Source organism: Bombyx mandarina, chromosome 01, assembly GCF_030267445.1.
Source record: "Bombyx mandarina strain Sakado chromosome 01, ASM3026744v2".
NCBI classification, from domain to species: domain Eukaryota; kingdom Metazoa; phylum Arthropoda; class Insecta; order Lepidoptera; family Bombycidae; genus Bombyx; species Bombyx mandarina.
In genome coordinates this window covers 12,283,882-12,534,747 of record NC_143208.1, presented here as the reverse complement: position 1 = coordinate 12,534,747, position 250,866 = coordinate 12,283,882, and the positions used below count along the sequence as shown (strand labels likewise).

Genomic DNA, 250,866 nt, shown 5'->3' with positions numbered 1-250,866 from the left:
TTGAGACAGACACAACTAAGATCCTAAGTACTGAATGTTGGAAAGATTATTCTAATTTAAACACCAATTTTTAAAATACATAGAAAAGAAATCATTTCTTTTTCACATCTAACTAGAATCCAAATAGAAGGCCAAAGTAAGAATGTAATTCGATCTCATTTATCAGAAGTACACTACTTAGGGGATAATTTTAATGATACTTAATGATATTCTAGAACGTTAGGCGTCACGCCGATAGACGGAAACTAAAAAGTGTGCAAGCGCCTCTCAGCTACCTGGCATCGAAGTCACAGGAGCTATTCTGGACCTTAGGAGAATTGGAGGTGTTGTGGGCTTAGAAACGTGCCGGGTCGCGGCGCAGGAGGGCGTAAGGACCTGTTGTACGATGACCTGATGTTGTTTCTGTTTCTACAAAGCGAAATTGGAAAGATGGTCGCCATATCCGTTGTAGTCAGTCATTCACCCCGACAGAGTAGATTAGGCGAAAAGACAATAAAACTTTTGTCCCGGTCAGCTCTTCAGAAAATTACGATAGAATTCACTCGCGCCTATTACCAATGGAATTACGGGAAGGCGAGGCTTTCATAGTGGTTTTGTACTGGTGGTAGGACCTCTTGTGAGGCCGCATGGGTACGTACCACCACCCCGCCTATTTGTGCCGTGAAGCAGTAATGCGTTTCGGTTCGAAGGGCGGGGCAGCCGTTGTAACTACACTTGAGACCTTAGAGCTTATATCTCAAGGTGGGTCGCGCATTTACGTTGTAGATGTCTATGGGCTCCAGTAACCACTTAACAGGTGGGCTGTGAGTGAGCTCGTCCACCCATAGAAGCAATAAAAAAAAAGTCCTTATTTCCGCCAGTGATTGCAGTGGGTATCTCACATTACCCACCGAGTTGTGCCCGTGGATCAAGAATATCGGTACGAGTTTTTTCACCCGCCACACAAAAAAGGGACACATACGCGAACAATCATTATCATGAATAACAATAGTTAAAAAGCATCCAGCAATTGCTCCAAAATCGAGTTGCTCTAAAATTAAACTAATTGCCTATTAAGCAAATAATAAATTTATTTGATTGGCGCGTGAGATGTGGTGACGAGCTCTCGGCCTATAGGTTACCGGGGCCTATAGACGTCAGTCACAACATAGATATATCTGTCCGACGAGAGACTTAAGATCAAAGGTTCAATTACACTAGAATATCTGATATGCTACGGCTGCTACGTTCATATTATTATGTATTTTTGTTTGTTATAAGGGCTTACCGAAATCTATATACAAAATAGATACTATCGCCATCTCTACGACAGATCAGGTCGAAGTCTTAATATTATTGTAATTCAACTACTGACTTTGCTACCGGACGTATGAATGCTTTACGTCAGAAATAGCTATTTACATTTACTTAAGTAGATATAATTGAATTTAACCCATTATAATGTAACTATTAACCTAGTCACAAGTAGTCCTAGTTGCAGTTAAGTTCCAATCCACTATGTCTACGTTGAGTTATTTTGAATAGTGAAATAAAGTTGTAAAAATTTCTCTTAATTTCGATCTAAAAGAGACCGAAGTCATTTTTTTCGGGCACTTCATTCGAGGTTTCCGCGCCTAGGGGCCGCGCAGAGTATATGAAACTTGACGGTCTACAGATGTTGGGAGAAAACCGCGGGTCCAAGGATGTTTTCATGTCCTACCCCACCTGAGGACTCTCCTTGCACGCTCACCCGACGTCCGATTTTCTACCGGAATTAGAACCTGGGCAAAGTAGGGGTGTTTCCGCGGTCAACACTACAACCAGACTCGCGGCGCTACCCTGAGAACGCTCGATCGACGGATTGTCGTTTGTCAACGACCGACGGCGCCGGTCTCCGAAATAAGGCGACCTGTCAGACCTCCGAGGGCTAAGACAACCTCTAGTAAAAGCAGGGCTTCGCAGAATCGACCACTGAATCGAAATCGTCACTCTCTGTGAGGATCCGACGAGAAACGCAGTGGGTTGTGTATGTGGACAGCGGTTTTACTATACAACTGAGACTTAGAATTCTTGTCTTAAGGTGGACTTATTATGTTATTGATGTCCGGGCTTTGATCTCCACTTAATACCGGGAGGGCCGTTAGCTAATTCACCAGTCTAAGGAATAAAAAGAGCACATCGTAACAAATAAATCTTTACAAAACAAAAGATATATCAGTCCTCAGTGTAGAATGATTCGTTATCTACAAAGAGCAATAATGGTTGCATACATTTTCAATTGACTAGATACAGATACTATAAGCTCATTTTCTATTTACGTATGTACGAGATCAAAAGTTCATGTCACCGTTACAAAGTAAACATTGATACAGAGAACTACAAAAATAATTATTTTACTCGTAGTGCACATAAAACCTCCGATAAGCTGAACTCAGGCGTGGCACCTTGAATAGCAATATTCCCATTATTTTTGTACTGATAAATATTGCTCACCGAGCGAATAATCATAGCTGTTACTTTGTTGAATGTTGTTTTCTACGATACATTTTATCTACGCGATGAATTAGTGTCAAGGACCAAATCATCAGGTGACTGACGAACATCAAAGGAGGCTTTGTAACAGTGGTCGCTGTGCACGGTTCATCGCACACTTCTGCAGATATTTCTAGCTGTGTCCGTCGATCATAACTGCAGAGACGACCCACCGTCATAATATACATATTATGTGGGTCACGTCATCATTTAGCGAGTTTGAACTTTGAACAGCAAACGAGATATGTATTCTACCAGGTTTTATTAGCTCGCTTTCGGCAGTGTCTCTTCGAATGGAAATTTGTAGCAGATTTTAAACTATGTCACAAGCATTTTTTATTTATGTAGTTCTGCGATAGTTTGAAACAGACTTTAGATCAACATCTTCATTAGAAAATGTACCCAGCTCCGAAATGACTGAAAAAGAATAAGAAACTTTTATTGTATTGAAAACAATTAATTGTACGTAATATACATCTATATATTAATACGTGAAGCAAAAACTTTGTATCCCTTTTTACGAAATTTGCGCGGACGGAGGAGTATGAAATTTTCCACACTTATAGAGAATATAGAGAAGAAGTGCACAATACAATTATTATTTTTAAATAATGCATAAAAGATACAATAAATCAATAAAGAAAACATTACACACACTTCATACCATGTATTTGACGCACACACGCATGCATACTATTTATTGTCTGACTTTTGTACTTGACGTCTGTTGTCAAATCGAGATTAAATATTGTTTGTCTTTGCGAAGTAGTCTTGGCGAAATTTGTGATTATAGCAGTATAAAATACAATCATAATAGTGTACAGCAAACTTACAATTCCAATTAATTATAGTCGAATTTCGACTACCGCGGGATCCCTAGTAAACTTAAATACGTCAATTTCATATTCGCAAACTTTTGGGAATATTACGCGACAAAGCTCGTAGCATCAAACTCTGCACTTGAAAGCGCACTGCTACCGAACTAAGACGTCTAAAAACTTTGCTCCTGGTCAATTAAGCTGCTAATGCACACCGTAACTTTGTAGTTGGAGAGCTTCTTTACTGCCATTTATAGTGGCTCTATCGCTTAATTGATATGAATCGCAGTGCCCTGCCGCCGTTAGAATATAAAAGTAGCTAGACAAAACTATGTTGCCGCTAGTTATGTTAAAAACTTTAAGTCTGTGTAAATCAGGACTCCTTATATTTGAGCATTAGTGTAGCTGATTTATTGAGTAGCGGAATTTCACAAATCATCATAATTTAAACTAATACTAGCTGACCCGGCAGACTTCGTAGTGCCTCAATCGATAAATAAAAGACCTAAACTTTATTTAATTCCGAGAATTTTCATATTTATCTACCTTTTAAACCTTCTCTGGACTTCCACAAATAGTTCAAGACCAAAATTAGCCAAATCGATCAAGCCGTTCTCGAGTTTTAGCGAGACTAACGAACAGGAATCCATTTTTATAAACATAGATTATAAAGATGAAAGATTTGATTGTTCGTTTCTATTGAATTGGCTCCGAAACTATTGAAACGATTTACAAAATTCTTTCATTGTTGGCAAGCTACGCTATCCACGGGTGACATAGGCTATATTTATTATATTTTCAAAAAAATTAGGGATCCTTACTAAAACTCCAATAATGTATAACCCAATGTCTAAAAAGAATACCTAAATTTTTTAATCACCGAATAAAGTTATATTACCTACATATCGAAATGATAAAGAGGCAGTTGAACTGTTTATTCTCGTCCTTATTTTATTCAAGTCTCAATCTAAAGTTTTAAAGACTCAGGTTCGTGGTTACATAAATAAAATGAATATGTTATTATTATTTAAAAAAATAATAGAAAGGAATTTCAATATGGCGGCATTCTAGTAACATAATTATTTGTTTAAGTTCAACCTTTCAATTCTGAAGGCATACACGATAACTAGTTTTATCCTATCGTTATAACATCGGTATTTTATAATATATTATCGTTATAACATCGGTATCCGATTTCGTTTAGTTCAATTACGACAAAATCGTGTACAAGTGTGTTACATTTGAAGTCGTAGCATGAAGGAAATTACGTTGGGCCTATTCGTATCGAGCGGTTCTGGTGTTCAAGTCCTGAGCGCTGCTATTAATTTTTCTAATGTAACATGTCTTTAGCACATGTTCACAAATGACTAAAAAAAATTGCGTAATTATTGGTAGTAGGCCTTAGTAAGTAATCAATCAATCATTCGTCCCGTTTTGAAGGGTGGAAAAGCTTTGTACTTATATATTTAAAACTACGACTTCGAGTCTCAAGGTGAGCTAGTGCCATTCATATTCTAGTAATTATCATCAAGAGGCCCTTTCTTACAAAACTTACTAGGCGTGAAATATATTTTTCTTTATTAATTACCTTGAAATCACGTCGACGTGAATGTAACGTCGCATTCATTTATGAAATACTGAATTCAAATTTTCTTTCAAAAAAAGTCGATCACGTTTTGTTTAGTAAATAGTCTTCAATCAGTTTATTACATAACGTCATCCCTGCCATTCATGCAAAAAATAGTTAAATCTCCCGTACCTATAGTACGCCATAATATTCTCTTTAAAATATTGAAAATATTAAGTAGACGTTCAAGTGTGGCATGAACCGATCAATAGACATAAAAATAGTAAGTACCTACATCGAAAGACGTCCATTACAGCCGTCGTGTGCCAAAACTATAAAACGAGCCAATAAATGCGTATTTTGAAACGAAACATTGTCGAATAGAGCTGTTCTTGATTTTGTTTTACCGTCCACTAATCTGAATAACTTCAAAACACAATGTTAAGATTCAAATTTAAAAGGAATCTATCTTCTCTGATATTCAAATGTCGCCATCAATGAGGCCCAGTTAAAATGTCAAGTAATTTTCGTAGGTAAATTATTTATTTAGATAAAATGGTAGTAATACGATTTAAAAAAAAACTACCTACAACAGAAAACACTTTCATATACATTTTAATTATTTCTAACTTTGGAAGCCTGTAGACGAAATTTTGTCAAAATTGCGAGTTTTTGGTTATTACTCATATAGGTAGGAAATTGAGACTGGATAGAAATGAGAACGCCATTTGATTTTTATTTATTCCATATACTTTATTTACGACTAAAATACAATAATCCAGTGTAAATAGCTTCCATTATATAATAGGATTTGCAACAGGTCCGAGAAAAATAACAATTTTTTTAATACTAAACTATAACTTATCCATTTTACGGGAAAGCAAAGGGTTACCTTCGTTCATAATAGTGGGTCTTGATCGTTGTACTAATAAACATTGTCATATAAAGTAAACTTGAACATTATTACAATGTAAGAAACTTGTTTACAAATAAACAGTCAGGAACATTAATGTTAACAAAAGTTTTTAGACCGTAAATAGACTTACTGAATCTGAGAAAAAATACGTTTTCTATTACTCTTTCCTAAAAAAACTGCTGAATACAACAAATGAAGGGAAAAGCCTACATTATTACGGTCTTCTAAACGAATTATGATTAATAAATCTTTCTGAAAAATTCCTATCTCTACAAGCCGTTGAGTTTGCAATTGTCAGTCGTCGGTTGGTACACATTGACATCATTGTCAGATGCTTAGTCGAAAACGACTCAAAATATTTAAAACCTTTTTGTCTTTTATCTTGATCGAATTTCGAAATCTAGAGTTCGAGTAGGCGTTCTTCTAACCGACTAGACTATAGTAAAACTTTATTTAAAAAAAAAAAAAGAATAATCTGTCCTGTACAGAGTATCTAGGCCAAGAGAACTGTAAGCAGACATTATAGAATTAACACATTAACTTCACATACAGTAATAATGTACGTTAAAGAGTAAACCTACTACTGCGCTGCGGTACGACGATCCATACAAACATCCCGTTGATTTCTTTCAATTTAAAACGCGACATCAATCGCATCAATACTTTATCATCTAAACAAGGGTCCCACGCTTCTTCTTAGTTCTTTCCAGCCAGTACCTCGCAACAAACTATCTACCTAATTATATAACATGGATATTTTCACGAATTTAAATTCTATTCCTAAAACTATTACACATATTATTATCTAATATGTCTTGAAATTGATTAATATAGTATTTATTATATTTTGAGAAGATTAATTGTATTCGCTTTTTAGATAATCACGAAGATGTTGAAACCTTTTGGAATCTGCGTTTAATTCGTTTTTGGAATGCAGTGCGATCGAGTCGGGACGTGAATATTAATCGAATTTATATTACGTACATACACATTTAGTACATTCGTAAAGGAAAAGAAGCTTAATCCTAAAGACGTAAAAATTAATGATTTTCGGGTTTACGGAGATCATTATATCACTACGTATTGAGATTGTATTATTGTTTATTTAGTGTAAGCAGTTTGAGTTATTGGGTGCGGCCATGCGGGTTCGAAATTTTAATCCTCAAGTTTCTGTCAACTCTTTCGCATAATTCTTGGGCTACAAATGAATAAAAGCAGATTTGGGTGGTTTAGTGCATTTTCTCATCGTAGTTACCTTTGACTGCCTCCGAAATTTGCGAGGTGAGTTCGTTTCTATTGTAACTTATTTATCGCGCACAAAAGAATGTAGACATTCGGATCCTAAATTACTATAAAACTACGATAATATTCTAAGTCCGTACGTTGTAAACACATACACAAAATCCAATACTGTACTGACATTAATAATATATTAGTAATATTAGCGATAATGATAAAACATTTAATACGTTTCACAAACATTTAAATTCAAGTTCAAAGCTCTGGAGCTATATCAATACACCGTAGAAGTATATATAAACATATATATTAATTAACATCTAGATTAACATAGGCATAGAATGACAGATAACTATAATATTTTTATGACACGAAACACGAGTGAAAGAATTTTTTTTTTTTTTTTTTTATTGCTTAGATGGGTGGACGAGTTCACAGCCCACCTGATGTTAAGTGGTTACTGGAGCCCATAGACATCCACAACGTAAATGCGCCATCCACCTTGAGATACAAGTTCTAAGGTCTCAAGTATAGTAACGACGGCTGCCCAACCCTTCAAACCGAAACGCATTACTGCTTCACGGCAGAAATAGGCAGGGTGGTGGTACCCACCCGCGCGGACTCACAAGAGGTCCTACCACCAGTAAATTTTTATGAGTAAATTTATCTCACCAATTTAATGAGAATGCAACAAAATAAATACATAATTATCGACTTTAGAAGCACAAAGTGAAATTTGTTGTAGTTCCCTTTTCTCCTATATATCGTCGAAATAATTATAGGCATATATCTATGATGTACGCATTAGAACAGATTATAGTTTGAATAGTTGGAATCGCGGTTTTAGTGACCTATGGTGGTGTATGGCCTCTAGAGTCGAAATTTATGTTTCAATTACCATAATTAATATAATGGAGGTTTGGTTCAAGAATATCCTGGATACTATGGAAAGTTTATAGTCTCGAATCTGAAATATTCCCAACAATATCTACGTTGCAATAGGAAGTCGGGTTTCGCGATAGCACTCACTATTATTTATAATTAATATGAGACTGTGATAGAAATGATGATCATAAAATAAAACAAAATATGCATTTCTGATACAATATCTTATTTGCGATAATAAAGCATCCGATGCCAATAGTATCATTATTGTTTTGATAATAAACGTAATTTCTTAGTCAACTTGTGCTGTTTCCGAACCAATGAGGATCGTAAATTTTGACTTTTAGAAATTTAACGTCTCATTCGATAAACTAAAATTGTGCGAGTTTTTTTTATAAAAGATTTATTAAATTGACTAGATCCTGCTAGTGAATTGAATACTCATGTTTAATACGCCAAAGATTACGTGAACAACGGTAGTGTTAGAGAAGTTTATTCGATTTCGTTTTTAACACTATCAATTGAAAGTTACGATTTTAAATGAAATTTTACGATTTAGCAAAGATATTATGGCATTCATTATATATATTATAACTATTTGGCAGTAAAATTAAATGCAATTCATTCTCGAACTTGGTGACATCATAACTTTAGCGCACGTTGAAGTTAGAATGCTTTTACTGAAAATCGTGGGTACACGGTAAGCTTGTTGAAAACTCTATTTCATGTTCAAACACTATCGTTAACTATCGTCATTAAAAAAATTAACGCACTACCGCTTTGCATTTGGTTAGCGCCACATGCAATTTGGCATGTGACAAAGACTTATTGACACATTGTTAAAAATAAATAAATAATAGTTTAAAAAAACTAACAAAATACGCTTTTATAGAAAATCCAACATGGGGTGCATGGTATAAGTAGTTATAAATATTTTACGAACAGATATGAGTAGAAGGGTTATTTTGATAATATCCTGAAAAGCATCCCACGCATTTTTACAATCAAATCATTTTTTCTTACACTATTTTTTAATTCAAATATGTAAAAATTTATTTCCTATTGTTTAGTTGGATTTTCTATAAAAGCGTATTTTGTTAGTTTTTTTAAACTATTTTTTTTTTTTTTTTTTTTTTTAATTTCAATTTTTTCAATTATTTTTTAAATATTGAATTGTCATCGGTCCTTAATAAGTATACCAAATTTCGAGTTAATCCGACGTTTTGAAGGGGGTCAAAATCATTTTCAAAGATTCCGTTACAAACATACATACGTCTGAAGCTAATAAAAGCGTATTAATTAATGTGATTGTTTGAAAATTACATCAATTCAGTCATTAAAAATCATTTAATATTCTACTGTGTAAAGCGAAATAAGTTGTAGCTTCAAACGTTAAAAAGATACAAACCGCCAAAATTTCGACTACAGTTTCAACACAAAATCAGAAATTCTCGCTTTTAAGATAAGAAAAATCGATTTATTCTGGCTACATCATTAATATTACGGTATCTGCGAGCTGATATGGCCTCAAAATTATTATAATGAATAGACAGGATTCAGTGGGTAGGTACGTAACGTACAGTCAAACGACAGATAAAATCTCGAAAGTTCACGGGTTACACGATATAATAACAACGTTGTATCAATTAATCGATAACACCGAATATCGTAACTGTTTTAATCGATATTTTAATTGTGAGTACCAAGTTATACGCGAAACAAAACCAGACTTATTCGTGGACCAAACGACAGTTTAGCGTAGCGGGATTATTCAGTCAATTTTAATTTGGCCAAAACAGTTGACGACCTAACCTCATTTTTGAACGTATTTCACCTTTATTGTTCTACAATATCATCATCGATTTTAAGACGAACGTCACTAAACACCGATACCCCGCAGCTATTGTGGGAAAGAAACGGCAACACCTAACGTTTATTGTTTTTTTATTTCATTGCTAAATGGGTAGACAGGCTCACAACCCACGTGGTGTTAAGTGATTACTGGAGCCCATAGACATCTACAACGTAAATGCGCCACCCACCTTGAGATCTAAGGTCTCAATATAGTTACAACGGCTGCCCCGCCCTTCAAACCGAAACGCATTACTGCTTCACGGCAGAAATAGGCGGGGTGGTGGTACCTACCCGTGCGGACTCACAAGAGGTCCTACCACCAGTAGAAGGTTTCAGGCGGATGGCAACACGCGTTTTAATAAGCCCGCGTCTCTTGTTGACAGCACGTCAGCATTACGTAGGTACGTGGAACACGAAACCCGGCGTGTTCGGTTTATAACGGCGCATCAGCGAAACACAAGAGCACCAACGAACGTGTGAACGGTATGCGCTTGCTATTCGCATGCTGACTCGGTGAGTATCAGTAAAAAAACGTTAGCTGTATCAATAGCGTAATCAGTTCATAGAATTGCATTATCGTTTTCAGATTTATTTAATTTATGAAATTTATATTCCGTGACCGTATTAGAGACATTTTAGATCTGTTTGACGCGAGGGTAGTGTATTGCTTTGTGACGTCATCATAAGCGATGATACGAAAAGCTAGATACTGACACTATGCGACTATATTGAAGAAAATGCATTGGATTTGCTGCCTAAAAAAGTAATCTCTTTCAAGTAAATTTACAGAATGTAAAATATATATTTAAGTGTGTATTTTCCGAATTTTGTTGTTTCGCCATTTAAATGGTGGATTTCTTGTAGGTTGTTTATGGTTTATTTTTGGCGTTTGTAATTTTTTGCAATCTAATACTGTGTGTGATCATTACTACTCTATCATCTATGTATTTGCTGCTAAGGCGTAATGCGTTCATTCTGAGCAAAAAAAAAAACGTGCAAGATGGTTAATCAACTAGCCAATTCGAGCGAGGACACGCTTTTGGGAAAGCCCGTGCGCTCGGCGCAGGCGAGCTTTATATTTCTGGTGTTTAACAGTTATCAAAGTCCATTAACAACTAGACTCTCCCTGCACCTTGATATATCACGTTTTAGAGGTTTATCAATGTAAGTTTCAAAGCTAAAAATCGAAATTTCAATAAAATGTACGTTTGATTTCAATATTCACCCACAACAGCCTTTCCAACAAATTCACAACCTTTCATTATATTGAAAATGAATATAAAATTGTCAGAAACACAAAAATGAACTTCAATAAAGGAAGAGCCATTTTGGAGATTATTTAAAAAAAAAAAAATGTCTCTTGTTTAAAAACGTATCTGGTTTTTATATATGCCTAATTTAGATACTGTTTTAATTTACAAGAATAAAAATATAAAATCAACCAGATGCCGATGGTTGCATATTTGTTTGCCAAATTTAATTATACAAATAAAATTTCAATAAACTTACATAAACCTACATTATTTTTGTATACTTTAGCTTATTTTTTTCCTTTTAGGACCGAATTTATAAGACAGTCTTTGAAGTTTCTATGCATTCAATCGCACTTGTTATTTTATTTTCAACGGAAAAAATTACATAATACCTCGAAATTAATAGTTGATTAAAAAATAGGAGTAACGACAAAGCCGCCATTTTGAATTCACAAATCAACTAATGCCATCTGTTGAAGTTTTAACGAAAACAAAATTGTTAATCGCTTTCAATGATTTTATTAGCTTACGCAGACGAAGGGAGTTTAGTATTAAATTCAATCGTTTTTCATACGTATAATGCGAACAGGCTGCCATGTCAAGAGTGCAGGTAAAAAAAAATAACACTTCACATTACCAATGGAAAATATAGCTTTTTTAGTTAACTGAGAATTTTAAAAAGAAATACGTCTCATAATTAGAACACGATTTCATTTAGGCAAACGGAAAACAACACCGATTTAGGCTATGGGCTAGTTTATATATGCATTTATTTTAAAAACATTTTTTAATTGATCACGATTTTCCTTCTTTGAAAATTACAAATTTAACGCGGACGAAACCGCGGGATGCACCTCATTGTTCTCATAAAGCGTAACCAGCAAAGAAGGTTCAAGCGCTGTTCGATTGCCCCGCTGTCCCCAAAGGGGGGGGGGGGGGAGGGGCGAATAGTTATTTACTCTCGCCCAAAAAAAAGGCTAGAGCTTTTGTGTTTTTGGCACGCGATAGCACCAATTATTATTTTAAACTTCTTCATAATCATCATAACCACATACATATATACGTACGTTTCAATATGAGAGATATGTTAAAGAGAAATCGAATAAGTCGTTTTTGATGCTTCAAACATATTCTCGAGCTTCGAAATGAATGTAATATTTGAATATAAGTTTAGTATTTTGTAGAGCTACCAGACATATAGAAATGCATATCCAGAGAGTTAAAATATTAGTCTTAAATCTAACACAACATCGATCTAAGTTCTAAAACATTAAACATTTGAAATAACATTCATAAACATTTTATTTAATAAGGGATAATATTAGTAATGCAAGTTGCCATTAAAAAAAAAAAAATTACAAAAGTAGTTGCAGTTTAATTATAATTTTTTAAAGAAATTTATTTTCGAAAAATAATCGTTATTCTGTTATGTAATATTGACCCATGAATTACTAATATTCTCTTAGAAGTCAACCATCTATGGTCGCTTTTAGCTTTTTGAGCGTCACATCCGGGTATAATCGAAAAAGAAAAACGGACTTGTATGCAAAATACAATAAAAATAATAAAAAGAATAATCTGTGTGTAAATTCTTACACGTGTCCAAAATCAAAGTAAGTGTGTGGTTACATTTATTTGCGTCGACGTCGTGAGATCGAAACGATTTAAGGAATGTATAAATGAATGATTTATTTTATTTCAGACAACAAGTCCATATGTGTACATAGTATCATTGAAACATAATTAAAATTAACAAAACCAATCAAATAAAAAAGATACATTTATTAAAAATAATTATCAGTTGAAGAATACATACATTTCAATTCCATTCCATACATTCCATTCAACTATTCGAACCAACCATTATTATTATTATTATTATTTAGTCCGCAAGTGAACCATGGTACCATGGACTTGTTGTTGTCTGAAATAAAATAATACATTCGTCATTCATTCATTCATTATTATTATTAATGATAGTTGGGTCTGGTGCTAGCGTCGGCCGGTGGGTGGACGCGGAATCCTTGCATGTCGTCATCGTCCTCGTCGTAGAAGTACTGGTCGTAGTCGAGGGTCAGTCGTCGGGGGCTTCCGTTGCCTGATGACGTGTCGCTGCCGTCCAGCGACGTCTCATGTCATATGTCGCGCTTCACGTTCAGTATCGGAGCGCGGCATAACGGGCACTCGCGGAGCTGAGCGGCGCATTTCGAGCAGAATCCCCTGGTAATAGAAAACAATAATTAAATATGACATCTTAAGGATAAAATCGTATAAATAAAACTCGATAGTAAGTTAATTGAAAATTTCAGTTTTTAATCACACACACCCACACACACACAAAAACCCCCCCCACACACTCAACCATCCATGCACACACACACACACACACACACAACTACCCATACACACATATACACCCACACACACGCATACATCCACACACCCACACACACATAAATCCACACACCCACACACACATACACGAAAATTAAACCTTATAAAACTTCTGAACTATTGCCAAAAAGTAAAAAAAAAAAAAACGTCTGAATACAGATTTATAAATACATAAATTTTTATATTATCTGATGAATTACTTGTGGAAGCATGGCTCCAAGGTGCAGTCCGCGACGGCATCGTAGCAAAGAGTGCAGGCGTTTTCGGGGATGCTAGCATTCCTCACCTTCTCCAGGTAGTAGCGGCGAGGTAGCACCTGTGATTATACATTTTTTTTAATTCACAACGACATTTTTTTTTTTGCTTGAACGATTCTAAACTAACCAGCCAATGGTGATTTGCCTGTTTTGAGAATTTCTTATGGTAACTATTTATTTTCATTCCTTATTATAAATCAGATAAAATCACACAATCTTTGTTTGTATATTGGCGATTGTGGTATAAATTCTTCAATTGTTTCATCGTTATCTCAGTTATGATATTTATCGTTAAAATACTTTTAAGCAATATTTCGTCTTCTCGCATCAAAACTGTATAATTTCAAAACTTACTAATTTAACATGAGAGTGTTTTAAAGGTTTTAGCATGTTATATTTTTAATATTAATCATATTTGCAACATTATTTTTTTATTTTTTACCAGTTACATTATCTATTTTTTAAAGTAATATAAAATTTTGTATTAATTTTGTTAATAGTAGTCAAAACATAGATAAACTAAAAAAAAAAAAAAACTAAACTAAACTACGTTCTTTTGACAGTATTTATGAGAAAAATACTGGTGATACCACATGTTTACGCATATTAACTCGAATTTCGAATATTTTTGGAAATTGTACACTTTTAATGCGAAAAAGCGATTTGTCATAAACTACTACTAATTACTAGAAAATAAATTACCTTTTTCTCTTCGTCGGTGAGACGCGCGTAATCGTTGAAGGCCATGAAGGGCCTGTCAGTTGGAGGAAACGAAAACGGCAAATGACCGAAATTGAATCGGCACTGCTGGAACGCCATGAAGCTAGCCGCAGCGAAGAAACCTTGTTTGCAGCACCTGTACATAAAGACAATAATCACATAAGGTAAACTAGACGATGACGATGCTAGGTTTTTTTTTTTTATAACGCCATCTTTTGTCTTTAAAGCAGTTAGTTGCTCTCAATTAAGAAAAATAGTATTATTATTCGCCAATAGATGTCGGGAAGTCATAAAGTTCATTATCGATAAAGTTGATTATTGAAAACACGAACAAAACTACATTTTCTGAAAATAAATCGTAGCTAGATCGATTTATCGCCCCCGAAGTCTCCTGTATACTAAATTTTATGAAAATCGTTTTATCCGTTTCCGAGATTCAGATTATATATATACAAGAATTGCTCATTTAAAGGTATAAGATATATTAGACACAAACATTTCTATTCCTCTCGTAAGCATATCTACTATTTCAATACGACTTCAAGTTAATAGGGTATTCCAATGAGTTAACTGAAGACTATAAAAATTGACAAATCAATCAATCAACACATATAATTGAAGACATGAGTGGATGAAGGGGTTATGTAGGTACCATTTTTAAGTTTTTGAGTTTTTACATTGAATGAAAGTGTTATGTGCCTATAAACCGTATTAGACCTTAAAACTCCGGGTTTAAAGGCTATTTTTAGAATTTGCATGTGATGAAGGAGTTATGCACGAAGGAAAAGTACAAGTAACAAAAGTTTGTTGTCCGTTTTCTCAAAATTAACAAATTGTATCACATCCCCTTCATCTCTTGTCTTCCAGTTATATATTTATAGTATCAAATTATATATATATATATATATGTGTATTGGAGGTAGTCTGAAAGTGGCACCTGTGACAATGGAATGGTATGGACATGTGATAAGACGAAATGAAAATGAGGTTGGTAAGTGAGTGTTAACTATGAATGTGGAAGGATATAGATGAAGAGGTAGACCTAAGAAGAAATGGATGGATTGCGTGAAAGACGATATGTGTGAGCGAAGAAATTGTATATGATAGAGGAGTATGGAAGGAGAAAACATGTTGCGCCGAGCCCAGGTGACTAGGAGAAGGGCAGTAAAACAATGGTCAGGGAACCAGAGTAAATTACCCCAAATGGGGTAAAATGAAATTTTGGGGGGTAAAAATGAAACTTTTCGGAGTAAAAAGTATATATATTTTCCTCAACTGTATATTACTATTATTACCATTATGTATTACTAAGTATTATTATGTTGGTAAATTGAATAAATGATGTTTAAATTAAATTTTTAGTTATTGTTTTCTTTTCAAAATTATCATGGGGCTATAATATTGAAGATGCTAAAAAGAAGCGATTTCGTTTTTTTTTTCTTCGCCATGCGGTAATATCAACTTGCACAAAAACATTTTGGGGTAATAATTAAAAACAGTTCCCTGACCGCTGCAGTAGAATCATGAGGATGATCACCTGGTTGTCTCGAAGATTTCGGTGCACGGTGTAAGACAGCGCCCGTTGAGGGAGAATATTGCCTCGCGCGTGTTCAGATCGATGAGACAGCCGAGTATGTCTCCGGGCTGCCACTCCGGTAGATCTTGGACCGAAGCGGGCTTGGCCTTGTACCAAATCAACTTCCTGCACCCGTCGTACGAGAGCGAATACAAATCGTCGCCGATACCGTAGCCCTCCTGTTTTTAAATCGAAAACACGCTTAATGAGAATATACTATATATTATACTTGACTACTTACTACATATATTATAATTAATTTTGTTAGTTAAACATAATATTGGATACGCATGATTTGAATTACCCAAATAAAATCCTTCGTTGCATTTTAAATATTTCTATATTAATACGTGAAGCAAAAACTTTGTATCCTTTTTTACGAAAATTGCGCGGACGGAGGGGTATGAAATTTTCCACACTTATAGAGAATATAGAGAAGTGCACAATGCTAATATTTTTTTAAAATAATGCATAAAAAATACATTAAATAAATAAAAAAACATTACACACACACTGCCATGTATTTGACACACAGATGCATGCATAATATTTGTTTATTGTCAAACTTTTCTCATTGCATATAATCTGTAGTCAAATTGAGAATAGATTAATATTGTTTGTCTTTAATATTATTTGTCTATATTGTAATCTTGGCGAAATCTGTGATTAAAGAAGTATAATAATAGTCTTTGACAATAGAACCATGGTAATTAATGTTCAAACCTATAATTTCAATTAATTATAGTGGAATTTCGACTACTGGAGGACCACTAGTCTCTATAAATATCTCATATAGTAAATATATGCCAACAAAATGATTTATTTCAAATTAATCAAATCAAATACATCACTACATAGTATAAAACAAAGTCGGTTTCTCTGTCCTTATATCTGTCTGTCCCTATGTATGCTTAAATCTTTAAAACTACGCAACGGATTTTGATGCGGTTTTTTTTAATAGATAAGAGTGATTGAAGAGGAAGGTTTGTATGTATAATAACATCCATTAAATAGTGGAGAATTCAATAATAAATTACAGTTTCCGAAGCGAAGCGAGGGCGGGTCCCTAGTAAAATTATATAGTTTAAAAATCAAGAAACTAAGGATAAGAACAAAAGGCGTTTCATTCAAAATAACAGTTTCGGTTTTGAATCGAAAAAAATAATTATAAAGATTAGTGTTGAATGAATTAGTTCAATATGTTATAGAATTGGGAGCTAATTAATTGCATGCTATAAATAAATTTACAGACGTCAGCAACGTAATGATCAAAATTTGTTTAATGTTCTTCGTGTGAGTCAGAATTTCCAAACGACCTGCAACGCATTTGACAATAACATTATTGACATTGTCAACGTACACTATCCGTTCTACGTCGGTGTTCGTTCGGACATCAAAGCAACGGCTAGTTTGTGGCTACAATCGTTTGCCATCTCTTAACGCTCGACGTTTAATATGGGGACGTTCAATTATTTGTTCTCAATTTCGAATTGATTCATAAATGTTTTATCAAAATAGAGTGCTAAATAAAAATACTGATGAGTTTCCGCAGTTATTATAATTATTATGTTTTAGAGATGACTGGTGGCCCGGCCTTTTTTACTAGGCCAGGTGGACGAGCAAGGGCTCAGCCAGGCGTCTTCTTCTTTTTCTACACTTATCCCACTAGGTGGGGTCGGCACAGTTAATTTTTCTCTTCCATTCTCTTTTATTAGCCGGCACCTTAACACTCACTATTCTCTCTCAAATTATCATTCACACATTCCATCCATACCCTTCTTCGGTCGACCTCTTCCCCCTCTACCTTGCACTACCATTTCCATACATCATGGGCTTAGCCAGGAGTGGGATTTGCTAGCAGCTACCCGAGTGCCTCCAAAGGAGAGCTAACAACTCTAGTGTAACTGTTTCGCGAATGAATCTACTACCAGATCGAAATCGCGACTCGCTGAGAAGATCCGGCGAGAAACTCAGCGGTTTGATGTTTAGGTTAGGTTGCACGTCGGACTCTTTGCCGAGTTCGACGAGTACCGTTACCGATTTTTTTTTATTGCCCTTGTAGGCAGACGAGTACACGGCCCACCTGATTACCGTAGTACGTATTTACCGTCGCCCATGGACTGCAGCAATGCCAGGGACAGAGCCAAGCTGCTGCCTACCGAATTCTGTAATCTGGATACTACTACACTTACATGGTTCAGAAAATGGCTGTTCTTGGTGGCCCACCCGATCTGCATAACGCCAGGCGTGACGATCGTCACCTCGTAGTACCAACAGCCATTGTCCACCTTAATGGGAGATTATAAAATAAAATTAATATCACTAATAATAATATATTATACAATATAGAGGGTAGACAGGTCTAAAATTAATAAATGCTGTGGCTATGCGACATACATACTAATATGTACTTAATGATAATTGGATGGGAGATTGATAAACATACTTATTTACGTTTAAATACACACACACATACTAGTTGTTAAGTGCGGCTTCATTCGGTCAGGAAGAAGTGTCTGTGTAGTTTTCCGTGCTAATGAGATGTTTTTCAAGATAAAAGGTAATCTATGTCACTTCCCTGATTTACTACTATTACGTTAAAAACGTCATACCAGTCCGTCGTTTCGTCGTGAAAGATGGATATACGAACACACAGACATTTATAATATTAGTACGGATATATGTAACCTATGAAACGAATAATAATCCTCCTTTTAATTTACTCAGGAAAATGTCCAATGACGTTTTCGTACTATGAGGTATCGATCTAAAGAAATAAATTTTCTTTACAAAAATGTATATTGTATTTGGATATTATGAACAACCACTAACAAATAACAAACGAAGGGGGAAGATGAAAAAAATACAGTACTAGATGTTATTAACGAATCTAAAAATTCTTTCAGTAATATTTAAAAAAATATATATTTATTTATTGTCCTTGTAGGCAGATGAATGTACGGCCCAACGAATGGGGCGTGGTTCCCTTAGCTCATAGACGTTAGCAATGCCAGGGTATACTCCGTAGGCCTCGTTTGAAGAAGGACAATTTAAATGGTGAATCTCAGTATTGATATCGTGAAAATGAGGGTAGGCCAACAACACGCACCTGGAAAGTGCAGCGTACGCTTTCAAACGAGTACGAATCGCAACGCGCCTCTAGGCCGTTGCAAGATATCTTCAGGTATTCGCTGACGTCATGCGAATTCAGGATCACGTTTATAGGAGTCATGTCGACGGTCTCGTACGACAGAGGCCTGTTCTCGATTACAACTGGAAAATGAGAATATAATTATATTTAACGCTTTTTATCGGTGCGCTTAGTGCGAGTTTTCTTAACTTCTCGATCGCGTTAAAGTTAACTCGCTAACTAAACTAACAGCTTCCATACGTTTGCCGCTAGGGACGCTGCTCCAACATCATACAAATTTTAGTTAAACTTTAGGGTGTATTTAGACTGAAGAGTTAACTTTTACGCAATCGAGAAGTTAATAAAACTCGTACTAAGCACACGGATTAGGTTTTTTTTTAAATATTATTTTTCATTTACAGATACGACAAAGACATATCAGAGCTGCAACGGACTGTGTTCAATCCGACTTTAGAATTAATAAAGGGACTGTTAATTTTATAAATTTTACATTTGACGACGCTTCGAATAATTTACACTTACGGTCAGTCGTTTTATTTATAATATAATAGATGGACAACATTTTTGACTAGTGGGAAAATATAATGTGAATGCTACTGCTCAACTTGAGGTATGAGGTTCATAGCTTACCATACGACCTACTACTAAACATTAAATTGTATAAGTATATTTAAAAATCAATCATCATGATTGATGTCACGTCACATATGGCCAGCGGTTTAATTCCCATTTTAATTGATCTAATACCTTAATAACGAAGCCTTGAATGTTTTCTTTGATTTATTGTCCATTTAACGACATGCGCAATCTTAGATAATGCTTTTTCTTGTATTAGAGATTATCTTATCGAAATTCTGTATATTTAAAATGTAACAATCATTTGTTTCCCTGGCTAGACCGAAATTAATACTTTTTTTATTTCTCTTGTAGACAGACCAGAATAAGGCCCACCCGATGGTGAGTGGCTACCGTCGCCCATGGACTTCAGCAATGCCAGGGGTAGAGCAAAGCTGGAACCTATCGCAATTACCATTTTAAACATTCCCGAAATATTATTGTACAAATATCTCCGGGAAGAGTTGATTAAAGAAAAATAAACTTACACAAGTTGTCGAGGGCCCACTGAGCACAAAAGCCGACCTGCCTCCAGACATAATCTTCATTATTGGCAAGTTTCTCGAGTTTCAGCAGTGGATTCACGTCTTCTTTATCGAAGCGGCTTCTTATCACCAGCTTGTTTTCGGTGGTGTGAGCGAACTTCTCAAGGGCGATTAGTGCGAAGAGCACTATGCACGGCTCGCAGTTGGTGTCCTTTGAAATTCATTAATCTTTTTGGTACCATTCTTAATAAGTTGTAGGGTACTTTGGACACGCGCGACGATGAGTAAGAGCTCTTATTACCAAAAGCTTCTCATGCTGGGGAAGATCCAGGGTAAGAGGGGGCCGATGACGTCACATATCCTAATTGAAAAATGTACGCCAGTGGCACGCACTGGTGGTAGGACCTCTTGTGAGTCCGCACGGGTAAATACCACCACCCCGCCTATTTCTGCCGTGAAGCAGTAATGCGTTTCGGTTTGAAGGGTGGGGTAGCCGTTGCAACTATACTGAGACCTTAGAACTTATATCTCAAGGTGGGTGGCGCATTTACGTTGTAGATATACATATATGGACTCCAGTAACCACTTAACACCAGGTGGGCTGTGAGCTCGTCCACCCATCTAAGTAATAAAAAAAATGAAAAAATCCACAATTAAAGTAACAGCTGTAGCTCTAATGTTGTCATTGTCTGATAGTAGGCAGCAGTTAGTAGTTTTTTTGGGAAAGAAGAATTACTGATCGAAGAAGTACTCAAGGCTTTTCCAGTTTCATCAGGACGTGGCTCAGGTGGGGTGTGATTTGCTAACAGTAGCCCGAATGCCTCCGAAGGGGTCCTAACAGTTCAAGGGTAGTTGTGAATGCGTCTACTACAGGATCAAAATTACGGCCCTTGAAAAACTCAGGGCCTAATCTTATAGATTAGGTTTCATGTTGAACTCTTCGAAGAGTTCGTTTACCAGGGTCTCTATGTTTGCTCTTAGTGTTAGAACTTCAAGCAATTAATAAGTGTGCGTGGATCAGATGAAAGATGGCAGTAGAAGAAGTTCCGTTGCAGTAATGTTGTTGTCCATAGGTATACTTTAGCGTAAATTTTCCGAGGGCCATAGATATAGGAGTAGAAAATTTAGAAACTGCTGCTGCTGATCCTGCCTAAAATCCGTAATTTGCTTTTTGCGACACCAGAAGAAAGAGATGGTATGATAGGCGATTTGGCTATGATCATTCGACTGATCGAATGGAATTATGTTGGCAATCGACTAACAGCCATCGTTGGTAAGCCAAACAGGTGGGTCGTTAGAAAGCCAACCCAAATCAATATAAAAAAATAAAGAAGTATTGAAATGTAGACTAAAATATGGCCAGGTCATAAACGACTTCAATACACTCAACGTTGCTTTATGGATTCGTTCAAAATTTCTGTTCCTATTCCATTCGGCACGTACGATTGAATTGAAAGGAGATAAAACATCGCGCATGTCTCAACGGCGCAACTGTATTGATCGCCCGAGCCATTCAACAAGGGGATGGGATGTCACCTTGTACGATATTTTTAGCATCTGAACGACTTGGCTTACTACTATTTATTTGTATTATATATTATATCAGATATCGTACGGTTACAATCATTATATACACTTTTTTTAATAAACAAACTAACTTTCAGCAATCGTTATCAGTTATTAATAAATTCAAACTTGCTCAGATACATTCCGGTTCTCATGAAGTAAATTAGTTTTTGTGTGAATTTTTCGTGCTACCAAATATACATATATTGTTCTAATAACAGTTCATGAATAAGCCTTTTTATATACATACATTTATATACATTATAAAAATGCTTTTTAGGAAATAATTTTGACGAGACAACTTGAAAAACTTAATATGTAATTTCATTTCAATTTACATGTCACTACGTACAGAAAATTACAGTCACGAGTAGAAATCAATAGGCCGACCTCCGTACAGAAGGGGAACGTTACCTTGACGATTAATCTCTTACACGAGGCATTTAATGCGTAAACAACTTATCTTAATTTATTTTCGCTTAACCTATCGACTTCATTATGTACTTACAGAGAAACCTCTCCACCACACACACGATTCTAGTCAAAGTATTGGAAATGAGCGGAGATTAGTGACTTTAGACGATTTATGACAATACTTTGAATTCTTTTCCCTACTTATTCGCTGGTAGCCTGTGGGACTATTTCAGCTACGTCCGGTAGGTGAGCTCACGGACTCAACCCGAGAGAATTTGCTAGTACTAGCCTTAGCAAGAGCAGTGCGTCCCAAAATCTACCACCAGATCGGAATCGCGACTCGCTGAGAAGATCCGACGAGAAATTCAGTAGGCACACGAGCTCGAAGTCACTAACGTGTTGAACGAGTGTCATTTCCTTCGAACCGGAACGCACAACTGCTTCGAGGTGGAAATGGGCAGGATGTTAACCACCGGTGCACTCTCGCAACACTCGCATTTAAATTATTCCATCATGCAAAAATCGATTTAAAATTTTCGTTTAGAATAACAGTCGTACGAGCACACTAATAAAGAAATCAGATTATGTAGCTTTCAAATGTATTTAGATCTCGCACCAATGAACATATTCTTAATCAATTTCGTTGCTAAGTATTAATGTTTTGATTATTATTATTGCACGTTGGTTTGCAAGAACGAAATCATTGAAAATTAAAGATTATTATCGATATATGTCCTACTTTTACGGAATTATTTCGCATTTATTATTTTAATTTTTACTCTAATTTCAATTGTGTACGTAAGTATTTAGATGTTCCAATGATATTGGAATACCTAACAAACTCTCACGTAGTCTTTGTACCGGATTAATAGTATTACCCACCCGATAGAGCTTACAATACGCGCAAACACCATTGAAATTGGGCGACAGAAAAATTACAATTTCTCCATCAACACAATGTATCAATCATCAAACTAATAAATACAATTACGTGGCAAAACAATCAGACAACGTTCAATAACAGATTTCGACAAAATGTATCTCTAAAACCTTCAATATACAAATTAGATTTGGATAGATATTGGAGTTCTTACCCATCCCGACAGGAGCCCTCTTCTTCGATATAGCGAAGGCGTTCGACAAAGTCTGGCACAACGGTTTGATATACAAACTGTATAACCAGCGAGTGCCAGACAGACTCGTGCTCATCATATGAGACTACTTGTCGAACCGTTCGTTCCGATATCGAGTCGAGGGAACGCGTTCCCGGCCCCGTCACGTCACAGCCGGAGTTCCGCAAGGCTCCGCCCTCTCCCCGTTACTATTTAGTTGTATATCAATGATATACCCCGGTCTCCGGAGACCCATCTGGCGCTCTTCGCCGATGACACCGCCATCTACTACTCGTGTAGGAAGAAGGCGTTGCTTCATCGACGACTTCAGACCGCAGCTACCACCATGGGAGTGGTTCCGGAAGTGGCGCATCGAGATCAACCCCACGAAAAGCACAGCGGTGCTCTTCAAAAGGGGTCGCCCTCCGAACACCACGCTGAGCATCCCCCTCCCGACTAGGCGCGTCAACACCTCCGCCCCCGCCATTCGCCCAATCACGATGTTCGACCAGCCCATACCGTGGGCCCCGAAGGTCAAATATTTAGGCGTCACCCTCGACAGTAGGATGACATTCCGCCCCCACATCAAGACGGTACGCGACCGTGCCGCCTTCATTCTAGGACGTCTCTACCCGATGATATGTAGGCGAAGTAAAATGTCCCTTAGAAATAAGGTGACACTCTACAAAACTTGCATACGCCCCGTCATGACCTATGCAAGTGTAGTGTTCGCTCACGCGGCCCGCACTCACTTAAAATCCTTCCAAATTATTCAATCCCGTTTTTGCAGGATAGCCGTCGGAGCCCCATGGTTCGTCAGGAACGTCGACCTCCATGACGACCTGGACTTAGAGTCCATCAGTAAGTATCTCCAGTCGGCGTCGATGCGCCACTTCGATAAAGCGGCACGATACGAGAACCCTCTCATCGTGGCCGCCGGTAACTACATTGCCGATCCTGCGGACAGAATGGAAAGCAGTCGACGTCGCCCAAAACACGTCATCTCGGATCCTCCCGATCCACTAACGGTGCTTCTAGGTACTTCAAGCACCGGTCACCGTTCTCGTCGAACCCGTCGCTTGCGACGAAGGGCTCGACGAGTAAATTAACTCCCAGACACAGCCCACTGAGTTTCTCGCCGGATCTTCTCAGTGGGTCGCGTTTCCGATCCGGTGGTAGATTCTGCGAAGCACGGCTCTTGCTAGGGTTCGTGTTAGCATCGTCGTCAGGTTTGAGCCCCGTGAGCTCACCTACAAACGTTAGGGTTACGCTGAAATAGCCTCTCAAGGCTCTCAGCTTAGGTAGGAAAAAAAAAAGGAGTTCTTAACGTGCGATACAGATGATAGAAATGTGGTGTCTTAATAACTATGAATTTTAGATAGACTGGGCACCTCATGCTTAGCTTCAGTGTAAATACAATCAGTGCTAACCGAAATCCGCGATACCGGTATCCGACTGTTGCATCTATTCATGTTCAATATAATAAATCACAACACGTGCATTGAATGATTATTATTATTATTATTAATATTTAAAACGGCTCTCTAAATTCTTCTCGAATTTCAAGTTTTCGGTGGGTGTCATCTGTCATTTCATCCCGCAAAGCAAGTTTTGATGTTGCACGAATATAATTTTTGCTAGGTCCATGTTGAGACGTTTATTTCTAATTTATTTTCGAACAGATTTTAGCTTCGTTTGCGCTGATCGACTCTTTACAAAGCTCTTAAAAGCTCGCTCGCTTAAAAGCAGTTTTTGTTTTATTGTTAATTTGCCGAGCGTTTAACGCAGGGGTCTTGTATTCGATGTTATTCCGAAAGCGTCGCCTCCCGCCTTCTCTTGAACGTGCCATTAGTCAGGACCTGGCATAAACACCATTGTCCCGAGAAATTCGAGTTATTTATAACTTTTACGAAAGAACCGACGCACTTACCGCCCACTAAAGCCCCAAAGAATATGCTTCTTTGTATAGATTTAAGAAAGAACCGACGCACTTACCGCCCACTAGAACGCCAAAGAATCAACTTCTATTTACGTACTCGTATTACGTAGGTTTTTTTTGCCCTTGTAGGCAGACGAGCATACGGCCCACCTGATGGTGTGTGGTTACCGTCGCCCATGGACTTCAGCAATAGCTCAGCAATGGCAGAGCCAAGCCGCTGCCTACCGCTATAGGTCCTTTGAGCCTAACTAAATACATCATAGTAATTATCTTTTAACGCGTAATAAACGCGATAACAAACTATCATTAGACGACATCTTGAAAACTACAAAACTCATAAAATTAGTAGGTACTAAAGTGGCTATGTTTAAACATTATAATCTTCAAGAAACGTCACGAAAATATTCAATTCCAATAACGGTGCAATGTTATGAAATTGAAGCTCATTTATTTAAGCAAACAATCCGTGCCTTGTGAGGTTCTTAATAACGGATCACATTGCTGCCGATAATACTTTACGTTCCTTCGATTTTGTTTCAGAATGTTATTAAAATCTTCGAAATGAAACGTGGCAAACGTGCCCTCTAATCTACCTATACAAAAGTCGATGGGTATGTATGTTGTTCCCTATAGACTCCGAAATGTCTGGACCGATTTCAATAATTTTTTTAGGAAGTCTTCAGATTGGCCCAACGTACAGTTATGTACAGGGTCTGAACGAAGATCGGCTAGCAAAACGGGCCGGGTTGGACTACTTTATTCATAAGGTTTTATTAAAATGATTGGAGCTAATATAAAAGTACTTTCTTTGACTTATGTACTTATGGTAGGTGGTTTAAGGCTTAGCTAGACGACATTGCGTACGAACCGAAATATATGTACTTATTGGCATAAACTCTATCCCGACACTAACATAAAATAAAATTTCCGTTGTTCTGATGTATACGATATACAGAGCAAATTGAGAAAAAAAAAATATAGCGCCTATCAGACCATTATCATTTCAAATACTTAAACCAACATCTGCTGGTAATTTCTTAAATATTAAACTCAAAGCATAACTTACGGAAGAAAGGGTAACTATTATGTTTTTTTTTAATTCATTATTTTGATGGGTGGACGAGCTCCTGGCCCACTTGGTGGTTACCGGAGCCCATAGACATCTACGTAAATGCGCCACTCACCTTGAGATATCAGTTCTAAGATCTCAAGTATAGTTCCAACGGCTGCCTCATCCTTCAAACCGAAACGCATTGCTGCTTCCCGGCAGAAATAGGCAGGGCGCTGGTACCTACCCGCGTGGACTCACAAGACGTCCTACCACCAGTAAAAATTATCGTGGAAATTCATACTAACCAGAAATGCAAGGAGAAAGTCGAGCGTCTCTTCGGTGAGTACAGCGACGCTGTTCGGGCCCGCCAGTTTCTCGGCAATACACCCGAGGACAACGCACATATTGCGTTTCATCTTCACGTCGAGGGCGTTCGAGAGTGCACGTTGCCTCGACAGCCGGAACAGTTTCGTTAGCTGCAATGAAATCGGTATCAACCGCAATGACCGCAGATTGCAGATGTAGATAATGTCATTCTCAGACTTTAGAAGAATTTATGTCGGGAATGTAATGTATAGATTACTTTTATATTTAAAAATGGAATGATAGATTATTAGTGGGAGTATGTGCTTTAACATTGTCTAAGGTAATTTCGAGATGTTTTGTCAAACAAGGATAGGCAATTTCCAAAAACTTTTCTTAGAGAATCAAATCTTTTGATACCAATTACCTAATAAAAATAAAATCTTTACGTTACATTGAAATATAAGGGCTCGTGTCGATGCATGATATCTGGATACCTTATACACCTATCAATTAATTAGCATTAGTTATTAGGAGCACTGTGGATGAGTCAGAGCGTCATAGTTGAAAAAATCGCGCTCCCGTTCTTAGATTGAATTATTTTATCAATAGGAAGGTAGGTACCCCGACTAACGACGATAATTGAATGTTAGTAAATGCTCTCCTCTACTTAAATAAACAAAAAAATATTCAAGCTTGCGAGGCTATCTACATTACAAACTCCCACTATCTACCGGGAAGTTAAATGAAAAAATCGTTATAAGAACCCGTTAAATTATAGTGTATGGAAATTCAATAACATTTGTTCATTATCCGTGGACAATCTTGATGTATATACTTAATGTGTAAGGTAAAAAATTCACCAGACTTGGAACGCCCAAAGCGAAGGTAAATAATTTTTTTTTTTGGAAGGATTACTGTTGGCTGGAGGCCTTTCCAGTTTCACCAGGACAGGAAATAATAGTCTACCAGAGTTGTCCTCATAAATTTGTACTTCGCACATTTGTACGTGTGCAATGGATACAGCGTACCGCAAGAATAACTTCGACCTATTTATTTAAGAACGTTAACGACTCGACTCTTGACACTAGGAGTCAATACTCGCAATATGCTCATCTTGATTTACAGCTCAATTGTTCTTCGCATTCATATACTTTTTGAGCTAAATTAAATTTCATTAACATGATATTATTCTACATTACCTTCCAAAAGTTTGGAAGCATCCAGTTAAAATATAATAAAAGATATATAAAAATGAATTGCTGTTCCTAAGACTCGCTAAAACTCGAGAACGGCTGGACCGATTTGGCTAATTTTGGTTTTAAATTATTTGTAAAAGTCTAGAGAAGCTTTAAAAGGTAGATAACTATGAAAATGATCTGAATTAAATAAAAATTACAATTTTGTTTGTCCTTTGATGTGTCCCCCGTCGGTAGAATTCCTTTTGTTTGTTTTAAGTTTATTTTATACAAAAGCTTAGGTCTTTTATTTATCGATTGAGGCACTACAAAGTCTGCCGGGTCAGCTAGTAAAAGATAAAAATGTCGTAAATTTATTATTATTTTGACTTTTAATCAAAAATTAAACAAAAATGAATATGAACACAATAAGAATTTAACATACAATATGAATATTGACTTAAGCTTTACTCCGATGAGGCATCGCAATTTGCACCTTTTTCTTTTATTATCTTCTCGCATATTCTAGTTTTCATCCAACTTTTTTGGCTCTCCAATAATTGCCACAAATATTCCAAGTTTGTTGGTGTTTAACATTCTGTGGAGTTCATCCCAAACAAGTTTAATGGGAGACAGGTCAGGTGATTAGGATAGCCATTGCATGATTTTAAAAATCGTTTTTCTTGTTCAGAATGTTCGGACACAAAATTTCCACGCTTAGGATCATTGTCTTGTTGAAAAGTGAATTCAGGACTGATGTAATTCTAGTTCACATCTGTTTCAGTGTAATTCGTTCTCCGGTTGTCCTTACAAGACTTCCGGCTTATTATTGTCAAAACACCCCAAGCCATAACACTACCACCACCGTATTTGATAGTAGTCACTGTACATACTTCTGAAGTTCTCACTACTTTGGATTGGTGTGTAAGCATATTGTCTTTTGGACATGGAAATTTGAATTTTTGATTAGTAGCTCCTAAGGACATTTTCGATTTTATCTATTGTCCAGTTTCTATGCACTTTTGCTCATTCTAACCCACTTTTATTGTGTCGAATATTTATCATGGTTTTTAGCAGCAACTTTTCTTCTTAGTCCCCAAAGTTGGTAGACTTCTTTTAACAGATGTTAATGAAAAAGCTTTAATGAAGTTCTCTTGTTTTGCATTTGGGTCTATCTTCATTTTTCTTAGTTTCTTGTTTTCTAGCAAATGTGTAGAAATTCTGAGTCTCTGTGCTATTTGACGTTCACTTTACTTTTCCTTGCGTGGTGTACAAATAGCGCTTGTCTCTCCTAGTGTAATTTGCATGTGTTACCATTTTCAGAAAAAAGGTCGCGTCAAATCTGTAGCAAGTAATCGCAAGATTTCGATCTTGTGATTACAGACAATACTAATATCACAACCTTAACGTGCCATTGCTCAAGTGCGACTAAATAAAGTCCAAAAAAATACAAACTAGTAAAAATATTAAAAAAAAAATTACACAATTCCATAAAAGAAAGCGGCCGACAGATTAAGTCATATAATATGTGTTTCGTCAAAATTAAGGAATTTGTTAAAGCTTGAACATGCGTTATGATAAGCCTACTGTTTTTGTATGAAGTGTCGTAAGAAATATTTTTAATACAATATTTTACAACATAGTGTCGGCGATGTTCATTTTTGTTTAAAAACAGGTGTGTTTCCAAACTTTTCGACGATCGTGTATTATGCCGTTTGGGTAAAAAGTTCAAAAATTACCATAATTTTCGTTTAACTCTATCGTTTTGGTTGTAATCCGTAGTTTTGACGATAGCGTTATGAAGTCGCGCGCAGAATTTTAACGCGAATCGTTGCTAGCGTTGTATAAAAATTTATGTTCAAAAAATTGAAGACATGAGTGGATGAAGGGGTTAAGTAGGTACCATTTTTAAGTTTTTACATTGAATGAAGGTGTTATGTGCCTAGAAACCATATTAGACCTTAAAACTCTGGGTTTAAAGGCTATTTTTAGAAATTGTATATGATGAAGGAGTTATGTACGAAGAAAAAGTACAAGTAACAAAAGTTTGTTGGCCGTTTTCTCAGAATTAACAATATCCCCTTCATCCACCCATGTCTTCAATTATATACTTAACGTGAGCTCAGTATATGCGATCTATGTAATGTTATCCGTTACTACTTCAGAGAAAGATATAAGTTCTGTTCATTCTAATTTTTTCTAAACTATGACGGCCTTCCTCTTGTATTTTCAGTGGTTTCTGCAGTGGAAGCACCTTAAAAAATCGATCCTAAAACGTTCACGTATCACGTTCTCTGCCCGACATTAGATTTCTTTGTATCAGTTACAGCATCCGACTATTTTAGCCTTTAAATCGAAACGCACTTTACTTCGCGACCGAAAAAGTTTTATCCAAAAGAATTAAGATGATGAAAATGTTTTGAAAATAGGATATCTACTGCTGTCGCAAATAGACGATATGGAAATAGTACCGGCTTCTGATTAATTGCAGTGCACGCTGTTATCAATAATATTCTACGACCTAAATTCATTCAACAGTTCAATAGCTAAATGAAATCGGCGGCTCTAGCAAGGGCGCGGGCCACGGTCTGTGGAAGCGGGAGGGGGTGTTCGTGGGCAAGCCAACGCGCGTCCCCAGACATTATTATATTGAAGATTGAATAAACGCCCTCGCGATTTATGAATTCGTAGGCTAAGTATTTTCTAACCGCTCTGTAATTAGAACATACCTTTATGACAGAGTCTCTGGAAGGTAGCGGGCAATCATCAAAGACTATGGTGATCGCCGACGGTCCCAGCGGATTGTCGAGTGGTATCACGTTGACCATTGACGAGACGACTTGCAGCCATCCCTCTTCTTTGTCAGCGATCACGTGCAGTTTGACGAGCAGAACCGGTGACTCTTCATCGCTGAAGCAAAATCGATAATGAAATACAGGGTCCGTGTCCTGGATTCGATAACGAGTCATCCATACGGGTCACCGATTTATCTCATATATGTAACTTCGCTGAGCGCTCACCTCGGAGCGAAGCAGATCCTCTTATTTTAACTTTCATTCGCACTGCAGTAATCGAACGATGCAATCTCACTGTAGATTTTTTTTTTAAATGCTCACATAGTCTTGAAATTAAGAGTGGGTTTTAGTAAATTGTAATTTTTTTTTGGTGTTAGTTATATGATTCAGCGCATTGACTTAATGTAGAATTTATTTTCATTAGCATAGTTTAGAAACATACTCAAAGGAAAACCGCCAGCTGATATTTAGTGAAAACATATTTCATGTAAATTCGTTCGCATTTCTTTTTTAGTAACAAAAACATGTAAGGTAAATAAATATAGATGAATAATTAGTTTATTCTGTTATAGCATTTTAAAATAATGAGTTAGGTAAGCAAAATGAAAAAAAAAACAAAAAAACAAAATGGCTATGAGTAGGTAGAGATATTGTAGGTGTGTCCTGGTTATGTTATATTTTATGTATTTATTTAATGACATAATAATATTTTCCCGCACGTGTAATACGAAGGCAAACTGTTACTGCTTACTAAGTGCTTCTCGATGAGTTGGTAACAATGAACACGTTCTTACTTGTCAACGAAGGAAGCTATAAGGGTGAGCATCTCCATCACTAGTTGGTCGACGATCGATGGATCAAGGGCCTTCATGGCACGGAGTCGTGCATCTCCGGGCGAGAGCGACATAGAGGCCGAGGCCGGGCCTGCCGTCGGAGAGTACATCTCCCTCTCGTCTGTCTTATCTTTGCACCAGCAACTCCCCATTACCTACATGAATTTACATTAAATTATGTAATTTTATGTACTGATACATATTTAAAACATACTTGGATCCCTTGAAATAATCTTTTCATATCTCATTTGAATTTTACCACGCAAGAAAAATATCCCTGGAAATTAATTATATTCCCATTGGAAGAATATACTTCGCTACGTGTACTGTAGCGAGAGTTAACATCTAACAGAGGCGAGATCAAGATATTATCTCGGAATCAAGGCAGGGTAAGAGATATGGAGTGTAAGAGACGGCTCTTTGTTATTCAAGCTGCTCTTTTCTCTACGAAATCGAATGGAAGTTGCTGGTTTTGGAAAGACTAGCCTAGAAGCATCACTTCATGTTAGGCCGAGTTTGTATGACGAATAAGTGTAATAAGTATTTGACCAGGCACCAAGCACTTCGCTTTGTTGAAGAAACTTCTAGATTTGAAACCAATTCCACTGTGCACGTAAGAACCTACACCTACTGAAAGCCTATCGAAACCTTAAATCTGAAGAACCGAATGTTCGAGAAATAATTGCAATGCCATAAGAGAGTTTTCTGTAAAAACTCAGTTTTTTTTTCAACAAGATGACTAGAGTTTTCGACTTCAGATTAACTTTATCGATTGTTGTTGCTGATGTGAGAGAGTTGTGTTCCGAGATATATTCTGGTGGTCGATACTATGATCACCCATGCTATTATTCGCATAACAATGCGACACTTGCATCAATTGAATAACTCGCAATGTCCTCTTAAAGCGATTACAAAGATCGTTGCTTTCAGAATCAATTGAATATTTGAAGCCTTTTCTTAGGCCAGACGAACTTGGTATTATAATAGCCAGTTTTGTTCAAAGTCAAAAGAAAGTACAGGTTTGCAACATCAGCTTTTTAGTCCGAACGCCATTTTCCCATTATTCGTTCGTCAAAAATATTCTCAACTTGTTTCCCTAGATAACCTAAAGCATATGTTAACTGAAAACAAATAGAAGTGCACATTTTGTATTATCTGTTATTTTGTTTTAAACCGATTATCAATGACCGACGACGACGACCCAAATAGCTACTATCTTAAACGAAGCCCAAACAGAGACCGTTTGTGAGGGAAGGGGTGAATGAATTGACATGTTGCAAAAATACTTCACAATGTTGCCATTAAAATTTTAATATCATAAAAACTTGTTAATATTATTGGTATTTTCATAATTTTCAATCATTTTAAACATATTTTTTAAATCAATAAAATATAGAACATATCATATCATTCATGCCTTATATTGCCATTGACCACAAACAAATAGTGAAATGATAAGACTTTTATATTTTAAGATTTAAGAAGGTAAATTAGAAAAAAATGAAAAATTGTGGAAAAGCAAGTTTAAGAAGTTAAAAATAAATTTAATGAAATAAAATTACATTACCTATGGAGGCTTTCAGGATCTGTAGAAATATTTTTCAAATAAATAATTGTAGGATGAAGTCTTAAAAACATAATTTTAATTTTGGAACTTTATATTTCATTAATATAAAACATTGTTTCAGAATTTGTAAATTAAAAAAAAAGAATGAAATAATACTTATAACCTATCATGTAAATATTGTTTTCATTGCAACATTCAATAAGCCATCATGATTTGATAAACATTGCATCACATATAACTAAGTTATATAAACACATTGTTAATAAGCATATGTATGTTTCAAATTGTGGGCATACAAGTATATGACTGTGATGTTATGTAGATAATGTTGTTCAAGGACATGAATCCCATACCTGGGGCATAGCCAACCTATGCATGAACTTATTGATTTTTGAGTGCTAACAAGAGCTTATGTAAATTAAATTATCTAAAGACAAAATGAATATTAAGGACGCTCTTACTAAACAAAATCAAGAGCTAGTAGTTAATTATCAATAGTACAAAGAGTAAAGTCATTTATAATATGATTTGTGCGGATGTTTTTGTAACATGAGATGACAGTTTGTCAATAATTTGTGTTTATTAATTATCTGTTGTTCTATATAACACTAACTAACTCTTCTGTAATTACAGCTGTTTACCCATCTCAATACTTTTTGTATGTGTGGCTTGTATTTGCATATCCTCCATCAGTATGGGTACCACCTAGATCCACAGAAACAAGCAAACAGAAGGAAAAAAATGGACACATTTTTTGAGAAATCATGAAAACTAAATACTAAATTGCGCAAAGAGATAATGGCGATATATGTAAATCAGTAATGAAACATGTCAAGGTATATGTGCATATGTCCAGTATAATGACTGTTCCTTCAATGCCCACATGTAACATGTTCTTGTGACTTTCAATAGGTGGTTGATCCACCCATACTGCGTCAGCATATGTATACATAATGCTTCTAGTGCACATATGGTTTACCACAGAAAAAATTAAAATAAAAGACTACAATACTTACACTTACATACTTACTATACAAAACTAAAAAATTCTATCATAACCTAAAAACTCTCCTAATTGAATTCTGCAGGAATTCTGCTCCAAAAATGAGTCCAAAATCTTAGTATAGTTTTAATCATAAGTTTAAATTTATTTGATTTTTAAATAATCACAGCCAAGTTGGATATATTTGCATAATATACATATTATATATGTGAGTACTCAAGTGTTGATTTGACTGTATTTTAATGAAGCTTTTACACTATTACCATCATGCATTTACTTGATAAAAATATTTTAAGTAAACTAATTCGGTCAATAATGGTGGTAAACTATTTTAGTTCAAGTAGGTTTCAACCTAACATCAATACCTACCAGTAGCCATTTCAATACATGCATGTTTGAAAGAAAGTCTTACTCTTATAGATCATGTATGGACAAAATGGACCAACAGTGAATCAAGAGAATAATTTTTGTTACTTAGTTTTCCAATAAGAATAGAATCAATTTTAGATTCATGTATAATCTCCTAAGTAAGCAAGTATGCAAAATAATTATGAGGTAACTTAAAAAGCTTGTATGTGTAACAATTTTAATAATTTTTTGAAGAGAGTTTTTGACATTCGGCTTTCTAGTGTATAAATATGAAGATTTCTTATAACAAACTTTTTTAAAGACATGTCATTTTTTATTTATCTTTACATTGTAACCTTCAGTAGATTTTGTTCTATTTCTTGTAAGGCAAACAAACTAAACCAGTAGAGTATTAAGCTTTGTTTAGACAAGAAATGCCTCTACACTTTTTTGTAGAGCACTTATAAAAAAGGAAATGGGTTTAACAATTTTTTTCCAATTACTCAAATAATGAACATCAACATAATATGGATCTAAAGAATATCAATTCTCTCAGAAGTCTATAGGTACCTTAGAGTTGCAATACCAAAACGAAGGGTACTTTATTATACAAGAGCAGGCAATATTTACCAATTAAATACCAATTTCCTTTTGCAATGAAACTAGTGAACAATTAATTCTATTTAATTGGGACCTGCTTTGTTTTTATCAAAAATGAAAGACAAACAACATGGATAGCTTCAGTTCCCAGCAACAGTGCGAATGAGCATGCATGTCTGATTCTTTGCATTCAATCTATCATCTATATTCTTTTCCGAGCACCTTGTCCAACTTGTCGATTACGATGAAGAGTTTGACAAATTAACTAACCCATTGACACAACCCACTGAGTTTCTTGCTGGATTTTCTCAGCTGGTCGCAATTTTGGATATGGTGGTAGATTTTTTTTTGCTTAGATGTGTGGATGAGCTCACAGCCCACCTGGTGTTAAGTGGTTATAGGAGCTCATAGACATCTACAACGTAAATGCGCCACACACCTTGAGATATAGTTCTAAGGTCTCCGTATAGTCACAACGGCTGCCTCACCCTTCAAACCGAAACGCATTACTTCTTCACCGCAGAAATAGGCAGGGCGGTGGTACCTACCCGTGCGGACTCACAAAAGATCCTACCACCAGTGAAACAGATTCTACACAGCACTGCTCTTGCAACTGCTCTCAGCTCAAGCCTGTGAGCTCACCTACCCATCCAGGCATAGCTGGTATAGCCCCCTAGGCTAGCAGTGAATAGGTAGAGAAAAAAATATATTCTAATTTCAGTAATATAATCATAAAAATAGGGATAGCTATAATATTGCTTGTAAATATTTAAAGAACCTAAAGACTTGTCCCCCACAAGTAAGTAAGAGTGTGAACGTAATTACCATCGATACGGCCCCAAATGTCAACTTCACCTGCGCGCTCGACTGCGACAACTAGTAGTCGTGGTGCTCCCTGCTAGACAACGGACGAGGCAATGGCGACCGAACAGTGGCGGGATAACCATATTCCCAGCTGGACAACCAGCTGGATGAGGCTGCAGCGGCCTAGGGGGCTAAATCCCCTCTAAAACGATCTGGGACGGAAAGGAATGGGAAGCTACCATTACTATTTTTCTCAAGAAAACCACCATGAGAAAAGCTGGTGCAAAAACTGGACCAAGGTGGTCGCGACCCTCAGTAATGAGGAAACGACAAAGAAGAAGAAGAAAGACTTGTGAAATCATATGCAATGAAATTATTCACAATGTCTCTGGCATCTAATTGATAGCGGGATTCTAAAATAATTCGTTTTAATTTCGTAATCAATTTATGGGAGATATTAGAGTTCACTGTTGGTCACACATAGTTTAATGAGAGAAAAAAAAAAAGAAATGAATCGCCCTACATCGCCGTGTCACAGTAACCAACCCTGTTTCAAATTTACGAAATGATTTACTTCACATAGTAGATACGAATATAATACCCAACGATGTTTTTAATGAAATGGCTACTTAAAGGAAAATAAAATTTACATAATGAGCATACCATATGCGACATAAATAAATGTAAAGTACTCACCCCAGCATCGCTATCATCTTTTTCAGGAAAAGGATGCGCAGAAATCGAAGTCCTATCCCACTAAATTACAGTACTACAAAACTGATTTTAAAAGTCTTGAAAGCATTTATGCAATGTAATTTTTAAGATTCTCACATATTAAATAAATGTCCACTAACAAGCTATTAGACGTCTCATCGTCGTTTGACCTGCTCCGGGCTCCGATACAAACAAAAATTAACAAAACATTTCTACGATCAATAAAGACCTCAACCAAAGACATTTTTATATTTGTTTGATTATTAGGCAAGTAAAGGAAAAGTAGCCATACAGCCGAGACAAACATAAAAGGTGAATTGGAACAGAGTTAAATGAAATGCAATTGATTTGCAAATGTTTAATTTTCTTGCTCTTGTACACATCTCTTTTATGTTAAACAGGTGATCATTGTGTACGCTTCACTTTAAAAACCAAAAATAATAAGTTATAAGGGTTCATAAAATTGGACACCTCGCAATGCCGCCAAACAACGTTAACGCAAATATTGCTTTATATGTTTTGTTCTTATAAGGATAAAGGGATAAAAGTCTATAGGTACCTACGCTAAATCTTTTAATTGTTTTGTTTAATTCGACCAATGAACCACCAGGCAACCGATCGTCAAAAAAGGAACATTGGATGGGTAAAGGAACATAATACTGGCAGCAAATTTTTTGCAACATGCCAGATAAACTGAAGCCTGTTAATAATTTAAAAGTAAATGAATCAGAATGAAAATAATAAATTAAATATAGAATTAAATCAGATGAGTACAGACCACACCTCCGATGCTAGATGAGACAAAATGAAATAACATTGCAGTAAACTAATACAGTGAGATTATTAAAATTTACACGAACTTTTCCGAAAATTTTCGCTTCTCTTCTTTATACTGTACTTCAGATGTAACACATCGTTTCATTTTATATAATTAATTGGATCCCATTACTAACTTCAAAATAATCAATTTTTATTTTATTTCGCTATATGTTAATTCTCTTGGAAGACATGGTATCACAAAAAAACAGGCTGTATGAGTTATATTTCTTTTGCTTGCTTGATTGAACAAATTAAAGTAAAAAAGTCTATGGTAGAGTCACCATTTTACATACCGATAAAATGGGGTGATTCGGGACAAATTCCAACTTCATGAACAATTTTAAGGTAGTTAATGATGTTTAAAATGCTATATCAGGATCAAAATGATTGAGTCTTGGGGCCATCTTTGTTATCCAATTTAAAGCTATGCAATTAGCATTCCAGTTTAAGCAAAAAAAGCAAAAATGGGTGCTATCCCTACCTTACCCAGAAATTGCGGTTATTAGGGACAAAATTGATATTAGTAGAGAAATTTGGTAGGGCTGGCACTCCTTGGTTTTAATTAATTAATTTATTTAGTTGCACCAACAAAGTGATCATCAATAAAAAACATTGAAAAACTGACAAAAGTACATCTCAAATGGCATAAAAAAGGTGCAATCGACAGTGCATTGACAACAAAAATAAATAAATATATAACTAAAACTTGATCACATTTAATTACTTGTGATTGATTTATATTTACGTAAGTTGTGAGATAATTAGAAAAAACATCTATTTCATCACTTAAAATTAGTTCAGTGCAATCGGACAACTCCGAATGAACATTGACGGAGACCGCGCTACCGTGGAGATTATTGTAGTCCCAAAGGATTCTGTTTAAGGGAGAGTTAGCACCTAAATTCGAACGAGCGGACTTTTTTAAAAGCGGTTTATATTTCTTTGTTCTTAGTCAGTACTTAGGGGCTGATTTTTTTTTCTGGGTTAAGAGATTAGGCGTGTCCGTTATGCCATGAATTAATCTGGTGGATACCCCCACTCTGAACAAATATTAATGTATTTTATTAAGTATTACTTATACATTTTTGTCCACCTTGAGGTTTCATTGTTCTTGTTACATGCCTGTGCAAAACCGACTTACTTATGGTCAATTGCTTAGGTATTTCAACTGAAGACTTATTCCTAATTTCATAGGCTTCTATTACCCCCTCGACCGGGTATCCGTAAATTGATTACCGAGCGTTAAAAAAAAAAAAGGCTTCTATTACTGTTTTTAATATTAAGGGATCATATCTCTTATAAGGATTTGCACTCTTTGATACGTACACGTGAGGCATATCTAAAAATAGAAAACAACATGTAACTGATAATATAAATATTTGCCAAACAATAAAATAACACTGCATTGATAATTTTGAATAAAAGTTCTAGACAAAAACATCATGAATAAACCAGATTACAGATATATAGATAGATGCACACAGTGTACGACTTAACTTTGTAATAACGTACAAAAAATAACATAATATATTTTTTTATCATTCATTGACTACGATCTCAGAGCGTAACTCTTAAGCAAACAACCGTGAATGAAGTGTACCACAGTAAGTTCGCACGTTACCGAATGACCGTGGGTTGTTGCGAAGCCTCCAGTTTTATTTTCTTTATACCTCGAATAGAACTTAAAATTAATATTTTTATAATAAGGAACTTCGTTCCTATCCGGTGTCCCACGACATCACACCTTTTTTATTTTATTTTATTGCTGGGGCGCTGAAAGAGCGCTTGGGGTTAAGTGGTTACCGGAGCCCAGAGATGTCAACAGCAAAAATGCCGCCACCCACTTAGAGACATTAAAACTCAGTTCTTTAGTACCTACTGGAACGCATTACTGATTCGCGGCAGAAATAAGCGGGATGGTGTTACCTGTCCATGCGGGCTCACGAGACGCCCTAAAAGTAACTAAGGCTCTTCTCCTATTTCGACCAGAACTTGATCGAAATAATTAATTAAAAATAATAACACATGTATATAAATGTGTTATTAAAAGTCAAGTATTGAAAGATCTGTAAATGTTGCCATATGAAACAAATGTTTAAAAGAGATTTAAATTCGAAACGTGTTAAAATTAGGAAGGTAATACCTAACAATCGCAAGCTATATTTCATTTAATAACTAATCTGATTTATGTATTTTTTCTTGGTTTTGAGTTCTACGTGTAGAAAATTGAAGTACTGGTTTATACTAGGTTAGTTATATTACTAACTGCTACCCACGGCTTCGCCTGCGTGGTCAAGTATATGCGTTAATAATTTATAATTTTTTCTAAAGGTTTTTGCGTTATTTTTTTTAAGATAAGGCAATAACAAGGCAGTCTCCAGTGCGAATGAGGAAAAATATTGCCTCGGTAACTCTCGTGGTCTAACACTATTAATGTGAAACAAAAAATTATATTAATCGGTTGCTTCATTTTGATTTGAAAAACGGACAAACAAGAACACAAACACACAAACACATTTCCACATGAATTTTTAATTTTTTTTATTGCTTCGAAGCGTGGACGAGCTCGCGCCCCATCTGGTGTTAATCTGGTGGATATCGGAGCCCATAGACATCTACAGCGTAAATGCGGCCGCCTCAAGACATAAGTTCTAAGTTCTAAGACATGTCATAAGTCTCAGTTTTTACAGTACCATAGCTGCCTCACCCTTCAAACAGACAGAAATAAATATTTAGTATGGATAGGTTATTTATTACAATTGCCCAATCTCGTATTCGATTCCACGAAGTATTTAGTGGAGTCGCGAAAATGTAACAACTCACTCAAGTGGTAGGGGAAAAATCTTTTCTTAGAAATTTACGGATAATTTAAGTACAATAATACGAGGAAAATTTCGGGAATTAACGAAGTGACACAACATTACTATTTAAAAATGTATTTATTGCTTTTCGAAGTATTCTCCGCGAAATTTGACACATTTTTCCATACGATGGAACCAATCATTGAAGCAACCATTCCATTCGGAAGTTGGGGTCTCCAAAATGGCCGTTTTGTAGGCGTCCACAGCTTCTTCAGGCGATGAAAATCTCTGTCCACGCAATTTATTCTTTATTTTAGGGAAAGTATAGAAATCATTAGGGCTTAGGTCGGGGCTGTACGGCGGATGGTCTAATAATTCTATGTTTTCTTGCTCTAAAAACTCTTTTGTTCTGTGCGCGGTGTGAGAACTCGCATTGTCGTGATGGAGGATAATGCGGCGGTTGCAGTTCTCTTTACGGAGTTCAGAAACGACCTGTGGCAAACAAATGCTAGCATACCATTCTGCATTAACCGTTCTTTGTCCCTCAAGAGGAATAGTCGTAACATGACCGGTTTTGGAGACAAAGTGGCCACCATTTTTTTTGCAACACTCCGTGAACGAACAATTTTTGTTGGCTTTAACTCATTTTCGAACACCCAAACTCGTGACTGGTTTTTTGTTTCGGGTTCGTAGGCGTATATCCAGGATTCGTCACCTGATACAATGTTGTATACAGCATTTGAGGATCCTGCGTGGAATCTTTCGAGAGTTCTGACACACCAAGTAACTCGAGCCGCTTTTTGCTCTACACAGAGCGAATGCGGTATCCATCGGGAAAACAAATTTTTTACACCTAATTGTTTATGCAAGATTATTTGTATTTGACTCATGCCAATGTCTAAAGTTGCCTGAATTTCGCGGTATGTCACATGTTGATCTTCCTCAATCAGCTTACGCACAGCATCAACGTTTTCTTGGGTGACTGCAGTTTTAGGACGACCTTGACGGGGATCATCATTGAGCTTGACACGTCCACGTCGAAACTCAGCAAACCAGCGATAAATTGTGGTTTTGGATGGGGCTTCATCACTAAATGCAGAAATCATCCGGTCAACACACTGTTTTTGTGTTAAACCACTTCGAAAGTCATAATAAATCATCGCTCTTGAATTTTCTCGAGTCAATTCCATTTTCTCAACGACTAAACAAGTTTGACGAAACGTCGCGACAAGACCGAGAATCTTTTTTTAAATAAATAAATGGTATTCGATTTTTAAAACCAAGGAGTTTTCAATTAAAAAGATTTTAATATGACAGGAACAGTGGAAATATTCCATTCCCGATACTTTTAGTGCAGCCTAGTATATGAGGGAAGAGAAACGCTGACGGAATGTTTTTAAAAAGTGTGACGTCAGCATTTGTCACGTCACAGTTATTAATTTCTTGACGATGACTCATGTTTGGGCTTCCGAAACAAAACTTCACGAGAACTGCGTATATTTCACGTTTCACGAGAAGCATAACAACATCAGAGAGATCCGTACTGCACTACGGCTCGGGCACGAATGCCCAATCGCTTTTTTTTTTTAATTCCTACCTAAGCTTATAGCCTTGAGAGGCTATATCAGCGGAACCTTAACTAGTAGGTGAGCTCACGGGGCTCAAACCTGACGACGTTGCTAGCACGAACCCTAGCAAGAGCCGTGCTTCGCAGAGTTTACCACCGGATCGGAAACGCGATCCACTGAGAAGATCCGGCGAGAAACTCAGTCTGAGAGTTAATTTACTCGTCGAGCCCTTCGTGGTAAGCGACGGATTCGACGAGAACGATGACCGGTGCTTGAGGTACCTAAAAGCATCGTTAGTGGATCGGGAGGATCCGAAATGACGTGTTTGGGGCGACGTCGACTGCTTTCCATTCTTTCCGCAGGATCGGGAATGTAGTTACCAGCGGTCACGATGAGAGGGTTCTCGTGTCGTGCCGCTTTATCGAAGTGGGGACCAAGCGCTAGACAGCACGGCGTATTTATTTATAGGGCTTGGTACACGTGCGCGTGTTTACACGTTTAACGTATTGAAATTACAATAAAAGGGACTGTTTAACATCAATTTCTCATCCTAATAAACACAGAGTAATTAGTTGATGATCAGATGATCCGATTATCACATTCAATTATTATTATTTTTACAATAATAGGTAAATAGTCATATTTGCGCCGACATATACATAATTACGGAAAAAAAGTTTCTTATCATTATTCATAGAAACTATTGAAGAGTGAAAGTTCTTCAGATGATTTTTGAAGTTCCTGGGAGTCCGCAACATTTTTGTCGTGGCCAACCACCACGGTCGTGGCGCGCATGCCCGGTTCAGTACGCAACCAGCTTTAGAGGGGAGAAGTCGTTGTTTTCGTTGAAAAATTTGAATAAGTGTTCGACGTGTAGTTTACAAACTTTAAACACCTGGTACTAGTTTTTAAAGTTTGTTCGATTTTGTTAGTCAATCTGTGTAATATAAGATTTTTGCACTTTTCAGAGCTGGCGGCAACTAAGTAATGAGGATCGTAGACTGGTTCAATCTGTCTTCTTTTTAGCTTTTATCTATAAATATATGTTTTTGCCTCATACGTTTCTATGCTATTCATTCGATTCTGATGGAACTTCGTACAGTTTCTATTAGAATAGTAATAATAATAATAATAACAATAACAACAACAAGCGGAAATATATACTAAAGGATGGAACGGTCGACATTTTTCGGGCATGCCACCGTCCGGGAGAGTCTATTAGACATATTGTTTCTGGCTGTTCTCGGTTTGCTAACGGCGAGTACTTGCATAGACATAACCAAGTGGCTAGGATTATCCATCAACAACTTGCTCTGAAATATGGTTTTCTTGATTCTGCTGTACCTTATTACCAACACCAACCTCAACCAGTTCTTGATAATGGTCATGTTACGCTCTACTGGGACCGATCTATTATCACGGATCGGTATATTGTTGCCAATAAGCCTGATATTGTGATAATAGATCGATCTGCGCGTCGAGCAGTGTTGGTTGATGTCACCATTCCTCATGACGAGAACCTCGTGAAGGCAGAAAAGGACAAATTAATAAAATATTTAGATCTGGCCCACACTCCCGCCATGTGGCATGTTGATTCAACCATCATTGTTCCAATAGTTGTGTCGGTACACGGTTTGATAGCGAAAAGTTTCGATCAACATCTTAAAAAATCTTTCGTTATCCAGCTGGGTTAAGGGCCTAATATAGAAAGCAGTTATCCTCGATACTGTACGCATTGTGAGGAGGTTTCTCACTCTGGAGTCCTAACCACTGGTGGCTTGTGTCATAGACGCCGTCATCAGCGGCAATCTATTTTTTTTATAGGTATAGTGTTTTTTAAAAATTGTATTTTTAATATCTTTTTATAAAAAATGTTGTGTAATTAATAATATTTTAAATAAATATAAACAAATAACAATAATAATAATAAGAAGCAGAAGAAGAAGAAGAAGAAGTAGAGGAATAATAAATATATCAAAGAATTTATTGTCACGAACGACGATTCGCGTTTAACTCGTCGAAGTCTTTCGTTTTTGAAATTCAGATTTTTGCATCGAAAGTTGTTAAATCGTATTATTTATGATGGAATTGATAATTTTTAATAAAGCGATGACCTCTGGAACTCATCTCTTTCAAATTTGTTGTAAACTGTATTTTTTTCCTTTTCAGTACGAACGTTTCAGTCGATAGAGATACTAGCCAGGCTTCTTTTTTAAAGTTGTTATTAAGTAGTTTGTAGGAAGTAACTTAAAATATCTCAAAAAATTCGGATTTATACACATACTCACGTATATTACAATAAACAGAGATTCGCGCTCTCCGCTGGAACGTGTCGCAAGTTAGGAACGATTTGGTTGTACTCGTACTCGATGGCCGAGTTCAGAAGCAAAAAGTTACATAAAACGTAATCCAGTCCTTCGGTAGTAAGGTTTTATGAGTCCAATTAAAGAGCGTGCGCGGGGCAGGATATTTATGGCATGGCAAGAGGGAAATCGTCGTCAGAGTGGCATGTCGATGGTCGGCATGAGGCTGGCGGGCACCAGCGAGTCGGCTGGTAGCGATCGATAGGGCGGGCGCGGCGCTGCAGTCGACGGAACGCCTGCCGCCTGACGCCCGTCGTCTCGTCGTGGCCTTCCGACATTACGGCGATCGCGCGCGCCGCGATAACACGCGACGATGCGCGGCGACCGCGCCGCTCGTGATACGCGCCACAATAAAGATCACGAAAACTTAAAGTCCTCACTTAAAAAAGGGAACAAACCCAAAAAGCACAGGGTAGTTTTTGACGAGAGCGCAAATGAATTTTTCGAAGCCGATTATATTATTGTTGTGCGAGATGAGTGTGGCTATTCCGATGAGGGCGAGGGCGAAGAGTGCTCTGGATGCGGAGCGTGCGAGCGCTACCAGGAGCCGGAGCCGGGCGCTCTCAGTCCACCTGAAGGGTATAAAGACATGAGCCTGTTCAACCGTGACGGTACGTTGAGAGAGCAAGCATGGTGGGAGGCGGGAGACGTGGTGCTGGTGGGCGAGCGTTCGGGGACAGTGTTCACTCCTCAGCACTTACAGCTCCTTAGACGGCTCCAGCGCGAGAGGATGCTCCGTTCAACCATTTGTGCAGACTGTGACGCGCACGCCGCCCTCCACCAGCCGCTCGGTGAGTCACCTCTGCCTCGTCCTTGCCAAGGACGAACGCAGTCCTGCCGTCCTTGTTCTCATATCTTAAGTTTCATGTTTACCAAGCTGTGCGTTTTCAGTACATTTCTTCGAGGGTCGACGTGCTTCGCTACGGATAAACACGGGAAGCCTTACCGCGGTCTTCCCGCTACACGCTCGATGCGTGCCAATAAACTGTATCTGTTTCAGCTTTATTACAAACACGACTGTGTAAACATGTAATTTTATACAGTTCTTGGCAAGAATGGAGGTTAAATTATATGCTTAAGTGCGACTGTGTCCCTATCAACGTTGTTTGCCTTGCGAAGCTATTTACATTTTCGTTTGTAATTAGTCGCCTTCGTGATAGTATGACGGTTACTGTATGTTAATGTGCGGTTGCGAACAAACTTTTAAAAAACAAAGGAGCGTTCAAATGCGTCTCTTTAAGATTTTATATTTTTTATCGAAGAGCAAGTGACGTAAGCGGCATCATGTTTCAAAACAGCGCGGAATCTATTGTTCTCATCTGAAGTGAGAGCACTTGATAGCTTTGACTTTTTAACGTTCATGGTTGGGCGATCTCATCCAAAGAAAGAATAGGTACATGCCTTTTTGTAGCTATCGAAGGCAGACGACCTTAGCGTTCCTAACAATCGTGGGGGCTTAAGTGGTTGCAAAATTTATCTCGTACGTAAATACAATACATACATATCTCATTTCGGTTAAAGAGCATTTATTCTTTTATTTGGCAATCCAGTTTATGAATACCCCGCCGATGGGGAAAGGACATGTATCCTATTGCCGTAATTAGAAACAAATAATCCATGCAATAATCTATCTACCTATGTAAACGTATTATAGGACGTATAGTTTGTAAAAAATCCTTACTTCGAAAAGTACAATTTATCACTACGTATTTTACAAAATTTCTAAACAGAACTTCCGTCTATAGATGTTGGTTTTCGAATTAAATCGATTTGTTTAATTCCCGACCTAGTTCGTATTGGTGGCAGGCCGTGTTTTAAAGTCGCTTGTAGGTACCACCATCGTTCTGTACACTGTTTGCTAAAACCGCGGAAGGAAAGGTTCGTTCTAAGGGTTGGAAACCCGTTTTATGACCTACCTATAGGTTTTTAAGAAGGACGTTGCTAAAAATTTAGTTGTAGGATAGATTTTGAAGTTTCTCAAAATCACGAAACAGAATCACTTTTTTTCGTTTCTACTTTCCAAAGATCTGAAATGAATTCGGTCAAAAACAATGATATTATTATAAGCGTGATCTTTATTATTTCAAAACGCGTATTCTTTTATACTGTAGGAAGAAGCTACATAAGGAATACCTTTCGAATAATAGATATGTTGTAGAAAAAAGAGGAAAATTTTCACTTCGATTCCTCAATTATTTTTCCAGTAATAAGATTTCAAATGACATTGTTTTTTATTAAACCAGCAAATTAGAGGCTATTCAGTTTTTAAAAAGTAATGTAATTTAAAATACGTTAATGCACGTTTTACTACAATAATAATTACAAGCAATAACATGTTTATAATTTTAAGAATTGTCCATCATCTGTAGCGGACAAAATAATAACAAATTTAATTAATAGCTATACCCAGAAATAAATTTTTCTATTTATTTTCGTTGAGGAATTGTATTTTTTTATAAATAGTTAAAAAAAACTTATTCAATGACTTTTTGAAAAGTCAAGTTTTACTTCTATAACTTTTCAGTACTACGACTTGGATTGTGATTTTTTTTAAAGATTTAAATTTGCTTAATAAATTGCTGTCTAACTAACTAAGGGGTCAGAAATACTTCAAGGATGTTCGTCAACATTAGTGTAGTTCCTTATTTTCGGTAAATTTATTGCAACAGCAACTTTTGTTCTTTGTTTTGTTCTCGATAAACTCTGTGAGGCTTTCTTTGGAATAAATGTATAAATATTAAATAAGTATCGGGATTATTATGATATTTTTACAAGTTCGTTTGAGTCCATAGTTTTATTCTGAAAGTGTTACCAGTTCAGTGACATCGAACGAACACTGCAATAGTCGATTTAGTCAAATTGTCAAAGGCCTTGAATTATCTTCGATATCTCTGTATCTTTTTATAAATGCATACGAAATTTGTTTGTTTTCAGAGATAATTTTTTGTACATGACTTTGATTAATTTTACATTACGGATACCCATGAGCAACGGTGAACCCTTATGGTCAGGTGGCTCGTGTGTCCATTTGCCTTTTAATCTATTCTTGCACATCTATTTATAGGCAAAAGTTTATTTGCGAAATCTAGGAGTAAATAAAGATTAAAGGCATTCGCGTCATCGTTTTTACCATTGCCTAACACAACTGAAGATTCTAGAAAGAGAAAAGAAAAACAAATAGTTTACAGAAAATATTTTGAATTTTGAACGTTGCATGTGAAAATTAAATTTAACAACAGTTTTGGACAATGATCGTGCGGTTCCTTTTCAATGCGGTTAATTCCGAAGTATCATACTAAATCGAAAGGTTTCTTGGTTTGATTCTTATTGCATTACTAACTTATTATAAACTTATTTATCTATACATATAAAAATGAATTGCTGTTCGTTAGTCTCGCTAAAACTCGAGAACGGCTGGACCGATTTGACTAATTTTGGTCTTGAATTATTTGTGGAAGTCCAGAGAAGGTTTAAAAGGTAGATAAATATGAAAATGCTCGGAATTAAATAAAAATAACAATCTTGTTTTTCCTTTGATGTCCCCTCCGTCGGACGGATTCCTTTTGTTTGTTTTAAGTTTATTTTATATAAAATCTTAGGTCTTTTATTTATCGGTTGAGGCACTACGAAGTCGGCCGGGTCGGCTAGTTATTAATAAATACACCACACGCCACACGTTAATTTCTTGTATAATTCTAATTTCTATTTTGAATATGAATCGATTCTCTAGATCAAAGCGAAGCAATTAGTTTTGGGCCGAACACGAATGATCGATACAGGTTCTCAAAACGGAAATCAAATCTGCGAGCATGTCCAATAGTCTTATTACAAAATCCGAAGTCGTCGATTGGGATATTTTCTATCGCTACCACTTCTACAGACGTACAAACAGATTTGTAAATAGAGAATAATTTTAACCGTATTTACTATTGTAAACTTATATAGTTTTTTTTTATTATTGCTAATTGGGTGGACGATCTCACACAGCCCACCTGGTGTTAAGTGGTTACTGGAGCCCATAGACATCTACAACGTAAATGCGCTACCCACCTTGAGATATAAGTTCTAAGGTCTCAAGTATAGTTACAACGGCTGCCACAACCTTCAAACCGAAATGCATTACTGCTTCACGGCAGAAATAGGCAGGATGGTGGTACCTACCCGCGCGGACTTACAATAGATCCTACCACCAGTAAAAAATCAATCCATGCACAATAATTTTGATTTGGTATGATAATTAATGGTATTACAGATTAATATCAGTTATTGATTGCAGCCTTAACCTACTGCTAACATTTTGATGATAATAGTACAGTTTCGTTCATATACACTGCGTTTTAGAGATATTTCTTGCCACGTACCATTCGTCTGTAGAATGTATTCCATTCTACGGCGTTTCACGATCGCTTTGATATGCCCTTCTTCGTTTGCGGAGAGACTTCAGCAATGGTAGCGGCCTGGCTGTGCTCCTGGCACTGCTGATGTCCATGAGCGACATTGATTACCTATAATCAGCTGAGTCATATGCTAATCTGCCTACAGAGGCAATAAGAAAAACTAGTTTTTGTACCGAGCTGTTGAATTCCTAATAGTCTAATTTTTATTTTTATTACTGATAGGCATGCAAGTAGACCACGATTTCGCCTTTCTAGATGGTGGTCTTTAATATTGTAGGTAAGGGCTTCGGCAGCTGCGTAAGTTAGAACTTGAGCTCGTTTACATCTGAGCGATTAAAAATGATTACATTACAATTATTACACTACCAACAGTTCAGTTAGCGATAACTTTGTGTATTCATCTATACTAATATTATAAAGAGGAAAAATTTGTTGATTTGATTGTATTGAATAGGCTCCGAAACTACAGAACCAATTTGAAAAATTCTTTCACTGTTTGGAATCTACACTATTCCCGAGTGACACAGGCCATAATCTTTTTTGAAAATAATGACTTTACTAAAACTCCAATAATGTAAACCAAGGTGTAAAAAAATTATCTAAAATATTCTTTACATCGCTTGCCTGCGAAAACTATTCATGTGTAGAATAAATTAATGTACTACGACTTTGTAGAACACATTATTATTTACAAAAAGTGTCGCAACAGCATATGTCTCACTATTATAGTTACGCCGCAATAAGTGTCATTTTATTTAAAAAAATTAAAAAACGTCAAATATCGTTGAAATTTTTGTTAAAGACCCGAGCGGAGCCGGAGCGGGCCGCTAGTTTAAAATAATCTGAAATAAAGTTGTCCAACCAAGTGTATTGTTTTGGTAAATTTATTTTTTATGACCTCTTGTACCATACAATTGAACTTGAGAAGTGTATTTACTGAAAATGCAGATTTACAGAAGACATGGCTCACACACACTGAAATGTGAGCGAACGGTCCCAAAAGCCGAACCATTGATAGTGCAACTTAGGCAAAACGGTATTTCAGGAAAAACAAATCGAAATCGTATCTGCACCATACGTACCATACGTCGAAATTATAGTTAAATCTTAAACACTTTATATGTTTTTGTATGTTTCCACATCAGTTGGATCAATTTAGAAGCGGGCCCTATTTAGTGGTCTACGTTAGTTGATATAAGCTTCGGCTAATATTTAAGCGTTTTGGAACACGCTTTCTGTTCTGCAATGGCGGACGTACGCCATTTTTCTATCGCTATTTAGTCCCTTATTATTTGAGAAAGTGTCACAAGATGCTTATAACAGAATGCAAAACTAATAAACGTATCCAGGTACTTGTGCAAACGGATAAATTTATAATTACTGCTTTGTAGAGCCCATAAGTTTAGTCAAAGCGTTTTATGATCCTATCTAAACAGGCTCACAATCGTTAGACGTTTAGACAGGCGAGTGGGCGGTATCAGACCCTTTGTTATGTACGGAGTCTGCTTCAGATGTTTTTGTATTTAAGGTCTTCTCATTCAGAGTTAATTTACGTAACGGATGTTAAAAGATACCTATTTAAGAATGTTTATACCATCCCCCTTAGAGCAGGTATGATTCGAAAAAAGAACTATTAAAAAAATAATTTAAAGTAAAGTATCAAATATATTAAATGCTTCCCTGAAATTATCGAGGTCGTTTCGCGAGTTTCATTTCAATAAAATATGTTTAGGATATTAAAGCTAAAGAGCTTACGCCGCCCTGTTGAGATCGATTATAAATTTCCACGAACTGAAGACCAACCAAAGCGCTGACATCTCGATCGGAAGCATTATTACTTATCGAAAAGCTCTAATCGAACTTAGACATCAGGAATATTACGCTAACTTTATTTCTATAAAAATACAATGGGTCGATTATGAAATAATAACTACAATAGAATTTCTAAGAAATCAATTAAAGTTATATTTTATGTCATGTACAGGGCTTAATTGGATTTAGAACTAAGTCTATTGTAGAAGCCAAGTCGAACTTGGAAATATTGTAGGCACTGTAGGTCAATTAAACCTCTAAACGTTCTGATTTTCTGAATAGCGAACTCAAAGTTTACAGATTATGGAAAATTATTTTTTATGCTTGAATTTGTTTTAAGCTCTTTTTTTATAATTCCGAAACTTGTGAAGAATGAAATAGCGGCGTCGTCTTCTTTATCGATAAAATTGTTTTTGATAATATTATATATAGCAAATCAGAGCATTGATACCGACTACCGTATATTTGGCGAACACAAAATGCGTGTTTTTCTATTCCGAGTTACCGAGTTATGTTGTTTGCAATATACACCATTGCAAACAACATAACTCGGTGACAAGTGAAATTAGATATAATATCACAGTACTAAGACAAAAAAATAATTTTACGCCCGTAAGAGTATGTAACACGATTTGTCATCAAATAGCACAAACGAATATCAAAAGAACTAGTAATGTCGAGAACGCTCGAAAAGTGTAACGCCATCTATTATCAAATAGCGGAAACACATATCGAAACGATTAGTCCTACCGCGAATATTCTCGACAATGATGTAGATTTGTCGTGGCGACTATAAAAGCGTTGTAGAGATGACACGAAGGCAGCTAGTAATCGGTTTTACTCGAAGCGAAACAGCGACCGGATCACCTGAAGCAAAGCGGAAGAAGTGAAGGGCGAATTGTAAAGTGTTTTAAGTGTCAGAGTTTTAATTTGCGCTTTAGTGAAAGTCTAATTTATCCCGAGCCCCAGCGCTTAGCAATAATTTAAAAACCTATTTTACGTCAGAACCGGTTCGAGGTTTCATTTTCGAAAAAAAAGAAGTTCGGAAGCCTTTTTCAGCGTTTAGGTACATATTACAGTACTATCATATACACCGCAACACGTGAAAGCATTCTCACATTATTTTTACACCTCAGAGCGTTACCTTTCTCAGACTATCCCGTAATTGTCTCGTAAATAAGCATTTTAAAAAAAAAACGAAGAAAAAAAATTCGTTGACTCCGCACATTTCGTTGTTTTACTCTAGGTGCAAAGATGCAAAAGCCTCTAAAAGTGCTAAAAGGATTGTTTGATAAAGACAAACGTATTTTTTTTTGGTTCGACGCCTCTATGAATGCCGAGACCTATCTCGAGATATGAGGCCTGTGTGCTTAGTGCGAGTTTTTTAACGTTCTCGATAGCGTAAAAGTTAGCTCATATTTGTATGGAATGGGTTCGTTTGTGTACGTTTGCCGTTAGGGGTGCTGTTCCAACTGCATACTAAATTGGCTTAACTTTTACGCTATCGAGAACGTTAAGAAACTCGCACTAAGCACACAGAATCTGCGCGAGCTCACAAGACGCCCTGTCATCCACCAGATTGTGTCGAGTTGTAAAATCGAAGTCTCAGTTAAATAGGACTACTCAAACCTAACCATAGATATTACTTCATGATTTAAAAATAGGTACTCTTGAGAGTTAAGGGAGAAAAAGTAAATCCGTGCTCCAAATTTCTATTTCCAACAATGTGCACATTTTTAATTCACGACGAGAGGATAATGTGATGAAATACCTTATCTCGTAATGTGGGGATGATTGATCGCCTAATCGCTTTGTTAAAGATGACGCATCTTTTCTGGAAACTTATAATGATCGGGGAAGATTCATATAAATCGGAATTATTCAAAATAATTTCAGTTTTAATTCATTCAAAATAAATCGACGTGTTTTGTATTATTATTCTCAGTATGTATATATAAATATACACATATATACAGCAATTCCCAAAAGCTGTTCTACAAATTAGTTATAAAACACAAGTTCCGATGAGTTTATCGTAATCTGGCGACAACAAAACGCAAGCGGTTAGATTTAAACCCATTTAGTGAAAGTTGGAAATGAGACGAGTGCATAGTAAAAATACGATGGAAAATGACAGGAGAATTGATAAAAATAGATATATGAATTGAAATGTATAATACGTAAAGACCGTATCTTTGTGCTGAAAATAAATGTTATGCTTTCTAAACATATTTATTGAAGAACAGTTTAAAGATACTATTTTAGTGTTAGGTACTAGCATTATTTCGGGACTAGCATCTTATAGTTTTTGATTCGAGCTACAAAGATGATTTCAGATTGTAATTGGTACTGAACTGTAGAATGTCTATGCGTTCATTCATAGTCCGTACATGCTTCAATTGATCTAAAATTAGAGACTAGAGGTCCCCCCACACAAAAAGTGTGAATTTGTTTTGATGTGAAAATCTGTCAGCTTTACATTCATTTGAGTCGTGGATAATAACTTTTTGTTTGTACAGCCGCCATTTTGCTGATGTAACACCGCTTGCCACTTTACAAGCTAAACATATTATTTTTCTGTCGCAAAACTGTTGTGATTTTTTTCTTTTTCATTAAAATTTATTTTCGCTACTTTGGCGGATAATATACGAAGCCACTTTATTTACGTTCCTGATTTAGTTAACTCGTTAACTGCGTTATGCGACTTTAAAAGCAACACGACACTGTTCCCTGATGCTGCAGTCAAAACTTTTCAACTCCACATTTCTAAAGGTATGGGTATATTCGAAAACCGTATTTTTTGAGGCCTATCAGGTCTCATACCGTAAACAAGTCCGATCCTGCCTCGGAAAGACCTCACTCGCATTGGCTAAAAATCCCTCAAATAGTCCCGCAGTCAACGTTTTAAGAAAGCACCCGAGAACTGCATGATGTATATGTGTGCACAGCGTGGGCATTGACCTTTAAAATCACTAACGTATATTATAGGCAGATGAGCTCATCCACCAGAGCACGACGGGCGCTGTCCATCTCGAGATACGAGGTTGAAGTATCAATCATATGTATATTATTATGTATGTGATATAATAGCTACTGTTCGTGTCTTTAAGACGACAGTACTCCCCGCGGATTGACAAAACCGACTATCGGAAGCCAATACAAAAAAATACAATACTTGCAGATTTTTTATAGTTGTTTATCGTATGAAATTCCCCTTAACACGTTGACTGCCATGTAGGTCACCAGTGACCTATGTGTCGCACTGAAGTAATTATGTCGATTTCTCTCTTCTATCTTCTTACTAAGGTGCCAGAATTTCTAGTAGATTCTGGGAAAGGTGAATCTGAACATACTAAAAATAATTATATTTCTAAGTGCCCTAAAAGACTATTCTAACACACATTAACATACAAAATAAGTTAGGTAATCCAGGCGCTTAGTAACAGAAATCGACACAATTACTTCAATGCGCCGCGTAGGGCACCAGTGACCTATGTGGCAGTCATTGTGTAAAGATTTGAGCCTCTGGCACAAACACAACAATGGAATATTGTAGGCATGTTTTAGCTATTGCATGTACGTGATCGCCCGCTTAATCCAAACCCAATCGGTCGCTGATGTTTTCAGGTTCATGATGATACAGGGAAACGAAATTAAATAGGTCATACGAGCCATATCTGTCCAAACTTTGCTCGTTAATCTCGGAAGCAGTTTCAGTCAGCTGTACAGCTTAGATATTCTGCTTGCTTCCATTTGCAGATAAACATGAATCGCATCCCTGTAACAACATTATAAGTGTTATTCATTCTTGTTCCAGAAAATCTTCTAATCCTAAAGTCATTTTCGTATATTGCCGCCGTTTATATTGAAAAGTATTGAAGCCAATTGTGTTATCGCACGATACCTATATTCGAGTAAATCTCTTTGTTGAGAAAAACTTGTTTGAAGGATTGAAAAGCCGCTATTCAATTCGATTGTGATCGGCCTTGGATTTGCCTTAAATTAGTTGATGGCGTTCGCGCTGTGATATCTTTGGATTCCGGTAACCATATAACAGGAGGTGGACCCTGGATTCGTTTACCCATCTAAGCTAATAAATAAAGCTCTACCCAATAAAAAAAGAAAAGATCAGACGTAATATTAATGTGAAGTGATGAAGTTAATTTAAACCACTGGGCGAACGCTAATTTAGAGAGAAAACAAAGCGCTAAGTTCATCCTCTGAAAAAAAATACTATATAAATATTTGACGACCTAAAAAAATAGGAGACGCAATTTGAAATAGGATCGAAATAATCGAAGAAAATTTAATTTAAGGAGTTGGTAGTCGCTTATACGGAAATAATGAAGTAAAACCGATGCTATTATTAAAATTTCAATACAGATTGTAGTAAATATTTATATCATTGTGTTTTAGAGCTAAGATGTGTAAGTTGCACAAATTTCGGCACTTGCGGTGTGGTCACGACCTGAAGGTCCCGTGGTTTGCGACCTGTGGTTCTTTGTCCCGCTTCAGCTGGTTCGCTGAACCGCAACTAAGGTGACCGAAGCGGGTATCTTGCGTGGAGGGTAACGTCCCCGAAACTCAGTCTAAATTTATTTTTTACGCAGAGCAATCTGAAGCGGTGTGTGCTGACCTACTTCATTGGATTATAATGTTCTCACTGATCGATAGAATGATTGATACAATGAGTGATTTCTTATCGTTCTGAACTACCAAGGAGAAGTCAGTTGTAGCTGGCCAGTTACATAAGTACCCATAATATGTTGACCTTTATATTTAAGCTGATTTTAGCTAGGACTTATCTAGGATTTTTACTGCACGACTTTAGTGCTTCATCTTCGAAATGTCCTTGAGTATACCTAATACATCTAACCTAACAAGGTACGTGTTTACTAAAAGTCCTACTGTTTGAAATTCAACATAATATTGGATTTTCGACATCGGTGCGACGGAGCAATCCTAGATTGTCATAAAGACATTCAGCCATCCTTGAATGCAAATATTTGAGTTAGTCTGGTACGAAATTGCACAACGCGTTTCTTGATTCATTGCACATCGAAGACGACAAGCTCTGAATAAACAGTACTTAAGCACTTTTAATCTCCGCAGAATTAGCTCATGGTATGGGAAGAAATGGCAGAAGCGCTCACGTCAGAATAAAGTTCTGGGAGCCCAATGTGTCCTATGATGCGATTTAAACTACGAACAACTACTCTAGGATATGAAGTTATTTTAAAAATAATTGTAGTCGAATTGTAATAATAATTGTTTCAAGGTTCTTTAAAAGAATATTTAAACTGAATTTTAAAGCGACTCAAAATAATAAAGTATTGTAACCAATATTCCTACTATATATACTTATCAACACTTCATTGTTATTAATAAAATCAAAAGATTTATAATAGTTAATACAATAATAAACAATAAATATAGTAGTAATAATAAAGAAAGTACCGTAGATACGTGCTTTGAAATACAAAAACAGTTTATTTGAATTTAACAGCAATTTTCAAAACTGCAAAGAAAAAATATTTCTGTTGGATTTGTTTTTAACTGCAAAACGGCTGCTTGTGTCCGCGCCGCGACACATTGTTCACAAAAGACAAAAGGTTTTTGCGTAAACTTTCGACTGAAATAATTGAACGTGTGATATTCGTTTTTTTTTTTTGTAAATAATTTTCTTTTTTATGTTACGTGGATACTGGAAACGCGTTAAAGATTCTGGAAATAATATACATTTTTCAAGTATTGACAATGAGATTTTTTTTTTGTTGAATATTGGATAATTTTCATTATATTTATAATAGTCTTTTACAAGGTTATTTTACGTAGATGTACATTGGAACCTGCGTACCGACATTCTAAGTTACGGATTTAAAAGATCAATTTTCTTTAGCAACATTGATAGTACTACTAGTATATAAATCTAGAGTGGTTTTAACGGATGTTCCGTTGTAACTACTGAACCATGCATCCGATTGACTTGAAACTTGGTATCCACTAGTACTATCTATAATAGGAAGCATGACGAATTTCCCTGTGTTTTCACTGTGACAACTAGCGTAAAGTAAGACCTTGAGTTTCGTTCGAGCTCTCAAAGTCTGTTAGGAACCATTTGAATCGTAGAAGTTTCGTTCTGATTTAGTTTAGTTTGACTCCGGAACTCAATTCAAATATTTATAATTAGGTGGAGGAACTATTGACGGAAAGTCCTTTCTATGTAACATCGCAAACTCAGAGGTCGTCGTTCAACAATCCTTTGATGCGCTTGTTAATTGAGAAATTACCGCGAACGAACCTGCGATCTAGACTCGAATATGGAATTCAGTATAATTTTCTCTCGGTGCTTTGATCGAGTTCGGAATCAAAGACAAGGAATTGAATTTGACGCTCCGCTAGCTAGTTATAGCGTAGTGTGCAAAATCAAACAGTTTGCGGAAATGTATCATCACTGCATAGTATAAAACAAAGTCGCTTTCTCTGTCCCTATATCTGTCTGTCCCTATGTATGCTTAAATCTTTAAAACTACGCAACGGATTTTGATGCGGTTTTTTTTAGTAGATAGAGTGATTGAGGAGGAAGGTTTATATGTATAATAACATCCATTAAATAGTGGAGAAATCAATAATAAATTACAGTTTCCGACGCGAAGCGAGGGCGGGTCGCTAGTTGAGAATAAATTACGAACTAGCGTCAACTGAAAGTAATATTTATTTGTCGAATAGTCAAATAGTCATTAATCACACGATACTCTGAAACTACACGTTCGATAGACTTTAATTTTTTGCTGTGATACTTCTTTTTGTATGTGGGCACTCACTAAGAAAGCGATTCAGCCAAATCCTATCCAGAATGAATTTTTCATCATGCGCAACAGCAATGCGTACGCCTGTCAAATGATGACATTTTAACCGTTGCTATAAGATATATTTCCCTTCATGCGGCCAATGATCATGACATATAATTCGACATGATGTAAAATCATGTCGAATTATATGTAAAATCATGTCGAATTATAATGGTCACGACCCTCAGCAGTGAGGAAACGACGCGAGGAGGAGATAAGATATATAATTGTTACAACAAAAAACAACTGTTTATTCCGGGAAAATGGAACGTGTTTCATTCTTTCGGAATAATAAATGTAATTAGCGTGAAACCGCGCGAAACGGCCAGTCTACGTATACATAAATACTTATACATAGTTTTAGTAAGATATATTATATATTTCTTTCGTCCGCAATGTACATCAAAGCAGTTGGTAGGCATTCCCTCGAGACTATTGATTTAACACGGCAACTGATTTCAAGTTGCATTACATTACGTGTAATTAAAAAAACATTGGCAAAACATTTTTTTGTATTGTGATTTTCTTATCACTAGGCTTCATTTCAGTAACCAGTACATAACGATTTACGTAGATTACATGATCGCTATGGTCTACAATAATAAAGATATCGATATAAATTATAATATCGAGGTTGAAAGGCGATAATTTGATTTAAGATACATACTTGCAACTTAACAGGACATCCATTTAAAGTTTAAAATTTGGAAAAAAAATAACATAACAATAAACGCTTCCTCAGGTGTTTGAATGGAGTAATAAACTTAATTGAAGTTTAATTTAAAAACATCGAACTGTTGATTGAACTAAAATCAAATAAAACGCATCTTTAACCCTCCCGAAATGTCAAAATGATTTTCAACACAAACCGTGAACAGTGTTATTGTATTATACATATTTTATTTTGTTTATTTCAGTATTCCCTTTTGAATTTACCTCACTCGATCTTACGAGGTGTCCGAGATTTGCACACTGATCGATTTCGATTCACTGTGCACAGATAACCGAGTAACAAAGCTCTTTGAACTTCGTCTTCGGGAATATAGAGTTGATGGATAGCTCCAGTTTAATATTGTTTGTAACAAGGAAGTGGCATAGCAATTCCAATTCAACTTCCAATACTTATATAATGTAATAAACTCTGTCTGTAGCATTATAAGTAAAGGTAAGTATTATAACAAATGCAATGCTTGTTAGATTAGATCTAGCCCCGTTTGAATGAATGATATGATCCGTGGTAAAAATCAGAGATCTGACAGAAAATTTCTTTAAGAATCGAAGTATTCCATGTAAGGTTTTTTTTTAAACCGCGTTGTCTACGTTGACGATACTATCTTTTTATAGTATAGACTTTTTTATTATAATCAGCAGAAATTATAATTTGCGTAATTACTGGTGGTAGGACCTCTTGTGAGTCCGCACTGGTATGTACCAGCACCCTGCCTATTTCTGCCGTGAAACAGTAATGCGTTTGGGTTTGAAGGGTGGGGCAGCCGTTGTAACTATACTTGAGACATTAGAACTTATATCTCAAGGTGGGAGGCAAATTTACGTTGTAGATGTCAATGGGCTCCAGTAACCTCTTAACACCAGGTGTGCTGTGAGCTCGTCCACCCATCTAAGCAGTACTTTATTGTTAACGAAGTCGAAATTTACAAACTCATAAAATTCTCAAAAAAAATATTGAAAATTACAAATACTTGAGTGGTGCCCGTGAAATTTATTGACTGACGTTTACGCCAGTCTAGACAGGCATTTGTGTGTTCGGCGCCACTCGTCCCAGGGTAAAATATTAAAAGGCACGGTGTATTCATACAAATATTAGGCGATGGGACTATGCATATGTTCAAATCCCTTAGGCAGGTACATTTTTTTGGAGAACTAAGTACTTAACAAACTTCTTCTACGATTAAGGAATGATATCGTGTAATAAAAATCAAGTCGATGATATTATTGTCATCTTCCTTTTAATTTCGCATTGCCCGCATCTGCAGCAGTTTATGTTCATACTACTATCTGCGTTCAGCCACAGTGCGTTTTCAGAGATTTATTGGTCATGTAATGCCCGGCTTTTCCTTTTTCAAAAAATGTTTAAAAAGAATATTCGGCGGTATGCACCAGCTTGGCTATGTCGCTGACATTATTGTCGTCTATGAGCGACCGTAATCAGCTACCATTTGACAGGCGCCTATGCGTGTTTATTTTTGAAGTCGTCGTGGCCTAAAGGATAAGACGTCTGGTGCATTCGCATCGAGCGATGTAACGGTGTTCGAATTCCGCAGGCGGGTACCAATTTTTTTAATGAAATACGTACTTAACAAATTTTCACGGTTGACTTCCACGGTGAAGGAACAACATCGTGTAATATAAATCAAAAAATCAAAGATTGTTTAACGAGCTCACAGTCCACCTGGTGTTAAGTGGTTACTGAAGCCCATAGACATCTGCAACGTAAATGCGCCGCCCACCTTGAGATATAAGTTCTAAGGTCTCACTATAGTTACAACGGCTACCCTACCCTTCAAACCGTGGTGGTACCTACCTGTGCGGACTCACAAGAGGTCCTACCATCAGGCTCTGCCCCTGGCATTGCAGATGTCCATTAGCGACGCTAACCACTCACCATCAAGTGGGCCGTATGCTCGTCTGCCTACACGGGCAATAAAAAAAGAGCTGGTTCTGAATATATATTTTTTTCAAACAAAAATTTCTCGTCATTTTCTCGGTATAAAAGTTCATTGACATAAAAAGCTACAACATTAGTAGTTCCGACTTTATTGCCGAAATTTACGTTGATTATTACAACATTAGACGTTTAACACCAGAGGATGAGACGAACGATCGTTTAAGGAAACACAATGCTGCATAGTGTCAGCTACATACAATATTATGTACGTGTTCCATCTGAGCTAGGAATCCCCGCTGACACAGCCAAGTCGTGCATTTAATTAACTCTATCGCATTTATAGCGGTATGAGTTTCGAAGTGCATGATCCACTTCTATCAAGGGATTTCTTCAAATAGTCTATACTAATATTATAAAGAGGAAAGATTTGTTTGTTTGTTTGTTTCGAATAGGCTCCGAAACTACTGGACCGATTTGAAAAATTCTTTTTCCATTACAAGCCGACATTGTCCCTGATGAACATAGGCTACTTTTAAAAAAAAAAAAATTATTTTATTTTTTTGGTTTCATGTGTGTTTTAATGTTTCCGAAGCGAAGCGAGGGCGGGTCGCTAGTGTTAAAATAAAAGTATTGGAAAGTTAAAAGTGCTTGAGTGGTTTTCTTGATACAACATTGATTGATTTTAATGATGACGCGAGGTCGCCTCTAGTTCAGATTTGAATTCAGTTGTTATCTATACTAATGTATAAATCTACAGTGGTTGTTACGGATGTTCCGTTATAACTACTGAACCATGCATCCGATTGACTTCAAACTTGGTATCCATGTAGAAAATATATGTACTTAATGGATAGGCTAATATTTATATAAGTGTTAGACTCCTTATACCAGTTTCGGAGCGTTAATGATGGGAATCTCTGTGTGGGTGAGAAATAATACTTAATGTTAATTTTAAATGCACAGCGAAGCGGACGGGTACAGCTAGTTTAATCATAAAAATAGCGAATGTCGTTTGAGTGTGATATTTTTGAGCGTAAGATTCATGTCTAATTATTTGACACTTTCTTTAACCTAAGCCTACTTGAAGGATTTCGACATATAAGGTGTCAGTAGATTTGTCTCATTTGTAGAAGTGATTATAATATATTACTTCAATATGGTGTCCGCAAAAAAAAGAGAAATTATGATTATTAAATCTATCCTATAGTCGAAGATAAAATTTGTGGAAAATATTGTTAGCTAAGACCTGCATAGAACTAATTTATTTTATTTAAAAATAAATAATTAAAATATGTCAAATAAAATATGTAATTAAATAAATAATAAATCGACTAAATTAGAATTACTAACTAAACAACGAAAAATAGCTCTATAAAATGCCTCTAATATACTTCAATATAAATAGGAATTGGATTTTGTCAAAGGTATTCTAGTAAGGAACTAAACTCTCCTCACTACGCAGAAACCCGCCGCCGCCGAGCAGGCGGTCGGTACCGGGGTCGTATCCGTGACCTGGCCCCCTAAGAGCTAGGGGTGCCACCCGTTGTGTGCGGGGAGAGACCCAGACGTGGGGTGGCGTGCTTTGCACGCTCACCCGCAATAGGAAGCCGGGTGATGGTAGACCGCGTTCCCCCGACCGCTCTGGGGGAAGGTGTAACGCGGCGCCATCAAAGCGGGCTCTCGGCCCGCTGAACGAGGGAACCGGTGGTCGTGTCGCTGGCGGCCACCGGTCTGGCGTCCGTGGGACGGTGGGATGGATGTAATGTGCTCTGCGTCAACCCTGTCCCGCCGTTTCAATAGCCCCGACTGGGCTCCGGCCCGGTCCGAGGTAGGGCGCAGGTTGTGAGCGGCAGGAGTTTTTAGTGAGGTTCAACTCCCACATACCCCACCTGCCGCGCGGGTGGGGATCCGGCGATTTTCTCCTGTGGAAAAAAAAAAAAAAAGTAAGGAACTAAAATATATTTGTGTGAAATCCAAAATTTGCAATGCAAACTTCTTAAAAACAACTCCACCGCATTCTTAATAACTGCATTTGAAATAAACTAGAATAGCTTAGTAAAGCTTACGTCAATAGTCATTAAGCTGTAAATTGTCGAAGCCAATAAAGTAATTAACTAGGAAAAACTCGCCGCCGTTGCCTGCGGTAAATAATTACATTTTCAATCTTTTTTATTTCAATCTATAATAATTGAATTCGAGATGCTTGAACAGAATCTGTCTAACTATCATTATGCACTGTGTTTGTATTTCTCGTTTTTGATTATTAAATTGGAGTGAGAAGAATTAATAACTCTTTAAAATATAAGTCTTTGTAGCCATGTCGCTACCGATCATAACTGTTGTAAACTAAATCGTAAGCATTGTGTATTTTTTTTTTTACTTCGTCCATAGCGCACCTTTGTTTATAGCCAGATTGCATTTAGAACATTCAACATATCTATACATATAAATAAAATTGGAGTGTCTGTTTGTAATATTGAAATAACCGCTTTTTACGACATGCATATGAATATATATACGGTACATACACCAAAATATTTTTTTTTACAATTTTTGTCTGTCTGTCTGTTTGTTTGTTCCAGCTAATCTCTGGAACGGCTGGACCGATTTTAATGGGACATTCACTGATAAGTAGCTGATGATATAAGGAGTAACTTAGGCTACTACAACTACAACTTTTTTTAACTAGTCCCGCGGTGTCACCCGCGGTACGCCAATAACCGCGGGTAACATTGCGGGACTCAATTATCAATAATAAAATTTAATGTTTCCGAAGCAAAGCGAGAGCGGGTCGCTAGTATTATATAGAAACTCGAACAAAATTTATATTTAGTACAAAGTGTGCTTAATTTTCTTTGCTCTGAATATAGCAATCACTATTATAGCACAGATCGTTTGGAACCTCTGGGTCTGCGGAGGGACTTCGGTTCCCTCTGTATTTTGTACCGTATGTTCCATGGGGAGTGCTCTGAGGAATTGTTCGAGATGATACCGGCATCTCGTTTTTACCATCGCACCGCCCGCCACTGGAGTAGAGTTCATCCGTACTACCTGGAGCCACTGCGGTCATCCACAGTGCGTTTCCAGAGATGTTTTTTGCCACGTACCATCCGGCTATGGAATGAGCTCCCCTCCACGGTGTTTCCCGAGCGCTATGACATGTCCTTCTTCAAACGAGGCTTGTGGAGAGTATTAAGCGGTAGGCAGCGGCTTGGCTCTGCCCCTGGCATTGCTGAAGTCCATGGGCAACGGTAACCACTCACCATCAGGTGGGCCGTATGCTCGTCTGCCTACAAGGGCAATAAAAAAAAAATAAAAAAAAAAACAGAGTTCATATTCTGTTTTCGTTCAACTCCGAATTCATCGTGCACTAGTACTTACACAAATTTGCTACGTTTCCAACCAAGATAACGAGGTTAATTATACCTTTGACATTGGATACGTACTGAGGTGACTTTGTATGTTTTTGTACACGCCTCAGGTAAAATTAAGAGCCTTGAATTAGCTTTCAGATTAATAAATGCTCTGAAACACAATCATCACTTAATTGTCCAAACTAATTGCACACATATAGCAAATCGTGAATACTCGAGAAATTCTCAAGTAAAGTATATATTGTATTAAACAACACACCCGCATCGTATTCATTAATTACAACAACGCGTATAGTCCGCGAATTAGAATATCGATATACACAAGACAGAGATCGGGATATGTCAAGAACTGTTCCTGAAACTGTAATTATATTAATAAAAAGAAAGGTCTAAATTCAGGGAATTATAAGTGCCTTTGTAATTATTTGTATAATTTTTTACCTGGTGTGACTAACCGCGGCCATGTTTCTCTGTTACTAGCCTCTCCTGTCTATGCGCCGCTATCGGCTTTATCATAAACCGATCGAATGGATACCATGCTACATTTCCTGTCCTTGTATGTTGTGTCCCAATGCATTATTGTACTACGTACTAAAAGTAATATTCATTCTCTAAGCTAATCGCAAATACTTATTCGAGTTACTTTATACATTGTTATTACCGTCCGATTAGCCTCTTCAGGTCTCTAGACAAACTGTATGAGCGCCTGCTTTACAAACGCCTTAGAGACTTCGTCTCATCCAAGGACATTCTCATCGATGAACAATTAGGATTCCACGCAAATCACTCATGCGTACGTACAACAGGTGCACCGCCTCACGGAGCACATTCTCGTAGGGCTTAACAGACCAAAATCGACGTCGCAAAAGCGTTCGACAAAGTCGGGCACAACGGTTTGATTTTGAAACTATTCAGCATGGGCGTACCGGATAGTTTCGTGCTTATCATATGGGACTTCTTGTCGAGCCGCTCTTTTCGATATCGAGTCGAAGGAACCCGCTCCTCCCTGCGATCTCTCACGGCTGGAGTCCCACAAGGCTCTGTCCTCTCGCCCCTCCTATATAATTTATTCGTCAACGATATTCCCCGGTCGCCGCCGACCCAGTTAGCTTTATTCACCGACGACACAACTGTTTACTTTTCGAATAGAAACAAGTCCCTAATCGCAAGGAAACTTTAGAGCGCAGCCGTAGGGCAGTGGTTCCGAAAATGGCGCATGCACATCAACCCAGTGAAAAGTACTGCGATGGCATTTCAAAGGGGATACTCCACACGGATTTCTTCCCGGATTAGGAGGAGGACTCTCACACCCCCGATCACCATCTTTGGGCCACTCGTACCCTGGGCCAGGAAGTTCAAATATCTGGGTGTCACTCTGGATGCATCCATGACATTCCGCCTATATATAAAATCAGTCCGCAACCGCATCGCGTTTATTCTCGGCTGACTTTATCCTATGATCTGGAAGCGGAGTAAAATGTCCATTCGGAACAAGGTAACACTTTACAAAACTTGCATAAGGCCCGTCATGACTTACGCGGGTGTTGTGTGGCTCACGCGGCCCGAACACACATAGACACCCTAGAAACCCTACAATCCCGCTTTTGCAGGTTAGCCGTCGGAACTCCATGGTTCGTGAGGAACGTTGACCTACATGATTTTCTGGGCCTTAAATCGATCCGGAAATACATGAAGTCAGCGTCGGAACGGTACTTCGATAAGGCTATCCGCCATGATAACAGCCTTATTGTTGCCGCTGCTGACAGCTGATCGAATCATGATCACGCAGGAGCCAGTCACTGTCGACGCCCTAGACACGTCCTTACGGATCCATCAAATCCAATAACCTTTGCATTAGAGCCTTCAAATCTAACACTAGTGGCAGGCTTAGGGACCTCGATAATCGTACTCGTTGAGCTCGACAAAGAACTCGACGTGCAACCTAACCCATACATCAGTCCGCTGAGTTTCTCGCCGATCTGCTCAGCGGGTCGCGATCCCGATCCAGTAGTAGATTCATTCGCGAAGCAACTGCTCTTGAGTTGTTAGGTCTCTTTCGGAGGCGCTCGGGCAGCTGTTGGCAAATCCCACCACTCCTAGGTGAGCCTTTGTTCGCCCACCTGTCCTGGTGAAACTGGAAAGGCCTCAGGGCCACCAGTAATCCTTCAATAATAAAAAAAAAATCGTTGTTCAGCAAACTCCTACCAGGACGCTAATCCCGTGTGCCAATGTTTTTATTGTGTTACCTACATTGCATGTTGTTAAAAAAATTCTTTAAACATTATTTGTCGTAAATGAGTATTTTTATTTTATATTCTTAGGGATAGGGATTCTTAAAACGCGATATGGGGAATGTGATTTTATCAAGGCTATTTCGTAGCACAGGCGGTAATTAAGCAGTCGAAGCGTTCTAAAATGAATAAAATACAAAGAATATAGTTTGAGTTAGAACAAGTAGAACTAAACCAGGTCATTGCACGATGGTCCTCCAGACGATTTAACCTTATACTTAATATTTGTTACTTAAGAAGAACAGTTACGATAAATCTCCTATTAAAAACTGAAGCGTGCCTAAAGAAGAAATATTCGAAGCACTTGTTTTGAATATAAACTAAGATCATCACAATATAGTACTTGTAAGAAATTCTGAAAAGTTTGTTCGTTGAAAAATCTATTTGAGTGCGAGTTTTGAATTACATATCTTGCTCGGTATATTGACATTATATTGGATAGGTATATTTGCGGAAATATTAGAGTTAGTTGCTACAGAATTGCTGGCGAAAGATATGCGTACTCCTTTTTTTTGGAAAACTAAAAAAAGGGATAACTGAAAAAAATGCTGTTGGTTCTGAGTTTAAAATACAAAAAGAAAGTGATGATATGTTCAAATGACTAATTAGCATTAACTGAATGTACTAAAGAGAACTTTATGTACACAGAATAAGACCCAAAATATTTTCAACTAAACAGATACTTATTCCATAAGGTATTAATTTATGTTTACGTAAATTTAGGTCCTCTATAAACTTTGTATGAATTTATTGTTTATTTCCCTAAGTTTAGTTCATTCTAACAACACACGTGTCTGTTATGGTCCGATAAGGTGGCTACTCTCAAAAACTGTCAGTTTCGGTCCCGCTATCTCCGGAATGTTTGCACAACTCATGTTTCGTAAATGGGGGGCATATATGTATATCGGAAACTTCAACTATTAGTATGGGTACCTACTTACTAGCTACTTTATTTTTTTGCACAGACGTATGTACGTATGAGCTGTCTACCTGGTCTTAAATGGCTGCCGTAGACCATGGTTACCTCAAGGCTAATAACTAATACCACCCCCCTTGAGACATGAGACAGAAATATATTTAAAACTGGATGCAACGTTGTTTCACGGTTAATAATGCGTGAGATAGTAGTACTCACCTGTGCGGACTTAAAAAATGTCTTGCCACCAGTAAATCCCGGCTGATGACCGCAGAATGCTGGTATTATAACTCAGAGAACACTGTTGTAAATTCTCTGGTTTTCCAAAGGAATCAGTCACATGTTTCATATTTATTACCTCATATTACATACATATCGATGGGAAGTGAGGTAGTGGTGGTGATATTTTAGTCCGACTCCACATGACTATTGGTCAGTGTAGACCTGTTCTAGGTCTAAGAGTGCTTAATTAATAAATAAAATAAAATAATATTAGGCTGTGGCGTACGTATTGGAAACTTATATTGAAAAAGAGCCAACCTAAAGCTTATTGTCGATTCTACTCAATGGTGAAACTGAATTCTTGGTGTTTACTGGTGGTAGGACCTCTTGTGAGTCCGCACGGGTAGGTACCACCACCCTGCCTATTTTTGCCGTGAAGCAGTAACGCGTTTCGGTTTGAAGGGTGGGGCAGCCGTTGTAACTATACTGAGATCTTAAAACTCATATCACAAAGTGGGTGGCTGCATTTACGTTTTAGATGTCTATTGGCTCCGGTAACCACTTAACACCAGGTAGGCTGTGAGATCGTTCACCCAACTAAGCAATAAAAAAAAAGATGGCAAAGCAAAGATGATTTGAATGTGATTTAAAAGAACTACTTGAATTAAAAACTTTTTGATTTTGGTGCTTCAGTTTAACGTTTAAATAAAATATAACTTCACTACAAACCGTACACTACGCTAAAGTTACATTGAGGAGTTTTCACCTTCACTTCATTAAAAAAAAAACAAACAGCATTTTTCCGTGGAGTTTTCAAACTTTACATTAGTCACAAAGCAGTATGCAAAAACAAGAATGCATAATATGGTTTTAATAAAACAACTTTAAAAAGAATATTCATTATTAACTTGTTTATCGTGAATAAAAATGTAGATTTAATGGAACGAAGTAACACACGGCCTTGACAGGTTCATTTGTAAGCGGGTATTGTGCGTTGTCATTTCGAAAAACATATCTTTAGTTTTTCACTTTTCAAGAGCGCCATTTGTGCATTTTGTTTTATTTATTGTCTTTTTTGTAGCGTTTTTTATCGGTTAAATGTAGCAAAGATGCACAAGACACATTTCAAATAATTAATACATTTGTTTGACTGGTACGAATTGTGATTAATGAGAGTCACTTTATCGTTTGGATACTACTCGTAGTAGTAATTAGTAGTATTTTTACCTCGTTGAGTTTCTCGCGGGATCTTCTCAGTGAATCGCGATTCCGGTCCGGTGGTAGATTCTGCGAAGCACTGCTCTTGCTAGGGCCAGTGTTAGCAAATTATCTCAGGTTGAGCCATGAGCTCACCTACGCGCCGAGAGGAGCTCCGTCTGGCCTTGGTGGCGGAATGGCGGCAAAGGCTTCTGCGCCCTACCGCCGGCCTCGCAACCGTCGAGGCGATCCGGCCAGTACTCGACGACTGGCTCGGGAGAAGGCACGGATCCCTGTCGTTTAGGGTGACACAGGTGCTGTCGGGGCACGGTTGCTTCGGCAAGTACCTGTGCCGCATAGACAGGGAGCCGGACGCTCGGTGCCACCACTGCGTCCACTGCGGGGAGGACACGGCGCAACACACGCTCGCCGAGTGTGTAGCTTGGGAGGAGCAGCGCCGTGTCCTCACAAATGAAGTAGGAAGCGATCTGTCGCTGCCGGCCGTAGTGCGGAGGATGGTCGGCAGCGCAGAGTCGTGGAACGCGGTGGTGTCCTTCTGCGAGGACGTGATGTCGCAGAAGGAAACTGCAGAACGGGAGAGGGAGATCTCGACTCCCTTTCCCGGCCGCAGAAGGCGCACCGGGCGCAGGACAAGGGCGGACAACGCCCTTTTCCGCCCCCTATGAATGGGTCCAGGGGCGAGGGACTTGGGAAAGCCCTCGCCCCCTATTCGATGGACCTGAGACGGAGGCGCATGCGGGTGTCGGCGCGTGCCTCTGAGGCGATGCACGGAGTAGCTGAACGCCTCACTACTCCGTGCAGGAGACGAGGCCTGGATAGACCGGGCCAGCACTGGTGTGGGGCTGCGGAAGAATTTGGATTCCCGCGGCCCTGCGCGCACGTGTGGGTGGACACCGGGGTGGTTTTAGCCGGTAGGAGTCCGGCACGCCCCTTCGCTTTTCCCCAGGCGGAGGTAGTCCATGAAGATTTCCCCCCGAAAAAAAAAAAAAAAAAAAAAAAATGAGCTCACCTACACGCTTGGGGACAACTCGAATAGCCCCTTACGCTTCCAGCGAATTGGTAGAGAAAAATAATAATAATAAAATATTTTCGCGTATTTTTAAATTAGTACCTGTTTTTTAGTAAAATAGTAAAGCGGCGATTTTGATGGCGTTAATCAAGACTAGACTATTTCCAATCTTAAAATACAAGAGTTTCTCTTCGATATTCCCAGAAAATATGGGCGTAATCTGTGGTCGTTTTAAGCACTACAAAATAAATATTACGTAAAAGTTCGACGTGTTCTCAAATAAAGGAAATTTCGTGAAATAGCTTCGCGGAATGCTCTAAATTGATTTCGCTTGCATTCATACATTTGAGCGCAAGTCAATTTTGAAGTAATGGAGGCCTCTCCCTGAAATCGGATTGAATTGTTATTAGCAAGAACTAGAAACCATCTTATTATGCCGAAGTAACCTTGAGTGTTATTGTGAAAATTTTATTTTTCAGTATTATTTTATCATATCATATCATATTAAATTACATATCACATTATTGAATAAGGGTGCAGAAAAAGGACAATGATGTCTAGGGTGTTTCTTTTCTTATTGTTTAGACGAGTGAACGACTTGACATGGTGTGGAAAGCCATTACACCCACGTTGGGATTTCAGGTTTATGTTTCAATTGTATACTTATAATTTCTATAGGTTTTATTAATGACTAGCTGACCCGGCAGACTTCGTAGTGCCTCAATTGATAAATAAGAATTTTCATATTTGTCTACCTTTTAAACCTTCTCTGGACTTCCACAAATAATTCAAGACCAAAATTAGCAAAATCGGTCCAGCGTTCTCGAGTTTTAGCGAGACTAACGAACAGCAATTCATTTTTATATATATAGAAGATTTATTTATTTTTTGGTCAGGAGGAAATCGCCGGACTTCCGCCCTCCCTGGGGATGGAGGGCGGGGCATGTCGGAGTCGAACTGAGTAAAACCTCCTGTCGCTCAACAACCCACGTCCGAACCTCGCATGAGACAGAACTCATGAAAAGGCAAAGGGGGGAAAGTGAAGCGTTTAGTGAGGAACACATCTCTCCCATCACCCTCCCCCTCGGGACGCCGGATTGGCGGTCGTCGGCGCCACGACCACTAGCCCTCTCGGTCGGCAGGCTGTCCGAAGCCCGCCTAGATGGCGCCGGTTAGAGTGGGTCACCCTACGGAATACCCCCCTGGGCCAGAACCAACGTGGGTCGAGGATAGCCGGCCTTCCATCGCCCGGATGCTCTTGCGTAAAACGCGTGCAGAGCAGCTTGCACGTCGTCTTCTTATGCCCCCCTCGCCGGTCCCCAGACCGACATGTCAGGGGGACCAGAAATACTTAGAGGGCTAGGGCTTGGGCGAGATCCGCCACCCTGGCCCCGCTCGACGACGGCGGGATTGTGCGTCTCTCACGCGCCCTGCCGCCTCCTTCTGCGAGATGGTGCACTCGCAGAAGTCGAGCATTGCCTTCCACGACTCGTCGTCGTCGAGCATCGATGCCACAACACTCGGCAACGACAAGTCGTTTCCTATTTTTGCGACGAGGATACCGCGCCACCCCACCCATGCGGGGCAGGCGAGCGTATGCTCTGCCGTGTCTAAGTCGCAACCACAATGGTGGCACTCTGCCGTCGGCTCGGCTGTGATCCGGTGCAGGAACTCACTGAAACAACCATGCCCATTGAGCACCTGCGTGAGCCGGAAAGTGAGGCGTCCTCTGTCACGATTCACCCAATCCACAAGGACAAGTGGATGACGAGTATGAGTGCATAAGGGAAGACGAGAGGCTAGAACTCATAAGGAAAAGAAGATAACTTCAATAGTACTCAGGACATCGCACTCGCTTCCCATTAGAGTCAATTTCTCGATTACGTCTGGTAAACAAAAATATTTCGAAAAAGATGTAGAAGTCCTATTGTTTTTGCAATTTCGATGTACTATTAAGTTAAGGACTTATTCAATACGGCCTTTAAAATTACATAATTATATTCATTGTCACGACTCTACGAGATAATAAACAAACATTCTAGATTCAGAATGGTTGTGATATACGAACGATACTTTAAAAAGAAAAGAAAAAATACTACGAAAGCCCTAAAATTGGTATCGAAATGGTAGTAGCATTTTAACACAATACACGATGAATCTTGTCTTTTATTATTCGTTAACAAAATTAACGTCACAATTCACACCAAAGTTAATAATCGAGACTCGACGAACATTACATTTAAAATTGATAAATTTCTCAAACTCAGTATTACAATATCTTTTATGAACAAAAATAACGTAGTTTTTGTTAAAGAATTCATTAAATTCTGAATTATAGTTTAATACAATTTTTGATCTTGGAAATTCCTCAATTCATGTTAATCTTAAAGAGTTAATCTTCTAAGTTGTAGACTGATTTAGACGTTGAAATTTTAACACTTTAAATAATCGTTAGAACACTAATTAAACTTCTTGTTGAAAATAAAAGCAAATTACTATTACTGTATTTCTTAAAACTTCGTTAAGACATTTGCTTTATTCGTGGATTTATTTTCTATCCGTGGATTTTCTGCGTTCAAATTTGAAATAAATAAATGATAATTTTATTTTTTATTTGTTTTGAAGTAAATCTTTAGCACTGGACGTAAAAAAACACCCTAGTGCACTTCTAGGGTTTTTGCAAAATGTGGAGCTAAAATACATCTAAATTTCAAATATCTACTTATATATTATAACAGTATGAGTTGTCTCAGGCGATTAGGGTGTCGGTCAGGCGTCCTCGGAGTGGCGCCGCGTGTCTGGTTGTAGTGTTGACCGCGGGAACCCCCCTACTCTGACCGGGTTTTGACACCGGACGGAGATCGGACGTCGGGTGTAAGAGTGCAGGGGAGTCGTTTAGTGCTCTCAACACCTGCAGATCATTCATGCCCGTATCTTTAGACGTTTCGTAAAATAGTCCTCCACTCTTAACTCATCCGATGATGCTCGAGCATTCCCTCCAAACTTACTCGAGTTTGGTATTTTTAGTCGACCATTACAATATTCCTCAACTGTCCTCGAGTGAGGTAATAATGATGAAAATTTGATCAAGCTAGCATCAAACCCATAGAGTTCTGTAGTCTATGGTCATTGTTTAATGTCAAAGTCAAGCTGCCGCTGTCTGTTTGACACTAGATGAACTTGTTTAATGTTTTGGTTGCTGAGTTATTCGTCAATATGTGCGCGTGCGGTAAATCTGAAAGTGTATTATTTATTTTCTAACCTATTATTATTTTAGATTTCGGATCCGGCTTTGTATTTTTATTCGCCGCTTTTGTGTGATTTTGGTTGCATCGTGTTGTTGAAGTGCTTTTCCACAACCACCAGTTTATTATTATATAAATAAATCTTATAATCGCATTTACTTTATTTATCAGGTAGTAAGCAAACTATGACTCTTATGTAGGTAAATAAAATAAAGTGTTTCAAATGTCTAACTTCGAACTATTTACTTTATTAATAAATATTATCAAAATTAAATTATCAAAATATGCGGGAATCATACACAGATCCAGGCCATTGCACAACAATATCATATATTTCCATTTGCGGTCCACATACTATTTGGACATTGATAGAAAACCAGCCTTGAGGAACATTCAAGGTACGTCGCGACGTACCTTGACTTGACAGTTCGCTCACTTCACTCCGGTTAGGAAATTTTTCCAAGGACGTTTGAGCGGAGTTTATTTTTACGACTAAGCATACCAAAACGCGCGTTGGAGGTTGAGTCGAGTCGAGTTAAGCTCATGTGAACGACTAAAGATACGGGTGTCAGTCTCACATACCTCGCGCACCCCCTAGGCGCGGGGATCTCGTAGGAGGTTCGGCCCCAGGCCCGGAAAAAAAAAGGCGATTAGGGTGACGTTTAGACACAAGAAGAATATATTTACTTAAAAACGACAAAAACAATTGTCTTCTATTTTCTGCGTATATTAAGATGCTTTCGTATTATTATCAGTAAAACATTTTTGAAATAGTTATTTTTCTTCAAGCTGTCAATCACACAACAAAATAGAAAATGTAACACACAAAATAAAACTAAATCTCATGTAGATTACGGTTGAATTTTGATCACTGGAAGAATATTAGTTTCATCTTGACATAGAAATCGCAAATTTTCGCCGAATTTTTCGAGACTTTTCGGGCAAGCTTTTCTAAAATCTTCTGTAAATATATTACGGTACTACGAAACTTATAAATTAAGCGAACGTGTAACGTCATACCTCTTATTAATTTAATAGTTCAGTTTTTAAGGAAACCTGTTCACCGACAGACTTGTAGGATACACAGTAAATTTATTACTCTCAAAGAGAGCAAGCTTGTAAACTTAATCCCGAACCATTTAGCTATTAGCAATTCGTCTCTCTCGTTACTCTCTTAACAACTCAACAGTAACCCCGATGCAATAAAGCGATAAGTGAACAAATAACATCTTTTGCAGGAGATTAATTTAAGAAGAGCTCTTGTAACAAACTCGATAACGAGATTGCTGTTTAATAATAATAAAATTGAAATATAAAATAAACAGTAGCGGCTATTAAATCTCGTATTTTTGGTCTTATTGTCTGTTGTTAAGTTATTGAGTGTCGAAAAGTTTGTTGAGTTGATTGTTGTGGGCCAAATCGATCGAATGGTCGGATCAAATAAGTACCTTTACTAGACGTAGTTCCAAACATCCTCAGATAACCGATTGTAATGTAAAACATAATAAATAAATATTTAATAATAATCACGCCACGTCAACTGGCCCCTGCTAAGTTCGTAAAGAACTTGTGTTACAGGTACCAGATAACGGAAATAAATGTAAGATTTTTATTGTACACGTACATATATTTAATATACATCCATAACCCTGGAAAAGACATTTATATTTATCATACAAATATTTTCCATTGGCGGGATTCGAACCCGCGACCCCCTTGTGTAGTGACCATGTCTCTTACCACTACACCAGAAGACCGTTAATTTTTAGCAATTAAGCGACTAAGAATGTGAGAAGTAAATAGCAACTCGAAATCGTACATAGACTTTCGTAACATTAGTGTTGAACTCGATGTAAACATAACAACGGTACACGACATTCGTGTTTTGTCGGATATCAACTTTTCAACATACAATTTGAACATTTAATGTTGTGAGATAAGGTAAGTTGTTAAGGTAAATATTTTAATATTTTTTTTTGTAATACATCACTACATAGTATAAAGCAAAGTCGATTTCTCTGTCCCTATATCTGTTTGTCCCTCTATGTATGCTTAAATCTTTAAAACTACGCAGCGGACTTTGATGCGTTTTTTTTTAATAGATAGAGTGATTGAAGAGGAAGGTTTATATGTATAATAATATCCATTAAATAGTGAAGGAATCAATAATAAATTATAGTTTCTGAAGCGAAGCGAGGGCGGGTCGCTAGTTAACAATAAAACTAAATAAATTTCTTTCAATAGTACATCAACACAAAAGTTATACAACAAAAGAAAAGGAACAAAAATCTTTACACCAAAACTTCATAGTTCTGAATTCGAAATAAAGTTTTAATTTTTTTATATTAGGCACTGCATCCATTATTATTAGATGTTCGCGGAACTTAAGAGAATGCATCACTCACGGGTCCGCCGGCAGAGGCGTAATACACCGGCATGTCGCATGCGAAGCGAGACATTACATCACTGAATTTTGCTGTGAACATTTTCAACGGGCGTCAAGGCAGCCGCGCCTCGGAAATTGCTTTCCCACCTTTTCCCTTTGCAAGCCTTTACCAATCAACACGACCTGGATGTTTCGAATATACACAAAGCATTCAGCAAAGAAATTCAAATTTCTCAATCGTAAAATAAATAAAAAAAAAAAAAAACACGTAGCTATCAAATAATATATTTGGCAATAAAATTTCGTAACGGATAACGAACAGTGGAATGAGCACGTAAAATTTAGTTGCAACAATTTCCATTATAGTACTTGATATTAATATTTTTTATTTAACATTCTATTATGTAATTTAATTATTATTCTGATAGGTATTTATTTATAATTTAGTTTAATTAATAATTCACTATATTAATAAATAACTTAATATCAATCAATTTATCTTGAATATTTACATGCGCCTACTATTGCTACTACTACGCTCTGGTTTAAGGTAAGCCACGTGGAATCGAAATTTGAATTCAAACAGTTGCCTTCTTATTCATACAACTGGATCGCTTGATTATCAAAGACAATAGACTCGGCGTTGGTAGCGAATTTGTTTGAATTAATTACAGACTCAACTACTGTAGAAAATAAGAATTGAGAATATATTTTTCTTCGCCGACTTCAACGTGGGAGAAATCGTTATTCATACAATTTCAAGCTCTTTATCTCTTACTCGACTCATATTTACGAATTGGTTGCATAGGCCTTTTTTATTTTATTTTTATTGCTTAGATGGTTGGACGAGCTCACAGCCCACCTGGTGTTAAGTGGTTACTGGAGCCCATAGACATCTACACCGTAAATGCACCACCCACCTTGAGATATAAGTTCTAAGGTCTCAAGTATAGTTACAACGGCTGCCCCACCGTTCAAACCGAAACGCAAGAGGTCTTATCACCAGTAATAGGTATTGGCCTGTGTTATTTGTCGGAATTTTCCATTTTACCAATTCCGCTCTTTAACAGTCATTCAGCCCTCACGATACAGATAACAGTAGTAGTCCAGACAATCCTTCAAGACGTTAATGCTGTCTAAGCTGTCTTAGCTGTTCCTATGTCCGGAGTCTGTGACGCTTAAAAATGCATATTATATAACTGCTTCTGTTAAGCCCCGCATTTAATGAATAATGTAATGACTTGGAGGTCACAAAACAAGTGATAATGCATGAAACATCTGCAAATTGAAAAATAATTTTGCTATTCTGCACCACATGCTGTAGCGGATAATCTTCTATACACAATTAATTTCTGACGTGCGCTGACAGAGGATAATGCGAACTTCATTATTGATATTAAATTTATAGTATTAGAAGTAATATTAATTTTATCATTATTGTTAGAGAGTATGTACTTTCAAGGTTTAGTGAGTTTAGATCTTGTTGTGATTTTTTTATGATATTAGTTTGTTTTTGAACAAATTACGAATGCCGTCACCCGTAAACTAAGCGATATTCGAATAGCTATATCTTCTAAAGTATTATAATACCCTTTAAATAAGCCGCTAGGCAGTTAGAATGCTAATATAATTTATAATTACAATTGTAATATAAATTAATATATTCGAAATCGACTATATAACTAAGGAAAGGGGCTTTAGAAACATGCTAAAGAATCGAGCACATGCCTAGAATATATATAGGTATATTTACGGCAAATGTCTTAACTATTCGCGCAATAAAAAAGCAATTACGCTACCACGGTAATAAAGTCGCGAAGAGAATAACGTTACTGCAAAGGCACACTCAGGTTTTATGCTTCTGAAGTAAAACTAAAATAAAAGCGCCATCGTACTTGTACTGTTTTTAAAGCATCGACTTATAATTCAATATTCGAATAGAAAAAAAAACTGTCACTCGTTACTCGTTAAGACAAATCAATTGAACCCAAACTTGAATTTTACTAATAGACATTAAATAACTCTTATAACTACCAACTACCTATACTCCGGGCTCATCAACCACATCGGTACCATATTATCATATCACACACGTTTTCCGGTTTCAACAACAATTGGAAGCTGGTGAAAAGTTGAACTGAAAAAAACCCATATACTCATGCGTAGTTATAAAGTAACTGTTCTTGTCGAACTCGTCCACTTTAATTGTGAACAACTATACTAGTTAATGGCCAACATAACTAAAATTGTTATTCGTCTAAGTAATACAACAAGATTACTAGTCTGCCAAGAAAATTTCGGGAAAAGATCAACAACACACAAAATGTTATTCTTTTAAATTTATTTTATCACCTTCAAAGTATGCTCCTTCAGAAAAGACTTACACCAACGAATGATCCATTCAGAATATTTTTTAAACATTTTTTCCGGAATTGAGTTCAGTTCTCACCGCGAATTCTCTTTTATGTCTTCTACCAAATGAAATCAGGAGCCACAACGTGGTAATTTGAGCTTAGGAAAAAGAATTAATTCGGTTGGAGCCATATCTGGTGAATAAGATGGTATTTGTCGAGTTATTGGTCAAAAATTTGTTCACTATTATGGCTTTGTGCGAAGGTGTATAATCTTGGTGCAAAATCCAACAATTTTCTTTCCACAAATCGGGCTTTTTCGTTGAATTTGCTCCTTTAAGTACCGCTTAACGCTCAAATAATATTTTTGTATTTACCTTTTGACTTTCCGTCAAGAATTCCGAGAGCGCAACACTGCGATAGTAAAAAACAAACAGTCAACATGACTTTGACTTTGGGTCGCCTTTAGCGTGGTTTTTTCGGTTTCAGTTCAACTGGAAGGCGCCACTCCGAAGCTGTTAATTAGCTTGTAAATCCAACTCCTAAGCTCACGCCTTGTCACCAGTAACAATGCGTTTCATGAATGTTAGGTCGGAATTGACTCGTTCTAGCATGTGCTCAGCGACTGAACCGATTCAATTTTTGGAGAAAATTCAGGTCTTTTGGGATTAGCCGAGCGGCAATACGTTTTATCGAATCGCGAGACACAGAAAATTCAGCGACTATCTGTTTCAAGCCTGTAAAATATTTAGTGATGCGAACACGAAAATCCATTGGCCATGCAAAATTTAAGACAAATTAATCGTTCGATGTTTTTGTTCATGATAAAATTCGCACCATATTCGATATGACTAAAAACAGCACTGTATTGAATCTAAATAACAAACGCAACCCAATAGTGCTAAATGTGAAACAGATCTGCCGAACAACAACAAAAAATAAAAAAGTCTGGAACCATAAACAAATTTTGCTGTTTCTGATACGTTTTTGATTGAATGTGTATTGAACTTAAATCTACTTATTGAACGTGTAAACACTGCTTAAGGGACGCTAAATGAGAGAGGTAAAACCAGGATGGAAGTTCTTGACGGTCAAATAAAGGCTATGCTATCTTTTATTTTTTACCTGCTGCTAGAAAGAAACCTTTTAAGGTTAATCTGACTTTACTGAATACACATTCGGTGAAGGAGAGGTGACTGTTTGTTGTCTGGTAGTTTGGATCCACCACATAATTACACTACAATATTTACCGAATTAGGCAGCTACGATAAGAGCGTTATCGTGTCGCGCCGCTTTTTCGAAGAAGCGTTCCGACGCTGTCTTCAGCTTACGTACCTGATCCTGTAGACCGAATGGTAAACAGTCGACGTCGCCCTAAATACGTCATTACAGATCCTCCCGATCCATTAAAGGTGCTTTTAAGTACCTCAAGCACCGGTCATCATCCTCGCCGAACCCGTCGCTTGCGGCGAAGGGCTCGACGAGTAAATTAACCCATAGACACAGCCCACTGAGTTTTTCGCCGGATCTTCTCAGTGGGTCGCGTTTCCGATCCGGTGGTTGATTCTGCGAAGCACTGCTCTTGCTAGGGCCAGTGTTAGCAACACACCCGGTTTGAGCCCCGTGAGCTCACCTACTCGCTCCGTTATGCTGACATAGTCTCTCAAGGCTAGCAGCTTAGGTAGGAAAAAAGTCTTCAGATACTTCACATCGATTTTGTCTAATTTTCGTCGTGAAATAATTTAACTCGATTTTCTATAGGCGATATATTGAAATCATTTTGCAGCAGCGAAGCAGTCGCGCGTTCCGATTTCGGCCGGGGGTAGTGGCATACGTGTAGCAATCTGTATGGACTACGACAACTTAATAAATCGTGTACTGTTAATTAACGCATTAATGTAGAAAATACTTATTCTTGTCTGACTTGACGACGGTAACAAGAATATTTAATTCAATCCGAAGGCTGCGATTGAAGAGCTTTGTTTTAATTTTTCATACACTTTAGTTAATTGTTACCGTGACTGTGATCTTTCCTATTAATTGCGCAGTAAAGGTGAACAAACGGTTATCGTAGTCCACGTCGTGAATGTCGTTAGCCCTCTTGACCTAAGAGGTCGAAGGTTGAAAGTCTAACACCTATATTTTTTCGTAATTTGAAATGTTAAATCGTATCTTTAATCGTAGGGTAAATGATGCTGAAAATTATCAAATTTTTATTGAACAACATATTGACAACGGTGCAACGATGCTACGTCTGCTATAACAACAAATTGCGTAACATTGTGTTCTTGCACTCTCGCGTAAGTCCAACACAAATTTTATTACGTTCCATTTTCAATTTTCCACTTTCAGCAACATTTTACGTGTTTTGTTGTGAAAAATACCTGAGTGTAAAACCTGGTGTTGCGACCGATTTCTTCGGAAGCGCACCGCTAACTAGATTTAAGGGGTGCTCTCTTTGTGAAACTAAGTTGACGTTTTGCACTTATTCTGTTTGCTGCCATTTCTTGGAGTTCTAATAATGCTTTCGTAAAGAGGAACTTTGTTGGATTCAATTGACTTGAAAAAAAAGTTCTTAGGAGTTCTCAGAATTATTCAATGAGATTCGAAGGATTTAGGAAGCTACAAGGAAATAAACTTTAAATATGTAGATTTATTAGATAAAGAAAATAGAAGTGAGATTTATGTCGTAAATATTAGTTTATGTTTTAGAGGTGGTAGGGCAGATTGTAGCACGCCCGTGTGGATACTACCGTATTGCTTATTTAGGCTCCGCAGCAATTATGTATACATTCCTTGTTACATATTTTGATTTCATGTCTCAAGGTGGATGTCATCATTTATGGTAACAGCAAAACGAGACCGGGAACCCTTACTAACAAATTTGTTGTTAATTAACAATAACCATCATTATATGTTGGCATGTTTAAATAACTGACTAGAAAATATAGATAATTAGAAAATACATTTTCATAAACCATAACATGAAAGTAGAAGCCGAACAATAGCGATGAAATAATGTTTGCAACTGACTAAATACAATATCTATGTAACATTGCCTTAACACGAAACTGTTGACACCGCAATAATCGGCTTAAGCTGCCGACATCGGCTTGCTCTATTCGTTTAACGCGAGAAGCTAAGCCTGACGAGGCATCCTTGAACTGGGTAATATCATCCTGTGTGTTTCCTGGAAATCTCATACGTTTGACATTCGATATTCACGAGATTAAATATATTTTTATTTTTGCTGAACAGCGGCGTTGGAAATACAATTAACGTCGTTTATTTGGCGACGTTTCGTGGGTACTTGTGTATTTTATGTCTGTGTTTTTTTTTTTTTTTTTTTAAACCTATTCTGATAGCCTTGAGAGGCTATTTCAGCTTCGCCCTAACGTTAGTAGGTGAGCTCGCGGGGCTCAACCGGAGAGTTGCTAACACTGACCCTAGCAAGAGCAGTGCTTTGCAGAATCTACCACCGGATCGGAAACGCGACCCACTGAGAAGATCCGGCGAGAAACTCAGTGGGCTGTATCTATGGGTTAGTTCGCTCGTCGAGCCCTTCGTCGCAAGCGACGGGTTCGACGAGGACGGTGACCGGTGCTTGTGGTGCCTAAAAGCACCGTTAATGGATCAGGAGGATCCGTAATGACGTGCTTTGGGCGACGTCGACGGTTTACCATTCGGTCTACTGGGTCGGGTATGTAATTTCCAGCGGCTACGATGAGAGGGTTCTCATGTCGTGCCGCCTTCTCAAAATGGCGCATATGTCTGTGTGGTTGTGGTTACGAGACACCAAAGCGTAAATGTTGGCGCTCGCTTTGAGATGTGAAGACGAAATTCCTCCTGTGTGCTTCATGCAGTTTATCGCTGTAGGTAAAATGACTTTCTAATTCCGGTGCTAGCAATTCTCTCAGGTTGAGCCCGTGAGCTCACCTACCGGTCCGCGCGAAGTTGGAGTAGTCCCTTAATCTACTAACAATTAGGTAGGAAAAAAAGACCTTCTAGTGGAATATTTCTAAGACCGACAATGTTTCAGAATAGTTGACATAATCTAGGATATACATAGTTTGCCAGCACATCTACAAGGAACTCGACCTGAACTTTTAGCGTTAATCTTATGTTTTATCTATTTTTTTAATTTTGAAGTTACTGATTTTTTTAAATAAGCTGAGAGAGCTAATGTCACTGATATGTCTTGGGAGTTAATTCAAAGTTTATTCTAGAAGCCACAAATATATCATTACGTACGAGTAAGTTGAAAAGACAGCGAGTTTTTTCACTTGAATTGTTCGAATTCGATCTAGGGGAATTTATTTGTCTGCGAACCTAACATAGTCGTATATATACCTACATAACTTGACTTTGTAGAGCAGTTCATCCATTGTCTCATTGTCGATAAGCCCTAAAAAAGTTGAGGGAAAACGAAGGCCGCCAAATGACTTGTTACTTTATAAGCTGAACGATAGGCTCACATCGACGCCACAGATCAATTCTGTTACAAGCCATCATCCCTTATACAATGACATCTGCTTTGTCGTAACAGCTCCTCCGTGTAACAAGTTCAATAACTTTCTAGTTTGGAGTTCAGCTGTAGCCGTTTGATTATCATATATGCTATTTTTAGTAATTATTGTGATAAAAAAGCAGGTGGCAAAAAAACAGTGGAAAAGTATTGTTGCGGCTCAAGAAACCGAAAGCAACAAAAATTAAGAGAGAGAGAGAGAGAGAGAATACACTTATTGCACACCAAAACACAATTTACATTAAAAAAATAGTCAAAAAGCAGATACATTTGTACAATAGGCGGTCTTATCGCTAAAAGCGATCTCTTCCAGACAATCGTTTAATTTACAGAAATTCTGGAAAATATAGCAGGTATGTTGCGGTCTACCATACATTATTATAGAAAATATATACATACAATAAATAGATATATACCGTTTACATATAATATATACCAATATACATATTTATATACAATACATACTAATATACTTTTAAAATTTATGTGATTATTAAACGAATAATTAAAACTACATTTTACGATTTAACCTAGAGTTTATTGTTTTCATTTTTTCCCCCTTTGTTGCGAATACTTCACTGTCATTGGGGTTATAGATAACAAAAGTGTTGCTGCATTATGATATATTAAAAACTACCGTATAATTTTTATAATTAGAATTTATTCTTGAAATTTATGTTTTATCGCACACAAAAATATCTAATAGAATATTAAGGTGTTCAATAGTACCTTAAATTAGTCTACGACTCACTAAAACATATTTGGGTTAAAAGGTGGACTTCGGTAATGGTTTCAAATACCTAGTCAGGTCATAAATTCTGTCACATGTTTAATGTAAAATAATTGAAACAAGTTTATTCATTATGTAACCATTCATATACCAAAATGAACTTAACAAAACATAGATTCTTATGACACTAAAGTTTATTCAAAATGACCTCCGTGATTTTGAATACAGGCCTTCAATCTGCGCGGCCAGTCGTCTATCGCAGCACGAACGAGGTCCATGTCAATATCGGCGGCTGCCTTAATCAAGGATGTCTTGAGTGACTCCAAATTGGGATGAGGCTTTGAGCACGCCTTTTCCTCCAAGTGTTGCCATATCTTGTAATCTAACGGATTCAAATCTGGACTGGAGGAGGGCTAGTCTTCGTGCCGGATGAAGTCGATTTCACGCGCCGCCAGCCAGTCTTGTGTGCTCTTCGCTCTATGAGCTGGCGCCGAATCTTGTTGGAATACCCAGTGCCTGTTATTGAACATGGTATGAGAAACAGGTTCCAGAAGGTTCGTCAGGACTGTATTTTGATACACAACTGCATTCGTTTTTACACCTTTCTCACAAAAATGTACCTCTGCTTAGCCCCAATAAAAAACTCCCAACCATACCATGAGCGAGGATGGAAAATGACCTCGTTGGACACGCGGAATACGGTTGCTCGCTTCTTCACTACTGTGTGCGTACACCTTATCATTTTGTTTGTAGTAGCTCTCTTCTACGGTAAAATTTTTTTTATCCGAAAAAAGAATTTCCCGATATTTTTTTCCCGCGTACCGCTTCAACAAAGCGCGGCATCTCTTCAGTCTCAGGTCCATTAGACGAGCATTCAAACGATGTCCTGTTTTTCTTCGATATGCCCGAAGCCTTAAGTCTTGATTTAACACCCTTTTCACCGTGGTTCTGCTTAACCCCATCTGAAGTGCCAACAGTTTCTGCTTACGTTTGGGATTTCTTTGAATTCGCGCCTTTACAGCTTTTATCACTGCTGGAGTCCTAACAGACCGAGGGCGACCACTTCTTGACCTGTCATCTACACTAGAGTCTTCATTGTATCGTTTGATGGTACGATAAACGAATCTTTTGGTTATATTCAAATTTTTCAGTATGTTAAAAATTTGAATTGGCGCGTAACCGCAACGATGCAACGCAATAACTGCAACACGGTCTTCTTTAAGCGTCCACTCCATATTTAAAAATGAATCAAATTCTAAAAGTATACATTTTTATTTTCATGAACAATTCGAGATTCGAATTCAATAAACCTTGTTTGTGGCCAGCATTCTAAAAGAAAAGTTTTTACTGTGTGACAATACTTATGACCTGACTAGTTATATTATTGTAGGATTGGTAAGAATGGAACGTATGAAATGAGTGTGGAACGGAGCGTTAAGATGTGAGAATGAGAGAAAACGGAACGAAAGGGAGAAGAGAATGACAGATAGAAGGACAGAGAATTGGAAAATGGTGAAGACGGTTGAAAAATGAGCAAGACGTAATAAAGGTGTTAATTATTAATTATTAGTAGAAGAGAAGATTTTGGAACATTGTAACTTTTATTTTATGCGCTGCGATCTCTATTCTACATTTTTAGTTAATTTGATTTAATTTCAAAGCATATATTCGCTCAAAATCGCTATAGTGAAACTGATGTAGTTGCCTGATTGGCTTGTCAACGACAACACGAAAAAAATGTACGTATACTCAATTAAAGCGTCGCTATGTGCACAACCAATCTGTCTCCATCAAACAAAGCCTTTGTGTGCCGTGCCGACAACGAGTCGGATTATTCGTTTAAACTACTTTAAACTTTTTGGAATAATTTTAAATGTTATATCTATATATGTATTTCTTTACACTAGAACAAGTCACTAGTTTATTCAGTAAATTGAGTTTCATTTGAATAAAAGAAAAGTAAAAGCGTTGCATTGTCTGAAATATATATACGTGAAGCAAAAACTTTGTATCCTTTTTTAGGGAAATTGCGCCGACGGAGGAGTATACAATTTCTCACACTTATAGAAAACACAGAGAAGGAGTGCAGAATCTTAATTTTTTTTTTAATAATGCATAAAAAATACAAATCAATAAATAAAACATTAATTACGCACATTACCATGTATTTGACACACACACACACACACACGCATATACTCTGTGTTTATTGTCGAACTTTTGGTATTGTTTATAGTCTGTCATCCAATTGAGAATAGATTAATTTTTTTTTATTTTTATTGCCCTTGTAGGCAGACGAGCGTACGGCCCACCTGATGGTGAGTGGTTACCGTTGCCCATGGACTTCAGCAATGCCAGGGGCAGAGCCAAGCCGCTGCCTATCGTAATTAATTAATATTGTTTGTCTTTAATATTATTTGTCTATAGTGTAGTCTTGGCGAAATCTGAGATTATATTAGAAGTATAATAAATAGTCTTTGACATTAAAACCATAATAATGTTCAAACTTATAATTTAAAATAATTTTAGTCGAATTTCGACTCCTGGGGGACTACTAGCTATCGTAAATGTAAGAATTGCATTAATGTCATTCGCGTTTATTATTGAAAACCATCCCACGTGCGACACTAAAGCAAGCGAATTTATTATTATGCACTATAAATTGAATCGAGCCGGGAGCAGAAATATGAACAGAAATGAAATATTAAAATGTTTGGAATCGCACCTAGCTAGCCTCTCTTGAATATCTGATGTGTAAATTTAATTCTAAAATCTGTCCGAAATCAACGTTCGAACAATAAATACTAATTAGAGATTTACATTTGAAATGATAATTAACAACGGCAGCGATTATTCAATTCGACAAACTTTATGTTAAATAAACTGTTTCGTGTAGTTCAAAGCCGTGTATGTGTTTGACGTTCTGAAAAGACGATTGGTAGATACGTCTAATGAAATTTAAATAAATCTTTTTTTTTTTATTACTGATGGTAGGACCTCTTGTGAGTCCGCACGGGTAGGTACCACCACCCTGCCTATTTCTGCCGTGAAGCAGTAATGCGTTTCAGTTTGAAGGGTGAGGCAGCTGTTGTAGCTATACTTGAGACCTTAGAACTTATATCTCAAGGTGGGTGGCGCATTTACGTTGTAGGTGTCTATGGGCTTCAGTAACCACTTAACACCAGGTGGGCTGTGAGCTCGTCCACCCATTTAAGCAATAAAAAAAATAACCTTAAAAGTGGAAGAAAAGCAAATTATAGAAATTTACTTTCTTAATACTGTTTTTTTTTATTTTCACGATGTAAAATAAAATGGTATAATACAAAAAACAAAGGCGAACTTAAGTTATTCGATATAAATTTTTTCAACGAACTTAAAAAAAGTTAAAGAATTAATCCGGAGCAATTGTTGTTCCACCGAGACTGAATTTGCATTATTCTCAAATAAGCATAATTAGATGCGATCTAAAATTTGATAACCAACACGCCGAAATGCTAATTCCGTTGTGGAGAATCAACTTTTTAATTTATTAAGTACCCTCGACTAGCGCCATAAGTGAGAAATAGCGTTTACGTGTAATCGAGAGCCGGTACGCTGTACATTGCGGGCTTTGGGAAAGACGACGTCCAAATAAAGTGACCGATACATACTATATCGTGTTGGGTTCGTGAATTTAAGCATTTTTGTGGTTTCCACTTCACTATGTGCGCTGATAGGATTAGTCGCCATGCTGGAAGGTTTATTTGCTGCGTGATTATCTAATTAAAATGTGTCCGAATCAGGTTGCAATTATCCGATTGAAAAGTCCGAGTGTTGTCCGAAGTAATGGTTCCGAAATTCACAACTGATTGGAGTAAATTGTAAGATCGCACCACTATTTCTCCTACCTAGATGGGTAATCGAGGTCCATCTCGTGTTAAGTGTTACAGGAGCCCATATACATCCACGAAGCAAATGCCACCACTCACTTTGAGACATGAGTTCTAAGTTTATTGAAAGTATTACTGCTCTGCGGCGAAAATTGGCAGAGTGGTGGCCTTATCTGTATGGGTTCACAAGACGTCCTATCACCAGTAAATAGGCAAAGTAAATAATGAAGTTTATAAAATTGTATGTCTTGTATGTGTTCCATTTCGATGCTCCGTTTTTTAATTGAGACTGCGAACACATATTGTCTGAAGATTACATTTAAGTAAGTTCTGTCTATGGGTTGTGGTAACCGATTAACCCTAGATGGACGTGAGATCCTGTGTTCATCCAAACTTATTAAAAAAAATCAGTCTCGGCCAATGACATTAATACGCTTCATAGAAAGTTAAATCTGTTAGGGGAATAACATTTTAAAAGTTATTTCCTTTGGACTCGGGATTGCGGGTAAAAAATGTTCACGATAAAATAAATTGTTGGAAGGCAAGCTTGCAAAGATGGCATCTAGGAGTCTACAAGTGGTCGGTCGCAGATAGCAAGTTTCTCAGGAACCTTGAAGTCGCGAGTTAAGTTTTGTGACGAACATAGACAAAAACGTCTGCGAAAACAGATCGGCGTATGAATGCAGTTCACACAAATTTTATTTACAGGATACTAAATAGTAAATTGTTATACACCGGTTTAAAAAAAAAGTTTAATCGCCTTCCGTATTGTAGAGTCTGTAGTCAAAATAACGAGTATTCACTTAAAAATTAGGCTCTTATCATTTGGAAATTTAATTAAACTGGTTTTTTTTTTTTATTGTATATACAGGTGTAAATACGGGTCCGATCGTCGTGAAGGGCTGCCCGCTTGAAGCTGTTGATGAATATTTATACCTCGGGCAGACGCTGCAGATGGGTAAACACACAGCTCAAAGTCGCTCAGCGAGCCATGGAAAGAGCCATGCTCGGAGTTTCTCTGAAGGATAAAATGATATTATTCGACAGAGAACTAAAGTCATCGACATAGCTCAAAGAGTCAGCAAGCTGAAGTGGCAGTGGGCTGAACATATATGCCGTAGGACTGACGATCGCTGGAGCAGACGGGTTCTCGAGTGGAGACCGCGCAGCGGAAGACGTGACGTGGGACGCCCCCTGGCTAGATGGTGCGATGACCTGTGCACGGTGGCCGGCAAGAGAGCCGCAGACCGGGCTCAGTGGTGTAGATTGGGAGAGGCCTATGTCCAGTAGTGGACGACTGTGGGCTGATGATGATGATGATGATGATGATGATGATGATGACAGGTGTATAATTATTTACAGCAATGTGAACATGGCCACCCACCTAGGAGTATACTGTTTTATAATACATAATATATTTAATGTACTAGTATAGCAACGAGTATCTTTAAATATTTAGTTTCATTTAATGATACAGCTGTATTAATACTAAATTAATTGTATATTACAAACACACGGTATGCCAGCTTCTACACAAAAATGAGATTAGATATTGCTCATTACGTTGTGTTCGATGAGGTGGAAATATGATGGACATTTAATTTTGTAGTCGTGGGAATAGCTTAAACACATGTGCCAACGTATATTGGTAGGGAGCATTCATGAACTTACTGCATTGGTAAGAAAACGTTTTTATGTTTTATCTGAGGAATTGTTCGTGATGATACCGGCATCTCGTTTTTACCATCGCACCGCCCGCCACCGGAGTAGAGTTCATCCATACTACCTGGAGCCACTGCGGTCATCCACAGTGCGTTTCCAGAGGTCTTTTTTGCCACGTACCATCTGGCTATGGAATGAGCTCCTCTCCACGGTGTTTCCCGAGCGCTATGATATGTCCTTCTTCAAACGAGGCTTGTGGAGAGTATTATACGGTAGGCAGCGGTTTGGCTCTGCCCCTGGCATTGCTGAAGTCCATGGGCGACGGTAACCACTCACCATCAGGTGGGCCGTATGCTCGTCTGCCTACAAGGGCAATAAAAAAAAATTTAAATTATTCGAGGAGAAATTTGATCGGTACAGCTATTGTGTAAATATATAAAAAAAAACGTTTTAATTTTTTGTTTAGACGCGTGAAAGATCCCAGAACCACCTGTTCTTATGTGATTATCGTAATCTGTAGACAACTACAACGTGTGTACCGTCACCTACCTTGACACGTGAGCCCCAAGTATCAGTTCTCTAGTGCAACGGTCGGTTTATCCTTCAAACAGACGAATGATGAGATGTTTCTGTGGTTTCTCGCGATTTGTCCTCTTTTACGTTTGCGCTCACTGACACATGTGTGGAAGCGAAAATCGATTGTTTTGAAAACGAAAGAAATACGAATGCATTCCGTTATTGAAAATCCCGCGTTCGAACCACCAGCCGCAGCTATTACACGCGACTGGTAGATGAAAATGTGTGAATTTTCACGGCACGAAACACACTCGACATTCACGTTTAGCTTCACCGGTCACTCGGCTAAAATGTTTTTTTTTTTTTTTTGGATGTTGTTGTAGTGTGCAGCTCACCTAACCTTATATTTGTAACTGCACACACTAAATTACAACAGTATTACATGAATTGTCGACTTGAACAGTTCTCTTTTATTTCACCTACAACACTCCAATACATGGCGACCCTGCCAGTGTTTAATAAGGATTATACATTGTATTTATTTAATAAAAATATGTTGGATGGTAATTAGGGCCCAAGGGTATCCCAAAGTGAGAGTCGTCGTCCATCCTATACCATTACGTTTTTATTATAAGTATTTTATTATTCGTTATTATTAGTGAGTCTATACTCCTCCACATCCCCGCGTCGTTTTCCTCATTACTGAGGGTCGTGACTCCTCCGCTGCATCAGTTTCTTCCGTACGATTTCCCTCCATCTGCTGCGATCCTTAGCTTCATGAAGGGCATTGTGGAAGTTGATGTTCAGAGAAGATCGTATTTGGTCCGACCATCTCGTGGGACTGCGTCCTCTGTGATGTTTGTCATCTACCTTGCCTGTCTATACTAGTGAAGTATTTAATACAGATGTCCTCCAGACCGGATATTGGTTTCGAAGCTTACATCGTTGAGTTTGTATATTTTTTGTATTTGTAAAAAAAAATTTTTCTCATTGGACACAAATATATGTAGGTATATTATGTTTTATTATTTTCTCTGTAAAAGGTTGCCATTATTTTTGTCTCGCTTTAGGCGATTGTTAACAATCATATACCATTACTTTTTTGTTGCGGTGTTAAATAAAAAGTTTTGTATTCAATTAAATTGTATGATGGATTAGCTGTGATTCAAGTATTCGATAGTATTTTCTTAAGTTTTCACGAGCCTTAGACATAATACTACTATGTACTTTTACAGTCTATCGTCGTCTTTCGTGGGCAGGAAGACCGTGAAGTATGTATATGAAATGTGGGAACAATACAATAATAATTAAAAAAAACGCGCGAACAAATCGAAAAAGTAGTTTAAATTTCGTGTTGACGTGAAATATTGACGTATTTAGTATCGAGTATAATACAGGATGAGGAAACAGTTTGCCTTCTCGAAGCCGGGATTTCTTGTTTACGGGTACCATCGTTGTGCTTGCACCGGGAAGTTTTGTAAGTAGAGAGTTTTGTATTTGAGTTTCTCGCCGGATCTGATCTTCTCAGCGAGTCGCGATTCCGATCCGGTAGTAGATTAATTCGCGAAGTAGCTGCTCTTGAGCTGATAGGTCTCCTTCGGAGGCGCTCGGGCAGCTGTTAGCAAATCCCACCCCTTCCGGCTGAGCCTTTGCTCGCCCACCTGTCCTGGTGAAACTGAAAAGGCCTCCGGGCCACAAGTAATCCTTCAATACTAAAAAAAGAAAAAGTTTTGTATTGTGTTCTTGAAAATTTCACTTATCTAGCTTATCTAGCTTATCTGGAAGTTACTTTGAAGTCAAGTTCAGGAAAGCGGCGACTGAAAAACCTTATAATAAAGTGTTTTAGAAGTCAAGTCGTGTGTAGTAAATAATGTTAGTTATTGATGATATTCAACTTTAATTATTCAACAAAATAGCCGCAGTAGATAAATCGTTACTGCATCTCGTAAATAGTTGCCATAATAGAGGTTAACGTGTGAAATAGCCGTTTTATTGTAATAGGTACTTCGAATTGACATAGAACCTTCATGGTTTGAGATTTTTGAGTGACACTTTTTTCAAATGGTACCTATGAGGTTTTCTTTTAAAAATGTGTAACATTCGATTTCGAATTCTATTATACGTTCAGTTGTTTTTTTTATTCAGCTTAGACAAGAAAGATGGATACTTCGAAAATTCGAGTGATTTTTCAATACGAGTTCCGACGTGGAACTAACGCTGCACAAACAGCTCGCAAAATCATTGTTGCCTTTGGAGATGGGACTGCTAATTAACGCACCGTGAGATTTTGGTTTAAACGCTTTTGTAATGGAAATTTTGATTTGAAGAATGAACCACTTGGAAGACCGCCCACACATGTGAATAACAATGAATTGAAAGACACGGTGGAAGCCGATCCGAGCCAAACTACCCAGGAATTAGCGGCATGGCTTAACGTTACCTTACCAAAAGTATTGACTTATTTGCGTCAAATTAATAAAATAAAATATATGAAAAATGGGTGCCTTATGATTTGACTGATCTACATAAAGAAACGCGTGTCGAAATTTATGTTGCCTTGTTGAATTTATACAGAAATGAAGGAATATTGGATCGAACAGTGACATGTGATGAATCGTGCATTCTTTGCGATAACTATAAGCGAAAAATGCAATGACTGACCTCAGGTCAACGCCGAAACAGTGTCCTAAAGCAAAGCATACCAATAAAAAGGTAACTGTTTGGTGGTCTCAGCATGGTGTTATTCACTACAGTTTTCTCCGATCTAATCAAGCAATAACGGCAGATGTCTACTGTGCTGGACTCCGAACAATGATAGCAAAGTTTGCAGCCTCGACTCATGAATCGATCTTGACCATTATTACTTCATGATAGCTCGAGACCTCATACAGCACGAGAAACCGTTTTAACTCTACAGGAACTGTAATTAGAAACTATTCGTCACCCTTCGTATTCGCCAGACATTGCTCCAACGGGCTACAATTTTTTTTGTGACATGGACAAGTTTCTACGTGATAAAAAGTTTTCTTCCCAGGAGGCAGTACCAAATGCTTTCACCCAGTTTGTAGAATCTAGATCACCAGTTTTTTCGCAGAAATATAAAGGACCTTCCTATTAGATGGCAGCAATGTATTGATAATAATAGTAGATATTTTGATTAAATAAGAATGTTCAATGAAAAAAAATACGAATTTAAATTTTTCAGTACAAATCGGCAATTTCATACTTTATTTAACCTCTAATATATTGTAGGAAACTTCCCAATGTTTGTAACATATATTTCTCTTCGTCAGTAATTTAATTTTGACGGTCGAAACTATAGTAGTTTTCTTATGGATCTGGTCAGAAGTGTTTCCTGTTCGTAATTTATTTTATTACTTCAAAACAATGCTGTCATGACCTCTATAGAACATCTAGGATTATTTTCAGAGAGTTCAATTAGCGACGAAAAACGTATCTTATTGATCATCAGTTTGAATTTATGTTGTAAAAATATCTCATTAAAATTCAAAGACTAGTTTATGATTGTCGTAGTTTGCATAGTACAATGGAACGAAAGACCTTAGTTTTTCGATGACGGCTTTCATTATTTTCTTTCAAAGCGATTTGATTGCTACTTCTGTTGTACACGTCGAGAGAAAATTATACATATTTCCCTCTATTTTTTCGTCAGGATATTAAATTGTTATTGAAACAACTTCCAAGTATCGCTTTGACGTTCACTTTGTGTTTGTCATTTTACGTTATGATGAAAAAAAAAAGTTTATAAATACGTTTTATATCTCAATTTAGTGGAACAGTTGATATGAGCATCGAAGGTTGAAATCATCTTACCAGGCATTGTATAAATATATCCCACACTAAGTTTAGTTTAACCTTATTTGGAAATTTACATCTTTTTAAATATTTTTCAAAGTTACGTATTTGTTTCCCAGAACTTTGATGAATAAAGTAATGTTTTGAGAGTCTTATGATGCAAATAGTCGCAAAGGTCACTTTAATAATTCCAACTGTACGTATTTCTTTGTATTTGGTGAATTGTTGACATTATTATCTCGGGCTTATTCATTAAAATTTCTTTAAAACTCTTGAGGATAATTAAATATAAATAAAAAAATTGTTTTTAGTGATTAGAAAATTTAAATTTATATCGATTTCCATGTACACTGAATTTTTAATCTACCCTCACCGATTCATGAAGGTTTTTACAAATTTGTTACTCGGTCTGGTAAAATATGCAATGCGTTTTCGATTTCATAAAATGCACAGCCTGTAAGTATTCAGTTGAGTCAAGAGCCGCGTGTCATCTGCTTTTGTTTATGAACGATTTTGAGTACCATTCAGTTTCAGTCGCACAAAAGGTAATTTAATTTTATGTTATTTTTTTAATAACCTATCCGCCAAACTTGGCGCGTGGTTAGTAGTTACTATCGGCAAGACATTAGTAATTTCATGGTTACTGCCAGTCTACTTACTACTGTACAGCGCTGTGAATTCTTTTCAAACCCAGAATGAAATTTACTTCGGTGGCGGACATCAGTGGGAGTAGTAGGATCCTTCCTCTATCCTCTGATAGCACGATATTGTCTTGAACGATCCTTCTGAACACTCCTTATGGAAAATAACGTAGAAAACACCAAGATTTTGACATAATCTTGTAAGTTTTAATTTTCATATACGTTGTTATTCATCTTGGCAGCTGCTAGGAAAATACGTTTGGAACAATTATAATCTGCCCTAAATTCGAATCACGGCTTAGTTAAGCATGTTTACGAATTACTGTTAATCATTTCGAATTATTATTATTATTATTTTATTGCATAGACGGATGGACGAGCTCGCAGCCCACCGGTGTTAAGTGCTTACGGGAGCCCATAGACATATGGACCGTTTATTTTGAAAGTGGTATAAGTCCATTTTCTTTTGTTTCGAGAAAATTAAAGGTTACTATATTTGTTGATTTAAAAATACAGGCAAATCATATGAGGTCTGGCTATGCCACCTACCTCTGTCAATTGTACTTACACCACTTTCATAATCGATGATTATGCTATTACATTTACCGAACGATTTTAAGTTGTACTAAACATGGGTTTTTTTTTGAGAAATTAAACACGGACTAGTTATATATAAAAAAATTACATTAAATTAAGCATGAATTACGTGACAGCTCATTTTTCTCAATAATGGACTTACACCACTTTCAAAATAAACGGTCCATATATTTATAATCTAAATGCCGCCACCCACCTTGAGATGTAAGTTCTAAGGTCTCAGTACAGTTACAACGGCTGCCCCACTCTTCAAATAAACGTGTAATACATATTGAGTAGCCAAGTCAATATTTATCTAGCCACTTATTTTCTGTAAAGGACAAATGCTGTTGTATTAAATATTTAGAAATTCAATAAGAGTACTATTCGGTTAAAGCGCCCGTAATTTGTAACAAAAGTTCTGCTCCGAGTCTCTCGCAGCCGTAACTAACTTTGATCCATTTGCCGCCTGCCACAAAGCTCGTTCAGGTCACAAATATTAATCAAGACATCTAAGAGCTTATGAAAATCTTAAGAATTTCGTAAAAAACTTTTCGTAATATAAATTACAGCTATACCCTATCGTGACTAAGCTTTTATATATTTTTTTAACTGATTCGGTGGTGTTGTAGGTAGCGATCCTGACTGTTACGCCGAGGGTCGTGGGGTCGATTCCCTCATCGGGTAAACATTCGTGTGATGAACAAGTTTGTTTGCTCGTTGACCGGGTGTTTATTATCTATACATGTCTATATTTACACGGATTTAAGTATGTGTAGGTTTGTATTCCTAATTCTACTTTCCTTTTGCGGGACACTGGAAGAGATTTCAACATGAAACAAGTAGTGCCCTTGTACTCTGTATCCTTATTGTCGTATTTCTTGTAACAGCTGTGTGTACAAAATATATTAAATAAATAAATATCCTAATTAGAGGTCGGACGACCGTGCGTGTTTTGTTCCTAGTTATTATTATTAGTTATATTTTTAAAACAACTAAGCCTGTGTAACCTAGAACTACTGCATTACTAGCTGTCTCTATGCGGTGTCATCCGCTTAACATTAATAACAATAAAATAACAGATCAGGATTTTTATTCAGGGTTCAAGTAGACGAGGAAACATGACATCCAACCATAAACAATAAATGTATCTTTTCTATATTCGTTCGTGACAATATTTAATTATTTTTATTGCTTAGGCCGCAGGAACTAGAAGAGATCATGATGTAACAGCAGCCAAAAAAAATGAATTTGTATTTTATTTAATAAAATAGATACGGAACGATGTCCTTAACAATAAAAATGTCCGCAAAAAATAAGAAAAACGCGATCACAAACGATGGTTCGGCGCTAAGCGTTGCTTCTCGTTATTACTTTGAGAGATCCATCACGATTCTACTCGAAGCAAAGAAAGGAAAATACAGTTAAGGTTTTAATATTAAAAGTATTTCATTAAGGAAGAGCGATCGATTTCGGCGTCGCGTTTTGATTACGCGTAGTACCAGCATCTAGGTATATATGTATATTAATACGTGAAGCAAAAACTTTGTATCCCTTTTTACGAAAATTGCGCGGACGGAGGTGTATGAAATTTTCCACACTCATAGAGAATATAGAGAAGAAGTGTACAATGCTAATATCTTTTTAAAATAATGCATAAAAGATACATTAAATCAATAAAGAAAACATTACATGCCATGTATTTGACGCACACACGCATGCATACTATTTATTGTCAAACTTTTGTTCTTAACGTCTGTGGTCAAATTGAGAATAGATTAAATATTGTTTGTCTTTGTTAATACTTTTTATAGTGTAATCTTAGCGAAATTTGTGATTATAGAAGTATAAAATACAATCATAATAGTGTAAAAACTTACAATTCCAATTAATTATAGTCGAATTTCGACTACTGCGGGACCTCTAGTAATATATTAATTCGTTAACTTTTTTAGATCTAAACTAAACTATGCGTGCCTCACAATATATGAATAGTTCGAAGTTCGAAAATGCGTAGGTGCCACTACTATCAGTATTCTGAAACTCATATGTAACGTTTTGTGAGTGCATTTAACCTTTGTGACGTCTGGAAATTATGTGGTTTTTTTTTCCTACCTAAACTGATAGCCTTGAGAGGCTATTTCAGCGTAACCTTAACTAGTAGGTTAGCTCACGGGGCTCAAACCTCACGACGTTGCTAACACGAACCCTAACAAGAGCCGTGCTTCGCAGAATCTACCGCCGGATCGGAAACGCGACCCACTGATAAGATCCGGCGAGAAACTCAGTGGGCTGTGCCTGAGGGTTTATATGTGGTATTATGTGGTATATCATCATCAGCCGCTAGTCGTCCACTGCTGGACATAGACCTCTTCTATCCACACCACTGAGCCCGGTCTTCGGTTCTCCTCATCTACTTCTTGCCCCTTCTCTCGGAGGTCATCGCACCACCTAAGGGTGTTCCACTTTACATTCCTGGCTGCACGTCTCCACTCATGACGTGGAAACTCACAGTGCGGCTAGTCTATCAGCTCAACGTCACTCAGTGAGCCATGAAAACTGTGGTGCTCGGAGTTTCCCTGAGCGATGAAATCAGGGATGAGGTTATTCGACAGAGAACTAAAGTCATCGACGTAGCTCAAAAAGTCAACAAGCTGGAGTGGCAGTGGGCTGGCCATACATGCCGTAGAACTGACCGTCGCTGGAGTAGACTGGTTCTTGGCATGGTATATAGAACGGTTGAATTATAACTAAGCTCCAGCTATTTATGAGAAGCTGAACCAATCTTTCGGTATCTTTTATGTAATAAATATGCTACACGTACATATTTTATTACATATGTATTTAACATTCACCATATTTATTTTATCAAACAATTACTTGCTGATATAAATTTTTTTAAGGGATTTTATGACCTGGTAACTAAAACCTTTAGGTCAAGTCTTATTTTAATTTACATTCTTATTTTTATGAAAAATAATAATATCAAGTGAAATGAAATGAAGATGATTAATTTGAGACATTAATCAACTTAATTAACATAATTAATTAATTAATTAACTTATTAAGTCGTTGTGGCCTAAAGGATAAGACGTCCGGTGCATTCGTATGTAGCGATGCACCGGTGTTCAAATCCCGCAGGCGTGTACCAATTTTTCTAATGAAATACGTACTCAACAAATGTTCACGATTGACTTCCACGGTGAAGGAATAACATCGTGCAATAAAAATCAAACCCGCAAAATTATAATTTGCGTAATTACTGGTGGTAGGACCTCTTGTGAGTCCGCGCGGGTAGGTACCACCACCCCGCTTATTTCCGCCGTGAAGCAGTAATGCGTTTCGGTTCGAAGGGTGGGGTAGCCGTTGTAACTATACTGAGATCTTAGAACTTATATCTCGAGGTGGGTGGCGCATTTACGTTGTAGATGTCTATGGGCTCCAGTAACCACTTAACACCAGGTGGGCTGTGAGCTCGTCCATCCATCTAAGCAATAAAAAAAAAAAAAGCAGTGATTATGCGTGCATTATAGATCGCCATACGATTAATAACAAATAATAAGATGCGGTACGTTTTGAATTTCGAATAAATTGGCGTAATACCAATAAAATGAAATTAGACAACGATCCGGCAATTCACTGTAAAGTAGAAAAAAAAATTGTCGTTCGATAGAGCTAACTCATGACGTGTGTGCTTTTCGATAAGGCAGCCGTTTCTCGATCGTTTCCCTCCATTCATGAAAATTTACGGTCGTCCTCGGTATCCGATCGCCAAATTGTGTTTGCGTCATTTCTTCTCTTTGTTTCCGACCACTGTTTGAATACAACGTTGATAAATTGACCTGCTTTGTGAAAGCACTTTCCGAATATCTATTCAGGTAGTTTTCACTGACCTAAACGGACAGAGGAGCTCCTGACGCGACTTGTCCGTGGTAATGCTGAATGGGGTCGCATTCGTCAAAGTCAAGGTATGAATTACATCATTGATATATTTTTTACTGGTGGTAGGACTTCTTGTGAGTCCGCGCGGATAGGTACCACCACCCTGCCTATTTCTGCCGTGAAGCAGTAATGCGTTTCGGTTTGAAGGGTGGGGCAGCCGTTGTAACTATACTGAGACCTTAGATCTCTCAAGGTGAGTAGCGCATTTACGTTGTAAATGTCTATAGGCTCCAGTAACCACTTAACACAAGGTGGGCTGTGAGCTCGTCCACCCATCTAAGCAATAAAAAAATATGTTTTGATGACACTGGATCTGTAATTGAGCTTATGGACCTTCCGTAATGCTGCAGAAGTGTATAGACAGCACAGCGTAAATTGCTTTCGCCTTGCGATAAGTTTTGTATGTGATTTGTGGTGGTTTCGAATGATTTAGAGTTTTTGCGAGATTAATTCATAAACGTAGTTTCAATTAGGTCCATTATTTATTTTAGTTTTGGTGATATAGGTAGTTATAGTATACACTTTTTTTTTGGTAAATATTTTCAACTAGCGATCCGCCCTCGCTTCTCTTCGGAAACTGTAATTTATTATTGATTTCTCCACTATTTAATGGATGTTATTATACATATAAACCTTCCTCTTCAATCACTCTATCTGTTAAAAAAAACGCATAAAAATCCGTTGCGTAGTTTTAAAGATTTAAGCATACATAGGGATATAGGGACAGAGAAAGCGACTTTGTTTTATACTATGTAGTGAAATACAATTAATTACCCTTACAGTTCGTACAGTACGATTAGAATTAGAGTTACGGATACAGATTAGTTTTCCAGTTTATTTCTACTTAGGGCGTTGTGTGTGTGCGTATGTCGCGTGCGATATGTAAATTAATTGTGACGTTGGAGATTAATAAAATTGTGGACGACCTCAACGCCTTCCGATTGCTTAATAGACAACATCCGTATGCGGTCGCGTCCAGCATCACGGCGCATTAAACGCTACACGTCGCCAATGTAATCTAAAACAGCGAAACATTTAAAACAATTTTTATTTTAGTCTCTCACCCACCAATGTTTGAGTTATTCTGATATTCTTTGAAAACTGTATACTATTTTTGTTTGATGTGGGAACGGTAATTACGGCTTTCTGATTATTACCGAAATTCTGATATTCTTGGAAAACTGTATACCATTTTGCGTTTGACATGGGAACACTAAATACGGCTTTCTGATTATTACCGAAATTCTGATATTCTTGGAAAACTGTATACCATTTTGCGTTTGACATGGGAACACTAAATACGGCTTTCTGATTATTACCGAAATTCTGATATTCTTTGAAAACTGTATATCGTTTTGCGTTTGACATGGGAACGGTAAATACGGCTTTCTGATTATTACCGAAATCCGACACCGAAATCTCAATTAAAACCAAATTATTTATTTATTTATTACACTTTATGTAAAATTTACATTGGAGGACTTAATTATTATGACAATTAAAGATAGGCTTCAGTATCACTATTCTTTTTTACGCTTTCGTAACGTTATCTCGAGATTTTATATCGTGACCAAATTGACATTTTATACCAAATTTCATTTGAACAGCCTATTTGTTTATTGGCTATGAGGCTCAAAGTCACTAAAAGAGCAACGGATAAGGACATGCTCTGGGATTCCCTGCGAAATCGAATAAGGAATGAGGAGATTCACGGAAGAACCAAGGTAACTGATATAGCTTCAAAGATTGCAAGATTGAAGTGGCGGTAGGCAGGTCACACAGCTAACAGAATAGATGGTCGCTGGGGCTGGAAAGCTTTCGAATGGCGACCGCGTACCGGAAAGCGCAATGTGGGTAGGCTTTCCACGAGGTGGAAAATTATCCTCCTAAAAGTCGCGGGAATCCGCTGGAAGCAGACTGCGCTGGATCGGTTATTGTGGCGAACCTTGGGGGAGGCTCATGTCCAGCAATGGACGTGCGTGGGCTGAAAAAAAATAAACGTTTACTGGATAAGATGGACCGAGATACTCAGGGCTTACGGATGCTAATCGGTTACTGTAATACACAGATATAGTTGCTTTTTTTTTCAGCACCTGAGCTGCCGCCCTAAACTGTCATTAGTGGGTAACTGGTATAGTTGTTGCAAAGTACGACTGCGCGCCGTCCTTAGTTGTGTGAGTGACCAATCTGTATACGCGTCACTGTAGGCTATATGTAGCTAATGTAGCTACTGACCGCTCCGTCGGATACACACACTATCGAAAATGTGTATTTACGATTACAACTACAAATAAAGGGCACGCGCGCTCGTACTTTGCAACAACTATACCAGTTACCCACTAATGACAGTTTATGGCGGCAGCTCAGGTGCTGACCGGACATCGCTGCTTCAAAAGTTACGTGCATCGGACGGTTTAATATCTTTACTGAGCTGAGTATACGGCTAAGATGAATCGTAGTGGATGATGCTCGATTTTTCCAAGTGCACCGTTTTACAGCACCTGCTGTCACCCTGCGAGGTATTCCGAGAGCATGAGTTTGGCGATATAGTCTTGGCTTGAGTACGTCTGACTAGACAGAACACTAAACTAAAAAAAAAAACATCTAACTCGTTATTCCACGTCTTGACCATATATTGAACAGAAACCGTGTACTCGTGTAGGTCTGGACCGATACTAAAATTTAATGGCCTAGGAAAGGTGTTTACAGTAAATTGGGGACCGCAAACAATATTACGGTAGCACGGCACGCTGTGTAAGTTTTGTCACGTTCGGAATAGGCGTTCTTCTTGCCAACTGGGCCGTTGTGTAATCTGAGTACTACGAATCATGATCGATCCCCGAGAATTCGGCCCCGCGCCCCTCAGTTTCGTGTTGTGCGTATGAAAATGAAACGGATTGATCTCTTATGTGTGCGAAAATGTTACTTTACTGTTGTTTTAAAAAAATGTATCGGATGTACTGAATTGATACAGCAGCGGAAAAAGAACTTACTGAAATCTCGATGAAAATAATTTTTTTTTTTTTTATTGTAACATCTCACTGCTGACCCGTTTAAGGCGCACAATATTTTGGATTGGAGGAACATGGGCTACCTAAATTAGATGCACCTAAAATTAGATGTATGAATTAAAGTAACTCAGAATGTAAATCTAGATGACCGAAGTAAATCCATAATCAATGTTTTTTGCAAAAATCGTAATCATACCTTCTCTCTCTCTCTCTCTCTCTCTCTCTCTCTCATTTTATACTCTTATAAGCTCTGGATACTGCGGGCCAAATATTTGGGATAAATTGTCGAAAAGGTCGATCCTAAGGGTCCTGAACACATTTCATGTTATGTGTTAAGTTCCAGTGAAACTGAACAATAATGCGTTCATGGGTCTCCATAACTTGGCCACTCATTTTAAGGCACGGAAAATAGTGTAGCTTTGATGACATCATTAATTTTAATGAGCGTGTAAAATGAAATGCGCGTTACTTTTTACTTTTAACCATTGCACTTTTTGGATAGAATAAGCATATGGCACATTAGTGTTAGGTTACCGGATCAGACAGACAACACAACGGAGATGTCGCGACCACTTTCAGACACACTCGTAATCTCAATAGTATTTTATAATAGCTGTCAAACACTTCCAAGACTCCATGATTGATTTGTAGCAGGAATAACTTACAATACCTACCACACAAACAATACTCCCACCGGTAAGAACTTCAGAAGAAGACACCAGTACACGTAGAAGAACAACAAAAAATATATACAAAAACTCCACACCCACACCCATTCATCATTATATCGATTTATTATACTTCAAAAGTATCAAGGAATCAAGGAATTCGTCTAACATCTTTGTATAGATAAAGGTATCGAAAGGTATTACTTAAATTAATATTTGTGTCGCGCGAAACGTAACACGAGAAATCAAAATAAGATGAATAACACAAATAAAAATGTAACGGGATAAATAATACAATGCCGTTTGAAAGTGAGCTCATTTTTATTCGTTCCAGAAAGAAATGAAAAAATCAAATGCTTCGACTTTTCCAAGTTACAATGGTTCCAAGAAGAAATAATATAACGTTTATTCAATAATAGAAAATTCACTCTTTGATTGTAGGAATGTTAAACGCGACTCTCAATCTGTTGCTATATGAACACGGCGACGCTCTGTATTGTCTATTGCTAATTGTATGAAAAAAAATAATTGATTTTAAAGTACATTGATGGTTTGACATTGTACAGCTTTGACAGATACCTTCCTGGAGTGACAACGTAAGCTGTACCAAGTTACATCACAACCAATCAATGGCTTAGGAACGCTTAAAGAACAGAAATATATACATTATTATTTATCTATATATTATCCATAAAAGAGAGATACGCAATTATTACTAAAGCCATGACATTAAAGAGTCACATAACTAGTATATTTCAAATATCCTAAAACGGTTGTTTAATCTTAATTACCTTCACCCTCTCAAATTATAAATATATCTTTTTTACTTCCGCCTCTAATTTCTCCCTCTTTCATTAAACAGGAAGTAGGTATGGTAAGACCGCTTAGATGGGTGTCATTATTCTATTTCTTCTTGCGCTTACCATTTCTGGTCTGGTAGGTCAATATAGTAGTAGTAGTAGTAGATGTAAGCTCCTATTTATATTGCCGATTCCGGTAATTATTTACCACCAGGTCAAAGGAGGTAGCCTATACGCCTTGTTACTGAGAGACAAACTTTAAACTGGCCACAAAATTAATGTTTTTAATAAAACAATATAACGTAATAAAATAAATATAGCGTGAACCGTTTTCAGGGGTACACAAGGCCAGACAGGCGCAATGTTTTTGTATCGCTGAGGACTTATTGAAGTTTTATGATTTATGTCATTGCAGCAAATTTTATGGCCTGGTCACGAGACCTTTAGGCCAAATCTAATCTATTTTTTTCTTGTATTCCGTTATAATATAAAAATGATATGCAGCGAAATGGGACGAAGTTGATTAATTTGTGACTTTGATAAATCGAGATAAAATAAATGAAATTAGATGAGATGGAATGAAATATAGAGCAACTATTCATATAACGTCGCCCGCCGCGTTCCCGCCAAAAAGTCGCGATTGTCAGAGAAAACCTTTTTAGAGTATTTTTAGCTGTGTTAAGCAGATGTCAAAGTAAAATTGACGTTGTAGCAGTAAAATACGTTTACTTGTCATCAAAGTAATACGGTACTCATCAATAAAACATTAAATTAAACAAGATGAGATGGGACGAAATATTGTCTCAGTAAAAAATGGTGGCTATTTGCAGAATTTTTTTAATGAACCTTTTGGAAGAACCCGAGAAGCTATAATACGTCCAGCAGCTTTCTTTGTGCCCTTCCATAGATGCTAAACATAATAATAATAAATAATAACAAGCCACCGTTATTACATATTTAAACGTGAACACTAAATGAATAAAACAAAAAAAATTGATACAACTTCTCTCTTCGCGTTATAGCTTTTATTTTTTTTTATTTTTTTTCCTCCCTATTCCGATAGCCTTGAGAGGCTAGCTTCACCTTGACGTGTAGGTAAGCTTACGGGGCTCAAACCTGGTGTGTTGCTTATACTGGGCCTAGCAAGAGCAGTGCTTTGCAGAATCTACCACCGGATCGGAAACGCGACGTACTGAGAAGATCCGGCGAGAAACTCAGTGGGCTGTGTCTATGGGTTAATTCACTCGTCGAGCCCTTCGCCGCAAGCGACGGTTTCAACGAGATCGGTGACCGGTGCTTGTGGTACCTAAAATCACCGTTAATCCACAGTGCGTTTCCAGAGGGCTTTTTTGCCACGTACCATCCAGCTATGGAATGAGCTCCCCTCCACGGTGCTTCCCGAGCGCTATGACATGTCCTTCTTCAAACGAGGCCTGTGGAGAGTATTAAGCGGTAGGCAGCGGCTTGGCTCTGCCCCTGGCATTGCTGAAGTCTATGGGCGACGGTAACTACTCACCATCAGGTGGGCCGTGTGCCCGTCTGCCCACAAGGGCAATAAAAAAATAAAAAAAATAGATCGAGAAAAAAAGAGAAGGATCCGTAATGACGTGTTTAGGGCGCGTTCTCGTTAAAAAATCTCGACTGGATGGATAGTGGGCATTGTAAAGTAATTAGGTGGGAGCAGATGACTTGCGTGCGATTACTCGAGTGGTGTATTATTTTGCAGTCTTTTATCTTGAGAATTATCATAGGTAAACATTTTTTTTAAAGATAATCTGTGACTCAACCTTCCCCTCTAGCTGCTAAGTGATATATTATCATAAAGTTCCGGATTAATCATATTTGATTATGCGTCTGGTGTGGCATTGATTAAGTTATTTCAGTAAGCCAACTAAATAATATATAAGCGAAAATCATAAAATTGAATCTCAATACAAATCGAGTATGTCAATTTAATTCGTTAACAAACACGTTAATATCAGAGTTGTGGGCTTTTAGAAATTACATTCGGTTAATATTACCATATACACATTATTTTCTGTCTTTTTTCTCTTGATGAGTTTTGTAGTTCATAAAGTTTATAAAGCGCGTTCTGTCCACCTGGAGATATGAGGTCGAAGTTTCGGTTGTATTATTACTGGTGGTGGACCTCTTGTGAGACCGGACGGGTAGGTACCACAGCCCTGCCTATTTCTATCGTGAAGCAGTAATGCGTTTCGGTTTGAAGGGTGGGGCAGCCGTTCTAACTATACTGAGACCTTAGAACTTATATCTCAGGGTGGGTGGCGCATTTACGTTGTAGATGTCTATGGGCTCCAGTAACCACTAAACATAAGCTGGGCTGTGAGCTCGTACACCCGTCTAAGCAATATCAAAAAAAAAATATTAACCACGCGTCTAACCGGAATCATATCTATAGTATTTCTTTGCGTCTTTAAAGATTATTCATGTTGATTTAGACGTCCTGAAAATACTACGTTTTGTTCATTTAGTGATTAGGCAGCGCCTGAAGCCATTAAATAAGCGCCTGCTTAATTAATTTGCTACGAACACAGTCGTCTCAATGAATGAGGTCATTCGACACAGAGAGCCGAGCATTAAAGAGATTGTAAATACCAATCTCAATTAAAACCTTATAAAAAAAAAGCTTCTTTTGTAAATGAATTTTTCGTTTTATTCGAACACAACGTAGGTGTTTTAAAAAAAAAACTTACGAAATTATGTACATAGATTTTAACATTTAAATAATTTATGTGTTCAATCTACACCTATAAAACTGTGTTATTTTTAATATTTTTCTATCTTATTTCCCGTCTGCGTTTTGCACCGTTTTGTAGTTTATCCAACAACGAAAATAAATAAAATATGTCTAACTAATACGAAAATCCAATTTAGAAAATGAAAGCATAGAACTCCAATCGGTTCCGAGCGAGCCCATTGGCGACGGCAATCACGTTGTAGAGTCTACGAGATCCAGCTACCATCTAAGCTAGGACTGCCATGATATTTGTCTGTATCCATTTTTATATATTTCTGCCGTGAAGCAGTAATGCGTTTCGGTTTGAAAGGTGGGGCAGTCGCTCTAGCTATACCTACTGAGACCTTAGAACTTATATCTCAAGGTGCCTGGCCCAGATGTCTATGGGCTCCAGTAACCACTTAACACCAGGTGGGCAGTTAGCTTGTCCACCTATCTAAGCAATAAAAAAATACTATAATATAAGATGACCTAGAGTAGTGTCACCCCATTTCTTCCCGTAAGTGTCGTAAATGACTAAGGGATCCACTAACGGTTGAGTAGCAGCGTTCTATGATTACACCAGAGTACTGGAATCGTCAATCCGCAATAATCGGCTATACGAAGCATCGTAAGTCCGCACGGGCAGCTACCTCAATGCCTGCCTAGTTGTTTGGTTAAATAGCTCGGTTGAGATTGCGGCACAGCCATGTTTCCGCTTAACTAAGTCACAGTCGCGTTAGTTGAGCTGTGACCGCGTGCTAGTACAGCGTTATAAGGGGATTATATCGCTCAAGTCATAAACTTTCTTTTCAATTTTATAGGCTTTGCTCTTTTACTGAAAAAAAGAGGAATATAATAATATATTTCTATAGTATTTAAAATTTTGTCTATTACAGTTTTATAGTGAAACTAGCCGCCCGCCCTGGCTTCGCTTCGGAAACTGTAATTTATTATTGATTTCTCCACTATTTAGTGGATGTTATATTAAACCTACCTTTTCAATCACTCTTTCTACTAAAAATCAAAATCAAAGTCCGTTGCGTAGTTTTAAAGATTTAAGCATATATAGGGTTATAGGGACAGAGAAAGCGACTTTGTTTTATACTATGTAGTGATGATACAATAAAGGCTTTCTATTCGGAGAATATACGTTCCTTCCTTTTTTTTTTCTTACCTATGCTGATAGCCTTGTGAGGCTATTTTAGCTTCTCCTTGACGTGTAGGTGAGCTCACAGGGCTCTAACCGGGGGGAGTGTTGCTAACACTGGCCCTAACAAGAGCAGTGCTTCGCAGAATCTACCACCGGAACGAAAACGCGACCCACTGAGAATATCCGGCGATAAACGCAGTGGGAATATAGGTTCCGTGAATATACCGCGAATACAGAAACCGTGAATACGAAATCCTCTTTATCAATGTATATGTACCGATTAGATCCGCGAAAAAATAAATATTTAACCGCGAACATAGGATAGATCGCATTTTTAATCCGCGAATAGGGAAAACGCGAATGAAGAAAACATGAATAAGGATCTTTTACTGATTTTAAGAACACATTAGATAAAGATCACAAATGTAATGAAATCTTCTATTTCTTTTTTGAATATTTACGTAGGCGCCCGCAGCATTACCGAGACGGCAAGCTGACCTAATAAATACGTTAAAGTTATTCACTTTCCAAGAAAAATTCAGTGATTTCGAACATTGCACAGCACTATGTAACAGATAATCATAAAAATTTAACATTTTTGATTTTATTTACATTTAAGCTTATGAGATTAAAAATGTATTTAATTCGAAATAATAGACAGACAATTCAATTTCATATTTAGACATCAGGAATCCGACCACTTTGAGAAGGCGGCACGACATGAGAACCCTCTACCCGATCCTGTAGACCGAATGGTAAACAGTCGACGTCGCCCAAAACACGTCATTACGGATCCTCTCGATCCATTAACGGTGCTTTTAGGTACCACAAGCACCGGTCACCGTCCTCGTCGAACCCGTCATTTGCGACAAAGGGCTCGACGAGCGAATTAACCCATAGACACAGCCCACTGAGTTTCTCGCCGGATGCTCTCAGTGGGTCGCGTTTCCGATCCGGTGGTAGATTCTGCGAAGCACTGCTCTTGCTAGGGCCAGTGTTAGCATCTCTCCGGTTTGAGCCCCGTGAGCTCACCTACTAGTTAAGGTTACGCTGAAATATCCTCTCAAGGCTATCAGCTTAGGTAGGGAAAAGAAAGGAAAGGAATCCGGCCATACTCTTACTTAGCCAATGAGAAAACTACATCCTTTCGTTGACACGAACCGTTGTCGACACATGTTTACTAACGAGCGCAAAGAAGCGATACAAATAAGATTATGAAACAATTAATGGCACTAAATAATGCCGACTGAAAAAAGGAAACGGATACTTATTATGTGTACTATGAGTAGTGCAATAGTTGGAAGGCACGTGGAGCGCCAAGCGAAATCGCCCGTGGCTTCCTGATCCCACTCCGCTTCCCTCTATTCCAACTTCCGACAACCGCAGGCACTGCATTGCTACATTTATTTCCATTGTATAAATTACTCGTGAAACACGACGCTGTCACTACACTGGGACTATCACTAAATGAAAGGAAAACATACGTTTGTTAAATTCAATTGCAAGTCACTTACTTTAAGTGCTATTAGATCTTTCCTGAAGCGCCAATCGTAACTGGACAATTCTCAAATTAGAAGCTGTCTTAACGCGAATGACCAAACAGATATAAATATTAAATAAGTTTAAATGTGCTTAAATCTACTTAATATTATAAAGAGGAAATATTTGTTTGCTTGTTTGTATTGTATAGGCTCCGAAACTACTGAACCGATTTGAAAAATTCTTTCACTGTTTGAAAGCTAAACTATTCCCGAATGACATAGGCTATTATCTTTTAAAAAAAAATGAAATAATGTAACCCAAGGTGTAAAAAAACTACCTTAAATGTTCTTTACATCGCGTGCCCTGCGAAAACTATTCATGATAGAATGAAATAATGTATCACGACTTTGTAGAACACATTACTATTTAAAAAAACTGTCGAGACAGCATATGTCTAACTATTATAGCTATGCCGCAATAAGTGTTCTTTTATTTAAAAAAATAAAACAACGTCAAATATTGTTGAAATTTTTGTTATAGGTCCGAGCGGAGCCGGAGCGGGCCGCTAGTTAGCTAATATTAACAAAGTTAAATACAGCGTAAAGTATATACATCGCTCTTCCCTTCCGTATCAAGGGAGAAAAGTAATCAAATTTTATTTAAAAAAATATTAGATTTTACAGAAATTTATTCACGGCATTATTATGTCGCGAAACTAAAACGATATTCCTCATATGAGAGAGTATTGTACGAGAATTTTATGAGAATACATGGGACCGCATCGTGCTATAGCAATTTTATCGGATTAGCTCCTTAGGTTAAGTTGAGAATAGCTAGAAGAAAAGACAGGGTTTTCCTTTATCGACTTTCATGAAATATAGTTTACTTGGAATGAAAATTTATGCTTCTTAAGAAATTATATTGAAGCTATCTTTTTATTTCTTACTAGCGACCCGCCCTCGCTTCGCTTCGGAAACATTAAAACACACATGAAACCAAAAAATAAAAAAAAAAAAAAAAAAGTAGCCTATGTTCATCAGGGACAATGTCGGCTTCTAATGGAAAAAGAATTTTTCAAATCGGTCCAGTAGTTTCGGAGCCTATTCGAAACAAACAAACAAACAAATCTTTCCTCTTTATAATATTAGTGTAGACTAGCTGACCCAACAGACTTCGTAGTGCCTCAATCGATAAATAAAAGACCTAAGCTTTTGTATAAAATAAACTTAAAACAAACAAAAGGAATCCGTCCGACGAGGGACACATCAAAGGAAAACCAAAATTGTTATTTTTATTTAATTCTGAGAATTTTCATATTTATCTACCTTTTAAGCCTTTTCTGGATTTCCACAAATAATTCAAGACCAAAATTAGCCAAATCGGTCCAGCCGTTCTCAATCTTTAGCGAGACTAACGAACAGTAATTCATTTTTAAATAGATTGTTATATTATTGTGGATATGGTTACTTGTAGTTTGCGACGAATGGTAAATGCAATACGAAAATTTCTTCAATTATAATTTCTTTAATTTTTCCATTCGGGCTTCTTATGTCATTTAATCAATGAATAAGCTAATGCTTCATCTGCTGTTACCGCGGTCTACAGATATCACAGTTTGAGTAACCCATCATGAGAGCTGAGATCAATATCACAATTTTCAAAACATTAACTAATTATATAAGATGTCCTACTCTTTACATCAAGATATGCAAGTTTTCTTAATAGTAGATCTAATTTATAAAAACTTCTCTTACAGAATCACTGATTAAATGAATGAATGATTACATAAATTAATGATTATGGAAAAGCTTATTTACAGAAAATAAAGTAAAACGCCTCTAAATACTACTCAACAAGCTGTTTGAGTAAGCCAGTAATTACGAGTTCGATATTAAGTACAAATAATACCGTGTAGACTCATAGCTACAGGATTCAGAGGAATTAAGCTCCCATAAACTCTTTAAGCACGTGTACTGAGACAGAAAGCGACAAAAAAGCCCCTGCTTCTCCTAAAATAATCAGCATATCAAGAATCTCTATATAAATAGGCAAAGACAAAAAAATCAAGTACCGTTTTCTTTGTTTTTCGCCCAATTTAATTTCTTTGCCTTTGTTCATCTCAAGATTCATTTCAAGATTATTATTCATTTTATGAACATTTAGACTATTATTTCGGTTTTGCTATGGACATACAAAAAAATTAATCATTTCTAATAAATAAAAAGTATTGATAGCACCTAACGCCTCGTCAATTACTCAAAGCTACTTAATCAGAAAATAAAAAGAAAGTCGGTTGACAAATCGGAGGGAACTAGATACTTAACAATTTTTTATGTATTTATACTATAACAAATAATATTTCAAAAACGTAAAAATCTATAAACATCCCTCAGAGTGAAAACTTTCAACAAAAAACCGGTATTAAAGAGTTGTTTTGCCGATTTATTAAATTGTCACGCGGTTGTCACAAATTCAATTTGGATATAAAATAATTAACAAGAGAATAAAACTTGAGAACGGATTTTAATTGTGTCTACAGTTGCTGGAAATCGGGGATATGAAACGTTTTTATTTATTAAGAAATTGCTTTCGTAAATGTAACGAATAGAGGTTACCTAAATATTGTATCAATAGGCATAGAACCCAAAAAAATTTTCATTCCATCACGCCTTCAATTGCTTATGTTGATACGTGAGATTGTAATCTCAGTTGCATTGGATTAACAACCATTTTTTTTCGTTCTGTACTTCAAATTGGTGTCGATGGTTACTAGGGTAGAAACGGCAGCAGGGCAATGTATGTATATTATATTGTAGATACATATTTCACTATCAATAAAAAACCCAAATTAATAAAAATGTTATTATTATACGAAGCAATTCTTCAATTGCGAATTGTACAAAGCTGTGTTAGTGTGTATTATGTAGATAATTTTACATGAAATGTATAGACAGAATTTATAAATTAACATAATTACGGGTAGTTTTCTCAGTCTGAACACATCTTTGACTATTTTTACTGCCAAGAAGTCATACGTGCCTGTGTGAAGAGTGGACACGGACAACTGAAATTTAGACCTCATGTCTCAAGGCATTCAAGGCAAAATGCAAGTAATGTAATATAATTAAAATGCATTCTTACATATTATTAAAAACTCAGCAAAAAATAAAAAAATATTCTAGCCGAAATGGCCACGAATCTTTGGATTTATGCACTGTTTCCAACGGAATTTTCGCCACTGCTTGCTCCAAAGATTTTTTAAGAGGTTCAATGTCGCTGTGACGTTTAGGGCAGGCCATGTCCTCTAAAACTGACCATAATTTGAAGTCTAAAGGGTTGAGGTCTGGGCTAGATGAGGGCCAGTCTTCAGCTTTTATAAAGTCCGGAGCGTTGGTTTTAAGCCAGACTTGGGTAGTTCGTGCATTGTGACCAGAGTCCTACTGGAAAGTCCACGTTGTATTTTTAAAAAGTGTATTACTGAAAGTCTTCACAACATGATCCAAGACTGTATCTTGATACGCTTTGGCTGAAGTTCTCAGTAATTTTTCACAAAATGTAGTTTTGTGACTCCTTCATAAGACACGTCCCACCAAATCATCACTGATGCAGGATGATGACCACGTTGTACCTTTCCGACCACTTGATCAGCTTCTTTAGAACTGTGAGCGTACATTTTATCATTTTGCTTATTGTTCCGTGCGGATCCGGCTAAGAATAGTTCCGCCCCCTTATCTTCCCAGGGGTGTCGTAAAAGGCGACAGGGGGATTTTAAGCGCAAACATCCAGCGACTTACCCGATTGGTAGCGGGCAATCTACCAACAAAAGCATTCCCAAGGAGGGTTGACGTCAGGCAGGCGGCCGGTCGTAAAACTTTGCCAAAACCTTGACGGCTGATAGAAGAGAATGGAAGAGAAAAATTAGCAGTGCCGACCCCACATAGTGGGATAAGGTGGAGAAAAAAAAAAAAAAAAAAAAAAAAAAAAAAAAAAAAAAAAAAAAAAAAAAAAAAAAAAAAGAAGAGCTTATTGTAGTGTTCTTCAATTGTGAACATTTTTTCATCGGTAAGGAGGATATTTCTGTGCCTTTCACCTAAGTATGGCGACAGAAGGCGTTTTGATCGATCCGCTCTCTTTAATTGTAAAGATTGATGTAGGGCATGTATATCGAAGATAAGCATCGAGCTTCAGGTCTTGTGAAATCTTCATTTCTCTCGATAAGATTTTTTGCTTCCTAATGGCCTTTGTAGTTCTAATAGCACGTGGCCGTCCCGATTTTTTCTGTTCTTCGACAGACGAAGTGTTGTTGTACTTGTTAGTATCTGGATAGTACAATATACGAATATACGGCTGATACCAAGCTTTTGAAGTGTCTGAAATATGACCGACGGCTCCATACCCACTTTGTGCAGGGCGATCACTGAAATTATTTTTCTTTAACACCGCATTCCAATTTGTAATTTGATAATGGACACGAAAAAATATGTGAAATGGCGCAAAATCGAAAGAAGTTTATACGGTAATATACGTGGTCCAAATTAAAAATAATGAAAAAGTAGAGAAAAAGAACAATTTTTATGTAACAGTATTTATGGCCGACTAGTTATAGTATATACGTAGTATATAGTCCATAGGGACTCCGATAACATTTTAACACCAGCTGGGTGGGTGGCTGGCAGCTTTGGTACTCAAATAAAGCCCAAAAAAATGCTACACTAGAATGAAATTATCTGTCTGGTTGCAGTGTTGACCGCGGTAACCCCCCTACCTCATCCGGGTTCTGACCTTGGAGGGGATCGGACGCTTGGGCGAACAGTTCAGGGGAGTCGTGTAGTGGGTGGGCCCTAAAATTCCTTGGGCCCGCGGTCTGCTCCCAACACCTTGCAGATCGTCGAGTTCCACATACCCCGCGCCCCCTAGGCGCGGGGACCTCGTAGGAGGTTCGGCCCCCCGCCTGAAAAAAATACGGATAAAATTATCTCTTAGTACCTTTAAGAGTAATGATAGTGTTTTGGTAATAAATATCAGCTTACTAGTTAATGATATGAATAAATTTTTAACAAATCAAATTAATTTAACATTAAACAATTCATACAGTAGAACAAATCTTCCAATGCGCTTGAAGGAGGCAGATTTCCCAAGATACTGGCTACCTTACCTCGTTGGACAGCATGGACATGTTTTAGTTATATTTTCATCCCACAAACCAACGCTTTCAATCACATTTTGGTATTTCGAAAATATCTGTACAAACAATAACCGAACTCGAGAGCTTAATTTTGTTGAATTATGAATTATCATTTTATTAATGTTAAAATAATATTACTATGAGAAATCGAGATCGATTCTGTATATTTTATGTGAAAATAAAACGTAATTGAAATTGAAAAATTGAAAACAAATTAAACTTTTCACGGAACTTTGTGTTCGAGACTCTTATATTTCTAGCGGTTCTACACTGTTTCATGTTGTTATTTTGCAATTCAATTTTCAACGTATGGAGCTCCCAGCACTGTAATGACTAACTTTAATTAACTTCAGAATTGATTTAAAATGCGTTTTAAATTTTTTGCTTAACATAGTTAGTTCTAGAGAAAAATGCACTGTTTTTTCATGGAAAAAATGAAACGTTACGATGTCATGTACGAGCGCAATTAGCCAGTCCCCGGTCGCGAATAATTCTATTACTCATATTCAGTTTTACGCTACGCATCTACGGATCCAGCAAATTTTGAGCCTACTCGTCGAGTGCAGAACAAAACCGACAAATGAACTTCCCACTGTGAAGCCTGCTATAGTGACATAACGCACTGACTTACTTGTGCAAATAATTTTGTATTTATCCCTTGTGACCGGTCAATTCGTTCTTTGTCGTCTATTTCATGTATGTCTTTTAAGAAGGCATTGAAAATAATCACCACTGCCAGTCACGGTCGTCCTCGTTCCATTTCTTTTCTTTTCTTTATTTTAGAATCACCTGTCAAGTCTCTGTATTAGAGATCGTATATCAGTATAATCTGATGAATAGCTTAGACTATTGTTTTTTTATTGTTTCTAATGGAAAATTGTCAAATATTCGCTGAATCGGTTGTATAACCAACGAAATGCTTGTTTTGCGAAAATTTATATCTTTAATTTAATATCTTTAAAATAAAGCAAGCCTGTTGTAGCCCTATCTGACTTTCTACGTGAACAATAAAACTGTAATTTCGACTGTTCTTCGAGGTGGATATCAATACAAGCAGCCTCCATATGATAATACTGTTACGATGGTAAGAGCAACGCCATCTGTCGTTGAATGGCGGAAGCGAATATCAAAGGAACTAGTAAAATCGAGAACACTCGAGAAGTACAACACCATCTATTGTCAGATAACGGACACGTATATCTAAGCTACTTGATGTCGTATCGACTATAAAAGCGTTGCAGAGATGACACGAAGGCAATTAGTAATCGGATCTACTCGAAGCGAAGCAGAAAAATATAATTGTGTTCGTTAAGTGTTTTAAGTTTAAGTTAAATAGAGTTTCAATCTGTACTTTGGTAGAATTTTTATTTATTCCGAACCCCAGTGCGTCATAATACAGTCTAACTATTAAGTATTTAATATTATGTAATTATAATTGTTGCAGAACTAGAATATAGCTACGAAGAGGAAGACACGAGCGACGTGGATCGCGAGCTGCGACCGGTGGCAAAACGCACCGCCAAGCACATTGCAGCCGGCGAAGAGCGTCCCCGCATCAACTCCAGTCAGCAGACAACACCGACCGAAGGTAAGTAGCCGTTCACAGTGTACTTAGTATGAGTTGTTAACGTTCTCGATAGAGTACAAGTTAGCCCAATATTGTATGCAGTTGGAACAGCGCCCCTAGCGGCAAACGTAGGCAAACGATCCCATTCCATACAAATGTGAGCTAACTTTTACGCTATCGAGAACGTTAAAAAACTCGCACTAAGCACACAGGTTACTTAATTGTAAGACGAAACAGGCACTGATCAGTTAGGGCAGAACTTGATGCTTACGACATAATTTAAAGCTAATTCTATGAAGATGATTATGATAAAAATTGTGATATAGATCATGGAGGTAAGTTTTTTCTAGAATACCAAAAATATTCCTAGAATCGCATTGCAGATGCATAGCTACAATCATTCCAGTACTATGGTAGGAAGGAGATGACTGAATCATTTGAAACGATTCCACAAACTTGTCCTGTACATTCGAGTGACGGGGCACCTAATATTTGCATTTACATTTCAAAGGAACGCGTGACTAACGATTTGTGTACAGATAAATTTGTCGTATGTAATGTTTGTCAAATAGGAACATAGCATACTGCGTAATCCTTTATATCTAACTAAGCGAACAAATAAAATAACTTTGTTTGTTCGTCCGGCCTAATTTTCAAAACAGCTGGACTGAATCTAGTTACTTAGACTTTCATAAGCAATTAGAGTATTTCTCACAAAATCAGCTGAGGACATCTGGGCGTAAACGGGTAATCCTAAATAGTTGTCCGTGGCAAAGGTTTATAGAAACCCGAGCACATCTAGTTGATTCAACGAGAATTCAAACTTTGGAGGCAATATTACTTAATTATCACTTTACATAAAGAGGCACTATGGAAGGTTTTGTTCAAAACGAGGACATTAAAGTTTGCATGAAGAATACATTTTTATTTAGAGGTACGAGTACAATGCCTCCCACCGATAAGTGACCGCCCAAAATAATATTAAAATACATATAAATTTATTGAGATAAAGCCCTAGGGGTTTTTTTTCCTGGGCCGGGGGTCGAACCTCCTACGAGGTCCCCGCTCCTAGGGAGTACGCGGGGTATGTGGGATTGGACGATCCGCAGATATTGGGAGCGGACCGCGGGCCCAAGACTAATGTTTAGGGCCCTACTTATTAAATGACTCATCCGAACTCTCGGTTATTTTGTGTATTTTCACAGTTTTTCGGGCGGTCACTTATCGGTAAAAGCAATTTTATATTCTTTCATATTTTAACGTAGCTGAAGCTACAAAATACCGGGATAATTTTGCTTAGATTATTCAAAGGTCCAAATTGAATTGGAAATTGGAGTACATCGACAATGTCGGACGATTTTAGGTAAATTTTCGGTTCGTTAGTTAGATTTATGACATGCCACGCTTTGACACTGTAAACATTTAGAATATTCCGCCTACAAACAGCTGCAGGTGCTCCTATGCATATTTGTTCGAAGTGACGATGCATGTACCGGCATTTTAGTGTTTGCATTCGTGTAGGCCTAAAGGATAAGACGTCCGGTGTATTCATGCCAAGCGACGCAATTTTGCCAGTTTTCAATTCCCCAAGGAGGTATCAATTGTTTTTAAAGAAATGCGTACTTGACATGTGTTCGCCTATGACATCCACCATTAATTAATAACACTGTGTACTGAAAATCAACTCGCAAAATTTTTACATTACATTTACGTTAAACATACGTTATATAAGTGGGAAGATCGGTACTTTTTGGTCAATTTCACACTGGCATACTAATTTTATTTTAAAATGAGAAAATATAAATGACAATCAGCAATTGACGTGACGATGTTGCGAATAGTTTTTTTTTCTTAAATAAAAGATTTTGTTATTAAACTTAAACTAAATGTCCACTAGATTTCGCCATTCCATCCAACATATATGTATAAATTGCTGCTGCTATGGCAGGTTATAAGTGTAAGAGTTCTTCTCAGTTTCTCGGGGTTTATTCAATTCAGTGGTACTACACAATTGAAAGAAGTAAAAAAAAGAGTGTGCATTAAAGCAACAATAGTAATTTATTTTTGTCTCTATCTTATCCTACTGCAATTTTTATTCTACCTTTCTTTCACTTATATATAAAACATTAATTCCGCAGCAGCCATAGACACATTAAAGTTCAACAATAAATCTACTAACGAATGAAATTCAATTTAAAATTTTCATTCGAATAAAAAATAAAAAAATATTTTTCCCGAGAGAGTTTTTAAATCATCTGCCCATCTACGTGTACATGCGAAAAATTAATACGAATAGTTTTCATCGGGCAGTGAGCGATGCGCTGTGTGAGGTTTAATCTGAGTTCGAATAACCCTCGAAAATTAGGTTTCGACATCCGAGTCCAAATACTTCCGTTTTTAATCTAAAGTTTTGACTAGTGCATTCCGAAACTTTTAGAATTGAAATTAACTTGATCACTCGATTCAATATCAAACTCTTTTAGTAATAAAATTGATATGTGTGTTTGCAAAAAAAAGTTATATATAAAATAAATTTATGTCGAAGGATGAAGCGCTATTTATTTAATCGACATTTCGCTTAATACGCGCGACATTTATCTTTTTTAATTAAAGGTGCGTTTTATTTGTTTATTAGCATCAATATTAGATTTGATGTTTTTAATTTAATTCAATTAAGCTTCAGAAGCTTCCTTAGAACTTTGAGCATAAATACGGTCATTTTGTTTGTTAAAATGTTGCTCAATTGTAAAAATATTCTCATCCGTAAACAATATTTTTCTATGACCTCCCTTTGCGGCCAGATCTTTTTCTGTCACAAACAGAAGAGGTCTCATTGCACCCATTAATAGCCCGGTACACAAACATTTTACTAATACCAAGCGTATGGAGAGTTTTAAAAATTGCATTTGGCTCCATACCTACTTTGTGTAATCCAATCACAAGCGATTCGGTTCTTTCTATCACCCCACTCCATTTTAATATCGCAAAATATTGCACAATGTATTGGCGCCAAAATGAAAAAACTCAATGAGCAATCATATAAAAATGACAGATTCCAAATTCAAATGTAATATTTTGTTTATTTTTAATTGTAACAGTATTTATGGCCAGACTAAATATCTACTACACATAATGGATATTCAAAACAATTAGATTTTAATGAAGTGATCGTTAACTAATATTTATTGTCACTCGAATAATAATCTAAATTAGTGCAGAAATAATTTGAATCGACACACTGTAGTCATACCAATTTTGTGGTTTGGGAAGATATAAGGGAAGATCTTCCACCGAGCGGGTGATATTGCTCGGTAGACCGACGGTCCGCATGTTGTTGTTCGGAACTTGTATATATGCGCTTTATCTTGAAAATGTCGTAAGCGAGATTCAGGCATCTGTCAATTATCTTGCGTTGTATGATGGCTACCCGCCACAGTGGTAAATTCCAAATTTGATCAGTCCCTAGTGAGGCGGGTCAGATTCAATTGGTGCTGCATGTGTCTGAATACTAGGTGATGTCAACTATACGTTTAATACAACAATTAATTGTATTTTCGGCGGGCCGCTTAAATTCAGAGCATCAGTTAATAGCTCTTCAATTTTATTGGGGTAATATTATTATAACGAAAAGACTTGGGTTAAAAATGAATTAATTTACTGATGACAGGGGATGTTATGTTTAGGTAGGTAGACGCCACCGAAGCCGTCAGGTATTCTGGAGTAAGAATATGACACCCAATATTTTATTATATTATAAAATTGAGGCTTCGATTTCATGTCTAAAAATCGGTATTGCCTCTGGAAACCACTGATTCCCAGGAGGGTCGTGCGCTCATTAGATACATCGATAAAAATAGTTTTAATCCCATTCATATATTATACGTATATTTTAGTGTGAGATGAATGTTACGTCATACGTCGTGATGTAAATCGTTTCTGGAGGAAACATACTAATCTCTCAGATACACTGAAACGAGTGATTGATGACGTACCCTATTTAAACCTTTTGCCTAGACACCCGTATTATACTAAAGAGGTAAATGTGTAGTATAAATCGGCCGTAGACAAAATTAACATTGAATTTATCGTTTAATCTCGGATTTATTATATTCATTTTTTTAGTTCCGTTGTTTTAAATATTTCATTATTGTTTTACTACCACAAGAACTATAAATGTAGCTTGTATTATTAGTACATACTATTGAGTGTTGAGTAAAAGTGTGACTATATCTATATTGAAATGTGAATATTAAAATACCTATTACTGATGTAGAATATGTGAATTCCTCTTATAATATTCAGGTAAATAGTGAACTCCAAAATATTTTTTCATATTTTTTTTTTCTAGAGAAAGCTTTTCTATAAATATTATAGTTCAAATTTACTCTGATTATTTAAGCACAATTCTGAAATTTACTTTTACAATACTAAACTCAGCAGTTCAATCTCAAGATTTTTAATTAGAAAATATTTCACACTGAACATTTACAGGAGTACACGCTTACATAATTATGTGAAAGTGTTACAAAATAAGTCGAGACTAAGATTCGACAAATTTTATTTCCAAACATTCACACACAATATTATTTTAATAACCTAAAAGTACATATTATTATCCGCAACACGCTCCGTCAGATTATAGAAACAGAGTTATCAGCAACATGCTTCTTCAAAAAATACAATACTTACTTTCAGCTACAAGAGTCGTCATCAGTAGCATATAGGTCCACGGCAGTGATTCTCAACCACTGTTCCGCGGCACTTTTGTGTGCCGCCAAATTTCAAAAGTGTGCCGCCAAATTTTGCGAATATATAATAATGTTAATATTATTAAATTATATCATTTTAAAAGAAAAATATTTTAAACATGAATATATATTTAAACCCACAAACAAAATGTATATTATATTTTAGTTTATTTCGTATATTAAAATTTTTTGATAAACTATTTATCCAGTGTGTTGTAGTAAGTAAATAATGTTTATCTTTTTTTTTGTGTGCCGCAACAAAAAAAAGGTTGAGAATCACTGGTCCACGCTAACAGCAATGCGCGCGTAGACGACAAATTATATCGTATCTTTAACAAACAATTATTAACTTCCTGAACCTCGAAAGGCAATTGCCGTATACATCAAGGTTTTCAGTAACGAACTAGATTATAACAAGGTTAGTGAGACGGAGAGCAGGTGAGTGCTTGCCTAAGTTGATTCTATTAAAACGGGCGCACAGCGGATGCACTCAATTAATGCAACAACTCACGCGTCTCTTTTAGAACTTTGATCGTACTGCTCCAGAAACATTCAAGCAAGTATTTTAGTCAGTGATTGTAGAGCAGGATGTATGAACACGGGTGGGTACCACTAAAATATCCTTTAGATTCGAAGAACGTAATGTACCACCGTCACGTCTATTTCGGGAATGAAGCAGTCACAAGTTTCGGCTTGTAGTAGCTATGAAAATAAACTGGACTTTTAAATGATTTTGGATAATTCTACATTATTTAGTTAAGACACTAGTTAGACAGTAACCAATCCCTGAATTGTCTGTACAAGATTTGTTTTCTTTGATCCTCTTATTTTTATTAAGTATTGACGTATATTGAACATTTGATATAAAAATAAACGAAAAATTTCGCCCGTGTTTTATGATTGTTTATCTAGTTTTTGGTTGAGTTTCGTTACAAGTCACTAAAAAAACAATTAATTAAGACAAGAAAATATTATTTAATATCTTAAAAAATATGAATAGGGCCAGATAAGGTCCTTTAAATTATATCGGTATTCGAAGTCTTAAACAGATAGAGTAGGAGATAGAAGAAAATATTGCCATTATAATTAGATTACTGGGCAATAATAGGTGTTATAAAAACCGGGCACACTATTGTCATTAAATTGATCAAGCCCGGGCAAAGAAGGCTACCCTGAGTCCTGATCTGTGCCCCGTAAGGGAGCACGAGGACCCGACGAGTCATTAAAATTCCCTTCTATCTTTTAAATACCATCTATCCTATCTTTCTTATTGGTAATTTACTGCTGAAGTAATACTCCTATTTCTGTTTTTTATTTTTATTTTTTATTGCTTAGATGGGTGGACGAGCTCACAGCCCACCTGGTGTTAAGTGGTTACTGGAGCCCATAGACATCGACCACATAAATGCCTCACCCACCTTGAGATATAAGTTCTAATGTCAACATTATTAAAACATATGTGGTTTTATAATCAGGTAAAGATATATATATCACCAACTTTCACATATAAAAAAAATGTCAACTCTATTTCTATTAATATTTTTTTAGTAAATTGTATCGATGAATATTCCACAAGTTGCGCTTTAAATAAATAAAAAGTTTCATTAACCACATTTAAACGTTGTGGTGTTAAATGGCGGTGAATTATCTCACCAATATTCAGTAAATTCCTTTATTAAGAGTAGTTAGTGACGTATATCCATTCAAACAATGAGCGTCCACATTTACAGAGTACAAAAGGATTCGGGAAACAATATTGTGGCTATTGTTCAGTGATATTTTGACAAGTTGTGCCTAATCATTCGTTTAACCACAAGAAATTACAGGCCTTAGCTCTATGTCGCATTAAATTATCATCATTAGTTCATTATATTATCATTAGTTCAAGACAAATAATTTAATAAGTGCGAATAGAAAAAGATTACTCCCACGTAATCTGTTTTAAAGAAAATATAAGTCTCTGTTAACTATCTCGTAAACGTCTAAGAGACTTTGAAACCGACATATAATTTTATGCGAATCAAATTTAATTAAACAAATGCTGTGAATTAATTTCTTAATATTTATACATTTCTTAAGCCGACGCTGCCAATAGTTTATAACTATTAATAGTTTTCGGCTTAGTTTCGTTAAAGGTAAAGGAAAAACAATTAATTAATGAAAGAAAATATTACTTAATATTTAAAAAAATATGAATAGGGCCAGATAAGATATTTTTGTATTAAAATATATCTGTATTCGAAGTCTTAAACAATTATAAAACAAGAGCGCAATTTTTCGTTTATTTTTATATTAAGTGTTCATTATACGTCAATACTTAAGACAAAAAAGGGAGTCAAAGAAAACAAATCTTGTACAGAAAATTCAGGGATTGGTTACTGTCTAACTATTGTCTTAATCTTAACTGAATAATGTTGAATTATCCAAAATCTTTTATAAACCAAGTCAAGAGAATACGGTTGTAGAAGTTAATCATCTTTGAGATTCAAAACGAACATACATGAAATCTCTTTCTTTTTTCGTAAATGCTTATATTTTTTAGTGAGACAAAATTACCGAAAAAAAAAATACCGCCAAAATAGTTACAAGTGGTTCTGAACAGTTCCATTACGAATGATGTGATTTTTGAGACTGGGATGTGATTTCGATTATGTATTTTTGTGAGCCCTTCCAGCATGGCTGCCGTAAATTTAGAGTACGTATAGTAAATGGGGATCACGTATTGGCAGCGACAGCCCGACTTTGTAGACCACTTACAAATGACACGACCTATTCATTTAGCTCAATTGTCTGCTGCATTTCAATGCGTAAAAAGTAATATTCATTTTAAACGCAGAAGAAATTCTGTAGAATGATTTATTAGAAGTTTTTATTGTTTACTAGCTGACCCGGCAGACTTCGTCGTGCCTCAATCGATAAATAAAATGTATAAAATAGACTTAAAATAAACAAAAGGAATCCGTTCGACGGGGGACACATCAACGGAAAAACAAAATTGTTATTTTTATTTAATTGCGAGCATTTTTATATTTATCTATTACTTTTTAAACCTTCTCTGGACTTCCAAAAATAATTCAAGACCAAATTAAGCCAAATCGGTCCAGCTGTTCTCTAGTTTTAGCGAGACTAACGAATAGTAATTCATTTTTGTATATATAGATAGATTTGTAGTAGAATTATAACCGTGCACCAATTTAAATTATTTTAATAAAACTAAAGAAGCTACAAATTGCTTATGCCTTTTTTTATTATTCTATTACATTCCGTGGTCAGTACAAATTACACAAACATTGTTTGTAAAACTAATCAGTCATATGTGACCACGAAAACTGTGAAGTCTTTGAAACAACTGAAATAATATAATTGCAATAAAGAACGCGAGATTAAATCGTAAAAGTACTTTTAATTGAGTGCACGATTCGCAAAAACCGAGGAAAATAGCATAATGTTCAGTAATTTAGAAAGGTTTCTTATGCAAATACTGTTTTAGTAAGCACAATTAGTAACTTCACTGACTACAAAGGACGCGACTTTATGTGATGAAGTTGCATCGTAAGCTGGAAGCGACCTTAGCTAAAAACGCTTTCGTTACAGTCGTTGCGTAATTGCATTGAAGTATCAGCTAAAGTTCGCAGGAATTATCGTGTCCGAATATGGATAGGAATTTTATGAGGATGTTTGTTTAAGAAATATACGGATAAATTAATACATATATTCACGAAATGTGATGAGACCTGGTGGTAAGACCTCTTGTGAGTCGGCACGGGTAGGTACCGCCACCCTGCCTATTTCTGTCGTGAAGCAGTAATGCGTTTCGGTTTGAAGGGTGCGGCAGCCGTTGTAACTATACTGAGACCTTAGAACTTATATCTCAAGGTAGACGGCGCATTTACGTTGTAGATGTCTATGGGCTCCAGTAACCACTTAACACCAGATGGGCTGTGAGCTAGTCCACACATATAAGCAATAAATAAAAAATTACAAGAAGCAAAAAGCATTTTTATTTATTTGAAAAACGCTCTTACTATTCGTAACAACCAAAAGACAATGAAATTGCGAACATCAAACACCGAATGCTAAAACGCTATGAGTAAAAAATAATACTCGGCTTTTGTTCGGAGGAGGAGCAATATTTTCAGTGCAGCGTTGAATGTGAGTAGTGTATTTGTACAAAAAAAGAGTCAAATTGATTTTGTGAAGCCCAACGACTGACTTTATTTTGGAAATAAGAACCGTTATATTTATGAGAAGTCTTAAAAAACCGAATAGAATTCTAGAATTTATTATATAATAAAATATCGTTTTTAAAAAGTGAATTCGTCACTTTTGAACATGTTTACGTATACTTAACTTTCACGATTTGCACAAGTTTAGGTACACTGTTAATGAAATATTTATTGGTTACGTCATTCTATTATGTTTACCCTAGGTTTTGATAATAAAGACAATTCAGTAAGATGCCACTTGATTTGACTAGCCGAGTAACGACAATTATTATAGATTTTTAGAAATCTTATGTTTGCATATAATACTTTGTCTAGTTATACGGAAGTGTTAGATCCTGTCAAGACTGTTTACCGACATTGATGTACTTATATTTCAACTAGATCTAGGTTTTCAACAGAAAAAACATCTTTACAATCTCGATGGCATTTATTCACATTGTTAGGTTTTACTTTTTTAAGCTATTGCATAGCTTTTATCGCGGGCTTTCAGCGCGGCGACCGAATCATGAAATTCCGTAACGAAAAAAACCTAACACCCCTCACTCCACCTACCTCGTGTTCAACACATTCACACGTTGCGCTTGTGTAGTGTTTGTGAATAAGCGCGTGGCGTGACGTTACACTGCATGCGCATCATGAAAAGTCTGCCCATCTCTCTCTCGCGCGGTCTAGCTTTTGAGTGTGAAGGGGACAGTTAATGTTTTGCTTTTATTAATGTTTAATATAGCGTGGCCTTTTTAATTATTGTTTTAATATTAAATTATCATTGTCTAATTATAATTGCATAAGTTGATAAAAAATGCTATGCAATAGCTTTACCGCGGCAGTTCCCGAGTGCCACACGTTTGTTTTTATTTTTCACTGCCTATTCGGCGGTAGCCTGCATAATGGCCTAATAGTCTTTTGGCTATTCCAACTTCTGGATACGGGAGACGGGTAGATAAGCTCACGGGCTTAATCTGAGGGAATTTGGTAACACCAGCCCTAGCAAGAGAGAGTACTTCGCAGAATCTAACACCGGCTCAGAATCGCGACCCACTGAAAAAAATCAGGCGAGAAACTCAGAGGATTGAGTTTTTCTTCAAATGTAATCATCGGCATACGTTTTGAAATATTTTTGGAATATCTATTTCGAAGTTAGTCGATTGTGGTTGGCATGGTCGATCGATTGGGCGCTATTTGCGGCCACTCTTAACTTGATATGCGTTTTCGTCTGCATGGTACTACCTAGTAATATTACGGCTATCAATAACTAGTTATTCTTGTGTTTCTTTTATTGCGTCTCTATCTATACTAATATTATAAAGAGGAAAGATTTGTTTGTTTGTATTGAATAGGCTCCGAAACTACTGAACCGATTTAAAAAATTATTTCACTGTTGGAAAGCTACGCTATCTCCAGGTGACATAGGCTATGTTTATTATATTTTTAAAAAAATTAGGGATCCTCACTGAAACTCCAATAATGTAACCCAATATGTAAAAAAATTACCTAAAATTCTTTACATCGCATACGCTACTTCCCAGGCGAAGCCGGGGCGGGCCGCTAGTTTATTAATAAAGCAAGAGACGTTCTGATAAAATTACGGATTCTAAAGTAATTTAATAATGTTTTTGGAACAAACGTCCGTAACGTAAGATTTTTACTAGTAATGCACACAGTGTACGACTTAACTTTGTAACGTACAAAAAATAACATATTTTTATTATATATTTTTTATAAATCATTGTGAATAAAATAAAGTTGATAACTTTGTAAAGTATTTTTTTAATTTTTATCATTTAAAAAATCATAATTAAAAATGTATACCCGAATAATTATTTTCTTTATACCTCGAAGAGAACTTAAAATTAATATTTTTATAATGAGGAACTTCGTTCCTATCCGGTGTCCCACGACACCTTTTTTTTTTAATTTTCAATTGTTGCTTTTCGACTGAATGTTTTTTTTTCATATTTATTAGAAAGGAATTAAAATCTATGAAAGCACAACTTTAAAAGCGTACCTCAGTGGTACGTACCTACGAGCGTTAATCTGCCCCGTACAAAGCGGACGTAGTGAAAGAGGGACTTAAGAGATTTGCATCCTGAACGTTGAATGGAAAGGCCTTTTAGATTTTGTGGTTTTTGTACGGTAGTCATGTGCGATAAGTTCACTAATAAAAATTGAAATCGATATGTGTGTTCACCTTAAAATTACATTAAGGGAAGTCCAAATTGGATGAGTATGAATTCGTATTTATTATTCGTCAAACTTATCCTAAAACTGTTTTTTATGACTCAACCACAGAATTTCATATTATTTAGTACTAGCGACCAGCCCTCGCTTCGCTTCGGAAACATTAAATTTTATTATTATATATACCCGCGATTATTGTCGTTCTGCATGTGACGCTGCGGGGCAAAGCTATTTTTAAAAAAGTAGCCTAAGTTACTCATTATATCATCAGCTACCTGTCAGTGAAAGGCCCGTCAAAATCGGTCCAGCCGTTCCAGAGATTAGCCGGAACAAACAGACAGACAAAAATTGTAAAAAGCGGTTATTTCAATATTACAAACAGACACTCCAATTTTATTTATATGTTTAAATAGATAAATAAAAAGAGAAAAATCGTTAAATCAATTTGATTAACAAAACACAAAATCTCAAGAGATAATTTGTTGACATTTCGATTGCCGAGACGTAAACCGAGTACCTATAAAGGTTAACAAAATTTAACAATGTTCCTTTAAGATGTAAGAGCTGAAAAGAACCGTATATTTAAAGCGTAATAATGCTGTAAGCGTTTACACATTGTAATTCGATATCAATAAGGAAGAAATTCAATATTGTACATTAATGTGGCATTGAATTTAAAAAATCCAATTAAATTTCGTAATACGTTATAAGAATCTTAGATGAAATTTTGTTTCGCTATTTATTAATCAAGAGAGGTTTTACCCGAATTGCCGCCTACGGCGTAGCAGACCAGTGCTACTAGCTTAGATTAACGGTAGATTTAACGGTAGGCAGCAGTTTAGCTATGCCCGTGATATTGCTGACGTCCATGGGCAACGGTAACTACTCACCATCAGCTGGGGTGTATGCTCGTCTGTCTACAGGGGCAACAAAAAAAAAGATTAGCACCGCCCAGTTCTCGTGTCATTCTTGATTAACACTGAAGACCGAAAACTTCACAACACGAGCACCGTCTCCCATTGTGAGACATGGTTAAAAGAACCTCGTTTTTAATTAAACCAACAAATAAATATTTAATTTGATTTGCGTAAATGTGTGAGCACGAACAAAACTCACTTCTTTTTTATGGTTCATATTATTGTGTTGGCCAAAGAGAATGCCACTACCAACTTGAGGCATGAATTTGAAGTATTAATAATATCGTATAATGTAATACATCTTGCCTTTCAGTCCGAAGCACGCGAATGCTCCGCGTCAGGAATCGGAAGGGTAACTGTAACTGTCCGTGCAGCCTTACAATATGTCCCAAAACAAGTACAGTTAGCCCTTCTGTTAACACGGTAGATTTATTCCTACAAAGTCCCGTGTTATATGTGAAGCATTGTTATATGAGACTAGAAGCCAGTGCGAAAAGGGGAGTAATTTTTCTGAATGAAACATCTCAACTATGCGCCTGCATGTTTTTTTTTTAATAAATAAGCGACCGAATTTCGATTATTCGGTGTCGGTGTTCATATTGCATAATGAAATTTAAAAAATATAATTTTAAACAAAAATCTCGATATCGCGTTATACATAAAAGGTTTCGGGGAATTTTTCTTTTCGGGTTAAGAGTGGAATCGTGTTGTAAAATACCTTACTGCAGGAGGTTTACCTGTAAACTTGTTGTTAGAAGTCTTGAAACAATTTAATAACTATCTTTAAATTAACTGTAACATTCTTTCTTCTCTGTCGTTCGCATTTTTGACAAAGTGATCGTGGTCATCATTTCGGGTAGTGGTGCATTATTTAAATTAATTATAATTAAATTTTCAAATTTCTCATTTAATTATTAATATGTATATTAAAGCTCATTCAAAGTCATTATGTACTATAATATTATATTAATAGTTAAACGAAATATATGAAATATAATTATAAAGCAATAAACTATTTTCCGAGCGGAATTAATAAATAAGGCGTTGAATGGTAAATTTAAAATGGGTATCGTCAAAGATCGTTTAAAACTAGTCGAATCGATTCCTTTTTATTGCAATATCGTTGAGGGTTTTTGTAGAAAGGATTTCCCGTCTCGTAGCACTTGTAGAAGTTCATTTCGAGTAAACATCGTTTTTTCTGCCACAATCGATGTCTTACCCCACGTAGCGAGGGTCGCTAGCGAATAAAAGCGCTTTTTGTTGGTGAAAAGGCAGCTTTACTGTTTTTAATAAAGCCAGCACACCGCTTAGGAGTCCTTTTGAATATGTTTCTGGATATTTCATATACTATGTGCGTATACACGTCACGACGCTCAGCAGTGATGTTGGTAAGGATTTGTGTAACGAGGATACGGCGCTGACTTTCCCACGCCAAGCACGCCGCTAACTTGTCCTCCGCGGCGTTCAATGTAGAGTGGTGGTAAGCAGCGACCATATTCGTCTCCAGGACCCAAGGCAGTATCCTGTTCAACCGCATGTCGCGTCTATGGAAAGGACGCGGTAATTTCGAATTGCCGCAGCTTTGCAACGCTCCTGGGAACTGGCCTCAAAGGATACTTCATTAAAGAGCCATTTACCTCATAAGGCCTAAACCTAAATTGCCAAGAATTGGCAGAATAATATAAATATATTATGTTTACAAAAAAAACATAATGAATATCAACTATTATCGGAATAGAACATGAATGCTTAGTTAATTAATTAAACATTTTTCTTCAACTACTTCTAGTGGATGGTTGATTTTACACCCACAATTTTTTATATATCGATCGCTCAAAATGCCATAGGTATACCTACTGCAATTCGCAGTTTACGGGACTTGATTTTTTACTCTTGTTAAGTTAATGCTATTTTAACTTGATTGAATATGAAAGCGAAACAATGGAATTGTTTTGTTCGTATTATTGCATTTACTGGTGGTAGGACCTCTTGTGAGTCCGCATGGGTAGGTACCACCGCCCCGCCTATTTCTGCCGTGAAGCAGTAATGCGTTTCGGTTTGAAGGGTGGGGCAGCCGTTGTAACTATACTGAGACCTTAGAACTTATATCTCAAGGTAGGGTGGCGCATTTACGTCGTAGATGTCTATGGGCTCTAGTAACTACTTAATATCAGGTGGGCTGTGAGCTTGTCCACCCATCTAAGCAATAAAAAAAAATCTATTTATTATGCTGGTCAGCAAGTCTATTATCATTTTGTGGTCAGGTATTCGCTGTAGTTCTGCGTGCTGTAACTGAACTTTCACGTCATGCATTAATGTCACGCAAAATCAAAATAGCAGCTTGTGTTAATTGTGTGTTATTTTGGTTAATAGACACGAAGAGTAACATACGGTTTGCGGTTTGGACATTATTACCTCGTGAACTTGAACGAACGTATTGCCACGGCTCCGCGTTCAAAGTACCGACATCGGTGTAGTCGTTTGAATAACGGATTATTCAAAAACAGAAGCAGAATAAAACACACGAAAACTTTCAGGAACTCCTATACGTTTGCTTGTTTTGTTTTTTACCCCCATGTAAACGGAAAAGTTCATAAAACAGTTACGGTACGTTTTGATGAAAAAAAAAAAGAAACACGTGTACTGTTTTTCTATTGAGTTTCGCGGTTTTGGAACGGTATAAGAATCATTAACATGCCAATAAAAGAACGTGGGATTATTTAAAGCCAAAAATTCCGTTTCGTTTTAATTCGAAATATTCGGCATCATTTAAGTAGGATTAGTGAGAATGAAAAAAACGTATGAAAATTTTTTGGAACGTAGCGTTAAGATGTGAGTGAGAGAAAACGGTAAGAAAGGGAACAGAGAATGATACGTAATGACAGAGAAAAGGAAGAGTGCCAAGACGATTGAATGAGCAAGGCGTAAAAAAGGTGTCAGATAATTTTTACTTATATCAAATAATACAGAAGACTTGAGAAAATAATACTAAAATTGCAAAAAATAAATATGTAGTCTAATTTTATGTGCCACGGTTCCAATTCTAGATAATATACTATGTGTGTATAAAAGTTGAAGTTAGTTAAACAAACTCGCACTCAGCAAAGGCTTCGAACATTTGCATAATAATATTATATATTTATTTGAATGACGAACACATATAAACATTATTTTTCAAAATGAAATCATTTATTTGTATTAGAGATTTAACGTTGAAAAAAACATGTTATTATCAATTGAAAGCAATTTCCCAAATTTCCTAATGTGCCCATGGAAATTTACTAACAGAATCAATGTTCATTCATTAAAGCTGATCGTCCATTATTAGATTAGATACAATTAAATTGTAACATCTTTCTCACTAATACATTTGAAGAATTAGGTCTCATTCTACAATTGTATGTAATAAATAAACATGCTCTGAGATTTTAGTATTCTTTTACTAACCTACTTTAATTGTTGGTCTTTATAAAGGTCAAGGCTTTCCTGAAAGACGCTGAGCTGTTAACTGCAGTCGCCGTTATAATAAAATATAATAATTCCGCATTGCGTCTTTTGAAGTAAATTTTCTAATTTTTCTAATGAAATACGTACTTAACAAATGCTCACGATTGACTTCCACGGTGAAGGAATGCCGTAATGCGTTTCGGTTTGAGGGGTGGAACAGCCGTTGTAACTATACTGAGACCTTAGAACTTATATCTCAAGGTGGGTGGCGCATTTACGTCGTAGATATCTATGGACTACAGTAACCACTTAACACCAGGTGGGCCGTGAGCTCGTCCAAACATCTAAGCTATAAAAAAAACTAAACACTTCCAATCACGACGTTTTATATATAACATTGTATCAATAGATACAGCTTTACATGCAAATCTGTTGGTACACAATATGCCGACTATGCACGTAACGTTATTATTTTGTAACGAGAGAAAAGTCTAAGCAGATACAAATAAAGCATTCGGCATTTTATCACGTTCGGGGTCTGAAACTGATATCATTGTTAATATCCCAAAGATAAACATTAAGATCGTACGTGACATTATTGCATAAACACAAAACTTGGTTATCGAATTTCCATGCACATTTGTTTTTTATCCGTTGATAATTATGCACAGGTGCATGTACATAAATGTAACTTAGGAATATCGTAATGGGATATGTGCGAGATCTCCACCACTTATATAAGTTTAAGCACGTTCCTGCTGTTCTCCGAAACTCATACGACACTCGTCTTCTTTTTTTTTTATTGCTTAGATGGTTGGACGAGCTCACAGCCCACCTGATGTTAAGTGGTTACTGGAGCCCATAGTCATCTGCAACGTAAATGCGCCACCCACCTTGAGATATAAGTTCTAAGGTCTCAGTATAGTTACAACGGCTACCCCACCCTTCAAACCGAAACGCATTACTGCTTCACGGCAGAAATAGGCAAGGCGGTGGTACCTACCCGTCCGGACTCACAAGAGGTCCTACCACCAGTACAAGAGGTCCTACCACCAGTACAAGAGGTCCTACCACCACTTATAGTCCGCTTATAGTCTCGAAAGACATTTACAATCAACGATTAATGTAATCTATATTATGTCATGACTTTAATTAATGACATGAATTACATTTATAACTATAAAATCGCGACAACGTACAAATCTGCGTAGCGTGAAAACCATTAAATATTTCCAGTATCGGCTCATTGAAAAATACATTGCATTTCAAATTTTTTTGTTAAGATCTACTAGAAAATTCATTAATAATTTACTCAGTGAATTCGTAATTTCGGCCGCTCTAGGGAATATTCCGTCTATGTGAGTGATTTTTTTTTGTTTCAAATGTTATTGTTGTTCATTTTACACGTACCTACATGAAAATGCATTGCCATAATAATGAACAAATAATTGGTCTCTCCTTCATATATAGTTTTAATGTATACATTTTAAAAAGTTAGTGCTCCTGATTTGCTTAAAATAATATATAATTTCAAAAATATATTATAATAGTCAAATATTTTTATGGAGAATAATTAAAATCTATACTAATATTATAAAGAGGAAAGATTTGTTTGTTTGTTTGTTTGTTTCGAATAGGCTCCGAAACTACTGGACCGATTTAAAAAAATCTTTTTCCATTAGAAGCCGACATTGTCCCTGATGAACATAGGCTACTTTTTTAATTTTTTTTTTATTTTTTTTTTGGTTTCATGTGTGTTTCCGAAGCGAAGCGAGGGCGGGTCGCTAGTAGTAAAATATACTGATTTATATGAAAGGAAGTAAAGTAAGGCAAGGAAGGAAGTAAAGTAAGGTAACTTCCTAATTTTATGCTCACTTAATAGCTTGGTTCAGCTCGTGCAACGTTCCAAAGTTATCGTCCAACTTTCTAACAACATAAGCTGTATCTACATGATGTGTTGAAATTTATAATTAATTATATAATAGTTTTAAAATACAAACACGTATCCAAACTTTAAGACCGCATGCAACATGGCCGCGGAATATATATACTGTTGTTGATAATTAATTTAGAAAGCCTCACAAATATTGTACTATATACCACGAACAAATTGTTATTTATTTTTTATATTCGACTAGCTTTTGCCCACGACTTCGTCCGCGTGGAATAGTTCACAAATAAATATGCAAAATTAAATGTATATACTTTTCAATATTTCTGAGGGATTTTCTTAATATTTGTTTCCGTAAGAACCTTGTGCAGAGTATTAGAAAACTACAAAAAAAAAAAAAAGCCAAATTGGTCAAGCCGTTTTCATGTTATGTCGTGACAACGGAAAACGGGTTTCATTTTTATATATATATAGATTAGTTAATTGCACAAATGTAGCCTTTTCGAAACACTAAACAATGGGATGACTGCATAATAACATACTTTCTACACTATTCGCTTAAAATTCAATTTTAATTTTCTCCATTAAAACTTTGATCGGTAAATCACTGGATAGATGATGATTTCATCCTCCAATGCTTAGGAATAAGATGTAGACACACCAGACAACTGCACTCGCAAATATAAAATTTATATCAATTATGGATTACGTCGAGGTAATGCCTCGTAAAAATTTAATAATAACACCTGAATAAGACTTAATATATCCGATACAATACAAAAGCGACAAAGATGAAAAAACAAAATGTGTGCAATTCACACGTGGTAGAAGTGAAACCTTCCAAAATTAAAATACAATTATCCTAAACGTCTTAAGTATATGTAAAATTTTGTCATTAGTAAATAATTGTAAGGTAGCGCCCTCTGTGAATTGATATTTTAATTTCACGTATAATCCTAAATTAAAATTCACTACAAGAGATTTCATACACACGTTAGTATTAAAAAATCTCACAGATGACGCTGTATTAAATAGTATGTATATTTCTGTCTCATTCTTTGCTGGCTTCATCCTACACATTTTTGTATTTGCGTCTCTTACCTGTCGTTTTTCCGTTGCATCCGGTTTGAAATCACAACGATTCTAAAGAAGTTTTCACTTCGAAAACAACAAACGTATTTTGTGTTTTCCGATACCAATTGCACCTTCCATGTTGTATAAATGAATACGAAACTCGCATTAGTGATTGGGAATGCATCCAATACGTCATATATTATACGTTCTGTCTCATCGATCATTACTATATGAGTATGTGTTTTTGTCATACTCATCGATCATCATTTATCACAACAGTTGACCAGGCAGGCTTATAATGTGTTAAATTTAAAATATATTATGTATACAAATTACAAATTATTTTTAAATTACACAAATTGTTATATGTATAAGTAAAATCGGAAGGTAGGAACAAATCCAAAACCCAAAACCTATTTTAATGAGAATACTTTGAAATAGACAGCTACCGACAAGACAAACAAACAGATCCTTCTCCCACAGGAATGACACAAAATATCTTAAGGTTCGAAGAGTTGAATAATCGATTGCGCAACCCCTCAGAATTAAAAATATTATATAATAATGTAAAAATATAAAAAATGTTACCTTTCTTTTTGTTCTTTCTCTATTTTCACAAAATTCAGCTATCTGTCCTTCTCGAGACTCCAAGTCAATTGCCAAATACGTAACTTTTGATACTGATAATTTTTTTATCTATTATTATACAAAAAAATACTTTAACTGGCGACAACACACAACAGTTCAATAAAATTTGTGAGAAGTACTGATGATATTAAGAAAAAAACATATAAAAAACATAATGCAATGTGCCTAATATTGAGTATTCATAAACAATATTGTAAGCTCAATGTTTTTTCTAGAAAGATTTCAAATATTGCGGTTCGTTTAAAAATTTTCTACGTCCCTAGCCGAATACGGACCAAATATATTGGCATCAAATGCAATATTAAAGGAGGTATTTCAAAATTGAATCAATTCGATGTATAGGGTTGTTCGGAAATTCATTTCGTTTTTTCCCGACAGAGGATTTAATTGTATTTTTTGGCATCCAATTTCACATTTAAGCCGTATAATTTTTATATGCTTTGAGAGCTGATATAGCAAGGCTTATGTGTGAAAAATTCCAATTAATTATACGCAGTACTTTTTGGTTGGTGCCGCATACCGATACGCAGCATTTTCGACATATCTTACTGTTTTATTACAGAAAGGATAAAAATGCTGTTCAAGTCAGAAATAAATTGACCGATGTGTATGGAGAAGGTGTGTTGACAGTGCCAAAACTGGTTCGCTAAATTTCGATCCGGCAATTTTGATGTCGAAGATGCACCACGTTCGGGAAGGCCGGTTGAAGCTGATAAAGACGCGATAAAGGCATTAGTTGATGCGAACTGGCGAATAACAACACGTTAGATCGGATTGAGTTTAAATTTATCAAATTCAACAATTTATGACCACTTGAAAGGCCTGGGATTATCCTCGAAGCTTGATGTACACCCATACATCATTTTCACAAAAAAAAAACGAAATTATGTTCCGAATAAATTTTGAAACTGTAAAAGAACAGTGTACTGTAACGATAACGGCACTCGGAAATGCTTGAAAATGCGAAGCGCACTCCACTTGTCGGTATTGCGATACAGGAGAGCGACGTAAACAACTCCTCCTTGTTATCTCATTCATAAATATCGATAATTTTTGCGAAGCGAAACGGAGTCTGTCAGTTTCTTCGTTCTTCATCAATACGGCATTTAAGATAAAATTTAACACGGTTGCAAAGAAATATACAACTGTGATGAAAGCTGTATCAAATCATAAAATAAGATATTACGTGTTTGTATTCTTGGAATTCATCTAACTCGACATAGGATGATTCCCTGCATCACGGTTTTTTGTTGTTCTTGAACAGACGATCTCCGTCCCTCCAGCTGATAAGTAGTAACCGAAACCTATAGACAAAAAACCGTGAATACCGTCATTCCAGCCCCGATTCAAGAGATTAAGCTTTCGATTATAATAATTGGTATCTTAATGTCAAAACCTGAGATCCTAACAGCTATATCTTTTTTTATTTTTTTTTATTGCTTAGATCAGTGGACGAGCTCACAGCCCACCTGGTGTTAAGTGGTTACTGGAGCCCATAGACATCCACAACATAAATGCGCCATCCACCTTGAGATATAAGTTCTAAGGTCTCACGTATAGTTACAACGGCAGAAATAGGCAGGGTGGTGGTACCTACACGCACGGACTCACAAGAGGTCCTACCACCAGTAATTACGCAAATTATAATTTTGCGGGTTTAATTTTTATTACACGATGTTATTCCTTCACCGTGGAAATCAATCTTGAACATTTGTTGAGTACGTATTTGATTAGAAAAATTGGTACCCGCCTGAGATTCGAACACCGGTGCATCGTTCAACACGAATGCACCGGACGTCTTATCCGTTAGGCCACGACGACTTCTCCTACAGATATCTCCTACAGAATCGGTAGTAGGCTATTGTGAAAACCTAGAAATCTATTATACTTAAAACAAATACAAATAAAAGGATGCACTATGCTATGCTAAGTAAATAATTTGGGTCCATAATATTATTAAACTTCTGAAACCGGGATCCAAAACATATTTCATTTCCTGGAAATGCTCATTTTAAATTATTAAATGAAGTTTTAATGGATCAGCAAACGCTTTGAGCCGGTATATTTGCAGCAACAAAACACTTTGTAGAAAAACTAATTGAAAATATTTCATAGTTTTTTTTTAATTAACGCTTAATTTTGCATCCAATGGTATTTAAATATGAAAATTGTATTATGTTAAACGTTTTAATTTAGTACTCCGAAATATTAATGTCGGGAATAAAGGGAAAATAACACATTTCGGATTGAAGGATTGAATGGGAACTGTCATAAAAATAAAACACTCGACCTTATAGGAACAAACTCGAATATTCTAACCAGATATTCAAATTCAACTTTTCCAAGCGAATAATATAAAATTATAATCTCTAATAAGAACATTATTGGCTTTAAGGGCGTAGACGACCTTCTGGCCTCAAAGGGTATCTGAATTTCCTTAAATAGTTCTAAAAGCTATAGTCTAGTAAATTGAGACTCGAACCTCTATAAAACATATTTAAAAAACCCATAAAGAAAGGACAACTAAAAATAGCCACGATCGTAAAGAATATTCTGAATATAGCCATTTATAATGATTCCTGTAATGCTTTTTTTTTATTTTATTTTTATTGCTTAGATGGATGGACGAGCTCACAGCCCACCTGGTGTTAAGTGGTTACTGGAGCCCATAGACATCTACAACGTAAAAGCGCCACCCATCTCGAGATATAAGTTCTAAGGTCTCAGTATAGTTACAACGGCTACCCCACCCTTCGAACCGAAACGCATTACTGCTTCACGGCGGAAATAGGCGGGGTGGTGGTACCTACCCGCGCGGACTCACAAGAGGTCCTACCACCAGTAAAAGGTCCTACCACCAGTAAAAGGTCCTACCACCAGTAAATCAGTAAAGCTTGTCATGAATACAATTTAAAACAGCTGACGCCCAGGTTCAAGGCCCTACACCTGTCTGTCTTTGCTGTAGATTGTGGCTTCGCGTAAAACATCCTACAAAAGGATAACTATTTATGTTTATCTAATGAATATTGTTCGCCTTTTATGTTCAAGTGGAATTAAGTCACATTTATATTTATAATATTTTGGGTATTTAGTTATCAGTTACAATATTATTATCTTTTCGGCTCCAGTATACAGTTACAGCCTTTCAAATGTCTAGTTTGTTGAGTAAATCATATGTTGCGTTCCGAAAGAACTTCAGGCACAGGCTGAAGCGATCTGCTTGAAGCCAATCATCAATCAATGCTCTGCTCTGAAACAATGCAGTCAAAAGTTTCAATTTAAAGAATTAAAACGGACACTCATTCCGCAGTTTCATATCGGCTTTAGTAGTGTAGCCACTCATGTGAGCTAACACGAGTTGGTACTAGGGTATTGCCTATGTATGTATCAAAGCAATTCTCTAGGCTGTCAATTGGTTTCGGCTCAATGACTTAATGGCAATAGCAAGCATTGAACTATATTACTAGTAGTAGTACCTCAATGATGGCAAGTCACATGATAAGTAGGGACGTCTTAAACTAGGATGGGGCCCTTGGGCACACAAGAATTTGAGGCCCTTTTGGAAAGTAAAAAAAGCGAATTATAATAACAATTTTTTACTGAGTATGACTATTTATTATAGGTAATCAAATACAGTATGATATAATATGTCATTAATGATATTAGAATGCTGCTGGTTTTTTAGTTACGATTTCGATAACGGCTTCTTTCGGGATTTCTGTTGAGCAAAATCTTCTATTATAGGCATAGTATATGCCTTGTAAATACCTTCTGATTACTGATTTGTGTTTAAAGTGTGATGTGCCCGAAAAAATGTTTTGAGAATAAACGTGTGACAGAAATTGTCGGTCTTTCGGGGCCCCCTGAGAATGGGGACCCTGGGCACGGGCCCCGTGTGCCCTTATGGTAAAGACGGTATTGATGATAAGCGACAGTATTTATTTACAAAATGCTGTTTATAGACATCGGACCAGACTTGGAACGACGTGTCCGCTTACTCTACCTAATTCTCTTTCTATCCAATTGCATTCGATTAACGAAGAGTTGCAGCTGGGGTGAACACCCAATCAGCGCAATTCTATTGCCTTGCACATATATACCGGCTAACTTTGTTAATTAATATGCTTATACGCTAGTTAATTAATATTTTTCGACCATATTTATTTATATGTTGCCATTCGGGTACAACAAAAAATCAATTTTTGAGACTAATGTATACAACTTAGACCTACATCTAGCCGGAGACGGTGGCCGTGTCAGAGATTTTTGGTATTCGACATTTGGAGGAGCCCAATTGCTCTTATCTCAGATGCTTTGGCAATTCCGGAACTTAGTTGAAAGTGGAAAGTTGAATTTTAACAAGAGCCAGGGCCTTGGGTTTAAATTATTCTTAGTAATTTAAAAATTAGAGTTCTTATCATTGTAATCCTCTGTTACACTGAATATTTCATTGAAGATTAAACATAAATATAAGATAAATTAAAATTATAATGGGAATAAGTTAGTATCGCTTCTCACGTGTTAAATATATAAGTAAATACGTGCCTGCACGTTGTGGCTGGGCCACTCTGACTGGCCTGACGACAAACTTTCATTGGCGAGTGTGCATACTCAAAGAGAGAAGTTTTAGTGGTTAACGAATGCTTATTTTGATCAAATAGGGGATCATTAAACGATGCAACCACATAGAAAGAAAATTATAATGAGTGCAAAACATGAAGAAGTTTGTCAATAACTGTCAGAGCTCTGTACGCACGGAAAATGTTTTTTTTTTTTTTTGGAACCTATATGAAATCCCTTTCTACCACTTATAAGGAACTAAATAAGGTGTTTTCTTGTAAGGATATGACTTTTATTATATTTTTTATTAATTTATTATTTGTTTATCATAAATAAACATTACATTTCATGGTTAACAATAATAGCCTCATTAAGTCTGTATCGAGGTCAACAAATTACAGACAATTTTCAGATGGGGCTACAATATTAATATTATGGTAATTCATAAATTTAATGGATGAGAAATTGAATAACACATTTATATTAGTATTAATTTTGTGTAAAAAAATTATCTCTTAGTAATCCGGTTTTTATGCGTACATTCATATATCAATATTCGTATATGAATTGTGTTTTTTATTTATTTAATGGTTTCATAGCTATTTAAATTAATTAAGCTATTTATATTATTATTGATACGGAGACAAGCATTGTTGGTGTAATCTTAGGTTTTTGGTTTTACCTTTGAAAATCCTTTTTCTCTGTTGTATAGTTGATGTGTGGTAAGCTAAGAATTTAAAACAAAACTAAGTGTTCATTCACAGTAATTCGCATTGTTTCAAACTTGGGTTTTACAAATTAGCCTTTTGCTCCGATTTCACCCCACTTTCCTCCATTGCGTGAACTAGGGCTCGATAATTGAATAATCGATTCTGATACATTTTCAAACGATTCTCTTATATGACAGTCCAGAGTTCGAAGAAATCTTGATTGTGTTTAAATGTATAAAGTCATTATTTCAGACAATCAACTCTTTGATGCGATATTAGGAAGAGTTCTGCATAATTCTTTGATAACATACATTTGGGTTGTGGATTACAAGAGTCATTTATAAACTATACAGATAGGTATTGAATTTATTCATTAAAATTTTAAATATATTACAAACATCCGCCCGCAGTTTCGCCCACGCTCTACACTTTATATGGCGGTGGGCGGTGACCTCGGCCTGGTAATGGTATGAAAGGTAGTCTGTTTTCTTTTCCCTCAGACACAGCCCACTGAGTTTCTCGCCGGATCTTGTCAGTGAGTCGCGTTTCCGATCTGGTGGTAAATTCTGCGAAGCACGGCTCTTCCTAGGGTTCGTGTTAGCAACGCGGTCAGGTTTGAGCCCCGTGAGCTCACCTACTAGTTAAGGTTACACTGAAATTGAGAGGCTCTTAGCTTAGGTAGGAAAAAAGATGTATTCTTTCTTAGGGCTCAAACTACATAGTTCCATACAGAATTTGGTCAAATCGACTCGAGCGTAAAATTAAAACAAAGAGTTAATCTTGCTCTAATAACATGGATAGCCATCCGCTTTAGCGACGGTATTTATTTGGTCTCATAAAATTCGAAATTTGTGATATATTTTGATATATTCATTTCAACAAAACAATGAGACAGGTTTTAAAAAAAAACAAAAGAAGCATTACGTATGTATTTAACATATTTATTTCAATACAAATTATTAATGAATCGAATAACATAGCTACGTTGGTAAATTACTTATATTTTATTAGCTATATATTTATGTATGTTTGTTACTATATAACGGTTTTTTTACTGACTTCAAGACATTCCATTAACTTTATAATTTACACATCTATAATACGAAGGTGGAAGTCTAAATTGCATTGTGTTAACCGTTGTCTTGCGTAAACTGCACTGCATTGCTACGCAATTCTTGTTCGGTAACGATGATATAGCCTCTCAAGGCTATCAGCATAGGTGGGAAAAAAGAAAAGCTACGCAATACAGATATTACGACTGGTCTGAAGTAAAGCAATTTATTCGGTAGAGAAATTTCAGAAATTAGAAGCTCTTGCAACGCGTTTGATAGGAAGCGGGAACTCAAGGTGTCCGGAGTCGTAAGACACGAGTGCTTCTTGGAACAACTAGATATAATTGTACCGAGATAGACCGGGGTGGTCAAGTAAATATCATCGGAGGTATTCGCACCAATCTTTCTGAATAGCTACGTAACAGGGGGTCACGAATGACCTTCGCGCTGATAGAGTACCATTGCGTAATTAAACTGGTATAATATCGTCTTCTCGCATTAAAACTGTATAATTTCAAAACTTACTAATTTTACAGGAGAGTGTTTTAAAGGTTTAAAACATGTGATTTTTTCAATATTAATCATCTTTGCAACATTTTTTTTTTACCAGTTACATTTTATCTGTCTTTTAAAGTAAGATAAAATTATGTATTTATTTTGTTAAAAGTAGTCAAAACATAAGTAAACTAAAAAAAAAAAAACTAAAACTAATCTACGCTCTTTTGACGGTATTTATGAGAAAAATGCTGGTGATACCAAATGATTACGCATATTAACTCAATTTCGAATATTTTTGGAAGTTGTACACTTTTAATGCGAAAAAACGTTATATGGTGAGCTTCTAAATATCAACAAAGTGCTTATCTCTGCCGCCTAGTAGTAATGTGTTCAGTTGTGGCACATTTGAAGTACGACTTCGACTCCCAAAGGAGTTCTACAGATTCTGAAGCTATCGTAAAGCACATTAGAAATTGAGTCATAGTAATTTTAAGTTAACAACTTTTTATAGTCCACTTGGGCTTAAAATGGCTCTTCCATTTCTTTAAGCGGTGCACTTTTCTCTGAGTGCTCGTGGTTTCGTTGAAGCTACATTTTAAGGTAAAATTTTCTTGGTCTACTTCAACATCAAAAGCCTATCTATTAATAAAATTGTACTTCAAATATAAGTGGACATCATATGATAGAAGGTGCGAAGCAATGAGGTGGTATTTATTCATTTTGAATGTTTTTGAATGTTGAATAAATCAAAATTTTAAAACGGGCCCGTTTAATCCATTTAGTTGTTTTGCTATTTTTATTGTTCGTCTAAAATTTGTATCATTAACAATTGAGTACAGGATAATAATATATTAAAAGTAATTCGGCTCTCATTAATGATCTACTTCACTCACTTCAATATACACTATATTTTTATAGTTAGTTCTATAATTATGTACCATAGACACTGGCAATCTAAAAACAAGGTCTCTAATCTAAAAAAAAAAAACGTTTTAATAATCTGTATGAGTTCCCAAAAACTTTATTGCGTTTTTGTTAAAAAGTAGATACGTACCATAAATTTGAGGGTCGACTTTAGGCTTTTATTATAAACTAGCTGATCCGGCAGACTTCGTAGTGCCTCAATCGATAAATAAAATACCTAAACTTTTGTATAAAATAAACTTAAAACAAACAAAAGTAATCCGTCCGACGGGGGACACATCAAAGAAAAAACATTTTTTTTATTATTATTTAATTTCGAGCATTTTCATATTTATTTACCTTTTAAACATTCTCTGGAATTCCACAAATAAATCAAAACCAAAATTATCCAAATCGGTATTATATTATAGTTATATATATATTTATTTAATAGATATAGATAACAGAATTCAGAGCTTATTCCTCTTATAGGACCTGAATTGTATATAATATCTTAACATACTATGAGAGGGTAAGAACCAGGACTGAGGTACAATGAGGCCTTGAGTGATATTGGACGCGCTGCCTCCTTACATTACTAAGTTCATTATGTTTGCACAGCGTGCGCATTGTACGTAGCGTTTCACAGTGTAATCAATTTGATGTAGCCCAACCTCCTAGAATCTCTGTGGTACTTGGAAGATTAACATTCAAAGTAAAAGTAATTTGTGGTCAAACTGAATGATTCGATCATCATGTTGGATTTAGGCCTCTGGATCTATAGAGAGACTTTATTTCATATTGTGTTTCATACTAAATGTTTGAGATAATCATGTCTTTTTTTTTTGCTTGGATGGGTGGACTAGCTCACAGCCCACCTGGTGTTACTGGAGTAGTTACTGGAGCCCATAGACATCTACAACGTAAATGCGCCACCCATCTTGAGATATAATAAGCTCTAAGGTCTCAAGTATAGTTACAACGGCTGCCCTACCCTTCAAGCCGAAACGCATTACTGCTTCACGGCAGAAATAGGCAGGGTGGTGGTACATACCCGCGCGGACTTACAAGAGGTCCTACCACCAGTATATAATATGTCTGCCTGTTTGTTCTTTTTACAAATGCATCATACGCCAACAGAACAGAATTATACTGTCTTTCCTTTCTATTGTGTTTCTACTACTTCAACAGAGGCTTTGCAAGACTTTCTAGCCGTTGGTAGCGTCTATGTTGTATTTTATTTATGTTTGTTAGCACCTTAACCACTCACAATAAGGCTTTTCAGCTTTTGCGATAAGACATAAAGAAAAAAAAAAGATGCTACTATATATTTCAGGTAAACATTTTCTGGTTTCAAGAATTTGTTTACCTCGCGGCAAGGTTTGTATGTTACTTTTCTATGTTTTACCTTCGGGTAAATGACTCATGTTATTCTTTCGTAATATTGTGATTTCTTCATTAATGTTAGGTTTTTTCTTTTCTTTTGTCGTATCACTCTTGTCAGATCGGTCGTGGTCGTAATTCAGTATAATTGATGTGGGCAGATGTTAGGTAGATGCGACCTAATTCGTTAATAGCTGCCTATTGTTGTTTTTTTTATTCTGGCTGATGGATAAATTTTTGCTCACTTCTTATTCAAGGGTTATTACAGAAAGAGACTACAAATTGAATACCGTCATCTTGAGACATTAGGTCTAAGTTTCAATTGGAAGTTATCGAATTATAGTTGAGTGTGCCTCAGACAGATTATCGTTGGTTTTTGAGATTTTACAGATGTAATTAAATACAATTTTACTTTATTATTACTTTAGCAATTTTACACTTCTAGATTTTGAATACACTGAAATAATAGTTAATCGGTAACCTAAGGGAGTAAAAGGAGTCTGAGCTTTATTTTGTATTGAAAATTTAATATTACATCAACTGCATTTTAATCACTACAAATTATTAACTATTCAGCCAGTTGATTGAAGATTGCACAAAGTGGGAATGAGTTGCTCGCTCCGGGCATTTCAATATTGTAACAATTGTTATGTTATAATTACTTATTGTAAAAATGAATATTTAAAAAAAATCTAATATTAAAAAAAAAATATCTAATATTTCAAAAAAAAAAAAAAGACATGCCCGCTGAGTTTCTTGCCAATTCTTTTCAGGACGGAGGCTAGTTCTTGTGAATTGGCGGTAGTTCTTTTGACGTTCAACAAGTATGTATTTTAATTAAGTTGAATAAAAAAAAAAATACATTAATCGTAAAATTATACCGTGATTTTTTTTTAAATATGTCAGTTTTATATGTAACGTTATGATTTAATAAATTTATCAAACTTATAAGGGTATAGTTCTAATACCCTTATAAGTTGTGTAGATTTCTTTTACCAAGTATTGTAATGATAATTTTTTATACTTATTTGTACTTGCTTTATGACTCATATTTCTGCAATGTCAGCATTCGTGTTCTATTTACGTTTATGTCCCACTTCATAATGTAATTTAACAATAAGGGTGAAAAATTATATCTGAAGTAGCGGGAAAATAATTCCACGAAAAAAAAAAACCTAATGTATTTTTAAATTCGTAACATTATCTATGATCAGACTTGTTTTATCTGGAAGTGTATTATAGGATACAGTTTTAGATAAATAACAGTATTCCTGTTCAAAAATAAATTTTAAGAATTAGAAAACTCAAATCCGATTCGGACACGGCATAATAACTTGATGTGATTAGATTAAATACTATTATGTAAGGTTATGAAGTAGGTAATCGATTAAATGTTTAATAATAATTAATTCAGTGATAGGTCAACGTAGCAAATTTTTTAATATTCGTTAATCATCTTAAATGATAGATCAGTGTGAACGCCGTTTTCGTTAACGTGTACTTGACAATTTACCACAGTATTAATGATTTGGGTATAAACGGTATTGTGTATAATCTATGGTGTAAATTTTAGAAAAAAACGTATTGTGCGTTCACCTTTATCTATTTCTTTGTTGTATCCAACTGCGGCGTAACCCAGAATTCGCTTTTTTCTTCTACAAGCGAGATCATGAAAATTTCTAAATAACTTACTAATTTTAGAATTTAGCAAACATTATTGGCAGTATGCACGACTAGGTTAATCATGTATTCTAAGCAATCTATATTTTCAATAACAATAGATAATGTTGGAATTCTTGGCTGTGGTACCAAAAAAAAAAAATTATACAATGGGATATTTTTTATTAACATACTATAAAAAACGGACAGTGTTTTTCATTTAATAGAATCTTTTCTTTAGTACGGAGACGATGTATCTAAAATAATGTCTCGAGCAAATTCATATGGAATTTGCTGGTATAAAAATTAGAGTTTCTAAGAGAATGGTGCGTTTTGGAGTCTTCTCGATTTGATTCTAATAAAACGTAATAAATACCAATGAATATCAATTTCAAATTTCATAACAGAATACTATTAACGAACGAACCATATAGTGTTCAGTACATATGTAGATTTAAAACGACCGAAATAAAAAAGTTTTTTTTTTTTTTTATTGCTTAGATGGGTGGACGAGCTCACAGCCCACCTGATGTTAAGTGGTTACTGGAGCCCATAGACATCCACAACGTAAATGCGCCACCCACCTTGAGATACAAGTTCTAAGGTCTCAAGTATAGTAACGACGGCTGCCCCACCCTTCAAACCGAAACGCATTACTGCTTCACGGCAGAAATAGGCAGGGTGGTGGTACCCACCCGCGCGGACTCACAAGAGGTCCTACCACCAGTAATTACGCAAATTATAATTTTGCGGGTTTGATTTTTATTACACGATGTTATTCCTTCACCGTGGAAGTCAATCGTGAACATTTGTCGAGTACGTATTTCATTTGAAAAATTGGTACCCGCCTGAGATTCAAACACCGGTGCATCGCTCAACACGAATGCACCGGACGTCTTATCCGTTAGGCCACGACGACTACTAAATAAAAAAATATTAAAAAAAAAAAAAAAATGTAGTTTAAAACCCAAATAAATTGTTTTAAACAATTGAAAACTCGCCCACAAACATAAAAGAACTGTATTTTACACTTCATTATGGGTAATTTTTGATCACCTGACGTCATGTTTCGTTTTAATTAGTTTATAGAAAATTAAAATTAAAATGGATATATTCACCAACACAAAGTTTTTAACTGATCAATAGTGTTAAACAACTAAAGATAGTCCTATTTTGCATCGGTTTCGCAATAACAATTACATACAAAATCAACGAAATACCGGTGAGTTTATTTAAAAATTTATTGACAGACATGACAAAAAAATCTCGTCTTTCATACCGTTTGAAATGTTTTTATAGAAAACTAGCGACCTGCCCTCGCTTCGCTTCGGAAACTGTAATTTATTATTGATTTTTCCACTATTTAATGGATGTTATTATACATAATACAAACCTTCCTCTTTAATCACTCTATCTATTAAAAAAACCTCATCAAAATCCGTTGCGTACTTTTAAAGATTTAAGCATACATAGGGACAGAGAAAGCGACTTTGTTTTATACTATGTTAGTGATTTGTCAAAGAAGTGGAGGAGACGGTCTTACTCTTTTTCCTCTTCGTGCCGGAGTCCGACATAACCCGATTTCTCCCCTCCCCAAAGCCAGTCTGTATTTGTTTTTAATTTGCGTAATTACTATACAGCTGAGACACAGACCTCAAGTCTCAAGTCGGGTGGCGATATTCACGTTGTCATGTCTATAACCTCACGTAACCGCTTAACACCAGGTGAGCCGTGAGATCGTACACCCATCTAACTAATAAAAAACAAGAGATAAAGTCACCCTTTGTTATACATTATATTGTGTTTACTTACTAAGCCTTTACTTAACCCATTATGTGTGTTTCAATATAGAGACAGTCTACTTTAAAGTTTAATATTGAAATACACAACGTAGGCGAAGCGAGTAAAGAGCCATCTCTTATTACGGCATATCTCCTTGAAAATGTCATTAGTTCTACGAAATGAGATCTCGTACGTATGACAAAGCAAAACATGTTGCAAGTTGACGGTCGCGTCCTCAATGCAGACTTCACCAAACGAATTGAAGTTAACGTTGTGGAGTCTGTAATTTAATTGACAATGTACATGTAGTTGAATTCAGAACTATTCCACTAGCTCTCTAATGTAAGGCTTCGAGAATATTCCAACGTGAAATTCACAGAGGTATGAACATGACCAACTTGTTTTTAGAGATAGCTTCACTAAATACGTAGGTACGCTTTGTCCGGGCCTTCCTTTGACGTCGACTTACCGCTCTTGTCCATTATTCAGCTATTTATCGTACATATATTATTTTAAAGCATTTATGATTTTCATAAATTTCTCAATTCTTAATCGTTACTTTTACATAAATCTTGCTAGTATTTTTTTTTCAGGAAAAAGTTTAGATCTATTAAATTATTGAGCTTAACATAGGACCGTTGTTACATCTCCTCGCGTGAGTGTCGTAAAAGAAATCGGACAGGAACGGGTGGCAGCCAGTATTGTACCAGCACCGTACCGCGTTCGCCAACTGGGAATATTATAATATAATACTACTACTGCGTACTACTAATAGTATTATAATATATTATGAGTAGTACGATGTATTGCAAAAATATCGCAGTCTTAAAGTACCACTATCCTGCGTGTTCCTGCCGTAAGGCCATAATGCGCAAGGTTGGTGGGAAGTGTGGAACAGCCTTTATACAATATTATTTGAGTGACTGGGTGGTGCAGTGGTTAGTGGGCCTGAGTGTTGCGCCGAAGGTTGTGGGTTCGAGTCCCATCATTGTGTGATGAACAGGCTTGTTTGCTTTTTGTCTGGGTATTTATTATCTATATGTATATATTTAAACGTACATATATAAGTATGTTAGCGTGGTATGCACATGTGATGCATGTGACTAGGAGATGTATGGAAATGGTAGTGCAAGGTAGAGGGGGAAGAGGGCGACCGAAGAAGACATGGATGGAATATGTGAATGACGATATGAGAGAGAGAGAGAGGAGTGAGTGTTGAGATGACGGCTGATAGAAGAGAATTGAAGAGAAGAATTAGCTTTACCGACCCCACCTGTTGGGATAAGGTGGAGAAAAAGAAGATATATAAGTAGGTTTATCAGTCTCTGGTACCCATAACACAGGGAGGGAATGATCATTGATTATTATCATTGAGACTTCAGCCTCATCTATCAATACATGTCGGCATTTAAGTTTAAAAGGCCTATATAGGCCGGGAGCTACAATTACTTACGGATTTCTCTCAGAGTGAAAGAATAACATTGTATGTATAATGGAAATGAAACAATCTATGTGAAGTATTTTTACGAGCTGACGTCGTTCGCTTCACAGTGATACGCTGGTATTTTCGTAGAGAGTCTCCGATACTCGTCCACGTTGATTGTCCAATGACCATGGTGTGTCGGGCGCCTGCGTCGGCTAGTTCACTTTTTGTTAAAAAAAATCTGGCTTAGCCTGTGAAGGTAGCTAGTGGTAGGACCTCTTGTGAGTCCGCGCGAATGGGTACCTATTTCTGCCGTGAAGCAGTAATGCGTTTCGGTTTGAAGGGTGGGGCAGCCGTTGTAACTATATTTGAGACCTTAGAACTTATCTCTCAAGGTGGGTGGCGCATTTACGTTGTGGATGTCTATGGGTTCCAGTAACCACTTAATACCAGGTGGGCTGTCAGCTCGTCCACCCATCTAAGCATTTTGTAGTGTGCAGCTCACCTAACCTTATATTTGTAACTGCACACACTAAATTATAACAGTATTACACGAATTGTCGACTTGAACAGTTCTCTTTTATTTCACCTACAACACTCCAATACAATTTAAAAAAAAAACGAATTTTTTTAGGTAGCTTTGTACAGCGTTTGATAAGTGCTACGTTCCCTCGAACTTCCCGGTTATGGTACACGTACATTAAAGCATTACGATCTAATATCACATCTCAAATTAAATCAACATTTGTATTAAAAAAAATGGTAGAACGTTGAAGAGCAGTTCGATTTAACGACTGCCCCTTTCAGGGACCGCTACTCTATATAATGCTATCGTCGTTGGTCGATCGATGTTTGGTTCTGCGGTCTTATGATAGCTTCAGAACGAGAACAGATCGCAATCAGCCGCGGGAAGACCTACCGCAGAGCTAATTTCCGTCTGAGATACGATTGCGGTCTTTAAAGCGATTCGAACACCACTGCCCCTTTGAGTTGAACAGTTTCATTACTCAATGAGCGAAATGCAATAGCAATCCAGGTAATCCTTGATAAAAACTTTTGCAATCTATCTGTGTTTGCTCTGTTCAATTATTTAGTTGTGTGTGTAGATTAGAAAATTTTAATTGCCACCGGGTTTCATTAACTTTTTCTTTTATTGACCTACGTCAAGAGAGAATGCGAAGAGAAAATGTATGTTTTATGAGACCTACGGATACGGTCTACACTGGACTGAAAATTAAGGAAAATATTATTTTTTCACCCAATAACTTCTCTTCTCCTTTATTTACTTTGATTTGTTCGTCAATCTATATGGGTTCGTGAATGGATCATTCAATTGAATTGAAATATCCTACTATTACTGTTAGCACTTATGTGAGTTAATCAGCTAGTACCATCAACATCAGCAGATAGCGCGCGCTTTTTCTGAACCCACAATCATATTTTCATTAACTTCGAATAATCACACGGTAGCAGTAAAATTTTATAAAGAACTATTTTGGTTAGCATCAAATAAATAATTGGTATGTAATGCTTTGAAAATATTTAAATAATATTTAATACGATTGTTGCCAGCCTTGTGTTATAAGTTACAAATGAAAGTATTCGGGATATAGCTATAAAGAATACAGCTTTATAGCTGTCACACAAAATTGTTTATCGCTTGAGTAATAAATATCGTTGAACTTTAGTGTTGGTTCCTTTCGTCTTAGGTCTTGATGAGTTCTAGACACAATAACTACAGCTAATTTTATTACAGAAATAGATTAATAGAATATGTTTCGATTTAAGAAACAAACACAGCGCTTCTAGGTTATAGGAATCCAATCTCGGCGGTCCGTGCTGGAGTCATAGTCATGGTCCAGACGGCTGGTCGATCCTTCGGCTGGTCGTAGGACCGTCGAGGCGATTCGCCCGGTTCTTGTGAATTGGGAGAATCGTGACAGAGGACGCCTCACTTTCCGGCTCACGCAGGTGCTCACTGGGCATGGTTGCTTCGGTGAGTTCCTGCACCGGATCGGAGCCGAGCCGACGGCAGAGTGCCACCATTGTGGTTGCGACTTGGACACGGCGGAGCACACGCTCGTCGCCTGCCCCGCATGGGAGGGGTGGCGCCGTGTCCTTGTCGCAAAAATAGGAAACGACTTGTCGTTGTCGAGTGTTGTGGCATCGATGCTCGGCGACGACGAGTCGTGGAAGGCGATGCTCGACTTCTGCGAGTGCACCATCTCGCAGAAGGAGGCGGCGGGGCCACGCGCAAGCCCGCCGCCGTCGAGCGGGGGCCAGGGAGGCGGATCTCGCCCAAGCCCTGGCCCTCTAAGTGTTTCGGGTCCCCTTCATATGTCGGTCTGGGGACCAGCGAAGGGGGCCTAAGAAGACGACGTGCAAGCTGCTCTGCACGCGTTTTACGCAAGAGCATCCGGGTGATGGAAGGCCGGCTATCCTCGACCCACGCTGGTTCTGACCCAGCGGGGTATTCCGTAGGATAACCCATTCTAACCGGCGCCATCTAGGCGGGCTCCGAATAGCCTGCCGACCGAGAGGGCTGGTGGTCGTGGCGCCGACGACCGCTGGTCCGGCGTCCCGAGGGGGAGGGTGATGGGAGAGATGTGCTCCGCACTAAACGCTTCACTTTCCCCCCTTTGCCTTTTCATGGGTTCTGTCTCATGCGAGGTTCGGACGCGGGTTGTTGAGCGACAGGAGGTTTGAGTCAGTTCGACTCCGACATGCCCCGCCCTCCATCCCCAGGGGAGGGCGGAAGTCCGGCGATTTCCTCCAGACCAAAAAAAAAAAAAATTAAAAAAAAAAAAGGTTATAGGAACGAGTGATAAGACATGACAAGAGACAAGTCATAAACGAGATCTGTCATTGAAGCCCGTGATAGTGTACTACGTCAAAGAACCGTAATTCTTAGCTACTCACTTAATTCTTAGTGACTATCTGTGACCTTGCTCGTTCACGAAGCCCGCTATAGAAAGCAGAGTATTATATACAATTGACATTGACGAAATCTAAAAGGAAACGCCATAAACCTAAGAGATAGATAGATAGATAAAGAACCGTAGTTTATCGTTTATGTTCGAAGTTATTTATTTTACGTCGCGTTTAGTTGGATATCTGAGCACTCACTACACGTGCCACGGAAGCGGATACTATAGCGGGTCCTAAGCGGGTTACGTTTGAATTTTATTAAAAATATACACGTTCTTCCTCTCAGGGACTTAGTTTTTTTTTATTCCCCTTTTAGCCAGAAGAGCATACGGCCCACCTGATGATAAGTGGTTACCGTCCCCATGGACTACAGCAATGCCAGGGGCAGAGCCAAGCCGCTGCCTACCACTTAATACTTTCCACAAGCCTCGTTTGAAGAAGGACATGTCATAGCGCTCGGGAAACACCGTGGAGGGGAAGCTCATTCCAGATGGTACGTGGCAAAAAATACCTCTGGAAACGCATTGTGGATGACCGCACTGGCTCCAAGTAGTACGGATGAACTCTTCTACTCCAGTGGCGGGCGGTGCGATGGTAAAAACGAGATGATGGTATCATCTCGAATAATTTGTGTGTGAGTATCGTTAGCGTCAACTTAAAAATACGGTTGATGCGTCGATAAATCAAATTATGATCCTTACAGGCTAATCACGTTGTTAAATGTATATACTTTTAGCAATAAATGGTTATTGGAAACAAAGATCTTCTTTTTCTTTGCGTTTTAAGCTTCGGGCAAAATATTACCGTCCATCCCGGGTCATCATTCGAACTTTAACATTTGGTAGTTGTGATTGCCACGCGGTTATAACAGATAGTTGTTATCTAAATCGTACGACCACATGAAGAGTCCTACAACTAAAGCCTGTTAAATTATTTTTATAAAATCTACTGTACGGTCCATTGAACGTCTATAATTGTTAACGGGGTAACAAACGTAAGCAGACGTGACGTGATGTGACGTGACCAAATTTCACGCAACAACCAAAATATTTTGTCGGAAAATCGAAAGTGTAACACTTTGCTAATCTCCAAACTGCCATCTTTAACACAAGAGGCATGTATCATATCACTAAGCTATGAAGAAATATTCAACACATCTTGCAACGCATGTACGATTCCAACAAAGCGTTTTGAAATAATTTGGTAGGGTAACAATGATATTTTATATGTAAAAAGAAGCAGATATGTTTCAAGCGCACGTCAAGTGAAGACTCGAAAATAGGCCAATTGGGACGTTTCGTCTTTAGTCGCGTCTAAACAAATGCAATAATAATATAACAAGTGCAATTGTTCCAATTATAGCTATCTTTTTTACTCACGCGCTTATCCCATCTTTTGTACTTTTCATTGATGCTACTTGTCAACATGTGTGTGCACTATATCGGTAGGTATGTAGATATATATGGCGCGATCAGATTTGAAGAGTCAGTTACTATGAAGATAACATATCTGTTGTATAAAAAATCATTGTAGGGTAAGGAATAAATTACCGACGTATTTCCTTAATAGAATCATCAATGTTAAAAAGTGGATTAAGTTAACGAAATTAAATTAAAACGGCAAAGATAAAAGAATGAGATAAAATTAAGATACGAATTAACTTTTTTCGATTCATTTTCTTCGAATTCTCAATCTTTGAAGTTGACGTTAGAACTGAAAAAAAAAGTGACGATTTATGGCTGTATGAGAATTCAACAAAAGTTTTCATTTCATATTGTTGATGTTAGGATTTCTTGACAATTGAAGCCAAAAAAATACTTAAGCTGGCGTTATAATTGTTGATAATTGTTTTGAGACTACAATGGAAATTAATGTTCTTTTTTTTTTGAATCCGCTGTAGGGGTAATCCTTTATTATTTATTTGACAGACACTTTCAAGATTAGGTCACTAAAGCTTTACAAGAAGCTTGAAAGATAATCCCTCAATATCACAGGAAATTCATCAAAAAGTAGGAAACTGATATAAAATAATCGAATAATCATTCGAAACACAAAATGTCGACCGACATTGAGAATCTCCTCTCGAAGACTATTAAAACAGAAAACACATTTTAATATACTCGTAATAATGATAAACATTTGTAAAATTGTCTTGCCCACAAAAAAATTTAACACCTATAAATAAATGCGGTTATGACACAAGACAAAGACAGCCGTTGTGCTTGCTCATACAGTGAGAGCGAGAACAATAATGGCTTATGTTCACCTAGTACGCCTTTATCGAGACCCCTGGGATGGACCGGTGTAAGCTTGTTCTTATCATACACCGCACAGGTAAATTGGATCAATGTAGGTATATAGCACACGTGGGTTAGATATAATTGCGTACAGATAATATTTATTAAAATTTCTAGGTACACACAGAGTACACTATGTCTGATAAGTTGACAGTTGACATTTCTTAATACTGTTCTATTTTTTTAAGGGATTTTATGACCTGGTAACTAAAACCTTTAGGTGAAGTTTTATTTTAAGTTATATTCAGAATTTTAAGAAAAATTATAATATGGAGTGAAATGAAATGGAGATTATTAATTTGAGACATTAATCAACTGGGATGAAATTAAATGAAATGAGATGAGATGTTATGGGATGAAATGTAATCTCAGTAAAATGGTGGTTATTTACTGAGATTTTTTCAATGGGCTTTTTGGAGGATCCCGAGAAGTTACGTCCAGCGGCTTTGTTTCATTTTCCCACATTTATGCACTTTTACAGATATTAAACAATTAATAAATCACCGTTATTACACATTTAAACCTGAAAAAACACTAAATAGACAAAATAAAACAAATCACACAACTTCACTCCTCGCGTTCCCGCCAAAAAGTTCTAATACTGTCCTAGATGATCAAACGACTATAGATTATACTAATATCAATTAAAGTATTTTTACATTCGATATTAATTTAACTAAATCGGTAATAACGATCATTTTGATTCCAAATTCAATTTATTTAATCGAATAAAATGATGACTGAGCTCATGGCCAATCTGTTAAGCTGTAACCGGGGTTCACAGATATAATAAAGTAAATGGTACCGCTCATTTTGAGACATTAAAGCGACGTCGCTCTGTACGTGGCCTTACTGATTTTAACCTAAGTACGGGGTGTAGGAAAAGTTACTCTGTATTAGCAAACCGTATTTTAAAGTATTTGAAAATATTTTCCCTTTATGTAGCCGCGAAATTTATAATGACAATTACGAGAACAAAAGTGACAACAACCACTTATATAGAACACGCGAACACAAATAAAATTTATACATTATAATATGACACACAAATACTTAAGGTTTTTGATGTTTCCTGAAAAGAACACTACGAGTAGGTATATTGTTTGTCATCCATTTGTGCAAAACATTTTTTTTCTTATTATCTAGAAAACCGGTGGGACGCCCTCCGCATTATTACACAATAAACAAAACGGCTATGTAAAATGAAACGTATAAAAATTTTGGGATCGTCAGAAAAACTTCAGCAATGTTTGTATAAATTCAACTGTACAAACAAAATCCAGGCCCATTTTTTGTTTTTGTAGCTACAATGTGCGTAATACTTGGCATTTAGAGGTCACCGTATCATACGCACTTACTTATTATCTCTTTCCCCCGTCACCGTTTCGAGACCGGTAAACGAGATGTGTGCTTATCAATTCAATACGATATCAATAATAACAGGAATTAGTAAAAGAACATATCTGTTCGTTTGCTTTGACGCACCTTGAAAATATTGTAATTTACATAATACGCTTCCCTATTGAAATTGTAAACGTAAAATGTTGTATCTAATCGACTCTTCCTTGTCTGGATAACTAATTAATTGGTATGCAAGAGCAAAATCATTTTGCGGTCTCATGTAATCCGATTATCAAAACCAGAGACAACATACTCCTATCAGAACCATATAATGTAACTATGGCAACAGATGTTGGCATCGCGACCCTGGCCCTTTCAGCTGGGTAGATGCGTTTCGATTTGCAGGTTGAGACAGTAATTGTATTGTAATTAGATACTCATATCTCGCGGTCAGTGGCGGCGTTTACGTCGCTTATGTCTTGGGCTTCGATAAGCGCTCAATACCAGGTGGGCCATGAGCTTGTGCATCTGTCTACCAAACATTTAAAAAAGTAAATGGTTTTATGATAATAAATAATAATAATAAAATTACACAGATTTAGATTGTAACAGGTAGATCAATAAAAGAAAAGAAAAGACTAAAGAAGGTAGCTCAGCTAATGCTGTTCAAGGTGGATGCATCGAACAGCGCTGATTTGCAGTCATCCCCTATTTAGTGAAACCTGTGTGTTTAGTGCGAGTTTTTTAACGTTCTCGATAGCGTAAAAGTTAGCTCATATTTGTGTATGGAATGGGATCGTTTGCATACGTTTGGCGCGAGGGGCGCTGTTACAACTGCATACAAAATTTGGTTAACGTTAAGAAACTCGCACTAAGCACACGGTTGTTAAAATCCGTACCATCGCAGTCCGTTGAGCGGTGGCATAGATTACATTATATGGCCTATTCACGCCCTTGACCCATGATCGACTAGAGCAAAGGAATGCGAAATGCATAGAGCGTGCTCAACGATATTGTTCGAATGAAGAAGCGCTCTAATTGCTCTCTTTAAAGTTATGAACAATAAAAAGCCTTTTCTTGATTGATTTTTTCTCTTTTGCAAGCCTTTTACAACAAGAAACATAGAGGGAGACGGAAATTTCAATAGCTGAGACGCTTTAGCGGCTCTGAATGGTATAGAAGTTTAATAAAACACAGGAAGTACACTTGATTTTTTTGTGCCATTTAATAGAATATAAAGAGTGAGGAAGGAAACAATACGAATCCATAGTAAATATCCTGTATTTTGATTTTATGAAGAATAAAACAAAACACTAAGTTATATAATATAAAGGCTTCGACCTCGTGTTACGAGGTTAGTGGCCGTATTCACGCTGAGTCATATTTTATATGCTGGTGCCATGAAATGTGTTCAAGAATGCTCACATTCTATAGTACGAAATACACAAACAGTGTAAATGTTGTAGACGTGTCATGAACAGCTTCGAAGGACGAACTTTACTAATGCAATTTTCATTTTTTTGTACTGACGCGCTTACTTTTAACACTTATGACCTAATTGTTAATAGGCTAGAACCACACTACCTGTGTTTAAAATACAATTTGGTCATGCACTATTTTTGAACAGAAACTCTTTTAGGCGCGTTGAGAGTAAAATTTAACTCGCGACAGATCCGTTACGGCTAGAGAGAAAAGATACAATTTAGGAAGAGTGAGAGTGAGAAAGTAGACAGAGCGTCTCGCGAACAACTCGACCTTGGAGAGTCAAAGTGAGCTAAGTCGTTTCTCTTATACACAGCATTCCCCATTACAAGAGAAATTTGATATAAGGATGAAAAATTAAGAAAACCACATTAATATATACCGCAAAGAAGTTTCACTTATTTCGAGTGCACCAAGTTGCACGCACAAGTTGTAACTATACTTGAGACCTTAGAACTTGTATCTCAAGGTGGGTGGCGCATTTACGTTGTGGATGTCTATGGGCTCCAGTAACCACTTAACACCAGGTGGGCTGTGAGCTCGTCCACCCATCTAAGCAATAAAAAAAAAAAAAAAAAAAACACCATTTTTTATTTTTAAACGTCTATAGATAATTATTTAACACTAGCGACCCGCCCTCGCTTCGCTTCGGAAACATTCAATTTTAATATTGATAGACGAAGCCCGCCATGTTGCGCGCGGCACGACAATAACTGCGGGTGACGCCGCGGGGCAAAGCTAGTCTAAAAAAAGTAGCCTAAGTTACTCCTTATATCATTAGCTACCTATTTGTGAAAGTCTCATCAAAATCAGTCCAGCCGTTCCAGAGATTAGCCGGAACAAACAGACAGACCGACAGACAGACAGACAAAAAATGTAAAAAAATGTTATTTTGGTGTATGTACCGTATTCATATGCATGAAGTAAAAAGCGGTTATTTCAATACTACAAACAGACACTCTTATTTTATTTATATGTATAGATTTTGTCTATTTTGGTTATTAATTGAAAGTCAGGAACCTAAAAGGGCTGAAAATGCAACGAATATACAATGATTTTGAACAATGGACATTCTAAGAATGGAGGCTATTTTTTTTTATCTGCACTCGTTTAAATCGCGCCCGAGATTTCAAAGAGAGCTCTGATTGAACAATGAGAATCGCTCGGCAAGTTCAGTCGGTTGTTATGTGAACTTTAAAAACGATAACAACAAAAAGAGCTTGAAACGCTTAAAGCTGGAATCTTTAATGGTATTCTTCATCTTTGAATTGCAAAACTAATTGGAGGACGCTCATAAACATCAGAAAGGAAATGAAGGCCTTGAATTCATAATTGTTGAAAATGTTGACCTTTGCTGATGCGTCATAATGAAAATTAAAAATACCGACCACAACAAATAACCAAAAAATTAATTCCAAGATGATGCACTTTTTTACGACTATTGACGAAATTTTACCGCACCTTTTTTTTATTGCTTAGATGGGTGGACGAGCTCACAGCCCACCTGATGTTAAGTGGTTACTGGAGCCCATAGACATCCACAACATAAATGCACCACCCACCTTGAGATGTCAGTTCTAAGGTCTCAAGTATAGTTACAACGGCTACCCCACCCTTCAAACCGAAACGCATTACTGCTTCACGGCAGAAATAGGCAGGGTGGCGGTACCCAGCCGCGCGGACTTACAAGAGATCCTACCACCAGTAATAACCTACATTGTATTTAAGGCATGCTCACAAATGCTCGGTTTTCGAAGCTTGATAGCATACTAATGGCACAAATGACGATAGTGTTTAAACCAACTACCAAACATCCGTGCCGGAAAATGCTCTGGGCAAACATTTAGCACCAGCCGCCGGAAGATAGACGGATTGTTCGTCCTATTTCAACGTTAGGGTTAGAGAGAGAGAAAAACAAAATTGACCGAGCCAACACACGTGTATAATAGACAATCAAATAACGTGCTCGCAACTAACTTAAACAATTATGCTATTTCATACATAAGATAATTCCGTGTGTTATAAACCAACATTAAAAAACCTTTGTGTTTTTCCTTCTTCTAATCATAACCGCTGCATTGTGTCGGGGTCCTTCGCATCGCAAAGACAGACGTAGCAAGGAAACTGGCATACAGCCAGGCGGTGTGTCTTAAATATCAAATACCAGCATAACTTGAAACACTGTCACTCCCTAAAACGTTGAGACCTCAGCAAACGAAGCGCGTCCTAATACAAACCCGTAGGTCTTAACAATTTGGACGAGTCTTCTATTATCCGGCCCGTTGTTTTCTTCATTAGGAACGTAGCAGCGAGCCCGCTGTCACCATTTCTCTGTTTTCTATTGCGTGTGAATAAGTTTTATCTTTGTGTCAGAAAATCCTTACATTAAGAGTTATATCCTTTGTCACGTAAGCAGAGCTATATTTCTAATTAATTCTAATGAGGTTTACGACAAATACGTATTTTTTTTAATTGCTTAGATGAGTGGACGAGCTCACAGCCCACCTTATGTTAAGTGGTTACTGGAGCCCATAGACATCTGCAACGTAAATGCGCCACCCACCTTGAGATATAAGTTCTAAGGTCTCAAGTATAGTTACAACGGCTGCCCCACCCTTCAAGCCGAAACGCATTACTGCTTCACGGCAGAAATAGGCAGGGTGGTGGTACCTACCCAACTTTACAACTTATTAATCTATAAAAGAGTGGTACCTGTTCGAAAATGTCTGCCAATCTGAAAATTTGTTTGGAGATCGACGTATCACACGTGGACATACATGCCGATGTTATTTTTTACAATGCAAGATCACATTCCGCTGTTGTATTTTGAAATGTATTAAAAAATCTATCTAACGCATAGCAACGTAGCTTAGCATGAACACCTAAATATAAAGCTGGAGAGAAAAGACAATGCGAGTCGAAAGCTTTTCATAATTGAAGGAAAACGGTAATTAATTAGGCATTAAAGGAGCACTATCTATCAATTTAGTATTACTTATATGTATTTATTTTATGTTTTTCTATATATATGTACGTGTATGTATGTGTTTATGTTATTTATATGTGTATGTATATATGTAGTCTAATATATTATGTATTAGTGTTTTATGTTTTTATTTTTATTATTGTTCTTGTTTAGATTGTAAATTGATTAGATTGTATTCTTCTACCCATTCATTTAAAGCTTTCCTTCGTTAAGAACGGTTAGCTGGTAGAAAACTCAATTGTTGAGTTAAGCTCGCCATTTTTTTAATATCTTATCGCAATTACCGTAATATTAACTGTGTGTACAATAAAGAATAAAGAAATTAATACAAAACTATCGATTTAACTTTAACGTGGTCAGTGGAAATCAATGAATCGCAGACCGGAGGAAAATTACTTTTTCATCGCTTCTTGGCTGACGTTTTTGATTTTTTTTTTTTTTAATGAAGTGAAAGGATCACTTGGTTCACGTTTATTTTTTATCTACATAAAATACATGAGCATTCCTAGGAAGCCACGTCCGCGTGTTTCTTTAAATAGAATTTCAATTATATGATTCGGCAAAAATTTTCTAAGAAACCCGAGGTGAAGCGTATTAAAGAATCGCTTTTGAATTTGACAGTTTTTTTATGCATACATATATATAAAATGTATATATGTGTAATGTACACATGTGTGTATATATGCCGGTTAAGTTCCACTGCGCGTCGATAAGTACTCGTTCTCTACATGTTGTAGCCCCGTGAACTATATAACTTGACAGAAGACAGATTGTACACTATCTTCAAACTTGTCAAACTGGCATTGTTCTATTAATAATAAAAACACGCGCAAGTACCACCAGCCTGGCTATTTTTGCCGCGAAGCTGTCCTGCGTGCCGGTTTTAAGGCCTGGCCTGCCCTTATACTGCACAACTGAGACTTAGACGTGCCCACTAAGTATCTCGCCGGATCTTCTCAGTGGGTCGCGTTTCCGATCCGGTGGTAGATTCTGCGAAGCACTGCTCTGCTAGGGCCAGTGTTAGCAACACCTTCTGGTTTGAGCCTCGAGAGCTCACCTACACGTTAGGGTAACGCTGATATAGCCTCTCAATCGCCTCGATAGCTCTCAATAGCTTCGCTATCAGCATAGGTAGGGGGAAAAAACGTAGACATCGTGTCTTAAATTATATGGGGGCACTCACATCATGATGTCCTTTGGTTTCGGTACCCATTTAATCCCAAGTGGGCTATTGAGCTTGTCCACCCATCTATGAAATACATAAAAAAACGTGCAATATGCGGCCGAGTGTCTTTTAGGTTGGCTTCTAAACGAATATTCATTTGAATTTTAATTATTAAAATTATATCACGTGGCGTAATTTATTTTTCTGTGAATAAACCGTTATCTATGATAAAATATCGGTAACAGTTTGATCTTAGCTCGCGCTTGCGTTTAACAGCTAATGAAAACAAAAATTTCAATGTACATAATTTACAACAAATGGCACACATTAATAATGAGAGAAACACAAATATCAATAGTGTATTTTGTTGAGTGTTAAGTCGAAATCGTTAAGCGTTCATCAGGTTTGAGCCCCGTGAGCTCACCTACTAGTTAAAGTTACGCTGAAATAGCCTCTCAAGGCTCTCAGCTTGGGTAGAAAAAAAAAAGTTAAGCGTAAGTAAGGGGGATGGATATTCTAAAAGTATGGCAACGCATTTTAACTGCAAATTTTTAAAACGAAGTTTACCTCGATTCCGCTTCTAGTCGTAAGTAAGTGAAATTAGATCTCTGAGGTATACTCGCTCAGCTGAACTTCACTTTCCTAAAGAAAACTGAAAATACTTTCGAAGGCGAAGCTTCCGTTTTGCAACAAAATATTCGCAGCAGAATATAAGCATCCTTTTTTTTTGTTAATATTCGCAGCCTGCCGCTTTTTAAAATTTCATATGACCTTATCATATTATTCTTCAACATGTACACAGTGTAAATAAATTTACAAGTAGATCCGGTGTTTAAGGAAGGTAGATCAATGTTTTGGTTTTAAATGAATATTTCAGTCATCAGTTTTACGAATTTAGAGATAAATGTATTTTACAGTAAAAGAGATCGTGCGTCCCTTTTTAGAGTATATATAACTCAATCAATTAATCACTGATTTAGTTCTTAGACTAAGGAATGCGCGCAATGTAAAGTAAATGAGTAATACACTTCTATACATTATAATATACTATACTATAATACTATAATATATATATATAATACATTATAATGAACTGATGTCATTTTGACTATATTTTATTCTATATATGTGTTTTTTCGTATTAGCAAATGGTTTCCTATGCCCTAAAATATGAAATGAGTATAACCTAATTCCTACGGAACGTAGATAATTAATCATTACAATAAACCAAAAACAAAGTTTATAATCACGTCAACAATTCTGTACCCATGGGACTTATGCGTCAGTTTTCGAATAAAATAAACATTGTCCATTTTAATTATCGTGATAGTAAGTAAATTGTTTAAAATACACAATTACCGAAACAGGTTAATTACAATGCCGCCGTCGAGTGCCACTGAGACGACTTAAATATCAGCAATTCCAAATTTGAAAATGGAATTGTACGAGGGCGGCACTGAAAATTTCGGGAATTAACGAAGTGACACAACATTACTATTTAAAAATGTATTTATTGCTTTTCGAAGTATTCTCCGCGAAATTTGACACATTTTTCCATACGATGGAACCAATCATTGAAGCAACCATTCCATTCGGAAGTTGGGGTCTCCAAATTGGCCGTTTTGTAGGCGTCCACAGCTTCTTCAGGTGATGAAAATCTCTGTCCACGCAATTTATTCTTTATTTTAGGGCAAGTATAGAAATCATTAGGACTTAGGTCGGGGCTGTACGGCGGATGGTCTAATAATTCTATGTTTTCTTGCTCTAAAACTCTTTTGTTCTGTGCGCGGTGTGAGAACTCGCATTGTCGTGATGGAGGATGATGCGGCGGTTGCAGTTCTCTTTACGGAGTTCAGAAACGACCTGTGGCAAACAAATGCTAGCATACCATTCTGCATTAACCGTTCTTTGTCCCTCAAGAGGAATAGTCGTAACATGGCCGGTTTTGGAGACAAACGTGGCCACAATTTTTTTTGCAACAATCCGTGAACGAACAATTTTTGTTGGCTTTAACTCATTTTCGAACACCCAAACTCGTGACTGGTTTTTTGTTTCGGGTTCGTACGCGTATATCCAGGATTCGTCACCTGATACAATGTTGTATACAGCATTTGAGGATCCTGCGTGGAATCTTTCGAGAGTTCTGACGCACCAAGTAACGCGAGCCGCTTTTTGCTCTTCACAGAGCGAATGCGGTATCCATCGGGAAAACAACTTTTTTACACCTAATTGTTCATGCAAGATTATTTGTATTTGACTCATGCCAATGTCTAAAGTTGCCTGAATTTCGCGGTATGTCACATGTCGATCTTCCTTAATCAGCTTACGCACAGCATCAACGTTTTCTTGGGTGACTGCAGTTTTAGGACGACCTTGACGGGGATCATCACTGAGCTTAACACGTCCATGTTGAAACTCAGCAAACCAGCGATAAATTGTGGTTTTGGATGGGGCTTCATCACCAAATGCAGAAATCATCCGGTCAACACACTGTTTTTGTGTTAAACCACATCGAAAGTCATAATAAATCATCGCTCTTGAATTTTCTCGAGTCAATTCCATTTTCTCAACGACTAAACAAGTTTGACAAAACCTCGTGACAAGACCGAGAATCTTTTTTTAAATAAATAAATGGTATTCGATTTTTAAAACCAAGGAGTTTTCAATTAAAAAGATTTTAATATGACAGAAACAGTGGAAATATTCCATTCCCGATACTTTTAGTGCAGCCTAGTAGACGTGAATAGTATTTCATTCAAATGTTTTTCTAAAATCTAAAATATTTGAACGAAATACATTTAAATTAAATATTAATACACAGTATTAAATATTTCTAGATAAATGGCTTTGTGATTTTGCATATACGAGTATTTTATTCTTGATTTATCGTGAAACGAACAAAATGTCGCCGCATTCACTAATATAAACATGAATTTTTAGATTCGATTTTGAATTAGATATTATATTATACAGACTATAATATTATGTAGAGCTTTACTTATAAAGTTGCCGTCTTAAAATACTGGTCATATAAATATGTACATGGCAATAAATTCTAAATTCAAATGTTTTTTTTTTTAAATAAGTAATTCTATTATTGATTTCAGTCTTTTTTTTTTGTTGATTAGCGTTTTGTTTTCACTATATATGTATGTAACTTTTTGGTCAATTTGGCCACTATAAAAATACGAGTTCCGTCGCGGTAATAATGCCGCACAAACGGCTTACAACGTTAACGTTTATCGACGTGTAGGAAGTGAGTTATTGGTTTGAACGCTTCCGTTGCAAGGGTTGTAAATGGCGTCAACAACTGCACTCATAAGACCTTACGCTGACAGACATCCACTTCTTCCAAATATTAGACAACTTCTCGGTAACTCTCGATAACTAATCAACCTCGCTTTTTATCAGAATTTAAAATTTTGCTGCAATGGTTACATTGAATTTTCCTTTGCAAGATTTTACGTAACAAAATAGATAGGTATTTAAAACAAAAATAAAGTAATTTTATATTAGGCTATGTGAGCTATCTATAACTTTATTACATAACTAGCCGTACCCGCCCGCTTCGCTGGGAATTTAAAATTAACATTATTATTTATTGTCATTATTATTAGGGAGTCCAACACTCATATAAATATTAGCCTATCCATTAAGTACATGTATTTTCTACATGGATACCAAGTTTCAAGTCAATCGGATGCATGGTTCAGTAGTTATAACGGAACATTGTTTTGATAAATATCACAAAAATGTAGGGTAGACGCCGTAACGCCAGAGTATAAAATGGCAGTACGTGGACAGAGTCGTCTTCCGATCCACTAACGGTGCTTCTAGGTACTTCAAGCACCGGTCACCGTTCTCGTTGAACCCGTCGCAAATTAACCCTCACACACAGCCCACTGAGTTTTTCGCCGGATCTTCTCAGTGGGTCGCGTTTCCGATCCGGTGGTAGATTCTGCAAGGCACGGCTCTTGCTAGGGTTCGTGTTAGCAACGTCGTTAGGTTTGAGCCCCGTGAGCCCACCTACTAGTTAAGGTTACGCTGGAATAGCCTCTCAAGGCTACCAGCTTAGGTAGGGAAAAAAAGAGTCGTCTCAGTCAGTCTCAGGCAGTCAGTCAGTCTCAGGTAGTCAGTCGGTCAGTCAGTCTCTCAGGCAGTCAGTCGGTCTGTTGGAACGAAACTGTCGGTTTACCCTGTCATTGGGATAATTATTTGTTAAGAGTTTCAATAATTATTATTCAAGGTTTTATTCACTTTTATTGCAATAAACTAAGTTCAACCGAATACGAATGATGACGCCGTCATATAGATTATGCTATGTTCATAATAAGAATCAAAAATACCAAGTTAACGACAATAAGCCCGCAACATTATAATGTATAATATTATAGCAATGTAATGAATTTAATAGCCAGCGTTAATTATTCTGGCCAGCTAATTTAATGGTTGCTACATTGTTTGAATAGGAAATCGCAAATTGCACTCCATTCACAGGCTTCAGTTGGCATGGTCTCTCAAATTTGATTTTCTATTCACCATATATTATATCAAATGCAGATAACGATTGATCTTAGTGAAATCTGCTAGTGTTAATATTATTGTAATTAGATGACCAAAATTATTTATTATTTATTAACCGACTTGAAAAGAGGAGGAGGTTCTCAAATCGACTGCATGTTTTTTTTTTTATATTTGTTACCTTATAAATGTTGACTGGGTGAATCGATTTTGATGATTCTTTTTTTATTAGAAAACTGACGCTTCCCATGTGGTCACATTTCATCGGATAGCCTGAGACTGAAAATGCTGGCACTCATCATCATTCTTGACAACTCATTTACCGCCAAGTACTGAAGTTTCAGAGTCATTGATAAATTCGGTCAGAGACATCGTAAATATTTTGTCACGTCGAAATTCTATTCTAGACTAGTGACAAGTAAGTTTGGGTCAGACCGAATAGGGAATCCAAGAATTAACTAACTTTAACAATATTCATGAAAATACTAAACACAAGAGTTTTGAAAGTACCTACCTGTGGAGTTTTATTGGATTTGATTGAAGTTGTTTTTTATACATTATTATACATTAATACAAGAAGACGTCAGGAATTCTGCCTTATAGCGATTAAAGAATGAGCTGAATTAAATGATTCAAGAAAGCTGGTGTTAAATGCTAATTGCTTCAAGAAAATAACTCAACCAGAAGCTTGTGTTCTAGCTTCTGGCGAGCAGCTTAAAACTAAAATATCTTTCAGCCTGGGTTGATTTTCCAGAGTTTTATATTATAAGATATTCGCCATATTAGGTTGTGCGCTCTACGTCGAGTATTTAATAATAATAATAGGATCCAGTCATCGATTAACATCAGAGCAGTGGGGCCGCACACTCCCCTATAGTAATTAAACAAAATGTGTCTTGGAATAGTGTATCATCGGTGTGGGTAGCTATATTCGGTCTGTTGAATGCTCAACGTTCAGTATTTAGTACTCACTCTAACTCTTTGCTCTTTGACATGTATGTAGCATGCTGGAAAAGATACTTAAGTGTGGCTTGATGGAGTACTAAAGACACGATACCTTAAAATAGACTAAGAGAGCTGAGATCAAAGTTTTACTCCGTAGCGAATTCAGCTCTCAACTCTCTCAACAACATTGCGGTACTACATTTAATGAATAAAAAGTCTTAAAGTAAATGTCCTCTAAAACTGACAATAATTTAAAGTCTAAAGGGTTGAGGTCTGGGCTAGATGAGGGCCAGTCTTCAGCTCTTATAAAGTCCAGAACTTTTGTTTCAAGCCAGGCTTGGGTAGTTCGTGTCTTGTGACCAGGTGCAGTCTTGCTGGAAAGTCCACGGTGTATTTTTAAACAGTGTTTTGCTGAGAGTCTTCACAACATGATCCAAGACGGTATCTTGATACATTTTGGCTAAAGTTTTCACTCCTTTTTCACAAAAATATAGTTTTGTGACTCTTTGATAAGATACCTCTTACCAAATAATCACTGACGCAGGATGATGATCACTTTGTACCTTTCCGACCACTTGAGTAAAGTCTTTAGAACTGTGAGCGTACACTATATCATTTTGCTTATTGTAGTATTCTTCAATCGTGATTTTTTTTTAATCGGTAAAGAGGATATTTCTGTGCCTTTCACCTGACACCTGACAGAAGGCGTTTTGATCGATCCACTCTCTTTAATTGTAAAGATTGATTTAGAGCATGTCTTGTATATCGACGAAAAGCATCGAGCTACAAGTCGTTTCGACAAGGGTTTCGACGAATTCTGGCTTTAACAGCATTAACAGCCTTTGTAGTTCTATTTTTTTTATTGCTTAGTAGCGTGGACGAGCTCACAGCCCATCTGGTGTTAAGTGGTTACTGGAGCCCATAGATATCCACAACGTAAATGCGCCACCCAACTTGAGATATAAGTTCTAAGGGTCTCAGTATAGTTACAACAGCTGCCCCACCCTTCAAACCGAAACGCATTACTGTTTCACGGCAGAAATACGCAGAGTGGTGGTACCTATCCGCGCGGACTCAGAAGAGATCCTACCACCAGTAATTACGCAAATTATAATTTTGCGGGTTTGATTTTTATTACACGATGTTATTCCTTCACCGTGAAAGTCAATCGTGAACATTTGTTGAGTACGTATTTCATTAGAAAAATTGGTACCCGCCTGAGATTCGAACACCGGTGCATCGCTCAACACGAATGCACCGGACGTCTTATCGCTTAGGCCACGACGACTTCTAACAGCACGCGGCCGGCCCGATCTTTTCTGGTCTTTGGCAGACGAAGTGTTGTTGTATCTGTTGATAGTACGATATACGAACATAAGGCTGATACCAAGCTTTTGAAGTGTCTGGAATATGAACGACGGCTCCATACCCACTTGGTGCAAGGCGATCACTGCAATCCTATTTTTTTTAACACCCCATTTCATATCGTAATTTGATAATGAACATGAAAAAATATTATCTGAAATGGCGCAAATAATTCGAACTGAAAGAAGTTTTGTAAAATAATATACGTGTTTCAAATTCAAAATAATTAAAACGTTGAAAATAAGAAAAGTTTTTAAGTAACAGTATTTACGGCCAGACTAGCTGTATATTACGTGGGTTGCTTAAGTTGTTTCTTAACCAATACATTTTATTATCCTTATCAAAGTCCGATATATAAATAAACATTCAACTTATATTAAGCGGATGAAGAGTTTGAAAAAATGTATTTGGCCGTAATAAACTCAGATTTTATTCAATGGCTCTGAAATTCTTGATATAGACGAAGAGGTTAGTGAGTTTTTCATTTAACAATATAGATAATTTCACTTCCTCAATTTCTAATAGAAGTTAATTTTTAGTTAAACACTTCAGTCTCGGCTCTGGTTTGTTTGCGACAAACTTAAGAGTGGCCAAGAATGCAAGACAATGAAAAAGCTCTCCTTTTTTTTTTTGTTCCCTGCTCTTTCTATTAAGCTTCGTTAACAGTGAGGTGGTTTTAAATGCGGTCTTTAGTCATCTTAATGATCATAAATATTAACCATAACTGTTTATAAAATAATTAAAACCGTGGTTAATATAGGTATATTAGCTTTCTACGTAATATTATGTAAACAAATTGCAATCTTAATAGCACGATTTATTGACTTATTAAAACAATATTCAAATAACGTTACTGAGCCATGTGAATACTTTTTTGTTGGGCTATACGCGCTTCGTGGTAGTTTAAAATGAATTTGTTGTTCGTGCCATTAACAATGCCAATGTGGGACGGGCAGCGAACCGTGAACGCTCGGGAAAATGGGTTTCGTACGTTCTGGAAAACCGAAAACACAGTGAAACATATACCTATCTAGTTTCATTAGCGCACCATGTTCATTTACAACTATAATGGTTGTATTGTGCAAAATTTAGAAAAAAAAACCCATTTGTTTTTGGAGTAAAAATTTTATTGAAGAATTGAATATTTGAGTAGTCACGTTAGATTTGAGTTAGTTGTTCTGAAAGTTTCTGAGATTTTTTTCAAAATGCAATTGAAAATAATCTCAGAAACTTTGTTGGGTTTAACATAAATTTTACGATTAAAGTTTCATCTATCTAATTTGAATATTAATAGTGCTAGCCGCTGTTTACCTTAACAAAACCACTTTTTTTATACTTTTGACGCTTATGAAGTTCATTAATTAATTCACAGCTGTTATAGGACAAAAATGCAATACTTAGTGAACTCTGTTTTATTATAAACATATAATAGAAGCTCTTTAACCAGCTTCAATACTAAAATTATTGAAGTTGAAATTTTTTATGTAATTGAAAAATGTATAAGTGATTTTTTTATATTTAAATAAATTATTGATTTATATATATTACGTATACAAGCTAAACAAAGAGAACTATTACTATAAATTAAAGTAAAATTTTAAAAATACTTCGTTATAATGAATCCTTTATATTCTTTGGTTCTTTTGATATGATTTTTTTATCTTAAATTATTATTCGTATATAATTGCCTCTTCGTAAATTGAGAGTTTTATTATCTCATCTCTCTTGAAATCGTTGTTTTTTGCGTTTCAGGTGTTAAAAGTGATGATGCCCAAGTGCCCTGTTCATAAAACACGTCATGCTTACGCAAAGTCATTTTCTGTACAAGCATTTATACTTCTGAATTCCCTCCCTCCAAGCATACGAGCGTGCAAAACCATAGCAGCGTTCAAGAAATCTGTTAAAGTATCTTGTAATATGTATATATTATTATATGTAATGCTTACTGTATGCGCTAGGTTTGTGTTCCTAATTCTTCTTTCCTTCTGCGGGCCTACTGAAAGAGATTTCAACATGAAATAAGTCGTGCCCTTGTACTCTGTATCCTTATTGTCGTGTTTCTTCTAACAGCTGTTTGTACAAAATATATTAAATAAATAAACTAATGAATACGTCCAACGACGAATGAATGCGTAGATATAAAGGCTTACAAAATGAATAACAATTAATGTGGTAATAGCATGCGATATAATTAAGCATCAGTACGATTGGATAATTCTAGATGTGTGTCGAATAGAAAGGCCTGGCAGGACAAAGGCCTCCTTTATTACAGATAACAATAGAATGGGAGCACGAATCTCGCACTATTTCTGGTCGAGGCGTTAACGATCGCAAATCAAAGACCTGTTTGTTTACTGCGTCGCTTACTTATTTGAGGCTTTCATTTTTATTCCCTACCCATTCAATGGCAGCCTAAGGGGCTATTTCAGCTACGTCCGGACGAGCAGATGAGCTCATGGTCTCGACTTTAAATTACAAGGAATAAAATTTCCGCTCATATATTCTTCTCTAATAAATATAACAAAAAAAATGTTTCTTTGTATCTTTGCTCTTTATCCTAAATTATGTATCCTATTAAGGTGGGACCTACTGTTATGTAAACAGTACTACCAACAAACGACATGTGGCACGCGTGGAGTTTCAACAAATATGTGTATTTCATAGATTTAGCACTATTCACGACCGAACTGTAACGAGTATCCACTAGTATTCAATGTAAATAAGCGCTTAATGTGTACACAATAAAGATACTTATCGTTTCTCTTTTGCGCATTTAAACTTTTACAATTCAATAGTTCCCTACTTTGCCCAACGGAGTATTTGTATTGAAAGCGACATGCACAAACGGTGCGCTAATGGTCTCAGGTTTGTCATAGACGAAGTAGGTTAACATGCTCAACTAAAAACAATATGCATGGATTTATTGGAGACTAGCGACCCGCCCTCGCTTCGCTTCGGAAACATTAAAACACCATGAAACAAAAAAATAAAAATAAAAAAAAAATTTAAAAAAGTAGCCTATGTTCATCAGGGACAATGTCGGCTTCTAATGGAAAAAGAATTTTTCAAATCGGTCCAGTAGTTTCGGAGCCTATTCGAAACAAACAAACAAACAAATCTTTCCTCTTTATAATATTAGTATAGACAATTTCAAAGTGTGCGAAACTCAACCCAGTTTCCTTGTGCACAACACAACAACTTGAATATCGTCCATTCAACATTTTATATCGCAGTCGTAATTTTAATAACCTTTATCTTACTCTATTTGTGAAATTTTCTTTTCCTTACCGAAAGTACAGGGTGCATTGGAAACGCATCGAAAAATGACTGTATTGGAATCGCCGACTCCTAACACGGTAGCTCTTAAACATCACATTCCTTGTACAATCGTATTTTACTACCGATTTTTCTCTAGCACGCAATGTAACTCAATCGAAAACCAAGCAAATACTTTATGCGTGAAAGATTAAACAGTCACGTGATGTCTATGTGAACGACAAAACCGCGTCGGCTTGAAGTTGTGCTCCATGCAGTAACAGTATCGCAAATATCTTTAGGTAGTGCACAATAATACAATCACATTCCTTGTACAATCGTATTTTACTACCGATTTTTCTCTAGCACGCAATGTAACTCAATCGAAAACTAAGCAAATACTTTATGCGTGAAAGATTAAACAGTCACGTGATGTCTATGTGAACGACTGAACAATAAAACCGCGTCGCTTTGAAGTAGTGCTTAATGCAGTAACAGTATTGCAAATATCTTTAGGTAGTGCACAATAATAAAATCACATTCCTTGTACAATCGTATTTTACTACCGATTTTTCTCTAGCACGCAATGTAACTCAATCGAAAACCAAGCAAATACTTTATGCGTTAAAGATTAAACAGTCACGTGATGTCTATGTGAACAACAAAACCGCGTCGCTTTGAAGTAGTGCTCCATGCAGCAACAGTATTTCAAAGATCTTTAGGTAGTGCACAATAATACAATCACATTCCTTGTACAATCGTATTTTACTACCGATTTTTCTCTAGCACGCAATGTAACTCAATCGAAAACCAAGAAAATACTTTATGCGTGAAAGATTAAACAGTCACGTGATGTCTATGTGAACGACAAAACCGCGTCGGTTTGAAGTTGTGCTCCATGCAGTAACAGTATTTCAAAGATCTTTGGGTGGTGCTCAATAATAGAAGTCTATTTCAATTCTATTCGTACTGATATTAAATTATTCGATTTTAAATTAGATTTTATTAAATTCTTTTAAATGAATTTAATTAAGTTTTTTACTGGTGGTAGGACTTCTTGTGGGTCCGCGCGGGTAGGTGCCACTACCCTGCCTATTTCTGCCGTGAAGCAGTAATGCGTTTCGGTTTGGAGGATGAGGCAGCCGTTGTAACTATACATTAGACTGGCTCCAGTAACCACTTAACATCAGGTGGGCTGTGAGATCGTCAAATCATCTAAGCAATAAAAAAAATATTATATATTTATAAGATATAAATTATTATACTATAATAATATAATACAATCTGTCTATATTGTAAAAAAGAAACTGTTTTGGTCGTAAAGCTATGATGATTTGAATATATATTTTTTAAGACGTATACGATCTTTTTTTTCCATTGTGATTTCGAAAATAAGCCTTTTGGCATTAGTGGGGATCTCTATCAGCCTTTCGACTCCGAAAGCGGTCCGTTTTGAAGGGTGTCAAAATCATGTTCAAAGATTCCGTTACAAACATACGTCTGAAGCTAATCGTATTAAAAATCGATAAAAAAATACCTTCATTTAATTATATCAATGTAATCAAGACAAATAATACAGTAGTTAATAGTGTGATAGTGAGCACAAGTTTTATTTTACCAAACTGATAACACGATGTTGAGGAAAGAGGTTTTCGCTCCAGACCGTTTCATATTATTGTTGTCATTAAATTTTACTTCTGCGTAAAATAGTTAGTAAAGTACTACAGTAAAATAGTTCTTGAGAATTTCAAAGAAAAAGAGAATCGTTTGTTTTGCTCTACTGTTTGTTGGTGTATGTCCTACTCAACGTAGTACTTTCTTTAGGTACCGCTGATAGAATTAGCACAGTAAAAAAAAGAACACGTTATTACGTGTTATTATTCACAAACACTACACAAGCGCAACGTATGAATATGTTGAACGCGAGCTACATGGTAGGCGGAGTGGGGTTGTTAGGTTTTATTTTCGTTATGGAATTTCTTGATTCGGTCCGCGCCCAAAGCCCGCGATAAAAGCTATGCAAAAAAAGCACTATACAGAGTTGTTACATTCAGCAAGTACGTACAAATGATATTTAAGTTACAATGGATTTGGTTATTTGAACAAGTATTCGTCATCCACAAGTTAGATAAAGTGGAGTTGTTCGGCTCCGTAGATCTTTCTACGAATATTGCGTTCGAGTTAAGTCGACGACGACCCGACTTGTCTTTGGATTTAATATCGCGACCAATTCTGTTCCAATAATGCACTTGAAACTTGTCCCACTTTAGCGTTACATTCGATAGGTTAAGTTACTGTAGCGTCCGTCCGTGACCTAATGGGTTAAACTTCCGGCGTACTTGTATTGAGTGGCACTACAACGCCGGCCTTAAAATCCGCAGTGTGCCGATTTCCACAGTCAAAAACATTTATTTGAGTAATTTATTATGTTAGGTTGCAGTGTGAGCCAGGTAATGAACATGCTCCCTTAGTTCTTCAAAGAAGCACAACAATTATATAATACTATCGACAAATTTAAGTTACTGTTTTTGGATGAATGGTGACATTCCCGTTGCGTTACTAACTAGAGCAAAAAAAACAACATGAGAAAAAATTATATTTATATAATAACTAGTTAAGTCCGCGTTCCCATTATTATTAGCGCTGAAAATGACCCAGTTGTGTGCGGGTCCGTACTCTACTCCCGAGCGGGTCACTTGTATCAGGCCAATGCACATGGTTACTCTATTGTGACGAAACGGTAAAAATCATTTTAAACATGTAACAATATATATACAAAAATATTTTCTTTAATAAACTATATACATAAAATTTGTATTTTTATTATTTTCAGTTTATTTTATTAATATACACACTGGAGTGTTGTTTGATTAAATTTTATCCCCTATATATAAACGTCCCACTATTCTACCCATTTTTGCCGCGAAGTTATCCTACGTTCTGGTTTGAAAACGAGCCAGCTGTTATACAATACATTTTAAATTCTGATTTCATTTCTTATGGTGGGCGATAACGGTCACCTAATAATAATATTTAAAATCGTTGTAGTAAAATATATTTAACAGTCGTATAAAATATTTATTAATATTATACTATGATTAGCCGTCATACAGCTTTGTGGACAAAATTTGAAAGTCTTCCATTAATAATTAACATTAATATTAACAGCTATGAATATTCATAAAGACTTATTACTTAAGCGCCGGTTCAAGGACTTTGCAGATGTTAGCAATAGCAATAGAACGTAACCTTTTTTACTTTATATTACCGTTTGTCGGCAACATTTGCTATTATTGACAGATATGATAGCCGTTAAATACAATTAACATTTATTTAAAAAAAAAATTAGGCTGTATGATGCCCTTCCCTGTGCTAAAAATCACCAGTAATACATAGTTTATGAAAAACCAATGATATTTTATATATAAAAAGAGGCATTGTGAAAAACCCATTGCATTATTAAAAAATAAACATGAAATATGTAGTAAAAGCAGATTTATAATTTACATTTAATACTTCAAAAAAATCCAAATTTTCAACTTAATTAACATATTTCGCGGTATTTAATATAAATGCGGTATTTAATGCTGACTGATTCACGAAAATCATTACGTATTGATTATAGGGCTATTTTTTTTAATTGTCGTTCACAATCTTTAAATTGTATCATAGCCATTTATCTAATATCTATCAACTCACAGACGGCCACTGCTGCACACAGGCATTCCCCAATGCTCGTCAAAACGACAGATCATGTGCACGATCTACCTGTCGTTCGGTCTCTCTCTTCGTATATTCATATCACTTTTATTTATTTATTTTTATTGCTTAGATGTGTGGACGAGCTCACAGCCCACTTGGTGTTAAATGGTTACCGGAGCCCATAGACATCTACAACGTAAATGCGCCACCCACCTTTTTTATTACTTAGATGGGTATCTAAGTAATAAAAAAAAGAGGGAAACTCTTCTTAGAGTTTGTTTTCTGGACTAATAAACCAGTCCTATAAATCACCAGGCCCTGCCTGTGAATTAGAAACACCAGTCAAGTGTAATCAAATTAACTATATAGATAACAAAAGAACTATAGTACGCACATCAATAAAAATAAAGACCAGATTTTTTTTTCTATTATATCCAGCCCTCAGACGTCCACTGCTGGACATAGCCTCCCCAAAGCCTCGCCACAAAGCTCGGTTCTGCACTGCCTGCTTTATGTACATTATAAAATATGCGAATATAAGTATTTAAAAAGAGTCGTTCCGTAGATAAACAACATCGCGTGCAATAATTTAATCTATACATATAAATAAAATTGGAGTGTCTGTTTGTAATATTGAAATAACCGCTTTTTACTATATGCATATGAATATATATATATATATATATATATATAGAGAATATATAGATATAGATATAATAGAAAAAAAAATCTGGTCTTTATTTTTATTGATGTGCGTACTATAGTTCTTTTGTTATCTATATAGTTAATTTGATTACACTTGACTGGTGTTTCTAATTCACAGGCAGGGCCTGGTGATTTATAGGACTGGTTTATTAGTCCAGAAAACAAACTCTAAGAAGAGTTTCCCTCTTTTATTTATATATATATATATATATATATGTCGTGGATAACGACTTTTAGTTGTCGTGGATAACGACTTTTAGTAATATTAAGACGGTGGTTTTGATTATGATTTTAAATGATGAAATGTTGTTTTGATAAATATCACAAAATGAAGGGTAGACTCCGTAACGCCACAGTATAAAATGGCGGTACGTGGACAGAGTCGTAGCATTCCGTGTCAGACAGTCATTCAGTCCGTATCAGACGGTCCGTTCGTCTCAGTCAGTCAGTCAGTCAGTCAGTCAGTCTGTCGGTATGTGCAACGAAACTGTCGGTTTATCCTGTCATTGTGAAAGTTGTGTGTGTTGAGTTTCAATAATTATTATTCAGAAGGTTTTATTGACTTTTTATAAACTGAGTTCAACCAAATACGAGTGATGACGGAAACTACCGCTCAGCCATCCCCGCCGCCGCCTACGACATCAGAAGTGGGATCAGGACTCTACTCTCACTGGCGTGACGTGTTTGAACATGTTCGAAGTACAGCAAAAAAAAACATGATGCAGATCAGAATACTAGTAGTGGTACGCCACAAGAGCGTGAATGCAGCATACGTAAGTCGTGTAATAACGTCTCTGTTACCTCGATGGAAGATCTGAGCCACGAAGAAATCGTCACATCTTACGTTCTGGCTCATGTTGCCCAGTTTGACTGTCGACTTCATCACATGGCATTTACTAACGGAAATACAACACGTAACAAGCTATTGCAAGAAATTAAGGCAAGTGCAAATCTCAAGTGAAACTTCGATCGCAATAATGGATCTGTCATGACGAGTGGGTAGTTCCGACACGAATCGTTTTTAAGCCAATGACTACTGCTAGAGTTACATGGCACTAGTGCAGTAAACCAAGACATGAGACGGTGAATTGTCGCTGAAACTTTAGAATCTACTAGATTCAATACCAATAACACTACACGTTCGATGACTTCGGGCTCCAGCAAGCAAACAAGAAAGCAAGCAAGTTTCCGTGGGGAAGAAAAATTGACACATCTGAAGTCGTCGTGACCTGTAAGATAAGACGTCCGGTGCGTTCGTGTCTGGCGACGCGGCGGTGTTCGGGTCCCGCTGGCGGATGCAAGTTTTTCTGGTGAAGTGCGTGCTTGTGCGTGCTTGACAAGTGTTTGCGGTTGGCTTCCGCAGTGTGGGAGTAACATCGTGTAGGAGAAGTAGAACCCGTAAAATTGGAGTTTGCGTGGTGGCTGGTAAGATTTGCTGTGGTAAAAAGTTTGCGTGGTGGTAAAATGTCTTGTGAGTCTGCACAGGTAACCGGAGGTGAGTCTTCCGCGGTCGCGGCCTACCCAGTCCGCGAGAACCGGGCAGATCGCCTCAACGGTACGGAGGCCGGCCGACGGGTCCGCCAAACGACGAGACCACGCCTCTAGCACGGACTGCCGAGATTGGAGCCCCCGCGCTCCGGCTACACTTGCGCTAGGGCGCGCCGCCTCGTAGGAGACTGTGAGGTATCCTTGAATAACTCTGACTGCGATCGCGCGCTGCCGGCGTCGCAGCGCGGCGACGTTCTCGTGGGTTAACCATCACACGAGGACGTGTACAATCAGGAAGGCCGTGTCGCAATCGACACGTGATTGCTGCAGCCAATACGAGATATGGGACGCAAACCGGCGCTCGATGGGTCAACTATTCACCGGCCGAGCGGAGCGACATGCCGGTAGCTGTGTAATATCGAGTATTTTTGGTAAATGAGAACAATCTGGTGAGTCGTATTATTTTTATTTGGATTTTGGTGCCGAATGTTCTCTTGTCGAGAAATCTATTAGTAGTAGCTTCATAACTCAGGAATTTTATGCGATGGTTCTCATAAAGGGACTGTCGATTAGAGTCACAAGGATGACTGTCGATTAGAGTCACAGGGATGACTGTCGATTAGAGTCACAGGGATGACTGTCGATTAGAGTCACAGGGATGACTGTCGATTAGAGTCACAGGGATGACTGTCGATTAGAGTCACAGGGATGACTGTCGATTAGAGTCACAGGGATGACTGTCGATTAGAGTCACAGGGATGACTGTCGATTAGAGTCACAGGGATGACTGTCGATTAGAGTCACAGGGATGACTGTCGATTAGAGTCACAGGGATGACTGTCGATTAGAGTCACAGGGATGACTGTCGATTAGAGTCACAGGGATGACTGTCGATTAGAGTCACAGGGATGACTGTAGATTAGAGTCACAGGGACGACTGTAGAATAGAGTCACAGGGACGACTGTAGATTAGAGTCACAGGGACGACTGTAGATTAGAGTCACAGGGATGACTGTAGATTAGAGTCACAGGGATGACTGTAGATTAGAGTCACAGGGATGACTGTCGATTAGAGTCACAGGGATGACTGTAGATTAGAGTCACAGGGATGACTGTAGATTAGAGTCACAGGGATGACTGTCGATTAGAGTCACAGGGATGACTGTCGATTAGAGTCACAGGGATGACTGTCGATTAGAGTCACAGGGATGACTGTCGATTAGAGTCACAGGGACGACTGTAGATTAGTCACAGGGACGACTGTAGATTAGAGTCACAGGGATGACTGTCGATTAGAGTCACAGGGATGACTGTCGATTAGAGTCACAGGGATGACTGTCGATTAGAGTCACAGGGATGACTGTCGATTAGAGTCACAGGGATGACTATTATTGAACACTTGTAGTCACAGGGATGACTATTATTGAACACTTGTAGTCACAGGGATGACTATTATTGAACACTTGTAGTCACAGGGATGACTATCATTGAACACTTGTAGTCACAGGGATGACTATCATTGAACACTTGTAGTCACAGGGATGACTATCATTGAACACTTGTAGTCACAGGGATGACTATCATTGAACACTTGTAGTCACAGGGATGACTTAGTTACTGTGTACATGAATTGTACGGGGAGAACTTGCAGCAGTAGTAAATCACTTATTTTCGTTTGTGTAATCTTTCAATGTCGTTATAGAATTTGTGTTTAGAATAAAAATTATTTGATGACTTTTAAATTTTCCGATAAGTCGTAAAGTGTAGTCAGGAGTGATCGAGCGGAACAAGTGTTCTCGTGGATGTTTTTGATTGTAGGATTAACCATCACACGAGGACGTGTGACGTGTCAGAATGGCCGTGTCGTGGATAACGACTTTTAGTTGTCGTGGATAACGACTTTTAGTAATATTAAGACGGTGGTTTTGATTATTATTTTAAATGATGAAATGTTGTTTTGATAAATATCACAAAATGAAGGGTAGACTCCGTAACGCCACAGTATAAAATGGCGGTACGTGGACAGAGTCGTAGCATTCCGTGTCAGACAGTCATTCAGTCCGTATCAGACGGTCCGTTCGTCTCAGTCAGTCAGTCAGTCAGTCAGTCAGTCTGTCGGTATGTGCAACGAAACTGTCGGTTTATCCTGTCATTGTGAAAGTTGTGTGTGTTGAGTTTCAATAATTATTATTCAGAAGGTTTTATTGACTTTTTATAAACTGAGTTCAACCAAATACGAGTGATGACGGAAACTACCGCTCAGCCATCCCCGCCGCCGCCGCCGACATATATATATATGGTACATACGCCAAAATAACATTTTTTACAATTTCTGTAATTTTACAAGTTCTGTGTCTGTCTGTCTGTTTGTTCCGGCTAATCTCTGAAACGGCTGGACCGATTTTGACGGGACTTTCACTGACAGGTAGCTGATGATATAAGGAGTAACTTAGGCTTTTTTAGACTAGCTTCGCCCCGCGGCGTCACCCGCGATACGATAATAACCGCGGCTAACATCGCGGGACTCAATAAGTATATATAAAAATGAATTGCTGTACGTTTGTCTCACTAAAACTCGAGAACGGCTGGATTGATTTGGCTAATTTTGGTCTTGAATTATTTGTGGAAGTCCAGAGAAGGTTTAAAAGGTAGATAAATATGAAAATGCTCGGAATTAAATAAAAATAACAATTTTGTTTTCATTTTGATGTATCGGACGGATTCCTTTTGTTTGTTTTAAGTATATTTTATACAAAAGTTCCGGTCTTTTATTTATCGATTGAGGCACTATGAAGTCTGTCGGGTCAGCTAGTCTATATATATAAAGATGAATTGCTGTTCGTTAGTCTCGCTAAGACTCGAGAATGGCTGAACCGATTTGGCCAATTTTGGTCTTGAATTATTTGTGGAAGTCCAGAGAAGGTTTAAAAGGTAGATAAATATGAGAATTTTGTTTTTCCTTTCATGTACTCCCCGTCGGACGGATTCCTTTTGTTTGTTTTAAGTTTATTTTATACAACAGTTTAGGTCTTTTATTTATCGATTGAGGCACTACGAAGTCTGCCGGATCAGCTAGTCAATAATAAAATTTAATGTTTCCGAAGCGAAGCGAGGGCGGGTCGCTAGTATATAATATAATATGCAGTTCTTTGGAAACATCAGAAGAGAATGTTGAGAATTTTTGGTTACGTCACCAATCCGGCAGTTTGGCAAAGCAAGTAATAAATAAATTATAGGAACACACGGTCACCTGACCGCAAATCAGGATTTCCGGCGCTACGCGAATCAGAGACCTGTATACATATGTTGAAATAAACACAATTATATATGTTACTTACTTTGGCACTCAGACAAAGAGTAAAACTTAATCTGTTCTTCACAGCAGGCTTGTAGGCAGCGGCTTGGCTCTGCCCCTGGCATTGCTGATGTCCATGGGCGATGGTAACCACTCACCATCAGGTGGGCTATGCTCGTATGCTCGTTTGCCTACAAGGGCAATAAAAAAAAAGGGTGCGTGTACTTACTTATGTACGCGCGTAAGAAGTTATACTTTATTTTTATTAAATTTATTACTTTTTTTTTAAATATTAAATAATTAATAATAAATATTTAACGTTAATAATTTAATAATATTTAGTAATAATTTTGTCATTTATATTACTAAATAATACATACGGATAGTTAACCTCAATTTTATTGGAGCACTTAGGAAGGTTGATGAACACAGTTTTTACACAAATATTTTCTAATATTAATTAGTATTGATTTAAATATTCAATTTAAATCACTTCTGATTATAATTCAGACGCACATATAAAATTTCGCACTTGTATAATGAAAACAAAATAAAAACACGTGGTTTAAATGTAGAAACTCAAAGCATGTGGATAAATAATTATTATAAATATAAATACACAGTGAACAGAGGTTCCATTTCTGTTTTGTTGGTAGCATTTTTTACGAGTGTACCTACATGCGCGAAAGTTCACCTGCGGCTATATTCAGACTCGCCAAGTTACGTCGGTCGTATTGTAATGAGCGATTTAGTGGGCAACTTCATTTCTGTTAATTTTGTGTCACGGTGCGCGCGCATCGTAAAATTTCACTCTCATCAATTTTTCATAACGCGCCTACAGAAGTATAACTTAAAAAAAACATGACTACAAGTCTGAAGTGCGAAACGAAACCTACAACCCTCGGCCCAGCGTTCAAGGTTGCTAGCTACTGCATCGCCAATCAGTAGCTTATCATGCAATTCTTAAGACCTTCTGGTAATTAGCTTATTGCATACTCTGGTTAAAAAGCTCATGATCTATTTGGTGTTAAGTATTACGGTAACACCGCCACCCACCGTGACACATGAGATCTAAGTCTAAATTTTGTAGGATATTATATAGATGGTTTGCGGCACAAATAAATAGGTCGGTGGTACTTACCTGATTGAAAATAAATAACCACGTATGTATATGAATTACGAATACCCCAAAAATCACAATTGAGAAATATTTATAGACAATCACGATGTCGATACAACGGTTATATAAAAATAGATGATGACCGAGCTTTGCTCGGTTTTTTTTTTAATGACGCCATCTTGTTGTGTCTATAAAGCGGTTAGTTCTCCTCAATTAAGAAAAATAGTATTATTATTCGCCAATAGATGTCGGGAAGAGTTGACTATTGAAAACACGAATAAAACAACATTTTCTGAAAATAAATCGTAGCTAGATCGATTTTCGCCCCCGAAATCCCCTATATACTAAATTTTATGAAAATCGTTGGAGCCGTTTCCGAGATTCAGAATATATCTATATACCTAGTCAGGTCATAAATTCTGTCACATGTTTAATGTAAAATAATTGAAACAAGTTTATTCATTATGTAACCACTCATATACCAAAATGAACTTAACAAAACATAGATTCTTATGACACTAAAGTTTATTCAAAATGACCTCCGTGATTTTGAATACAGGCCTTCAATCTGCGCGGCCAGTCGTCTATCGCAGCACGAACGAGGTCCATGTCAATATCGGCGGCTGCCTTAATCAAGGATGTCTTGAGTGACTCCAAATTGGGATGAGGCTTTGAGCACGCCTTTTCCTCCAAGTGTTGCCATATCTTGTAATCTAATAGATTCAAATCTGGACTGGAGGAGGGCCAGTCTTCGTGCCGGATGAAGTCGATTTCACGCGCCGCCAGCCAGTCTTGTGTGCTCTTCGCTCTATGAGCTGGCGCCGAATCTTGTTGGAATACCCAGTGCCTGTTATTGAACATGGTATGAGAAACAGGTTTCACAAGGTTCGTCAGGACTGTATTTTGATACACAACTGCATTCGTTTTTACACCTTTCTCACAAAAATGTACCTCTGTTAAGCCCCAATAAGAAACTCCCAACCATACCATGAGCGAGGATGGAAAATGACCTCGTTGGACACGCGGAATACGGTTGCTCGCTTCTTCACTACTGTGTGCGTACACCTTATCATTTTGTTTGTTGTAGCTCTCTTCTACGGTAAAAATTTTTTCATCCGAAAAAAGAATTTCCCGATATTTTTTTCCCGCGTACCGCTTCAACAAAGCGCGGCATCTCTTCAGTCTCAGGTCCATTAGACGAGCATTCAAACGATGTCCTGTTTTCCTTCGATATGCCCGAAGCCTTAAGTCTTCATTTAACACCCTTTTCACCGTGGTTCTGCTTAACCCCATCTGAAGGGCCAACAGTTTCTGCTTACGTTTGGGATTTCTTTGAATTAGCGCCTTCACAGCTTTTATCACTGCTGGAGTCCTAACAGACCGAGGGCGACCACTTCTTGACCTGTCATCTACACTAGAGTCTTCATTGTATCGTTTGATGGTATGATAAACGAATCTTTTGGTTATATTCAAATTTTTCAGTATGTTAAAAATTTGAATTGGCGCGTAACCGCAACGATGCAACGCAATAACTGCAACACGGTCTTCTTTAAGCGTCCACTCCATATTTAAAAATGAGTAAAATTCTAAAAGTATACATTTTTATTTTCATGAACAATTCGAAATTCGAATTCAATAAACTTTTTTGTGGCCAGCATTCTAAAAGAAAAGTTTTTACTGTGTGACAATACTTATGACCTGACTAGGTATATATTAATAAACAAAAATTACTCGCTTCAAGTTATAAGATATGAAGGTTGGTTCTAATGGTCCTTGATCAGAAACTCGAAGTTCACTTATCGCCTCGCCAAAGGTACATTTACTAGCTAAGTATTAAAGTAGTTCATACGTCCAATAATGTACATCTTTCCTGACGCTGTTAAAACAAAAGTTGTTAAGGAAAGAGCCGATCCGGACTTCGAAGAGCCATCTAATGGACAACTCTATATTAAACGACGCTGTTTTAATTTGGTATAAATGAAATTCCATCTATTTTTATGTTGGGAATTCCTTTGACAATGATTCCGTGTTTAATATTTAGAAAGTCTTTGCTCCATGTGGATTTTCATTCACTGTTGGTATGAATAGCTGTACAATTCTTTGCTGATAGCTGTTTAATGATATTATTACGTTTGTGTTTTTTCTTTTATACTTTATAGCAAATTTGGTAGTAAAATTAACAAAGTAGGTACCTACAGTTTTTTTCTACGAATATATCTTCAGTTCAGATTTATATGTTCAAAATTAATAGCTGCTGTTTATTAGAGAAGATGAAACACTACTATACTATGTTATTACTTGATGGAGCTCGTGGGTATCACAAGGTGAAAAATAACCGCTACCTGAGAGATGAGGTAGGCGTTTCAATAGTAATCGAGTTCGCTAAGTTTATGTGTCACCATTCTGATTATATCTGTCCTGAACAGTCATACGTTACGTACGTCTATACATTCCAGACAAAAAGGGAGACCGTTCTTATAAAATACCTATGAAACTTAAACCTCATATCTAAAGTTGGCGTGTCTATGTCCTCCTGTAACCTTTTAACACCAGAGTGACTACGAAACCGTTCACTTATCCACTGCATCAAAACTAAAAAATAAAACCGCATTCAAAACTTTACTTTAAATAACAACAAACGTTTCATTAGCAGATTTCAAAATTAATTAATCGGATTACATCTACACGTTACGCACAGAAGTTTGTAAGCTACTTACAGCTGCGCCATGAAAGAACGGAATAAGTAATTAATTTTGTCTGAAACTGAGAGCTGTATTAGCAATTAATAACTAAAATGGAAATGTAACTTCAATAGTGTTTTTCAACGACTTACTTTATACATTATGCAATTATCAAAGTCCTTTTAATTAATTTTGTTTAAAAAGAAACGTACATGCTAAATCGTTCTTCTTCTCAATCGTGTCGCTCTTGACAGATTGGTCGTGATCGTCATGTAGTGTTGGAGGGGGCAAACTTGGTCCACGAAATTCCAAGTATTTTTTTCCAGCACCACATCGGTTAAATCATCAGACCCTAGTAATTGCGACTTTCGAAATTAGACAGTAAGATTACAAATAATTCGAAAGCCTAGGAAATTATGAACACGGATTGAAACAGCTTTTTAAAAACTTTTGTTAGGTACGTTGTGAATTAAAAATTCGATGAAACAAAAAGAGAGGCTAATATGAAGAATGAAACAGAAGTATTCCTCTGAAATTTTCACTTCTACCACGTATGAGCTGCACATACATTTTTATTAATGTTTCTCCGATCATCAATTGAACCTCTTTTTTTACCACTGGGTAATCCATTGACGGGTACCCGGTCGAGAGGAGTAACGGATCGGGTTATGTCGGACTCCGGCGCCTCCTGAGAGGAAGAAGAGGAGAAGAGAAGGACCGAGGTCTTCCACCTCCCCAATTTCTCACAGGAGACTACGCCTTGAAAAGGCACGCGAGGCACTGGCTCCGCAGAACCGACTACCGATTAAACCCCATAGAGCTCCACCACACCGACTACACAAAACTTAGGGTACAGCAGTGCGCGCCGAAAGTCCCGCCTTTGCCGGTACCCGTACTAATGATAGGACGGGATTTCATCCCCGGGAAAATCCCGAAGAACGTCGTCTCATCATCAGCTGAACCTAAGGACAGAAAGTATACAAAACCATTCGTTGTTGTATCTATACGTTCCGGAGCTACACGGAGTCCACAGAACGAGAGCTCATCTGTAACCAGTGCTCAGGCGACGAAAATATACAAACAAAAAATATGTAAAACTACTTCGAACAATTAACTCAGTTTCAATTGCTTATTTTGTTAAAACACGCATCGCGTAGATAGACAAAGCGAATGATTATATTACGAACGACGCAGAATATTGGCGTTCTGCCAATTATCTACCTGCAAAACGAACCGCGTTACTGGAAACCTAACCGGTCATAATATTGTATTATGGAAATTCGGAAAATTTTACCGTAATCACAAATAAATCTCACTTGAATATTGGGGACTTTGGGCAAAGCGGTGTTAAACTTAATTCGTATAGTACCAAAGCTGTTTGAGTGCTCATTAATATATTATGTCTATTGGAAAATTCGTGAGAATTTAACTGTTGGCCGTTTCACGTCAACGTACTGTTGTTAAAACCACTAATTGGTGTTTGTCGGTCCGTACACTTTGCTGGTAACACACAGACTACTATAGTGGAACGAAGTTATCAACTTTTGCTTTCATGTCGTCCCACTATAAATGGCTGAATTAATATAATTTCAGACGTCCCCCGTTGAGCAACTCCCAGCACTTAAACAAAAGCTCAATAAACTACACTTTTAGTGCGAGCAAATAACGTTTTAATGTTATTACGTACTGGAAACGGGAAACTCTTAAGTGTTCCCGTATGTTAATGGTGATGTGAGGTTCAGCGAATTTTATTGCTTTCAAATCAAACTCTTCGTTTATATTTACGCTAAATCATTATTTAATTAGCTGTTTTATATATTAGCTGTATATATATATATATATATATATATACGACCAACCCCTTTTCCGAGAATCATTCCAGAGAGTTTGTTCATTGACATTATTTTAATTAGACTGTTGTTTTTAATCGGTAGGTCGGTCGCGTGCCGGAAACGTGACAAATTTCCATTAAGAAAAACGAGTGGGATATACAAAAATAAACAAATGTTCGTGAATTTCGAATTCATTATTTTATCATAAGATTTTTTTGCGAGGTAGAATATAAAATTATGAGCGCCAACGTGCGGTGGAGCGAGTTCTCATTTTTGCCGCGATGAGTACCCGTCAACAAATTGTCGTTAAACTCAATTTGGCTGGTTCAAATTCGATAAACGATGTCTACCGTATCTCCGTCTGAATGTTGACACCTTGATATTTGCGAGATATTTTCATGTGATTTCATGTATTTTCATGTGAAGCTAAAAATTTTGTAAACACGATTTCTTTCATGCCTTTTCTGTTTTGTTCTAGTGTATGACGTTCTTTGTGAGTAAATAGTGCCTTTTTATCATTGCCATGACCCGTATACATGCTTACTCTGAAGTTAGAGAACACAAATACTATGGCATTTAATATTAGCGCACATGTTTATTTATCCCTGCGCACAGTAAGGATAAGTGTATCGAATATCGTTTTATTAACGAAATATTATTATAACATAGTCATTAAAAATAATTGGATTTACCAAAAAAAAAATTAACACAAGTGTTGTGCGAGAGACAACACCTTGATTTCGTCACTTTAAGAAAACCTCCGTTAAATTGCGCTTCTAGCGTATTCGGTTTAGTGAGTTGACGATGGGGCCAAGAAAATTAGACGCGGGAGCATTGAGGAGATTCGGCCCCGTACCTGAAACAAAAGGTCACGTTCCTCGAAACATTGACGTTGTAACTATACTAACTACTATACTACTACTATATATAACTAACGTTGTAACTATACTTGAGACCTTAGAACTTATATCTCAAGGTGGGTGGCGCATTTTACGTTGTAGATGTCTACGGGTTCCAGTAACCACTTAACACCAGGTGGGCTGTGAACTCGTCAACCTATTTTAAAAAAAAAAAAAAAACTGGGGACTGTGTAACGGACGCCACATAGCCCGTTAATTGCAACAGCCGAAGATAGAACATCGCCAGTTTGCCAATATTTCTTTTTGGAGCAGTCTCGACAGGGTTGAAAGATTGCGTATCGACCGCTGGATAAGCTTAAGTTCGGGTTCAGCTCCTGCGTAATGTCCCACAACCCTAGTAGTCATCCTGAATTTATAGTAATTGCCGGTGCCTATTGACCACAACGCGACGCTACCTCACCTTCGTATAATCAATACTCATCCACCTAACAGAAATACACGGCTGGTTTGCTGTAGATATAGATTAAATACACAAATGTGTGTACAGCATTTTTATTTAGACACTAAAGTTGTTTGTTACATTTAACTTAAGTACATTATTTGTTCCAGAATGTCCTCCGGAACTGTGCGGCGAATCGACACATCCAATAGTTTCGGCTCCGGTTACAAGTAAGTGTAATTCTAATAAAATTTCTGGTTGTAAAGCACAGGAATCCACACCAGTACATGCAACGGTCCTGCCTATTTTAGCCACAAAGAAGTTATCCAGTTTGGAATTTTGGAATTTTGGATAGCTAATGCAGATTAAAATGAAAACTTCGATCTCGTGTGTCAAACTGGGTAGGGTTGTATTTATATTGTGAAGTCTATTGGCTCAAATAAACTCTTATTCTAACCAATGGCTAACTATTTATGTGCAAAATTTACGCGCATTGTAAGTGAATGTTGTATTTTGTATAAAGAAAACGAATGAATTGAACTCGTCCAAGGAGAGGTTGGTTTGTGTTAGTCAATTTGTTTTCATAAAGAAAAATGAAAAAGCAAAATAATATTTAAATTTATTTTAAAATCTACTATTATATATTTGTGTATAATATAATATAATATAATATTATCAAAATTTATATGATATAATAAATGTGATAGAATTAGACGCGACTAATTTTTTTTAGTCACAGCACAACAAAAATAAGAATGCGAATACAATAAAGCAAAGACTGGATCTTAGGTACGCGAACAGATTCTAGATTGCCACAAATATAGATTTGGTACATATGGACACACAGCTAGTAGTAAAATATTATAATTAATAATTCTCAATAGGTAACCGACGAAGACGAGGATTTCAACGAATTTATTGTAAGTACGAGTATTAACGTTGCTGTCCTATGTCAACAAACCTCGCACAATTCTGTAAATGTCTTTGATAATATATCTATATATCTTGTAGCCCTTTCTAGTCGTTTTCTAATATAGGCCCCTGAATTGCTTTTCTGTCTTTTTTAAGAACACTTTAAATATACCAACACTACCACCATCTAATTAAAAATAGATATTGCCATTGTTCCAGTTGTTATTTAATCCAACTACTATCGCGGGTCTAAGTCTGGTCAGATTACGTAGTTATTTAGGGCACTAGACACAAGTTGAAATTTCTAATATGGGGCTGCTCTTTAGGTTGCACACACACACACACACACACACTTATTTAAATATATAGTTGTGTGTTTTTATTTTCCATAACAGAAAGAATGGAATGAAGGAATTCTTATTCTTCTCCCAAGAGCTCTCGCACTTACCATTGACATGTCTGTGGTAGTAAACGTCATCATAATCATCATCATCTCATCATTCTCCTGCCCATCAGTCACCTGAGGTCGGCGCAACATGTTTTCTCCTTCCATACTCCTCCATCATTTCTTTGCTCATTGCTCTCTTAGACATATCATCATCATCATCAGCCTTTATCTGCCCACTGCTGGACATAGGTCTTCCCCAATGCCTTCCACAGAATGCGGTCCTCCGCCTTCCGCATCCATCGTCTTTCGCAAAATCCATCATTTTTTCTTAAATCTCTTTCTTTATTTTTTTATTTTCTCTTCTTAGTTTCTTTTCTTAGAATAAACGTGTGGACATGAAATTTTCATTCATTATATCTCCACTCTAAGTGTTCCGTCTACACGTGGAAACTTAGAGAGCCTAGTTAAACTAAAAACTTTTGCCTCACATTAGTGATTCTCTTAATGAACTTCGGCTGTTAGAAACTTTGAAACAGAGATATGAGTTCGATAGGCGGGTGATAAGTGAATATATAGCCTTGCTGATAGTGAATGGTCATTGTCGCTCATAGACATCAACTAGGCGTAGTTTGCAGACAAGCAGCTCGCCAACACTGGGTACTATTATATTTTCGAGTCTTATTCAAATAATGACTTCGTTTTGTTATTTTAATTTTTTCAGCCTGAATAACTAATAGTCTATCTCGTTTTAATTACTTTGTCTTAGCCCTGTACTTGTCATAAAGTTTATTTACTAAATGCGTAACTCCCTAATTAATTAATATGAACAACAAACCCCAATTCTACGTATTACTCGTGCAAATTCCATATCTGTCAGACATAAAGCAATCTGACTGCAATAATGGCCAGACATTCACGGGTTAACACGGCTTGATTAAGCTGAATGCAGAATTTCCGGCCTGTGATTGGAAACGATGTGTTAACAAGATTCCGTTACAATTTACCTCAGATAAGTACCATTGAATGTCATCAAATTTGGTAATTAATTTTGATGAGAGCATTTCAAATACTGTTAATAGAAAATGTTGCGTTGGTGATAGGATTTTCTTTTCTGAAAGGATACCTGGTGGGTTGAAGGCCTCTCGATTTTTGTCAGGATGGGTGGGTAAAGACTGGCTCAGCCAAGACGGGTGAGGTTTGCAAAAAAGGAGACCTGACTGCTTGACGACAGCTGCTTCGCTAATGCATCTCCTACCACATCGGAATAGCAACCCACTGAGAAGGTCCGGCGAGAAACCCGGGGGAGTAAGAATCGGAATCGTTGATATTCTGGGCCGGAATCATGTCGAATTATTTTTGAATAAAGCGACTTGTATAATGTCTGATCTCAACGTTAGAGCTAAAAGCATCTAACAATAGTGTGAATGGATTGGGTCGATTCACAAGGATTAAGAGCGTCGACGATGACTGGCCCCAGCATGAGCCGAATCAGGGAGGTAATTAGCGGTGGCCAAGATAAGAGGGTTATCGTGCAGTATTTTAGTATCGAAGTAGCGTTCCGACGCTGGCTTCAGATGTTTCCTGATAGATTCGACACCCAATTACCGTGAATATCAACATTCCTCACAAACTATGGCCCGTCGATCACTATTCTGCTACGGGACTGAAGTTATTGAAGGAAGTTGATGCGGATGTGGGTCGCGTGAGCGGACCGACTTGCATAGGTCATAATAGAACTGGTGGGTTTTTTGTAGAATTAAGTAAGTTAAGTAAGCCCTAAGTTTGAATCACGCTGAAAGTACAATAGGATACTTGAATATAACTATAATATTATAATGTACTGCGACTGTCATCGGCGTCCACGAGTTTTTTTTTTTTTAAAGAGACAACTGTAACTGTCGTTTATTTTTCATTGAGAGTCGCGGTGAAATAATCACGCGCTTTTTATCAGACTTGTGTAAAATTAAAAGAAAGCAAATCTTAAAATTTAAAGAAAAAAAAATGCCGACTGCGTTACTTACTGCACACAAGTCTCCTTATCTGATCAAGCCGACATCACATGTCAATAACACGACTGAGTTGAGTTACTGTTTCATGTTAAATTAATTTCCCGTGTTCTTTATGCTACGTAGCAACCGTGCGTTCTAATTCCAAATGATAGATAGAACTTTGATCTTGTATCACGAGATGAGTAGCGGAATTCACAAACCATGATGTCATCTGGACATTTACGTTGTTAAAAAAAATACAATCGTCTTTCAATTCGAAATCGATTCTATTCGATTTTACCCACAGTATTTTACTAATGTGCCGATTTTGAAATAATGTTACTAGCTATTTGTTTAATAAAAGTATCACTTTTTCCAATATTATTTCTGATTTCGCCGAGCAATGAAAGATCAGTCGGTGACTAAAACATTTTTTGTGTTCGTACAAAGGTCAACACTATTGTTTGTATATACAAAATCATGTACATATTACAAGCTATATCTCGTTATCTGTTACACTTGCGTTAAAATGTAAACAAATCCGAAGAAAATGGTTAAATCAGGTTTTTAAATGATACATATTTATGTTTTTTGCGTCGTTTGCTGGCACACTTCTGCTAAGATTGTCTAACAGCGTAAAACATATATCTTGTATTTCAAATAATAATTCAAAAATATCTCACTCTGGCCATCAGAGCAGAAAACGAAATCTAGTAGACGCTTATCATTGGCGTGGTTTTGTATAATTCTCGACTACGATATGCGATTTTATCACCATCCGGAGGTTTGATTGCAGGATCATAATAATTTTTTTTACATGATCGTATATTTTCTCGCTTCAAGCTATTCTGACTTATTATTATTAGTAGCATAGTAAATAATTACATAAATTTACAATGTAATGACTACAGCAATAAGAGAAATGTGAAATCAAGCTCACTGGCTCTAGATATGAATATTAATAATTTAATAACATTTTCATTTTCAAGATTACATGATTTTCTCGACTTTCCTCACGAGCTGTAATATAAATTTCCTGTCTAATTTATAAAAGGAAAAATAAGTATTATATTTAAGAATAGAAGCTGCCGCCTTCAGAATTTTCTTTTAATTTAATGTTGAAGGAATTAATTACTTTAATCTAAAAAATGTACGAAGCTATTCAGTTTCTCCGAATTAGATACTGGATGTGAAGTATTTCATAGAGGCCTATTTGAGAAGAAAATAATTTTACGGCGTTCCTTTAATCATTGTTTGTAGCTAATCTTTGAACTGTGTTTTACAAAGCTTTGAGCTCGTTTAAGCCTAATTCATTTCGTTTACCTGCTAAATGTTTTATTTAAGATTAATAAGAACCTTTCTTTTTTTTTGCTTAGTTGGGTACACGAGCTCATAGATCACCTGGTGTTAAGCGGCTACCATAGCTCATAGACATCTAAAACGCAAACGCAAGTTCTAAAGTCTCAGTATTTACAGCACAACTGCTTTCACACCGAAACTCATTACTGCTACACGTCAAAAATAAGCAGGGTAAAATATTTTTTCACCGTGGACGTCAATCGTAAACATTTGTTAAGTACGTAATTTATTAGTAAAATTGGTACCCAGGATCAATCAGGATTTGAGCCCCGGCACAGTCGCATCGCTTGATACAATAGAACTGGGCATCTTATCCTTTAGCCCACAATGACTTCTACGACTACTTCGTTCACGACTATTTCGTCCTAGTATGTCTTTGTAAACATAAGCCCACTTTATGATGAGTTCTCACCATCGTTTATAGACATCAGCAATACCACGAGTAGAGCCTAGCTCTCGTACCGCCGAAAACTCTCCCTAAACTACATTTGATGAAGAACATGTCCTAGCGTAATGGAAACACCATAGAGAGATGCTCATTTAAGAACCGGATGATGCGTAGAAAAAAAGATTGTTGGATTACCTACAATCTTTAATGGATGAATATTAATGGATGAACTCTGCTTTGATGGTGGATGGTGCGATGGTAAAAAAGCGACGACGACACCATTTCAAACAGTTTCACATTGCACTTCTCATGGAAAATACGGGACGAAACACAGAGAGAAACGAAGGCTCTTCATGAATGAGGACGCGGATATCGACAAAGACTGCATCTGTATGGAATAAAATGGAATTAACTGGTGTTTAAGAGCCCTGGCCTAAATGGGAACAGTATTTAAAGTGAACTCAAACATGGTTATGTCAGGCATAAGTCTTTCTCCAAGCGTAAACTATTTCATGGTTTTGTTGAGGGCTCCAACAACGTTGCGGCCAAACCGCGTTGACCAAACTCGAAACTTCGGCCCGAAAAAGCTCAATAATATCGGAAGCTGGCAGGGATACTTATTGGAATTACGGCGCCGTGATAAAAGGCTTATTCTTTGCAGTGAACGCGCAAACTTGGATCCTGAAGAGATTAAATTGAACTAAACTCAATTCACCATATTTGGAGACCGAGAAAGTTACAATTAGTAAGTTGTAACGATGTACTTACGATGTGTACCAAGTTATAAATTAATTGTATAATTTAATGAAGTACACAAGGCTGCCATCCAAAAATTATCATTAAAATTTTCAAATTAATCGTTTTTGGCGCAATGCTCGTTTGACCCCTTGAATAAATTCCTATCGAAGGAAATTCCTTTTACATCTTTGAAACTACTATTATCGGTTACAAAAGAGCCTTAAATGGTAGGCAATTTTCAGTTTTATTTTTGGTATACCAATAGGAAAAAAAGTCAGTTTGCTCATAAGCCACAGTTTTACCTGGAGACTATTCTTACTATTCACATGCACGTCAATCACTATAAATAATTAATTACAATTACGAAAAAACCTAATTATTGTTCGCAGTCAAAATTAAGTGTGCAGCATTAGATATCTCTCAAATAGGAGACTTAAAGATGTTCCTAATCGTTTAGTGGAGATTATTATGAGAAAAGCGCTTTTATTATTTCAACTTTACTCTGGAAAATAGTGAAAATCAATTTCACGTTGTGATTTGAGAATAGTCAGATAGCCAATTAACCCAGTACAATAAATAAAGCTACCCTAATAAACAATAATAAAAAAAATAGGTTATGGTGGGATTCGTTAGTTTTACTATAACCATAAATAGGGTGACGTATTAATATAGGTACGTATCTAGCTTAACTAAAATAATTTTATTAAAAATTGGGTACGTAATAAAATAACTGTATATTGATCAATGAAGAAAACGATGATAATATAACATTAACCCGATCGCCGCTGAGTATATTGTATGTACATATTATGTACGCATGTACATTCGTAGCAAATGCGCGCTAATAGATTCTCTGTAATCTGTGACTACCAAATGTGCAAGCTTTTAGCAAAATGCGACGGGATTAATTGGAAATGGTTGAATGTGATTTGATGATATTTCTTTGATGATATTTCGGTGGTGATAGTTCAGAATATCATTGAAACAGCAAGCTTGAATAAATCTAATTTGTCGGTTTCGAACAACAAAACCAGACCTCGGTTTAAACTTCGCAATAAAAACGTGTTGTCTAGTTATGAACGAACTTTCACGCCAATAAATAATTGCTTTCCCGGCGGCGTTTTGCATTTTCCATCCGATCAAATTGAACCGGATGTTTCAGTAAAACTTCTAAAAGGATTTAAGCAAACTATTTTCTATTTAGATTTATTATGTTTTTGATATCGCTCAACATAAGCTGTACGTATTTTGTAAGCGAAATATATTTTTTGTGTGATCATACTTACAGTTTTTTTGGACTGATTTCACAGTAATGATGATATAGTTCCACAAAAATCGTTCATATATTCATCGCACGATATGGGAGTACTAAGTAATTAATGCTGTTCAATTTTCATATTTATTAGTGTTCACTGGTGTGGCTGTAATAGTACAGTGCTTCAAACAGTTCACGTTCTGTAATTACTCAGAGTATATCGATCGAATGCTTTAAATATATCATCGGTAATAGCGTTCCGGTCACCGTCCTCATCGAACCTCATTGCGACGAAGGGCTTGACGAGTGAATTAACCAACAGACACAGCCCATTGAGTTTCTTGCCGGATCTTCTCAGTGGGTCGCATTTCCGATCCGTTAGTAGATTCTGCGAAGCACTGCTCTTGGTAGGGCCAGTGTTAGCAACACTTCGGTTTGAGCCCCGTGAGCTCACCTACACGTTAGGGCGAAGCTGATATAGCTTCTCAAGGCTATCAGCATAGGTTGGAAAAAAAAAGGTAATAGCGTAGTAGTTAACGCTACTGACCGCTAGGGTTCGGGTCCGATTCTGATTTCGAGCAAACGTTCCTGTGACGAATGTTTGTTTGCTCTGTGTCTGGGTGCTTAATATCTACAAATGTGCGCGTATTTATGCACATTTGTAGATAACGACCTCGAGCTCCTAATATAGGAAATTTTGGCTTAGAGCCCATAGTCGTGTGTGACTTGTTCGAGATTATTTATTTTTCAATATTTTTATTTTTTATGTTTTTTATTGCTTAGGTGGGTGGACGTGCTCAAGGCTCACCTGGTGTTAAGTGGTTACCGAAGCCCATAGACATCTACAACATAAATGGAGCCACCTACCTTGAGATATAAGTTCTAAGGTATTTTTGTGATTTGTAGTTACTTATGTCGGCCCGTGGCACATAAGTCGCAAAAAACAAATTTTCATTTTTTAAATGTTTGAATGTAAATCAAAATTAACCTAATTGACTTAATGTAATACATACATGTTTATGTAATCTATATACGCTATTTCTAATTTATTTACAGTAAAATATTTAAGATATTATGTGGGTGTTTAAATTTATTTCCCGTTACCTGCTTTAAGTATGCGAAGAGAATAACACGAAGCAAATCTCGAAAGCTAAACTGAACTTTAAAATATAGCAATGTATTTTTCATAGCCTATTGTGAATATGAAAACCTAATTAAAATACACAATGTAAAAGCTGCGAGTCTGTAACGTTTTAAAAAGAAAAATTTTGGTGGCCCGAATATTTTTTGAATTCACGTAATCCTCGGCTAGACTTCTAGGCTCCGAGTGGCTAGAAAATATTTTTCGTCTAATTCAAAAGAATTCTTGTATGAAACTAAAGCTACAAACGTTTACGCTAAAACACAAAACATAGTCCAGACAAACATGACTCAGCAACGATTTATTGGTCCCGTTAATTTATACGGAGCAGCTGAGTTTTTGTTTTTGATCGAAAAGCAATCTGCTCGACATTTGTGTATTAATTAATATTCTGCGATAGGATATTTTAGCCGGTAGTTATTTCGTCTTTTAGAGCTGTCCTTAAATGCAAGCTTATCTTTTTAAAATACAAAATCTTATCTGTTTCTTGTCTGTTTAAAATTTAAAATACCGAAAACCGAGAATACATTGCACGTTGTTAAACTTATTCAATTATATTTTTGTTTCTATTGCTCCTATCGTGACTACACGCCCAGTAGGTGCAAAATTTATTACGTTTTTCTGAATCTTAAAACATATTCAACAAGAGCCGCCCGTAAATATTGCTAATCCCAACAGGAGTTCAAGAAAAAGACCACGTTTAGGCAATTAATTAAATGAAAATGTATGCACGGAATATATAGCTTTGGAAAACTTTCAGTAATTTTTCATTGGTACCCGCAGGCGAGGAGAGCGACACCGCTGAAAATGAAGGTCGGATTTCGTCGGAAAGTTCCCCGATGCGGCAGAGAAGGGGTGGCATTTTGAAGGGTGGCAAGCTGTGGAAGTCCCTGGACACCGACAGGGACCCTAATGAACAGGTAATTGTAAATTAATTGTTAAAGTGATCAGTAGTTAATGTATGGCGATTAACGTTGCACCGTTTGCGTCACGGTCCGAACTACTGCAGTTGCATATTAATTGATTAACTTAAGAAGAAGATTACACGTGGTCATTCATAGAAAAAATTCAGATCCTAAACATTTCATTCCAAAAATTTAGCTTAAGCTTAATGGCTTAAATTTTTCATTTGATTTATAACAGTATTAATAATAGTTATATAATTGTTAGCCTTCATATTGATGATTGACGTTATCATGTTTTATTGACTTGGTTTTGTTCATGTTTTTTGATCGATTTGCTTGATTTCATAATAAATGTCTTAAATAGTTCTTGTTCAAACTACCCTCAAAACTGTTTACACAATACATCAATTTTAATGTAAGCTATATCTTCTATTCACGATTAAAACATTATTTCTTTTACGGGCTTCCGTATGGTGCTATGAAAATTAATATCAGATAAAAAATAGTATTGTGTTGCAACGAACCCACTGTTTAACGAATCCGCGTTGGATTGGGAAGTTAGTTAATTTTTTCGACGTCTAATAAAGATGAATGATGCATTCTCCAACAGAAATACGTTTCTAGAAAAAATAAGAGATTCACTTAAGAATATACTCTGTATTATTACTACTACTACAATGATTCAAATAATAGAATGAAGGCTTAGTGCCATATATACATACATATATAATATAACTTGAGATATAATGTGGTTTGAAGTGAAGCATATTTGTGATCGTGCATTCCCTTGCCGGTTTCGGTAACGTCAACCTAATTCTACTGTCAAATGATTTTTCTTGGTGTCTTCATGTGACTAAAATATAAAATTTTAGCTCTAAATGTTTAGATAAGTTGTTTATTTTGATGGCGTTCTTTACACACACTTATAGGTTATATAAGGCGGCAATTTCTGGTTGGTAGGTATCCAGTTTTATATCACAGTTCCCTTTGCCTTCACACGTATCTTGTGCACTAGCCATCTTCGGTCCGAGCGATTGGCATCTCGTGATTCCTAAATGAAAGTCTCAAAAACTTATCCCTTCATATGCCTCCGTAGAGCATCCCTAAATCTCAAATATCAATCATAATTGGGTCTATATTATATTTTTTAGTCGCGACTAAAGCTCGTTAGTTGAAGAAACGCGCCAGTTGGAATTTCGTTAGACATAATTAATTACATTGGTAATATGGAGTGGCGCTTCGTAATTTATGGACTGCTGCGTTGAATTTTAAAAGTTAGGCAAATATTACTTGATGAAAATCGATATAAAATCGATATAAAAAAGCAGTACTACTTAATTTTATTAGAGTCCCAAGAAATCCCAAGAGAGAGAAGTCCCAAGAAATCCGCCGCTGCAACCTAATTCTACCTCACCCGTGTTTTCTATAGGCAAAGATCGCATTCTACATCCAGCATACTCCATCAACTACAACTATTATTCATTAGAGTAATTTTCTAATTAAAAAGACTGAAACACGTTTGATTTTCCAGTGATAAATAATTGAATATATCACTCACCGGCCTATACACTATCGTTCGATTCTTAGATCTGTTGGTAAGCAAAATCACGAAGAAAAGAAGTCACTGTCGCATTTATAATAGTAAATTAAATGTATCCTAGTGTGAACTAGTAGTAGTGTGAACTTATTTATAGTTAAACTGGATTCCATCCAAATTCATTTTTAGTCATTTCGGCGTTAATAAACCAGCATGAACCATCCAAACATGTAAGCGTTCAAAATGATATTAGTAAAGATTATTATGTGCTATCATCCCCAGTTTAGAACTGTTTCGTATCCATAAAACCTAAATGAAGAAAGCTAAATGAAGGTTTTTGGTCATGTCTCCTGTTATTGGCAAATATGATCAAGTTAGCTTTCTTCGATTGTACTTTACTTATTTGATTTCTTTTTCGTTCGAGTTTCATAAAAAATTTTTATCTCCTGTACCATTTTCCTGAGATAGTATCAAATAACGCAGGAGAAAATAGAAATACACATTATTAATCTATTTAATACTGATAAAATTACGTGACAGACGGACGACCAAAGATCTACGACGGCGAGTGACGAGGACGGCTCCGCCAACCCTCGCTCCGTGAGATTCGTCGAGAGGCCCAAGGACCGATCCGAAGAAGAGCCGCCTGTCAAAATCGAGTCCGAACCCCAGCATTCATCGGATACCGAACTTCTCCCAAAGGAATACAATACGACTTCTGGAAACAGGTTATTTCATAAGCATTGTGTAATGTTTTTGTTTACACATAAAATCATTGAATAAACAAAATTATATATTCTAACCGATCAGTTAGTACTAATCAAACGTCGACGAACCACACCATATTCGTTTGCGACCAGGAAAACAGTATATAGTATTCGAAACGTCGTCAATAATATATTCCTAATAAAAATAGCGAGATTAAATCGTAAAAGTAGTAATGACAGCGACCGAATCTGAACTAACGAAAACCGAATAAAATACCGAATTTGATACATATCGATGCCTCCAATGAACACTACTACTCTATCTCAAAATTTTGAAATTTTCGTTTTACACGCAAATCGCTTCACTATTTTAAAAGTATTACAAATCATTATTGATGGGGTCCGAAGCAATAATAAAGATTTTATCAACTTTTTTTCGTCTAAACGCTCTTCCTGTAAACCTACGAATTTGGAGTTAGCGTAGTGTTCATTGGAGGCATCGATACAGAAACGAAAACTTTACACATTACTCAAAATTCAATTCAATCAATTAGGGTTTTGGTTAAAAAATTGGTAGAATTTGGTAGAATTTGTAGAAATTGGTAGAAAAAAAGCACTAAGCAGTTCTAGAAGAAACAGGCCAGCATTGCCAGGTACTGAAAGTTTCTAAAATAGTAAGACGTTAAGTGTTCGTTATACATATTATTATCTATCCAGCCTTAACTACGCATCGTATTTAACTACCTAGCGCACGATAAGTACATTTGATTAATTATGATGAGCTCAGCAAATGAATATTATTTTCCGTGTACGTGGAGGTAATATATAATTTTAATTAGTTTTGGCGTTGAGAACGTTTCTGTAATATTCTGTATATTATCGTAACCGCTTAATTGTTGTGCCTCAAACTCGTCTTATAACTTTATTACGATATTTATGCTGGAGTTGAAATTCTGCGGGGAGGTTTTTTTTTTCAAAGCAAACACGTGCCTAACTAGTACATGGTCATGAATGAGATCGATGATACAACAATGATTAATAAAAAAATAAGAAAACAAATTTATAAATTTATGTCATTACTAATATGGTTCAGCGTGCTTAAAGATCTTCTCAGTGGGTCACGTTTCCGATCCGGTGTTAGATTCTGCGAAGCACCGCTCTTGCTAGGGTTCGTGTTAGCAACGTTGTCAGGCTTGAGCCCCGTGAGCTCACCTACTAGTTAAGGTTACACTGAAATAGCCTCTCAAGGCTATCAGTTTAGGTAGGGAAAAAAAAGTGCTTAAAGGCCGCATAAATAATATATATAATATATATCTTAATAATAATAATCATAATCTTCATGTATATGCAGGTTTAAGTGTGAATCAACCTTTGTACGGGAAACTCTACGGCCTAAAGCCAGAAGTACCGTGAACTCAATTTAGAAGACGAATAAGTTAAGCTGAGCTCATTTTGAAGTACCGATAGAAGTTTGAATTAGCTTCATCGTTGCACAAACCTACAATTCCCTGTTCAAACTTAGTCTAAATTTGCAAGGCAGTGGCGTTAATTACTAGGACCACATCAAATAGCTTCCCGTTGTGTCAGTACAATAGAACCGTTGTTCGCAGACTGGAAACACCGCTGATCCTAACCATCAACGCACCGAAACAGAATTCCGCTGTGCAACAGTTGTTCAACAGTGGAAGACCACCGCCGCCAGCCATCGAGCCACAGTTAATTACTTCCGAGACACTGAGGTAGGTTTAAGGGGAAACGCGACTGTCGTGAGATTCGAAATGAGAAATTGAGATTTGAATGATTTAAAAAATAAACTCGAATATCTTCCGTGCAGCGCTAATTGCAGCCTCCGTCGGGGAGGATACTGATTTAAAGAGATCTTTCTGATTTCAATATAGTTCAATCTGACTTATATAATATATTATAGCTTTTGCCTTTCTTTTATATTAACGCGAAAAAAGTTCAGGAAACAAATGGTAGAAATGAAACTTTTGTGTTTTCTAGTGTCACTTTTCAAGTATCATATCCGTTTCATTCAAAATTTTAAAACGGCGCTAAAGTAGTTTTCGCTTCAATATATTTGCTCTGTGTTGCCAACCAAGGCACAAACAGTTTCATAAAGATATTTAATCTGTGTACATAGCGTTTCCTTTTAATGGAGTATAGAATTACTTTTAAATGTTGCACTCATTTAAGACTTACAATGCGTTAGAATAACAAAATATAACGCCAAAAATATATCTGAATGTTTGGATATTTAGTTAATTTCGTAGATTCACCTATAAACGAATACAGCTAAATAGAAAATATTATTTCTTGAAACAAAAATGGAATGTCTATAAAATCAAAATCCGCGTCCAAGAACATTCCGTTCGTTTATATTCAGTGAGACAGGGCTCCCCGCGGTGACGTCCTGAACATCAACAAGTTGCACTGCATCTGAACTTGTTTGCGTCACCTCGCTTCAATGTTATTACAGTATTATAGAGTTAGTTAAACAATTTAAACCCGTTAAAGCAGACACTTTTGTTAATTGAGCGATTTAACAGAGCAGCCTGGAGCTTAGCACTATTAAAGGATCGGAAAACTAATTTATATTTATCAACCGTCGAGCTTACTTAATCTGACTTTAACTGTTTACCGTAAAGATAGTATGTCGTGGATGTTTTCTGGGGAGATTTCGAATAATCAATTCTTCTTAGGGCAATGACCTCTTAGTCTTTTATCGTTAGTTGGAGTCATTAGCGGCTACAACGAAATTGGCGTCTCATCTAGAAACTCAAGATCGAAATTTCCAGTACATTGCATTAATGACTGTTTGTTTCCCTTTGCGCAAAATACAGACAAGACTCTGTTACCAAAACACGTAGCCTTACGTACATCAGCTACTACTTGAAATTTAAGTTCAAGGGAATGGTATTTTAAGCCGTATTGCTGAAGCAGGATGAAATTGTGGTGCGATCGCAACCTCTGACATCAAAATTAGATACAGCGCAAATAAATTTCATTTTATTTGGGGTAGTTTAGAAGAAGGTATCGCTCGCGCTGTACTAGGACATGCAATTATAATATTATATTAGAGCGTGGGATGCCGGTGCCAGGCCAAAGTCGGAGGAAGCAGCCGTGAGACGCGTAGCTGAAAGGAATGCTCTGCGGTGCTCCTTGCTGCGAAGCGAGGCCAGGAAGAAACAACAGCCTAAGGTACGGTCCTAACTAATATACTACACAACGTTTTCTTTAATTTTTATATAGATGAACAGTTGTGCTTAATACAAAGTCAAATACAACACACAATAAAAAACATTCAAGTCGTCGTGGCCTAACAGATAAGACGTCCGATACATTTGTGTTGAGCGATGCATCGGTATTCGAATCTCAGGCGGGTAACAATTTTTCTAATGAAATACGTACTCAACAAATGTTCACGATTGACTTCCACGGTGAAGGAATAACATCGTGTAATAAAAATCAAACCCGCAAAATTATAATTTTACTTCTTACTGGTGGTAGGACCTCTTGTGAGTCCGCGCGGGTGGGCACCACCACCCCGCCTGTTTCTGCCGTGAAGCAGTAATGCGTTTCGGTTTGAAGGGTGGAGCAGCCGTTGTAACTATACTTGAGACCTTAGAGCTTATATCTCAAGGGTGGCGCATTTACGCTGTGGATGTCTATGGGCTCCAGTAACCACTTAACACCATGTGGGCTGTGAGCTCGTCCACCCATTTAAGCAATAAATAAAAATTAAAAAAAAACATCCCGATTACATTTGTAGTAGAATCAATAGTGTGCCTAAGCAAATTTCTAATGATATAAAGCTTCTACTTCATATGCCATCTTCTAATTAATTAATATACTGCACAACGTTTACTTTAATTCTTATATAGATGAACAGTTGTGCTTAATACAAATTCAAATACAACACACAATACAACACGTGCCGATTACATTTGTAGTAGAATCAATAGTGTACCTAAGCAAATTTCTAATGATATAAAGCTTCTTCTTCATGTGCCATCTTCTAAGGAAGGTCGGCCATTGTAAAAGTGACTTGAACTTCAGTTTTGTCAGATATCAGATATAATATATAGCAGAATAGATCTAAACGAAATAAGAATGCTTTTGTCAAACCATTGTATCAGAGTTTTCAATCACGATGCCCTCATACTCTTTAAAACATTACATTTTTTTATTTTTTTTTATTGCCTTTGTAGGCAGACGAGCATACGGCCCACCTGATGGTAAGTGGTCACCGTCGCTCATGGACGTCAGCAATGCCAGGGGCAGAGCCAAGCCGCTGCCTACCATAAAGTACTCTCCGCAAGCCTCGTTTGAAGAAGGACATGTCATAGCGCTCGGAAAACACCATGTATAATATACATACTACTAGTATTTAATATTAAAACATATTTAGGTCTTTGCTTAGAAGTTAAAATGAAAGATTCAGTAACAAGTTATATTATAATATAAAAACGATTACAATCTCTGAGAAATTTGCTCAAAGGTGCACTTCAATATATTTTCACATTAAAAGTTAAACTAAATAAACTAAAACCAATTAATTTATTAAAATTATTACATATTTCAAAAGCATTTCATTTGTTTCAAAACGTTTTTAAACTAGCGCAACTCTTGAAGAACCCAGACGAGGCTTCTGGAGTTATTTGAAGATCCACTTTAAAGTACATTTAAAGTTGGAGATTGTTTTTACTTGAAATTACGAGAAACAACTCATTTCGAGCTTGTAAACCAGGCGGAGAACTGATATAGTTTGTTTTTAGGGCTTAATCCGTTTTGATGAAATTTGTCTGCATTTTTTTTAAAGTTAAACACCGTCCGGCTTAAGTTAAATGTTTTATTCAATTAAATTGTGAATTAGTATATGCCTGGATAGTGGATATTTCATACTCTACTACTGCTTCTGAAAACAGATCAAAAATCGGTTATAGTCATACGTCAGCGTTAATAGTATCAATAGTCATATAAGTTTCGGCATTATTAATATATGAGCCAGATAACCGGGCTAACGGCGTATTAATTGGTAGTCCGATCCCACGGACAACATAACCTGAATGCCATTGTTCACATTGAATCACAAAGTAGAAGGAGTTTTGTTACAGAAAGCATGATTACTCAGAGCAATAGGTAGAATAATCGTAGCCATCAAATGTAAGCCATAGAAAATTTGTTACACTGTAGATAGGTAAAAGAAATAGGGTAGGTACCGCGCGATAATTATCATGAAATTTATATAACTGTTTGAATATACGCGAATGTAAAAGACGAGGATACAATGAAATCTGATAGTTATATTATGAAGGGAACATACAACCATTAGCAACGAACAACAAAAGAAAAAAAAAAACAAGTGGATCGGATCATAAGCTGTGGCTCTGCCGGCTAATACGATTACTGGATAGTAAATTGTTTTATGTTTGTAGATTTCTGTTACGAGCGAAGACAATATCTTGCCTTTTAGTAAAATAAAAGAGTGGAGTAGTACTATAGTTAATACAATAGTAAGACTGTATTAATAAAACATATTCTTAAAATCGATGAGTATGAAGAAATGGATTGACGTAATCGCTTAAATATTTATTCTTTCGAACCCGTTAACCGATTGACTGAATCTGCTATTTTATTGAATACATACCTACACCTAACAATTCAAAGTTACATCAACCATTAAAGAAGACTCTAAGGCGATAGAAAAAATTTACAAGCGAATGAAGATTTTGATACTAAAAGGAGATTTCACAGACAAAAAGCTACTGTGTCCTTTCCAAAAACTAGTAATATGATATCACATTAAGTCAATGGGTGCAGGCAGCGCAGGACCGATCTTTGTGGCGAGGCTTGGGGGAGGCTTATGACCAGCAGTGAACGTCTGTGGGCTGATAGAATAAAAAAGTTAATATATTTTAACACATTATTTTGTGTCATTTTTACATTTTATTGTGTCTTATCTATGAGCCTACTCAAAACAAATGAATGCTTCCCTATATTCGTTGATAGTGAATTCGATTTAGTGTATACATTTTACATTATGTTTTGCAATTGATGTTTAGCTTGACGTGAAAATATACGAGGATCACTATCCAAGTACTCTATTTAGTTATTTGAACTATATTGCTCGATAATTTTTTGAAAAAAAAAACCAGCATGGGAGTGCTAATTTTAATTTGAATTAAGATCCATTACAACTACTATAAAAATAAAAATAAAACACGTGTGGCACTCGGGGACTGCCGCGGTAAAGCTTATTACATAGCATTTTTTATCAACTTATGCAATTATAATTAGACAATAATAATTTAATGTTAAAACAATAATAAAATAAGGCCACGGTACATTTATAAACATTAACAAAAGCATAACATTTACTGTCTCCTCATTCACACTCATAAGCTAGACCGCGCGAGAGAGAAATGGGCAGACTTTTCATGATGCGTATGCATTGCGACGTCACGCCGCGCGCTTATTCACAAACACTACACGAGCGCAACGAGTGAATGTATTGAACGCGAGCTACATGGTAGGCGGAGTGGGGGGTGTCAGGTTATATTTTCGTTACGGAATTTCTTGATTCGGTCGCCGCGCTCATAGCTCGCGATAAATAGTTTAAAAGCATATGCAATAGTTTAAAAGCAATCTAAAATAAAAAGCAATCTAAAAGAGATGGTGTTTTACTAGCATGCTGTTGCAGTATCAAAAGGTAACCCTATTATTAACGAAAATTGTTTGAAGCTCCTCTCAGTTGCCGTATCATATATTTAATTTTATTAAATTTCCGCTATGATTTACTTACACGTTAAGTATTGAATGTAATTTAATTTCCAAAATAGCTATTAGGTACTGACAGGTAAAAAAAACAACGATATTCTCGTTATGAATTTTCCCGTATTATGAACTCTGTGGAGCACGAATCTCCACTTTCATTATATATAACGTATCCAATATGAATTTCCTGTAATTAATTGTTCGTTTATAATAAATGAGTTGAGCGGAAGCTATGAAAGTAATTCGTTACGCATGACTCACGTTCTTATTTTAAAAACGTTTTTACATCAAAAATGTTTTGATAAAAATAAAATTAAAACACTGAAATCTAATGAGATGATATCCAATATGTTTGAGTTTTAGTTTGAATGCCCTTGTGTATATATATTAATTAATTTACTCTGTATAATTAATGAATCAATAACGAATTATGTAGGTGTAAAAAAGTGTAAGTGCCAGGTACGAAATAAGCAATATTATCTGTTATTTTCGGTGAAAAAATATCATACAAATTACATTATAGGCATATGGTGCTCCACAACGAATATATCAAGGCAAAATGTGGCTGTGATATAGATCATATTAAAAATCTGAAAAATAAAGTTAGTAGGTACGTAATTAGTAGTTAAATACATTTTTTTTTTTACATCTTAGATAGGTGGACATGCTCACAACTGGTGTTAAGTGGTTACTGGAGCCCATAGACATTTACAACGTAAATGCGCCATCCACCTTGAGATAAAAGTTCTAAGGTCTCAGTATAATTACTAATTTTTTTTTCATTAAGGTACAGATTGTTCACCACGTGCCAAAGAGAGCTTAATGAAAGTGGTATCATAGAAAAGTACCTGTAACTATTTATTAATCTGTGATTTGGCGGAGGAAAATGTATTCACTTAATTCGTACGACCAGTATTGATAAGTTTACTGCAACGACGGGTGCTGGAGTGTCCTGTGAGCCCCCATGGGTAGGTGCTGCCTATTTCTGCCGTGAGGAGGCAGCCGTTTTACTGTAAAATTCAAGTCATTTGTGGTAGGACGTGTTGTGAGTCTGCACGGGTAGGTACCACCACCCTGCCTATTTCTGCCGTGAAGCAGTAATGCGTTTTGGTTTGAAGGGTGGGGCCGCCGTTGTAACTATACTGAGACCTTAGAATTTATATTTCAAGGTGGGTGGCGCATTTACGTTGTAGGTTTCTATACGCTCCAGTAACCACTTAACTCCAGGTGGGCTGTGAGCTCGTTCACACAATTGCGAAAAAAAACTTGTCGAACAATAAAAACCAGCAATAAATATTTCTTTCGTGTTAATGTAGGTAAATGTAAATTGCGGAGGTAGAGTGGCATCCGCTTTCAAAATCGAATTATCCACTGGACTCGATTGCCAGTATTTATTTTAAATTTCTACCCCTGGGTCGTTGCACCCTAGAAAAATATAGAATATTCAAACTAGCCACGAGTAGTGCGGATAGCATACGTTATTGTCCAATTTACTAGGTATAGGTTGAAATATCGTGCAATGCTAATGTTCCCGGTCATCATTCTCGTCGAACCCGTCGACGAGTAAACTAACCCACAGACACAGCCCACTGAGTTTCTCACCGTATCTTCTCAGTGGGTCGTGTTTCCGTTTCTGATCCGGTGGTAGATTCTGCGAAGCACGGCTCTTTCCAGGGCTCCTGTTAGCAACGTCGTCAGGTTTGAGCCCCCCTACTAGTTAAGGTTACGCTGAAATAGCCTCTCAAGGCTACCAGCATAGGTAGGAAAAAAAGCTAATGTTCAAGCATATATTGTTGACAAGCATTTTTTCAGACACAACCAACTTATAAAAAAATGAGTCATAGCTTAAAACTTGAACATCGCTTAAACATGAATTGCTTTTAAATTTAAATCTGATTGCCCGAACACAAAGAGCGGCTGGCAGGGATTAAGCGCTAGCTCGTGTTTCGAAATTTAGTAACAACTTCTTGCAACTACAGCGCGCCTTTGGAAATTGAGATTTTTTATTTGGAAGTTTATTACTTTTCACTGTATAATGTTGATGAAACATATATTTTGGTAAAATATAAACATATATGGACACGAGCTCACGGCACACCTGGTGTATAAAGGCTAAAAGAGCCCAGATACATTAACAATGTAAATGCCTTTACTCAGCTTAAGCCGTGAGTTGTAAGTCTCAATTTTATATTACAACGGCTTTCTCACTCTTCAAACTGAAGCGCGTTTCTGTTTCGCAGCAGAAATAGACGGGATGACGTTTGCTGTCTGCGCAAACTTACAAATACAACAATAATAGACTATGCAAGTCGTAAAGAAGATTACTACAGCCCTATATTAACTATTACTTCTTTGATTGTATTTAAAAGGAGGGATTACAATAGTGCCGGAGCGAGACGGACAATATCTAAATATTACGAAGTATTTAGTAATCCTAAAGCAATTTTTTTATTTTTTATTGCCTAGATGTGTGGACGAGTTCACAGCACACTTGGTGTTAAGTGGTTACTGGAGCCCATAGACATCTACAACGTAAATGCGCCACCCACCTTGAGATATAAGTTCTAAGGTCTCAAGTATAGTTACAGCAGCTGCCCCACCCTTCAAACCGAAACGCATTACTGCTTCACGGCAGAAATAGGCAGGGTGGTGGTACCCACCCGCGCGGACTCACAAGAGGTCCTACCACCAGTAAGAAGTAAAATGTAAAAAAATAATTTTCGAACAGCAGGAGACAACGTCACTGGCCGAAAGAATCCGTCTGTTAACATGTGACGTCGAGGATGAACCGGAAGAGCAACGCGCTTCGCCAGCCAGCCAAAATAACTCTGACAAGTTATCCGACAAGTCCAGCGAGAAATCGTTCAACAGCCTCGATAAAAGCAATGAGAAGGCTTTCGGGAGTGCCTCCTCAAGTTCCTCATCTTCCACTCTGTCTGCACCGGTACCGATGCGCCACCAGCCCCCGGACTTAGGAGATGTGCACCAGGATCCCCCAAAGGTACTCAACTAAGAGTTTTAGCTATTTATACATATATTTTCTATCTATCTATCTATCTATATTTAGCTGTCTTTAAATAACATCTAAAAAAAGCTTTACAGCGCGGCATCGCTGCACTAATGGTATTGTTGATGGTATTGAGCGAAGATATCAATTTGAAATCATGTTGGTCGTACGCTATTTTTTTTGTATTGAATAAAAGTCAAGCTTACAGCTTTCTTAATACTCGTATTGTCTAGACCGTAAAAGCCGCAAACCGAAGCAACCGCCCACTTAAAAACAGAGGGCGAAGTCTCCATAAAGTTGGAATAAAACGACTCTTCAAACTTTCATTACTACGAAATATATAAACTAAAAACAAATCATTGATGCACTGACTGTAAGGCTGAATGGAAAATAAATGTTTGTTCGAGGGGCTCGTTCCCTTTTCAGCCTTTTTATCGTTCTGGCTCCATCGCCGCTACCTTCGTTAACATGATGCTCGAATAAAACTGAAATATGCAGAATTTCCTGTACATTTTTCAATAAAACTAAAATGAAAAAGATATTCAACAACAACACTTATATTTTATATGTACATACAAAAACTATACACAAATAACTTTTTGAACTGATATATCTTTTGGGCCTATCATTTCTTTTCATTCATTATCCGGTGCAGTACTATTTTTTTATTTGTTTTTTTTTTTTATATTTCCCCTGCCTATTTCGCTGGTAGCTTAAGCAGCATTTTCCGGCTACGAGTGGACGGGTATATTTTTTATTAATCCACTAACTTAAGTACTATGGTACTACTTTAGCATTTAGTTAATTTAGAAACTTAGGTATACATCAAATTGACCTGTTACATTTCAACAAATCTATACTAATATATAAATCTATAGTGGTTTTTACGGATGTTCCGTTATAACTACTGAACCATGCATCCGATTGGCTTCAAACTTAGTATCCATGTTGAAAATACATGTACTTAATGGATAGACTATTTATATGAGTGTTGGAATCTTTTGGTATTACTGTTTTGTATTCTATTATATATACTGATTCACATTTAGGTAAAAACAGATCTTAAGGGATTCAAGATCAAACGATCTTCAAAGGCTTTGTGTATTGGTAAACGTCAAAAACTGAGCTGAACATCTTTTAAATATGATCAAGATTTTTATTGCCCTTGCAAACGTCCATAGTAACATTTGCACAACATAATGATTTAAATGCGCTGATTTAATCGATAGAAGTTACGCGAAGTCTCATTAACACTTTAAAATAACTGCTGCTTGTAACACACTCGCATACCCACAATATAATAGAATATCTACATACCGAGCTAATTAAGTATTAAAAAATATATTGGATCCAAATTAGGGCTGGGAAATATTTTTCGTTGGTTCTTAATAACGCTGGCGCATATAATTAATTACCATATTGCTTTGGTGTCCAGAGCAACCTAAATACTGTTATGGGCTGGGGTTAGGGATAAATAAAACTTTCACCGAAGTACCTACAAATTAAAACTATTAAACACTAAGAACACTTTACAATTCGTAATTCAGTTCTTCCGGTTCGCTTCGGGTGATCCGGTCGCTGTTTCGCTTCGAGTAAAACCGATTAGTAACTAATTTCGTGTTATATCTGCAACGCTTTTATAGTCGATACAACATCTCTACAATTGTCCAGAACAATTCCAGCAAGACCAGTCGTTTCGATGTGTTTCCGTTATTTGATAATAGATGGCGTTACTCTTGCCGGCGTAACAATACCATAAAACTTTAATTTAAATTATTTTTAATTTAAATAACGAACGTTTAGAATATTATGTCAATATTTTCAACAAGAATAACAGGTACGAGATATGTACGTTTAAAAAAATATTAAATAAAATATTTATTAAATTAGCAGTATTGTATGTGTTCGATGATCGTGTTACCTACTGAAAAATTAGTAATTACTTCTAAATCACACTAACTGCTATTTATTTTTAATAATTTATTTTATAACAAATGTTCTAATTAGCAGCTTTACTTGTACATAATACCTAGTCAGGTCATAAGTATTGTCACACAGTAAAAACTTTTCTTTTAGAATGCTGGCCACAAAAAAGTTTATTGAATTCGAATTTCGAATTGTTCATGAAAATAAAAATGTATACTTTTAGAATTTTACTCATTTTTAAATATGGAGTGGACGCTTAAAGAAGACCGTGTTGCAGTTATTGCGTTGCACCGTTGCGGTTGCGCGCCAATTCAAATTTTTAACATACTGAAAAATTTGAATATAACCAAAAGATTCGTTTATCGTACCATCAAACGATACAATGAAGACTCTAGTGTAGATGACAGGTCAAGAAGTGGTCGCCCTCGGTCTGTTAGGACTCCAGCAGTGATAAAAGCTGTGAAGGCGCGAATTCAAAGAAATCCCAAACGTAAGCAGAAACTGTTGGCCCTTCAGATGCGGTTAAGCAGAACCACGGTGAAAAGGGTGTTAAATGAAGACTTAGGGCTTCGGGCATATCGAAGAAAAACAGGACATCGTTTGAATGCTCGTCTAATGGACCTGAGACTGAAGAGATGCCGCGCTTTGTTGAAGCGGTACGCGGGAAAAAAATATCGGGAAATTCTTTTTTCGGATGAAAAAATTTTTACTGTAGAAGAGAGCTACAACAAACAAAATGATAAGGTGTACGCACACAGTAGTGAAGAAGCGAGCAACCGTATTCCGCGTGTCCAACGAGGTAATTTTCCATCCTCGCTCATGGTATGGTTGGGAGTTTCTTATTGGGGCTTAACAGAGGTACATTTTTGTGAGAAAGGTGTAAAAACGAATGCAGTTGTGTATCAAAATACAGTCCTGACGAACCTTGTGGAACCTGTTTCTCATACCATGTTCAATAACAGGCACTGGGTATTCCAACAAGATTCGGCGCCAGCTCATAGAGCGAAGAGCACACAAGACTGGCTGGCGGCGCGTGAAATCGACTTCATCCGGCACGAAGACTGGCCCTCCTCCAGTCCAGATTTGAATCCGTTAGATTACAAGATATGGCAACACTTGGAGGAAAAGGCGTGCTCAAAGCCTCATCCCAATTTGGAGTCACTCAAGACATCCTTGATTAAGGCAGCCGCCGATATTGACATGGACCTCGTTCGTGCTGCGATAGACGACTGGCCGCGCAGATTGAAGGCCTGTATTCAAAATCACGGAGGTCATTTTGAATAAACTTTAGTGTCATAAGAATCTATGTTTTGTTAAGTTCATTTTGGTATATGAATGGTTACATAATGAATAAACTTGTTTCAATTATTTTACATTAAACATGTGACAGAATTTATGACCTGACCAGGTATATTACTGGACAACAGGCAAACAATAAATACCATTTAACACAAAACTACTGAGCCATCAAAAGAATATTCATATCACAAATGCATTGCGGTAGGTTAATTCTAAGAAATATACGGTACAAATAATAAACATTAATCGCTAATTTAGATTTGTTAACTCCCATATTATCGCAACATCCATAAGTACGCACGAATCATATCAAATTACCTTTTGTACGGCACGTCTAATGACCCCTAATATATCGTCACAAAGTACTCGATATTGTAAACATATTAATGTGTCTCTCCTCTCGTAAATAATATCATGTTTCTATATTATGATGCGTGATGCTTGGATCGCCCACATTTATTATGATTCAGGCTATGGCCACTAATGCAGGCAAAATGACATGTCTTTACTACAAGTCATTGTTTATCTTAACCCAATAGGTATATGGCTCTAATAGAGAATAAAAAAAAGAAAACGCCCAAACGACAGTATTTAAGGTTCCTGAAATTTCCCAAAATAAATAATAAAACATAATAAAATGAATGTAACTAAATAAAAAAATATAAATAAACAAAGTTCTGAATTGTCTAAGTCTATTGAAAAATCCGTAAAGGTAACGAAAAAAATTGATATCGCTTTCGATAATGTTCCTGCTACAATTATCATTATTATCAGCTCCCAGATGCCCACTGCTGGACATAGGCCTCCCCCAAGGTTAGTCCTAATGACCCGTCCTGCGCAGCTTGCGTCCAGCGGATTTCCGCGAATTTAAGCAGGCTATCCACCTCGTGGGAGGGCTATCCATGATATGCTTTCTGGTGCGAAGTCACCAGTCGAGAACTCTTCGGCCTCAAAGGCCATCTCTTCTACGAGCAATGTGACTTGCCCACTGCCAGATTGTGAAATCACAATCGTTAACATGATGCTCGTGAAATCACAATCTGGCAATAGTTTGGATTATGTCAGTTACCACGATTCTTCTGTGAATCTCCTTATTCCTGTTATGCTGCTATAAAACACACAAACTCAATTACACTCAGTATGACTACTTTGATTAACAAGTTTAATGTCTACTAGCGACCCGCCCTCGCTTCGCTTTGGAAACTGTTATTCATTATTGATTTCTCCACTATTTAATGAATGTTATTATACACATAAACCTTCCTCTTCAATCGCTCTATCTATTAAAAAAACTGCATCAAAATACGTTGCGTAGTTTTAAAGATTTACGCATACATAGGGATTAGGGACATAGAAAGCGACTTTGTTTTATACTATGTAGTAATATGATTTACATTAGCTGTTATACACACGCTTTTCATTTTTAATATCATTTCGATGTTTCTCGAATCGCGGCTATGCCGGAACAGATTAAACAAATAAACTTTGGTGTAGTACTTTGGTTCTATGTTTTAGTACTTTAGTTCTATTGTTTGTCCGTGGTGTTTTGCTGGATGTCCTTAAATAAATAAATAAATGTACATGTATGCAACAGAGAGAAACGGATGTTTCTGAAATAAGTTGTAACAGGTGAAGTAGTAACAAATAATCGGGGTTAAAGTATGAAATTGCCGATTTATTGTAAATGACAAAGAACCTTCATGGTTTGAGATTTTTGAGTGAAACTTTTTTCAAACGGTACCTGTGAGGAGATTCTTCTTTTAAAAAATGTTCAACATTCGATTAACGACTTTCAGTTGTTTTTTTTATCAGCTCAGACAATAAAGATGGATACTTCGAAAATTCGAGGGATTTTGGAATACGAGTTCCGACGCGGAACTAACGCAGAAACAGCTCGCAATATCAATGTTGCCTTTGGAAAGGGGACTGCTAATGAACGCACCGTGCGGTTTTGGTTTAAACGCTTTTGTGATGGAAATTTTGATTTGAAGAACGAACCACGTGGGAGACCACCCACACAATGACATGTGAATAACAATGAATTGAAAGAGATGGTGGAAGCCGATCCGAGCCAAACCCAGGAATCATGATTTAAAGTTATCTTACCAACAATATTGACTCATTTGCGTCAAATTAATAAATACTTTTTTTTTATGAAAAATGGGTGCCTTATGATTTGACTGATCTGCAGAAAGAAACGCGTGTTGAAACTTCCGTTTCCTTGTTGAATCGATACAGAAATGAAGGAATTTTGGATCGAATCGTGAGATATAATGACAAGTGGATTCTTTACGATAACTGTAAGCAAAAAATGCAATGGCTGACCCCAGGTCAAATGCTGTAACAGTGTCCTAAAGCAAAGCTTAAAAATAAAAAGGTAATGGTAACTGTTTCGTGGTTTCAGCACGGCATTATTTACTATAGTTTTCTCCGATCTGGGCAAGCAATAACGGCAGATGTCTACTGTGTCGAACTCCGAACAATGAAAGCAAAACTTGCAGTGAAACAGCCCCGACTCATGAACTTCCTTCGTAGGAACATGGTCCTACCACCAGTGGGGTGGTAGGACTCATAAGAGGTCCTACCACCTACTGGTGGTAGGACACAAAGTTTATGACTTTTGGTAGGTTTTCAGATGTTTTGTTGTTTGTTTATAAGCAGTAATATTTTATAAATTAAAACCTCGCCCTACGTAAAATAGGAAGTCTTGTTTTTCAACAGCTCCAACTAACGCATTTTCTGTTCACAATTATAAACTACTAGCCGTACTCGCCCGCTTCGCTGGGCATTTAAAATTAACATTGTTATTTATTGTCATTATTATTTGGGAGTTCAACACTCATATAAATCCTATCCATTAAGTACATGTATTTTCTAGATGGATACCAAGTTTCAAGTCAATCAGATGCATGGTTCAGTAGATATAATGGAACATCCGTAAAAACCACTGTAGATTTATATATTAATATAGATATGACTAGACCATTTTCCGATAACTATTACTTGTTTATTAAAATCATACATTTATTGTCATTTTTAAAAACCGTTCTCTGTCATACAACGTAATCTGTAAATGCGAAACTGTCGTACGACAGTTTCAGTAAAACATGTAAAATGACGAACAGAAACACAAACCAGTTAGAGCTGTTATAGATTTTATAACAATACTGTACTTAGGTCAAGTAAGGAAACTAGTCCGCGGTCTGCTTAGTTTTGGGCAGTTACTCACGCTCATACTGGCTCATAGAAACCAAAAGCGTGAATTTTGCTGTCCCTGAAACTAGAGATCTTAATTGTATTATATATTGTACGATATTATTTCAGTACGTTATATTTATTACAATAATATCTTATGAACTACAATAACTTAAAAAAAGGGATTAAAAATACAATTAATAATAAAAAATATTATACAAAAAATAGATGACAGTGTCTCCGACGCCAGTCATAATAATATGTGGTTAAGGCTCCAGAATAAGAAATCTCAAAATTCATTTCTGCACGAGGCCCCTTTATTTTAGAGATATGAGATGGTATGATTTCTGCGCTTATAGGGCACGCGGGGTATGTGGGTCTTGACGGTCACAGATGTAGAAAGCGGACCGCCGGCCAACGGATGTTTTAGGGTCACACCCACCAAACAACTCCTCTTGCACTCTCTCACCCCCGGTTGGTCTCCGTCCGGGGTCAGAACCCGGGCAGAGTAGCGGGCTTCCCACGGTCAATACTACAGCCAGACTCGCGGCGCCACCCCGAGGGACCCCACACCCGAACGATAGGTCGCCGAGGCGATTGTCGACGCCGGTCTCCGCGGTACGGCGCGGCGGCGGCCGTAGTTCTAAAATTATATTACATTATCATTGTTTATTCTCAAGTATATTATAGTAGTATAATGATGATATGTATTGCTTAATGGCTGTCTTAACCATCATTTCGCGCATCGGGCGTTTGCTTTATGGCAGAAATAGGCAGGATGGTAGTACCAACTAGTTCGGGCTCACAATACACCTTACTTTTAAACTATGTTCATATTTTAAGCTATAGTTTATTTTACGCCACTATTATCATGCCTATTCAGGGAATTTTCCCATAAATTGCAATGGTGACGATGAATAATATAATAAATTGCCGTGCGAAACATTAATGAAACATAAACTACATTTGTAGTAAAAAAAGTCCTCGCAAAAGGAGTTCAAGTTCAAGCGAGTTCAACTCTGTCCTAGACCTGTAGTTTAGAGTCAACTGTGTCAATGTCAAGGTAGCTGTATCATATGGGCTCTTTGTTAGTTTATACGTGCTTAAGTTATAAGCTGTGAACTGATTTAATATGGAAACAGTTATTACACACAATGTTATATGTTATGTGATGACATATTTCAAGAAATGTTCATCTTCTTTTATAGCGTTCGGAGCCGCGTAGGCAATTCCTGTCGACTTTGGCTCCATTGACGGCTTGTGTTGGTAATGCTGCCCATCACGAGGGTTTCTATTACGTTTCCGCTACAGCTGATCGTAACACGGTAACGTCTACCACTAACATCGATCTTCAAGAGCACAATGACGCGCCAGCTCCAGACATAGTAGCTGGAACACCAGGTATGTTTTCGAATCCTATCTTTAGTCTATACCGTAATATTAACTTTCCGTTTGTATCCCACTCTTTAAACGACTGGAAGTAAATAAGGAGGAGGCTTTCTCACAGTGTGCTATTTGGAAGTAAATAAGGAGGAGGCTTTTTCACAGCGTGCTATTTTTGTGAAGTTATCTATCTTTTTATTTCATTCACATTATAGGAGCAGGTGACGGTGACGATGGATTGGCGGCATTTGCACGAGCCTCCGCTCCACGAACAGAGAGAATAAGGCAACGCTACGGCCAAGAGTCGCAGCCGGTCAGCAGTGATGATGAACACGATGATTACGGTAAACGTAACGTACAATCATACATTTAAACTTAAATAAAATGGCATGTCATTAGTTCTTGTATATGCAGTGGTGGATTTACACTAGGAACAGTCGGGGCAAGTGCCCAGAGTAAAGCGGGGCAAATTTTTTGGCCGGCAAATTTTGGAAAGTAAATTTTTTTTTAGTCTTATCAAGATTGCTCAATAAAATTAATTAATTCTAATAAAAAATAATTATCTTTTTAATTGATTATTCAAGAAATTCTATTCATCCATTATTTGTGAATTATAATTTTGGCACTTTTGGTAAACATTATTAATCAAAATGATTTAATCAATTTATTTCCTTAGAGATATAAAATAATAATCGATTTTTCTATTTTCTGTAATTAAAGAAATTTAATTAGTTTTTTTATATAATAGAATTATGAGTCACCCTTAGTCAAAATTTATAATTGTTAGTAAAAAAAAAACCAAATATTTATTTATGTTTTTGGAATATATGACATAAATATGATAAAGTTTCCGCAATAAATTAGCTATTTTAATTTTGAAAAATAAAATAGGCCCTGTGTATATGACATCAGGTTTCCACCGGCGGCCTGCTGTGCGCGGCATAGCCATCAAGCAGCAGCTCGGAGCATCCGATGACATGTTACAACAGATGCAGAACGAATTGCAACCTTCCCCGAGTACAAACGTGACACAAATGCCGTTTCACGCGTGCCAGAGAACAAACTCGAACTACTCGTGGCCGTATTACTCGGAGGCTAATCTCAACTCCCGACCGCAAAGCCGAGCCAGCGCTAACTCTAACTGGCAAGTTTACTTTGTATAAAGGTTAAAGTATTCGTAACTAATTGCTTGAAAACAAATTTGTTTTCAAGTATCGTACAATGCACATTGTGTAGTAAAAGATTATTTTAATTTTAAATGATTTATAATACACTCGTACGACTGAGATTTTTTTCAAGAAAGTAGTTATTTAATTTAATCAGTATATGATTTAAAAAAAATTTATTACTCTTGTAGACAGACGAGCATACTGCCCACCTAATGGTGAGTGGTTACCGTCGTCCATGGACCTCAGCAATGCCAGGGGCAGAGCCAGGCCACTGCCTACCGCATATGTATTATTTGCTTGTTCTTAACGCTCTATTAATTATGATGCATTATTTGAGTTTAATTTGACTAGCAGTTGAAGCGAAATTCTTTAAATATTCGCTCAGGCCTAAAATAGCACCACCCACGTCTCTTCTCGTGGATGTCGTAAAAGACTAAGGGCTTTAACAGAGAATGGACAGCAGCGTTCTCTGAGTATTATACCAGCGAACTCAGATTTCCCACCGGCATTTATTGATGTTTAAGCGTGTTGTTGGACGCACGGGTGCCGTCATCTATCCCATTTCTGCCGATAAATCAAGGTAGGATGAGGTCGCGTTTACGTTGTGATATATGGGCTCCGGGAATAATATAACATCAAATAAGCTCGTTCAATAGGATCGTTCACAGAACTACGCAGTACAAAAAATGTTAAGCCGTAGACAAATTTTACTATGGGTTTATATGTAATTCGTTTCATAAGCATAGCCAATATTTTGTTTACTTCAAAGCCAGTCGATACTAAATACATACTGGCACATAGATTTTAATATTAGCTACGATATCCAGTTTAATATCTGCCTCGAACATCGATAGACGTGATGTTTATGTGCCTTCATTCGGGTTATCATTTAAAACAGGTCAAAAACGTCGTCGGATTACGTAACCACGCGCCCATGCAGTACCACCCCAGTCCCGCAACAGCATACCGACGCCTGCTACGCTCACTCACAGAACATGGCCTCATTTGCTCATTACCAACAGCACAGACACCATGAGAATCTGTATAGAAACAGCTGCTCTTTGTACGCTAATGTTGGGTGAGTGAATTAAAAAAAAAACTTAGTCGGGCCGGATATACGTGTCGCAGAACCGATGGAGCAGACGCGTTCTGGACTGGAGACCACGTACCGGTAAGCGCAGTGTTGAGCGTCCCCCTGCCCGGTGGACCGATGACTTGCGGTGATATCCTGGGAAAAATTGGATGCGAAAGGCGGAGTGGAGAGATAAAAAAAATGCAACTATTTTTATTAGATAAGGCTTATTATACTATGTCAGAATATTTAGACGATAACATTAGATAATTTAGATGATAAAGTAGAATAGAGTTAAATAATTATCATTTAAGATTAATGTTTTTATGTCGATTATACTTAGGCCTAATATTTGTACGCTTTACTAGCAGGACATAGTGATACATTTATTAATATTAAGCACCATATTTGTTAACCTATGACCATGAATAATAATAAAATAAATAAATAGGCTGATGAAACAGGTTGAAGATTCCTCAAATAACTGCATCTTGAATGACTAAAAGTCATTGTCCGGTTTTCAAAATTGTAATTTAACCGAGAGACATTAATTAAACAGGTGCTCAGATAGCAGCCAAGAGTTGTACAGCTCGCAGACCAGTTCGGAGCAAACTTCTCCAGTGAGGGCAGCTCCTCGTTGCAGAAGGCCAGAATCGCCACCGCCGATCAGAAGCCACCATCAGCTGTTGTACGTGCCCTACAACGCGCATTACCATTACCAGCAACACGAGTACGCTCAATGGTCACCCAACGACTGTGAGTATAAAATTGATGACTAAATTGTCTGTCAATACTACAACTACTAGTAGCCCCCAGAGTAGTCGAAATTCGACTTTAGTTAATTGAAATTTTATGCTTAAACATTATTATGGTTCTATTTTCAAACACTATTATACTTCTATAATATAATTACAGATTTCGCCAAAACTACACTATAGATAAATAATCTTAAAGACAAACAATATTGATCTATTCTCAATTTGTCCACACACAATAACAAAAATTTGACAATTGACTATAAACAAAGAGTATATTTATACCAATTAATACGTATGTTTGTGTCAAAAACATAGCAGTGTGTGTAATGTTTTTATTACTGATTTAAAGTATTTTGTATGCATAATTAAAAAAAAAAATTAGCATTCGGCGCTCCTTTTCTATATTCTTTATAAGTGTGGAAAATTTCATACTCCTCCGTCGGCGCAATTTTTGTAAAAAGGGGTACAAAGTTTTTGCTTCACGTATTAATATGTAGATATAAAGCGATTCTTACTGGTTAAAATCGCAATATCTCAAATGTATTTTTTTTAGTTGTTTAATCCGGTAAACATACTCATGGTCCATAGTCGGTAGAAGAGATCCAACAACTAGTCACCCCATAAACGCAACGTGAATACCGCCACACACCACGGAATCCCCAAGTAGTCTCAATTGTTTAAAGATTGTCCCATTCGCCAAATCAGAACACATGCCCCTAGCGGGCTTCAAACGCTTCCAACCAATATAATAGGTTGGGGAAAAGTTTCTACGCATTTTTTAGGGAAATTCACAACATTTTTTAATATAGTTTATTTACATTTAACTAAAGGATGTAGGTACCATTTTGTTCGATATCTTTTTGCCATGTCTTCTGATTTCTCTCGTGATGTTAACCTGACACTGCCTAAAGAATTTTGAAGAGACCGAAACAGGTGGAAATCTGAAGGTGCAAGGTCAGGACTATACGGCGGATGCATTAACACCTGGCTGGGCCAAGCTCTCTTAATTTTTGCTGAGTGGCTAAAGATGTGTGAGGTCTAGCGTTATCATGATGAAAAACCACACCCCTTCTGTTGATTAATTCCGGCCGCTTTCTATCAACTTCTTGCTTTAATCTCATCAGTTGTTCGCAGTAGAGCTCAGAATCGAGGATCCTGCCTGGTGGTAACAGCTTATAATGAATAATTCCCTTCCAATTCCACCACACACATAGCATCACCTTGTTGCGAGTTAGCCCTGGTTTCGCCACAGTCTGTGAAGCCTGACCGGCCTTTGACCACGACTCTTTTCGCACGTTCTTGTCGTACGTGATCCACTTTTCATCACTAGTAATTATCAGCTTCTTCAAAAATAGTTCGGTTTCATTACGTCTTAATAAAGAATCACAAATGATGAGTACACGGTTCATTAGGTTTCTTTCAGTGAGCTCGTGAGGTACCCAAATATCGAGCTTTTTTGTGTACCCGGTTTTTTTCAAATGCGCCAAAACTGTTTTGTAGTCAATTCCCAGTTCTTCATCTACATCGTAACTACTGATATGCCGATCTTGCTCCAATTTTTAAAAAATGGCATCCTTTTTATCCGTAATAGGGCGACCAGAGAGCCGTGCATCTTTGTCATCAAAATTTCTGGATTGAAAACCAAATTTATGCTACTCTAACAGACACTGCACTAGGTCCATACACATCGCAAATTTTTTTCGCGGCTTGCGTTGTATTTTTACCTTTTTTGTAGTAAAATTTTAAAATGTATCGAATTTCTTCATCAGATTCACTCATCTTGACGGTACGAAAAATAAATAAAAATCACACATTTTCCTAATAGGAATTTGGAATTATCTTCTTTAAAATTTAAACTTTGAATGATACCAAATGATACCAGATACAAATAGTATAGCCAAAGAGATCACTACAAGTTCATACATACTATAATACGAAAAAACTTTTCCCCAACCTATTACTAGGGTCTGTCAGTGTGTTTACGTGATAACTATAGCGTTGATTACATATATCAACCCCATCACAATCCGTTCATGCATCAGTAAATTCCGTACATTGTAAATAACTGACGTCATTCCAGATAATCGCATGCAGACTTATTATCAGCACCAAGGTCGCAGCGCAACGAGCACGCCCCAACCTGTTGCACATCAACAAAGGGCGCACTACTCTCATCCCCTGCAGTTACAGGTTAAAATTATACTTCCATTAAATCTTTATTTGTAACGTTTTGCTAACATTGCTTTTTTTGGTAAACGTGATGTTTTGCTTTCGGATCGCCGGCGTTTTGGAAGTGATTTGAAGTAGTCTAATTTTGCTGTACAGTATGTGCTTAAATGTTTCTCTGAAGTATGCGCAAGTATTTTTAATACGCTTTTAGTAGCTTAGGACGTATGTATGTTTGTAACGGAATCTTTGAACATGATTTGACCCCCTTCAAAAGCCGGATTAACTCGAAATATGGTATACTTATTAAGGACCGATGACAATTCAATATGTAAAAAAAAGGAAATCAAAAAATTTAAAATATTGAAATTCAACTAAAAAAGTAAAAATAAATTATAGTTTAAAAAACTAACAAATACGTTTTTATAGAAAATCCAACTAAAAATAGGAAATAATTTTTAATAAATTTTAATTAAAAATCAAATTTTAATAAATTTGATTTAAAAATGGTGTAAAAAAAAATATTTTACTGTAAAAAAAGCGTGGGGTGCATGGTATCAGTAGCTATAAATATTTTATGAACAGATATGAGTAGAAGGGTTATTTTGATATTATCCTGAAAAGCACCCCACGCTTTTTACAATAAAATCATTTTTTCTTACACTTTTTAATTCAAATTTATTAAAATTTATTTTCTATTTTTCAGTTGGATTTTCTATAAAAGCGTATTTTGTTAGTTTTTTAAAATATTATTTATTTCGCGTCAGAATCAGCAAGATAATGCTTATAGAAGGTAGTTGTTAGAAGAAAAATGTTCAAGTATACTCCTTGTGATCCAATGCAATTAATTTCGATCGGAGCGCATTTAAGTTTACATACAAGAAACGTACTGTTATACTATATATTTTCATAATATTACTGAAACCCAGTCGCAGTTGTGAACACTCTTAGATAGGTAGCTCAGTCGAGTACATTTCATTCTCTTTACAAGGACTCCTATATGTTCATCAACCATTAACAGAAAAGTGAACAACATTTATAAAAAAAAAATAGTATCCAAAATTTCAATGTACAACTACAACGTAAAAAATTCAGTTTTTGAGTTTGTAAGTTGCAATTTTATTTGAAGCAGTTTCGAATTTGTTTTACCTATATATAAATTATTATATTTCACTGTTCATGAGAATTGTAACGAAAAGTACTATACAAGTATAAGTATACTTGCTTGTATAATGTACTTTTGATTTCCCTTTCCGCTTAAAAATTAGAGTAAAACTTGACGCGTCACCTGTATGGCCTTTCTCAGAAATATTCCCCATTAGGAAAGTATATATTCGATCTTTCAACGTCACGTTGACACACAAAGAATAAGAGAGAAAATGATTTTTCATTTTTAATTATCAGCGTGCGAATATTGCGATTATCATAAAGTGAAACATGCTTCAGCTTGAAACTAATTTTGGTATTATTTAGGTATTATTATTTATTTGGTAAACTATTTTTATTAATAGACTTTGTGCCCGGCTCCGGCACGCTACCGGCCAGTTCCAGCCCAGCAGCCGGGTGGGGGAAAACAAATGATCTGCTATTCTGAAAAGGTAATTTCTACTGAAAGGTGTATTTGTTTACATTGTGTGCTCAGGTGCAATGTTCTGAAGCAAATCGTAACGAAAATATTTAGATTTGCGTGTTAAGTCGCAAGTACCTACTGCGAAGCCTAGCAGTTGAGCTCGCAATCAATAATTTGAATGGTAGAACGGCTGTTATACAATAAAAAAATTCTATTAAAATTCATTCATTTAAAAAAAAACTCTATTCTCAAGCTAGATGGTTTGTAACGTCTATGGACTCCAGTAAACACTTAATACTATGATGGTCGTTTTACCGTGTTGCAGTAATAAAAAAATGTTGCCAGATTGACGCATTGACGATAATTATATAAGCAAACATTAGATAGAAAAAGCCACTAAGCATGTGGACCTAAACATGAAAAGTAGATGCTGTCATCGAAACATATGGGACTAATAAAAATGTAATTTAAAAAATTTATTTTAAAAAAGGGATGTGCGTCCTATCCGCTCTATGTTCTGAATTCTACACTATTCACAAACACCTAAGGATTTAAATTTATATATAAATTACTTTGGTCAGATAATGTGTACTAATGGTATCAGTAAAGGTCGTCTATTAATGACATATTGTATTACTATTTGTTTGTTTAAAGTTATCCTAAAAAGGTCTAAACGTTTAATCTACATTAGGGTAGTAAACGCTTATTTACAATACATTATGCCTGTGCTATTGCAAACAAACAAAAAATATAATGAAAATCACTTAACAGAAATAAGACATTGACAATATAATTTAACAAATTACAATTACCAATGTTAAATTCAACTTTGAAAATAATTGAATATGCAATTTCGAAAAGGGCACATCTCTGAAAATGTAAAATTTTCAGGAAAAGAAAAAAAAAACTGATTATTTTCTAAAGCAGTGTAAAATTTAAAATATTAACTTTTGAGATATATTTTAGTGTTAATTAGCAATTGAAAATTACTGGAAGTATTATAAAATAGATGTAGGTAAGCCTCAAAACTACATGTATATGAAAAAACGTATTTGACAAAATATGCGACATGTGCTCTTTTCGAAATTGCATATTGAATTATATTCGAGTTTATGACGATCTTTTTTGATTATGGCATCATTGAATATATTTTTTCAGGTGGCTGCTCCTTTATATCAACCAGCTCCGGGGTCTCCGTCTCGAGTGGTACGCGGCGCTCCAGAGGGTGCACCGTCCGGACTCCAGCCGCAAATCGCATCCTCGCCGATGGCGCCGCCATCCAACCCGGTCTACTACGCTATGAACGTTTGACGAGGGGACTAGGTAAAAAAAATATTATAACAACACCTTTAAAGTTTTACATGTGTGCGTGCATGTACACGGTGTATTAAAAAGATTCTTAAAACAAAAGCATCTAGATGTTTACGACGCTTGACGCTATATACATTTTTTTAAAGTTAAGTTAGAATTACATCTCAATAATTTTACTGTCGCTTTAAGTTTTTTTTTAATTTGGCGGGTCGTGTATCAAAAGGTAAACTAATTTTTATCAACTAAATAAAATGAAAAGTTTATTTTCTAGGTAAACATCAAGGTGGGACCTACTGGTGAAGTGCAGATCAGCGTTACGCCGAAACCACATGATTCTGCTGAAAAACCATAAAGTACTTTGAAAATCCGCTTTGCTAAATCCGCACACGGTGTCAAAATCTACTTAAAAAATAACCTCAAACGAATACGTAAAAGGTTTATTAAAATGAAAGAATTAAAAGGAACAAACCAAAGATGGCGATCAAATATTTAACTCCGAATCTTATAAAAATAGATAACCACATTAAAGCGCATATTATTTACTATGTATGTAAAGGTTACATTAATAAGCATAAAACAGGCGGTATACTCGTGTAAGTGAACTTAATACGCGGATGTCATAACGATTTGTCGGCAGTTTTATTAAATACATACCTGCCAGGCCAGTTTATGTCTCACCAAGGCCTAAGGGAATATTCGGACGGAACTGTGAACAAGCACTTGTCATTAATTAATGAGTGTTGCTAGCTGTGTGTATGTATGAGTGCCAAAGACATACGTTATACGTAGCTAATACAATAAATTAGTTGTTCGAATTGATAAAAAAAATGTAGTTCGTCAAATATTTATCTAGCCGGCCTATTTATAACGAGTCATATCCATTTTGCGTAGTGATTGATTTTTTTAAACCAAATACTTGCAACTAAGCGACTATGTTTTTAAAATACATATTATTATTCTTTAGAATTATATTATCTCGTTCAGTTTTTAATACTCGTAACGTTTAATATTTTTGCAGACATAAGTAATAGGTCATAGCGACAATAATTAAGATATATTCGTTTACGTAAATTATCTATTTTTAACTCGTTTCTCATTAATTATTAAATTCAATGTAACGAAAAGAATGATGCCTAATTAGGCAATTATTAAAGTAGGTAAAAGGTAGTGGAAAGAAACTATCGCACAATTAACAGACCAAAGTTGAGACCAAAGTTTGACTACAAGCAGTAAATATAATTGAATTAAATATTTTAATAACGACTTTCAATAGTATAAAATGGATAAAATGATCGAATTTTAATTCTGAAATTGCATAAGGATTAACAAATAGTTAAAGGCTCTAGTTATTGATTATACTGACATAAAGCTACATGCGTTTTTTCGAATGCCATTCCCAACTCAATTACATCGATAAATAACGCCTAATTATCGCGACTTCGAAGGAAACAGTCTCACAGATAATATTTATAATGACACTCCTGAAAAAACGACTATAGAGGCATGGCCACACTACATCTTAGTAAATAATGTAGTTTTCTATTTAACTATTAATGTGAGCCATTGAAAAAAATCTCGGAGCACAATCACTACGGAAATTTAATTATGTATATAATAATTATTAATGATATTAATATATTTACTAGACCTGATTGAAGGTCAATAAACTAGAAAAAAATCGCTTCAATAGAGTTCATTTGAATTTAGCGGATTTATTGTGTTGCTATTTAGAAAAAACATTGCCTTCAATTTAGGGTATGTTACTAATCTCTGTAGACTTACTAAATACTTGGAAAATCCGATATTTTGTAAATTATAATATTGTACATAATACTCGTAAGTCAGCCAAATAAATTGCGTAGTACTTAAGGTTTATATAACGTAAATTTGTTCTAATTGAATAAAAATAAAAACGATTGATGTTCAAATTTAAAATTGACAGTCGGATATTTGCTTGAATTTGATTCACGTGTTGATACAATCACGAAGAACGTCGGTCTCCCAAAGTTGTTTTGACGTTTTCAGTGAATGTAATTTCACTTAATTTTTAAAGGAACACTAATGAATTTGTTTCGTTAGATCGAAGCAATCTGTTCTCAATGTTGTTAGATAATAAACTAAGTATTAAATATGAATCCGTGACATTTGCGTATTAACCCAATCTACTTTTAAAAGACAGCTTTGCATTTTAGCGTATGAGCTTGAGTTTCAATGTTAGTAATTATTAATGTTAGGTACCTTTTGATATTGAAGTTAACATGTTTTATATAGCAATAAAACCTTACACCAATTTTTACCATTCCCATTACCTATATAATGGTTATTTTAATATTGTCCTGTATTGTTAACTTGAGTAATATTAGTAGCCTTTAAACAACCTATTACATGGTAAGGCTTAGAGTGCTTAGACCCTTTCAATTTTCAATCGGAATCGTTTTATTTAAATGCTAATTGAACTGCAAAGCAGTAGGTATCCACGTTTTAGCGTTCTGAATGGTACCTATTGTATTAAATACATAAATAAACATAATCTAAGCATTAAAAAAATGCTAAATGTTAAAAAAAATTAAACCTAGATACTTTACCCTCCAAAAACAATGTTTTGTGCAAAAATTCAAAGTAATAATGTATTTTGACAGACAGCAGTCTACTTTAATAATTATGAATTTATACTTTGACAATGTACATACATACATTTTGAAGTAGAAGCTATTTTGATCCATAACTAGTCAGAAAATTTGTGTGATAAAATTTGAATAGCTGCTGTCATTCTATCGTAATGTACGAGTGATTTAAAATATACATTATATACATTATTTATTTGTTTAGTGATATAATATTTATATATTCAAATATCTAGTCATTAAAATCATATTTCAGTGATATTATTTATGTAGTAATAAAAAAGTTAACTTTTATTGTATTACAACGTTCGAGATATATATGTTATTTATCTATTTAAGTAGTTAATTTGTTAAACTAGAATTTCTTATTGTAGGTAGGTATAATTTAAATTTCATATATTTTTATGCTGTTGGATTTTTTATTTTTAAATCTGGCAGGTTATACTGATGTTATCCATATATATATTTTATTTAAATCTATATATTAAACAATTGGCTATAAACAGAGTAGTGAAATTATACATTTATTACATACGACTTTAGATTATTTATAGGTATTATCTATTATGTATTATTATCTATTATTACATAAGATTTTATGAATATCTATCGTGATAATGTTTAAAAAATTAATGTAATATTTCAAAGCGTAGCTGTTTGATGAAATTTTCTTACATTAAAAAAAAATCGTACCTAATATATATGTTAAACAAAGTAAATATTATATTATTATGTATGTGTGGATATGACGGCAGACAGTAAATAAATAAATAAATACCTATATCAGACTGTTTGAGGAAAGTTTTTGATGTGTATGATCAATTTTAACAGACAATCTCAGCTATCTTTGAGTAATTATCACTGCCATTTTTAACAATTAGATTACTGAACAATAACCTGGAAGCTAGTATGATGGTATATTATGATGTCATTGTTTTTGAATTTCGATTTGAGTTAATAAATAATCTCTTGGTATCTGATGTTTATTAAGTAAATTTAAACATTATCAAATTTACGACAGGTTTATAATTAAAATGAAATCTTAACAAAATATCTTAATTTAAGATTTCATAAATAGTAGTAATAGCTGATATTGCTGACCAGTTTTAAATTGTATGATAAAAATATCTACCTATTTTCATTGTAGCTATTACATTAGATTTTTGTAGAAAGATGTAGGTAATAGTATTATGTTCCCTCTCAATTCTCTCATCATATTGAAAGCAAACGTTTAAAGTAATTCAAGAAAGACACAGGTTTTAATTTAAATTCTCTTTTTAATCTCTGGTCTGGTAAAATTGTCGACATATAATAACCACGTCTAAACTTTGTAAAGTTCACTTCACTTCACTATCTTGATGTTGCCAGGACAGATGAAAATTCCGTTAACGCGTAAAATAAATTTTATCTTACACCTACATAGTAATTACTGTACAATTATTGTACGCTAATACATATTACCTATTTGGACTTATATTAATATTATTATATTACTAGTAAAAAATCTCAGTGTTGTAATAAAAAAAATACTGTTTTAATTAGGTATTCAATACCAATGTCTATAGATATGTGTATTTCTTCTTCACTAAGATAAATACAAAAAATAATTGTAGAAAAATAAATGTTTAAATTTAGATATTAGGGCTGGATGTTTCGCCACAAATGTTGCTAAAAAGAACTATACAAACGAATGTATTTGTAGAACAGTGAATAAAACTATAATATAATATGTGGTTTTTATTTCACACTAGAGAACTGGACTCCGCTGCGCTGTGAGTATCGATAGTTGAATGAAAAACAGATTTGTTAAAGCTTCTCGCGTGGTACCTGCCGTATAGTGGTGGTATGATTTTGAAATCGTTGAGGCTCAAAGGATTTGGCGGCTGAACAATTAGACTATGTCAGTGTCCAAAGGCAATTAAATATGTAATGAAATACATCTTCCGCTTCATTTTATAACTGAATTTCATGATGAAGGAATATTTATAATAATAATTTCTTTTATAGTTTTTAACACAATAGTTTGAAGTCTTTAGTTTTGTACATAACCCACATTATAGACCAGCACGTTTGAAAATTTAATTAAAAAAATATCTGGCTAAAAACTTGTATTACCAACGGCCGTAACTTTTTTGAAAACTAAAATTACAAAACGTCAATTGTCACTGACGTGTTGCGGATTTTATCATTCTGGGCATATTATTAATTTCTAAATTACAATAAAATATTAAAAGAGCAGAGCATAATGAAGGCTCGCCGCGATGGAAAAGAAGAAGATAGCAATGTCTTCCAAAATCTTGATAAAACAACCCTTTTACAAGAGGCAAGATATTTCAACTCTACACCCGTGCATCCGAGAAAATGCATCCATATTTTGACGAAAATACTCTATTTACTAAACCAAGGCGAAGAATTAACCACGCAGGAGGCTACGGATATATTTTTTGCCACTACGAAACTGTTTCAGTCAAAGGACGTTGTGTTACGCCGCTTAGTTTACCTATGCATTAAAGAGTTGAGTCCTATGGCACAAGATGTGATCATTGTGACTTCTTCACTTACGAAGGACATGACGGGTAAAGACGATGAGTACCGACCTGCCGCCATTCGAGCTTTGTGTAGCATCACAGACAGTACAATGCTGCAAGCTATTGAGAGGTACATGAAACAAGCTATTGTTGATAAGAATCCTGCTGTAGGATCTGCCGCACTGGTCTCCGCTCTGCATCTGTCAGCCACCGTACCGGATTTAGTGCGTCGCTGGATAAATGAAGCACAGGTAAAATGTTGCTTAACCCTTTTAATGCTGAGCTGAGCTTATTTTTAGGTGTTTTGTAGAAATTGCTAAAGGATTTTTGAACAAAAGTACCTTATTAATTTTAATTTTAATAATTAATTTTAATTTTAACACACAATCTTAATTCAATCAATGCTAAATTCATAACAAAATACCATGATGATACATACCATACATACCATACAATGATTTGATTTAGATTTTCTCAAAGAAACAAAATTTTATTACATTTCAATACCACATAGATTGTTAGAGAAAGATAACAAACAATACAACAGCAGATTAATTATGATCTAATGAAACTGCAATTTTTTTTTATTGCTAGATGATAATGAGCTCATAATTGATTGATTGAATGACTTAAGTGGCTATAAGTGACATGAATGCTGCTACTGACCATGAGACACGAGGTTGAAGCCTGAATTGGCTGACACACTCTTCCTACTAGAAGGCATGACTTTGTGGTACTAAAACATTTTTAAATTAAATACAGATACTGAATCGTAAGGAAAGCTATAATTCCTTCAAAAATATATTAGAAATTAAAGTATTACATTTTATAAGTAGACTTACTTATTGGTGGTAGGATGTCTTGTGCTGTGCTCGTGCCGTGTAACATTAATGCATTTCAGTTTGAATAATGGGGCAGCCGTTGTATTGTTAAAAGTGAGACCTTAGAACTCATGTCGAAGGATGGGTGGCGACATTTATGTTGTAGCTGTCTATGGGCCCCCGTAATCACTTAACACCAGGTGGGACGTGAGCTTGTCCACCCAACTAAGCAATAAAAAATAAATAAAAAGAAGACTGAATCTGGCTCTACATTGTATGGTATTAAAATTGCAGAAAAAAGATATAAAAATTGCTGTAAGATAAAAATGACAGTCAGTTAATAATCTTATTTTTGTTTTAATGAGTCAGAAGAATTCACTGCTCATTATGACATACACAAAGAACCCAAAGTCATACTTCAATACTGACTACTACTCAATGAGCAAATGCGAACAAACTTTTTATTAATGTATGCTATTATTCAAATATTAAATTTTTGCGAAAGATTTTGCTTTTAAAACAAATGTTCTACTCATATATCTGATGAAGTAGCAACCAGTAATCTCCCCTATAACCCTGTCCTTTTGTAATTTAATTTCATGTCCCTATAATATGAAGAATTCCCCTATGCTGTAATATTTCTCTGCTGTAAATGTTAAATTGATTGGATGATCTATAGTAAATTTCGCATACCTTTGCACATTATGTCAATTGTGTTATTATAAATATTAACTATTTTATTAAATTTGTGTTCTTTGTTTTTTTAATTCTAAGAACAAGTGATGAAACATATTTGTTCTAAAAAGTGTCAAAATAATGAAAATAGTAAAATGTGCATCATTTGTACGTGGTTTGTTATATAGGATCATATGGGGGAAATATATGTTAATACTCCTACTACATGTTTTCCTTCAACATGGAACTAATCCAATGTGTTATAGGGAGGATTACTGTATTTACTTTTCTACATAGTGCATATTAGGATCTTGAATAAGTTCTCACTGAGTGTTTTTCAAATAATAGCTTTATTTAAAGTATAAGAAACAAAAATCTTTCATTCAAAGTATTGACCTTTGCTATGGTCTACTTTCCCATATCTTTCCGGCAGTATTCCGTGTTGGAAAAACGATGTGTCTTTTAAGGCTATCCAATAATCGATTGATTTTTTAGCTTCTTTATATGAATGAAAGTGCTGAGCGTGCGAGATCTTACTCAAGGCCCTAATATTTTAAATTAGGTATTGGCTTCACCTTTTATGTTAAAAGCTCTGGCGAACACATTATTCATCTGGATAGGACTTTTCAAATAAAACAATACTAACATTTATTAACCTATTAACACACCTTAGTGGTAATATTAGTCCTATAGGTACTGAAAATTAAATATGACTATAATCTATAAAAAGGAAAAAATAGTTTTGTCATTATTCTAGTGTTTTTATTGTTAAACGTAATATTCCATAATTCTCTGTTGAAGTATGATGTAATAACATTAATTATGAATGGTTTTTTTGTTACCAAAAAAACAGATTATTGACAAAGCAAGTTCTAATAAAGTTTTCAGCTATTTATAACATCTTTAAAGTTCATTAATTACGGAATTTACAAAGTAACACCATCAATATTGTATATGGGTGTATATCGGTGTTAGGAGACCTCTTCCGAAAACGAAGACAGACGATAGTACTAAATACACTTTTGATGATAAGACGGGAAAAATTGATGCTGATTAAAAAAAATACCTATATTTTTAAAACGGCTTAATAGCATTATTTACGCTCCACTATGTTAGTACAGCTAATTGAAACGATAGCTTCTTAAAAAATATAAAAAGAACCAGCAATGAAAGACCAAATCAAAAGCAGCTGATGCTCGGATCAACGAACGCCCGGGCGCGGCCTTTTTTTACACGCAGACCAAAATTTACAACTTTGTAGTTACAAAATTTGCAGGCGCCATAAAAGAATTAGAGGAGGCGTTCACAATAAAAATTGCAAGTAATTTTAGATAGTTGTTACGTACCTACCTGTTTTGAAATTATGGTATTGGATGGACTAAAAACGGAAAGTCTGTTAACCTAAAGTTTAAGAATGCTATTTTAAATGAATTCTGATAGATCAATTAACTATCGATCGTAATTGCAATTAATTTTAACTATCAAATTTTTCTGTACCATTTTATTTTTAATTTCTTGTACAAAATCAAAGATTAAGATTAAATGAATAGTTTTTATAATTGTGTACTGAGTATCTAATTAGGTTAATTTAATATTCTAATATCATTTTTGTAGTAACGAGCTTCTTATTACGTCAGGGTATAATTGATACAGTGCTGGCCAAGACGCCTCCTTGAGTCCTGGAAACGGAGGGACTCGCTGCGGATTACGCGAGGCGAGGCGATCTCCGCTCCAGGAGGAACTGCGTCCCGGCGCGCAGAGGTTCGGGCGTGGAAGTTTCAATCTCGGCGTGCCATGCTCGAGGCGTGGTCTCACCACCTGGCGGAACGGGCCTACGGGCGACGAACCGACGAGGCGATCCGCCCAGTCCTCTCAGACTGGGTGAATCGCGATCGAGGACGTCTCACCTTCCGAGCGACGCAGGTGCTTACGGGACATGGCTGTTTCGGCCGCTACCTGCACCTCGTCGCCCGCAGGGATCCGATACCGAAGTGCCACCACTGCAGTGGCTGTAACAAGGACAGGGCGAAGCACATGCTCGCGTGCTGCCCTGCTTTCGCGGATCAGTACCACGTCCTCGTTGCCAAAATAGGATCGTCTTCCGAACGTCGTGGCTACGATGCTCGGCAGCGACAAGTCCTGGCCGGCGATGCTCGACTTCTGTGAGTCCACCATCTCGCAGAAGGAGGCGGCAGAACGAGAGAAGCTCTCTTTCCGTCGTCCCGCCGCCGCCGAGCTGGGGGTCGGAAGAGGGTGTTCGTCCAACTCCGGCCCCTGTCAGGAGGCATTATTTTGGTGATCTGAGGGGGTTGAGGCTGCGCCGCACGCTACCGTCACTTAGCGCGCTAACACCAGGAAGATAGGATGACGAGTCGGTGGCTGCGGCCTGTGAAGCGGTCCGCGTTGTCGTCGTCGCTGTCGTCGCTGAACAGACTGGAAGAGCAAGCCGGTCGGCTGTGTATCGCGTTCCGACCCGGCAGGCTGGTTCTGGCCCAGCGGGGTGTCCCGGAACGCTAGCGGCATCGCCCGGGCTGCCTGGTAGAGCCGCCGTACCGCGGAGACCGGTGTCGTTGGTCGTCGGCCATCGCCTCGTTGACACGTCGGTCGGGCGTCCTCGGGGTTACGTCGCGTGTCTGGTTGTAGTGTTGACCGCAGGAACCCCACTACTCTGGCGCGTCTGATCGCGCGGGTCTGCACCGCGCCGCGCCCGTGTATTCGTTGCTCCGAGCATCAGCTGTTTTTTGATTTAGTGTTTCATTGCTGGTTTTTATGAAACTGAATGATTTTATGAAAATTCATTTAGCTGTAACATGATGAAACGTAAATAATGCTAATAAAATGTTTTAAAAATATGATTTTATTTAATCAGGATCGATTTTTTCCATCCCATCATAAAAGGTGTCATCAGTACTATCGTCTGTCTTCATTTTCGGAAGCAGTCTCTTAACAACCAGTATAATAATCCATAATGTTATTGGTAATTTCTCTAAACCATTCAAATATCTCTTTAAAAAAACAAATTATATTTTTGTTAATGTTTTAAGCTATCATAGTCTATATTGCCCCTATAATGACTATTAATGAGATACACAATTATGTTATCACTAATGGAGCAGTCTACCTACTTCCACACTTTTTATGGTCAGTTATGCTGTATTATATATTTATATGTATTGAATAAGTAATTTTTTTGGCCTTATTAGTGTGGCAGTAAAACATGTTCATCTTTAAGCACTCCTAAAACCTCCTACAACAAAACTGGTTATTAATTTCATTTCAAAGGCCCTTCAGCTATTCTTTGCACAATTGATTATTCTCGCTGGAATATATCGATTTGGTCATTTTAATATTTATGACTGCGCTGCTGCTACTAATTTGTTAATGAACGTGCATTTTTATTTTCTATCTGACCAATAGTTCTTAATAATTTTATTGTGCTATGAGTTTGCATACATTACCAATAAGTTTTAAGTCAACAGTAAATTAGACTCATCTAATTTCTTTATATTCCAGGAGGCCATGACTTCAGATCATGTGATGGTTTCTTACCATGCCTTGGCTGTTGTTGCTGGTGCAAGACGCAACGATAGATTATCAACTGTGAAACTCATTACAAAACTAGCTCGGACACCAGTTCGCTCGCCTTACACACTTTGCCTCCAAATACGCTTTGCTGCCAAGCTAGCAGAAGAGGATCCATCTGAAGCATCAGAACCTTACCTTGAATTCATTGAATCCTGTCTACGCAACAAGTCAGAAATGGTTGTTTATGAAGCAGCGCATGCTATTGTCAATCTCAGAAAATCTGCTAAAGATCTTGCCCAAGCCGTGTCTGTGCTGCAAATTTTTTGTGGCTCTTCTAAAGCGACTTTGCGTTTAGCTGGAGCTCGCACCTTAGCCAGACTGACTGCGAAACACCCCAATGCAGTTGCAGCCTGTGCTGTGGATTTGGAAAATCTGATCTCTGATTCTAACCGATCAGTTGCAACTCTGGCTGTCACAACACTTCTTGCAACTGGTGCGGAAAGCTCTATTGACCGTCTAATGAAGCAAATATCTGAGTTTATGTCAGAAATATCGGATGAATTTAAAATTGTGGTGGTACGTGCTATTCGACGTCTCTGCTCTAAGTATCCTCGCAAGCATCAGTCTTTGGCTGCGTTTTTGGCAGGTATGCTTCGTGATGAAGGAGGTCTGCAATATAAAACTGCAATTGCTGAGGCTTTAATAGCTCTCATTGAAGAAAATCCTGATGCTAAGGAAACAGGGCTGGCTCACCTGTGTGAATTTATTGAAGATTGTGAACATGTCACTTTAGCTGTGCGCATTTTGCATGTCCTGGGACGGGAAGGGCCAAAAGCGCGCCAACCTTCTAGGTACATTAGATACATTTATAACAGAGTGATATTGGAGTCAGGCCCAGTTCGGGCTGCTGCAGTTTCTGCTGTTGCTCGTTTTGGAGCCTCCCGTCCGGAGTTGCTGCCAAATATAAGGGTTCTGTTGTCACGCTGCCAATTAGATGAAGACGACGAAGTTCGTGATCGCGCCGTATTCTACAGCGCTATTTTAGATTCTGGAAATCCTCAGCTGATCAACGATTACATCATTAACATTCAGGTACCGAATCCGGTACTATTAGAAAAGTCGTTGAGTGATTATCTTGCTTCAGGCGATCAAAGCGAGCCCTTCAACATCGCGGCGGTTCCCACAGCTGAAGAACCACAAGAGCCTAAAGAATCTCCCGTGGAGATTGAAACACGTAAAGCACCAGTAGTGTCTAGAGAAGAACAATATACTGAGCAGTTACAGGCTATTCCTGGAATAGAGAAACTGGGACCTTTATTCAAATCTTGCGAAGCCATTGACTTGACTGAACCTGAAACTGAATATCGTGTGAGATGCGTTAAACACATTTTCGCTCGTCATTTGATTCTACAGTTTGAATGCTTGAACACTTTAAGTGACCAACTTCTCGAGAAGGTTTACGTTCGTCTAGATTCCATACCAGGATACAAAATTTCTAACGTTGTGCCGTGTGATGAGCTACCATATGACAAACAAGGCAATATTTTTTGTCTTTTGGAATTTCCCGAAAATCCAATAGAGACTCTTGGAAATTTCGGAGCTACTTTGGAATTTGTCGTTCGTGACTGCGATCCCACCACGGGTCTCCCGGATTCTAATGAAGGTTATGCTGATACTTACCCTCTAGAGGAAATTGAGATTACTTGCGCTGATCAGTTCCGAACTCGTGCGGCGACTGACGATTGGGAACAGGCGTGGGAGCGGGCCGCTAATGCCGCTGAAGCTTGTGACACGTTCGGGTTGTCCCAATCAGATGTGGGTGCGGCGGCCAGTGCTGTGTGTGAGCATTTGGGAATGCCAAAAGCTGCTATTTCTGGTGAGGCCGTAAAGGAAATCCGTGGCGGCGGCTTGTGGCGTGCCGGAGCACCTGTTCTTATGAGGGCAAGATTGGTAGCCGCCCAAGGAACTGTTACTATGCAACTGATTGCTCGTTCTCCGCGGGAAGACGTGGCGACACTCTTATTGGCTGCAGTTGGCTAAATTCTTTATTAATAAATATAAAATCAATACCAGAGTTTATCGAAATTTACTAACTTTAATATTATGAACGTTAATATGTAGTACGAACACTAAAATTTAGGAAGTTCAACTCTGTTTACACTCAAATGCGTAGAACGGGAACTTTCTCTTACTATTATCAAAACAAACCACTGTGACAACTTCTAATAAGAGTCATTATAATAGCCCATATTAATTTAAATTAAATTTTAACATAAGCAAATGATAAAAATACTAGTAAATGGAATTACAAATAATAAAATAATCTTCTTCCGTGTCGGTATCACTCTTGACAGTGTGGTCGCGGTCATCACTTCAGGTGGTGGTGGCAAGCTTCACTTCGCCGAAACCATTGAACCGGTGTTATGTAGTTCTGACAGGTAGAGATTAATTTAGAGCAGAATAGAGTGTGCTTATATTGATATATAATGGTTAAAATGGTAATCGGTCACGATAAATTGGCCACTGAATAATTGGTATTTCTATACTCTTCCATTTTAGAAGTTATATATCAAATCATAATGTAATTGAAATGAAAATTAGTGTGTCTGTCTGTTTTAACGCCCAAATCACAACCGATTTTGCCGAAATTCGTTCTAGAAATAGTTTGGATCCTGTGAAATGATATACAGCACCTTTTATGGGTCCACCTACGTAATATAAAGGTTAGATGAGATAGAGATGGATTTTTGTAGGGCAAATAGCAATTTAAGTCAAAATTAGGTTTCCAATAGTATCTCTTGGCATACCCGTTCAGCTACACTCTGTAATCATAGGGATCCGATTGAAAACAGGAGTACCAATACGAAATAATTACTGTCTATATAGAAAAAGCAACAGAGCTTAAACAAGAAAATAATAATACAAGCATACGTATATAATACGGTCCGTTCATTAGCGAAGATTACTTTTTTGGAGGTAGCGGTCGTCTTTTGTGCGGAATCTGGTCATAAAATTTACCGCTTTAATGTTATTCATATAAATCCCACACATATGTCATATGAATGTGATGATAAAAAGCCTATTTGCGTTCGGGAACTTCAGAATTTGAGAGTCTAAAATTTCGAGTCGAGTATAATAAGCATGAGATCGAAATATAATGTAAAATTTACAACAAATTCATGAAGTTTATTTTATTGTATCTTCATTGTGTTTATTGTCAATGTCCTATTTAATTATGGCCACGATTACTAAGAATATACAAAAATATTGGTATTATGTTAAAGTACTAGAAGAGCCTATGCCGTCAAATAAATTACCCAAAAAATGTATAAAGATTTGTTTAAAGCAAGCAGCACAGGCGTAAACGATTTTAATGATTAGTAAAATATTTATAATAAACTCAAAATGTTTTTAACTGTAGAAAAGAAAAAAACTGTCATTGTTTATTTTTAACTTCATGAAATGTTCGGTAAGATTTTATCTAATAAGAATAAATACGAAATCACGTGGTATTGTTTATTTTATACTTAAATTAATTAATTCTTCACCTCAGCGGCTCAAACATGCCGCTTTTGCTGCGAGACAACAGTGAACAAAACGCGATTTTGATTTGAGTGTGGGTTAAAGTAGCTTTTTAATTTTTCAATCTTCAGTGCCACGAATTAACACTGTTCAGGCATTAATTTGAAACATTCGAATTTTACCGTGCTCTGTCTCTTTCACATGTATATAAAAAAGCGAGTGAAAAAAACAAACCCCTTCGAAATTCGATTTTGGAATTCGACCTCAAAGAAAACCCGTTCGGATATGCGATTACGCATATCCGAACGGTATTAGTATTAACTCTAAAATTTAAAGATATTTGTAATAAAGAAATTACGTTTTTTTTAATAGTTATTTCAACCTATTCCTGTTCAGTTCTGTCTCCTAAATAATATGTGTTCTCACTGCTGAGGTGAAAAGTTATGTGTGCTACACGAGAGCAAAGTTTTTGCATCTCCCTCACTACGGTCAGGATTTTTCAGTTCAGAAGAACTTTGAATAATTCGCTACGCGCGTAAATCAATCATAGAATCCTTTGCTTGCTCGGGACTCCAAATCAGCACTCGAAACAAAAAACAACTTCGTTCTCTTGTTGCACAAATAACTATTGTAGTGATCAGTTTTTTTATGTTCCACTTTATTTTAAGCGCCCCATAAAAATTATAACCCTCATTGAGGCATCAATCTTTGTCCATATAGTGATATAATTTTGAATATACAATATAAATTATGATAAAATGTAAAATACGAAGCGTTGCGATGACCATATTCTTATTAAAATACTGGTGTTACTTGATACAAAAAAAACCACTAAATTACGACGGGATATTGGATTCAGGGGCTAACTTTTTATTAGTCTGACTGATTCGTTGGTGCAGCAGCTTCCGCCGCAGATTGCTAGCCTGATGGTCGTGAATTTGATTCCCACATCGGGCAAAATATTCATGTGATAAACAGTCTTGTTTGCTCTTTGTTTAGGTGTTTAATATATATTATATACTATTTACGTATATATTTAAACGTGATTAAGGCCTTAACTATAAAAAAAACCTTGAAGAAATTAGGAGTATAGGAGCCAACAAACTCTTCAAAAGCATTTTGTACTGCTTCTCGGATATTGAATTTTAGAAAAAGAAGTCAGTATGGTGGACGCGTCAAAACGTATAGCTTAGAAACCGCCTTTTGTGCCCTATTAGGTGGAGTGTAGTCGTTTACCAGCTGCGAAAATGAGCGATTAACCAAGGCTGGCCGTAGGTTTACGACCTTCTCTCGTTGTGTACAGTTTCTAAGATTGTATATCCGCAGTAATGCTGGTGTCATTTAATAAGAAGCTGTGATTATTTATACCGGCACTAGACCACTAAACAGTGGCCATGAATTCATCTGGAGTATTGCCTTGATGTAGAAGAACATTCAAAGCCTTATTGGAACGAATGAGGCTCGAAAATTCTACTTGGAGATAATTTGCCCCATATAGAAACAAAGCAGCCGAAATATATGCAGTAACACAATTAATGGAAAAAAGGTAGGAATACGCAAAAACTATACATTAGATCTTTGTAGGCTATGCTACAACAGCAACAGGGATGGACCGACTCTTTAAGGAATACTCGCCAACTTTAAAACCCCCTGGAAGCTTGTGAGAATGGTGAAGGCTGCTACTAGGGAGTGTAGAATGACGGTGAGAGTTTGCGCTGCTCTCACTGATGGGTTTGACATTGTGACTGGATTTGGGTAGAGGGACGCTCTACCGCCAATGCTGTTGAACATGGCGCTTGAACACGTTATACAGATAGTGTGTACACACCTAATGGTGAAGTGCGGCTCAATGGACAGCATAAGGTAATGGGGTATGCCGATGATTTAGATCTACTAGAAGAAAGGAAGCAGTGCGTTATAAACTCATTCAACTGCCTCCAGCAAATTGCCTCTTGGATTGGCCTTCGTGTGAGCCACCAAAAGACGGAGTATTTTCATATTTGTCTATGTAAAATATAAGACGAAAGTGAGAAGACCTTATTCCGGGAATACGAAGTACAAAGGTTTGGCCAAATTCTGTTACCTTGGCTGCATTTTAACAGACACCAATGACAGGTAAGAAGAGATGGAAATACGTGCCCAAAATACCCTGCTAAGCAGTGCGGCTTTACGTTCAATTCTCTCTTCGAAATTACTTCGAAGCAGATGTACAAAGGTTCGGATGTACAATACTATAATCAGACCGATTCTACTGTATGGATACGAAGGATGGATGCTTCCACAAAGCGAAGAAACAAAACTCCTCGTAACTGAGCGAAATATATTGAGAAAGACACCGGGACTAGTTCAGAGGGATGACGGTGGTTAGTGCATCTGAAAAAAGAAAGATGTGGAAGACTTTTTTGGTAAGCTAAATATTCTAGGGGAAAGATGGCGCGGAGGCATAGGTGGCTCGGGTATGTAGTGCGAACGGAGCGGGATCGAGCTGTGAAACGGATGTACCGAAGGAACGCCGCCCCATAGACAGAACCCAGAACCGCTGGTCTGATGCTTTGGAAGAAAATCTACGCAAGCTTCAGGTGCCATACTAGCACGATTGTAAAAATAAGCTATTTGTCATCGGAAGTGACAACGCTGTTCAAAATCCCTTCGCTTGTCTCTCTGTTAAGTAACGCAAAGCATCCTTAAATTTGTTAGTCGCGCTGGCGATCGTTCAGTTCGTGAGGTACGAGGGCGGCACTGAAAATTTCGGGAATGAACGAAATGACACAACATTACTATTTAAAAATGTATTTATTGCTTTTCGAAGTATTCTCCGCGAAATTTGACACATTTTTCCATACGATGGAATCAATCATTGAAGCAACCATTCCATTCGGAAGTTGGGGTCTCCAAAATGGCCGTTTTGTAGGCGTCCACAGCTTCTTCAGGTGATGAAAATCTCTGTCCACGCAATTTATTCTTTATTTTAGGGAAAGTATAGAAATAATTAGGGCTTAGGTCGGGGCTGTACGGCGGATGGTCTAATAATTCTATGTTTTCCTGCTCTAAAAACTCTTTTGTTTTTTTTACGGAGTTCGGATTTACGGAGTTCAGAAACGAACTGTGGCAAACAAATGCTAGCATACCATTCTGCATTAACCGTTCTTTGTCCCTCAAGAGGAATAGTCGTAACATGGCCGGTTTTGGAGACAAACGTGGCCACCATTTTTTTTGCAACACTCCGTGAACGAACAATTTTTGTTGGCTTTAACTCATTTTCGAACACCCAAACTCGTGACTGGTTTTTTGTTTCGGGTTCGTACGCGTATATCCAGGATTCGTCACCTAATACAATGTTGTATACAGCATTTGAGGATCCTGCGTGGAATCTTTCGAGAGTTCTGACTGTTAGAACTGGCCTTCTTACTATATGTAACCATCATAAGCTTATATTAAGAAGAATAGTTGTTGCCTAGCAACAATTAGTTAGCCGTATAAGTTTATGTAAAGAATAAAAAGTCAGTATGTACATCCGAAGAACTATGTTTCATTATTTAACATAATTACCACAGGTTATGGGCCCAGGTGCCGTTATATAAATATATAAATAAATATTTGGATTATATACATACTGGCGACCATGCAGTCCACAATACAAAAATTGCGTGGACAATCCAATTATGGAACATGGGCATTCGCGACGCAGATGTTCCTCACAGATTGTGATCAATGGGACTGTGTAAGTACAGACTTGATACTCCTGAATTAAAAAAGAGAGATAGTAAAGCAAGAGCAAAAATATGTCTACTCTTGGAAGAAAACATTTTCCCAATTGTTACCGGTACCGTAACGGCAAAACAAACATGGGATGCGTTAGAAAAGGCCTACGCCGATGGAGGACTATTAAGACGACTCACTTTATTAAGAAAATTATTTCATTTGAAATTATCTTGTTTCCCAAATATCGAAGCATACATCAATGAAGTGCAGGCGACAAGTCAGGCTTTACAGCGAATCAAATCAGGACTGGATGATGAATTCATTGGGATCATAATGTTGGCTGGGTTGACCGAGGAATACAATCCTTTGGTGATGGCGTTGGAACATTCTGGAAGGAAATTAACTTCAGAAGCGGTCATATCTGCTCTAATGAAGGAAGGACAGCGCAAGCAGCCGGCAGTTGAAATGGATTCTGTGTTAGTGTCTAATAACGAAAAACCTAGTAGTAGTGCGAAAAAGGCAATGATATGTCATTTTTGTAAAGAGAAAGATCATTTTAAATGGCAATGTAAATTTTATAAAGATAGGGATAAGAAAGGTAATGCAAATGTATGTGTAGCTCAAAAGGAGACTAATGATTTTATTACCTTACTCTCTAGTATGGGAAAGTCGAGAAATTGGATTATAGATTCTGGGGCAACATCTCATATGACATCATCAGATAATGTTTTAGTAAATGCTAAAGGTGGTTACCGAAAGTATATAACTACAGCTAATAATGAGAAAATATTATCTAAGGTAAAGGGTGATGTATTGATGCCGAATTATAAGTTAAAGTTAGAGAATGTTTTGTACATACCAGATTTGATAACCAATTTACTTTCTGTTAGTAGTATATGTAAGCATGATTGTACAGTTGTTTTTGATAAACATTCTTGTAAAGTTTACAAATCTGCAGATGTATCCTTAGTGGGAAAAACTATTTTAGAAGCACCTTGAAAAGATGGGCTATATGTAGTAGACCCAGATGACAAGGCATTGGTTACTAAAGACATTAATTCGCCTGATAACGATCAATATAAGTTATGGCATAGGCGTTTAGGTTATTTATCACCAGCTCTAATGAATAAATTAAGAGGGTTGGTTGATGGCTTTACCTTGAATGGATTTAGTAAGGAACCATGCGTCAGTTGTTGTAAAGGTAAACAATGCGTAAAAAAGTTCCCAAAAAGAAAGAATAAAAGAGCGAAGGATATATTGGAGTTGATTCACACAGATTTAGCTGGACCCATGGAGGAAGAGACATGGGGTGGTGTTCGATATTTTCTTATCTTTGTTGACGATTTTAGTCGGAAAGTTATGGGATATATGTTGAAATCCAAAACAGAAGTATTTGCTAAATTTAAGGAATTCAAGGTGTTTGTGGAGTATCAAACTAATAAAAAGATCAAAAAATTGCGTAGCGATAATGGTAGTGAATATGTAAACGATGAATTTCAAAGCTTTCTACGAGCTAATGGTATCCATCATCAGACGTCAGTGGCACATACTCCGCAACAAAATAGAGTGGCAGAGCGTACAATTCGTACTGTAATTGAAAAGGCACGTTGTATGTTGCAAGATAGTGGTTTGTCCAAAAAATTTTGGGGAGAAGCTGTGTTAACAGCTATATATTTAAAAAATAGGTCTCCAACCATGGCTATCTCAGACAAAGTTCCTGAAGAAGTATGGTCAGGTGAACGAGTGGATATCACCAATCTCAAGGTTTTTGGTAGTAAAGCTCAAGTAATCAATAAAGGGAAACAATAGAAGGAAATTTGATTCAAAGTCAAGGGAATTAATTATGATTGGCTATAGTTTGAATCAAAAAGGCTATCGTTTCGTGGATATTAAGAATCCAACTCGGATAATAATCGCTCGGGATGCAGTATTTTTTGAAAATGTTCAGAATTATGGCAAAGAAACCATTCATCTGGAGTCTGTGGATAGTGTGCAGAACAATGAGTTTTTAGTAAATAATCATTATCATCCGGTAATGCCTCAGGTTCCTGTACATATAGGAGATCCTGATGCAGTGGGCGAATTGGGAATGAATACTCCTGATCCAACCACCTCTACAAATGAATCAACTACCTCTACAGACGAACGTCGTTATTCAAAGAGGATTAGACGTCCCAAAATACAAGAAGATATGATCTATAATTTTTTGATTACCGAGGGATTAGATCCTAAGTCGATTGAGGACGCATTGAAACTTTCGGATCGAGAGTTATGGCACACAGCCTTGTTAGATGAATACAATTCGCTGATGCAAAACAAAACCAGTGAACAGAATTAAACTTAATAAATGTATAAAACTTATGTGGTTAAGTGGGGGTATTAGAACTGGCCTTCTTACTATATGTAACCATCATAAGCTTATATTAAGAAGAATAGTTGTTGCCTAGCAACAATTAGTTAGTCGTATAATTTTATGTAGAATAAAAAGTCAGTATGTACATCCGAAGAACTATGTTTCATTATTTAACATAATTACCACACTGACGCACTAAGTAACGCGAGCCGCTTTTTGCTCTTCACAGAGCGAATGCGTTAGGTATCCATCGGGAAAACAACTTTTTTACACCTAAATGTTCATGCAAGATTATTTGTATTTGACTCATGCCAATGTCTAAAGTTGCCTGAATTTCGCGGTATGTCACATGTCGATCTTCCTCAATCAGCTTACGCACAGCATCAACGTTTTCTTGGGTGACTGCAGTTTTTGGACGACCATGACGGGGATCATCACTGAGCTTGACACGTCCACGTTGAAACTCAGCAAACCAGCGATAAATTGTGGTTTTGGATGGGGCTTCATCACCAAATGCAGAAATCATCCGGTCAACACACTCTTTTTGTGTTAAACCACTTCGAAAGTCATAATAAATCATCGCTCTTGAATTTTCTCGAGTCAATTCCATTTTCTCAACGACTAAACAAGTTTGACAAAATCTCGTGACAAGACCGAGAATCTTTTTTAAAATAAATAAATGGTATTCGATTTTGAAAACCAAGGAGTTTACAATTAAAAAGATTTTAATATGACAGGCACAGTCGAAATATTCCATTCCCGATACTTTTAGTGTAGCCTAGTAACCACTTATCGAGTCTTATTACCTTGCCAATTTGACGTAAATAGACTAGTATTTTACAGTACAAACGTTAAAAAACTGCTGCTAACTCAGAGGTAAATTGAGTTTCGTCAACTTCCACTATATTATTTATTACCTTTAGTTCGTCGCTGTTGACTTCAGTTTTCAGGCCACCATGGTGTTCATTTTTTAGGTCAAAATTTCCATGCTGTAAGCGTTCCAACCAACAAAGAGTGGCGCGTTCGTTTGCACTCGTAGTGTTCATCCCGTACGCGTCATTAATGTTTTTATCTATCTATGTAGCATTGCTAGGTAGCATAATTACTCGTTCATTGTTATGGTGTCCATATTGATGAAAAGGATACTAATACAGTGAAAAGAAAACTCTAATCATTAATTAACAAATGGCTGAAATAGAAAATATAATTCCATATTATTTAAATAAAATTCATTTTATTAGAATTTGTTGTCATACAGAAAATTACGTTTCATTAACCAATAGTATAAACGGCAACTTCTGAAAATATATACTTACCTGCTATTTCAGTTAATTGGTACCCGCCTGGGATACGAATACCGGTGCATCGCTCAGACGAATGCACCGGACGTCTTATCCCATAAGCCACGACGACTTCAAACTGGAACTATAGCCATAGATAGTGAAGTGAGTCTTTTATCAGTTACAATGAAATTCCTTAGGAATACCTTAGGAAATACCATATCAAGGGGTGTAAGGCTATTTGGTTTAATTGACGTTTCGCTTAATAATCGACATTTATCTTTGTAATTAAAGCTGCGTTTTATTTGGTATTATCATTTTAAGATTTCGATGTTTTTAATTGAACTGCAATTAAGCTTACTTTATTCGAATCGCTGACGAAGTTTTTTGTTATGATATTTTTCCCAAATTTTAAACCTTAAATGGGTCTCCTGTAAAGTTAAACCAAATAGCCTTTGAATCCTCGATATAATCTCAGGTATACAACCTTTTTGCTTATGTCGATCTTTGGTAATTAATATACATGTAAAACCTCATTACAAATGAACGTGAATGATGCATTCTGTTCCTATTTTGCTCACGCAAAATCGGTAGCTTAGTGTTGATTTTTTAAATAATGCTATAAGGATTAAGCCGCCTTGAAAGATATCCCGCTTAATACTTATTAAATTCAGAGTAGTAAAAGCACTCATCTGACCTAGTTGACCAAGAAAATTAGACTATTGACTGATGCATGAGCTCAGAAAGGAGCGTAATATGGATTTTATTATACAACTCTAAAACTTTCGTTAGTTATATTTGAGGCACATAATTATACATTTTCCCATAGTTTATTCAATTCAAGCCATATGAGCATTCTTTTTACACCGCCAAATATTTTTACTAATGCCATGTCAATGAGAAGTAAATTCATATTTTGTACCTCGAGATCCTGAATTTTGAGCAGATGATATTAATCATAATGTGAAATATTATGTAGATATCATGATTCGAAAGTCATATGAAATTCTGGAGTGATCCAAACTCTAGGATCTGTCAGAATTGAACTGGCAGACGTTCATGTGAACCACGGATCTACTTGATTATGTACCTATGCAGTTCATCCAGTTGCGGATCTTTCTAGTTCGCCATCTGACGTAATGGAAAAGAAATATCAACAACAGAAATTGTAGCTATTGTACCATTTCCTTTTACGATTTACACTTGCGCATGATGGTCTGCATCCATTTACCTTCGGAATGACCTTTAAGTATGTACAAACTGGCTGATTTGAGTGTCAGAGCCAATTGATAGTATGATAAGTAGGAGGGCGCAAATCTTTCTAAGAAAATTTTCCACTTCGCATCGCAACCTTTATCGATGCAGGACTTTACATCACTCTGTAGAGCCTGCATCCATTACCTGTATCAATCTGTTAAGCCACTCGATGGTTAGCTTCCTAACATCAACAGGGAGTTTGAAGTGGTGAAGATAAGCCGCTGTTACAACTTATTTCAATATCATAAATATCGCGGATTACATGTAGACTGTGATGAAGTCTATGGCTTTAATGGTTTCTTGCGAGGACATGCTATAGGACATTGTCGCTGGGTTAGCATCCGCCAGGCTGCTGCTTATTGTATGCCAATCCATCACGTTCCTTATGACGGAAAGGTAAGTGGCCAGACGAGAGGTAGGTACTTTATATCGCAATGTCGAGCGTCATTGATGGGAAGTGAGTAAGAATTTGGGACAACGGATTTAAAAGATGAGACGTTGATCAACGGTTTTAGTTCCGCCTAGCATGATGGGATTTAAGTCAGCTTCCAGCTTCAAAAATAATAGTCCTTTTTTGCCCAAAAGTGCCTTGAATTTAAGATGCGCGAAAGAAGAAACTGAACTTTGTGTGCCTAGACGTTAGAGTGTATCTTTTGTAATAAAAGGCTTGATTCCCCTTCCGCGCTAGGTGAGTCTGAAATTCCTAACTATGCACTATTTCGCGATCCTGAAATCATGTTGCGAGGACTTAAGAAAGGAGATCTTCTGCACTAGGAGCAGGAATATTTGTTGATCTCTTAAGAAATCACATAGTGAACTTACCTATATGCGAGAATGTAAGCCCTGAAAACTGCTAGTGTACGAGGGCGGCACTGAAAATTTCGGGAATTAACGAAGTGACACAACATTACTATTTAAAAATGTATTTATTGCTTTTCGAAGTATTCTCCGCGAAATTTGACACATTTTTCCATACGATGGAACCAATCATCGAAGCAACCATTCCATTCGGAAGTTGGGGTCTCCAAAATGGCCGTTTTGTAGGCGTCCACAGCTTCTTCAGGTGATGAAAATCTCTGTCCACGCAATTTATTCTTTATTTTAGGGAAAGTATAGAAATCGTTAGGGCTTAGGTCGGGGCTGTACGGCGGATGGTCTAATAATTCTATGTTTTCTTGTTCTAAAAACTCTTTTCTTCTGTGCGCGGTGTGAGAACTCGCATTGTCGTGATGGAGGATGATGCGGCGGTTGCAGTTCTCTTTACGGAGTTCAGAAACGACCTGTGGCAAACAAGTGCTAGCATACCATTCTGCATTAACCGTTCTTTGTCCCTCAAGAGGAATAGTCGTAACATGGCCGGTTTTGGAGACAAACGTGGCCACCATTTTTTTTGCAACACTCCGTGAACGAACAATTTTTGTTGGCTTTAACTCATTTTCGAACACCCAAACTCGTGACTAGTTTTTTGTTTCGGGTTCGTACGCGTATATCCAGGATTCGTCACCTGATACAATGTTGTATACAGCATTTGAGGATCCTGCGTGGAATCTTTCGAGAGTTCTAACGCGCCAAGTAACGCGAGCCGCTTTTTGCTCTTCACAGAGCGAATGCGGTATCCATCGGAAAACAACTTTTTTACACCTAATTGTTCATGCAAGATTATTTGTATTTGACTCATGCCAATGTCTAAAGTTGCCTGAATTTCGCGGTATGTCACATGTCGATCTTCCTCAATCAGCTTACGCACAGCATCAACGTTTTTTTAGGTGACTGCAGTTTTTGGACGACCTTGACGGGGATCATCACTGAGCTTGACACGTCCACGTTGAAACTCAGCAAACCAGCGATAAATTGTGGTTTTGGATGGGGCTTCATCACCAAATGCAGAAATCATCCGGTCAACACACTGTTTTTGTGTTAAACCACTTCGAAAGTCATAATAAATCATCGCTCTTGAATTTTCTCGAGTCAATTCCATTTTCTCAACGACTAAACAAGTTTGACAAGACCTCGTGACAAGACCGAGAATCTTTTTTTAAAGAAATAAATGGTATTCGATTTTTAAAACCAAGGAGTTTTCAATTAAAAAGATTTTAATATGACAGGAACAGTGGAAATATTCCATTCCCGATACTTTTAGTGCAGCCTAGTATAAGTGCCCTGTTCCAGGCGGAGTTCGAACGTTCGGGCGAGAATGCATTGGGGGAGAATGCATTAACGACCATCTAAGTCCGATAGAGGCACCCGTCACGTGCGGACGTGCTCATCGTCCACTCGATCGCCCGGTCTTTGTTCGCCCGGCTTTTGTTAGCCCGGCCATTGTTCGCGCGGCCTGTGTTTGTGGTACATCTGCCGACTAAGTGCTCTTTCTGGAAGTTTTTATTTGTTTTGTTTCCTTTTGTTGTTTCTGTGTTCGTGGTACATCTGCCGACAAAGTGGTTTCCTGCAAGTATTTATTTGTTTTGTTTCTTTTCGTAATTTCTGTTTTGTTGTGCTTTTTCTTTGTCCTGTAGTAATCGCGCCGCATTGCCACCTGTGTTCAATAGAACCGCTCAGGTCCGAGAAGTTGGGGCCTCGCCGCAAGGCGAGTGTTTTCAAGACCCGGGGCCGCCCCACCTGGGTACTCAGCGATCATGGACGCTGTATTCGCAGAATTCCTCCGACTTCGCCACCCACAGCTCGCCTCGGAGTTTTTGGCCTTCAAGGCCAATCACACTGCGAGCCCTCTCGAGGACTCCGCCGCGCTCGCTGCTCCTGCGTCGCCTGTACCTGCGTGCAGAGCTTCTGCATTGAGCACCGCAGCCTCTGTCGTGCCTGCCGCTCCCGTGTCGCCTATACTGGCGAGAAAAGCTGCTGCGTCGTCCGCCGTGACCATCGTTTCAGCTGAGCGATCATCCGCGGCCTCCGTCGCGCCCTCTAAAACACCTACACTTGCTCGTAGGTCGCCTGCACCCGCCTCCTCGTGCTCCGACTCTGACTCGGACATGGAGGTCGACCTCGCCCCCGCCTCATCGACGGATGGATTCACCCTGGTACAGAAGGGTAAGAAGCGTGCCGCGGAGTCTCGAGCTCCCGCGGCCGCTAAAATTAGCAAAGCCGTGAACGCGTCGCGCCCCCGCCCTCAGACTCCCGTTGCGCCCCCAGCCCGTGCCACTCCGTCGCCGCGTCCGGTGGCACAAAATAAAACCCAGACCCCTCCCCCGGTTATCCTTCAGGAGAAGGCAGCTTGGGATCGAGTTTGCCTGGCCCTTAAGGCCAAAAATATAAATTTCACGAATGCCCGTAACCTCGCGAACGGCATTCAAATTAAGGTTCAAACACCCGACGACCATAGGGCCCTCTCTTCTTACCTCCGTAAGGAGCGTATAAGTTTCCATACGTATACGCTCCAGGAGGAGCGCGAACTCCGCGTTGTAATACGCGGAATCCCTAAAGAGTTAGATGTAGAGCTCGTAAAAGCCGACCTGTTAGAACAAGGCCTACCAGTGAATTCTGTGCACCGTATGCACACCGGTCGCGGTAGGGAGCCATATAATATGGTTCTAGTCGCTCTCCAGCCTACCCCCGAGGGTAAGAAAATCTTTAACACACAGACTGTCTGTAGGCTCTCTGGTATCGCTGTCGAAGCCCCCCATAAAAAAGGCACTCCTAGCCAGTGCCATAACTGTCAATTGTACGGGCACTCTTCCCGTAACTGTCACGCGCGGCCCCGATGTGTTAAGTGTTTGGGCGATCACGCCACGGCCCTCTGCGCTCGCGACCAAAAAACCGCGACGGAACCGCCTAGCTGCGTCCTGTGTCGAACACAGGGTCACCCCGCGAATTACCGTGGTTGCCCCCGAGCCCCTAAAATAAATCGCCGCGTCGCCCGCCAAAACCGCCTCCGAGCTTCCGGCCCAGACATCAAAGCCTCGGCACCCTCTGCGTCGCAGGCTAAGCCAGCGTTCGTTCCGGCGCCGGTGCCCAGTGTCTCGGCCTGGGCAAAACCGCTGCCGTACACGAACACGGCTACAACTCCCTCCTCCGCGATTCGTCCCGCCCCCGCGACTCGTCCCTCTCCCGCGACTTGCCCTCCGACCGCGTCCGACAATCTCGCTTTAGCGATCGACTTCTTTCAGTCGATCAACTTTGAGCGCGTTAACGCTTTGGGCGACGCCATTCGCGCTGCCTCCACTGCACAACACTTTATCGCCGTTGTGCAGGAATACGCCGACGTATACGCGTCATTAAATACGTACGTCCTCCCCTCACTCCGCCGGTAATCAATGGCGTATATAAGTAGAATAAAGCCCCTATCCGTAACGATAGGATTTTTTAACGCTTACGGTCTCGCAAATCAACGTGATCAGGTTTCTGACTTTTTGCGTGACCACCAAATTGATATCTTTTTAGTGCAGGAGACCCTACTTAAGCCCGCGCGCCGTGACCCTAAAATCGCGAACTATAACATGGTCAGGAACGACAGGCTCTCTGCCCGTGGTGGTGGTACCGTCATTTACTATAGAAGAGCCCTGCATTGCGTCCCGCTCGATCCTCCCGCGCTCGCTAATATCGAAGCATCAGTGTGCCGAATCTCACTGACGGGACACGCGCCGATCGTTATCGCGTCCGTTTATCTTCCACCGGATAAGATCGTTCTAAGCAGTGATATCGAGGCGCTGCTCGGTATGGGGAGCTCTGTCATTCTGGCGGGCGACCTAAATTGTAAACACATCAGGTGGAACTCACACACCACAACCCCGAATGGCAGGCGGCTTGACGCGTTAGTCGATGATCTCGCCTTCGATATCGTCGCTCCGCTAACCCCGACTCACTACCCGCTAAATATCGCGCATCGCCCGGATATACTCGACATAGCGTTATTAAAAAACGTAACTCTGCGCTTACACTCGATCGAAGTAGTTTCAGAGTTAGATTCAGACCACCGTCCCGTCGTTATGAAGCTCGGTCGCGCTCCCGATTCCGTTCCCGTCACGAGGACTGTGGTGGATTGGCACACGCTGGGCATCAGCCTGGCTGAATCTGATCCACCATCGCTCCCGTTTAACCCGGACTCTATCCCGTCTCCTCAGGATACCGCTGAAGCCATAGACATCTTAACGTCACACATCACCTCGACATTAGATAGGTCATCGAAACAAGTTGTAGCGGAGGACTTCCTCCACCGCTTCAAATTGTCCGACGATATTAGGGAACTCCTTAGAGCTAAGAACGCCTCGATACGCGCCTACGACAGGTATCCTACCGCGGAAAATCGTATTCGAATGCGTGCCCTACAACGCGACGTAAAGTCTCGCATCGCCGAAGTCCGAGATGCCAGATGGTCTGATTTCTTAGAAGGACTCGCGCCCTCCCAAAGGTCTTACTACCGCTTAGCTCGTACTCTCAAATCGGATACGGTAGTAACTATGCCCCCCCTCGTAGGCCCCTCAGGCCGACTCGCGGCGTTCGATGATGACGAAAAAGCAGAGCTGCTGGCCGATACATTGCAAACCCAGTGCACGCCCAGCACTCAATCCGTGGACCCTGTTCATGTAGAATTAGTAGACAGTGAGGTAGAACGCAGAGCCTCCTTGCCACCCTCTGATGCGTTACCACCCGTCACCCCGATGGAAGTTAAAGACTTGATCAAAGACCTACGTCCTCGCAAGGCTCCCGGTTCCGACGGTATATCCAACCGCGTTATTAAACTTCTACCCGTCCAACTCATCGTGATGTTGGCATCTATTTTCAATGCCGCTATGGCGAACTGTATCTTTCCCGCGGTGTGGAAAGAAGCGGACGTTATCGGCATACATAAACCCGGTAAACCAAAAAATCATCCGACGAGCTACCGCCCGATTAGCCTCCTCATGTCTCTAGGCAAACTGTATGAGCGTCTGCTCTACAAACGCCTCAGAGACTTCGTCTCATCCAAGGGCATTCTTATCGATGAACAATTCGGATTCCGTACAAATCACTCATGCGTTCAGCAGGTGCACCGCCTCACGGAGCACATTCTTGTGGGGCTTAATCGACCAAAACCGTTATACACGGGAGCTCTCTTCTTCGACGTCGCAAAAGCGTTCGACAAAGTCTGGCACAATGGTTTGATTTTCAAACTATTCAACATGGGCGTGCCGGATAGTCTCGTGCTCATCATACGGGACTTCTTGTCGAACCGCTCTTTTCGATATCGAGTCGAGGGAACCCGCTCCTCCCCACGACCTCTCACAGCTGGAGTCCCGCAAGGCTCTGTCCTCTCACCCCTCCTATTTAGCTTATTCGTCAACGATATTCCCCGGTCGCCGCTGACCCATTTAGCTTTATTCGCCGACGACACGACTGTTTACTATTCTAGTAGAAATAAGTCCCTAATCGCGAAGAAGCTTCAGAGCGCAGCCCTAGCCCTAGGACAGTGGTTCCGAAAATGGCGCATAGACATCAACCCAGCGAAAAGTACTGCGGTGCTATTTCAGAGGGGAAGCTCCACACGGATTTCCTCCCGGATTAGGAGGAGGAATCTCACACCCCCGATTACTCTCT

The 250,866-nt window shown here is 37.0% G+C and overlaps 3 protein-coding genes across 13 annotated transcripts; 2 read left to right on the top strand and 1 right to left on the bottom strand.

Moving 5' to 3' along the window:
- Window positions 1-11,548: 11,548 nt before the first annotated feature.
- On the bottom strand, window positions 11,549-36,711 carry LOC114245324 (RING finger and SPRY domain-containing protein 1). 3 transcript variants are annotated; one of them, XM_028177460.2, is made up of 12 exons: window positions 36,451-36,684; window positions 33,000-33,018; window positions 31,394-31,587; window positions 30,534-30,714; window positions 26,629-26,799; window positions 20,245-20,452; window positions 19,100-19,263; window positions 18,183-18,278; window positions 15,952-16,169; window positions 14,397-14,550; window positions 13,638-13,753; window positions 11,549-13,263 (listed from the first exon to the last, which is right to left on the bottom strand). In XM_028177460.2, exons 3-12 carry the CDS (start codon window positions 31,582-31,584, stop codon window positions 13,179-13,181), a joined length of 1,584 nt encoding a protein of 527 aa, XP_028033261.2. In that variant the 5' UTR covers window positions 31,585-31,587; window positions 33,000-33,018; window positions 36,451-36,684; the 3' UTR covers window positions 11,549-13,178. The 3 variants fall into 3 exon arrangements, with proteins under 3 accessions (XP_028033261.2, XP_028033260.2, XP_028033262.2); XM_028177459.2 differs by lacking the exon at window positions 33,000-33,018 and having other exon boundaries at window positions 36,451-36,710; XM_028177461.2 differs by lacking the exons at window positions 31,394-31,587; window positions 33,000-33,018 and having other exon boundaries at window positions 36,451-36,711.
- Window positions 36,712-43,959: 7,248 nt separating this feature from the next.
- LOC114246912 (uncharacterized) lies at window positions 43,960-226,407 on the top strand. Of its 9 annotated transcripts, none has more exons than XM_089730140.1 (18): window positions 43,960-44,630; window positions 113,475-113,618; window positions 185,274-185,333; window positions 185,988-186,023; window positions 194,056-194,192; window positions 196,255-196,442; window positions 198,032-198,160; window positions 199,502-199,622; window positions 205,927-206,199; window positions 213,834-214,026; window positions 214,224-214,352; window positions 214,921-215,152; window positions 216,076-216,255; window positions 216,809-217,005; window positions 219,088-219,197; window positions 220,685-220,771; window positions 221,902-222,066; window positions 222,326-226,407. In XM_089730140.1, exons 1-17 carry the CDS (start codon window positions 44,333-44,335, stop codon window positions 222,052-222,054), a joined length of 2,667 nt encoding a protein of 888 aa, XP_089586266.1. In that variant the 5' UTR covers window positions 43,960-44,332; the 3' UTR covers window positions 222,055-222,066; window positions 222,326-226,407. The 9 variants fall into 9 exon arrangements, with proteins under 9 accessions (XP_089586266.1, XP_089586167.1, XP_089586119.1 ...); XM_089730041.1 differs by having other exon boundaries at window positions 43,960-44,810; window positions 199,523-199,622; window positions 205,930-206,199; XM_089729993.1 differs by having other exon boundaries at window positions 43,960-44,810; window positions 199,523-199,622.
- A 409-nt stretch (window positions 226,408-226,816) lies between these two features.
- On the top strand, window positions 226,817-235,739 carry Copg1 (nonclathrin coat protein gamma1-COP). Its single transcript, XM_028179623.2, has 2 exons — window positions 226,817-227,457; window positions 232,216-235,739. Exons 1-2 carry the CDS (start codon window positions 226,924-226,926, stop codon window positions 234,265-234,267), a joined length of 2,586 nt encoding a protein of 861 aa, XP_028035424.2. The 5' UTR covers window positions 226,817-226,923; the 3' UTR covers window positions 234,268-235,739.
- The last annotated feature ends 15,127 nt before the right edge of the window (window positions 235,740-250,866 follow it).

Excerpts from the sequence above, each read along its gene's own strand:
- LOC114245324 (XM_028177459.2), bottom strand. The coding sequence starts at position 31,584 with ATGGGGAGTTGCTGGTGCAAAGATAAGACAGACGAGAGGGAGATGTAC. Across the intron at positions 20,453-26,628 it reads ACTTTCTCCTTGCATTTCTG|GACACCAACTGCGAGCCGTG; the intron begins GTTAGTATGAAT and ends TGAATTTCAAAG. Across the intron at positions 16,170-18,182 it reads ACAGCCATTTTCTGAACCAT|GAGGGCTACGGTATCGGCGA; the intron begins GTAAGTGTAGTA and ends ATTTAAAAACAG.
- LOC114246912 (XM_089729933.1), top strand. The coding sequence starts at position 44,333 with ATGCGCGGCGACCGCGCCGCTCGTGATACGCGCCACAATAAAGATCAC. Across the intron at positions 216,256-216,808 it reads TCTTTGTACGCTAATGTTGG|GTGCTCAGATAGCAGCCAAG; the intron begins GTGAGTGAATTA and ends TTAATTAAACAG. Across the intron at positions 219,198-220,684 it reads CTCATCCCCTGCAGTTACAG|ACTTTGTGCCCGGCTCCGGC; the intron begins GTTAAAATTATA and ends TTTTATTAATAG.
- Copg1 (XM_028179623.2), top strand. The coding sequence starts at position 226,924 with ATGAAGGCTCGCCGCGATGGAAAAGAAGAAGATAGCAATGTCTTCCAA. Across the intron at positions 227,458-232,215 it reads GCTGGATAAATGAAGCACAG|GAGGCCATGACTTCAGATCA; the intron begins GTAAAATGTTGC and ends TTTATATTCCAG.